Genomic DNA, 227,232 nt, shown 5'->3' with positions numbered 1-227,232 from the left:
CACGAACAACATAAATCTTTCTCACAGTCATAGACCAATAAAGAAAATCTGCACAAATTTTGCCTTAATGACTTCCTGCTAGATAAAGTGCATTACACTTATACTTTGATGCCAAAAGACGAAATGGATCAGATAAATTAATTACCTTATTCCAACAGCACACAAGATGAATATTATATTCTCCCATAAAACTTGGGGATGTGACAGAGGTCTTTGTGCCGGCTTTGGCTCTTGTCCAACAGCCCAGTCCAGCCTCTGCACTCACAGGGTTGTGTGAGAGTACTCGCTGTGCTTCCCCCCCCCTCTCCATCCTCTCTTTGGTACGCAGTCAAACGCATGTCGGAGAACCACAAGGCGCCGTTACCTCTCCTGGATCCGTGAGGGTACAGAGGAAGGGAAAATAAAAAACTGGACAAACACAAAGGCAATCAACAAATCCCCTTTGCTTGAGCCCTGCGAAACATAATAGGGCCAAATCATCATCTATTTAGCTTCGTCAAATCACTGACAGCAGGCCTTGATAAAAGAGAGTGGAAAATATGTAGGGTACAAAACGCTGCCAAGACCCTCACCGACTAGAGCCCCCCTATTGAAGCCAGATGTTGACTCAACTGGCCAATTTTGATAAATGGCATGATGATTACCATTATAGATCGGGTAATTTTATATCAGCGTGCCACATAGTTGGTCCTCTTTAATGATAGCCAAATGAACTCCGGTTCGTGCCCCAGGCCAGGTGGGCTTTTCTGTGCTCAATACGCAGCATGCACTGCCTCAACCGGCCAGTAGGAGGACGCCGCTGCTGCGGACAGGGCGCCTGGTCTTGTGGGCAACTGACGGTGCCCGTTGTTGTCATCAAGTGTCCAGCTGAGCCCTGAGCCCATCACACAAACCCGTAATGAGACTTAATTAGCGCTTTAGGCTGAGTTTTGCCTCTTTCAATGTCGTCAATCCCATTAGAAAGGCTTACTAGATCAGAGCTTCATGTACTTGACACAGTGACCCAGATGGATGTTACCTTGCCTGACCCTCCGAGGCCACAGCAGACTACTGTGGTCCAAGCACTGGAGTCTGTCTCCCATTCCTCAGGGATCAGGGTATTACAGTAGATTAGCTGGAGTAATACCATGGTGGAGTATGGGTATGTGGGGTCACGGGATCGCTCCAGGACATGAAATCCAATGTTTACTTTCAGGGAAAACTGTCACAGACACACTTCTGAGAATCAACAAAATCCAATTAGTTTAATACTTAAAGTAAAATAGTCGTCTTTCCTGATTTGGCACTGTCCTCATTCCACCTCTGCAGCAATTACTCATCTTGTTTCTCTCTCTCAGATGTTCCTGAATGAGGTGATTCTGAACGTTGCCAGTTATCACTCTCATACAGATAATTAGTTCCTCTCATCTCTTTTAGGCCTTGTGCAGAAATGACTGGGCTGAATCTAAAAATAAAAAGACAAGGCCTGTTAATAGTTCTTTAAATTGTTCTCTCAATGTGAAACATAACAACACTGTGAATATTGTATAGCCACACTCTATTTGAAGAGGGAGATGCTAAGTAAACGTGTATTTCAGCCACAGAATGAACATCGCAGGTGGCAGCTCTGTGGCTTCAGATGGATCCGAGCACCACGGAATTCCACTTATTAAATGAATAAAAATAAGATAGGATGTTATGGCCAGATAGAGTCAAATCAATTACATGATGCCTGCATCTTAAGGCAGAGTGTGTGATTTGTGATTTGGCCTTTTTATTTTGAAGTATTTATTCTAAGATACATTTCACATGGGAGGAATGAACATGGGAATGGGCAGAAGACCTAATCTCCACTCTAATCATGTTCATACAGTTCCTAATTTACAAAGAGCAATTCAGTGCTTTTTAGATTTTGTCACAATTTCAGTCAACTGGCTCGAACACAGGAATGTGGCAGTCTAACTAAACACAGATTTAATTGGATGTCAGCCCTCAAACAGGAACTTTTATATTTAGGTCTCAAATTGCAATCATTCAAAATCACATATAATAAAACAAACACAAGAAAGAGCCACGGCAGAAAAGTCATTTTTGTAGCATAGCTCATTTTATTGTTTAAACAGTTTTGCATAGGAAATATATCCACTTCCAGTAATTGACTGCAGTAAAAACAGCTGCTAGCAGTATAGGCTGGATATAACAGTAACAATCACAAAAAGTTGAGCCTTTATTTACACTGATTTTAATCTTGTGGCAATTTTAGCCCCTGCACCAAATGTAACCAGCTTGAAGGCATCGCCTAATGCTCGGCGTTTCTAAAATCAATAAAAAAAGGGATCTCAAGGCCTTCGCTATACAGTTCACAATGGACACCTGTGGCTCCTAAACTGTCAATGAAAAGATAAAAAACAAAAAAGGTTTCCAAAAAGTCCTCTAAAACGTACATTCAGATACATACATAGACCTTTGCACACACTTGCAGTGTAACTACGATCACTACTGGAGACTGTTTACATATTGTTCTGTTGGTGTTGTTGTTGTTGTTTGTTATATATAATTCCACCATGATTCATGAAATCAAAATGTGTGCGCAGAGGGACGTAAAAGTGCCACAAGACCCAAAAATATAACAGCCCTGCAGCGAAAACTGGTGAGTAATCCTAAGAAAAGACATTAGTTCATCCTTTCACTGCTCCTAAAGTAGCACTGACCCTCCCGCCCCCCCGAAAAGAAAAAGAAAAGATAAAAGAAGAATAAACATTTCCTCTCAAATTTTGAACACGCTTGATGCGGGCATTGTGTGCGGACATAATTATTAAATCTCAAAAAAAAAAAACATCAAAGAAGTAATAAAGAGCATATTTCTAGATGAGTTTGCCACATTCGGTTCTGTGTGATGGTGTTTTTCTCGTCAAATATGAAAGTAAGTCTATCACATTTTACAATTATATACAGTAGACACTCGGACAGCTTGAACAGGCACTGCATTGCTATCTTTTTGTCTTCTTTTGGTGAATGTTACATCCTGTAAAAATGCTGGTTTTTATGTTTTATAACAACCTGATGCCAAGTGACTAGCAGCCAGCCAACGTATGGAAGGTGTGTATTGCTCATGAAGGATGAAAATGAAGTTCTAATCTTTTCCTCTAAGTCTGCATGTATTCGCCCTCTCAGTCCCGAAAGACTGTGTGACATTCCGATAAAAGGAAAATCGCACATATTGTGCGCCGAAGGTCGTCCTCGCATAAAGTTGTCCTGTTTCTCGATGATTGTAGTGATCAATGGCGTAATACTTTCTAAAATAAGGTTGCTGTGAGTGTCAAATCTGCCTTGAACACGGCTCTTTCTGGCGGGTGGAACACTGATTAAAATGTCGTAAAGTTACAAGAGCTTTTTGACAGACTACAATCACACCCTGCGTAGCAATAGAAAAACGTAACCATGCGCAAATACACTAGCTATTATCAGCTGGAAGGTACAATATTCTATCCTGAAGCACCTGGGTTTAAAGTAATGTTTGTTTGTAGTGTGAATGAAGTGTTTCCCAAATCACATCAGGCATTGGCAGCATGTGGAATGTGCAAAATGAGCGATGCCTAAATGCTCTTACTGATTTTTAAAGAGATATTTCAGAGAGTCGTCTGCATATGGACAAAGTAGACAGCTCCAAATTAGCCGCCCGAATCTGATCTATTTCCTCTGGAAAAAAAAAGAAGAAAAGAAAAAAATCTCATAGATTAATCGAGGGAAGTTTGTCACTACAGATTTTACCCTGCTTCTCGCTTTACGTCAGGTGCAATCTGGGGCCTTTTCTACTTGTAAAGGGAAGTCACCCCCAGCTGCTACAAGAAACACACTCACACCAAGATCTTGTTGGACAAAAATTCACACCCCAAAAAAATTTGATAAATCACATCACACTCGCTATGGCCACGCTAATGAAAGAACAACAATTCAAATATTCATGAAGTGTTTCCCAAATGGAAATATCGAAGCACTAACCAAGATCAGAAATAATTATAGTGATAATAATTTTTAAAATTGTTGTTTTTTTATATTTATGGATCTGTATAGAATATTCCCCCCTTTTTTACTTTACATACAGAAATACAACTGATGAAAACACTTTAGACTCTACTAATCGGGAAAACCTGGAGAGTTCTAACTCAAATCCAGCCTCCGAACAAAAACCCAAATTACTATAATTTTTTTCCTAAAATGGAATTGACTTATTTTTCCCCAGAATTGAAGATTTACAAATACGGGCTTAAGAGGAGAACTCTCGAGAAAGTTTACAGTGTACAAACTCCTGTCCCACGGCAGGCTTTTTTTTTTTTTTTTTTCAATAGAAAGACCCTCATCTTCTCTCATTGTGTTGTGTCAGAAGCACTCGATCACACATCCAGCTCACACACACACACACACACGCGCATGCACACGAACGCTCAAGCTGCCAAAGCAGAGTTCAAGCTCACAGACTACTGCTATCGACGCAATCAGGATATTTACCATTATGTACAGTCTCCTATTCAAATAAACACCAACAGCACAGTGACCCTGACACATTTGTATCACATACACACACACACACACACACACATTCTCACTCACAAACACACTTGGGGACAATGCACATCAGTGGGGTCTCCAATGGCCAAAGGCTGCAAAGCACTCGTAGTATTTTTCTTTTAAAATAAAAAATAAAAGAATAAAACAACAACAAAAAGACAGAACAGTGCACATAGAACGGGGTGACTTTTTCAATTGTTCTCTCTGCATAAGATATCTGGGTGAAGACGGAGAGACAGAGCTTGACTTGAGGATTATTTTAAAAAATGTGTTCTGCTTCTTAGTCCTCTGCTAGCTACAGCCGGAGAGCTCACGGTACTACCGTCTCTCCGAGGGGAACATTTCTTTCACGATTGTAGGGAAAGAGTGCAAAAGGTGTCACAGCAGCATCGGAGGCGCTGCTCTCGCTGTGAGAAAAGTTGTATTTAGTTGTTTTTTTATCTCCATTAAAAATGGTAAGATAATGATCATATAAATAATGCCCTGTAATACGCCTGAGAGATTTAGTTTAAGACTAGGTTCAAAACACTGTACGGGGGAAGAAGACGATTGCCTATGTGCTAGTTAAGTGCTATATTTTTCTTCTAGTGGATTCTATTTAAGCGTCTACCAGGCCACTGGACAAGTTAAAAAACGCCAATATTTACTTCAACACACTCTACTGGGCTTTCTGCTGGGGGAGTATCTCAGGAATTGACATATGTGCATATCGTATATACATTTATACAAATCTACTGCTTATAAAATACTTTCTAAAGGCTTGCTTGAGCCTGTCTGGAACTGATTTGGACAGGTCTCACTAGCATTAGTCGGTGTGTGATTGTTGCGCAGGTCACAGGCCACTTCACTGATGTGTTTAAGGCATCTACTTGGGAATTGCATTCGGTGACGTCTAGTATAGTACGGCGTAGTATTCGATACGAGCATCAGTAACCGTCGTCAGTTGCGGCTTTAAGGGATCTACGAGAGAATGGGATTCTACGCAAAATGATTTCTTAAAATGATTGTCATACTCAAGTCAAGCCGTCTCTCCTGTGGAAAAAAATGAGCTCCTTCAAGGTCACATGCTAGCACCCCGGGTGGAAAGTTGAAAGGAAGCGCCACAGTAGACCAATCAGTGACTTTGCAGCCGTGGAGAGACCAAGGGTGCATTTCTGTGATACAAGTACTTCTAGAAAAATACCGCCCCTCCCCCTAAAACTCCCGAATTTAAAATACACTGGAACACGTCTCACCGTCATTCGGTAGGCCTATATGCTAAAGAAAAGAAAGAAAGAAAAAAAAAGACCTTGTCATACACTGCATAGAAAGCAGTCTCCACTTTGGTCAATAAAAAAAGGAAAACACCCACAACAACAACAACATCATCAACAACAACAACGACAAACAACGATATCAACAAAATAAATGCATTACAATATTGTCTATCTCCAAACTAGCCTCTAATAATTGACGCATCTATAAGCACTACCTACATAGGCAAAACTTGGTATTGCATAATTTTCATAATTCTGAATTCCACCCTCCACAATAGTAATTGGAAGATGAACAAAATGAGCATTGAAAAATAAGGAAAACAAAAGATGACAGGTTATTAGAGAAACCACCAAAATACGGAAAGAAAAAAAAAACGCTGGTTGATTACAAACTTTAGAACGGCAACTATACACAGCCTTGATATGCAATGCAACTGTGAGATAGAGTAGTACATAAAGTTAAAAATCAACAATTTCATTCAGAGTACAAAACAATTCTTATCATAAAAATGTTAATTTTTTTCTATAATGATAAATGCAGCAAAAACAAGTGTAGTGATGTCTCTATATTCAAAGGCAAGGCACGTAATGTGGACTATATGTCATCGTGCAAATTAAGAGTATTGGAGAGATTTTCCTTGTATAAATACGTCTGGACTGGAGAGGCAATGGCTGTGAACATGCCGTGCACAATTCTAGATTTCAGGGATTTGCCACCACCTGGATTCATAATTTCAGTTTTCAACCTTGCACAAACTGTAGCTTTACACAGAAAGCCAACTGTACATTTGCATGAATTGTACATTTCCATGGATAAACACTTTGCATTCCATATATTTTTTTTGTAAACATAAGCTTTAGAAGCTGATGGCCAAATGCATATGCTCTTGATCTTATCGTGAACATAAAAAACATAATAAAAAAGAAACATGAAATGTCATTTTTATACACTATGTGTGTCTCATGTCTTTACTTATGTTCGGTTATTTTCCCCCCAAAATAAATTATAAAAAACTCCCCATAATAAGGGGAAGGGCTCAAAAGAAGTGCTGGTTTTGCTCAGCGCTGCACAGGTAGCTTAGTGCTTGCCTTCAACTGCCTTCCACGCGTGATATTTTTTCTCTTGTGAGAAGACGGATATGTGACCGAAATCAAATTCAAATGTTTTCTTAAACATTTTACCCATAAAACCATTTAATAATTATCCCCCATCCTTTAGAGTCTTAGGGCTGACAGACTGATAGCTTCCCTTCAAAAATTCAATTGCACTTGCCTCTATGGAGATTTTCTTATTCTCCGTCTTTTTAAATCCTTTTGTAAAGGAGTTGCAAAATCCTTTAATGAGGGGTCCAATCTCAAGCCAAACGTTTAGTGTTTTTTTAAAACCGCATCAAGAGTTCTCAACTCTTTCCGTAAGTATTTACGTTAATTCTTGAAGTAAGTAGTAGTTAAGAATAAACAAAGTCAACACATGTTCTGAACAAAGAGTCGTATCACAGTAAACTGAAATCAAAATCAAAAGAAACACTCTGAATTCACAATTTTTTTTTTGTTCCTATGGTGTACACAGTGAATCGTTTGACGAGGGGAAGCCTCTTTTCAAGAGGTCTGATCGGAGAGATTAGAGTCTCGGAGCCATCCACCAGGCAGAAGGTGTCGATACGCAGACCTCTTCACGTGTGTGTGTGTGTGTGTGTGTGTGTGTGTGTAAATCAAGATTGTACAACTTCCCTCCACATGGAAAAATAGTAGGAATTGCCGCTAAGAGACTAGAGTGTCATGCAATAAAACATTAAGGCATCTATACATCACAGTATTTGAATGGATTGAAAAGTTCTGCAAACACAACAACTGACTGGTGGGTGGTGGATTGGTGGAGCTGGGCAGGGCGAGGAGACAGCAGACCTGAAGCTTTAGCTTTTTTTTCTTTCCTCCGAACCGACCCTCTTCTTCACTTCACGGCCAGTGTCCTTAATGGGGAGGGACTGGGATGGAGGGTTAGGGGAGGGAGGGGAATATGGAAGGGATGAGATTGGGAGGGGGACGATTGTGCAGCTCGTGCTGCTTGCTGGTTTCATCCATGGCTGCGGACACCTTTAGTGCTAACTGTGCGCCGCCAACACCCCCGTCCACGCATTCACCCTGGGGGGAGGGGGGGGGGGGTCATCCGGCCTCCGTGTGCTCAGTTCCCTGACTCAGCGGGGACCAGGGGCTCACCAATGATGTTTATGCTGTAGTTCTGGTGGACATTTGTTGGCAGAATCGGAGTCCCGTTCGACACTTGGAATGGAACTAAGCTCGCCCAGGTACCAGGACTGCGGAGAGAGAGAGAGAGAGAGAGAGAGAGGGAGGGAGGGAAGGGGGAGGGGGGGGAAGACGGGAGAGAGAGAGACGGAGAGATTAGTCACATGCCATTAACTTGTTTTTGCAGCATGCAGTCAAAATCAGATTCTTTCTTTCAATTATCCTTCGCTAACAGACAGCATCACTGCTCTGCTGACAGTCATCAAGGTTCAAGGTCTCACTTTTGTTTTGTTCAGACAGAATAGGGGCGAACAAAAAGGAAAAATGGCAGCACTAGCTCATTAATTTAAGCTGAGGTGATTCCACTTGATTCCCAGTGAAGGGCATCATGTGAGAGGGCCGTGACGCAGGCCCTCCTCTCTGCATTGACGGGCGGTATAGAAAAGCACTAGGGGGAGAGTGTGAGTGCTGGTGGAGGAGGGGTGGGGGTCCCCATACAAAGCTGTCCCATCCCTATTCATCGCACGCTAATGGCAAAACAACACAGTGATTGTTCCTGGGGAGCAACGGTGCTAACTGAAAACGCGAGCGGGAACAAGCAGCATGTTGTTCCCGTGGGGTGCTGCTCTACGTAGATGTCAGATAATTAGCCCCCCCACCCGCACCGCCCCCTTCTCCCCTACAGGCCCCCAGTGTGCACTCATCTGACACCCTCTCACATCGCCCCCGCTAAGTCTGAGAGGTACCTGTGTCGCACGTTTTTCGACCGTATTCACCGTATCTAACTTTTTAAATCGGCATGTGGATGGAGTCCTGGACGGATTCAGGACAGACGTGGAGGAGAGGGGGAAAGAAAGACGAGGGTGGGACAAAGACAGTGAGGGGAAATGAGGAGAAAACAAAACAAGTGGAGAAGAAGAAAATGTTCGGGGGAGAAGATGGATGACACGGAGGAGAGTGGTTTTCAAAAGGGACAAAAACAAAAAAAGGACACGGCTTCGGTCTGAAGATGCTGCTTTGCAGAAGTGGAACACAGACGTGATTCTTCGTGAAGCTTCGTCATAAGACAACACTGTCTGCGCTCATGAAAGCCACTGATCAACCAGTCTGCATTTTATACAAATCACTCGTCGCTGCTCTTTTACTTGAAACAATGGAAGTGCAAATTCAATTCTCCTCGTGGCCTAAAAGAGTCAGTCTGTCCAATAAAGATTCAAAGAAAGAAGGACAGAGAAGAGACGATGTATTCAAAAATGAAAACAAACATCACTCAGGTTTTAGTTTGGGTTTGAGTGTGCAAAGAGTTAAAAACCACCTCAAGGCTAATCCCCTCTAGCAGTTTTTTTCTCCCACTGTCCAGCCCGTCCTCATGCTCTCCTCTCTCTCCTGCTTTATTCCCTCCTCCTCCTCCTCCTCCTCCTCTCTTTCTCCCTGCCAAAAATCATCCGACAGGAAAGGAGGGATTAAGTTTTTCCTACCTTGCTGAACAAAGAGCGCACAGAGTGGCCAAGGGGCTGCAGCGTTCTCTTTTCCCCGTTCGCTTTCTTTCTTTCTTTCTATCTGTCCTCCTCCCTCCCTTCTTCCATCCCTGTCCTTATGAGACTCCTCTCAGGTAATGGCGAACATTAGGGGGACCACACAACTATGAAAGCGGACTCGTGGGCCTTTGTGTCCCTAAACCCGCAGATCGGTTTTAATCTTGTTAAAATCGATGGCTGTCAGTCCGTATCTGCATCCCATAACCTAAAGCTGCACTGGGCAGGAGTTTCATGTAAAGAACTCCTGAAATCCTCCTGTCACTTCTAATTGAGACTTGCAGATTTGCCTTTTTTGACTGAACTTTGACTAGAAACTGTCTTAAAATGCAGAAAGTGAGAGCTCCATCCAAAGACAGACAGACCTTTCAGCGATTGATGTTCTGCTTCTTGTGCATTTTAAGTGATTTGATATGATGCAATCACACACAGGCCGTGTTGAAAGTGCAGTTTTTGGTGCCGCTCTACAAGAATTCTGGGTACTGTTGTTCCAATTTGTCAAGCAGTACTTTTTTGCTGCAATCTCTGTCTGCCTAGATGGTAAAATGTGCTTTAAAAGGACACTATTTCTATATATTTTGACTCCGTACAAGTTGTTGCTTCATGTTCCTGCACTGGATAAGAACAATCTGACCTTGAGTGCTGTATTTCCTTAGGTAACCTTCAAGATGGCCTCCCCTTGCCCTGTCCGAGCTCCCAAACCTCACTAATTCTACTCCCTGCAAGCACAGCCTGGGCATACAGCGTGCTTCGTTTAAGGATTAGCTCCCTAAATTAGATTATCTAATGGCATCTTAATGGATTGCTGACCCATTTCCTGCACAATGGCAACATGCGAGTCTGGCAGCGTTTTAATTTGGGGGCTAGTACTGAAGAGGCATAGCGGAGCGCTCCGTTTAAAGGGCAAGCGAGATAAAAGAGAAATCCGACTGATTCCATCTATATGTTGAATTGTTTTACGTGAATAATCCATCATAGAGGGGGGGGGAAAGAAAAAAAATAGAATGGAATTACCATCCCGTCTTTGTAACTAAATTAACTAAATTTAGTTGGGATCTATTTCATCTGTGCTCATTACTGTACACTTGCATGTAGGAATGAGGAGTGAGTAAAATAAGAGACCTCGCGCTGCTGCAGGGGACATTTTCTCTGCTACCTCCGCCGGTCTGTTAGGAGGCCTATTGAAGGGGGTTCTGCTGTGCTCATGTGTGTTTGTAAAAGAGTTTGTAACTTCAGGGGGCACGCGCTGCACACACACACACACACACACACACACACACACACACACACACACACACACACACACACACACACACAGATGATCTACACTTTCATGGAAAAAGGGAAAAGGGAGACGTAACAGGAAAAAGCTTAGCTCAGCTTGCTCGCTCTGCCATGGTGGAATGGTTCAGGTTTTTCCCCCAGAGAGGGAGAGATACAGTGTGGATGCAAAGGGGGGGGGAAGAGGGCAAGGAGGGACTTTTGTAACTTTAAGTTAATGAGAGTAAAGCATGACTTTAACATAAAGTCAAACAAAGCTCCGCTTGTTAAAGTAAAACATCCTCACGTGGCTAAAAAGCTGACCTGAAATGACTTCAGCTATTCTACATGGTGGCACTTTATGTATTGTAATTACCTTCATCAAAGGTTTGTGTTAAGAAATGAGAACATGTTGTTTTGGTTGAGTGTGAATCCTTTGTATCAAAACTTGGATCAAATTTAGAGTAAAATTCAAACTTGGATGAAGTTTGAAAAATTCACACCAATCTCTTAAATATATGAAGAATAGAGACAGACCAATCCTAATGCTCTCTTAAGATTAGACAGCTAAAATAAGACAAAAGTAAAAACAGTACATCATAAATTACTGGTATAACTATACTGCGTCAGTAGTAACACAGCCACAGATCAGACAAATTCGATTTTTATGTGAATTTATTAGTGAATTTCTAAAATGTAAGAAATTAAAGCAAAGCTTGTATTATATGCTGTTATTAATGGCAGTGTGTGTGTGTGTGTGTGTGTGTGTGTGTGTGTGTGTGTGTGTGTGTGTGTGTGTGTGTGTGGTGTAAGAGACACAGAGAGACGGCATGAAAGAATGAAAAGGTTACCTTTGCCAAGTAATCCCCAAAGTGTCGTCAGTGGCACTGGGGCCATAATGCCTGCCGTTTTGAGTCACGCTCCAGTCACACTTCCTCAGCTGTCAATTGAAACCTAGCAGTCAGTTCACTGGGCCAAGACAACTTCCACTTCAGATCACACTACAACTCAACACTATATACACAAATGCATGCAGAACAGCCTAGAGCAAGAGCAGCAATAATTAAAGAAAAGAAAAAGACTCCAAAATGAGTCCTGGCTGTTACTGACAATGTAAAAATAGTGAATGGAATTCAATATTTGCTGGGGGAGGGGGAATAACAGTCAAATCAAAGCTATGGATAAAACAGACAGAAAGAAAAGGCATGCAATCACAGTTAGTGGTGACAGCTAACCTGGAAGTAAAACAAAAAAACTGAGTTAGTTAGTCACAAGTGAGTGGCATCATATTGGTAGTTCATCTGTGAGTGGTTACTGCATTTGTAAGATGGTTAGCCAATGAAGCCATGCAATCCACCGGATGCATGCACCCTGTCGATAATCATTGCTTCACTGGGAGTGCACTTTCAGATTCAGGAAGGAGTGCGCATGCCCTCAAGCATGCATACTTTTTTCATTAGCTAAACTGTTCGTATTGATTAGGGGTCAAAATTGCACTGAACTTAAACAGCATGCGCGCACACACACACACACACACACACACACACACACACACCCTCCACACACACCCCTCTTTAAAACACGGCAACCGTACATACAGATTACAAATTACCGCAACAAAAACAGCCACACACAAACGGTGTCTCCTTTGCATGCATTATGCAAGCACACGTGTCGGCAATCCAGCTGAGAGCTATCTCTGCCAATACCAACCTAACCTTGCCCTGTGGTCAACACATTCATTTGGTAATGCATCGGGATAAAACTGCACTGTTAGCACTCTGCGTGCAGCGGCAGACGTTTTGCAGAGGCTCTTAAGAGGGATTTAATCAGATATACGCATACACTGAATATTCAAAGCCATTTGCAGCGGTCAAGAAATGTGTTCTTTCTCCTCCGAGCACCTGGGTGGACACATCCGGAGACGATGATGGTTTCCTACTTAAGCCACACTTAAATACAGCGCTGTGTTTCTCTTATGTGGCTTGATTTTTATGTATTTTTTGGCTAAAAAGGCAAAGGAGTGGAAAGAAACAGAGAATTCTAGGCCTTTCCAGGACGTTTCAACGTTTCATTATGTTCCAGTTTGATGTCCGTTTTAATTGATCAATAGCTGCTAAATTAGCACCATAGTAGGAAACAATGCATCTCGTTCCATCCAGTGTGTTGTCTCTGTATTCAGGGGCAGGTTGGGAGACTAAGCCCCCACGCCGCTCTCGCACTCTCCAGTCTGACAAAAGCTTGGAGAGAATGTGCGGGTTGGGCCAGACGCTCGGTGCCACCGCTCCTCGAGGGGCTCGCCATCTGTCCGCTGGCACCGGCACATCAGAGTGGCACGGGCAGCGGGGAAAAGGGGGACTGAGCCGGGGAACGTTAGCAAACAGATGCGGGCAGATTGTGGATTAGGATCCTTCCTTAGATAATACCAAATGACATCTGATCACGGATCTTTCCCTGCGGAATGCTAGATGCTGGCATTCCCTCGAGGGGTTAACCAAGGCGAGAGATGAATGGAGGGTTTTCACACACTCGCTGCCTGGGAATCGTTGAGCAGGTGTGGGAGCGTGTGGTGGCGTTGTTTGGTTTTGTTGTTTTTTTAAGCCGTGTGTGTGTATGTGTGTCTATCTATGTGTATCTATTTTAGTGGTGCTATATTTTAAAACTGCTCTGAAAAGTTATTAGATGGCTATTAAGTTATGTTATAGTAATTAAAGAATGTAATTATCATTCAGTGTTTGTAATTAAAACAATATACAATGATTCCAGTGCTCCACAAATTAAAATGAAAAGGAATCTGTTTTTCCTCTGTTAATATAAAATAATTAACTAAAAGTAGCTCTGACAGCAGTAGAGCCTGATGCAGCGCAAGTCTTGGCCTCTGACTGTCACACAGACAGACAGACAGACAGACAGAAACCACGTTTAAAAACCTTAAATCTCTCGCCGTATGCGTGTGCCTTGCTTCCCTTTCCTACCGAGCCCAGCGACAAACGGCTGCGACTAAACAAGTAAAAGTGTCGGTAAGCCTCACAGATCCCACACAATAAACGTCCTCATTGCCAGATGAGGACAATGACAAAGTATTCGGTGAAAGTGTTGGAACTTGGCTCGGTGTCGGACCGCTTCGCCGGGCCAGACCCCAGGCCGTTAAATCATACCACAGAAAACAAAAACAACTGTGACAAGCAGAAGCATGATGAATCAATTGGAAGACTGTTTAGAGTTCCTTAAGATGACAAGAAGACTTATTCGTTTAGATATAACATGGCTTTCTTTACGTTTTAGTCTTTTTATGCTTCCCTACTAAGACCCAAAGATGTGTTAGGTTTGTCTTTGCTCGGCCTGAAATACTTTCTGTTTCGTCTTGGTAGTGCAACAGGCCCACACAAGCATGTTTAAGGATCATCTATAATAACAAAAAGGAAACAGTATTTTCTCATGAAATTATCATACTGTATGTATATATCTGGCCTTCTGGGGGAAAAGCTTTGGACAAAATTCAGCCGCTCAGCTCTGATCAGACAGCTGATGTCTTGTGAGTAGTCACTTTGTGCCTCACTGAAAGAAGTAGCGAGCCCACGAGAAAACGTGGAAGACAAACTGTGCGACATCATCCAAGTGAATCCTCCCTCTCCTCCTCTTCCTCCCAAGTGGAATAAAAGCATCCCATGACTGCTGACAAACATCCATCGATATATTTTGTTTTGCCTACTCTGAATTTGACAAAAAAGGGGGGAGCAATAAAGGCAAAGAGAGAAAAAAGAAAGAAAGGAGTGAGGAAACAGAGGCCAGCTTTGTCATTTTCACTAAGCATGAAAAAAAATATTTTAAACGAGCTGAGGAGAAACCCAACGATCATTATGTAGCCGCGTGCAGATGCATTCAATTAGTTGTGGTTGGAAAAGCCTTGGCCTGAGACCAGCGCTTTCAATAAGACGGGGTGGGGGAGAGCGCTGTCTCCCGGTCCGACAACACCGCAACACTCCGAACCTCGCAGACACTCACAAACACTCTCACGTACGCACACACACAGACACACACAGGGAGACCACATCTGCCCTAGGACCGCTGCTGGGGCTACCGCGTGATGCCGACGCTAAATATTCAGCTTGTGCACCGTAAATGAGTGTGCTGATTACATGTGTGCTATGTGTGCGTGTGTGAGTGAGTTTTTATAAAATAATGTGCGAAGGAAAGAGAGCTGAGCACATTACACTCTTGAAGACACCCACACGTCCCATCCATCATCTGAGTAGTGACCACACAATGACAATGAATTTCCTGACTTTCTTAAAGAAATCTAAGGAATTAGAAGCCGTTCTCTCTGCTCTCAACACACACTCCAAATTATATCTTATATCTTATAGATATATCTTATATATTTTTGAAGATACATCTGCATGGATTACTGACATGAGGTGAATTATACACTGCTTACAAAGTGTATAAAAATATATATATATATATATACATTTAATTTAGTAATTTAGGATCTTTCAAGAGTTGTAGAAAAGAAAACACATCGGAAGTGTTAATAATAATCCAAATGAAAAAAAACAGAACCGCATCGTATTTAATTTTTTGTGAAGGCTCAATCCTTTTGAGGTCTGAACACCGTGTTAATTCTTTGTGCCTGTAGTGAATGCTATGCTTGACCTCAGCCTACGAGTGCTCTGATCTGATCTCGAAGCGCCTAGAGGATCAAATTCAGAGTGCAGGGATTTCACATCTGATGTGCGGGGGCGATGGGGGACAGAACATGGACGGATAAGGGGAGCAGGTGAGGTGAGTTCTGGAGGGGGAGAGATCTCACCTGTTGCTGGTGGAGGAAGGCTGGATCTCTGGGGCTCAGGCCGACAAAGCGGTTAGCTGTCGGAGTGCCAGGGGCTGAGTAGCCTGGGTAACATGCCATCACAAAAAACACAAATACATGCTTGCGTTACAATTTGCATTTGAGGAATTCACACGTAGCTGTTGCTTTTATCCACAGTGGCTCATCATCAGTCAATGTTGCAAACAAGTTTGTCCCACAAGGTTCAACTTTTGACACACTCCCATTCTTCAGTCATATGGACATTCTTTTCGACAAATACTATTTTGCTATTGTAATGTTTTTTTTTTGTTTTTTTTTTATCATTTACATTTTTTTTCCAAAATGTTGACTTCCAGTCACCCTGCTGCAATGATGTAGATGTTTACTCAAGGTGTGCAGCAGGTAACGGGTGTGGGTTATCAGTGCCGGATGGCACAGACTCACCTTCTGTTGATGTGGTGATGGGCTTGGTGTCTGGCATGGAGAGCGAGACGGGTCGCACAGCGCCGTGGTGTGGGGAGGGAGCCAGAACTGGGGTGAAGTGGCCCGGGACCTTTCCGACCTGACCACTGCTGTTCGGCTGCAGGTGGGGTAGAGAGCGCTTTATTAAAAAAGAAAAGAAAAAAGATATATTCATGCAAAACATGTGGAATGGCTTTGCTTCATCTCTGTGGTTCAGCAGCTTTTGTTATGAAAACTTACATTTTATTGGTCATAAATTGATAAATATTAATATCTGCTTATGTTTAAATAATGAAGGTGTAAAATCCTAAAACAGGTATGGTTAATTCAGCACAAGAAAAAGCAAAGAACTGCATTTTGTTTGGTCAGCCACCATAATCTAACCCTACGGGACGACAGGCAAACTGTGGTCCAGTGACTTATGTTTACAAGCTCTTGTTTGCTTGTAAATGTGCAGTCGGGCAGATCTCAATAAAACAAATACAAGCATGTAACAAACAACACTTTTTCAAAACGGTGAGCATAAAGAAACCTAATGTCCTCTCCTTGTTTCTGGGGTAGTTAGTTCCTCTTAACTGCTCGGTTTGTCCTCACAAAATCATAAACAAAAGGTGACTGGACCGCTCACTCTTGCACTCAATGCTCCATCTGAGGAAAAGATTTGAGTACTTTCATTCGCTGTGTTGTCACAGTTATTACTAAAACTCTGATGGGGGGTGGGGGGGGCAAAAGCAACAATAGATCCTCAGTCACTGATGATGGATTTCCTACATGATTTTAAACAATGATTTTAATGGCGCTCATAAATGACATTTAGAGGATTCGGGCATGAAAAGACTGCGCGAGCTGTGGAGTGACCTGTTACAATGGTGTGAATGCGCGGGTACAGAGTGCGAGGCGGCGAGACTATATATATAGAGAACGACATAAAGGAAGCTAGTGGGAGCTACTCTTTGCAGACGGCTGGAGACTGTCTGGGGCGTTCATTTCAGGGCCGCCCCAAGTTCAAAACTCAAACAGGCCTTTTTGGAAAAGAATTGTGTCCACAGGGTTCCCTTCGATGTGAATAGAATGTTTAATTAGAGTGTAATATAATCTGCGTTAAAGCAAGCATAAAAACATTCTGGCACTCAGCCATGGGATTATAAGCGCTGTGTTATTTGCCGAGCCCCTCTCCCCCCAACTGGTCTTCCAGCGTTCTCACTAGCCCGCCAGCAACCCCCTCTCTCTCCTTTCTCCGGCACCCCAGCAGAGGGCCAGTTAATTCTGCACAAGAGCCGGGCCCCGGCAACGGCAAATATTTACAACCTTTATCATTCCCCGCGGTTTTTCTCTAGAGTAACAATCCCCCCCACCCCCACACACCCCCACCACCATACCCCTCTGGCCCGCTCCCTGCTCTGGAGATGGAGCCGTCTACGAGGCCTTTGTTTACAGTGAGAACAGCGGGGATATAAAACTCACATAAATATCACACGGCTCTCTCATCTATAGAGACGCCTGCTCTCTCTCCAACACACTGGCTGCAGTATACGCCCAGAATATATATATATATATATATATATATATATATATATATATATATATATATATATATATATATATATATAAGAGCCATAAGCTATTTGATTTACTACGATGTCTTGATACAGTTTTGTATGTCACGTGTGACTGCCTATTGCAATAGTTTGGTTGACTTCTTTACGGAGACGTCGGGTTGTTGTTTTTAGCATGGCTACAAATTTAAGGCTGAGAGTGTACTATAACCTTTGCCAAGAGCATTATATCAAACAGAAAACATACGCTTCTCAGTCACATGAAGTGGTCCGCAAAGTTCAGTCTGGGGTTGTCAGCAAATTGAAACAGTGGTTTGATTTAACTATGATTTAATTCACCATGAATTAAACTAATAAGTTAACTCTTTGCTTCTGTAATTGTAGGGTTTTGACCAATATTATTAACATAAACTCAGTTTAGGGGTGTAAAATGTCAAATTTGGGGTTTATAATTTATTTATTTTTCTTTCAGATATTCTGGAAAATAACACTGAGAAAAAGCAGTTCATTCTAATGGCATAATGAAAGACCAGGAGCAAATTTAAGATAAAAGAAAGAAGGGGGGAAAAACATCAAAACAGGATGATGTTTCTCTACTTGCAAATAGTCCAGTGAGGCAGTAATGAAATAATGACAAATGCATGCTATAATTTATCTCAGGTCAGATGGGAATAGAGCCGAATAGACTACTTGAGGCCATGGAACGCTTGCCAAGGCAGCCTTTCCCGACTTCTGGCCAACAAACCGGATTCTCCAAAGACAAAGAGGAATCACTGACCTGGCTGCTCTGTGGGCTGGACGGGTCGTATGACGGCACGTAGCTCTTGAGGGTATCAGCTGGGTTGAGGTGCGGCGGGTAACGGATGGTGGTGTGCGAGAAGTAGGGCGACGGCGCCGGGGGCAAGATAGAGGAGGCCGAGAACTGCAGGGGCGAGTGTGGAGGGGGGCTCCTCGTCGATATAACTGCAAAGACAGACAGACGGAAGAGTTGTGGGAGGATGATGAAGATTCGAGGGTGTGTTAGAGTTAAGCATCGACATTGATTTTTGCGAACCGTGTTTGTGAGGGAAAAGTCGATGAGAGCCGGTGGTTAATGTCAGCAGCAACTCACCACTGTGTCCTACACCTGTGAGGCCCGGGTGATGAGCCTGAGAGAAAGTGCTGAGTCGTGGTGAGGAGTCCTGCGGGGAGGTGGGGCTGAACAGCGGCTTCTCTGGCTTCTTCATGGTAGGAGAGGACATATCTGCTGGTGGGGAAAACACGCACACACAAGCACACACAAACACATGAACACATGCTCAAGGTCAGAACATTTCTACATGCCTTATTGATTATTTAGAGTCTTAAAAGTCTTTGATCAGTTCCTTTTAGCATATTTGCACAGGACCAGATGGCAGAAATATTTCCAGCTTCTGTGTCGTGTTTAACATTTCCTAAGAGAAAAAATTTAATAAATTACTTCACCAATGCACACAAATAAATTGTAACTTTTTTTTTTTATGTTGGCATAAATAGGTGTGTTGCTGAAAATGAATCAAAACCTTCAGCTTGCACTAATGCTTCCATTTCTCACGGAGGAAAGGAATTAAGTGCCAAAAATGAATTACGGTTGAAATTAAACAGAATTTGATCTGCGTAGGATTAGTATTACCAAGGGCACCCTGTCGTTAGCAAATATAGTAGACAAAGGGACCATGTATTTTGCGAATTAGAGACACCGCAAAGGGTCAAAATCACTCATCATCTCTGGAATCATAACAAATCACTTGACATCCCTAAGAAATATGAGTCCTGTGAAAATGTGGTTTTTGTCAAGTCTGAGCAGACAATTAAATCCAGTGATCGGATGCACAGTTGTAAAGCAGCCGGTCGCTCAAATGGGATTTAAGAATTTTGAGACCCTCACGTAATCTTAAATAGAACATTACACTGTAACATCTGCTCGCCGCGGCCTTACACGGTGTCTGACAAGCTGTACTGTAATTCCCCATGAATGATCCCAACGGCTCGGCGGAAGACATGAGATTTGTTTTAAAAAAGTGAGTGTAGTTCTATGAACTCAAAGTATGCGCATAATCTCTTGAAAGTTGCACAATATTGCTGCGCCACACTTTCTTGAGCAATGTTCTGCTGTCACGGCGGTGCGGTTTTTAATTTTCCGTGGTAAGACAAGGTGTCTGGAGGGAACGTGATAACAAATAGATGCGAGAGGCAACGGCCGATGTCTGCTCCGGCTTCCTCTATGAACATCCGTCAAGTGCTTTTCTGGTCTGTCACAGATTCTTTGGGCGTATAACTTTCAAATCATCCATCTCTTTCCCCCCCCCCTTAAAAATAAGCTATATAAACCCTGTTGCTGAGGCATTCCCACAGTATTAACCGCCTTTTCCCTCCGACGACATGGAAGGATCCACCCGAGTGGCGGGAACAATCCCTCTTCTCCAGAGAAAGAGAGCGACAAAGGTGGCTGGAATTCAGGGGGATTTCCCAGTCTGAGGTTGCAAGAGGATACAGGCTTAAGTGCTTTCATTTTGGTGTCAGAGGGAGAAATACCTCAGAGAAGATTGATATCACTGCTAAATATTTCCATGTATAAATAGGAAATATTTTCTGTGGTGATGGTATTCAGCTTTTCCTCTCTCGTGCTAATTAAACCCTTAAGGGAATCGACTGAACCGCCTGGGGAAATTAAGATGGACAATTAATTACCAGAAACAGTTTAAATAGTATAAAGAAAAAGTCCAAAGTGATTATTTAGACCATTTGCGAATGTGTTCATTCACATAAAAAAAAGAAATCTTCAAAAAACATCTTAATTCATGCAGTACTTTCCCTAATAAAAGAAAAGAGAGAAACAATTTCTTCTTATACATGGAGAGGTTTTTGTCGAACGACAACCATGTGCGAGAAATGACCACTTGGCACTTGGGAGGCCTCATATGGGTTTAATATCACCCCACTTCTCATTTATTCTCTCCTGACAGAATAATGGCTGTCTTCTGAGAGTTTCCTACCCACTGCTTTCCCTTTCTCCTCGCCCCAAAGCGTCTAAGTTTACGCAAAGCAATACTCTCAGACCTTGTGCAAAGGAACAGACTACATTTTCCCGTACCCACATTGGGCTGTGGTTGAATCCCACCAGCGCTGAGTCTCTCGTGTGTCAGCTGGTGTTTTCCTCTCTCAGCCTTTCTACATATTATATTGAAATTATAAAAAGAGGACTGGGTAGCGAAACAAAATAAAAGGGGGTTTATTAAGTAAAATTAGGACTTAAGAGCCGGAGCGAAAAAAGGTGGGACATTTTATTTCGAATGACTCTGTTTCCTACCACCTCTGTTGGTAAAATCCAGAGGCGGTGTGCAGGCAGCAGAGTGTAGAGAGAAGTCGGCAGAGAGTGAGAATGAGACGGAAACACGGGACAGTGAGGCCTTAATTAAAAGGGTGACGGGCTCTGCTCTGCACCAGGAGTAACACGACGTAATGAGACATGCGAGCCGTCCCGAGAGGATCTCGCTTTCTGTCTCGCGCAGAAACGAGAAGGCAGGACAGCTTGTTTTTCGCTACACGCAGCTCTATCTTTTCTTTTTTTTCACATCTAGTAAGCCCTATATATGAGCTCATTAGGTGAGCTTTATTTCTTAATTCCCTTCAAACTAGCCCTGTGCCTTAAAGTTGGCACATGGTCATCAAAACTCTACTGATGGGAAGATTCCTCTCAAGTTCAGCCAAGATGCATGGACTGATTTCCTGATGAAAAGTCATCTGACACGTTTGCCCTGCGGGTCTAACAGCTCGGCATGAGGTTTATAAAAAAGGCATTTCTCTATATAAGCCCTGCGCAAGGTGCTTCAGCTATCTGTACATGAAGAAAAAGGAAATACCCAACATCTGAACACTCAAAATAACCAGAGTGCCGTGATAGCAGTTGTGAGTTTCAGCTGGAACAGTTTGTTCTCAGAACGGAGACCTAGCATGGTGGGATCCAATGTTTCCTTTGTGTAAGCGACAGGTGCGAGCGCGTAGAGATTTACATTCAGACAGCGGTTCAAATGGGTTCAAACATTTATATGACTGCCGATGCCTGGGGCTATCTCTGTCATGGTATGTATTTTAAGAGGGTTGAACCGGTTCATGTGCAGAGAAACCAGATGCAGTTCCTCCGCAGTGAAACGGGTGGCGGCATTGATGTACAGTAGCTTATGACGAGGCGGAGCGTGAAAGAGAGTTCAGCTGTTAAAAAGCAACGTGAGGTGCTCACTTTGATCGAATCTATTTGTATGCGATGAGGGTGAAACGAGTAATGCTCTCCTACCGCCCGTTAAACTCTGTCAACATGCTGCCGTGCAGCGGCGAGCTGTGCGAGACTGTGGTCGCACGCGGGCTGCTCGTCTGTTTGAATGCGTTGGAGGGTGGTACTGACAAAGGGCATCCAAGCCCGATGAAAAGGGGTCAAATAAAAACAGGAAAATCACCTCCTTCTCGATCGTGCCAGTTGGCCCGACTGCTGGCTGGCGAGCTGGGTGACGAGTAGAAGTCAGGTCCCGTCGGGCTGGTGTCCATGTTCTCCTCCATGTTGACGGTTTTGGGCCTTTTGCTGTAGGACATTGGGACGTTTATGGTCATTTTCTGGCATTATGACTTTATGGATCACAAAATGGCGTCTGTTCTGATTTGGGGCAGTTGGTGTCGATGTTTGCCACGGATTAACTTGCATAGTGTGAAGGTGTAGTTGAAAGGATAGTTTGAGAAACACACATATTCACTGTGTTGCCCCGAGAGGATTGATACGACTCTCATATCTGTATGCTAAAAAGTAACCTAGTGCCAGGAGGCGGTTAGCTTAGCTTAGCATAACTACTAGAAGCTGCATTTTTTCTCTATTGAAAATAATATACAATGTCACTGCAATGATAGAAAGTCCCCTCCCTCAATCCCCCCAAACTTTGTCCGAAAGGCTTCGTTGCTGTAACCTCCACTGACCTGCCGGGAGGGGAGGACAGGGAGCGGTGCAGCCCCACGCTGGAGTTCAGGTCATGATAGTAGGGCTGGCTGGGCATGTCGGCCATGGAGAAGTTTACCGCAGCACCGTGGGTGATGGGCACTGCAGAGGACACAGAGAAAACAAAGAGAGACAGTTACTCTGTAAACACTTGCAAAGAAGGAGTTCGATGTCAGCAGTGTTGTCAGACCTTTCCCTGCACTCGCATCTGGAGGAGCACAATTAATTGCAGGATAGCTTGACTGACTGTTATTGACGCTTTGTGTTTAGAGGCCCTCTGTATCAAATTAAGCGCTCCCCATTCACAGGTTAACTGTCTGACCATCACACGCGTTTCTGCTGAGCACTCTGATTAACAAGTCACTGCTTCCCCAATGCGGTTGTTGCTGCCGGTATGGGCCTTTTCTCAAGAATGATTACAGGAGCTGCGTTTTACATGTGGCACGAAGAAGACACACTGGATATACACTAAATATGTAAATATTTAGCAGTAAGACAGCAGTGTTTTATAGCTGAAAGCACCAAAAGCAGGCAATTGTGTTGATAAATGGATTCATTTGTGATTCACAATCATCAACATGCTTCCTCCTCTTCTCTCTGGTCCAGAATAACACTCAGCAGTTTCCTCACATGGTGATTTACAGTGGGAAAGGTGTTGTTTTTCTCTCTGCGGTCAAGGTGAGGGATATTGTTTCAAGGGAGGCCGCGCCAGTGTTTACAGAACAAAAGGAGTTCACCGCCCATCGTCACTCTCTCTCCCCTCACTCCCCTACGCCTCTCTTCAGTGTGAGCCTGCGGCTCGAGCGGTTGGTTGGTTTGGAGTCGATGAGAGGATGGAGTGTGTGGCGCCGTCTGTTGTGGTCTGAGGTTCACCACTGGCACGATCCCTCCGCCAGCCTCCGCCCTGGCAGCCCACTGCAGCCCTGGCAAAGGCCCCTACCCGCTGCTACCCATACCGAGCTGTCTGTGGAGGAATGCATCCGGCCCGAGGACGCCGAATACAAGACCATTGTTTGTTTTTTCTCTTCTTCTTTTCATTCATGGATGAGGATACCCCCAACCATTTCTGTCTGTGTTGGTTTCTCTTTACTGTCTCTCTTCTTGGCACTTGGCGCCCTGCCTGTCATCTCATTTAATACGCTAAAGAAACTGTAAATGAAACAATGACGCTGCATTCGCCACACAGCGCTTCTCCTAGCAGAGTACCGTGTCTTGCTGTATGAGGGGGGAAATGTAATGTTTCATCTGCCCGTGCATGTCCACATTTTCTGTTGACAAAATGTCTTTACACTTGCAGTGGAGGCTCCCGTTGTATTAATGAGTGTCCCCGTCGAAATGCTGGATTGCAAGTCAGCCTTGAACTCCGCAGCCCCCTTTGATGGACTTCAAAGAATGTCTCAACAGCCCGGAGAGTCGGGAGAGAGGCGCGATGACGGACGAGCGGCTGCTTAGATATCTTCCCAGGGAGTGACCGGCTGAGTGAGTGACAATTCCTGTGTGTCCGTCGACCTTTTTAAAATTCCAGCTCGACTTCAGTTGGCTTTAGTGAAACCGGGCTCGGTCACATGAGAGCAAGCACGCCGGCGCAGCGGCCATCTGGTCAGGGGGCAAATTAAACACCAAACAAAAAAACAGCCTTTCAAAGGGTATTCAGTCTCAGAGCATCGAAATGAGTAGGTTCTCCCTTTCAGAGCTTGATGTATGAGACAGCACAGACATCAGAAACACTTTTTAACAACATCAGAAACACTTTGGCACGCCAGGTGAACGGAAACAAAGGTTAGCGTTAAACACTATTTGTTGCTCTAAACCCGTTAACATGTGAATGACCAAAACCAAAAGTTTGGAGGATTTCACACCTTTTTTCCTTTTCTCTATCTTCTGTATACTTTGGTGTATAAAATGTGAGAAGATTGTGAAAAATAATCAGAATTTTGTTAATCACAATCGTGTCTTACTTGAAACCACTCACTCTGAGTCTTATATATAAGACTAGTAGACTGGTACACACACAGACAGCCCAAAACCGGTATGTTTCTCTTAAACACAGGTTATTGAGGGTGACTGGAGTCGTTGTGCACCACAGGCATGTTCCAGAGCTGAAGTACAGGAAAAGGGCACCTTGGGGCGCCCTCAGTTATCAAGAGGGCCGCTGGAGGGACAACCGTTTAACGGCTTTGTGGAGGGCAGACATGTCTGTACAGATGCACACAGGCTCATACAGTCAAGTGTTCTCTCACTGCATAGCAGACCGGACAAACCGGATCTGCCACACTACAGTCGTATGGTGGATTTCAGCGAATACACAGAGGTTAGGATTTGTAGAAAAGCTGCGAGTTACAGATTCTGTTCACGTGTAAAGACGCAAACAAGGGAAACAAAGGCAGAGCTAAAGGTGTTGGCGTTTCCTGATTAGACCTCTTCTCAGGGCTGTGTGGGCGTGTGCAGACTGTGATTGATTGACTTCTGCCTGACTCTCATATTAACTAGGTTGCACCTGTTAGGACAGGGAAACGTACACCTTCAACATTCCTGTAAGTGCGTGGACTTTGTCCTGATGTGATTCCCAGAGACGCTCCGCCCATCATCAACGTGAGCAGAAGCGAAGGAATACCTGAAAACACCTGGACAGGGTAGTTAGCGACGGCAGCTCCTGTGTGTACTTACTTCTGGACACTCGCACCAGTTCTGTAACACTGAAGACTCCGGATTTGATGAAGCTGTCCTCCAAGTAGACTGTGGACACAGGGACAGACAGGAAATCGTTATCACAGGCGTGCTTGTTATTCATGAACACTTTCATACTTGAAAAATACACTTAATAAAGTTCTGTGGATGTGAAATCAACAGTAACATTGAGTTCAGGTCTTCCAGCGCTTCTCAGCCATTCTGCTACATTTTGAAAATCAATTTCAGCACTTCAATAAATAATGTAAAAGAATAATATTTTCTGTCTGACTGAAACCCATAAAAAAACGTTTCTTTCTACTTTGTGCAACATTTTAGAGTTAGAAAGAGCACAGGAGGACAACAGGAGGACTGAGATGCCCGACAAACACACAGGTACAGATCACCACACAGGGATCTCGGCACTGTCATGCCATAATATAAAAAAAAAAATGGCAAAGAGGATAATTCATCAGTGTCTTCTCCTGAGCCAAACACTTCATCAAGTATTTTTCACGCTTGTCTTTCTGTAGACGAAGGGTCTAGGTCGTCTGTATTTGATCCTATTTCCATGAGATTTGAACTGTGGATTGTTGACACACAAAAAAAGTCAGTTACTGCGCTGGTTTTTCAGTTGAAGTGTTTAAATAGACAGCAACAAGTCGTTGTGTGTGTTGCAGTAAAGAGTGACAGGACAGGTGTGTGAGGAGGAGGGAGCGACATGTACATTCAAACTGAAAGTACAACGAACGAGTTCACGCTGAGCCCCAGGCGCGGCCCCTTCCATCAAATACACAGGAACAACTTAATGACTGTCAACATTGACACCGTCATGCCAAAACAATGTATCACACCAAGAAGAATCCACCTTAAAGACTCATAACTGCAGTATTTAAAAGTATAGTTCCAACTTAAATGGGAAGCCGGAGTTCTTTCAACGTCAAAATGTTTTCCTCCCATTTTCCGAGTGAGTATTTTTAGACCAAATAATCACGATGTATTTTGTTTACAGTGTTCTGTATGACCTGCCCAGGGATCAGCAATGCTAATCGGAGGCTATAAATCAAACACGTTAAATAGCCAGACAAGTTATTGACACCCAAATGACCCGGGCTCGGCTTTGATGCAATGCCAAGGGCCCTCTGGCCGTGCCAGAAAGATAGGCGGGACGGCTCGATTGGCACCTACAAAGCCTCATGCCTCCAGTGAGCCAACGGCTTTCGCAGGGGACTGTGCCACTGCCGAGGGCCTCCGAGGCTTGAGTCATTGGCTCGCCAGCATGTTTTCCTTGGCACATGCATCGGCAGAACCAGCTCTTGAGGTAGACAACTAATTATACTTCTCAAACTATTTTCATTCCAATGCCGTGACGACACAGCGCAGGTCAGTCCAAGGGAACGGCAGCGCTGTTGGAGAATATTCCCTACAGCTGGCTCATGACACACTCAGTGTGCCAGCCAAAGGTGCAATCTGCTGTAACGTTTTCACTCCAGATCTTCAGTGTCTCCGCCTCTTTGAAAAAAATGTTGTGTTTGATGTTGCCGCGAGGATGATGACGATTCAAATTTGATGATCCAATTTCATTTTATTCCTTCTCACTGCATGCAAAGTTGAAAACTACGGCCGGAGCCAGCGGCGGATGTCAAAAATGTCAGTTTGGGTAATCTAGTTTGGTACCGGTGGCCTCTTTAATGCAGTCCAATTCACAAAATCTGTTTTTGTTGTTTCAAAGGCATTGCATGGAATGAACCTTAGGGCAGTACAGTACTTTTTTTGGGGGGGAGGAGGGGGAGTCGACAGTATAGGAATTTGCTATGAGGTAAGTTATGGTGTACATAGGCCGCTGTACAGAGGGCAAGCTGCAGAGGAACAATAGAACGATGACAGGAGGAGGGAGGACGACTGGTACTGTACATACCTGGAAGAGGGTTCTTGCCTGGCTCATTGTTACTGGGACTTCCTGACTGCTGCGAGTCTGCAAACACACAGAGAGACGGGAGGGGAGGGGGGCTTAGTAAAGCAGGAGGACATCTTACTGAAACACTGGTTTCTTGTCAGCATTGATTATTTCTAGAAAATATCACCTGGTGGCTGGGTGAGGACACTGTAGCCTGTAACTTGTAATTCAAAACTAAGTGAATCAGAACTTTAATCTGATTTACAGTCTGTCGCCCCACAGCCACGGACTCACTGAGGTCAATTAAAATTAAGAAACAACTTCTGTCAAGACACTCAACAAGACAAAGTGCATTTCAGGGGACTCTGGACTTCCTGGTGCATTAATGCTTTTCCTTATCTACTTGTCAAGGCGAGCATACCCACTGTACATTAAACAAGACAGTTTTGTTTGAACAGTGGGAAGGCAGAGCGAAAGAAAGTGAAGAAAGAGCTCTCTGTCTGACACTGGATAGCCTAAAAGTTTTTTACCGGCAGACCTCTGGGTAATTTTTCAAAGGGGCTAAGGGAGGGTTGGGGGTGGGGGGGGGGATGTGTTCGGTCCTGCTGTGCAAGGTACGAGCACAGAACAAAACGTGGAGAGAGGACAGGAGGGGCGGGGAATTACAAGGAAACATGAGTGGAATTCTTTCCACCGGCTACAGCGCGCAGGCTTTGGTACGAGATGGCCCAGACTGACGTCTTTTACCTCGAAGCTTCCTGACCCTGGTTGATCACCGACAAGCACATGGGCCTTTTTTTTTCTTTCTTTCCATTTCCATATCACGCAACTGCAAAAGTTGTGAAACATCAAAGTGAACTGTATTCCTCGTCGTCAGATATCAATCTGTGCGTGCGGTGTGTTGTGTTGTGTGTTTCGTGGTGGGAGGGAAAACGGACTCAAAATAGCACCGAGCGGCTGCCGTGCCAAACAGTGAAGGACGGCGTCTGCGTGGAGCCCCAAAAGCCCACACGTGGCCTGAGACGGAGAGGGCCCAATGAGAACCAGCAGGGAGATTATCCTCTGCGTCGTCAACGCGAGAGAGCCGAGACAAGACGCTATAAAGACAGTGAACTCAGATACCCTCGCCTTGCAACAACACCGCTTTTCCTGCCGCAGCTCTCATGAGCAGTGAGAGCAGTTACGGAGGCAACGGGGAGAAGGAAGGAGAAGGAAGGGAGGGGGGAGAGAAAGAAGAAAAGTAGTTGAAAGATTTATCCCTTACTTGTTCTCTCCCTGTGTCTCTCTCCCTCGCTCACTTGTTCCCCCTCTCCTAAATTTGACTATTAAACAGCGCTGCAAAAACAGAATGTTCTTGGCCGAAGCTCAACAATGACAAAGTAGGGAGGGAACAGGACCATACGTTAAGGAGGAAAAAAATCCCCTCTTTTCAGTACGCTTAGCCCTAAAAATGTAACATGCAAGTTATAGTCTCGCAATACATGTCCACTCTGCTTACTAAAAACATATGGGTGACTTGTGCTTTCTCATCCCACTTTTTATTTTGTGCACACGTAGAAAGGTTTTAATATTTAAAGCAGATAAGGCTGCAACATTGCAGAAAGAAATGAAATATGCCCAACAAACCGCCAAAATAGTCAAATATATAAAAACAGAGAAAAGCAGCAAATCTTCAAATTTGAGAAGCTGGAGTGACACAACTATTTGCAATCTCAAAATTGTTTCAGAGTACGATTTCAGCTAATCGTGTCCGTAATCAAATCTATGCCATTGCAAGTACCCTCTTGAACAGTTTTGCCGTGTACCCGAGTCCCGTAAGTTTCCTCCCTAACACACACACACACACATGCACACACACACACACACACACACACACACACACACACACACACACACACACACACACATACACACACACACACACACAGTAAAGCAGCTTTTGTGAGCTGATTTGGCACAGCACATGTCCATAAAGTGATTGCAGGGAGCTCAGTGGCCTTGTCTCCCTGTCCCCCCCCCCTCCCCCTTCACCCCCCATGCCACTTTCAGAGTCATCCATCAGTCTCGTTACGACTGCCAAGTCTACGCTCGGCCCAAGAACTGCTGAGTGGGAGAGAAAAGAGCACCGGAGAGTGGAGATGAGGTAAACGCTGAAAAGGTGGCGAGGGGGCGAGAAGGAGCAAGGAGGTGGAGGCGGGAGAGGTTAGATCAGATCAGAGTTTTGTGTTTTTGGTTGATTTATTTTTCTTTTTTCCCTTTCTTCGAGGGCGGAACAGGCAACCATGACAAAAAGAGCAGATGGTGGCGGCAATTAGAGATCCCAGGCAGCATCTTCCAGCATGAGGCCCCACTGTAGCACCAGGAGAGACCACCTGGATGACTCAAGGTGGGATGCGAGCATATGGCGCATCTGCCAGGCCTGCACCGGAGCTGGAAACACCTCCCCTATTGCATTACATTCTACCTTTGACCCGACAAGGGCAGCTTCACGCTCCTTCATCTGCTTTCAGGGTGATTATGACATTGTTTGGAGCAGTGCTTGCACATTTGTCAGGCCGCAAGCCTGCTGTTTATATTTACATTTACTTTACATTTTGTATCCCCTTTTGTCACTCAACGGGTATTTAAATCAAGCCTCAAATAAAGATAATTATGGATTACAAAGGGTTGGATTGAAAAGCCTACAAATTGCCTGTGATTAAAAAAATTATGTGCGGTACAATAAGTGGCTGAAATACAGCAAAGAAGTGGGATATTTGGAGCCTGAGGCCTGGTGTCTGTATCTAAAAGGTGTCCTGTGCAGAACCCCAGCCAATCCGATAGTCTTCAAATAAACAGTAGTGTAACCTGTAAATAAACAGTGTTGCGGTCGAGGAGGGCTGGGATTTGCCCTGAGAGCTTGGCAGGCCTCGATCACAGGGCTAGACACCACACACACACACACACACACACACACACACGCCCTTCACACACATACAGATAAACGTACACACGCTGCCTTTTTCCAAAAACAACATTTCTTGGCACTCTCTGTCCCTGCCACTTGTTTAAATAAACAAACCGCTTCATGAAGGAAGTGAAGAAGAAACAGAAGAAGAAGAAAAAAAAACACCACGTATAGGAATCAGTTTATCTGCAGTTACTCTGAAAATGTGAGGGAAAAAAGTAGCAGAGAGCGCTTGTGGGTATTTGGGACATGTCCACGAGTTCCTACACCTTCTTATCCAGCGGGATACTTATCATACCACTGTAACGATTAGGGCAATTAGGGGTAATGGCAACAGAAATCTGGCTCTGCAAGAAAGTTTCTCAGTGCTTGTGAGGGTTCTCCACGCACATGTGTCTTACTCGCCTGAATTTTATAATCACTAAAACACTCACACACACACTCTCTCCTCACCCAGCCTCTAATTTTTTGGCATTATAACCATTCTTTTCCCCCTAAATTGCGGAACACACACACACACACACACACACACACACACACACACACACACACACACACAGTGTGGATTAAATTAGCCACATAGTTTGGGAAACTTTCTCTCTTTTTATGTATTTTTTTTGGACAGTGGCAGTGCACGCTCCCAGCTCGCAAACACATGCAGACACATACATATATCCTCCAGGAAAAAAGACTGTGCGCACGCGCGACACGCACACCCTGCAGATGCATACCGCTGTCGACATTTCAGGAGGAGAAGCCTGTCTGGCAGCCATTTTATGCCGAGCGGGGTTCTGTGCACATGTATAGCACTCTGGCTGCCAGAGGCATGGGTCCCGAGCCAAGACGCATTTCAGCAGCCTGGGGAGGCTGAGGGGAGGGAAGGGAGGGGAGGGGAGCGCAGAGAGGGGTGGAACTCCGGGAGAAGTAGGGAAACGGAGAGAGGGGCAGAAAATATCGACCTAATTACGGAGCAGCTCCGATGCGTAATGTTTCGACAATACAGCTGCTCCTGAGTAAATATTTGATGTGGCCGAGCAGACTTTCTGCTCAGTGTCGTCCTGCTTTTCTTTCCCTTCCTGCTGCAGGAGACCAGTGTGTCCTTCCTTGGAACTGCACAGGCAAAAATATATGTGTGTGTGTGTGTTGCACACGGGGTCATGCGGGTCTCGACAGTGTACGCAGATGACTGTACGTACATGTGCCAGTGTGGAATGTGCGTGTACTTTGTCCCGTGTCCTCCTCTGCTCCTGGTTTCTATCATTCACAGCTCTGGCGATGACCTCACACCGCTCGGGCCGGCTTCCAACAGCCGGCAGAACCTGCTCTCTTCTCCAGATCTCCAAGTCTTTCTTCTCCTCCCTATCAGTCAATCGGTGTCCCTGTGCCTGCAACAGTATCCCTCCTCCATTGTATCTTTTCATACGCAGATCTACTGTTCAGTGTGTATCTGTGACGATATCATCTTATCCGGCGATAAGTGCACACTCCGTCTTCAAATTTCTTGATTATTTTTTCCCCCACCTCATATCTCCTATCTTATAACACTTATGTCCCTCTTTCTTTTTATGTCTCCATCTGTGGTGGCACTCCCCCCTCCCACCTTTACCGCCTTTTTTTTTTAATGCCCCCTCTCTCTCTCTCACACTTTCATACTCTTTGTCTCTCTATCTCTCTCTTCTCTCCCTCCCTCACGCTTTGTTGTCTAAACAAAGTGGCCTTTATCAGGATGAGCCGCAACCCAAACAAGGCAAACAAAAGATATGGGCGAGGAAATCTGCCCGCAGTAGAGGGAGGATCTTATCGTGCCAGGCATTGTGTGCCAGCCTGCCAACTGGCGATGCCCCCCGCCGCCGCCGACCCCTCCCTGCGCACACACACACACACAGACTCACACACTCACACACACCAAATTCTGGCATTTCAGCCCGCCCCTCACCCGGACCCGTGCACGGCATTCTGCAAAGAGCTGGCACCTGACCTGGCCGAAAGGAAAGTGATATTGGCGCCGAGCGTGAAGGGAAGACAGGCGCTGCAGCCAAATGGGACGCCATCTTGGGGTGGCATTGTCTCAGCGGTAAAGATGAGCTTCAACGAAGCAGCGAAACAAAAACGGGGGGAAAAATTAAACGTGGCGCAAATTCCTGCTTTAACTAATTTATCTGTATTTGGTTCGGGCTGGGTGGGAACTTTAACACTTTTTGAGTATCTCTCTTCAAACCTCATCCATGCGTTATTGTTGGCTTTATTATCAGTGATACCTCTGCACAGACAGATATGCACAGTATTGTATTCCCTTTGACAAACTGTGGCTCCCTGTGTTTCCCCCAACTGTGCCTATACACTGTGTGACACTGTAATGATTATCTCATAATTGGAACAAGGAAAGTATTTCTTATTGGCTTAAAGGAGCACCTGGTAATCCGGATAGCTACCCTATCGGATGACTGCCACTGACGGGGAATGCAGGTACAGTAGGATGAGTTACACACACACACACACAGACACACACACACACAGACACACGCACACACACACAGACAGACACACTCTCAGACGAAAGCGAGAGAAAGGCAAATAGAAAGTGAGAGGGGCAAAGTTGAAACGTCTGCGAGAACAATGACATTTTGCCTTCTTTTCTCCAAGCCAGACACCACAGACTTGTTCAATGGAGCAGAAGGGGAGACACACACACACACACACACGCACACACACACACAGTAGGACTGTCAGGGTTTTGAGACTTATGGAATCAAGTGGGATCCCAGCCCAGACAAGAACAATGAGGAGCCATACAGTGTATGTGTGTGTGGTTGACTGTGTGTGACCCAGCTCACTTGCATCTCTCTGTGTGCGTGTGCACCTCCCCGACGTGAGCGCCGCCACCTCGGCGTGAGCGCGAGCGTGTGCGTGGATCATCAGTGTGTGTGTTTGTTTCTCATCGCCGCATACTAATGCCGGTGGAGAAGCGGGCCCTCTTTCTCTCCGCCGAGTCTCTGTGCCTTCTCCTCAGTAAACTCTCACGGCAGTGAAAAGAGGAGAGCATTTTAACCGAGCCGGCGGGACAACAGGCTCCTCATTGAGGTCACCAAACAGTGTGGATGGGGAGGGAGCACATTCAGTGGCGAGTGGGTCTTGAACAAGGGACTGAATGGCCTGACGGATCATTAGCCACACCGGCCCCGGGAGAGGAGAAGGAAGAACCTGGCGAGCACAAAGGGATACACAGCCACAAACCCGAGGATGCAGATGAGGGTTAACCCATCTAAATTCAACTTCCCCACCTTTTAATTTGAGAAATAAAGTTTACCCACCTCGACACGGACGCATATACTGTGGCACGCAGACGCAAAAGCAAGCACCGAATGCTAGCTCTATACTGTTGGACGACATGTGGACACACACACACACACACAGGCTGACACACTGCACACACACAGCATCCCGCGGCGAGCTGATCTGTGCTGTACATGTGCGATGCAGTCAGCGGCCGAGCTGCAGACAAACTACACAACAACAACGCGACACAGTGGCTCATCTGTCCCATGGAAAATGAGCAGGCCGGCCTCCAGCCAACGTCTCCACCTCCTCCTCCCACTCTCTCTCTGTTCGGCTTTTCTCAAATTGTAGCCTTTGCATTCCATTTTTATTTTTTATTACATTACTTTTTCTTCTTTTCCTCTTTCTGTATCCCTCTTTATTATTTCTATTGCTGTCACTTTCCTCTGAGCATGTTGCCCAAATTTGTAATTTGCGGCACCTGGAACCATCCATTGCATTAAGTGTTGCAGATATATTCATATACGGATCGCAAAATTTCAATCAATTAGTGGATCGCTGGGAAAATGATTGCCATACAGCATCTTTTTTTTTATTTTTGAGAAATTACAAATGCTTGGCTGGATTTAGCTTCTCAAATGTAAATTTTTACAAATTGAATATCTTTGTATTTGTGACAAAACAAGTTATTTGAAGGCTTTCGTTCAGGCTCTGGGAAGCTGTGATGGAAATGTTTGACTATTTTCTGGCAAACAACTAATTGATTAATTAAAAAAAAAAATCAAAAGGTTCACTGATGAGAAATAATTCCTAAATGTAGTAAACATAAAATAGTTACACAAAAGTTTAACTCCTAACCGTCGAATAGATTAGCAGATTTTCCGAAAGTGTGGTTTCATCATTCACACGTTTAATCAGCGTCAAGTCTAGCCTGTGAGAAAAAAGAAAAAAGAACTTCGCATCTGCGTTGAAACAATGGGCCCATCAATGGCCAACCTCGGCATCTTTTTGGTATGCACCAAACAAACAATTAGCTTTGTTGCGGCGTAATTGACTGGCAGGACCGGGTGGCATTTACATTCGCCCGCTGTTGCCACCCTGCCATTCGACGGGCCGGGATGAAAAAGAATAGGTCTATACGAGGGTGGAAGGTTGGCCACATCTCTCTGGTTCGGAGACACCGCTTTTTTTGTCTCTTTTTTTTCACGGTGGCAAACTTCCAAGCAGGAGCTTTTTTTTTTTTTTAATGCACGGCTGTGGAGGAAGGAGGGAAGGGATGGAGGAGTGAGGACGAGACTATAGATTTAATTATGCATGCATGTTTTCTCATTCATTGTAGTGGTGGGAAGGGAGAGGGAGAGGGTAAGGGGGTGTGTGGTGGGAGGGTTGGGGGGGTAGGGGGACAGACCAATGACATTCCGTCGTTATAGCCCTCCTCCTGCACACACACACAAACACACACACACACACACACAAGGAGCAGTCTGGGAGCGAGCCGCTATAGGCTAATGAGGTGACACTCACCGTCTGGAGACTAGCCAAAACAGTCCATTAACTCCTAGCCAGTAGTTAAGAGGAGAAGAAGGAGAAAGGTGGTGGTGGGGAGGGTGGAGAGGAGAAAAGAGGAGGCGGGGGAGGGCAAGCGGGTGAGGTGGGCGGCTAGCCGGTGGGTTGGTGGGCGGAGCATGTGGAGGGGCAAAAAAAAAGAAAAAGAAGAGAGTCTGAAGTCTTTCAGGATGTGAGGGTGGGGGGTATTTCTGCAGTTTTGTAGTTGTGAATGAATCAGCGGGGTGGCTGGTAGAGGGGGGGGGGGGTGCACGAGCGTTCACTGTCGCCGATTATGCTCTGTGGAGGCTGCTCTTGAGGAAAAGTAAGACTGTGTGTGTGTGTGTGTGTGTGTGTGTGTGTGATGGAGTCGAGGTGGTGGGGTGGAGCGGTGGATGCCACGAGAGAGAGAGAGAGAGAGAGAGAGAGAGAGAGAGAGAGAGAGAGAGAGGGGACAAGGGAGATAGATCCAAAACCCCCCAGTCAGGCAGACAGACCTTTGACAGAGGAGCTCTGTGATTCGCCTCTTTCATCTTCAGAACCCCCCCATCCAGTCGGATAATTATGAGACAAATGCACTGGACCCCTGCTGCTTGAGTGGCAATGGGCATGGGAGGCCAGAAACACAGGGAGAGGGTTCAAACCTGCACGTCTCGACTGGTCTGGAGGGGGGGTGGGGTGGGGGACACAGAGGGAAAGAGAGATGGCGGGGGTGTTTAGGGGTCTGGGAAATTCCCCACTCTCCCCAGAGAGAGAAGTTGGCCCACAGATCATAGTTCAGGGACAGCCTGGTTGTGATACTAGCGAGGCTTAACTGGTTTTAGCCGCCAATTTCCTTTCAACTTACACACACACACACACACACACACACACACACACACACACACACACACACACACACACACACACACACACACACACACATACACAAACACAGTTAATAAATACTGCATTGTTTAGTTTTCAGATGTACCTTTTTGAAAAAAAACATCTGAAATATGCTCCCTGATTTCTGACTTGCAGCTGGTGAACCAGTTCACAACGTGTTGTTTAATTAATGCGTTTGGCGGCGCTCTGGCCGCCACTGATAAGGCAGCACAGTTAGGGACTGCAATGGTACCTCCATCTTTATCTCACACCAAGCACACTTACACCCCTGAAGCAAACATGCGTGCAAAAGTCAATTGTGTTCGACTACAAATTACAATGAAGCTCTGTTTGCAAGCCTGTCAAACTACTTTGAATTTAAAAGCGATCTATGTGAAAATGACTCAAAATGAAATATGAAAGCGAGGAAAAGAACAAGTCAAAGCAAGCTCCAATTTCAATGGTGTCAACAGTTTCCAGTTTTGATACTTTCGGATGAAAATTCTTCGCATCACAATGTGGGAGTCACTTTTGACTCCGGCCTGTGTCATGTTGTGTGTCTGTGAGGCCTCAGCCAGTGATGTGTCAGTGATTGTCAGCGCTTACGACGGCGTCGGGCCTCAGCCAAGAGGAGTTCCCACTGGCAAGTGCGGCGGGCCGGGCCAGGGCGACTGGGTGCTCCCTCACGGGGCAAATGGCTCTCCTCCAGCTGGGCGAGAGGCCACCGAGGATCCCTGCCACCCATTGCCACTGTTTGCACTCCCTGGGCTCTGCCAAGCGAGCAGCGGTAAAGCACACACACACACACGTGCACACACACCTTAAACTGGGGACGTGGAAGGAATTATCCGTTCATAGAATGCCACCACATCTAAGGCCAGATCTTGGCCCAAAACAGACAAAGAAAACAAAGCGTGCACTCATTCAGACGATTTTGCTGGCACTGCTCCGCTGGAATGGGACATAGGGTGGAGAAAGGGAGCGGGGGTGGGGGGGGTGGGGGGGGGGGGAGATCAACCACAGAGTTTAATGTGTCATTACAAGCATAAAAACAGACTACTGACATTGCCAACAGATGTCGAGCCAGTTTATATGTTGCCATTACTATTACTCCTCCAGTAAGGAATAAAGCTGCAGGTGCAAATAAACAGTATTGTAGCCTTCGTCTTTACTATCCAGGCTCCCGTGCTGCTGAATCATCGTTTTTCCCCTGATCGGTTATTCAGGTTTGCATCATACAGATATGGCTGGTAAAAAAAAAATCTGAGTACTGAAACCTGAAGTATCAAACGGTAACTCGGGTATCGTAATGTTATGTACCCAATCCTACATGTGGATTAGATATTGCTTGTGTACCACATGAGTAAAGGCGGTACCTTCTGGCCCTTCTGGTACCTTCCAATCTTCAAGCGCCTCAGCTCTAATAATGCCCACACCTTTCTCCCAATAATGCAGTAACGACGGAAAGATGTTTTAACTCTTGAGGGTGGGTTGTTCAGATGCAGCGGGCCGATGGAGGAGCTTTCTGGTGGTTTAAATGCCGGCTGCCAGCCGCATGGCCAGTAAAACCCCTCCTTTCCTGTTAATGAGCCTGGAGACGGAGGCCCCCAGTCGGAGCAGGCCCGAATCAAAGCGTCTGTGGGGAATCAAGGCTAAGGAGGGAGGGCAAGAGGGTTTGTAGGGAGACTGGGGTTAAGGTGTCTCCACTGGCACAAGACCAGGGAGTGAGGCTTTTAGGGCAGAAGGGAAATTATGGGAGTAATTTCACAGAAACCACTACTCTTATGAAAGAAAAGTGTTGGTGGTTCTCGCGGGGGTCGCAGTACCAGATAGGTGCTCGTTTGGTGAGCCAATGTCAGATGCAGAGCAGTGGTTTAAGAAGAAAAAAAATGCATCATAAAAACAGGTTCTCACATAACTCAAGAGGGAGTGACAGCGGCTGTGCCCGCCACAAGGTCAGAGTGTTGGCAGCCATCCAGAGACAGTGGAGCTCCTCCGCTCTTCACGGACCTTCCAACTGTCTGGAGATATCCAGCTAACAGCAGTTAAGGTGCAAACCATCTTAGCTCTTTGTGGTTGTGGGTCCCCGATGCACAATTCAGACACAAACACCCAGAGACCCAATACAGTCAGCAGCCTGTCACTTACCACAACAAAGCACCATATAATCGTGACAAAACAGGAGATCTTGCAGGAGATCAAAATGCAAATCTAATCTCTCAGGTTTAACAGAGTATTCCCTTCGCCACGCCACAAGTGTATGATTTATAAATCACACTGAAGTGCATGCTAAGCAAGTATACACAGCCGGAGCGAGCGCGAGAGAGAACTCTATTCCACATTCCTGGCAAAAAAACAGAGAGCAAATGTGTTCTGTGCTACTAAGGCCTGCTGGGGCAGCCCCCTCTGCCACTGCAGCAATAACAACATGTGGTTTGGCTGCACAGCGCCAGTTTACAGTTGGAAGAGGAGAGGCGCTAAATTAATTTCAGATTCTGTTGTTTGAGAGTCGTAAACAATGTTAGAGCAAAGTGTGGCATCCAGAGGGGCGGCAACGGCGTTTGGTCACATGGTTGGGCATCAGCAGCTTCTAATGGATTTTTTTGGGGGGGGATATGTCTCTACGAGTATCGATACGCTCCGAGTATTGGGAAAGGTGGCCATATTGAGTTCACTGTATGAAACAAAGGTGTGTAGCAGGTATGCATGCGTGCTGTGTCCTTGGGCACGGCAAGCCTGGTCCTCCCTCGCTACTTAGGACGAGAATGTAAAGGGCCTTTGTTTCAAAGTCATTTCTGGGTCGCTGCCAAAATGCAATGATGATACAAAGACAGTCGTAATCTCACCTGGCAGGTTTGCGTTTGTTTGCAGGTACCTCAAATATTGTGTCTTTGTGGTTTCCCCAATCCATGCTCTGATAAAGTTAGGAAGGGGAAGGCTTTCTGTTGCAGCGAGTTTAAGTCGGGCTGTCCTCGCCGCGCTGCTTCAGCCTTTCCCACGAGGCTCCGAAACCATAATCTCTTGAAATATTTGCACAGATGACGCCAGCGCTCGGCTGTTTTGACATGGAGCGGCATGAAGGAGTTCGAGCAGTCACTTTTTCCATCGCTTTTTCGGTTCAGGAAAAAGGGAATTCCCCCATTTTGCTGCTTTTCCCTGTAACCCGCACGCCTCCCACCAATCAGTGTAAACCCTCCCCGTACTGCTTCCTCCACTTCCTCAGCCTGCTAGGATTTGTCCACTCAGGGCCACACCACAGGGGCCTTTACGCCCGCCCCCCAGCCAGCTCCCACAGTCTTTGCTTTCCACTCGCCCAAGCATGTTGTTTTCACTTGTATCAGAGATGCCGGAGGGGGGTTGGGGGTTGGGGGTTCATTCCCTGAGATCAGTGGTGGGTGTGAGGGCAAACTGGGTTGAGGGTAAATGCAGCGGGAGGATGAGCTGAGAGATAGCAAAAAAAAATGGCCCCTGTTTGCGATTCTCTCGTTCATCACGACTGCTCACACCCACCGAGACTGGGCTAACCTCAGACATATACAGTACACATACTCACACAATGACTATCCATGTCACCTCTCTTAAACTCTGGGTGGTGCCTCCGAGGCAGTCGTGTTAACAGATATACGACGCTGCCGTCAAGTATAGTAATTGAGTTTGCCTCCAGGTGTCTTTCCTTTGTCTACCTAGCCCTTTAAAACACTCTGTTGCTTCTCTCACCTCCCCTTTCTTGACTCATTTAGTGAACACTAAATATAAATCTATATTTTCTGAACCAATGACAGAACCAACACAAATGCAATACATCATATTTGACATTATGGTGGCACTGAATTTGGTCTGGAATCTGTCCAAAGACCATGAAAACATAATCTCTTCATAGTCACTACAGTGTTGCATCATGGGAGCTGGAAGGAATATCAAAGGGCCACCACTGGAGCAGACTCTGTAATCCCCCTCCTGGCAAGCATCTTCATATATACATCTCTACTTGGCCTTTTTTTCTTCTTCTTCTTCTCTCTCCTGAGGGCTTGTTTGAATGTGTATGTAGAAAAACACTATCTCTTTGCCTGACACAACAACACAACAGCCTTGTTGCAATCACCGCTCTCACAAGGTTGGCAGCCCTGCAGAAACATTTCCCATTTGCGGTGTGGGGCCCAGTCCAAGCCACTTGAACTTGGCAAGGGCGTACCTGGAACAGCCTACCCTAGGACTGCCACAGACTCTCTCTCTCTCTCTCTCTTTCTCCCCCCCACCCCCAGGCAGGAGGCCTCACTGTACGCCACAACAGCTGATGTCACACACACCTCCATATAACTGCCTACAAGTGACATCCAGGTATTTAAGGAAGAAGGAAGTGTCAATAAAACGTTTCCCTGATGGACTGGTTGAACTGCTTGTCTTCAGTCAGTATTTTCAGTCAATGAAGACATTAACGTTTATATGGATTATTTGTATAAACCCGTTTGTAACTGGGTGGAAAAAAGTTGACCAAATGCTTCAAGATAGTACATAGTGTACAGAGGCTACAGTGCCTTTCACAAAGAACAGAATTGTGCATACAAGGTTTTTTTTTTTTTTTTATCAATCGAGAATTACACAGATCGTATGACACCATATGGAATTCTTTTTACACATAATGTATTTCCTTTGCAGGCGCTGTGAAAGGCGAGGCCTACAGGGAGTCCTCTTTAGGAGGAGGAGAGGAAAGAAAGAAAAAAAAGGAGAAAAAAAGAAGCTGTATGTATGGTGAGGAGGGGGGGGGGGGGGGCGGGGGGTTTAGTGGGGCGGTCCAAGCGCGCTCAGCGAAAATATGCCTCATGCACTCGTTGAACTTGGGGCCTGCGCGGGCTTCTCTCAAGGTTACAGGAGAGGCCTGTGCGGAGAGGAGCAGGAGAAAGAAACCATGCAGCAGCAGTCTGCACGCAACCAGGTTTCGACTGCACTCTGTTTGCTTTTTTGCTGCCTTCACTTCTGGAAATGGTCTACTTTCAGTTTTTTCCCGGTAATGCTAAAACATGCGTTACGACGAAAAACTTGTGCCATGACATTAAAATACGCCGAGCTAACACAGTAGTATCCACAGCCACACGTTTACTATGACTGTCGCTGAGTCTCACTGCGAGTGTCTGTTGCTCAGATAACAGAAGCAGCGAGCGATCGCCTTTGACACCAGGTTTCCTTCCCTCCTCGGAGCCGGCCGGGACCCGGGCCGCGTATCCGTTGCCGCACCCCTTGAGCCCTCGACCACACAAAGGTAGGAAGCGGCCACCGGAGCAGGGCGCATTGTGACGAGGCCACTAAATCACCTCTTGTTTTATCCACCGCTATGTGCGCACGGGTCGCCAGTGGAGACCATAAAGACAACAAGGCCTAGTAAATACATCTGAGGAGGCTTGCTGGAAAGAAGGGAGGACAGGCTATTAGCTAATTGAATGATATGGAGAGTTAGGACATACAAAAAAAAAGCTTTTCATACGATACGTCTGCAGACAAAGCTCGAGACAACTATACATTTACAACACCTGCACGGTGCAATCAAATGTAATCTGCTGTCATAACACTTATGAGGTCATAGTTTGTAGGATCAGTTTGTAGATGTGTAGGATCACATGTACTAGGGGCGGGACGGGGGGCGCAGAGAAAACCATTATGTCCACTTTAACACTAACAAAACATACCATAGCCTCAAAACGTAAAACCTCTCTAATTCATGACTGAATTGTCAGATGACAGGTCTTTAAAAAACACTCTATATGATATAGCTAAGATCCTTTTTCAACCGTAAATCATTGCAGTGCAGAGTAATCTGATGGTATACAGCATGTAAGACCGTAAAGACAACATGCGAGAAGGAATGTAAACGTGGCGTTTGAGCCGGAACGACAACTTGCATTTGACTTCTTCACCCTGACAGGAAGGGGTCAAAGGGCAGCAGGTAGTAAACCCTCGGTTGGAGGAACCGGTCACTTTGCCTTTCCCCAAGAATTAGCAGGCCATTAGCACCTTGTAAAAAAAAAAAGTCCACTTCCCGGCTTTACAACGGATTAGGCCTGCTTTCATACAGACCGAGCAAAGTGATTCAATGTTATCACATGGGGTATGGAAAACCAGGATCCTGCCTATGTAAAAGAAAAAAGCCACAGAGGAATTATGTCAACACAGCCTACTTCAATGCACAGATATCACTTTGGTTTAAGCTTATGAAAGGGAGCAAAAAAAAACTCTCTTCACAGTCAATCCCAGCTAATTTCCCCCCAAAACAGAATTAGCATAAGATGAAGTGGGTCATTCTCATGTCTTGATTAAAGTAGGCCCCGGCTTTGCCCAAGTGGCCAAGCGGCAGACTGCAAGTTCAAGCTTTGCGCAGTGAAGGCCTTATCGGGCCACTTTCGTAAACAAGAGGAGGAGGGGCCAAAATAGCCCCGTGGAACAAAATAAAGGGAGCATCAAAGCAGCCATGGAGGAGAATCAGGCGGAGTATTAGGAGCCACTTGGGGTTGTCAACGTGATGGCTTAGATGTCACTGGAGAACATCTTCATGGACGCAAAGCACGCAAACAAATTAAGAGGGATGAGCTCACACTTGGTGGATTAGTTTAAGATTTACGGAGGCAACTTGGAGCCAATGTAGAGCAGGGAGAAGGCAAAGTCGGCCAAAGCTGTAAAAACGTCCACATAGTTACAGTAACTAATAATAATGTAATCGCGGTAAAACACCATGAGATTTGTTGTTGAGTTATTTGGCTGTAGATTCCTTCCAGTGAAAAGGAACCGAGTTAGATTACAAACCGGCTCGACTTGACGGAGCGCTTCTCATTTATCAGGATTGTAACCTCGTTTCCTTAAGTTAACCTTGGCAACTGTAGTACAGTCTGTTCTGTGCGAGTGTGTGTGTGTGTGTATGTATGTGTGTGTGTGTGTGTGTGTGTGTGTGTGTACAGTGTGTCCTGTTAGCAGGTTATGTATACTGAGCAGCAGCCCTGCGGCAAGCACTCGCTCTCATCAGCACATCGTAAAACAAGGGTGTGGTACAGGTGCTGTGGAGGACCGTGTGTAGGAGCCTATAGATTACATTACAACTGTAGAGGCCACGGAGTGCGTTTCTGTGAGTTCAGGAATGAGAAGATGCTCACAATGCTCGAAACGTGTTGAGAATTGTGAGGCAGCGAATGACCCGGCACACTCTGCAACCCAAAATGTGAGACGATGGGAAAAGCACATGCGAGGGGTATTTTTAAACCAGTGCAAATTTCTCTGTGACACATTTACAGTGGAGGACCTCTGGAGTGATAACATGCGCAAAACCGCGGCGTGCCAAAGAGAGTGACAGCAATACTCGGGGCCACAGGGGAGACGGGGCCAATTAATGCCGAGAAGTCCTCCGAGCGCAGCCCTCTGCATAATCCCACAACCCACTTTATAGGGAGCGCTCCCTTCTTTCGCTGATGTGCGGATCATTAATCACATTTCGTATCAAACGCCGATCCCTTGCCACAGCTATGCATTCCCAAAACTCAAAGCTATGTGTGTCAAACACTCCTCTTCGCCAGAGCAAGCTACTCAAACTTTCCACAGTCGATTATCGAGAGAGGGGAACTGGCAAAAGTGTATAAAAAAAGTATTTTTGAAAAATCATTCAAATCTGGGATTTTAGTACCTCCACACCAGCATTGCTGGGCCACCACGTGAGATGGCTGAAAATACACTTATGAAAGGAGCCAACGTCGTAAAATGAAGAAGAAAAAAAAGAAGAAAAGAAAACGTGATGGTTTTAAACTTGAAATTTAACCAATGCTACTTAGGGCCGAGCTCTCAAAATGCTCGCTCAGCACGCAGAACTTGCACTTGAGACATGAAAGGGCAGCTGCGACGTTTGGTTTACATTATATCTTAGTGGTTTCCACATTGTGGCCAGGGGATAAGCATCAGGAGAGGTTTATCTCTGTCACAGTGCTCTATGGAATATGTAAACACCATGTGTAATCAGTGCTGCAGTGAAATGGAGTGCAGGGGGGCGGGGGGGGGGGTGGGAAAGTGAAGTGCTTTAGGAATAAGCCGCCATCTTACTCCTTGAGCTCAAGGAAAGATAACACATTGGAGGCAGAGCAGCAGAACCTCTTAGCTCATATGTTGCTGTTGTTTTTTAACGCAGGTGGCACGGTTCGTAACTCTGGTGTAAACTTTCAGTCCGCTGAAGACCTTCACTCTCGTCTGTCCCCATCTCCTCCGTCTCTTGGCTTAGCTCTTGTCGGCGTGTCTTTGTCCCCGTCGTCCACCCTGTGAGGCAGCGCCGCTTCTGTTTTGTAGAGGGCGGCAACTCTTTTTTTTTTAGTTTTTTTTTTTAGACGGCAGAGCCCCTCTCTCCCGTCTGGAGCCCGAGTTTTAATATGGTGTCCAATCAAAAGTGATTAAGCATCGCGGAGCACAAACAATGCTGGCCCTTAAATCTCTGTGAACCCTCTTTCACTGGAGCGAATGAAAGAGCACTCTGTCTGCAGCAGCAGATGACAGACGCGCGCTTGAAGATAAGTCTTTGCCATGAGCCCTCATCCCACGAACACCCGCCGTCCGACCAAATAAAGAAATGACATAAACGGGTTACAAAATGACAATCGCAACAGAACGGGGTCCCACCTTGAAGGCATCCAATGGGCAAAGTGAAGGGTGTGTTTTGCAAGTGAATGTTCCCTTTTGCAGCGAAAGGGCCTTAACGTGATATCTAAAACCAGGGGGGGCACCAGACGGACCAAGCGGAGCGAGCGAGCCACCAGCTTCCAAGTACAGTGACTTTCACATGAGAAAGTAGCATTCCCCCCCCCGCAAAAAAAGTTAACTTTCCTTCAAATCATCGTTTCTTGCACATAAATTACCGGAAATCACAAAGCATTATGTATGGTGCACGAAATGTAAGACCCTGAACTAATGCATTAGAGGCATGCGCTTCCTGCACACGGCAGCATGAGGACTGAAGGAAAGCTGGATACCGGGGCCAGCCAACTCACGCCAAGGGGATACTGTTCTCGCTGTGCCTTTTTCAAAAGGCCAAGAGTAGTGTTGCGGCTCACGATGACACGGAGGTTGGACGAATGTTTCATCATTAATACGTAATGCGAAACAGGAGACAGTGTTGCCTAAATACATGTTTCTGCAGATAACCCTTCAAGGGAGAGAACTCTTCAAATCCGTACAAGATACAACACGTTATTTTTGTTAACGCCGCTTCCGAATGATCCAAATGCTACAGAATTCCAAAAGACGGCGTTATTAGGGGCCTGGGAGCCCATGTGAGCCGCAGTTCAGTGACCACAGGCAGACACATTTTGCAAACTCGAAACAGAAAGAAGCATATAAACATCGTCACCGGGAGGTCATAGGAGGGGGAGGAGCTGGCGCTATGACAACAAGCCATCAGCCGTCTGCAGCCTGCTGCCGTCAACAAGTCAGCGTGAGCACTACCATCTGACTGGGCTTTCCTTACACTGCCCCCATACACTCCAGCCAAAACTAGCTATTGCCGCTGCTGTTACTGGCTCCTGCTTTCAATTTCACCGGAGTGGGCCAAGTAATGGCTTCAGGATTTTGTGGTCTGCCGACACACATGGTCCGTGTAGCGATCTGGTCTGGGGACCAGCAGGGAGATGTGGGCAGAGGGAGACATACACAGCCCCAGTGGCCCGGCCACAGTTATGGGTCTTGTTATGACTGCCGTGAGATTTGGGCTCAGTCGGGCTACCGCTGCAACCAGTGTTTTACCACGGAGTGTGGAATAAACCAAATAGTGCTTGTTCATTCGCACCGGCAAAGGTTCTGCCAATGTAGAAATAAATAATAATAATAATAAATATTTTTTATTTTTGGCGCCAACAAATCCAATGTTGGACGCGCAGAAGGCCTACTTTTGGACAGATCCGGAAAACAGGCTTGGTATTCCCAGTGCTGGGAATCCATTAATCTTTGTTTCACTTTGTTTAGTTTAGTCAGTGTTACTTACTGCTAAATTACAGCAACTTCATCATCGTGATTGCAACGCACGGTTGGGTTGCTTCCTGACAGCGGGCCCAACAGGAGCGGGTACTCCAAAAACAGCGTGGACAGATCCGTGTGAATGGCCCCTTCGAGCATTCTTTATCACTTACGTCACCACTAGTGCCATTGCTGGTACTTAAGCACCGGTGCAGCCCCCTATCTGGCTGCATGACCTAGATTAAAGGTTATTTGCTCAAGTCACAGAGGCAGCTCCTTCGACTCGCCCTTGTTGGGTTTCCTTATCTGGGGTTGTCTGGACAAATCTTGGACACAGAGCGCCCATTTTGTGCTCCTCTCTGGAGATCCTGTTACAGTGTTCCAGACACGACGTGGTCCACCGGCGGTGCCTCTGGGAGCACCGGCGTTTTTGGGCGGCTCGATTAGGGGCTTCTTCGGCTTCGAGCACATGATACATGTGCGCTCCTCTTACGTCTCAGAGCACGCTATTGTGTCGCGGTGGGGTAAAATGATCAGCGAGGGGGGGGGTCAAATGATGTCATGCCGCAGCAGTCTCCCATCCCCGTTAGCAACCAAAGAAAATATACAAGCGGATCCAGCAGGATTCCCTAAAGTCCATGCGCTGATTGCGATAATAATTGCTTTATTGCCTAAGCACCTTTTGCCTGTTACTGCTAGAGGAATACCAGGTAATTCTCATGGATTCAAACATGTGACAAAATAATCCTAAATCAAAGCTTGACATAAGGGATTTTTGGATTTTGCAGTACAATAACACCGTTTGGGATACTAAGACAAATATCTCCAAGTTGCTGCTTGTCAATGGTACTGACGGAAATGACTAAGCCTCTCTCCACCCGGCAACAAACATGGAGGCCGACGTGTGGATACAGATGCCTCTTCAGTTGATCCGGTGGCCTTATTCCTCCTGTGCTCCAGAAGGACAAAGTACAACGGAGAGCGCCAGTGAGAGAGGCAGAGAGCAGGAGGAAAACGAGAGAAAAGAGTAGTGTTCGCTGACCTCATTCTGACAACAAGCCCCGGGAAGAGCCTTTCCCTGGAACCGTTTCGCAATAGCACTGTTGTTTATACAGGTGGCGGGTGAATCGAGCGAGATATGCAGAGAGCATGCATTTTGCAACACCTCATTATGAATACTAAACACATGCAGCATGTCAAATCATACAGAGACACACACACACACACACACACACACACGAGCACTTTATCCCTTGTCCAAAGTGTGGCTTGAGTTTTGATTCGAGTTGTAACATTTGTGGGGAATGCGCCATTTTTGTGGGCTGTGGCCAATTCACCCGTCTCTGTTTGAATTTCAAAGTCGAGTTCCTCAACGCGATCCAAGAGCTGTCAAGCGCTACTATCCTCGAGTGTCGTCCAGTGAGTGCTTGCCTCCTGGAACGGAGGCCCCTGGTTGGCTCGTGCGTTTGGCTGCGGGGCCGTCTCATGCAACAACATCCACTTGGCCAGAGTTCAACCCACGTGGAAGGCTACAATAGCCCAAAGGTGGCTGCCCAGACCATTGTTTATGCAACAGCACACTACTGCCAGGTTAAAGGGAAAAGAGCAAGACAGCGGATAAACATGCAGGGCTGCTGCCTGTTACGGAGTAATGCTTGCTGGTAATCTTCACTGTGCAAATACAGCTTTGTGAGACTTTATTATTAAACTGTAGATTTGCTTTAACCCTTCAGTAGAGAAGATGTAATTTTCAGAACAAAAGGAGGGAATTAAACATGTTGGTAAATGTCTGCTTCTATGAATATTTAAAGTTTTCAATCGAACATGTCGCTATTTAGGAATTATGCTGTAATTAACATTATATTTGAGGGAATGACCTGTGCTTTTAGATTGTGTTTGTTTCCACAAGATGTGACACAGTGACACAAAATGTGAATCTGGCACCTTAACCAAAGCCATTTAACTTTAATGAAATCGTACCCAAACTAAACAGATTTCTGCGCTGTTGTTTCTGTAATAGTTGAAGCCTGAATACAAAGCTATGCATAAGTTAATGTGGCGCCTGTATCTTATTTTCCCACTAACCAGCGAAGTGAACCAAATCCATTACATCTTAGAGAGAGGTGGGTTGAGGGGGGAGATCCACACACCAGCTGTTTGGTAAACATACCAAAGTAATTGTTCCAAACACCTTACTTTAACACAGATTAAATGCAATTAGAGGCTGTTTATCTAACCACAACAAGTCTCTATGCCAAAAGAAAAGAAAAAAAAACTGTCATTGTTTCGAGCAGTTCTGCTCTGAGGCATTACAGCTGGGAATAGGATGACTTTTTTTTCTTTTTCTTTTTTCAAACGTAGCTTCCTTATGTACAGGAAGGAACTTTTATACACAAACAAAGCTCGTTGCATAGGAATAGGAAGACTATAGGGATGGAAAAAAAACGGTTGGTTGGCTAAGGCAAAGGTCTTCTGAGGTGAATATGAGGAATTTAGGTCAGAGCAGCCGAGACATTTAACCAGCTAAAGCCGCTGCAGCCCAGGTGGAAATAGCACGGGAGGCCAGGAAGAGGGAAACCAGTGCGTCACAGCTCCCGGCCCGATTCCAAGCTCGCCTCGATGCAAACAAGAGCCATAACTTCCCTAATGATCCCAGATCATGTACGCCGCAGACATATCCCACCAATAGGGAGCGCCTGCTCGTCACCTTTGACCCCACAGTGGGCGTGCCTACCTTTGATTCTGCATGCACTTTCGGACATGTAGGCTTGGTGTCAGTGTGGTGCGATGAATGGTTGGCAAAAAAAAAAGTTTGAATGCCCCATCGTGAAAAGTCTTTAATCCAAGTATGTGCTAAATCTTACTCCAACAATGCTATTCTAAGACCTGACAAATCTCTTAATATCTTAAATATTTGCCAAATCTGGATAATCTGACACTCTTGCTTTCACTTCAGTCACCCTGTCACACATGATTGCACCGTGATTCAGAAGTCCGACACCACACACACACGCGCGCACACAGTCACACACGCATTGTAAACAGTCCTTATTGAGACGTGAGTGCTTGTATAAACATAGCCAAGCCCTATTGAGGGTCAAGGGCCGGGTCGAACAATAAGAGGGGGAAAGTTGCTGGACGTTCCTCACAGACGGTGTGTGTACAAAATCCAATTATCAGAGCCACGGCATTAACATTCCAGCAGTCTGGCAGGTGACCCCCCCCCCAGACCCCCGCCCGTTACACCACCAGCATGGGATAGAGTCGCCCGGCAGCACCCCGACAATACACACACATGCAGCCCTCTTCAACCCCCCCTTCTGAGATCCCCCAAGTATTGAGACATATATTGAGGGAAGAAGGCAAAGAGAGGGGAGGCAGTTGAGGGGGAGCGGAGGGGGCCACCAGCGACACTGGCCTTTTCTTCAGGAGATCAGCGCGACCGGCCTAGCAGGCAGTATCAGTCAATGGGGCATTCTTCTCCTCTCTGTCTCTGGGTGAGAATATGTTGATCGCTGATAACGTTGCTTTGATTGCCATAATGGGGAAACCACTTTTTGTTTTGAGCGTTTGCCTCCAAACAGAGCGCGCTTTGTCAGCCATGGGTGATGTTCGTGGCATACAAGATGCCGTTTATACAAAAAAAAAAGAAAAAAAAAGGTTTAGCGGTAAAACTGAAAAAACGTTGTTGTTGTTCTTGGCTCCGGGGCGAGTTGATAATGGATTTGAATAAAGCCTATACGGCCCCCTCAGCGACAAAAATAAATGCAACTCGCGCAGAGATTCACTGACAAACTTACACTTCTATTTAACTTCACCCCGTAACTCCTATACTTCTCTCAGCATAAACCCCTCTGGGTTCTTGACGCAGGCCAGCATGCATCATTATCAGCGTTTTTCTTTTTTTGTGCTTCACATACAGTACATGTGGTGTACGTGATAGGGTGCATGTGATATGCAACGCCTCTGCCTGGTGTCCTGCTCTGTACCCTTGTCAGGTCCTATATATAAACGTACATCTGGCCCCCATTCCGCTCTTTCCATCATGTCATCGAACAGAGAAGGCTGTAAGAGATACACACAGTATAGAACTTTACGGTGCAGAGGGGCTGGACATTTCTTTACATTTTCATGAAGGTTTGATTATTTTTGACTGATTCTCAATTTTTGTATTTGTATAATATACTTATTGGAAAAATAGCCATCATAATTTCCCAGAGTCCAAGAAGACATTTAAAAAAAAAAAAAATATTTAATTAAAAGGAAGCAGATCCTCACATTTGAAAGGCTCGGATGGTGAAATGATTATTGGACTTGAACTGAACTTTCTGTCAATCAGCTGATTCCTCTACTAATCACATCAGCGCTACGGTACAGTACAGTACATGATCCCTGCAGATTCGTTAAGCCCCGTCACCAAACACCTCGAGCAGGGATTAAGTTAAGGGCTGAAGGTGTGTGTGTGTGTGTGTGTGTGTGTGTGTGTGTGTGTGTGTGTGTGTGTGTGTGTGTGTGAACGTTAGTTTCACACAGCTATGGCAGGGCACGCCAGCAATCATTATGTGCTTTTGTGCATAATGGAGCAAATGAAAATGTTTTATGTGACATGTGATCTGCATTCATGAGGATGTAACACCCAAAAGTATTTTTTTATATGTTTCGTGTTTTTTTGCTTTTCTTTCTTTAATAAAGTGTTTTCAGAAGCGCCTCTTGACAGTTTCCGTTTTTTACTCCACTTTTGGAGTTTCACCTGCACTCCTTTCAGAGCTACGAAGTCCTTTTCATTGTTCCCCCCTCGATGTGTTTGACTGTCCTCCGCTGCGGTGAGATGTTGAGTCAAGTGTCTGGTCTCCACCCTCGCCAGAAGGCCTGCGCGAGCTTAATTATTCTTGGATGGCGGATGAAAAAAGTGAGTTCTTTCTTTTCTTTTTTCTTTTTCATTAGCTCAGCAGCGGTTTCCCATTCATAACAGTTGGCACTGGTTTTGCTCTGGCTGCCAGAGATCACACCCAACCATTTTCATTTTCCTTCATCCATTTGTTTCATTCATGTCATAGTTTTGGCAGGGGCCCGCACCGTTTTCCTGATGGCCGCCGACCCTTCAACACCCTTCTTTTGAGTCTCAAACTCCCGTTTGTGGCTTTGTTTTGTTCACTTCACACTGGTTTGCATCCAAGTGATGTGGATTTACAGTATTTCAGTTTTGGAATTATTTATTGTAATCTAAAACTGAAATTAAGACACTTTAGCAAAGCCATGCAAAGCCCAGCTGTCACACTCTAGGATGGGAAGAAAGACTTCACACGTTGAAACTTTTCCTGGGAAAGTGGACGGATACTATTTATGTATGTGAGTAGCAGTGTTGGAATATATCCAAAGTTAAAACGAACCATTAAGTAAATGTGGGCTAACATCCCCCTGCCTTCATATAGTATATTATCCTATAAGACTGCGGAGGTAGTGAATGCACACACACACACACACACACTTTAAGTGCATTACACAGTGGGTTCAGCTATCTGAAGCCCCAAGAAACAGCAGTTTATCATCATACAACTACTGGAAATATGCCCACTGACAGGAAAGCTATATCCCACACACACACACACACACACACACACACACACACACACACACACACACACACACACACACACGTTGCTCCCACCCACCCGTTCAACAACCACTTTGCTAAATCTATCAACTGCAGCTGCGTGCATGTGTTTTAATGCATGCATACAAGCTGAATACACGTGAGTTCCTATAGTGCATGTGAGCATTTGAGTCCAAACACACTCAGGGCTGCAACCCAATCCCAGAGAACTCCAGTGTGTCAAATTAAAACCAGGGTATATACCGCCGGGAACCGGGACGTCCAACATGGAAACAAACAAGATGGCTACCGGGTCTCCAACCCAAGCATGCCTCGCGGTGCTCAAGGGCTCCCATCTGAAGGGAGTTACAGGCTGGCTAACAGGAGTGCAGAGGAGAAGAGTCTCCTGGGGCAGTTGGCCCAGCAAGCGGGACCAGAGGATGGCTGCACCGTGGATTAGGGCCCCACAGTGGTCCATTGTTAATTGGGCGCCATGTGTGAAAGCTACAGAGAGATTAGTTTGTACAGCTGCTGCCATTTGTCATAACTGCCCTTAACAAGACACACATGGCAACCCAAGTTACAGCCAGAGGTTTTACAGAAAAAGAGGAGAAGAAATGTCTGGTGAACGTCTAATAGTTTGTGAAACAGACATGCATAAGCAGATGAAGATGTTCCTGGGAAACACCACGCAGACTCAGCTGGGATCCCATCATTACTCATTTAGCCATCTGTAGGTCAACTGGGGTCGTTATCATAACTGCTCAAAAAGCTATGTTGAGCCAGTAGAAATCCCAGACCACAAGTTGCAAACAATTCTGTGAAGAACAATGACGAGACAGAGGGTTTCCTCGGTGATGTCGGCTACACCATGAGGTTTAGGAGAGGGATGGAGGAGACTCTTTTGGTAAGACTCCACAGTGTAATTGTGGGTTGTAGGTCTACGCACATGTTGGAGGCCTAATTATAATCTTGACTCAGTAAATCCGGAACAAGGTTTTAAAAGCGCTCTCACTTTCAATTTTCGCCCCAACAGATGCCGGAGCTCTGTTGTTGTTGGGAGAAGTTGCGGCTCACTGGATCTAAATGCAGTCTTTGGAGCTGAAGTGCAGGTGAGCATTTATCTGTACATGGGTTTCTACACTCCCATGTATACAGGCGTGATCGTGAACATCTGTCCCCGGGTGTGTGTTTGCACTTTGGAATGTTTTTCCAAAAGTGCAGCAAAGTTACCAGCTGGAGCCTTGTGCCAGTGGAGAGAACGGGCCCACTGCTGGAGCTTTCTGGACCCGGATCATACAGGCTTTCAGGGGGCTCCGTGGAAACGAGTCTGTGCTGCAGCACGCTTTAATTACAGGGTCCAGACAGTACTGGACTTAGTACACAGCAGCAGACAATTTCATCATGACCCAGAGACTCCTATTGGTTAAAAAAAAAAATCATCCATATATCTAAACTCAAATCTAGTGGCATTTTACAAAAGGGGATGCTTATGGTAAATTATATATGTTAGATTTGGATCTAAGTTGCGCATATTGTATTTATTCCATGTCTACATTTAATTCTCAAATATCTATTTCTGTAGAAATCGCAAAAGAAATATGTGGGAGAGGTGCTTTTTTCCCTTTTATTCACTGTATCAGTTTGTTGTTTTAATGACTTAATGGAAAGAGGCAGTGTGAAATTATGTCTGTCACAATGGAGGAAGTACCTCTGTAGAGAATCTGTAACACCTGCTGTGTTGGTGATCCTGAGATATGAAATGTTCATGTTGCTCCAACCAACAATGTGTCCATATTTCCTCCCTTCCCGTCGTTCCCTCTATATTACTCACTTTAATCACATACAATGCTGCTCAAAGACGCGGTTCCTCGTAAAAGACTACATATTTATGTAAGTGCTAAAAATGTGAATTACTTATTTTCCTACTCTCCTTGCTTTTTGCTTTTTCTGTAACTTTTCTGCATGGGTCAATAAAAACAAACAACCATATTGGGGGTTGTATTGTTTACGACACTGAGTAAATGGGATCTTCTGCTGATGGAGAGTTGGTTTCTAAATTTGGGAGCTTTTTGAGAAGTGAACCTGACATATGTGAGGGAGGAGTGGAAGCCCTTTGGCTAGCTTTGACAACTCAATGGGGCTCTGATGAATCCGTCCCAAGCAGGCCATTCCCAAGCCCCAGACACCATATCCCCTCTTTGACCCGCTGCACTGACATTAGAATGAAATCCTCTGGGGGATTCGCCCACCACCCCAAACAGCAACACGCCCACCCAAAAGAACATTTTGCACAGCGCTGCGATGGCGGGCCTTTCTTTTTCTGTCCCTCTCAGGTCTTGTCGAGCCGTCACAGTGATGGGCCGTACTGTACCGCCAGACAAAAGAAGAGACAACCATCACTCTGGGCCACTGATCGACCCTGTCTGGACTGAAAAGACTTTGATGGGGCAAAGCAGGGGGGGGTTGCTGCACAGAGAAGTTAGTGTCTCCTGGGCAACCGCTCTGATTGTCTGTCCCTGCCCAAAGTTCCCCATCCCACCCCACCTACTACCCCTTCCCATTTTTTTTTTCCTTCCCTTCATTGGTTGTTCAAAAGGCTCCTTCCTGGGTGAAGGGGACTGGCTTTTGCATGAAAGTCTGAGTCTGGTACTTGAGGGTGCTTTTCTTCTGGTTGACTTGGGAAAAAAAATGGGAGGTCAAAAAACATCTTCACGTGAATTCTCCTCTGTGAACCGCATTGTCCCTCTTTCCACTACAGACCCTGTCGTCTAACATGACCAGCCGAGCACGCAGATGGGCCAACAGCAAGTTTTTCTAGCAGTGCTAATGCGATGGCAAAGAAGAGAGAGCAGTCATTGGATGGAGAAACTCAGGCAACAGGGAGGGCCCGCTTTGTAAGGCAGGACAGTGAGGTACAGTGTAGTGCCTGGGACAAGGGGTGAATGTACCCATTTGTCTTCATTTGGGAGGGACGGCAGACAGGGTGGGGGTGGGGAATCTATCCGGGAGGAGTGGGAGGTGCCGGCCCTCCAGTCAAGTGGCCTCGGGGGGATTTGAAATGCATTTGGGGTCCTCCCCAAAAGCCTGGGAAAGTGTGGTGAAGCTGAGATCTTAACCATAGACTAATGACACAAACTGCAGTCCTTAACCAAGTGCAGCTACAAACGCAAAATTGAGTCTCCTGCTGAAATACACAAGAAAAGCCTTTTCAACACAATGCCCGTGCCTTAGAATGCAGAAGAAAGGCCTTGTCCCATTTTTCTGACGGCTGCAACAGCGCAAACTGTGACACAAGCAAATTAAACACACTGTAGCAGAGCAAAGGAGGGAGTTGTAAATTTTGTTGAGAAAGAAGGAATCCACATTTCTCAGTGGCCTCTGCTCCGAGTTGCCTTGTTTCCATGGAGATTTATGTACACATGGCACACAAAAGAGGGCCAAGGAGGTAACACGGCCTGTTTAAGCCTTGAGGTATTTGCTCGAGCAAAACCCCGCTGCTAATAACACAAGCCTCATACTGAGCCAGGCAACCTGGCTGCACTGCACCCAGGTTAGTGTTTGAGAAAGAACAGTAGGGGAGAGAGGGAGGCAGGGCAAAGTCAGATGGAGATCACAAACCACCGAAGATCCTGCAGAGGGAGGGGAGCCATTAGGAGGGAAAGAAAGTCAGCAAGTAAGTAAGCGAGGAAGAAAGAAAGAAAGAAAGAAAGAAAGAAAGAAAGAAAGAAAGAAAGAAGGCAAGAGACAAGAAAGCAAACAAGACACGAGAAGAAAGAAAGACACTGCAAAAACATAAATAGCTCCCGGGTTAAGAGAAAAAGGATCGGGAGGACATTTAGTGGGAAGCGGAAATCAATAAGGCAAGCGGTGAAGCTGGGAGGGAGTTCTAAGTGGATTAGATTGAGAGAATGTGTTCGATAGGTTATGGCTCTGACAGAGAGGTAGCCAGACACCGCAGGCTCTATTGCATACTAATAAGGAAGCCAGAATGCAAGCTGAGCACAAGGTTGTGCAGTTCAGTCTGAAGAGTTTTTTTTCTATATGGCTCAGGAGTCATCGGTTAAGGTTTTTCCCAGGGGTTGTGTTTTACGGCCTCGCTGAATTCGTTCTGAGCGCTCACTGTTAAAATTCACGTTCAAGAATAAAATTCTACTCGGCTCCCTAAAGAATCAACCGGAGTATCACCTCAGCGGGATTTTTTTTATTTAAAGGCCGCTTAATAACTTGACTTAGCCTAAAACAGGAAGACAAATAGTAGTGTCCTTAACACTGTCTGCTTACAACAACTTTTGTTTCACACTTCTGGCAGGAGCCCAGCCACCCTCTCTCTGGCCGAGCGCCTGGGCCTGGGACAGCTGTCATGGTCAGAGTTTCTGGCTTGAGGGGAAGCCAGGCAGTGTGAAAAGAAAAGCGACTGGGCGAGGGAAGGAGTGAGAGAGTCATTTGGCCGGGCAGTGTGCCGCAGGGGTGATTCCTGATGGCAGAGGAGGATAAGGGGATGAGGGGAGGGAGGGGTGGATGTTGTGCTTAGTCACAGGCCTCCACTGTGACCCAGAAGGTCAGGCCGCCGCACTGGCCGCCTGACCAAAGCCTCTGAGGCAGCCGGGCGGAAAACAAGACGCAAGCAGCCACCCCACGCAGTGTGGAGCAGGCCAACCTTGGAGATAGGGTCCAGCCAGACGACCCAGCCTGAGGGACTGGAGAAGGGGGGAGGGGGGGAGAGGAGATGTGGGGAGTCAGTGGTACCTACTCCCCCTCATTTAGACCAGTGAACCAAGGGACCACCAGCCAGACCAGAAGCAGTGGCGGGGGAGTGGAGACAAACAGTTGCCAAGAGACCACCGGTGATCTTGCGGTCGCCGCGGTTTGACCCCGATAGAGGAGGTCAACAAGGGGGGCTTATGCTCCCCCACCTCCTCCCCTGACCGCCACCTCCACCCCCAGGCAAAAAGTCTTCCTCCACCACGTGCCCTGGGCCCGCAACGGCGCGTTTTCACCGATCTGTTTTGCTCAATTAAACTTCAGAGGACACCCTGTCACATCTCTTTCAAAAAGGTCACGACCCCGGGGGCAGAGGTTAAGTCGGCCGCTCGTAAAACAAGGTCTCCATTAACATGGCAGCGTATATTCAGAGGTTTGTGGTAATCCATCCATTTCCACAAACTATCATGGCAGTGTGAAAAAGAAGTAACGTTACAGGGGGGGTGTTGGGTGGTGGTGTCTAGGTAATGATGTTTTATGGCCGTGTTAACTTTCAGCACCGGAGTAATGGGAAAGCTACTTGACCTTGACTTATTTGGTCTCCTGTTGGACTACCTCGACAATCCCCTTCTGTCCCTGCTTAGAAGGCAGCGGCAACTTTCAAAAATGCTCAGAATTCTTTGAAGTCATTTTAAATTTCTACTCCCATTTTTATTTTTGTTCCACTGACAAATTAAGAATTTGAGGTAGAAATATGTACACATCATTTCCATAACACTTTCCAAGGTAACCTCCAAATGCTTCAGTTGGCTTGCTTGTGCATCTTAATCACACATCTTATTCTATTTTTATATTCGATTAACTGCAGACATGTCTTATGACATTGAAATATGCAAGGCCGAGAGATTTATATAAACTACATTTCTATAATTAATGAGGAAATATGGATGAGTAGCTTAACAAAGCCAAACACAAACAAGTCCTATGGTATCCTAACATGTCCAAACAGGACCATCGTCTCCATGTCTTCTTACAACTATTCCATCAAGCTGTCAAACTGAATATGTGAAATATGAATCCAGGAGAGGAGAGACGATGATTCAAAGAGAAAAAAAATGTCACTTCTTGCTTGAGAAGATAACGATAAAACAGTGCATTGGAGTACAACGGCCGTGTGTGTGTGTGTGTGTGTGTGTGTGAGAAGCCAGGGCGCTGTATGGAACACGGCCTGCCAGTTGGCACAATGGATGCCACAGCCCCCACCCTCAGCCCCCTGCCCACTTCCCAGCGGGCATTCATCTGGGCATGCACATGGGTGCTGCGGCTCTGCCTGGCTAAACGCGTCTGTGCCCCAGAACAAGGGGGCTGAGTGCCCTCTCTAAATTCACCCAGCGCACTCGCTGCCAACCCGCCGACCTTTCTCAGGCAGCGACCCACCAGAATGAAAAACAAAACACAAATACACTCTGAACTTATTGATTTTTGCAAGGACAAAAAAAAAAACAATAAGAAGATGAAAAGATTCCGCTGTGGAAATAACGGCAGCAAAATATATATTTGTTTCGGCCATCCAATTACGGGACCCTGCAGAAGGGAGCCACTGCCAGGTAGCAGGACGGAGAGAGTGATAATAAAAAACAGTTTGGACCCACAAATACCAGATTCTGTTTCAGACGGAGCCGTTTGCTAGTTTCTTTGTGTTTGATTGTATGTTTGTTTGTTTCGTGCAGTTGCAGCAGAACAAAGGCAGCGGCTTCCATTCTGCCACTGTCAAAAAACTTTCCAACATGCCCACTGCATTGCGGATGCCAACCAACGAATCAAAGGCATGCTGCAAGCAGACAAAGAGGGTTTGATGCCAACCTCCAAACCTCTAACAACCATTACTGGTGATTTGCCTGCCTCCCTGGCACAGTGCAAAACAAAATGGCGCCGCACCACACGCTACCACAATATGGCTGCATTGTCTGGAGATGGGCACCGCTTGGTGACTTGAAGAAAAGGAAAAAGACGCTTTAGCTTGCAAATACCAAACAGGAGGAAAAAAGAAGCCGTCTCGGTGATCCCGGTAAAAGAATGCTATTTTGTATTTGCCAAAGTTTCAACCCAGGACAACGGTAAATAATCGCTTTGATCCGCAATGCAGCGTTGAATCGCAGCTAATTCATTCTCCGGCGAAGGAGGACATTATGCTCACCGTTCATTTCCAACACAAAAATAAATGATCTCGTCAATAATTTGCCTTTTTCCTCCACGGCGGACACATTTTTTAAATAAAACCTGGTAAAATGCCGTCAATAAAGGCACCGGCTTATCATTTAAATGGTGTCTATTATGAAGGAAGTGCACTAAAGGGCCATTCTCAACTTGGTGCTGAACAGTTAAAAATGCAGCAGATGCAAACTAGAGAAGCGGTGGCATCCTACAAAAGACACAAAAGAGGGTCTGATGCCAACCCCGGTGCCAGTGGCAACCATTATTGTCTGTGTGCTGTGCCTTCTGCTTTCCCTGGCACTTATCAAACACAAAATGGCGCTCAGGGTTTGATGATAATGAGCTAGCTATACCATCATTTCTGCCTCAATAGCAAAGTATTGGTGGTTATTCGCTCAGTAGATTTTAATACAGAGGAATTTCAACAGATTCCTATAGATAAAGGGAGGAAGTTCCCTGAGAGGGGCATGAACGACTGACATGTATTTATGTACTGCAACAAACCTATTTTGCATTCATTTTGAAAGAGAGGTTAAATTTAGCACAACAAAAAAAATACATCTATGGCTCTCGGGTCAACATAAGCATAGAAAATAGCGTTATTTAGAAAATGGACAGCATCAAACTAAACAATATTTTCTTCTGGACTTGTGCAACTGTCCTTAATTACCTTGTGGAATCTGATATGTGTAAAACATTCACTATTAGTTTCTTCCAATTAACAAAATTAATCTTAAATATTTTGACTTGTAAATTATCGTACATGTTTAGCTAAATGCCAGTAAATGGCAGTCTTTTGGCTGTGTATAAATGTGAAAAATAAATAGAAAAAAAAATCTTTCTTCAAATAAAAAAAAAAAGGCTTTAACACGTCCAATTCCAAAATGTGCATGTCAAAACCTATTCCAGTACCTGGCAACGCATTTTTTTCCAGCCTCTTATTAAAACACTGAGCTGAATAAAACGCAGGATTCAGTCTCCACATCGAGCACATCACTGTGTCCACAAAAGGCTTTCATGTAAAAGAAACCAGCTTTTCAGGAATTAAGAAAAGCCGGATTTCGGCGCCAACACGATCACACGCATGATTTATAACAGACGCGATATCTTATATATACTGAAATGTTGTGCAAATATTTTAAAAGCCCTACTTAGGTCTATTCATACCTTTCAATGCTAAGCTATAATGTGACTTACAGCAATACGTTTATTAATATGATAATGTCGCCATTAGCTTTTTTTTTAAATGATTTGAATCTCATTTTAAAACAATATTGTTCTATTGTGATTTTGATTGAAAACAGTTTTAAAATGACATGTTACAATATATAAAGGGAACAATGGGGGACGAAGCTAGCGTTATTGTTTTTTTTAATATAGTAAGGAGTACCACATTTTTTAAATATGCTGTTATTAAACACAACTGTAATAACAAGGGCTTTATAAGAACCCTGTGTTACTGGTCCACAGACTCAGTATTGGCAATACATACACTGTTAGTGGTTCATTTTAATTTAACCAGTCTATACGGCAACTTTCCACATTTGTCACGACTTAATATCCAGACAAATAGAAAATGTGTACAGTGTGTGTGCAATTGTAGAAGCCTGTGTGTATGTGTGTGTGTGTGTGTGTGTGTGTGTGTGTGTGTGTGTGTGTGTGTGTGTGTGTGTGTGTGTGTACAAGATACTGAGTAATTACTGAACATGCTGCTGGAGTACAGCAGAGCAAAGACACATTTAAAATGTCTTTCTTTTTGTTTAGCAATGAGTCATACTTGAGCCATATAAAAACGTACGCTGCATATATACAGGACTGACTATCAAGTTTCCCGTGTTTATTTGCCTGCCGAGTGCAGTGGTGATTTCAGGCAGTCTCAGCTAGACTGCCAGAAAGTAACACATGTGACCCTTGACCTTGCCAAGCCATCATTCACACATAGTTCACACACACACACCACACACGCAAAGTGAAACAAACACACACACACACAGCATGAGCTTGAACCTACCTTGGTCCTGGACATAGTATGCTAGAAACAAGTCCAGCTCCTTGACCGATACTGTTATGTGGTGTGGCTGGACACAAAGTGCTGGGTTGGTGCAATGTTGAGACTTGACGAGGCGCTCCCCGTCTGTACTTTCCAGAGGGATGCCTTTGAAGAGGATGACCATCACCAGGTCCAGACGCCAAACTTTGTCGGCCTGCCTCAAACAGTCGATCCGGCGGATCTTGCCCTTCTGGTCCGGGTTGGACAGCACACAGCACGGGTGCTTCTTGCCCGTCACGCTGAGGACAAAGTCCTCCCGGTACTCCTGCCGAATGTCCTTACGCAGCTTGGCCAGCAGCCTGGACGCCCATTTCTGCTTCACCTCGGGCTTCTCGCCCAGAAGCTCGTCCTTCACCGCACGCTCCTCGTCCTTGGACATCCGCTTCTCGTGCTTCTTGAAGTACTTGCGTTTTCGGGCCTGGAGGTTGAACCACGTGTAGGCAATGGCCCGGACGTGAGGGAGAAGTGCCTCGATGAAGGGATGAAATTCATCCTGGAGCATTGAAGGGGACACAGAGGGGAGGGGAGGGAAAATAATCAGAAACTCATGTCAATAAACATGGAATAAGGAATATGGGTTCAGTCAGCCACTACTAATCTGAGGCCGTGTGGAAGTCAGACCACAAATAAACAATTCTTAATAATCAGTCACATAACATCTAATTGGCGGTTTCAACAGCTTTCAGACGGGAAGGTCCTGCTCACATTGAAAAACTGGTTTTACCATTTTAGATTCATCAGGCGCCCTGCAGGTATGACAAGGACATTCCACTGTTTATATCAACGGCCGGGACTACAATAGCACCGAGCCCCGTGACTGAACACACTCGCGTCCCGGAACGTGCTCTGAGCACGGCGACTCTGTGCCACTGCTGCTACGGGGAGCATGCGGCCCCTCACCGTGGCGTTTCTCTTATCAAACTGTCCGTATTCCAACGTGAACTCGTCCCTTGTATGCAGGCTGCATGTTAAAAATGCATTTTTTTTTTTTTTTTTTAAATGAACGCAGGCAGAGGAGAAAGGCGGCATATCAAAGCAGTCCAGGAAAGGTATTTGCAAGGGTTGACTTGGGACTCGATCTCAAGTTCATGCTAAGGTTTTTGAGGTTCACACGCAGAGTGACACTTGCTCAGGTTCATTCCAAAAACCTGAGCCAGCAATATGAAAAGCATGGCCTACTTTTAGAAATTCCCCATCTCTCCTTTAATAAGAATATAATTTTAAAGAAATGTTATGCTGAAACTTATTTTTCTGATAAATGTTCAGACTTCATTTTATAATAATGGGAATATTTTCAACAGAATTTTTACTTTTTAAATGGTGTATACATAATGTATATTATACTTTGTACCACTTTCTGAACTGGAAAATTACAGCAAACGTGAGTCACAAAAAGAAAACTTTTTTTTGGACAGAGTTTCTTTTCATCCTCACGACAAAAAAAAAAGCTAAACGCCAACATTTCTACAGCAGTTGCCCAGACTGCAGGCTCTTACTGTATATCAATAATACTTCAACAATATTATTAATGCTTGTTTCCTGCAGGTGAGGGAATGTCTACGGTTGTGGGGAAGATTCAAGACTCGTCCAAAATTACAGCAGCTCTGTGAGTGACACGTGGAAACATGAACCCATATATGTTTTAGGCCATTAAAATGTCAAATTTAATACGTGTGAGCGGCCCCTTCTGAGCACGCGTTTGAGGAGTTAAACCACATATTGTTCTTTTCGTAGGCAGTCAGGCGGGCAGGCGATAGGAAACCACAGAAACCCACTCCCTATCTGCGCCTGCTGCTGCTCTGAGAAGCCACATTTCTGGTCTGCACTTCTGGGCCAATAAAAGTCTGCTCCATTACAGCAACGTCGAATTAGAATCATTTATTAAACAGCAGGAATAAATATTTAATTCTCTACAGATGGTTTTGAAATGTATTATATTTACTATGGATGCTATACCCATCCATAGTCATTTAGAGACGCACAAATAAATAAATTAAAGGAATTGAGAACTCCTTTAAATGTCATCTCCTCACTATAATGTTGCCAATTAAACTGACAAACGTAAGCAATAAATGCTAGTAACTGTGCTCGGCAGCAAGTGTTTCTGAAGTCCTTTTCGCTCCTAGTTTCCTGTTCAAAAACACTTTAAATATTGTGTTAATTTTTTTTCAGCCAGGCTAAAGCCAAACGCTGTAAAGATAAATGACTTGGCCAGGGCCTATGCAGTGCACTTCAGCTGGGGCCATAAAAGCACAATCCTCTTAAGTACAAACTAAACCACATCTCAGTCAATCACTTACTTATGCCAAGTAAAATATAAACAGTAAAACTGAGTCAGCCAAAACAGTCAGCTACTCGTTCCACCGTTGAATCAACCTTATCATACATTTGATCTCCCTGCAAGTGAAAGTGGCTTTATCTTCTTCCAACTCCACTTCCCAAAAGTATAGGGGTTTTACTTTAAATAAAATTATACCCAAATATATATATATAAACACAGCTCAGGCCAGACTGGGAGTTGTGTGTGAGGTTATCGGAGGACGCAAATAACCTAATTAAACTTGTGAGCAAATTAGCATACCTGCGCCAGGACTACTAAAATGACAGTCGTGGAATGCAATCATAAAATCCATCTTTACGCATAACTTTACGCACGTAAAAAGCGCATAAAGATTTGCACTTCAGTGACTTTTTAACTGCCTGAAGGACTAATCAAATAATTTTCGAAAGGGGGCTTTCTTTAGAATCTAAGCACTTGAAAGTAAAATAAATAAATAATAATCAACACAATCGTGGCACAGACACGTGCGTTTTGGATTAATGACTTAAATGTTTTCCCTTCCCAGGCAAAAAGAACGTCGTTTTTGTGATTAATTATGAAAGTATTTCCCGAGCAGAGCTGGAACTGAACAACCCAGACGCAGGCACGAAACTTCGAATTCCCTCACCACTGTCGGTAACATTTGTATTACAAATGTGCAAACCATAATTAAACATATTTTTAAAAAGATGACACAAATACCTGAGTGAGACAAATTGGAGAATACATGACGAGACGACGACACAAAACGTGAATGTACTTGGACCGATTCCTCTAATCACTTTATCGCGCCATTCCTGGACCGACGTGCACCGAGCAAGACTGTGGAGCAGCTCTCCGCGTAACACAATAAGAGCTTATCCAAGAACATCCGTTAGTTTCTTTTGCGATCCAAAGATTGTCGTCTCCGCAGACACAAAAAAAAAAATTATGCAGGAGTTTGTAAAGTTGACATGCGCCAAGTTCTACTCGTAGAAGCCGGTGCAAACGGGGCTGCTGCGTACTCCTCGAGCTACAACACGGGCTGTGTGCGCGTCTCCGTGCGGCGAGGTCTCGTTCATGAAAGCCTTGTGGGGAGCTTCAGAGGCCACCAGAGTGTGTGATGTTCACCCCTGCTTTAACCGAACTTCATGTGAAATCGACCGGTGCACCTTCAGTCCTGCGCGATTCCAGCAAATCAGACCCAACTTTTTTTTTTCTCTCTTCACCCACGTAATTACACAGTCACACTCCTCCTCCTCCTCCTCCTCTTCCTCCTCCTCCTCCTAACACACAACCCCTATCCACCATCCAGCACTTTCTTCTCCTCCTAGGCTATCTGAAAACACAGCATACATATCACTCCAGCAGATTTAGTGTCTGAGTGTGCGTGTGCGTGCGTGCGTGCGTGCGTGTGTGTATGTGTGTGTGTGTGTGTGTGTGTGTGTGTGTGTGTGTGTGTGTGTGTGTGTGTGTGTGTGTGTGTGTGTGTGCTTCGGGGACATAGAAACGGAAAAGGGACATTTCCCTTCTGCAGCTCTGCCACCCTTTACCCCCGAGCTCCGTGTCAAAAACATGCGATCGCTCCTCTTCCAGTTTAGACCATTCAACAGTGTCGGGGGTTCATAGTGGAGAGAAAAAAGAAAACTAACCCAGAGTCTTTTTGTTTTTACTTTGTCAGCCGCACTGTAGCAAGGACACCGTCAATGAACTCGCCTTAAAACGTTCTGAAAAGTCCCTGAAATAGTATATAATGTTAAAAAAAAAAAAAAGGATATGGCACATTTGATGAAAATGTGACTTTTCTTTTTAATGCATTGCCTTTCAAAGACCGCCAACTGAAGGTCTTCATTTGTATATGTTATTGTCGAGGCTGCTGCAGAATTAGCCTGCATGCACTCCTCTACATGCAGACGGGTACAAAATAACTTTGACTAACAATTAGTGTATATAATGGTATGCTGTTTAAAGACTGACTTTTAAAATGGCCGTGTATTGAGGGCCATACGGTGAACGGAATAACTGGACACCTGAAGGCAGCCTGGAATAGCCCGCGTGCACACACTCCAGCGGCGATGCTTTTGGGAAGCCTGGAAGTTAAACATTGTTACTTGTGTCAGTGCAGCGCGTGCGTTTTGTGTGTGTGTGCGTGTGTGTGTTTGTCCCACAGAGCTGCCAGCAGTCCACATAAGAGTTCATGTGCCCAAAAGTAAAAGGGGGTTATGGGATGTTAACATAGGCTGCCGGAGGAATCTGTGCCAAGTTTAGTCCCCTTACGATTTTGGCCCGACCGCGCCAGGGGCTGCGCTCCGTGTTAAGTCAAGCCCACTTCTCCGCATTTCTCAATCGTCGCGAGGACAGGACAGTAATACAAAAAACTAAACCAAAATAAAAAATGATTGTAATCACAAATGGTATCATCAGCGTTATCACAACATTGGAAAGCAATAATAACCCTCGTTCACGTACCATTGCACTGTACTGCATGGATTAATGGGGAATCCTGGAGCCTGGTTGAAACACACAAGCCGGTAGCTTCACATTTCTCACGTTCAACTTTGTGCTTTGGAGGGGTTTTCTCTTGCGGTGCTCGCAAAAAAAAAAAAAAAGTCAACACCGGAAGACAAGTCTTTGCAGCGGTGAACAGAAGTTGGGAGCACCTCGCGTTTTTTTTTCAGTCTTTTTTTTTTTTTTTTTTTTGTCTTGTTTTCCTTCCTCTTCAGGTCTTACTTTTTTGGATCGTGTTTTTTGGGGTTGTTCAGTGAAGTTGAACGTGATCCAGAAGAGGCTGAGTTCTCGGCACTGGGCTGGTCTCCGCCTTCACTTTCACTGCCTGTCTGACTGCCGCCCCTCCGGCTCTCAGCAGTAACCATCAAGTCGGATATAATTATAGCGAGACGATTTCCGGTAGAGCTTTTCAAAATAAAACCCCCAGTAAGGAACACAGCTTGAGCAATTTCTTTAATACACCAATCAATATCAAACATGAATACAATGCCAATTAACGTGAACGTTGTTGTCAATGAATGGAGGATGGACACATTTGCTCCTTAATGTTTGTTCATGGCTCATGTAGTGTACAATTGTCCGTTGCAACCCATGTTGTATTCACAAAATAAGATGAACAGCACTCTCTACAGCTTCGGTTGTGTTTCTTTTATTGGTTTAGGGCCTACTTACAAAAGAGTAGGCTAACCTAAAAATCCCCAAGAAATGTACACAGCCAATGGTTTCCACTGGATACATGTTTGTTTTGTAATGTCGTGTCTCACTGTGTAATATCATATGGTTATTGTAGCCATGTCGTGTTAATATTGTTAATATACTTATTGTAAACAATAATAGTGTAATAATAAGCCTCTGTACCGGAATACATACTTTTGTTCTTCCCAAAATGAGACAGTTTCTACCTCTTATTTTGAAAGCAAAAACGACCTCCATTCCCGAGGATCATCTAGCTGTTTCCCCGGAGCTTGACGCAGCTCTGTTTTGTAACGATGTTTGGATTCTTGCCTCTCATTGGCCAGAATCAGTGGCCCCGGGACTCGCTGCCCTGGGCCCCTCACTTCCGCTCCTCTGACGTGGTGATTGGGGCTTGACAGAGCTGGACAGTCGGCCTGAATAGCTGTGTGGTCAAAGTCTAACGGTGGAAATCACGGCAGTAATTACTGCTACAACTAAATTAGATCATTACTATTATGATCATTATCATGGTAATTATTACTATGAATTGTATTATGTGCAGTTAAAAGAGGAGGACTGCCAGTATTAAACTACAATCCGATATTCTCCACACACATCTAGCATTTCCATGTCAAGCTGCAAACCATGTTCAGACCAAACATGTATTGTGATAAAGGCACTTTTTCCAGGTAATTATTTAGAAATGCCTAGATAATCAATCTATTTTGTTAATTATACACATACTTCCCACTATCATTAAAAAGTCATTCCCTCAATCAATCAAATACAAGCAAAACAGTGTTGAAAGCACTTATTTGGGTAGGCTATTGTTCCACACTAATATATTGTAATTAAGATATAATGGTATTCTGATGGATCAATGCTGTTGTGGTGCTCATTTAGTAATATGAATGGCAGTCGAACAGCAGTGATAGCAGTGGAATAGCAATCAGCCATAGCACTGGAGTACAGTAGCCACAGCAATGGTGCAATGTTGCCAGTGCAGTTGGCTGATTTAAAAAGAGTAACCTTCACTGGAAGCCCATCACAGTATACCAGAACAATCACTGCAGACAACATGATTGTATGGCTTGAATGGGTAGTCGGACAATAGATTGCACTGCTTTCCCATCACCGTTATCACGACACTAACACAGTATGCACACGATCAAAAATGTCAGTGCTGTCATGTGGGGCCAGTATCTTCATCACACACACACACACACACACACACACACACACACACACACACACACACACACACACACACGCACACACCTTGTGATCCGTTTTGATTCACATCCAAAAACAATTAAGCTGAGAGCATTCAGTTGCAGAACAAATGGCTGCAAATGGCTGATCAATGATCGTTTCAAGGCTAAATTCAGACTGATGTTGCTGGTGTGTATTCAAAAACACTCATTTAAACCCTCACTGAATAGACATTTCAAGCTATTCACCCATTACTTATAAACATGTTGTATTGTTTTTATTTTTTTTGCAAGAATGTTTTACTTTTAAATTGAGTGTGTTTAATTGGTTTATTTCTATAAACTGGAAAGATGAAAGACGATCATTGTCACATACCCTGACTCCATACTCTCTCTCTATCTCTCTGCCCCCAGTTACCAATATCATGCCAGCCTGCTGGCGCACATGGCATGCGCCTTCACAGATTCAGGATCCATCCCTCTGGATGTGGATGTACCGCCCCCATGTGGTCACAAACAGAACTGCCAGTTGCTTGTGCGGGTCCCACGGGAGCATGAAACCCGAGGCGCTCTATATATTGTATAGCAGTCTTTTTGTTGAGGGCTAGCATAGTCTTATTAGAGTTTTTGTATCATTCAAAACATAAATTATACACAAGCCGACAGTTGAGGCAAAATGTAGTTTCTGTATTTCTCTATTTGTGAGCACCATTAGGCTAAATGTAAAAAAAACACACACTGGCACAAAAATGGTCGATCAGTAAATATAATAAAAAGAGCTTCTTAGCCAAATTTTAACAAACCAACACTGGGTGAAACAAAATACTGATCACATAGTAGGAAAAGCACAGGTGTTGACATTAACAACGGCTCTCTGTTGAAATTCCCCATGTACTAGTGGGACAGAGCCAGCATGCACAACCCCAGTGTCTTTCTTTCACCATTAGGTGGCGACGTACCAGTTCTGTCACTGTTGTGACCGGCTGTGTCATCTGGTTATTATCTAGTACTATTTATGAAACCAACCAATATGCTGCACATTTATCTTCCTGAACCAAAGTGTTGTCAGAGGATAGGAAATGCGATTTGGATTCTCGTTAAAAAAAGATTACACAAATACGCTGTAACGTGATAACCATGCAGTCGTACGACAAGGCGACTGCTATTGCTACCACTGCTTCTGTTACATTAGTGATGCTCCTATAGCAAAAGATGATTTGAGTAATGATCCTTTGTCCATTAAGCTCAAATGGCATGATCACTGTGTGATCACTGTGGGCCTTTTCCTACCAATTACACCATCTCCTATGGGCCTTTCACAACAGCTGGTAAGACAGCAGGTCTGCTGGTCTCTGCTAAATCCTTCAAAACTTTAATCTTAATATGAACTTTGAATTGAATGCTATTCACCATTATGACAGACATTGCATCATGACTCTTAAAAAGCACTACGGCTCTTTCTTTACGGGAACTTGCTGGTATAAGAGTTGAAGCTGATTTTCTCTTCCTTTAAAAGAAGTATAACCATGTTGCTTTAATGAATATCTCTAAAAGGAAACAGAGTAGAAAGCAGCAGCAGCACGGCCTGAGCAGAAAGGGTCAATTCTCCGAGCTCAAATGCACCGAGACAGACAAACAGACCTCAACTTAAACGGCGGCGATGGAGCACAATAAAAGGTCGCCTGTAGTCGTACAAGTAAATAAATATTCAGAAAGAAATGTCAGCCTGCGTTGCCTCTTCAGCATGGGAAAGGCGCGGGCTGGAGAAAGGGCTCTTTGTCCGGCACTATCAAATTAACACTGCAGAGGGTGGACAGAGAGGTGCTCTTACACTGAAGAGAGGCTGAATCGTTCCTCATTGATCTTGGCAAAAAATAATAATATCGTTTTTCAAGCCTATTTTGATCACTCATCGCTTTTAAAATCCTCGTTTCCTTTCAGCACCTCTGGGTTTTAAACACTTCAATGCTCAAAGTTTCAAGTGCTAACCTTGAGGATCACAATCGTTCAAAAATATGAATGGTAGTGCAGGGATGCACTTAAAATATTGTGGTAAATAAAAGCTGAACAAAAACATCTCTTTTAAATGTGATGTGTGACATAAAGTGCTGAAGTCTAACATTTTCATGTATGAAACAGCCTCCACAATATCCCTCACATCTGCAAATGAAGGCAAACTAGACCTGGGCACAGACACACAAAGACACAAATAACTTCTAAAAGCAATACAAAATGATGTCAAAGAATATGATATTTACTAAACACGGACGTTTATGGTGCACATCTTCACCCAGACAGTGTCAGAAGTCAGCGTAACATTTTGGATAGACTATTCCATGAAATTAAGTTGATTTTGCTGGTGATGTCCTTAACACAGTTGATGAAAGACAAAAGAGCTCCACTTACCATCCACCACGTCCGTGCTGACACGTCATAGCAAAGCTGCCATTTAATGGACCTCTCTGCCAGTTTCCCAGCCATCGCTGTGCTCCCGGCTGTCATCGGATGCTGCGGCCCTGTGGAAGACGGGACACCTAATCAGAGGGACATCAGTGGAGGCATGCTGTGCCACATGTAGGCCAGTCCTTGTCGACGTTGCATCATGGGAAAAAAGAAAAAAATCAAACTTGACCAGTGACTCGAACCTGACTGTGGTAATTACAAGAGCCGTGACCCTGCAACCCTCACCGCCCCCTCCTCCACCAACCTCCTCCCCTCCCCTCCCCTCCCTACTGGAGAGCAGCTTGATATCACTGAGTGGCACTGAGCTAGAGGTCGCTTTAAACTACTTCTGCATATAAAAATGCATTGTTGTGGAGATTTTGTTCAAGGATTTCCTAATGCTACTGAAAAAGGATTGTTCTCACTCAAAGACGGTCCAATCCATTACCTGTGATCAGTCACGCAGGCCGTCAAGAGACCTGTATACTTTCATTGTCAAGGGTTTACTTGGGCCAACTGGACTTTGATCCATGAATTAAGACATTTGGCGCGTCCATGTAAATGTTATCTGAATGGCAGCTGAAAAGCCCTTTTCTCCCCTGCCACATTCCAATCCTCCTCACTGAGGCCGCTGGCCGGCGGCTGGATTTCCCCACAGCGCTGGTGGGTGGACTTAGCAACAGTAACTTAGCATTAGTTACAACAAACAGATGAAGGGGAAACAAAACAGGGCTAAAATGCTTGGAAATTAAGAATTTCACTTGACTTTATTGTGGGTTTTCTTTTTTTTTTGGCACGCATACACTCGGGTCAGAAGTTTAGCCCTTTACATTCAATCAAACAAAATACAATTGACGCTTCATTGAAGGACTTAAACACTATAATTTAGCACCTGCAGTGTAGACAACATGCTGTGCCTTGATTGCACTGTACGGCTTCTTTTAATAAGAGACTGTTTGCAGCTGACCTTTTTCCCGCGCACCTGATAAAGCACCAATTAGGAGCCTAATTAGGAGCCGGACCATTTAATTGGTTCTTAAACATGAACAACAAAGAGACGACCGGCAATCAGCGTGGAAGGCAACAACAGCTCATGACTGAGAAACCTGGAGTAAGTCTAACTATATCATTGTTTTCAGAGGCTTTGTTCTGTATGGTTATATGTTAAATATTATTCCTTAATTAACCCATTGTTCAGTATTTCAGGATGAAGTGGGTTTTTATGTGCAAAGGGCTGATTTAAAAAATATTAGTTTAACCATTATGTTCTATTTCACTGTTAATTAAATTCAATATTGTCTCGCCATTATACTTAATGACGTTGTCTTTTTTTCTTTTTCTTTTGAATTGTTGTTTTGGGGGTCTCCATACATTACTTCTGTTTGGAGACCCCCACTGCAAAGCTTGGTTAGATATAATGGATTTTCATGTTGTCTTTAGCTGCAATTGGTGTTGACAGAACTTTTTTCACAGCAGAACCCCTCCCATATCCCAAATATGTGAATTTGTCTTACAAGTTTTACGGGTTTTACAAGTTGTATGCACAGTATGTGTTCACAGGGAGTTCATCCTCTGGAGTTTAATTGAGCCCAAACACAAGTAACATGCGTGGGATAATGGACTGTATATTTCTCACAATGCGCAGCTGACCTAAAGCGTGCTTTTCATTCTTTTGGAGAAAGGAAAATGTTCTGGGCCAAGCTCGCGCAAGAGCCGCGTTATTGATTTTGAGGGTAAAATCGATACATTTCATCGTCTTGATTGGATTAACTGTTTCAAGTTCAACTTTTAATTGGATTTCTACTTTCTACAATGTGAGCTTATTTGAAAATCAATAGGCCAATCAATACCCCCACGTTCAGGAAGTTCAGCTGCGGAGCTGAAGATGGAGGAACGTACTCAGACACTTGCCACTGGCAACTCACCCACATGACTCGCTGAGGTCTAAAAAATCTAATTATGCCTTCATGAACAGTGACAAAGAATACAATAATAGTTTATTTGTATGTGGACTAAGAGCGTCTGGTCGGTTCAGTGTTTCAATAAGGATGATTGGATTGTTTATTGCAGCATTTAATTGCCTGAATGATGAGAAAACACCAATAATAACAACTAAAAAATAGGTTATTGTCATATGTGGCATAGCTACTGAAGCGCTAAATAAAAAATGTCTACTAAGAAAAGCATAACTGATATTGGGGATGAGCCTCATCACTAAGTCATATAGGATATATGGCCCATATGGATAGAAATCTAAAAATGATCGTGCTACCCATCATTTTTGATCCGATCATGAATTTATCTTCCGTCTCCGAGACTTAATCCTCGTCTCGGCTTGGCAAAATAGCAGCAGAACACGCCAAGCCACTAACTCCAATCCTAGACAGGTACACAGCCTCGTATCGGAGAGATAACTGTGCCAAGCATCGTTTATGTTTATCAAGCATGTGGCTAATTATTTCTTTTGTTCAGCCAGATGCCATAGACTGAACAAGTAGCAGGTGGTCACTTATTTAATTAGGCCAGTTGACCAACCATTACCAGAGATTAAGAGCACATTTAACCCAGGCCGCTGCAGACTGCTATTATCGAGACAGGGCCATCCCAAACTCCCAAATTAAATTTCACCCCAGGCTCATTCAAACATACTGGGTTGTGTTATATTTCATTACGAAAAAACGGTTTTGGATATTAGTTCTAAAAACAACAACAGAAGTGGATTTTCTTCCAGGACCATGTTTTTTTTCTGTCCTATTTAACATATTTTCAAAGATATTAAGCACCACCATCAACATCAAGCATCGACCAAATTAAGAGAGATAACTTTCAGCCATTAGGGAATCGTTGACATCTATATTTTGTAATATTCAACCCTGATGGTATATTAGTGAACGCTCAAATTGTAGTCCTTGGTTTATTATGAGGTGTGAGGTCATGATATTATTTCCCTGACAAGTTATTTGTTCTTATAAAGACAAACTGTATCATTTAGATATTCATGTTTTTGGACGTTTCTCAAGACCAACCCGGTTGGGGTGGCAATAAAAAGTGTGTGCGGGTGTTCAGTGTATGTTTCAAACATCTAACCATTTTAGACAACTCACATAGATTATGTTCACGGCTCATGCACACATTACACACGCCTCACTGAGACCAAAGAGCTGCTCAAGACAATGACCATTTGGTTGGAGACAACTGAACTGCTGCTTGGGCTCTTATTGTGACACATCGGTCTGAGGCCGAGACACTCGAACACCAGTTGAACCATTCGGGCCGTCTGACTGTGATACTGCTGAGTCAGGTATTGAGTGCAAAATTAGATTAAAAAAAAGTTTGGGGTTTTCGGGAATATCTCATCCATGGCAGAACCCATTACATTTCATGATGTTATCATGAGTCCATTCAAATGCTACTAGTTTAAGGAGCATAATAAACAGCTAATACTGTAGTTATTATCTCTATTAGTAAGTAATGCATGTGTTGAACCAGTCACAAAGATCATTCTTGTCTGACTGTGGGCCTCTGTGTCATCACATTACACATTTTACAGCTGATTACATCACTTAACAGACAAAGGGAACCAATTGTCTGCTGTCTTTTTGTACGCTTCATCTACTTCTTTCTAGACATTGCTCTTCAAAGGTAATGTCCTTCATACCTGCTGTTGTCTTGTCTGGCTTCCAAGCCATGAAAGAGCCCTTTTGTTCATTTGGTCGGGCTATGAAGCCCTGAAACGGACAACAATGTACATCAAAGGATGTAACGTTGGGCATGGCAACGCAAGACAAAAGGTCGACTGCTCCCAAGCTTGTCTCATAGCCACGGTCATCATTTGATAAATGCTGTTTCTAAAATGTACTGACATCCTGTTTACTACTTTATCTCTTTATTTCTATAACAGTAAAATAAGCCCGGATTTAGGTTGCTACACAGCAAGTAGAAGGAGAAAAGAATCAGTTCAAACTTATCCAGAATCTAATTTATTAGAATATGAATACCTATATGCTATTTGTATAGAATCACAATGAATACAGTTGTCTCATATTTCATTTCACAGGCTTTCCAGACACAAAGAAATGGATAACAATATGTATGGCGTATTCATTTAATTCCCCAAACTTTACCGGTTCCAGTGTTTGAGGTCTGAATAATAAAGAATAATTGGAAAACACATTCTGAAAACAGCAAATGAACAATGTGAACACAACTACACAGATCCTAGCTGAGAGCCGTGGGGGACGCCCGTTAACAGCTGTGAGGGGAAGACAGTGAGCAGTGCTCAGCCCCTCTGAAGGTCTGCAGCTCTCAAGCCTATGGGTTTCTCTATTTTAACAACATCAGGTGTAATAGGAGGATATTGTGTAAAACTATACACAGCAGCTACAGTAGTGTTCATCTTGGCTGAGGTGAATGAAGTATCGACGCATGTTTAAAGTGAAACCCTTCTACCCAGTCCACATACTTCACAACAAACACATATTTCCATTACTGTTGTAACAATACAGATGGCTTTACGTGTACACAATGCTTATTGCTTAAAAAAAATATATTTGTAAAAGAAACTGAATGGAAACTATCAATACTCCCTTATTTACTGCCAGTCACACACACGATGCCCACCCTTTATCCCAAACAAGCAAACCATACAAACATCCAGGAACCTGAATCTGTTGTAAAAAAAAAGTTATCAACACACACTCATGCAAATGTCAATGATCCATTTCAGATGTGAGTAAAAGAAGTTACACACAAAACACAACAACTTTAAGTGGAGGTTTTCGTTCAAGAAAAAAACAGACCGTGTGCTCGTGTGAAAATCAGTGCATAATATTAAAACGGTTACCGCCACAAATTTGGTGAATCATGCACTTACTGAACGCCTGCTGACTATTGCAACATGTCTTGGGCTTTTATGGAGACCCACGTGATGATGATGACGTACCGTGGGGGTAAAAAGAAGACCTAGAAAGGCACTTAAAACTACTTGGATATTGTTATATTTCCCACATGTGGCAAGCTGTGTTTACGTACAGGTTTATCTACGCGATTGCCAAGTATTAAAGACAATGACAACCATGCTATGCCAGTATTATTATGCACTGAGTCCTCTTCTACTTAAGTGTCCCGTTGAAGAATTCAATAAAATCTCTAAACAGTCCCATAGCGTTACAGCAAACCATCATAAACGAGTCAGTGGTGTGTCCCGTGTGGACTAATGCGCTACTTTTTGTATTACTGATAAAGATATGCATTTATAAAGCCACTGGTTTTGACACATTTAAGACCTAACTATGACAGCTACAGCACTAAAATCATGAAGGATAATTGCACAATGAACGTGTTCAAAGGTAAGGTGTGCCATTGCATTGTAAGTGCTGTGGTTGACCGAGCAGACGAGCGAAACGGACCAATGTAGAAGGAACGGGTCCATATTTATGGCGTTGCGGGTATTTGCTTTTCTTGCCGAGAGTTGAATGATTAACTCGATATCACTCTATGGAATGAGAGTATCGACCAGCATCTTACTCTTGGCAAGAAAGCAAATCAGGGTATGAATCCCAAAATCTCAATTAATTTAAGCTCTATTAATATATATTTGATAGTATGTGACACTCAAACCCCCTCAATAAGGATTTCACTACAGGTTATGATCAGGTCTTGATAGTAATTGGCTGTGGAATGTTTGTTAAACAACTTGACTATACAGCAGGTTTGTCTGCGACATGTACAGCCTAAGACTACTGTTCAACTATTAGCATGGCGTGGCGAAGTGTTACTGTCTGCTCGCTGTTACGCGGATTTATAGCCGGCTGGTCATGTGCTGTAAAAGTGTCACATATCAGTATTGGAGTTATATGAACTTTGTTCTGTGGCCATGCTTGATAAAAATGTCACTTCATAGATAAAACAGTCGTAGAGCAATGCAAGAAAACATTCAGGAATCATCAAATAAAACAGAAGAGTTCTCCACGCTGGAGGATCCCCAACCAGAAAAACATTTAAAAAACAAATGCACTGCGCATGCATGACAAATAAAACTGACATAGTTACAGTAAAAGAAACAAGGCACAAACCTTATACAAAAAACTGCCTTCCTAATAGACACACTGGTTCTGCCTGTAGCTGATTAAAGGTCAGTAGTAAAGGCTCTTTGTCAAAGTAACCTGAGAGGGGTCCCTTTCGCCAGCTGCTTTCGGGTAAAGACTTCCATCCTTCTGATGCAATTAGCCATTAAAAGTGGTTTCCAAATGCTTAAAGTAGCAGTCATAGTGAGTAAAAAAAGCAACATTTTCCCATCACTCCCACAGGTGTTTCTTGACTGCCAGTCAGTCTGGGCCTTGTGGAGAAAAGGCAAAAAATAAAATCAAAAGAATTCTTAGAGTTTCAAGAGACCAAGACTGCTGCCCAGCTCTCAGAGCACAAAAGAGGACGGTGAAGGCGAGCAGATGGATTCCAAAGTGTGCATCGAGTGCTTCATCATGGCGCCCCCTCCACATCGATGCAGGACAGGAGCCGCTGGAGTGATGCCGGCCTACACGTGGGTGCGGAAGTGGTGGCTGGCTTGGATCGGCTCTCTGCTTCGGAGAGGGATGAGCCACAGGAGTTTCCAGCGAGTGCCGCAAACCTCAGCTAGCGCCCACTGCCAAGATTTCTTTGAGCCATATCTGAAAAGAAGAAAATCATGATTTTTGCTCGCTTATTATTTTGTACTGACAAAACAAACAAAGAAATAACATTTTCAGTGAGCTTTACAGGTGGAGGTATATTTATTTTTGTTCCATTTTATTTGTTTGGAGCCATGCTAACCCTTTCCCACTGTTTCCATTCCTTATGCTAAGCTAAGCTTGGCTTCACACTGAACGACAGGAAAGTGAATAAGTGGGGACATTAGGACAAACGGAGTGAAACAGACTCACATTTCATTTGAGAACAGAGCCATTTTCTCAATGGTGGTCGTATCCTGTAAGGGGCGAAGCAGAGCACAATGCAAAAATAATCATTTCACGTATTGCTCCTTTAGACAGCTCCATCTCTTGAAAACTGTTTCTCTGTAAATAACAGATGAAGTATAGACATTTCTACCACTACAGCTCTGTCAAAATTCTTGAAGAAAGCTGAAAATGACTTGAAACAAAATCTCGCCATCGTAAGATATTAAAACTGCAATAATATCTTGCGGTTAACTGCTGTCACTGACGGGATGTACAAACACTCTCACGCAGCCTGACCCCACACTTTCTCTCTGGCTTCTTTTCTATTGATCTCTCCATTACTTCCATTGATTGTTTTATTTGTGTACTGTGTCATTCGGTTCTGTCTGCTGCCTCTTTTGCTCAGTTGTCCTCGAAAAAAAAAACCTAGCTTTCGATAAGACAGACAAACAAGCTAAATGATATGCCGAATAAGTACCACCATGCTTGTTTTAGAGATCCGAGCAAGCTTGGAAATATTTGCTGCAGTCTGTGAAGAGACGACATAATCCCAGTGACCTAATTACAGCAGCAAATGTCTTCTCTTCTCGTCATCATGCAGTACTCACAGAGAGGATGCCGGTCAACTGAGTGTAAAACATGCTGGTCATGCCACCAAACATGACCAGGCCCATGAGCGCCGAGACTCGCAGCAGAGCCAGCTCATGGCGGGTTGTAAACTTCTCCTGGCAGAAGAAAGCAGAATGGCAACACTTAATCTCTTATAAAAACATATATTTTCATGTTGTTACAGGATGCAACAAAGCATTTAGCATCATCGCATGGCACTGTGAGACAACTAATAAATACTGCTGCAAACGTTGCTACACATGCATGTCTGAAAGGTGATCTGTCTTTTTTTCTGGCAGCTAAGGGTATGATTTACTTATATTCCCGTAGAACGTACCTGGTCTTGTCCTGTAAGCGGCTGAAAGTAATAGTACTGGCAGAAGTCCAGCACCAGGGTGAACAAACTGAGGACCTGAGTGTAGAAACAGAGCTGCAGGAAGAGCCAGTGGTTGTCTTCTCCCACACAGTTATTGATCCTTAAAGGAAATAAACAGGATTTAACAGGATTGTAAAAGCCTTTACACGTTGCTGTTATTCTATTCTTTTCTATTGCGTCTTACATAAGGTAAGCCCTTCGTAAGTATGTGCGTCCTTACCAAGGACAGTGATGGTCCATCCTGCGCACACAATGGCCACAACGACTGCAGTGGTGGGACCTTTTGGGTCTCATTAGGTTGCACTTGTTGCACAACTCCCAGTGCTCTCGCTCTGTGGCACAAAACAACTGTTGGTTATTACAGGTGGTGTTGGCCTTGGTAGCAGACATGGTGAAACAGTAATAACACATTTAAACACATTCACTGCGGTCTAAAGACCAACTTAGAGGTATTAGCTGACACTAATTTCCCACGACCACAGCGATATTCATAACTGCAATAAACGTGCTCCAATTATGTAACACGAGGAAGAAAACTGGAAGAGAATTAAAATGCCACCAGTTACTTAATTTATACTGCTATAAAGATGCATTGGGTAAACAATCACATGTGCACAAGCTGACACTCTGGATTCTGGATCCATACCAGCGTGAGGTATGTGGGGGTCCACAGGAAGACGGCCGGGATCTGCCGTGGAAGCTCTGAATAGGGCCGCGAAGCACAGGGTCGATGCGATGTAATAACCTGAGGGAGTAAACAGTGTTTAATGCCAGTTATTAAATATGTGTCACTGAAGAAGCCCCCCCACGGTGGTATCGAGGACACTCACAAACGACGATAGCCCAGGGGATGTGACCCTCGTTGTAGTGTGGAAGTAGAACCAGTTTAGGAATGAAGAAAGTGTTGTAGAGCCAGATCCCAAACACCATGCTGATGCACAGCCAGCCCATGGGGTCCACCACGAAGTGCAGTCGAAGCTTCATGGCTGCTGGCTCTCCGGGGGAGGGGAGGGGGGAACCTACAGTGAACACACAGAGAGAGAGAGAGAGAGAGAGAGAGAGAGAGAGAGAGAGAGAGAGAGAGAGAGAGAGAGATGCACATGGGAGATTTAAAGGCAAGAAACAGATCTCCAGACAACAAGACAGGAATTGGCCGACTGGGCGTCACCTGCTCGCTCACACATGACCCACAATGTTTTACTGTGATTGTTGTATTAGTTATTTGAGGAAACCTTTTGCTTGCCGTCTTGATCAGTGTTACCATTAGTTTGTGTAAGTAGTATTCATTATTATTATCTTTCTAAGGAGGCCACGTTGGGTCACGTGTTCTGTAATTGTCCTCCATGAGTATTGCTACTACTGTGCTATAACGCAGCCCTGTGTCTATAAACAAGTCCAACCTCAACCACCTTACAACTCCTTACAAATTTTTTTATTTTAACATTAGCATCATGTGCTAATCTAACCTCGTCCATAATGAGCATCAACGCCTTTGGAAACCTGTTAGTCTGCAGTATACACCTTGTTATTGCAACACCTCCCTGCTCCATCATTCACAGCACTGATACCACTGACAGCCGCGATGGGCTTGGCTCTTGCCCTCAGCGTGTTAGCTACCGTCAGCGGGCCGACGTGATTTAACTGAGCCGCATTCGTGTGTAAAGGACGTAGTTTAACGTACTAAGCGTCCCTCGTTATTCCCTACGCTAGAATGAATTGATACATACTTCTTTTCGGTCGCTGTCCTTCTCAGCTCACGTATCAGTATGGCCACTTCCTCATCCGAGCCTCTGTGGGCTGGACAGGAGCAGTGGTTTGCTGCCTGCCGTTTAAAAAAAATACATATTTCCGGTTTACTTGTCTTTACAAAATAAATGGGACTGAATTCTAGCGATACATAAAACACACGTTTAATCTCTGAAAGGGGCTTATTTGGTTTTTTTTTTTTCTAAGATGATTTCAACTTCTATTTATTAATGATCACTTATTTTTCTTCTTATTTTCACTTAAATAAACACTATAATGGAAAAACTCGCTTTAAATTATTTCACAGTGCACAGAAATTGAATCAGCAACAAGTATGATCATCTATCTTTTCATGAATCATGTCATGGTTGGTCAACAGACTATTAATTTGTAACGTTAATATATAGGCTACTCTTGTTTTGATATCATGGCAATTGATGTCCAAACTCTCTCGGGGAGGCATTTCACTCTTTTGGTGGGACATGAGGAGACGATGAATGCGGGGACCCCGATTTCACTGTACACCATCTTGAGCTTTTATTTGAACAACAACATTCGAGTTTCCTTTTGTATCCTGGCTGTCTACGGCAGCTTGACTCGGCTGGACGCGGTTAGAGCGCAGTGCACCATCGGCTACAGGGGAAACAGTCTGCTGCCGCCCTGTGGTGAAACATGAGTAGTACACCTAGAGGCAATCTGCTTCGTTAATTTCTATGATTTATTTTTAAATAGTATGTCGACGTTAATGCTTTAAACGTACCACCATTCATTGTATTATAAGTATGTATTGTATTTTATTTACATTAAATATATAAATAAATAAAACAATTGAATGGCGAGTTCTCCGGCATGACATGGCAGTGACGTAATTCAACTTCCGCTAGCATTAGCGGCCGGTGTTTGTTGACAGCAACGCCGCTCAACATAACTCTACTCTGGTAGTTTTATCGTGTCGTCGGGGCAAAATGGCATCATCCAACGCATACAAACTCAGGTGCTCCATCCCGGGCCACGAAATGGACGTCAGGGGACTCGCATCTGCAGTTTTTCCAGATGGAGCCTTCGTGTCTGTGTCTAGAGACCGAACCGGAAGAGTCTGGGTACCAAACTCAAGGTAGCTAGCATTAGCCTGCTACTGACCAACTGATTGTTGGCTCGGATTTATTAGTTTGTACGTCACGTTAACTGTTGTCCGGAAAGGTGCCCCGACCAAGACTAGTTGAAAGTCAATTAACGACCCCAGTAAAGTTATTTAACAGGAATTCATTCGTGTTCATGTGGTTACCCAAGTTAGCTAGCAAGCCGTTTGCTAACGTTAACTCAAATTAGCTTTGTCATTCATTCAGCTGCTACGCTCAGTGTTGACAGCATTGTTGCATTTTCACAGCGCGAATGAAAGAATACTCGCCGAAATTAACCAGATTTAGATTACCATTATGATATGTTGTCTGTCAATTAATACACTGGCCCTTCTTGAAAGTATTAGCAACACAATTGTCAACCACTTGTTCATTAAAAATATTCTTTTGCTCTCTTTCCCATTCTCTCGACAGCCCAGACAAAGGTTTCACAGAGATGCACAGTTTGTCTGGCCACACCAATTTTGTATCCTGTGTATGTATCATTGGGCCGAGTGAAACACATCCTCGCGGACTTATTGCCACGGGTGGAAATGATAATAACATATGTGTTTTCACACTGGACCAATCACAGCCTCTATTCACTCTCACGGGTCACAAAAGTACAGGTGAGTTAACTGTGTACTCTCAAGATCATTGCGTTCAAATAAGCATCTAGTTTGCTGTTATTTGTCACTATGCCAAGCATCTCTGTTCTAACGTTTCATCTCCACAGTTTGCACTCTGTCTTCTGGGAAGTTTGGGACACTTTTGAGTGGCTCATGGGACACCACAGCCAAAGTCTGGCTCAATGAGAAGTGCATGATGACCTTGCAGGTACACTGAAGCTTCTGTGATGTAATTCTGTCAATCTCCTTTTCCCTGATCTATTTCATCTTTGCAAAGTGTAATAAGCAAAAATAATATAGGGTGTTGTGACAGAGCAAAATCTATGCTTGTTAATTTTACTACAGGGCCACTCTGCAGCTGTGTGGGCAGTGGTCATCTTACCTGAACAAGGCCTCATGTTGTCTGGATCAGCAGATAAGACCATAAAGCTTTGGAAAGCTGGCCGCTGTGAAAAGACGTATGAAGGTGAGAGTTTGCAGGGGGTTGACAGAAGTGACCAAATTCTTTATTTATTTATTTTTTAGATCTGTGGATAACTAAACATGAATTTGGCTGAGCATGTTAATATATTCAACCATAATTATTCAAAACATTTGTCTGGAGATCCAGGGGCTTCATGTTTATAATCCATGATTACAACGCAGTATGTCTTTTCTTTCTCTCTAGGTCATGAGGACTGCGTAAGGGGGCTAGCAGTGATCAGCAACACAGAGTTCTTCTCTTGCAGCAATGACACAACTATCAGAAGGTGGCTGGTGGAAGGCGAATGTGTACAGGTCTACCACAGCCACACCAACTACATCTACAGCTTAGCCATCTTCCCCAATAGTCAAGGTTTGTTTATTTATATTGATTTTAAATGCCTTTTGAAAGAGCTGAATGTGAGACTTGTAATGTGCACGTAACTATCTGCAGGTCCTTTGTCATTTATGGAACTAGCATTAATTGGTTGGCCTGCTGTCAACTGGTTGCCCCTGACCTCATACTGGTGCTTTTCCCTTTTAGATTTCGTAAGCACGGGAGAGGACCGGACTTTGAGGATATGGAGACAGGGAGAATGCTCTCAGACCATCCGTCTGCCGGCCCAGTCTGTCTGGTGCTGCTGTATTCTACCTAATGGTGACATAGCCGTTGGAGCCAGGTAAGAACTGGCATGCTGTGCGGTCAGTCCATGCACGTGTCCCCAAACAAATATTTCTGCTGTTCACTGCTTTCCTATCTGACCTCACTCCTGCATTCACACAACGTGGGGGTCGTTCCTCAGATGAATAGACACATAGTAAGTCGTTTTGCTGCTAACCCAGGTGCTGCTTGTCTGTCCACAGTGATGGACTTATCCGCGTGTTTACGCCAGATGTGGACCGCATGGCGAGCGCAGAAGACCTGCAGGCTTTTGAGGATGAACTCTCAAAGACCACCATTGACCCCAAGACAGGCGACCTCGGAGATATCAAAATGGAGGATCTCCCAGGAAGGGAACACCTTAATGAGCCTGGTTAGAAAATATACATATATTTTATATATACCTTATTTTAATATAAGTTCTCCAACAACATAACCACTGTATCGACACCTTACACTTCCAATTCTGTCTGACAGTGGAAAAAGTGCCAAAGCTTTCCCTCCATCATGATTTGTTACCTTACTTCCTCAAGGGAATCGTGACGGACAGACACGTCTGATTAAAGATGAACAGAAGGTGGAGGCATATCAGTGGAGCGTCAGTGACGCCCGCTGGATAAAAATTGGAGATGTGGTCGGTGGCTCAAACCAACAGACCTCCAAGAATGTGGTGTATGAAGGAAAGGTAAGACTGTAAGCTTATTGATGAGGAAAACTGTGTATGCAGGCATGAGAACCGCCCTGAATGACTCTGGATCTCCCCTTTAAGGAATACGACTACGTCTTCACTATTGACGTGAATGAAGGAGGGCCGTCCATGAAGCTGCCTTACAACGTGTCAGAGGACCCTTGGCTGACCGCGCATAACTTTTTGCAGAAGAACGACCTCAGCCCCATGTTCCTCGACCAGGTTGCAAATTTTATTATAGAGAACACCAAAGGACATGTGGTGGGACCAGCCCCGCCTGCTGGTGGTGACCCATTCACTGGTGAGGCAAAATGATAGATACTTGGTCTGCCTTTCAGAAACAGCCAATGTCTTCTATGCATGTTTTATATTTTGATTACGGCAATCAAAGGTTATTAGACTGAACTGAACAGTTTTCTGAATGTGTTTTGTTTCTTCCCCCGATAGGAGGGGCTCGGTACATCCCCGGGGCTTCTGATGAGAGGGCAGGTTTTGGAGCTGATCCCTTCACAGGTACAGTATGTTTACAGAAAGATATTTCCCAATCTGAATGTCACCAGAGATGTTATATCACAGCAGTTTTTTTTTCCCCTCCACCCAGGCTCCGGTCGCTACATCCCTGGGTCGGGTACGAACACAAGTGCTCCTGCGCGTATGGCCGATCCCTTCACAGGTTAGTCACTTACTGAAAGGATTGATTTGTGTCAGCTGTTCCCTGGTAGACCCACAGACACATTTTATCCTATATGAAAATTGTACAAGTCAGTTGTGTGTTGTTTTTAATCTATGAATGTTAAGTGTTTCTCTCTCATTGGTTCACTCTGCTCCCGACTCTACAGGGGGCGGTGCATACTCCTCAGCAGCCCTCAGACAGACGGCAACCAACATCTACTTCCCCAAGACCGATGCTGTGACCTTTGAGCAAGCCAATTCCTCGCAGATTATTGGTGAGCATTTCGAGTATAAGTGTGATTATGTGTCTCTACAGCCTACACGTGTCTGTTGAGAGTGACTGGTGAATGCAGGTTAACCAACACTTCACCCGGCTTTATTTTAAATAAGGTGGAAGTATTAAAAAGCTCAAACTGGTAGAATAGATATCCGCACACTTAAATCTATGCAGAGAACACTTTATTTTTAACTTTCGGTCTAAAGGACCTTCATCAGAGCGTATGCTTCATCAGAGTATACGCTCTAATCAAGGTTCTTTATACTGAAAGCTAAAAATAAAGTGTTCTCTGCATCAATTTTGATCTATTTCCTCAGTTGAGAGTGACGAAACATCTCTAAGAACTATTAATGTCTTTTGAGTGTCTGGACACATGAACTGTTTCCAAAGGCCCTGGAACTTGTTTTGCTCTGTTATCTTCTCACTGTGTGATGGGAATATGGGAATATGGTTGTTTCTGACAGTTGGAACCATTTAGATTATGTCACATTACAGACATCAATGTTTATCTATTTCATTTCTGTGCTCTTCTCACTGATTTGAAAAGGGGCGAGGCTCAGTTTATCACATGTGATTACGGAATATTTGAAACTCTGATGACAGTTGGTGTGTAGTTTGGGGCGCTGTCAGTCTCTCTTTACCCTTGATGGAATAAGACTGTCATCCCGAAATGTTGGTAAATTATTTAATTATGAAATATCTTTTGCATCCTGTCTACGGATGTGAGACCCTATTTTTCCTTTACGCTTCTGTACTTACCGTGGTCGGTGCCTCTCCAACGCACACGTTCCCTCTCTCACACTGTGAACAACACCTGATAAAGCATCGCCCACCACCACAGTCCTGATGACGCAGAATAACCATGCTGTTAAACTCTTCTTAAATTATATCTTAAGATGTTTTTTTGCTTTTTTTAATGTTGCTTTAAGCCTAATACCAAATTATATGATATAACATTTTTCGGGCCTTTAATTAAAGGTCAACATTTTCAGTTAATTTATTTTTTTCTTGGTTAATTTAAGTTTCCTTACTGTGTCGGGGTTAATGATTTTTTTCTTTCCTTGCCAGCTAAGATAAAGGAGCTGAACGGAGATGCACCTCAGGAGCACAGGCTTTCCGATGAAATTCTGGAAAGTCTTGAGAGTCTACTTGTGTGTGTCTCTGAGCCCAACTCTTCCAAGTCTGCCCCAACCATCCAAGACATCAACCTGCTGTGGAAGGCTGCTCACTGGCCGGAAGGTAGAACATTTTAATTCCAACCCAATTATAGTTGTTTCATATTTGTGGATTGATTTTATGGTTGCGGCTTGTTAGGAAAAATACAACGCACTTTTGCTAAGTTAGTTCTCAAGCCGTGGATGGAGATAGTTGTGCCTGAATGACATTTGATGGGTCGCGAAATCGGAACGGTTTGTATGAATCACATGTTTTCTGATCTAACTGGTTTGTCTTATTTCACAGTTTGTTGGTAGATACTACAGTAACCTCTAACAAAAAACCTAATACTGTCTTGAGCCAGTGCCTTTCACATTTTTTACATTACACGAAACGCTTGTGATACTGCGATACCGTAAGCTGCGGAGTGCAAACCGCCTGACTTCCATTGCTCCTAAAGTATATTTATTATGGTAAGGATGGCCTCTCCGAGTGAGGCAAAAGGCATCAACACAGTTTTGCACTCACGTAAACGCAGACTTGAAAAGGAAGGAATGAGGGGTGTTCAGTTGGTGGCAAATCTGTACCACACCGCTAGATGCCACCGAATCCTACACACTGTTCCTTTAGGTTATTTAGTTCATTATTGTTCACTAACCAAACTGCCCTTTCACTTCCTCTGGACTTTAGACATTGTGTTTCCTGTCCTGGACATTATGAGGCTGGCGGTGCGCCACCCGCAGGTTAACGAGAGCCTCTGTGGAGAGTCAGAGGGAGTCCAGCTGTGCAACCACCTGCTGAGCCTGATGAGGCCCGAGGGGCGTCCTGCCAACCAGATGCTGGCGCTGCGGACTCTGTGCAACTGCTTTGGAGGCAGGCACGGCCGAGCCCTCCTCTTGGCCCAGCGTGAAACAGTGCTATCGCGTGCTGCCGACCTGGCCAACGTCTGCAATAAGAACATCCACATTGCTCTGGCCACCCTTGTGCTTAACTACGCTGGCTGCCTGCACAGCCAGCCCGATCTCGAGGCCAAGGCCCAGTGCCTGTCTGTGGCCAGTAGAGCTCTGGAGACGGTACAAGACAAGGAGGCCGTGTTTAGGCTGCTGGTGGCCTTGGGAACCACTGTGGCCTCAGACCAGCCAGCCCGGGACCTGGCTGGCTCCCTGGGTGTCAACGCTCAGATTTCCAAGTACTCATCTGTCACTGATCCATCAAAGGTGGCCGAGTGTTGCCAGCTTGTTTTAAAAGAACTACAATGATGTGAATGATTCGAGAAAAAAGGGCACTTCTTTCTTACTATCACTCTGTTCTGCTAAATCAGTTGTGGTGGAGACTTAAATAATTGTATGTTCTGCAATAAAAAAGGACAAATTAAATCTCTACATATGCTTAGCCTGTGTTTTTATTACTGCACCACCTTTCTGAAGCCCCGTGACTAATTTGTTGGGTAAATGTGGGGCGAATGCATGTAATAATGGCTTATGAATGTGTGTGACTATTAACAATACAATGTGTAAAGTTAAATATATTTGTAACACGTTTTATATGATTTCCTACTGTCATTTTACATTTTGACTTGGAGAAATAATTCCCTCAAAGTATTACAGGGCAAGTGAACAGCTTTGGTGAGGGACGTGGATATTGTGACGACTAAATGTCCTCACATGTTGACGTTTCTTACGTTCTATTAAATTAACCTACAGACTACCTATTCGGGGAAGGAGCTCTTAATTGCAATGCATCGGTGTTCATTCACTATTAAAAAGAGTCTGAAGCCTTGACTGTGTCCACTTTGTGTACGGTAGAACCAGTTCGCCTTGTTTAAAGTCAAATAACATAACCAATATTAATATAAACATTATTTGACATCATATATTTCTTTCTTTCTTATACGAAATAACGGATATAAACGCTCCAAATATATAGATTAGCGTTAACAGAAATTCCGTTAAAATAAATGTGCGTTTGCTCGCTCTCCGGAAGTATTCATGAACAACATCCGGGTACTTATTAGAAAGAAATTGGCGGTTTGTGATCCGTTTTTCGTATTCCCGACCGGACTTTGTGAAATATAGGTTAGTTTAATACGTGTGAAAATCAAGTGAAACGTATCTGGACCTACTCGCGTGGCGCTCGTGACTTTTTGTTTTTTGTTTTGTTAATTCGTGAACAGTTTGTTAAAATGTGAGTTATGTTTTCAAACTCAAAACAAGTCCGAAAGCTAGCACAAGTTAGCCGACAGTGAACTCTGCGGGTAGCAGCGGAGGCTCGCGTTGCTTCTTCGCTCTCGGAATAATGGCGAACCCGGTGCTGTTGCAGAAAAAGAATGGACGATATCTGTGGTTTTCTCTCCTCGGACTCGGACTTCATCCAGACACTGCGGTGTCGTTAATCGCCGGCAAAGCCAGCAATGCTAAACACATTAACCTGGGACCGTGAGTCTACTTGTGTTGTGGATACCGTTCGCAGACGAGTACAGTGTGATATTACGAGCTAATGCTCGCTAACTCTACTAACTTAACGTTAATTGTTGCAGGAATATGTTCGACAAACCAAACAAGGATGCCTTCTACATAGTCGCCTATTTCCTGTTGGAGAGACTCAACCCGACACGTTTTAATGAGGCATACAGGTAAAGTTAGAAATGCTTTATTTCCATTCATATATACGATTGCCTATTGTCCAAACAAAACGAAATGTTTGTTTTGGGTTAGGTACTGCTGGCCTGTTTTGAGCCACAAAGCAGATGCTGAGTTCCGCAAAGTTACCTGCGCTTGGCTGCGAGAAATAATGGTAAGAATTTGAGTGTTATACTGTTATGTTCATTTTATAATCTGCCCAGTGTTTATAGACTATGTACTCCATTTATGTCCTCACAAAATGGGAAATTGTGTACATCGTAGTTTCCTTTGTTTAATTTCTTTCTCCCATGTCTGCTCCCCACTCTCATCCTCTCCTTACATACTTAGCATACATATGTTTGTGCCGTTTCTGTCCAACATAAAAGGGACTTTTTTTAAAAATTAGACATGTTTGTGCCGTTTCTGTTCAACATGAAAGGGACTTTTTTTTTTAAAAATTAGACATGTTTCGACTGCTGTAAAAGTAGTTGCACTCTGTATGTTTTTTTTTTTTTAGCATCACTGGTCAAATGTCTAAAATATATTTTACATGAGTCACTTGTTGTTTAGTATTCTATGTGATTTAGTGACGATCCTCTATTTTGAACTGTGTGTAGGATGAAACTGCCAATGCAGGATCCAAAGTGTTGGCCTCCTTGTTCCTCTCGCCCGGGGGCCCCAAGTTTACCAGTTTGATGCTTAACTTGGCCAATCATGTCATGCTGCAAGAAATGAAGACCTTCACCACAGGTAGGTCTTGATGCAAAACAGCTTGATTTTGCAATCTGACTTCAATCCAAAAGTGTTAGCAATGGCCAGCTGTTGTTTCACCTTTTTAAAAATATATATATATATATCACATAATCTTGAATGTTGTCATTGTCAGATGACAGCTGGGTTCCTGAGGCTGCAGCGATGCCTGCTTCCTGCCCGGACATGGCAGCGAAGAGGCTCAACCTGACCCATACTAGGTTTTTGAAAGCTGCAGTGGCTCAGGATCGTTTTCTTCACGACTACCAGAGACGAGCACAGTGAGTCCTTGGTGGTCCATATTGGCAGCTGGACAGATGTTATTTCATGTAGATGGAAGCCTTACACTTACCGTAAATGCTATGAACACACCACTTGGGGTGGTGGTGGTTATTAAATCAAATTTCCCTGACTTGCTCAAGCCTGGCATAAAAAAAAAGAATAGAAAATAAATTCCAGTTGTATATTAATTATACACAATTAAATGGAAATCAATTGAAAAGTGATCTTGTGATCATGACTTTTCACGTCCTCAAATATATATATCTATTCATTATCATACTTAGTTCACCCTGAAACATAGGAGCTCTAGTAAATGGCAGTAGTCCATTAAAGATGATACTTAATTGATCCGATAGAGGGGATGATTTGTCATTCCTTTAATGTACTCGCATGTTGAAAAAAAGTATTTCATACGGCGTGTTTATTGTATAAGCTGTATGGTCTGTTGCATTCAGTATGTTGACATATTATTTTGCTGATTTTTATTCTTGTTGTGTTGGTTACTTTTCTGAATCTTACTTTCCATCGCTGCGAACACCCAATTAGTTTTTGGTATTTCTCTTGGAATCTTTGGTCATTGCTCTTGATGTTGCATCTTTCATTGGCTATTCGTTTCAGCTGTTTCTTGTGAACTAATTGGTAAACCCTGTGGTTAATGAGGCCAGTTGACAGCAGCTGGAGGTGTCCTTGTTTCAGACAATTTGACTTGCCATAGCTGGAAAGTGAAAGCTGAAACAAATTTAGTTAACGACAGATCCTTCACATGAAGTTGCCGAGCCAGCTCACCCATATTATCAATTGCTCCTGTGCTTTTTTAGCCATCACATGCCAAATGTCTGCTGTGGAAAAGGCCTCTTGAAATGTGCACAGACAGCAACATTGTGTTGAAAATTCTAGAAGTTTGGGTTTTAAACATGAACTTGCCATGGAAGAGTTTATTTTGCACATTACTTTATACTGCAACTACTGGTCATTTGTTTCTTTTTTTTTAAGCTGTTTTTTTGTTTTCCCCTTTTCATGTTTGAAGGCTCCTGGTGAAGTCAATGAGGGACATAAGAGCAGAGGGTGCCAAGTATGATGCGCTAATCAAGTATGTAGGGCTTTAAAAAAAAAACTCCTTTCTTTCCCCTCAGTACTTGTGACCGAGTCCAGTAAGTTAGTTCAATCTGTCTTTCTACTTTCAGGCGTCATAGCAGTTATTCTACACAGGAGGGAGTTTCTCTCGCAGAGAAGGTCAAAAGGGTATGTACTGTTTGTTAAACTTCCTGCAAAATCTAAACGTGTTTGCTTATTTTTCCTTATACAAGTACTTGGTTGTCTTAAGGTGCGCTCCTTGTGGTCTGATATTGATGGAATGCTGTCAGCTACCAAAGAGGAGCAGCTTCTAGTGGGAAGTGTATTGAAGGGGGATGTAGATCAATACGTCCTGGACGGTACGGATCGAGTCCTAAAAATTCCTCGCAGTCTTCTGGAGAGAATTGAACAGCTCCCACATCAGGTAGGAATGAAGAGATCGGTCAGTTCACTTTATTCATGTCTACACACGGCACATAGGATTGTTAAACTTGATTCTTTGGTTTCAGTTTCACTTGTCATTTCACTGCTGCCTCGGATTAGTTTGGATGTGGATGAGTGCATAACAATTTGAACAAAGTTTAGGTTAAAATGGTCGTCATGATAGTCACATGGTGTGTATACAATCTATATATAAAAAGATGGAGGGAAGGGGAGTACTGCATACATGGACTCACTTAAATGTCACATCAGAAGCCAAACCATGTTCAGCTCGAGCATTGATTTGCAGCATGTGAATTCACAAATCATCACATTGACGAGTCTCACCGTAGCTTTTGGTTTGCATTTGTGTGTTTTCCAGTTGAGTTCGGGAAATGTGTATGAGGCTGGCCAGCTGAACCTCCTGTGCGTGTTGGAGCTGATGAACCATGCGCTGCAGCTCCTGAAGGAGGAGCGTTGTCTGGTCTCTCATGCCCCAAAGCCTCAGCTCATTCCTCCACAACTGCAGGAGAAATGTCAGCAGATGGCCCGTGCGCTGCAGAACCTTCACCTCATCAGGTATATATATTGACCCACACTCAATGGATATGTCGCACTTTCCAAAATCTGGTGTGCTGCAACTTTCCTTGATTCTATAGATATTGATATTAACTCTGGTTATTTTAGTAGAGGATTACTATTTGTTTTCAAATGTACATCTTCATTTTTAGGTTGCTGAGGTTAATATATGTATCTATAAATCAGTTATTTTTCAAATGCAAACTTTGATGGTTGGAACATTTGTAATCATGGGGAAGAATTATCTCTAAACAGTATTTACTGGGAAACTGAGGGATGGATGAATTGAGAACCAGTGTATTAACATTTTCTTTTTCCAAGACTGAGGATTTCCAAGGAAGAAATTCCTGAGGTCCGGAGTACCATCAGAGAGTTGGAGGTTACGTGGGACAGGAAGTGGATGGATACTCTGAAAGACACACCCCTAGTCTCTTTTCTGAATGAAGATCCTGTGAGTGGTCCTTTTTTGAACTCGTCTATGTACTTCATAAGGCAATCGTAATCCCAATCACCGACGATACCAAAATGTTTGCGACTCAAAAGGCATTTCACTATAATTTCATGTCTTTTAATATTTAATTGGCTGTTTTTAGGCTCTAAGTTTCCTCTCACCAATGGCTCCACTGTCTTTTGAACCAGCGGCTGGCGCGAGCTACAAAAGTAGCGTCTTCTCTCAGTATCCTGCAACGCTTCTTGGTAAGCAAACTCTTATTAGGCATGTATTCATTTGGGTCTGTCACAACATCAGTTTTTGTTTCTAATCATGTTTCTTACCTTTTTCAGGGAAGCCTGCAGAGAGTACATTACCAGACAGCATCCCCCCAAGTTATACTAACCTTAAAAGGTAATGTAAGCCTGTCAGCATTTCACAATGTAGTATTTTAAGTGTTTGTCTTGGCTTGTGATGGGAGGCAGATACCTGGGCAGTCCTGAGCAGTGCTCTGTCCGTCACTAGTCCTCCCTACAGCATCCTTGCTCTCTGATGACCGCGGCGAATTAAGAGAAATCGTCACGGACAGATACGGAGCAGACATGTTTTAATTCTGCATAACTTTTATTATATAAAGGAGTTTAGAAAATAATACGTGGCATAATTGAGCTTAAATACAGCGTTTAGAGCAGAGGGGCCAAGTTACAGTAAGCCTCACAGCCTGAATATGAAATGTTGACTTCTAGAAGCATGTACAGTGGACTTGGTAGTGTCATTGTACAGACCTGAGGTAAACAACAATTACACTTGTTACTAGGGTTGCAAAATTCCAGGAATATTTAAAGTTGGAAACTTTCCACGGGAATTAACAGGAATAAACTGGAAATCTTGGTAATTTAACTGTATTTACCTTGTCATAATCAGACATGCATGCAAGCATTTCTAATACAACTTTTAAAAGACATTTTTGACATTTTGTGAGTAGAACTTTATTCTTTCATCGAACAACAAAAACATGAACGTTGAATAAATTAGGTGTATTCCCTATGATCACCACCCCCAACCCACATTTTTTTGTTGTGAGCTATAATTGAAATCTCTGTCTGCAATACCGCTCTTGGCCTCTACGCAACTCGGCGCTCTCACACTTGCCAGGCATAGGGCTGAAACGTTCAGACGCAACAGAACGTTTTATGTTTATGTTTCTGGCAGACAATGTTCCCAACCAGCTGCATTCAGGGTCCAGCTGAGCTAGGCGTGCATAGTCTTGTTCTCAACTTTGTTTGATTGTTGTTTGTCTCGTCTAATGTATGCACCTTCCGCCTAACTAAATTCCTCGTTTGTGCAAACATTCCTGGAAATAAACGGTTTCTGATTCTGAACTACATTTAAGTTCCCGGTTATATGCTTTTGCAAAAAAACGTAGCCCCTTTGCAACCCTACTTGTTACACATAAGCAGTAATACAGCGTAATCTAATTGTGATTCATCAAACCTGGGTTTAATGACGAGTTTACTTGTATACATTGTAAGCTACTAAAATAAGAGCATGGCTTTGAAGTCACTCATCCATTCATCAGTTGAATTGAATGAAGACAGTGCAGGGCAATGTGCCAACTTGGCTCAGAGATTAGCGCTTAGCCAAAGCCACATAGTGAGCTGTTATTGGCGAGAGATGTGCTCCGTATTGTTTTCACTGTATTGTGAGGGAAATTATACTTTACTGCACAGACAGTGCGTCAGTGTGCAAACTGTTATTGAGTAACAAATCAAGCTTTTTGTCTTTTTTAAAACAGCTGTAGCCCTCCAACAGCTGTGAGGAGTGAAAGTCCTGTTGTCACTACTCATGCGTTATCACAAGCAAACAGCTCTCTCGACTGGCTTTTCGACACACCTTCCTCCCCTCTGAGGGCTCCACCAGTACCACCATCTCAGGCTAGTATTGCATTTAGATAGTCTCTGTTTTGAGTTGAACAAAAATGTGATAAAACCCTTTTTAACAAAGCAGTGTTTTGGTTTTAGGCCAGTGTGAGGAAGATGGACTCTCTTCACCTGAAGGTGGCTCCAATGAGGACCAACACTCCAGAGAGGATCACCACTCCAGAGAGGATCACCAAAATAATAGACATGGAATGTGATAACCTCGCTGATCAGGTATAGTGCCTTCAAACTAATGGAAGTTTTAAAGGCTGCAAGACAGGAGCTTAGAATTGTAATACTGTATTTGTCTGGTTGTATAATTGAGAAGAAATGACAGATCCTGTAATCGTTGAAGGATTATTTAATTTTTTAAGCTGTGTTACCATCTCCAAGTCTGGACTGAGGTGGGTAATGACCATGAGGCCAGGATTTTAGTGACAGTCCTGACTAAAGTGTGTGTGTGTGTGTGTGTGTGTGTGTTAGTTTGCAGATGCTGTAATTACAACCAGTCCCATAGAAGGCCGAATCAAAGGACTGGACTTGGATGGCCTCCTTGGCACTCTTCATGGAGATCCCTTCTCTACTAGAAAGCAGCTTCCACGTACACCTGAGAGCTTGAGTAAGTAATGCGCTGTAGCATTTGACCTCAGCCTTAATTCTGTGCAAACGCATAGAGGGAAAAGAATGAAGGGATGCGCTTATTTAGAATGGCTTGACTAAAGAATTTAGTCTCATAAAACTGGAATGTGTGAACAGTTTTACTTAATAAAATGTAAAGTTATTTTTCTTTTTTGTTAAGTTTTGGATGTGAAGACCTCGTGGCGCAAGGCAGTTGAGGAAGACAAAGCTGAGAAAATTGGTCGACTATCCAAGTTAAACAACAGCGTAAAGGGGATCCTCACTCCCCTCCATGAGCAGCAAGTCTCCCTCAAATCCTCTCTGTTGTGGGACACCTTCAACACGGAGGGCCTTGACGGCTGGAGTGGCACAGGCAGCAGTGCGGCCCAGTACAGCCTCGACTACGAAACACTCCCTAAAATGCCGAGCTGCGACAGCCTGCTGAGCCTCGACGATGAAACGGAGGACACGAAGAGTGAGGACGAAGATGGGCTCCTGATCCCCTCGAAGACTGAGACGCCGTCACTACTGACCACACATCATCATCTGGCTCAGGTCCAGCAGGAGTGCGGTAACAGCTCCTTTATGGAAAGGATGCCCGAGTGTCCTAACCAGAAACCGTGTGCTTGGACAGAAGACAGAGACTGGCAAATGGAGCCTGTAAAGTCGGTGGAAGCCCAGTACAGCCTCGACTACGAAACACTCCCCGAAATGCCGAGCTGCGACAGTCTGCTGAGCCTCGACGATGAAGCGGAGGACACGAAGAGTGAGGACGGCGATGAGCTCCTGATCCCCTCCTTGAAGACTGAGACGCCGTCGCCACTGACCACACATCATCTGGCTCAGATCCAGCAGGAGTGCGGTAACGACTCCTTTATGGAGAGCAGGGAGATGACGCCCGAGTGTCTTAACCAAAAACCGTGTGATTGGACAGAAGACGGAGACTGGCAAATGGAGCCTGTAAAGTCGGTGGAAGCCGCAGACAAGGTCTTCTCTCTGGACCTAGACACACTGGGGACGCCTTCACCCCCAAATGAGCAGGAGTACAACCTCCCAAAACTGATCTCCTTCTCCCCGATGGATGACATGAAGTGTTGACTCAATTCATATTAATACCACTTTTCAGCCTCACTGTCTACTGATATTAATAATGTATTATCTGTCCATAGCTGTAAAATAACCTTTTTTCATACTAAATGTATTTTTCATGCTCATTGTTATTTTATTTAAAACAGTAAGACAATAACTGCTTTAATAAAATTGTAAAATATGGCTCATTTCTTTTTTTTTTCTTTAATTGTCCATAATTTAGGCTTAACTTCCTTGTTATGCTTGTGAGGAGACTAACATGGAACTGCTGAAACGTTTTAATTTCTAGGATCTGGTTGTAGATTAAATGTTGGGTCAAAGGAAAGGGTTCCGAAGTGTTCATGAAAAGCTAGTCTGCCTATGACGGTAACATTTAAATGTGTTTGCTTATTTCTCCTAAAGCTTACACAAGGGAAGAATTATCTAAATGGTATTTGCTGGGTAACTGAGGGATGGATGAATTGAGAACCAGTGTATTAACATTTTCTTTTTCCAAGACTGAGGATTTCCAAAGAAGAAATTCCTGCTGTCCAGAGTACCATCAGAGAGTTGGAGGTTGCTTGGGACAGGAAGTGGATGGATACTCTGAAAGACACACCCCTAGTCTCTTTTCTGAATGAACATCCTGTGAGTGGTCCTTTTTTGAGTTTTGAACTCATCTATGTACTTCATAAGGCAATCGTAAACCCAATCACCGACGGTACCAAAATGTTTGCAACTCAAAAGGCATTTCACTATGTCATGTCTTTATTATGTAATTTGCTGCTTTTTGGCTCTCGGCTTCCTCTCACCAATGGCTCCACTGTCTTTTGAACCAGCGGCTGGCGCGAGGTACAAAAGTAGCGTCTTCTCTCAGTATCCTGCAACGCTTCTTGGTAAGCAAAATCGGATTATTAGGCATGTATTCATTTGGGTCCGTCACAACATCAGTTTTCGTTTCTAATCATGTTTCTTACCTTTTTCAGGGAAGCCTGCAGAGAGTACATTACCAGACAGCATCCCCCCAAGTTATACTAACCTTAAAAGGTAATGTAAGCCTGTCAGCATTTCACAATGTAGTATTTTAAGTGTTTGTCTTGGCTTGTGATGGGAGGCAGATACCTGGGCAGTCCTGAGCAGTGCTCTGTCCGTCACTAGTCCTCCCTACAGCATCCTTGCTCTCTGATGACCGCGGCGAATTAAGAGAAATCGTCACGGACAGATACGGAGCAGACATGTTTTAATTCTGCATAACTTATTTTATAAAGGAGTTTAGAAAATAATACGTGGCATAATTGAGCTTAAATCCAGCATTTAAAGCAGAGGAAGTACCAACCTCACAGCCTGAATATGACATGTTGACTTCTAGAAGCATGTACAGTAGACTCGGTAGTGTCATTGTACAGACTAGAGGTTAAAAAATAAATACTGCTTGTTACCATAACAAGTAATGCAGCTTAATCTAATTGTGATTCATCAAACCTGGGTTTAATGACTAGTTTACTTGTAAACATTATAAGCTACTAAAATAAGAGCATGGCTTTGAAGTTACTCATCCGTTGAATTGAAGACAGTGCAGGGCAATGTGCCAACTTGGCTCAGAGATTAGCGCTGAGCCAAGGCCACATAGTGAGCTGTTATTGGCGAGAGACGCGCTCTATTGTTTTCACTGTCCCTGAGCTTCACTGTATTGTGAGGGAAATATAATGTGGAAATTATACTTTACTGCTCAGACAGTGCATCAGTGTGCAAACTGTTAACAAATCAAGCTTTTTGTCTTTTTAAAAACAGCTGTAGCCCTGCAACAGCTGTGAGGAGTGAAAGTCCTGTTGTCACTACTCGTGCGTTATCACACAGCTCTCGACTGTGCCGAAGAAGCAGGAGTATGGCCTCTCAAAACTGATCCACTCTCCCTGATGGATGACATGAAGTGTTGACTCCATATTAAAACCACTTTTCAGCCCCACTGTCTACTGATTTTAATGTAATATTTGTCCATAGCTGTAAAATAACTTTTTGATGCTCATTTTCTATTTAAGAACTGCTTTAATAAAATGGTAAAATATGGCTTATTTATTTTTTTTCTTTAAGTGTATATTATTGAGGGTTAAGTTCATTGTTATGCTTATGAGGAGACCAACCTGGAACTGCTGAAACCTTTTCACTTCCAGGATCTGGTTGTACGTTAAATGTTGGGTCACAGGAAAGGGTTCCAAAGTGTTCATGAAAAGCAAGTGGGAGCCTCTGATGGCAACTTTTAACTGCATAATCAAATGTGCCTTTGTTGGAAGAATAGATTTGAAGGTCTGTTAAGTAATTGTGTTGCATATTCCGTACCTGTAGAAATATAGTATATATTTGGAACCAACTATATTGGGCATTAAATCAGACATGAACACTTCAGTCTCGTCCCAACAGTTTTGCCTATGACTGGCGAGTAAGACTGGTGGCGTAGAAAGTGTTAGGATATCACTTTAAAGCAGAACTGGCAAGTCACAACTTTTACAAACCAATGTCTCAAAATGAGATCTTAAGGACATTACATTGAAGGATCCATACACTGCAATACTTGGACTATAAATATATAATTAGTGGAAATAGCTGTGCGTGCCTATTATATGTAGGAAGAATTGCTGCTTGTTATGAGCCATACTCATGTTTTAATAAGCTATTAATGTATGGTATTGTGTATGTAAAATCAGTACAAACAGTTGTATAGGTATTACAAGAAATATGAAGCGGCAAGCTTGTAGAAATACTATGCATAGTATAAATATACAGTACATGTAAACTATGACACACTAATGTCATAATATATTGTAATTCTGCTAAACATGCCTCTAATACTAATATTAATTATATTATAATTAACAGTTTATATATTTATTTACAATTCCTTCAGGTGTAAACAAAAAAATGTGCTTTTATTCTGAAAGCTTCCACCCGCATATTTATTTTGAAAAGGCCCACCGGAAGAGGCTGGCTTCATGTCGGCCAGCTTGACGGCGCTCCCCGAGGCCAGCCTCTGTGTCAGTTGCAGCGGGGACCGAGCCGTAGCCTCTCCTCTCTGGGCGGGTCCGGCCTGAAAGAGACGTTAAGGAAGAAAGCCCACTAACAAAACTATCAGCGCAGTCTCAAACATGGCGCCCGCCTCCGCCGACAACTTCAGATGAAAGTGTTGCGAAGAAGCGGCCTGCAAAGTTTCAAAGGAGTATTTCGACGTGCCTTTCTTTGGTTTTGTTTTCCGCCCGCCGTCCCGTTTTGACCGGTTTGCAGAAATAGAAATACGGAGTCTATCAAGCGGGTACAAGCAGCAAGTTGCCTACATGTCAACATTGTCTCTCGCTGCACTGTAAACAGCTGGTAAGTGCTCCTATTATTTTATTTTTTTAAACGTACAGATAGCGGAGACTTAGCAGAGTTGCATTTTTGTCGTGAGAATAAGACGTAGAAGTGTAACTATTTAAGGCGACTTAAGCTGTGTCTAAGTCGTCGTCCCCCCTCCGGGTTGTTGGTCTGTCCCCTTCTTCACCTCATCGCGTGCTCTCCAACCGCGGAAAGACACACAGCCACGTATAGCCGCGCAGGCTGGTCACAGGAGGACATTTCTTTTGTTGCTCCGCGTTGATGTGTGTTTCTTGCTTGAAAGTTGACCACATTAGGATTAAGGAGTCGGATGCAACAGTTGGGAATACAATACCCCTCCTCCTCCTCTCCTCCCGGGCCCTATTTGACGCCAGATAATCCGACTCTGCTCTCCTGGAGCCTCGTCTTAACCACCTCGCAGGTGTCTGCTCTCAACCGCACACACACACATACACACTTGCATTTTCCTGCTTGAGGTATTTAGAAAACAAATGGGAGGTTTTTGTTTTGCAGTTGAAGACGGATCAGAATTGCACCCAAGACGAGGCACCTTCTTTGGTCAAGGTGGCACGCGGCTTCTTTTGATCTTTGATCTCTCTGAATGTGCATTGTCTGCAACACAGGACACAGTTTGTGTGAGGTGCCTCCGTTGGTGCCGTGCATGTGTGTTGGGTGAGCACACAAATGCCATTGACTGCATCTCGGAGGTGCTCACATATCTCTGCCTCAGCATTTGACTGTTTGCCAGCCAGCAGCAGTCTGTGTATCCCTTAAGGGCAGCAGAGTTCTCCCCGGCTCCAGCTTCCCATCACCGTTTTGGTGATTCATGGTTTGCATGTGATGTTCCTGTTCCGAGAGGCCTTGGCACAAGTCCCAGCAAGGCCTAGAATGGCACTTCCTCTTGTACTGATCATATATACATATTTATTTATTTTTGCCACCTGAGATGGCTGCAGGCGTGTGAGTTTATGACAGAATAACCAAGGCTCGTGGAGAAGGTAAATGGTGGGAACCGTGCTCTTGCAGAAATTGCATCGGCACTGAGCGGTTGACACGCGTGGAAAGGCTGCCGGAAAGAAAAATGCCTTTCTTGACCTTGGCTTGGCCCGACAGCGGTTGGAAAAGGGGAGTGGAGTGAATGTTGCCTCTTACTAACTGCTGCTGCAGGCAGCAGGTACAAAGTAGGTCACGGCTTTGCTGTGGCTTTGTGTACGTTAAACTTGCACTTTGCCTCCACCGCTGGGCGTCCAAAGGCTGTGTCAGGTGACGAGGGGAAAGGAAGTAGCTTGGCAAAGGAAGCAGCGGCAGGCGGTTGAAGGACTCTCTGGTTGCCGAGGTAAAAGTTTAAGTTAAAACCCAGCAACTCAGTGAGAGAAGTGTTTCCGCCCACGAGCAACGAATGAGACCGTTTCTGACACGACTGCTGTGATACATTAGCGCAGATCTTTTCTGTAAAGTCAGTCGACTAACATCTCAATTGATTTTATGGCCTACTCCTCAAATGTGTAATACAACCGCTTGTCAGCCAACACTTTCACTGACATCATAATTCAGTTCACATGCACTTCAACTGGCACTTATTTTGAGCAGCAGTTTCACTACAACCGACACGCGTCCTTTGGTTGACGTTGCAACTTCTTTCAGGGAGATCCACAGTTTCTTTTCAACTCTCTTTTTGCACTTTAACTGATACTTAAACTTTACTCAGCACTTGAATATATCAGATTCACTGACACTTCAAGCCCTTTTACTCACAGGCCCTTTACCCTTTGAACAACAAGAAAAAAAACGTTCAATTCCCACAACTTCGACTATTCATACGCTGCAACTGCTTTCAGTGCTTCCACTTCGACTGACGCTATGACTGACATAGTTTTTTCTGTTTAAATACACTTGAACTGACTGTATCTCCCACTTCAGTTGACACCTCCAGGTCAACTCATCACCTGCACTTTGTCTGACGTGTCAACTCCTTTCAGAGCTTGAAGTTCAAACACCTCAACTTCTACAACTATTTAAAATGTTCTAACTAGGAATTGTGACATACAAGAAGTCTTTTGTAGTTCATTGTTATTAACTGTAGACGTCCTTTGCACCAGGAATAATACATATATTCCTGGTGCAAAGGATGTCTTCCTCCATAAAGAGCTTCATCACTGCAGCATCACCAAGAGCCGGTTGGGAGTCGTTCAGGGCTCAGGGAGGGATGCTCCAGCAACCCCGGCCTTCTTTCTCGCCATTGCTATGAAAAATGGTGTTAATGGGTTTCTACTTCATTAGTCATAAACAACAGCAGATGTTACACCGAGACCGCCGCCGATGCAGGTTCTGGGCTTACCGAGCCACCACCTGAAACGCCTCGGTGCGTTCCGTTAAGCTGCCCCCGTTTGCACCGTCTTAAGACACATTAACTCCAGATCGTCGTCTCTGGTAACCCATTTCCTTCCGTCCTCTGACTCTTGTACTTTGGTGTGACGTGCCAGTTAGCGGCTCCGTCGTCTTCTTCCAATAGGCCTGGGTCCGAGCTGATTAGCAGGGGCACTGAGTTTGCCCCTTCTCCCGTCTCCTTGGAGTGGAAAGAATGCTCTCTGTCCGCCACGCTGTCACGCTCCAGGAGGGAGGCAGTCTTGTGACGTTTGAGCCTACAGCCTCACTGAGCTGCCCTCATCGCCTAACCTGCCCCGGTTGTTTTTAGTCGTCGTCTTTGAGTCAAATTAAATTCAAAATCTTGTATTTATTTATTTTTGTCCCTAGTCGTGCCGTGCTGTGGCAAGCAAGGCCTACCAGCTGCGGTTGACTGTGCGGGCAACCGGTGTTTCCCGACGCAGTTCGACAAACTGTTTTCTCTTGAAAGCACACCTGCCTGTTGAATCACGTGTGCGGGTCTTTGTAACTACAGACCCACAGTGATCAAGGAATAGAAGGGGAAAAAATGATGTGGAAACTTTCAGTTTCTGTTATTAGTCACTCGTAGCTTGTTGCTAAGGGCTTGCTTTGATGTTATCTTGACAAAACATTAAACAAAATCCAGAGCTTTACAGAGATAAGTGACTAAAAGGGGAACAGTGTGGGCCTTCTGCGATGAAGCACAGTTTTGTGAATTACGTAGCAAGTAAAAAAAATACCAAAACATATGCTTGTTGCAGCTTCTAAACTGTGAGGAGAAGTGTGTTATTTTTGGATTAACCAATACAAATAATTAAAAAAAAAATACAAAAAAGGATGGAATACTACAGCTGCAACAAATGTTTATTCAATGAATATATTCATTGGTTCAAAATAATTTGTTGCAGCTGTAGTATATTATCCTTTTTCATGTTTTAAATGTGGACATGTTCGGTAAAGGTACAGTTGAAAATATCAGGACAGTATTTCAGTAACAGCCCATGCCCAAAGGAAGAAAGTGAAATGGAAGAAAGAACAAACATGATCTGTTATTTGTGTGATTTGGCAGTCGGAGGCCTATTCTGAGAAGCACGTTGAAGGCTATCACGAGTCCCTAAATGAAGCTGTGTTTTTACACATTGTCTGGGTGGAACAGAGTTCACTGCTGGCCTTTTTTTGCTCTGTGCAGGCACAGCTAGAGAGAGGTTGTTAGCCTGGCACTATCATGTCCATATGCTATCAGACAGGCTTATCTGAAGCCAAAAGAACAGATCGGCTGTTAATGCTCCACCTCTCACACACTCTGAACAGCAAATATTGAACAGTTAAATAAATCCCCCTGCCCTTTTATAATGTGCACTAGGGTATGTTTTTGTCAGCGTTCAGACTCATTTTCTGTCTCGTAAACGGAAGGCCGAGGTGGCTCGTCCCGCCCGAGTCAAGCTGCAGGTCTCCTCGCAGCACGGTGTCGAGATTGAGCAGGGTGATGTATTTACGGACCAGTTCAGCAGGCCAACTATGTGCACGCGTACTGTCGCCTGCCTCGCGCCGTACGAGTACAACCAAACGGCAATGCAACTGGCTTCAATTTGAGCAATTTGTCTCCCCTCACACTCCGCCCTCGGACAACAAAGCACAGCGAATGGACGTGTTCTGTCACCTCATTGGCACCTCGTACACAGGCCTGGCCTTTCGGCGGCAACAGCCCGCTGCGATGACAGGTGGCAGGGAGGACCACTTTGCTCGGCGGGTCCTCCAAAAGCCCAGAGGTACAGAGTGGCACTTGGGAGCAGACGTCGGTGCTCAGCGGCTGACACCGGGTCTGAGAGGGCAATATGTTGAAAGCGGTTACAGCTGAAATAGAAGTGAGCTCTCCCTTTGCAGATCTTTGCTTTTGACTATAGTTGCCATAGCTGGCTTTTCAAACAAAATTACTTTAAGGAGTTGCACAGAAGCTCACGCACACGTACACTTGTCACAATAGAGGGGTTGGTGCAAAGGATCGGCCTCTCCTACTATTTATAACCAAGGGTCGGCCCACTCCCTAGTATAATTACTGCATTCTGTACACGCTCTGTAAACACTGTCTTTTCTTCTCATTTGCAGTGTCCAAGGTTCAGTACATGACAATTGTGTGTGTGTGTGTGTGTGTGTGTGTGTGTGTGTGTGTGTGTGTGTGTGTGTCATGCTCAGCTGCTGTTTCAGTCAAGCTGTGAGTGGATCTGCATGGTGTGGCTCCTGCTGAAATAACTAAGACAGACACAGCACTGTTTGTTGTCCAGCATTACACACACACACACACACACACACACACACACACACACACACACACACACACACACACACACACACACACTCTCATGTGTACATGCACACACACGCACGCACGCACACACACAGGCTCTGTCACCCCTGGGGAACAAGCCTCCAGGCTCTTTTGTGTGAAAGGGATGAGATCATTTGTGGGGCAGACCATGGGGGATGGAGTAAGGGGTTCCACTCGGTGTCCTTAAATAGAGAAATCTCTGTTTCCACGTCTGCCTCGGTCCCTGTCCAGTCATCTCTCCGTCCCGTGTCTTTTGAATTTGGGCTCTCGGGAAATGAATTGGCTTGCCAGGTGACTGCCGTTAACGCCATAACACCATAAGTCCTAAAAGTAAACACACAACCGGTTTGGCACACACATGTAGAGCAGGACCTCCCCGGTTTTATTTATGGCAGTCGAAGGAGTTTTCCCCTGCCCTCTGGGGTTGTTGGGCCGCAGAGCCGGTCGCAAGCAAGTTGAGACCAGTGCTGCCGTCGGCGGGAAATCATGGGCCTCAAGGAATGATCCACACCGGGTTTTCAAACTTTTTTTTATTCATACAAACAACCTTTTAAAACACGAAACACCTAGAGTACCACAGATGGTGGTACTCGTGTTACTTTCTCGCTTGGTCTTGCTAATCGGAAATGTTACTGTGTTCCTCTGTATCACTAGATCCTGATTTAAGTAAGAACAGGCTGTTGTACTGGAGGCGGCGATTCATTGCATCTCCTTGTATTCTGGTGCACTTTCCAAAATTGTGTTGCCTTCTCTTGGAAAAACTGGATCGGACTCCCTTCCCTTGCAATGCCGATCACAGAGCCGCTCAAAAGATCAGATAAAAATAACAAACTTGCTCTTCTGTTTCCCACAACTGGTCACAATAGCCAACAAGAGGCACTGCAGTTGATGTTGTCACCCAGCTGGCCTCCAAAAATAATCACTACATGAACTGAATACTTTCATTTACAAAATAATTATTCCTAGCTGCCCAAAGGTAACGTCTGATTCATTGGATCTTAAGAACAGTCCCTGCTGGATGCATGTACTATAGTACTATGTATTAGGCAGTGAGTTCATGGTTTGAACGGCTTTGTTTTTTAATTGTCTGACATGTAATCAATATTTTCTCTCCGATATGTACTTTTTCATGACTACCTTTGACGTAATCTGCTCTGCTAGTTAGCCTGGTGTAGCATCTGTGGTGCTTTCAACATGGTAAGATATAAAATGGTAAAACCTGTTGTGCTGTTTTTGCTTGGCCTTCACTTTCTTTATTCACAGGTGTATGGCCCTCAGTCATGCCATACGCTGTTATTTTCAGAGTAAATTGTTAGATCCTCAGAGATGCTGTCATTTGTCATGTCAGTTATAGTAAACATGCTCTGGAATAATTATTTATTTTGTTATGAAAGAAAAGGTCTACACAACTTAAAAATCTGTGTGTGTGTGTGAGAATTTTGACGCAAAGTCTGTCAATCAGTCTAAAGGGTTAAGGCTATGTTTTGAGCCAGAAGTTAGCAAGGTGGATGAAGTCCACCTTTTTTTAATATCAAGTTATATTGTTACACTGATGTAAAAATGAAATAGTCCTGCTCATTATATGCCAAACCTAGCTTGAGCTGAGTCTAGTGACGGATCGTAGTGTTTTTGTTGTGGGTCGTAGAGACCACCTACTCTCTGAAAGTGCAACCCAGAGAACGAGCGTGACACTCGATCGTCGGGGCTCAGCAGCAACAGAGGAACAGGTTTTCTCATAGGAAGGGAGGGGCAGAGCACAACCTTTTTAGAGGCAGAGGCTCGAGTTTCAACACGAGACTCAATACTGTGAAAATGCAATGCACCCGTTCTCCTGCCTGTTTGACTCGGTCCTTTTTACCATTTGACCCGATAAGCCTCACCGTGAATGTGCCTTGCGGTTGCTGGATGTTTTTTCCGCCATGCATGCTGTCACAAGTGAAGCACAAGAAGAGCGGAAAAACTCCTTAATGTTATGTTCCCTTCTGTTTACGATAGCTTTTAAAACTTTTAGTCTAATCCGCCGCCAACGCCATCGCCGTTTATGGCCACTATCGGGTTTTATTTGCCCGCCCGACATCGTTGTGCACAGTAAAACAAGTCCCTCAGCCATTTTAGGTCTAAGGCGGATTTTACTTCGCCGTCCTTTGAGGCTGACAGCGGACTACAGCGAAACACGTCGGCTAGACTAAATGTCCCCTTGAAAGACTTGGAGATGAATATCCTCAGCTAGAGTAACACTAGTTGCCGCTCAGGGTCTCGCAGCCGGGCATTGTTGGGGTTTGGTTGCCATGGCAGCCTCACAACCGTGGGCCACAAAGAGATATTTGTATGGATGTGGTTGGGTGTGTGTTGTGGAGGCGAGGGCACCGTCACAAAGGTGTTCCAGCCTTTAGACCGTGTCCACAGACGCACACAGGCCTTGCAGGGGAAACACAATTACTTGTTTTTAGTATTGCCGGTGGTAATTTGTGACTGTTGTGTTTATTGTCCTGAGGGCATTTTGATTCACCGGCATGGCGATCATTCATAGGGCAGCATTCAGAGCCCAATCAGGGCCGAAGAGATCTGCTGGTTGCCCTGGCTGGTGTTTGTTTTTCTCTTTTTTTTCTCTAACATTACTATGTTCCCCGCTGTGACACTTTGTGGTGATCTGTGCCCATGCTGTTGGGAAGCCGTATGACTCGCAGCCTTGATGTTTGTACGCCAACATGACTAGTTCAGAGCAGATTGATTGTGGAGGCTAATGTTTGTGACAGAGGTTGAAATGTGCAAGTTACTCAGAAGAACAGAGTTGTTAATTAAGAAATCATCCAAAGTGAGACGGCACCCACATCCAATCCCGTCCTGCTGACCTGAGACCTGCTAATACGAGGGCTGTGCATCAGCAAGAATCTGGCGACACGATAAGCATCATAATACAGGGGTTACGATTCAATACATTGCTCTTGAAGTTGCACTCAAAATAAAAAGTAATTTAAAAATGATATGCAAAGCTGGCGACTAGCTGGTGGGGAATAGGGAACAGCAGCTAGAGCCACATATTTCCCTCAGGGGTTGGTGGAGACCGAAAACGGAGCTAAGAGGAGAGGGAATATTGGTCTTGTGTTTGTCCGGTGGGAAGACGTGTGACTGCCGTCTGCTGGGTGTGTAACCCCCTTCTTAGCTTCTATGCTGCTGACTTTACCATGTGAAACAGAGACGGAAATCTACAGTATTCCTATTTGTTATCAGTGCACGACAGGTGTCAGAAACAGGTGAACGGCACTGCCTGGCCTGTACTGTAAGATGGAACTGTTTAGATGCCATATACTTTCACATACTTCAGCTCTCTGAAAACAGCATTTTCCTTTTGAATAGGGGTTTGACTGGTGAGACGTAACCATGGATACAGTGCAGTAAAACCTCTTCAGAATATTAAGTCTTAAAACGGATCTATGTCTCCAGATTGCTGTTGTGCATCGTCCATAAAATAAGAGCTTGATCCAGCATGCTTTTTAACGGAGTGAGAGAAACGTTATTTATTGTTTAGCGAGGAGGGGGAGAGCACATCTGGAATCATTTGGGCTTTTACGAATCTTATTTACAAGAACAAATAAGTTCCCGCGACATTCCTCCGAATGAGTAAATGTGCTTTGGAAGGAGAATATTAAAATAGCTAAATGCAATACTGATCCTGTTTGATGACTCTCTTCCTTACCTGTGAGAATCATCTGAGCTTTTCCACCAAACAGCCGACCCGCTTAAAATAATTGTGAGTGTGAGCTAATTCATTGATGCACTTTTATTGTCATGTTTGTGTTTGTGCAAGGTTGAAGCTTGGATATGACATGAAACTGTTTTTTTTTTGTTTTTTTTTGCCGCTTGTGTTCATGAAGTTACACTCTCTGCTCTTTGATTTCCCACCGTTGTTTTCAAAAGGAAAATAAAAAATGGGACATATTCTGGGCAAATATCCAGATGCAATTCTTCAAAGCCACCTGGACGTAAAGCTGGCGGTGTACTTGAAACAAATCAATTTCTGCATGTTCACATGGGCCAAATGCCAAGTTTCTAACTAAAAAGCCAATTAATCAATCGGCCAGATAAGGGTTTAAATAGCGGTTAAGAAACCAAGATGGAAATCTGAAAAGCGGGCTTGAAGTCTCAAATTGTTTTGTTTTGTGTGGAAAGTGTGTGTAACGTGTGTCAGCTGTTTGCTGTAGTGCTGTGGCTGAACAATTCCCCTCCCGGGCAGGTCAGCCTGCACTCCTTCCACAGCACCAGCCAGCGGATGTCCTGCACGGCACTGCAGCCGGCAGACGCCAGCGTGCACTCCCGTCTCCAACTGCACCGCCAGAAACGTCCCCGTGTGCATTCTTTTAGATTCTCGCTGCCTTTTCTTGCAAAAACAATGCTGTTGCCTTTCAAGACTCCTGTGCTGCCACCGTAATGGCTGGTGAAAATAGAAGTCCAAAATATAACTGAAGGAGAAACTACAATCGACACCATTAATCTGCGTCATGAAATCCAGGGCTGTTGCCGTACAAAGAGGCGTCTCTCTCTCCCCTCCCGCCACAGCTGACTCACCACTGGAAAAATTGAACTTCCTGTGTTGGCCCCTAGCAGTCTTTTTGAAGAAGATGTTGACGTGTCAGCTTTAGGTTTCTTTTTCTCCTTAGACAACCAGTTTTTTTTAATCCAGGCTTGATGAGTGAAGGGCTTTTTTTTTTCTTGGCACAGTAAGTTGATAAAAGTGCCCTTTAATTTCTTGTGAATGCTAAATGGAAGCTGGGCATCTACATCGCGTCAACGTCAATTGGATAACTGAGTCATCAACTGTTTGGTGTCCTGACTCGAACCTTAAATAGAAGACAAGAAACGCCAACTACATTTGGAAAGTTACTTGCATATATTCGTAATGTTCTTCTTTTTACAAAAGGCCCACATTTCAAGTGTTTTATAGACTTTGGTGTCTGCTTGATTAATGCCCACGGTGGCATTTCGTGGCATTCCACCCGGCCCGGCTGCTCTCCCATGGCTCTCTGTAGCAACCGGAGCTTTAACTCTCTCAACATCACCGGAGCGGTGCGGTGATATACAATGACAAGAGTGTTTGTGGACGTCAACAAATCCAGTCCCTTCTCTACTCCTTGTGTTTCCCCAGTTCGTTTGCTCCGTTGTGGCGCCGCGGTCGTAAAGGATCCTTTCATCGCCTTTGCCACAGTATTACTTAACATTCTGTGTATGCTCGCGCGCGTAATCCATCCCGCTGTCCCGCGCTGAGATGGAAGAGCTGTCCCTGACATGCACATGGGCGCGCACGTTCTCCTTAGCTATAACCGGGATACAGTATTTGTGATGAGCTGTAGACTGTGACTTGCAAGAGGTTTTACCAACGGCCACCGGTGTATAAATGACATTAATTTCACATCTCCATGTTCTTCTTTCCAGGTACTCCCAGTCATGATCGAGGACAAGGGTCACCGCGTGACCGACTACTTTGTAGTGGCCGGACTGACGGACAAATCCACCCCCCTGGAGCAGGACCTGTCGGAGACCAAGTCCAGCGGGCCCAAAGCGCCCATCACCGACTTGGCCGTCATCAACAAGTCGGCGGGAGAAACGGTCCCTGAGGGCTTTACGTGCATCGACAGCACCTACAGCGGCCAGCCAGCCAACCTTAATCATGGCAGTCTGAAGAGCCCCGAGCTCTTCCTGTGCTACAAGAGGGGTCGGGGGAAGTCTCCTCTCATTGACATTGGGTGAGTCGGCAGTTTCTGTTTATGTCAGTGTTTGTAATCTGGAATGTTCACATTCCTGCTAGAGGCTCAATATAACTGGCTTCCCTTTTTCAGTTGCTGAAGTAAAACAAATCAATAAACAGTTTAGAATCATTCATTTGGACTGCAGAAGTTTGTAGATTGACAAAAGGTACAGTATAGTCTTTTGGTTGCATAAGACTGGATTTAGCATCGCTAGTGCCGTGACCGTTCAGAAGGCGTGTCCGCTTGCTTGGCTCTTGTGTTGCTGTCTGCAGTGATCTCGACAAGCCCCAGGAAGAGCAACGAGCTTCAAAACCAAGTTTTGTGGTGGCCAAACTGTGGAATTTCAACTTCCTAGTCTGTCACTCGAGAGAAAGAAAGAAAGAGAGATGTTGCGCAAGCAAGTGGTAAAAGAGAGGCAGTGTATTCTCAAATTTCTTACGTTATGTTACGTTCTTAAGTAACGATCAAAGACTCCACCGATGATTTACTCTACTGATACAGACTCTGTTACATTTTCTCCTCTGTATTTCATTCAATGTGCATCAGTCAATAGCCCTACATTTCAGCAGTAAATGTCATTGTAGTGAGAAAACCACCAGCAGCCCTTGTGCCATGTGATGATGCATTTTGTACGCAGGTCTTTCGTGGAAACGCAGAGAAAAATGGGCACAAGGAACCTTTTTAGTTCCTTTTTAAAAACTAGTACCGAGACTAAAATTACCAGGAACTTCTGTGGAAATGCTGCTATATATTATATATGTAAATCAGAGGATACAATAGTTTTAAAGCAAATTTGACTTACCATATAACTAGACCATATGCAAATCATTATGTCCTAAAGTTCACTGAAAGCTGAATGCAGAGTTATTTTCCCCGAGGCAAGAATGAGCAGTCGGGAGGCAGGGTTGCTGTATGGGCCCCGTGGTACACAAGAATGTACAGGGGCCTCCAACGCAACCGCTCGTGACCTTAAGGGAAGCAAAGACGAGTTTGGTTGTCACGTCGGCGCATCCAAGTAAACTGGCCAATGAGCCTGTGAAGGCCTGTAAAAGGTCGCTGCGGACGCCATGCGTGCAGAGCCTTGAAGTTCCTGGTCCCCGGTAATACATCCGCCAAGTGTGAAGTGGATCATATGAAAATGTCGGCAGGTATAAAGGCCGAGTCTTTCAGTCACTCCGAGGAAGTAGGTGTGTTGACTGCACCACTCTCTCGGCCCTGTTGCATCATGGAGCGACGCCTCTTGGCTCCTATCCATTGATACACTTGTCCTGCTTCCTTCTATCGTGTTATGAAAGGGAGCTCCGTCATGTTTCACTTCATCCAATCCAGCGAGCCTGAAGCTACAACTGCTCTTTCCTCATTCACAGGGGAGCCAAAAAAAAAACGTTCCCCACATTTCATCACAGGTGCTTTGTATCTGTTCAGCATGCTCTAATGAGAACAACGATGCAACAGCCTGAGGCTTTTCCAGTTCTCCACACACACCTTAGTCTTTGTCCTAAGCCTTTTTGTGTCGCTTGCTATTAAGCTGGAGTCTTCAGTCAAAAGAGACGGCACTCTGCTCACTCTCTGAAATGATCCCCGGCAAAGTCAGGTTCTCATTAAAGCTGGTGCATTATAATCTCACTGTTCTGTCATTAATTTAGTTGATTTTAATTGTCGACAATGTGTTTCCTTTCTGCTAAATGTGGCTTTAAACTACAGAATAGTAGTGTGTTCTGTTTTGGTTGAACTACAACACTGAATGTCAGTCAATATTTCTGGCCTTGTTGGTACTTTTCCTTTCATGCGATTCCTGTCCTCACCTGCTAGTCTTCATCCACCGAAAGAATAAGTGGAAAAGCGAGCAACCTGTAAATCATTCATTCTTCCTTCTGCCACCTCGGCTGTCGGTGAGGCCAGCCGAGCAGAGCCCGGGGGGGCTCCAACGCGTCACGACTCACTGTGCCCATTAGGATGCTGTTTTCGTTGCCTAAATGAGAATCTCGCTGGCAACTGTCCTCCTGGCCCCTTTTGCTTTGTCCTGTATTCTTTTCAGAATAAGTGGAGTGTTTCAAGTGTATTTCTTGGGGGGTTGAAAGAGGGCAGCAATCGCAGCTTTTGGCCTCCCACGTGGCATTGTCCAGATGGAATGGGAGCGCATGGAGCATGCTGCCATGGAAGCCCTGCAGTCATGCAAAAAAATAAAATTGAACACAGTGGAGACTGATTGCTTTCCTGACGGTCTCTTTTAGCTGCGCGATACTCCGCAACAGGAGTGAAAGGCAAGCTTGTGATGCATAAAACATTTTGGCAGCAACCCATATTCTGCCATTCAAACGCGCGTGTTTTGCTCCCAGCTTGATCTTTGAATCTTGATATGAAAGTTTCCCTGGCTGTCTGGGACTTGAATGAGTCAGCTGGGAAATATGTCTGAATCACATCACCCATTGAAGACGGCTTCTCACCGAGGCCTCAAAGGGAAACCAGAGCTTTTAGAAGAAAGTCAGTGGCGCTGACCACACGCACTGTGAAACAGCAGAACAACCACACTTCAGCCTCCTGCTTATTGTCTCTCAGGAATGCACTTCTTTCCTAAATCAGTCTGAATGTGGATTTATGCGTTTGCAGAAAGAGTTGCACTTCTTTTTGTACATTGATCAGAATAGTTTTAATAGTTGCATACCTGCAGAAATCACTGTTGTTGTCGTTGATTGTTGTTTGTCTCGTCTAACGTCTCATGTAATGTATGCACTTTCCGCCTAGAAAAATTCCTCGTTTGTGTAAACATTCCTGGCAAATAAACGGTTTCTGATTCTGAAATCACGACCTGGTCCATGGCTGGTGGAAACAAAAATGAAACAAAGACAGTTATTTTCTTTGGTAATTCTGCTTTAGAGGATCCTCTGGAAATGTCTCTGTTTCAAACCAGTGACACCTTCCCCATTTGGGAAAAAAACACAACACAAAAAACATCCAGTATTTATGTTGTTGGTTGTTGTTTTTTCTTGTGCTTTTTCTATTTTACAGTCTTCTTTCTTTCTTGCAGTCTGTTTATACACTCGTTTGGTTGTTGGTATTTCGGCCATGAAAGTCTTTGTTTTTTGCAGTGTAAACTGTTGTTTGTCTTTTTGCAAAAAAGGTTAAGAAATGAAAACCATGCCTGACAGAAAGAAAATAACTGAGTCCAGGCCAGCGCTTTGTAATATGTGTGGCCATGAGTCATTGTAGTGCCAGCTCTGGCACAGCTCTTCTGTCTGCCATCTTCATTTTCACACCATTTCTTTATCACTTTTGCACTCGCCTAAAGACAGCTTTACCCACTTACTGCCGGGATACGTCCCTTTTTGTATGTGATCTCATCTTCATTCTTGAATTATATAAAAACAAACAAACAATGTCTTTAGTTTCTTTACTTACTGTTTGTCGTGTTTCATCAGTGTACTGTACGAGGGTAAGGAGCGTCTGATCCATGGCTGCGAGGTCGTCCAGGCCACGCCGTACGGCCGCTGCGCCAACGTCAACAACAGCTCCGCCACCTCGCAGCGCATCTTCATCACGTTGCGCCGAGCGCCGCCCGTCCAGCCTCAGAACTCCCTCGCAGTGACGGACATATGTGTCATTGTCACAAGTAAAGGGGAGATACCGCCACATACCTTTTGCAAAGTGGACAAGAACCTTAACTGTGGCATGGTGAGTTTGATTCTTTTGTTCTGAAGCATGAGTGCCCCTGTGCACCATCGGTCATTAGAGAAGAGTTTTGTGACATTTCTTTGTGACTTTCAGTGGGGCTCCAACGTGTTCCTGTGTTACAAGAAATCAGTATCTGCGTCCAATTCCATCAGTTACAAAGCCGGTGAGTAAAAGCCTCTGATGCTTTACCATGTTAGAAGTGTACAGTTGTCTGCAGTTACTTTGATTTTATTGTTTTTGCACTTTAGAGAAGCAATGAAAGCTCTGACTTTGTTACGTCTTTGTCTCAAAGCTCAAGCGAGCTTAACCTTCAGTGTATCTGTGATGTTGCACGAGATAGTTATTGCTTATTGCAGCTGGCATTTCTAATTTGTTGTCTGACATTTTCACTGACCGAATGCTTCCTTAAGAACTTGGCCTTTTGACTTTTGACTTTTGGAACAGCTGACCGCGTTAACACGCGTATAATCAGCGTTCCAGTGGGTGTGTGCACTCACACACCCATTGCAGATACACATGCTGGCTTTATCTTTTTGACCGGCCCTTTTCCTGTGAAGCGGCTGTGTATTCATCTCAGACAACAGCACTTCCTGCCACGCCCAGTGTTTGTGTGTCTGCGGGCCTGTTTGTGTATGCGCGTGTTCACATAAGAATGTGTGTCTTGTGGAACGACATGTCACCAAACAACAATTTACAATGTCAAGCAGCGTACAAAGCACTGAAAAACACTGATCTCCCTTTTTCTTCGAGCCTCTTTTGGTCAACCCTGGCAGAGAAATAAAGCCTTGATCATTTGCTTTCCCCCTCGTTCTGCAGGTCTCATCTTTCGTTACCCAGAAGAGGACTATGAGTCTTTTCCTCTGTCAGAATCAGTCCCTCTCTTTTGTTTGCCTATGGGCGCCAAGATCGAGTGTTGGGCACCAAACACACGCGATCCTCTGCCGGTCTTCTCCACGTTTGTCTTAACCATCTCTTCTGGTGAAAAGGTGAGCAGCAACCGAAACCAAGCTATAATTAACCCAAAAAGTATTTTTTCTATTGTGGTTAAACTGGCCAGGAAGCCCAAATGCTACAACGTTGCTTCATGGATTTGTCCGTGCCTCCTGGTTCCAGGTGTATGGATCAGCCATCCAGTTCTACGAGCCGCATCCGGTGGAACAGTTGAGCGAGAAGCAGAAGATCCAGCTGGGCCTGCTCACCACCGTGGAGAAGAAGGTGATCCCCAACCGGCCTGTGAAGAGCAATAAATGCATCTGCCTGCTCTCCCGCTGGCCCTTCTTTGAGTCCTTCCGCAAGTTCCTGATGTTCCTCTACAAGCTCTCTGTCTCCGGCCCTCACCCGCTGCCTATTGAAAAGTAAAGATCTGCTTGCAACTATTGACACTTACATTGTTTGTTGGGGGACATTGATGCAATATACACATCTCAAAGTTCACCTTTTGATAGGTTGAAGGTTGTTGCTGCATATGTTTTGAAGATAATTTGAAGACCACATTTTGTGTATTTCTCTCAACAGGCACATCTCGCACTTCATGCACAATGTGTCATTTCCATCCCCTCAAAGGCCAAGAATATTGGTCCAGGTGACGTGTTTTTTTTTTCTATCTCTTTACCCTTTTTCATTAATGCGATCATATTGTCAGTCAAATATATACTTTACCATGTGTACAATTTAGTTTTTATAATTTCTCACATGAACATTATTTTAATTTTTTTTCCTCTCAGCTCTCGGCACATGACAACTTGATCCTCTCCCAGCCTGTGTGTACACCCTTGCCGCTCAGGTACAATGCTTAACACATTCCTTTTACAATAAATAATGTGTTCAGCTACTTTGCATACTTTCCATTTCAAGCTGAAATGGAAAGAAAAGTCCAAAGCAAGATGACAGCATATGTAAACACAAGTAGGCTCTTGGCAACACGGATCAAATGAAACTTAATGGCCAAATTGTCTTAACAACATTAGAAGCTACTGGACATCCTTATATAGAAGTTTAGAGGATTTAGACTATGGGCATTACGAAGCAAGTATGACTTGCAGGTTTGTTAGATTGCATTATATTTTTAAGTGTAAGGTGCAAAAAAAGACTCACAATTGAAAGTTTAAGAAAGCACTCTACCTTTTTGTTCCCCCCCTTTTGGGATCTTCATTATCTACCATTGTTTAGATTTTTTTGAATTGCCTTTTTTTTTCTCCCTAGTAATCTAATAGCTGGCTCTAGTTACAAACTCGGAACCCCTTGTTTCACGCTCCATTCATCCCTCACGTCGCCTCTCCCGCTGCGTTCTGTTTTTCCACTCTCTGCATGAACTCATCCATTCACTAATCTCCCGTGTGTTCTCCCTCCCTGTCAGCGGGGCGGACTACAGCACTCTGCTGATGAACCTGGGCTCGGAGAACTGCGCCACACTGCTGCACTTTGTCCTGCTGGAGAGCAAGATCCTGCTGCACTCCCTCCGGCCCGCCGTGCTCACCGGAGTGGCCGAGGCTGTGGTGGCTGTGAGTATGAGCCACACCCAAACATGTTCAGTGGTACTACTGGCGAGATTGAGTTTGCGCAGCATCCAGCGCTTTTTGATCTTGTTAAGATAGAGATAATAAAAATAAATCACATTAAGTCCACTTATCACCCTTCCTCTTCCTTTTTGAACAGCCAGACCTTCACTTTACTGATGACATTAGAAATGTACTGCATGTACAAGATGTGTTTCCCTGAGAATGAAGTTGAATACATTGTATCTCTATTGTGCATTAAGTCATATAAAGTAATGGCCCAACCACTTTTAAGAGTTTCTATACTCAAGGAAATACAACTTTTATGTATGATTATCATTCCTTCACTCTTGTTGGGATTAAGCAGCTGTAAAATAACCAAATCATCTGCATACATAAAAGCATTAATCGTGGGTTAACCAGAAACACAGCCGGTTTCATAACCTCATCTGACCTGCATAGTGTGATTTTTAAAAAGCATGTGTGTGTGTGTGTGTATGTGTGTGTATATATATATATATATATATATATATATATATATATATATATATATATATATATATATATATATATATATATATATATATATATATATATATACATACACGAGCAGTCTGGTCAAATACTTTGGAGAACAGTAAAAGGAACATGTTTTATAGATGTCGAATAGCAACAGAATCAGTTTTGCAAACATTATGTCCTTTTCTTACATTTCCTCAGACATTTAATCAAAAATCATGATTCCCCCAGTGATCATGAACAAAAGTGATTGTCTACTGTTCGGACAATTACACATAGTCACAGTAGTGCCTCTGTTTCTGCCATGACATGGTTGCACAATCGATATGATACAGGGAATGTGCAGTTTATTTATTTAAAAAAATCATTGTAACTATTACTTAAAGTTTTTGGCAGTCATCAAAGTGAATAAAGGGGTTATAACGCCTTATTTTGAGAGTGTTTAAATGGTATTTAGATGCCCTTTCTACCCTGACAGTTACACAGTCGTACCTTTCACCTTGAACTTTGCCAACCATGTCTCTTTGAAAACACAGGATGTCCCAATCCTCAAAAGTCCCCCAAATGCATTTGAAATGTCGCAATGCTTCTGCCCCCAGAGGGTGTAAAACTCTTAATTATTGTCAGCCTGGTTGTAGTAAATGTGCCTCTCTCTCTTGTCTCCCCTCAGATGATCTTCCCCTTTCAGTGGCAGTGTCCATACATCCCCCTGTGCCCGCTGTCGCTAGCAGGCGTCCTCAATGCTCCCTGTCCGTTCATAGTGGGCGTGGACTCCCGCTACTTCGACCTTTACGACCCCCCACCAGATGTTGTCTGTGTGGATCTGGACACCAACACTATCTATCTGTATGCTGTGCTTTGATCCTAAACCATGTCGCTGCTTGCTTCTTCTTCTTTACTGTATATTTACAGCCCTCATAAAGTGGAGCTATCTCAAATTTTGCAGCAACACATTTGTTAAACCAAGAGCACAGTGCAACTTATTGTTGTGCAGTTATCCTGTTACTTCCAGCTAACTGCCTTTGTGGTATTGTGTGTTACAGTTCTGACGAGAAGAGACATGGCAACTGGAAGAACCTGCCAAAGAAGCCCGGCAAGAGTCTCATTAACGTACTGAGCAACTTGCACCACCAGCTGGGCACTGGTACAAACAGCATCTTACCTGCTCTTGTTGCTAAATATTATTTATTAGAATGGGGGGAGAAAAGTACCTTAGACAACTCACTAATCTTAACTTAAAAAGTTCGTAAAAAAAAAGTAAGTAAAAGTAAAGTAAGGTAAAAGGCAATAACGTGCAACATATGAGAATAAAACATAGGAGCATCATCAGGTGAAATAAGATCATCTACATTTGTAGAAGTCAGTTTTTATATTTTAGAGATTTGATATAAAGCATTGTACTTTTCCTTTAACCTTCAGTAAGGAAAATGGGGAATAGATGAATAACTCAATGTGTACCAAGACCAAGGAATAGGAACTATTTAGACACTAGAATGAGATAGTGAAAGATAAATGGACTAATATAAATAAAGTAACTTTATTATTATTTTATCAACTGATTGGTAGTGAAGGGAAAAGGGTAAAAGCTGTTTTATGTGTGTGTGTATATGTATGTATGTGTGTGTGTGTGTGTGTGTGTGTGTATGTATGTATGTATGTGTGTATATATATATATATATATATATATATATATATATATATATATATATATATATATATATATATATATATATATATATATATATATATATATATATATATATATATATATATATATATGTGTATGTATGTGTATATATATATATCTATATCTGAAAATAAATCGTTTTTTAAACTATAAACTATTTTAATAATTTAGTTAACAAGGCATTCAGTTATATATTTAATATAATAGCCTTTTACTACATTTAGTCAGTTTTCCATACTTGCATCCATAGCTATATATGTCAATCACACAAGTAATAATTTAAATGTTCAATGTATTGCCATGCCAAGCGCCTCCTCACAAAACAATATAATGTACTTTAATTGTTTAAAATGACCTTGTAATTTGTGTTTTTTTTAGTTTCAGTACCTCAAATAGAACAGGAAAACTCAGCAGTGGACATGACCCCCATAGAGGCGGACTTCACCTGGCAAAAGAAGAAGACTTCCCTGGAGATGGAAATCCAGGAGGCCTTCCTTCGCTTCATGGCCTCCATCCTGAGAGGCTACCGCTACTACCTCAAACCCATCACCCAGGCGCCCTCCAAAAAGGCCACGTCTGCAGACTCCCTCTACGACCTGCAAGGTAAGGAACGAAGGGAAAATGAAGGTGTGGATCATGTGTAAAACCATAGAATTCAATATGTAAGTAATGGTTTTGTTTATGCGCAGCCTGAAACTAGAGAATGCGTTGATAGCTTCCCGGCTTTGTACGCATAATTTACAGGCCTTCATTTTGATAGCTTCACCTAATGTTGAACGTTATTGGCATTTCTATTTCGAGGAGTGTTTTTACAAATCAATCAGCTTTCTCCTTGGCTGTAATAAGACTTCACTAATGTCTGTTGCTGGGAAATTGGGTCTCACCTCCATTCACCTTCCCTGTCAGTGATCGATTTTAGCTGCAGACGGACGGTGTGACACAACATAATTTAACACTTTTGTCGGAACAGCCAAACTTCAGTTTTTGAAGAGGGTTCAAAATACAGGTTACAGTGAAAACAAGAATGACTGGGGAAAGGTGAAGGTTTTTAAATGTAAGTTCTGTTAAACTTAAGAAGTGATAGCACAATCTGTCCTTGCCTTCCTTCCTGCAGGGCTTCTCAAAAGCAGAGACAGAGCCCACCAGAAGTTCTACTCCCAGCTCACCAAGACCCAGATATTCATCCGCTTCATTGAGGAGTGCACATTTGTCAGTGACAAGGACACCGGCCTGGCCTTTTTTGACGACTGTGTCGAGAAGGTGATTACCAGACCAGCGTCAAGCTGGTCTCCGATATGTACACTGGTTTTATGATGTTTTGTTTTTTCCCCTTCCACGAACACGCCTTTTGTTTTATGTTTTATTGGCAAAATAATATTCGTCCACTGGGAGGGTAAGGAAGCCAAAATTTCCTCTGATTCATTCTGGTTCCTTTGCTCTCTTTCCTCTTCTTGCAGCTTTTTCCCTCTGATAAAATCACCGACAAGGGCACTAAGGTAATATTGTGCTTACACTGTAATCAGATATCCTCACCCTTGTTATTGTTATGTTTGTGACCAACATTAAAATGTAATTAAAACAACCTTTCCCTCCCCCCCTAATTGTAAATGTCCTTACCAAGGGGTGTGGACATTTCCTCCTTTTCCTAACATACAATCAAATAAGTGTGTTTCACTGCCTAATTGGAAGTGCGTAATAGATTGTGTTTTGCTTGTAGTTGTGTGCTTCTTGTAAAAGTCCTAGTTTCGATATCGCTAAGGCTCTGGATGCGATCCTCGCTGCAGGTTGAAGGAGAGTCGTCTGAGGACACGAGACTGTTGGAGCTGGACGAGTCCCAGAAGAGCGAACACACTGTTTTTGTCATGCCCCCTGAGCCTCCAGTTGGCGATGGAACGGAACCTGGCCGCAGATACACGTAAATCTCATACCCTTATTATAGTGAAGCTTTATTAGATGGAGAAAGATTGATGCCAAAGTCTGAGGCACCTGTTCTTTTTCCTCCAGCTACAAAAGTTTCCCCCGGCTGCATATCGAGCTGTTTGACCGTCCTAGGGAGTTCCACAGAGTAGCGGAGCCCAGTCTGTCCAGAAGCCCGGCACTACTGGCTAAGAGGACAAAGCAGGTGTGTACATGCTCACACAGGCACGCTCAGCAGAGGACCGTGGACCTGCCTACAAGGACCAGATGTTTTAGTTAACTTATCGCACTCTCCGTCGCCATCGACTCTCAAACCACGAATGTCTACCTTGTTCAACAGGAGATCAAGCTAGCGTACAAGATGGCGACGCGTTTCCACTCCAACCCTCCGCTGTGGGCCCGCTGCCTGTTCAGTCACTGCTACAGCCTGTGGTTCATCTGCCTGCCGGCAGCCGTGCGACTCTCCAAGTCTAAAAGCCGTGCCATGCAGCAGGCGTACAACGTCCTCCTGAAGATGAGGACCACTGAGGTGGAGGTGCTGGATGAGGTACAGTCAGATTTAACTTTTTTTCACATTTCTTCATATCTAAACTTCTCTTGGTGGAATGCTTATATTATTATTATTATTATTTATGTTTTTTTTCTTCTAATGTTTTTCATCTTTGTGTGGTTATCAGGTGTGTTACAGAGTGGTGATGCAGCTCTGTGGTGTGTGGGGTCTTCCTGTCATGGCCGTGCGAGTCCTGGTTGAGATGAAGAAAGCTGGAGTGCATCCGAACGCCATCACATATGGACACTACAACAAGGTCACATGCCTCCCTTTACATTGCTAAAATACATCTCTCTTGTAGCTCAAATCAATGTTAAGACTTTCTGTCTACCTACGCATGTCCTGATCCGTCTGTCTGATCCCTCTGCAGACCGTCTTAGAGAGCCCATGGCCGAGCAGAAACCGCAGTGGCCTCTTCATGTGGACCAAGCTTCGTAATGTGCTTCGTGGGGTGGCCCAGTTCAAGCACGCTTTAGACCGAACACCTTCCAAGAAGGAGCCCACCACAGGTGCGCATGGAATATAGGTTATCTGATTGATGATTGGAGACGCTGTTTCCTCTCATTCGGTTTCCTTGTTTCTCACCCATTTTTGTTTTTCTTCTTTCTGTGTCCTGCTGTCTTCAGCAGCATCAATAGGTGGGTCAGCAATCCCTGACGCTGACCGCTTGAGTCATGGAAGTGCTGACAGCTCAAGTGAGGTCAACGGTGAGGAACGCAACGTATTTACCCACAGCCACGGCATGGAAGACACGGCAGACAACCACTGTGGCACAGGTACTGATCCACTCACCTCTCAGGAGGTTTGCATGTGTGAGGCTTTAAAACGTGACCGTCCAAAACGACATTTGCTGATACTTTGGTCCACAGGGCGGCAGTCCGACCAAGGCTACGGCTCCAAGGATGAGTTGCACCAGGAGCTGACGGAGCCTTCACATTCAGTTATTTCCACAGAGGAGAGAAACGATTCCAGAGCCCAGCATAACGGTAAGAAAAGCTCCTTTCATTCCAGTGCTTCCACATTTAAATGTGTGTGCAAGAGAAAGCCCATTTCCTCCTTGTACATTGATGTTGTTCTATGTATGTTTAAAACCAGGAGGGGACATTGCTGGCTCAGTGGACAGTGCTCTAGCAGGAGCAGAGCCCCCCAGTCCTGTTGATGTCCCCTCGCCTGTCCCCAGCATTGTGAAGCTGTCCACGGGGAGCTTTAATAGTGGCAGGGAAACTGGTGAGGAGAAAGAGGAAAGGAAACTTTTAAGTTTCATGAAGAAATTCTCTTTTTTTTTAATGATTTTAGAATGCAGTCAGAAATTGTTATTGCAATTTTTGTCACTTCTGTGACTTTTTATGACAAATACATCGTTATGTTCTGTCATTGCATTCTCATATTGAAAAGGACAACCCTCACTATATCTGTACACATTCTGCAGGTACAGGGAAGCTGTTCAGAAGACGCAGCAAGTGCGATAACGTGTCTCTCCCTGAAGACGACGCCTCGCTGCCGTCAGGGGACGGAGCCAACCAGCCTCAACAGCAGCGGCAGAAGTCCTTCGGTGAACGCAGCTGTAGCTTCAGCGCTGAAACCCGTGCCGGGATGCTCCTAGAGAAAGGCGTGGACCATATGGCCAGTCAGATGGGCGCCGATGCCCGGATCCTGGCTGCAGCGCTCTGTGCAGGCCAAAGTCCACCCCCTAATAGTGTGTCCAAAGCACTTTTTAAAGACCTGGAGGAAGAACCTGAAGACGATCCGGGCTTGACATTAGGGAAGCTGCCAGAGGAAGAGGGAGCAGCAGCAGAAGAAGAAGGGAAGGGAGAGGATGAAGAGGTAGAGGAGACTGAGTTTAAAATGGGGAAACGAGAGAGGAAGCAGACTGAAACAAGCGAGGAGGACCCTGGGTTGCGAGGGCTGACGCTGGAGAGGGCAGACGTGGAGGTGGGTGCTGACCCACTTTCCCTCCTGGTGACTGAGAGCGACGAGTCGGCCTCCGTCAGCAGCCAGGAGCCGCCGCGCTCCATGCCTGCTGTGGTGTCCCGCAACCTGGCCGAGGAGATCGAAATGTACATGAGCCTGAGGAGCCCCATGAGCGGGAAGTCCTCCAGCATGGAGCTCCAACAGACCCAGGGAGACTCCACCGACGCCCCACAGCCCAAGCAGTCTCTGGAGCGCAGGGCTAGCCTCCCCGTGCCTCCTGTCAAAACTCCAACTGGCTCCCCAGGCGACACACCCAAACGCAGCCCCGCCACTGTTACTCGCTCCAAGACTTTCGCGGTAAAGACGAAGACCCCCGGCAGCGCAACGGGTAGCCCGGGTCCTAGATCATCCTCGCTGACGGCGCTGGTCAAGTCCTCCCAGGGAGGGTCATTGGGCTCTGTCATCAACTCCATTTCAGCCATCAAGATGGACCACCTCTTGTCGGGACCTAAGATAGATGTGCTTCGATCGAGCATGAAACAGGCAGCAAATGTGGCCAGTAAAGTGTGGGGAGCAGTTGCTTCAGCTTACTCTTACTCAGATGACGAGGTGAGCGTTGTTAAAGGATGTTGTTCCTTTTTTATTTATGTTTTAAAGCTGTATAATTTGTCAGCACCTGCTGATGATTTTCGAGCAATCCTCTTCATCCCATCCAACTGTACTCCGCAGGAAGACCAAGCTCAGGGGGGTGGCGGCTTCCCGTCCCACCTGGATGAGCACATGCTGGCTGCAGATGAGAGCCCCGAGAGAGGAGCCATCCCAGGGCTGGTGGCCAACGGTCTCAACCAGAGCTGCACCAGCCTGGGCAGCAGCAGTGGCAGCAGTGACACGGGCCGAGGGACCCACCAGACACGTAAGCACTCATTCTGTAATGCTGGCATATGAGGGGAGAGGAAGAAAAGGGGCCCGATAAGGTTCGCTGGCTGCTGAAATTCGTTTTTTTAAAGTTTGTTTTTTGTCTCTGTCCGCAGATCCAACTCCTGGACGAGCAGGCAGGGGTGCAGACTCAGAGCAAGGTTCCTCACTTCACGCTTCCTCCTCGAGCATTTACCAGAACTGTGCACTGGAGGTCAGTAAACTCCATTGTTCTGTACTGCTGTGCTTGCTACGCCAATACCTACATGGCAGTAACCGGTTGGACACGTTTCCTTGCTGACAGGTGCTCATGTCCAGCTGCTCCCAGTGCCGCTCTTGTGAGGCCCTGGTGTACGATGAGGAGATAATGGCAGGCTGGACAGCTGATGACTCCAACCTGAATACCAACTGTCCCTTCTGTCACACAGCCTTTCTTCCCTTATTGCACATCGAGTTTCATGACTTGCGAACTATGACCGGGTAAGAATCTGTTAATGTTGTCACTTCTCCTGTGTACCTATTATAACGTATTTTTAAGATGAGTCAAATACAAACTTGCTGACAAATGTTCCCCCTCAGGTTCTACGTCAATCCCAGTGCCTCAGGAGATAGTATCCACAGCACCACTACCCAGCCCACAGCCAGCAGCTCAGCTGACATTAAGACAGCAGACCTTATCTCTTTCGCTGAAGAGGAACCTCAGGAGACTCCGGACAACCTGCCTGGTGCACATAAGAGGTACAAGCCAAACGAAATCAGTCTGACACTGGACGTGAAAAGCCATGGTGACGTTGCAACTATATTAACCGTGAGTGAAATATTTTGTTGTCGCAGAACCTGTTCCTGAGTCCTCTTTGCGTGTTGTGTTTCTAGTCTGATTCCAGAGCCGGCGCAGTCGGACCCCTTGGGTCTTCTGGAGCACCAGGCAGCGGGGAAGCCGCGGAGCTGCAGTGGGACGTCACTGACGCGCAGCAACAGTGTCGGTGGCCCGCTGCAGAGCCTGGACTACTCCCAGAGACCTGGACATGGCGTCTCCACCACCAGCCTGCCCTGCAGCCTGCAAGCGGTGTCGGTCAGTTCTCCTTACTGTCGCAAGTTAACCCCAGTGTTATGTGTCAAATATAGATATCGTCAGAACCGCTATAGCTGCATGCAGTGAAAATGATTAGTGTGTGTGTGTTGGTCAGGATGGCATGGGGACCAAAAGGCCGAACCCCAAGCCTGTGTCCGTACCGTACCTCAGCCCCTTGGTGCTGCGCAAGGAGCTGGAGACCCTGTTGGAGAACGAGGGAGATCAGGTAAAAGTTCTCACTCACACATACATGATCCTGTAGTCTGTTTTATCGCAAACGTTTGCCACACAGCTGCTGAGCTACTCTGCCATGTCCAAACAGGTGATCTACACCCACAAGTTCCTCAGCCAGCACCCCATCATCTTCTGGAACCTGGTTTGGTATTTCCGTCGCTTGGACCTGCCCACTCACATACCTGGCCTCATCCTCACCTCTGAACACTGCAACAATGGAGTAAAGGTAAATGAGAAACAATGATACATGACGCCTTAAGTCTGAGTCGTCAAACTCATCAGGTCCTAAACAAGTTACTCAAGACTGTTGAGACGTTTACGTTTAATGTAACTAAAGGTTTTTCTCTTTGCAGCTGCCCCTGACGTCTCTGTCCCAGGACAGTAAGCAGGTCTACGTCCAGCTCCTGTGGGACAACATCAATCTACACCAGGAACATGGAGAGCCCCTCTACCTGCTCTGGAGGACCTTGTGTGAGTGTGCACTCAGACACGCATCAGGCCGAAGTGTCCACCCTCCTGTGTTAGTCATCGTTGTAGAGGTCAACATCCAACATTTTACACTTTTAATGCCACTATGTGAAGATTCGTTATGTGATGGCTTGATGTTTTTTTTATTTATTTGTAGAAACCACATACGCCACTAGGTGGAGACAAAGACAAGTCTTTGCAATGTCACAGAGGAAGTTTACGGGTGTATTAGTCGCAAATAGAGCTAAATACGAATGTTTCACATGGGGCATGCTGTTATGGCCTTAATATGAGCTGAAATCTTGGCAAGAAAATTGCATGATGTAGTCATTCTACTTCCTTGGATACAATGTCACTGTTGGCCAGAAGACTTGAGGCTCCCTTAATGGAAAGGATAGAATAGCAGTCTTTCTGATGGTGCATGTGTTGTTTTCCAGTGGAGAAGAAGGGGATGCTGGCTCCCACAGACCACCAGGAGATTCGTACCCTCCTCAACACGATCGTTCACAACATCCAGACCAACGACGTCTACGGGCCAATCATCCTGTTGATCCGTGAGATCAAACGGCGCCCAGAGGGCACCAAAAGGCAGAGGTCCGTCTTTGTCCTTAGAAATGTCTCCAATTGAGCTTTTCTTAAAGCGCTTTTGACTTATTTTCGGTGGTTCCAGATTTAGCTTAATCTTGTGAATGTTAATGAAAACACCTTGTCTCATTTCTGTGTCCCGTATTTCTCTCAGAAGTATCTATAGAGAAATATTGTTCCTTTCACTGGTGGCGTTGGGGAAGGAGAACATCGACGTGGGTAAGTTAAATGAACCAGTGACCACCATCTGAAGGTTTTTCTCCTACTGCATCATATTCGTCATTTTGATGCCTTTCAATGATTGCGAGTAGAGTCGCATCAGCATTTTTTTCACTTACGAAACTCTACTAACTATCCTTAATACGTAAATAAATAGATGCATTCAAATTGAAATCAGCGACAGGCTTATGTCTCCTCTTTAATGACCCCCCCCTCTTCTGCCTCCCTGCAGAGGCCTTCGACAGGGAGTACCGCCTGGCTTACGACGAACTGAGCGCCGAGCAGCTCAAGTCCTTGAACCGCATCGATGAACCGCCCGGCCCCAACGTCCAGTGGTGCCTTAAATGCTTCGGGACCCCCGTCATCTGACCACACCCGCGGCAAAGAGAGAAAATGTGACTGGTCGAATGCGACAGCAGGCAGGAAAGGACGGGTGGCGGGCCGGAGTGTGAGCGCAAAATGATTTTGTATTTAAACGCCTCCAATCGCCCAAACATGGTACTTCTTCTTCCCCTTGTCTTAGAAGATGCCCATAGTCTGCTTCTTCTTTTTTACAACTGTATGATGCTTTTTCCAAGCAGCTACTTTACAGGGGTAACTGTTTCTGTAAAAGGCTTGGAGAGCTGCAGTGAATTTTTTGGGACTAGTTGAGGTGTGCTTCTTTACAGCGTGTGTATAGAATGATAAATCACTGTACAGAATATATCGACTGCTCCCGTTGTTGCCGTGTGTGTGTGTGTGCTCGTGCGTGCGCGTGTGTGTGGTAAGTTCCCTGTCTTGTAGCCTTTTGCCCACGTTGCCTAAATCTGTTGCTTTAGGCAACTTGAGTTGCCTAAAGTTGCTTGAGACTGTGTAAGTCCCCTGACTGTTCGCTTGTGCACTTTCTGAAAAAAATATCAAGAAATTACTTTTTGTACATAATGTTTACTTCCAGGGGAGGGGTGTCTGAAAACAGGGTTTGCCTCGATGCCTTGACTGTTTGTGTGATCCGAGTCTTAATGAATGTTGAAGTTTGTCATTGAAATGTACAGGTTCAGAGCTCTCCGTCCGTGTAAATATGCATCGGAAGCGTAAACGGGAGAGGACTGAGGACAATCACTAATTATCGATCACTAAAATCGATTCTGCAACATTCCAGATGCCTTGCAATCAAGACAGGTCTTAACGAAGTATTATTGATCTCTACAGTAACCGAATAAAATCAGCCGATTGGAGGAAGAGATTATTAAACGAACGCATCGATGGGACACTACCCATAGCCACACTTTATAACAAAGACGCATGTTCTCTTAAGGGACAGACGACTTGGTGACCGAGCGTTCAATCCAACCTGTGTTTTTAATATCTACATTCTTTTAACAATAATATACTTTACTTGTTCAGCTAATATGCCTTATTGTAATGTTGAATTAGAACTGTAACTCGCATGTAGTGGGGCTACTCCTTAATCCAGCATAAAATGAACCAGTATATATATTTTTTAATTGGGTATACTATTTGCAGACAAGATTGCTATTATGGTTTACACACAGAGTAGCTTTGGATGTTAGAGCTTTATGCTGCATGGGGGCTTCCTCAGTACGGCTGACACTGTGTTAAGAAAGGAACAATCTTCCAACACGACATTCCACTGAATGCGGACACCGCATGGAGGAGAGGGCAGAGTGCTGTGATGAACTGCTGGGGAGTGGGTGCAGATGGTCCTGTTGTAAACTTGGGAGACTGACTTTGTACAGAAGCGATACTATTGTGAAATATTCAGTTTGCGCTGTATCAATAAAAACCTGACCTTAACCCAGGGTGAGGATGAGATGAGACCACATGAAAGAAAAAAACGGAACATACAGTAGTTTCTTCTTCAAAACAAAATAAAAATTATCACTTATTTATTTTTGTATCATTGACATTTGGATTGCAGACAGTGTAACTTAGCATTTTTATGACTAACAACCTTCCCTTCGCCTTTTTAATCCGTCTTAAGGGATCCCTTCCTGTACTGATTTTGTAAATATGACCTCCATATGGCAGAGGATGTACAGAAGAGACTGTTCTTTAACAATAGATTAAGAGACCTCTTACCGTCCTGTGGAAAGGAATTGAATGTCTACACTTATGTGAGCTGCAATAAACGAGTTTATGAACTGATTGAAAACCAAATGTGTCCATTTTCTTTTTTGCCTCTATTCCGAAAAGGATTTGTATTGTTCAGTGTCACGTGTCAGAAGCTCCAGTGATTCATGTAATTTCGCCTGTATTGAAACCTTTGACGGCTAGTTTTAGCTTTTTTAAATTTTAAATCCCTTAGGATTAGGAGCAGTGGGCATCGGGGAGCAACTGTGGCTTCAGTGTCTTGCTCAAGAAAACTTTGACATCAGACCATGAGGAGAACAGGGATCGAACCGGCTACCTTGTGGTTTCAGGACAACCACTCTCCCCATGCAGTACTTTCGTGAAGCCTTTGATGTCCTTACTCCTTTTTGGATTTTCTGGTACATTTTTTCACTTACTACCTCCATATCCTCCCAACTCCTCCTTTCCTTGGTGGCATCTTCTTCCATCATCTTGTCCTCGACCACTGGTCACACACCAGGATTTCTATCACCGTCACTGCCCATCGACAGTCAAGGGTCGTCTCAAAGCTAGAAATGCAACTCTTGATATTTCCCAGAATATCCCGGCATGCTAGAACGCTACAGATTTGCAGGGGCACCTTTTATTCGGACATTCCCTATAAGGCCAGCTTTTGGCTCCTGTCTTTTTGAGTGCGTGTAAGACGACAATGCAGAAGCCGTATAAAAAAAGAACTGGCCTGTGACAACCGGATGCCTACTTTTGCCCTTATTTTGTGGTGTCTGTTGTTTTGTGTTGTGTTTGAGAGGCTGCTGTTGTGGACTAATTGTGAGGTTCCATAAATGCATTATGTAGTGTTTATAAAAAGCAGGGCCCTATCCTCACATCATTAAAAAAGAGTTCAATGCAATTTAGCTATCTGGGAAGTGGTCATTTATTTTCCTAAATAATGGGTTTTTCATATGCACTAATCCTTATTCTGGTGTCAAAATACTTCATATAGAATATTCACGACTCAAACAAAGGGCCCCTTTTCATATAGACAACTACGCGTAACCTTCCGCCACGCAGCACACGTAGCGCTTTAAACCTCACGAGTGACTCTAGCACGCGCATGAATATCTTAATTGGACGCTGCGCCGCCAGGTGTGTGCGTGTGTATAATTGGGAACCGGCTCAGGAGCAGTTCCACACGCGCGCTGAACCTCGAGAAGACAGGACGCTAAGATGCTTACTAGACGGACGAGACCCGCGGGGAAGGCCCAGAGCAAAGAGCAGCTGAGCCGGGACATGCGACAGAGCCGACTGGCTCTCTTCATTCAGCAGTTTGAGAAAGAAGGTTTCGCAGTGACTGCAGGTCAAACGTCTGGTTTCACATCCTCTAGTCGTCCCCAACCGTGGGCCTAAACATGGCGAACCTTTTTGTTGTTGTTGTCCTCCTCACAGGACAGGAGCGCATGAACGAGCTGGAAGCCAGAATGGAGAACACGTTGGCCACAGTGGACAAGGTCTTCAAGGTGCAGCTGATGAAGATGCCTCCTTCTCTTCAAAAAACACGCATAGGAGATTTATTAAGCGGTGAGCTGTCATTTCTATTTCTACATCCTTTTATATCAGATAACTACTCGTCCACGGCCATTCCTGTCGTGTTTATTCCATCACCCTATCTGTTCTATTAGAGGAGGAAATCTCAGCAAGTGAGGTGTCAATTGCCATGAGGGTGAGTTGAGTCCCTTAAGTCGCTCCTGCGGCCATATAGAGGCGCCTTTTTTTTATTTATGTGTATATAAATATAACGGTCATGATTATCACCTGTTGCAGAATGAGTCTCTTGAGATGCAGCAGCCGCTCAGGAGGGCACACAGTAAAAGAGGTAAAACGACTTCCTTCAAACCTAGTAATGGCAACAATTTATCTTTTACTTTGAAAAGCAGAGTTTAAAATGGTGTCTTGTAATTCAACTCTTGTTATAACGAGTATCTTCTGTGTTTTTTTTATTAGTTAAATCAACCGATTCTTCACCGGGTCAGTCCAGCCCAGTCCAGAGGTCCTCATCCAAGACCTCTAAGGTATTATAGCAGCTAATGTTCGCACACATCAGGGAGATGAACTGGTTTGAACTTTGAGTGAACACTTTATAATCTAATCAATAGCTTCTAGAATTATATCCATTTCTGGTTTGCTTCCTTTTTTTCTTCTACCTTCTAGGGAGGAAAAGGGACGAAAAGGACTAAAACGTTACTCGGCAGTAACAGCGCTGGAAATCTCAGGTTAATATTGGAGGTTACGGTGTGGTAGTTTTTGCATGTGGTAAAGGAGTATGGCGTATAACATTATATTTCTACAGGGGCTCCTCGGTCACTGCCAAAAGAACTCGGAGCGGCTTAACCAAGACCCTCGAACAGACCGTGAAAGCCAACCCTAAACTCAGGTTCGTTCCTGCCCTCCGTGGAGTGGGGCGTTGTACAAATGTCCTAACTAAATGGATTTGTGGCTTGTGTGATCTCCTCAGGTCTGTCGTCTCTGCTGGGGATCTGCACTGTTCCATGGCGGGCTCTGCCGGCCACATCACTGTTACCACAGCACAGGGACAGGTACTAGTGTTTTTTTTTTTTTTGTATACATTAGTCACTTGGTACCAGCTTTTGAGAAAGCAATGGCGTTTCATTATTTGATTTAAAGCAATTGAATTCCCCAAGCTTTGTAAGACTTGTAAGATGCATTTCACACGTGTGTATGTGTTCTTCTCTTCCTTCCCAGACGGTCTGCTTCTCTGAAGAGACGAAAAAGGATATTAACTTGGACGTGCTGGATGACGTGGCATGGTGCCAGATTCAGAAGCTTGCGGTAAGACTCATTCCTCCTTTTAAAGGGATTTGACAAAGCTTTGTTAAACATTTGATTTTTGGGTTTTCAGAGTCTGATGGACTACCTGTCAAGCCGAGGTCGCTGCCAGCGATGACTAGGGAACCATTGAACAGGCTTTCCTCTAATATAATATGTTAAATGTATTTTTGAATGAAATCTATAGATGTCCAGGTTTTTAAAAATTCTATAATAAAGCTCTTTTGAATTATACCATTGAGTTTAATTTGTCTGTAAATTAAAGAGTGCCTATCACAAGTTTGAAAACATTTATTGACTTTATGTAGAAGGCACAAGACTACATGTTTCTATAGATTGGCGAGCATATAAAAATGCTATTTCAGCATGAAAGAAATGGTCTAAAATAGCTTGGTGTTTGACATGGAACAATGGCAGCCAGGAGGAAAACATTACTCGGAACATAAAGCTGTGATGGATCGCGATTGCTGCTGGGAATGAAGTGTCTCCATTTCCATCTCCATGGGCTCCTCTCGATGTGACTGGGTGGCGGGACCGCTGGAGGGCCACGCTGGTGTGCTGCTGGTAGCACGAGCCGCCGCATGAGTCGGCTCCGGGGCCATCCGGGGGTAGAAGGGACCGACCAGCCAGTTGAGCGGCGTGTTATTAACCAGATAGTCCATGACGTTGTCTAGGGAATCTTTAATTTTGCCCAGCTGGACTTTGCTACTGGTCAGCACACTGTCTGGCAGGTCTCGCAGTGTGTTGGCCTCGCGGAAGCCGACGTAGATGTGTGTGGCAGAGCGGCTGAGGGAGAGCGCCTCCTGCTGGATGTGGTTGGGGAGGCCCTGCAGGCTGGAGACTAGGACCAGACAGGTGGTCTGCAGCTGCTGGGTGAGCGAGTGTGCCAGGGTCAAGGTGCGATGTTCGATGACCTGAGAGGAGGGAATGAAAGGATATAAATAACCTGGCACGTGCTTCCATCTTCAGTATGTTATCTCATTTTATATTTGTGTTGGCCACCTCCCTACCTCTGCCTCATGACCCGTCTCCTGGTTTGGACCATTGGACCTCCACGCCACCAGGGAGGTCAGCTTGTCATTTACCATCTGGTTAGCCCCGTCAATATTCTTTCTGCCATATTCAATCTAGAAAGATGAACATTTAAATGTTTATTTTCTGTCCATAAGCAGGGAAAGAAATGTACTTAGTGCAGAATGTAAAGGAGTATTGAGCTTCCTGGTGTTACTGTATGAAGTTTACATTTGTCGTCTTTGTAAAACTTCTCAAATCATATTATGAATGGATAAGGAGACCCACCAGGTCAACAGTGGAGTTCAGCTCTGAAATGAATTCCATGCTTCGCTGCTTGCCGTCCCTGACTCTGGCCACAGCCCGGGTGTAGGCCCGCGTGCGCAGCTTGGTGGAGAGGGAACCCAGGCGGACGTAGTAGCTTAGCTCTTTGTTGTCAAAGCCTTTCACATTTTTGGCCTCCAGCTCTGTCGCAAGGGAGGGAAACATAAAATGACTCATTAAAAATGTGGACACATGACATAGGCTTAGTTTGAGTTTGGTGGTTGTTCCAATGATTTAAGGTTTTAGACTGCTTAGTGTTTTGCACGTTAAAGTATCTGCAGGGCTTAAAATCATGACAAATGAAGTCATTCACCAGTCAATCCTTTCAATCGGATCTATTTAAACTAAAATAGTTTACAGGATTGTTTGCTATAAACTTCTGCACACAACCCTTCACTCTAAACAACAGCTCATGTTATGGATGGAGGGGGGAAAAACAAGCCACTGATGCAAATGTTAAATCTCAGAAGCACATAATCACGCAAGTCCTGTTTTCCTAGGAACTTGCCTAAATCCAGCTGTAACAACATACTCCAGCTGCCTGTTAATAACTGACCTTTGATGCAGCTTATGACAGAAAAACAAGACTAATCTCACTGGCCTGCCTTATTTGTATTTTGGTTATCATTTCAAGCCAAGACAGCAAGCTGCTTTTCTTTTTTTTTTTAAAACGACCAATAACAGAAGATAAGTCATTGGTTGTCGTTCACCACCCCAGTAAAATGGAGTCATGAGATTTGTGTGATACACAAGATGAAGGTCTAACTGGTCATCTTTGGCCCCACTCACCCAGCTCGTCCTCCGTCAAAGGCAGGTACTGCTCCACCAGACTCTCCGAGGTGCTGAGGGCCGTGTCCACGCCGCTGCTCACCAGCCGTGCCACTCTGCTTTCCAGCACTGTGCTGACACTCCCGATGACCACGGCCCTGGTCTTGTCCATCCCGCCCTGCACGGCCCCCCGGGTCCTGTCCACGACGCTGGTCAGAGTGTCTGAGACTGTGTCCCTGGCACCGGACACTGTGCCTGTCACAACATCCTTGGCGCAGGAGACAATCTGGGCAGGGACAAAATACATTTTTAAGTAACAGCGTATGAGTTCAAAGGTTAAAAACAAACAGCAATTGGGAAAACGGGGCGAAGGTCACTGCAGGAAATTAACTTGCATCAAATGTCGCCTACGGAGTTGTGCAATTGGGCTTGATTATAAGTGCGCTGACCTTTGACACCATGTACCTGCACGTGCTATTGATCAGTAATCTTGTACATACCTGCTCAGGTGGCTGGTGAAGCATCGGCAGGGTTTTCTCAATCTTGTCCAAACCTTTGCAGGCAAGGTCATTGGCAATGGCAACTGAAGGGGAAAAACAAAATTAAAGATGTTAATAAATAAATAGGATCTGATAATACTATGGTGGATACATTTTTCTTTTTTAAGTGAAATATTTGTGGATCAAGCTTTGGTGGCTTGAATCAGGACGATTGGGATTAAACAGAGAAATTGGGTGAGGGATCAAGATTAGTCCGACTTGAACTTCCCGTTTCTAGCTCTGTGGGACTCTTGTGACATTATTACCCTCCCAGTTTCAGTTGATTCTGTTTCTACATCCGAATACACTTTGAAACGTCGCCTGCAGGCAGAGGGGACTTCAGCAGGTTATCTCAAATTCACACGAAAGGGTTCTCACTCTGAGGCTCCAGCTTGTAGATGATGGGTGAAGCAGTGGTGAGGGCCACATGGGTGATGGTCCGGACCCCTTGCTCCGCCACCTCGCACACGGTCCGAATGTAAGGGTGGGTGTCCTTGGTGTTGGAGTACACGCTGGACACCAGGCAGTAGGTGGAGCTCACCAGAGGAAGACTGGTCACCCTCTCCACCACATTCTGTCAGGAAGCAACACGGAGAACAGGAGGCTTATTCACACATTAACTGTGTTTCTATTAGAGTAATAAGAGAGACAACTGGACAATTTCACATACTTTAATAATGTAAATGTTACATTAAAAAGTATGTTGTGAAACATATTCTCTTATTCCTGACAGTGCGTCATTACTTTCTAGAGTAATTTATGCACTTTCAAAAGGCCAAAAGCAGCTCTTTTTTTTCTCTTGGCACATTCCCACAAATATTATCAAAAGTAAGCAAAATAATCCTTTTATTGCATTGGAGTCTTTGTGGCGAACTCACCTGATTTTCGATAACTGCAGCTGCTGCCATTTTTGCTGGGAGAAGAAAATAAAACAACCTGCTGAGAGAGAAGACACAACATGTGACGTCTCTACTCAAAAGAACGACATAAACACATGTTCTCAATAAGTTCACACGAGGACGTCACGGGACATACAGTTGTATTACTGCCGTATAACAGTGGTTATTATAGTATAATAATAGTCCCCGTGGATTAGTTACAGAAACAAGTGGACTGAAGCTGTGAAGCCGTTTACAAAGTAACTTAAAGAGACTCACCGGTAGATACACGCGTTTTCAAACTGTTCAAAGGGAGCTGACTGATACTGGCTGAGACGCTCCCGCAGCTGTATTTATGTCCCGTGTGTCATCGCGAGATGTGACGCGCAGCACGTTGACGTAAGCGCCGGTAACGTTTCTAGGGCAAAGGTAAAACGGGTAAAGGTTTCGTCGGGGAATTCCTCTCGCACCAGCAGCAGTCACGCGGACTCAAGCCGTGACACGCACGCACGCACGCACGCACACACACACACACACACACACACACACACACACACAGAGCATTTCACAAGTCAGATACATTTTTTACATTTATTTGTTTGGTCAAATGAGGATTATTATCATCATTTGTTTTCATGTCTGGTCAAGTAGGTTATAGGCCAGTATTTGAAAAGCATAAACTCCTACAGTGAGTACAGGTCTAAGATTATTGATGAAAGTACATGACTTGGACCCGCTCTCTTCTCATTCTCCGTGTGCAATAGTTTACATGAGTAAGCCACAGTGCGCTCAGGTATGCATGTATATTAATTCCCTTTACCTAAATACCAATTAGTGCAGCCACTAATTACTGTGATATTTGAGATATCGATTGTTTTGGCCGCTTTGCCAAAAGGGCCTTCAGATGATATGGTGTTTTAGAGGTTTTGTGTTATCAAGACTAATTTGCAATGAATCAAATTATCAAAGATGACTAACGCACCATGAAGCTGAGGCTTTGGGATTCGTTCTTGTGACTCACGAGCCCCGGAGACATGTCTCTGGTGTTCATTAAACTCCGCTTTGAGGACTTTGTGGCACAGGCTCAGATGGGCCTCATCATTGTGGACCCATGTGGGCTAACTACCATTCCCATTTCAGGGCTCAAAGCCATGTGCATTACATACTTTAGAGTCTTAGACAATGAGCATGGCTTTAACAAAAACACACACACACACACTGGATGGGATGATAGATGGTGATGGACAATCATAGATCAGATGGATTTTGTTTGAATTGGATCATGTATTTTCAAAGTTAAAAAGCAGTGAGACTTGGATCATATGTTTCTGCCTTGAGAACTTCACATCATACAGTAGAGGTAAAGGTCCAACTCCTGTATTTTGAAAATAGCCAATGTATTTGATGTCATGCTATTTATGGGAAACATAAATGATATTTTTAAAATGAATGCAAGAAATGTGACCAACCTAACACCTCTCGTAATACATTTCTGATGACTTCACTTAAGCGCCTGAATAATACCATACATCAGTGGTTTACCCACCGATGAACAGGTCTGTGTTTGCCAGTAGCTCATCAGAGCCAGATGTGTGACCCTGCTCTGACATCCAGAGCACTTCACTCTTTTTTTCTACGCACCAGTGGGCTCACTCCTGCAAAGAATGTCTGTGTTATTAAAAATGTAAATTAAGTGTGAAGGCAGTTTCTTTCATACAACACATTTGGAAGCCAGATGAGGAAACGTGGTCTTAGATCAGATTCTCCAGTTGGCTGACACATTGGATGCTAGATGAAACCGTCTGGGCCCATTTATCGACCCTTGTATGACTCAAATGGACCCCATATGAAAATGTTGGCTGCAGTAAACCACAGACTCTAATTTTTAATAAGATTTTGTCTGAAATAATGTCCGCAGAAGAAGAGTTTAAGTTTGTTGAGATTTATAGTGTAATATATAATTTTCAGGATATAGGCACACACAGATACCGCGTTGTAATGAACCTTGATCTGCTCATATTTTATTGTCCACGTCATATTATTTGAATCACTTTGATCAGGCTTTATGTGATGTGTTGGCAAAGCAAAGTACAACCAGTTGATTAAGAACAATGACTCATTAGCATTGCATGATCCACTCTGTAATACTATAATTATCTTTTAAATAGTGGAAATGATTGAGTTTTAAGGGTTAGAAATCAACAGTTTTGATGATGACATGGTAAATGTGTCCCTCAGAGAATAGCTATTTGTAAAGGTTTTGAATATCACAATTCAATGAGAACAATACAGTTTAGTTGAGTAGCACGTCCATGCACATGGCTGAGCTCTATTCACCACATTGTATAAATACATTTCAAAGGGACAAAGTCAGAGTCATTTGGGTGCAGTGTCCTAACTTGACCTGTTGTAAATCAGTTAAAGTGAAAGTGAAAATGTAAAAACAATACATTTTGAGTCGAACATTGTTTCTGCTCCAAGGGAAGATACTTTCATAATGAAAACATTCAATATTGGTATTAATTCTGCATTAGTTTTTTTTAACGCAGTTACAGACCAATTTTGTGTGAGCAGAGTGAAAACAAAATGCTGATACTCCTTTAAATTTGAACAGAAACTGAAATGCATTGGATTTGACTGTAGCATTTAACTGTAGTTCCTTCGTGGATAAGAAGATATCAACCATGAACAGAAGTAATTTCATTTCAGTTGAAAAACCTCGTTAAATTGAGTAGTTAATAATCAAAATATAGAACCTTAAATAACAATGTATTATGTTATGACAGTATCACTGCTGGCCAAACCAATCATCTGTGCTTTGCCTATTGCTGTTTTATGAGCATACTTCCTAGTATTTGCAGATTCAGGCCACTAGATGGCAGCAAAGTAAACAAAGTTTACAGCCTGTCTTCCCGAGATTTCCCCTTCTATGCCACCCCTTGTTCTAGTTCATTTATTTGCCTGCTATTTCATATTGTCAGGCACTAAAGGAATTAAAGAAAAAGTATTAACAACTATCCATTTTTTTATTTGGTAAAATGGGCACAATTAGCAATTCATTGGTTTAATTGAAGTGGTAAAGGGACATGCATCCAAGGGAACATTGACGTATAAGACGAGGGGGGCATACAAGATCTTACATGAGGTTAAGGAGACCGAAAATTATGTGAGAGAGCAAATTCATTATTTATAGACAAATTCAATAGACGTGCACAGTCCCAAACAGAACACATGTGAGTGAAGTCTTGACTGCTTCTCTCATTCCACTATAGAGTCAAGATAAAAAGAGAGATCAGTCATGGAGGCGCTCTCCTCCCCAGGTGGCAGCAGGGGTTACCAGGTCTTGGCAGGACTGGAGAGAAGATCCTCACACAGCATCCCTCTATTGTGCCCTGCGAGACAGGTAGGCCTGTGGGCAGCATGCCAAAGCCCCCTGGCTGGGTAACGGATACCTGTGGGCTACTGGGAAAGTGTCACACCTCCGGATCAAACACAGTCAGAGGCGCTGCGAGAAGAAAAGAGCACAGACGGAGAGAGAAAGGCGGCGGGAGAGAGACAGAGACAGAGATGTGGCTTCAGAGAGGAGGAGAAAGAAAGTGACATGTCTTTGGTGCAGCGGTATGCTTTGGTTAACTCTACCCTCAAACGCTGCTGCTGCCTTAAATACATCTGCTGTCGGACAGTGTAGCCTGAGTAACGATGGCTGCTGGACTGTCCATCAAACCTGTAACAAGTCAGGATTCATGCAATGGGATTCATGAGTACCACTACAGATACACCACAGGTAGCTGAGAGCTCGCTAAATGACTTTCGGATGCTTCTGAAGATGTCATATGCAGATTAAAGAAATTAAAACTTTTTTTGCCACTGTAGAGATTCGGGAGTCTCGCAAAAAGGACGCGTGTCAGAACAAACCTTCTTACGTTTTCCAAATAAACACTGAAGTCCGACTGAAAGTAAACACAGGAACTAGCAATTTGGATGAGCTACTGTAGCGAACTGCTCACCAAGTAGCTTCTCTCCTGCTCACCAAGCTAGCTCCTTTAGCTGCTAAATGCTCCGCAATGTTCACCAGCTAGCCGTTAGCGTTCCAACTCTGTCATTTGGAACTGGGCAAGTTGCATACAATTGTTTAGATGTTGTTGTTGTTTTTTTGCTGTGGCTAAAAATTCCGCTATGACAAGGAACCAAAAGAGTTGTGGGACGAAAATAAAATAACAAAAATAGCCAAAAGTTGCTCTAAAGGTCCAAAGGTGAAAGGAACGGCAGTATGGTGATACTTCTCTGTGGGAGCATCACTACCAGTGACCCCTCTCGCCAAAACGTTGTAATGATTTATCATTAATACAAACAATATTGATTATAGGAGCTTTAAGCAAAGCCAGAAGGTCAAAGTGTTTGGTGTCTTTGGTTGTAGTTTATGCTCAAATAAAGTTAATCAGTTTGACCAGTTGAAGATTATAAAATTATAAAAAAAATCTTTCTTGTGTTTTTCAAAATAGCAAATCTTAAACAATGGCCACTGAGTCATGAGTCCAGCTGTTTGCTGAAAGGCACCCATTATCTTTTATCTCTGCATGTGTTGAGTGAGATAATGATTTTCTGTTCTGTGTAGAATCAAACAATTTTCATTACTGGAAAAACATGTGCCACAGTGTCAACACTATTGTAGATATTCCCAGATTAACTTGGAAAAAACAACAACATTAAATTAATGTCTAATATCTAATATGTCTGGCGTCATTTTGATCAAGTAGGGGTGGAATACATATTGGCTGTATTCTTATTGTCAGAGTGACTTTACACAAAGCTAAATTTGGCGCTATTATTCTTCCCAGCTTCAACCCAGAGAGGTCGTGCATGCAGAAATTAATTACATCTTAACAAGATGATGCTTGTGCTCTTGAAATAACCGTTACTTCAGCCTTCCATAAACAACGGATCTACGCAGACAGTGTGTTATTCAGCAGGGCAGTAACTGCAGACTTATGGCTACAATATAGACAAATATACAAGACCAGGGCCTTGTTAAGCAGGGCTCTGTGCACCTGTCGGATGTAATCCTCAAATAATGACTCCGGCTCATTAGCTAAAACATCCGAGTTAACCGTCTACATTTCCCACTGCGAGGATCAAGACACAAAAAAAATAGGGTCAACGACTATACAAGGTTAAAAGTGTGAGAAAGGGGTCAGTATGTGCTTGAAAATTAGATTCTCTGCGGGGCCGCACCCTGACCCACTTCCACCTTGAGGGCTTTCAGTAATGATTTTCTTAGGAAGGAGAAAAAAAAGAGTTCTCGCGGGTCAATGAGCGCATGCTTTGAATGGGTCAGATGGGAGGTGAGGCAACGACCGCAGAAGGCCGTGCGTCGTGTGGGTCGTACACCGTCCCACATGACCCCGTTGTGTTTCTACAACATCCCACCACAGGCAATTTTCACAGAGCCGTGTTGGGATTAGCAGGCCGGCTGTTTGTGCTGGCAAAGCGGCAGCCATTCACAGCTATATTTTCTGGGTGCTGTTGCTGACAACCAGACCGAGTCCTGGTAATTATGATATAATTGAGCGTAATCCAAAAGCAAATGTCCGAGCTCTGCTGTCCGAGCCAGTGTTTACAGAAAACAGCTGCTTAAATAGGCACTTAGAAGGATTTAGAATAACAATTTTTATGTCCCAGCGTGAGTGCGTCTCTGTCTGTGTGCAAGTGTGCATATATGCGTGGGTTGACTATTTGGGCACCTACACAGACAATCTCTTTGTTTTGGAAGTGTTCGCTTCAGTCTTAGGGGGCAGACAGGAGCCAAGAACAACGTGGGAAATGGGCCCTTGCTTCTTTTCTGCTTTCTCTCCGGCCTTCTCCTTTCCAATCTCTCTGTCAGGCGGACATTCAGCTCGCCTCCAAAACAGTACCTGAGGCATGCAGAAGTGTGGAGAAACCAAGGGAGCGCAGCTCGGACATGAGAGAAGTCGTAATGAGAACCGAGTAGCAGCTGACAGCCGGGCCAAGCTGTCTGTCATTTCCCTCTCCTTCTCTGCTTCTTTTTTCTTTTCTTTCACACACATGCGTTGTCAACAGAGGACATGCACCCAACCAGACCTCTGCCCAGGTGGTCTGTATGGGAAGCCAATGGTCTGCAGCCCAGTACAAGATGATGAAATTTGAGGCAACCACAGCAGAATTCACTGTGAGGTCCGGGCCTGCGGCGCTTAAGTGTTGCGTGACCCCCGATGCTTGTTATCTCCTCTCAGCAATTCATTTTTTTTTCTTCTTTAATATTCCAGGAAATACAGGAGATGAGTCATAAATTGTGATGTACTTACTTAATTTGAAGTACACATGTTTTTCGACATCCCCCAGCCTTACGAAACACCTGTCGAATCGCAATGCGAACTAAAAAGCGGGTGAGGTTCAGGCAACAAAGGGAAAGGTTAGAGATTATCTGGTAAGGGAACTATGCTGCCCTGATAAAACAAAACACAGTCACCTCATATTTGGTCCAAATGTTATTAAAACGTATTGTTTTAACATCGCTGTTTTTGTAGAACAGCGCTGCCTTTATAGGGTAAGCCGTAAAAAAAGCCAAAGAAGGAAAATGTGAAAAACATGCTTGGGAATTTATTTGCCCGATCCTCGTAGATTAAACTGATCCCAGGGATGTTTAGTCCTCTTCACCCTAAATGACGCCGCTCAACTCTTCTGCCAGCTATCAGCCTGCAGCAGATTTACTGAAACAATAGACCGTCTCTGCTGCTCTGTCTCTCTATTTGAACAGCCGCTTGATTATTTTATTCTGATTTTTGCTGAGCTGTAATATCCATGGAAAATCTAATGAGGATACATCAGACCTCAGGTGGACTTTGTTACTAGATGACAGGAAATCCTGGATTTGTGTGGTGCGAGGTCTTAATCGTCTTATGGGGAACTCATTGCCAGCGATTCATCGCTAAATAGCATATGCAGATTCATGAATATTCATCCAGCAGCATTTTTGGTTTTAGCTGTAAGCTAGGATTTGTACGTAATTAGATACTTCCCTGAAGAGAGAACGAAAGAAAAGATTATACCCTTGGGTTCTCAGACAAGCTGACTGATTCTTGGCAACAACGTGAAGAGTGTTGTGCCCACTGTCTACATTTCTGACTGGTGGTTTGTGGCATGATGCCCTCAGACAGCACGCAGTGGATATGACATGCCTGATGGAACGCGATGCCTGCAACTGAAACCGATCTGCGCTGACAGACACACAGGTTACTGTACCCTTAGCAAGCCTGGCATGCCCGGGACACTGTGGCATAGCAATGGCGAGGGCTTTCGTTTCCCCCGGAGTCTCAAGCATGAGCAGACACACGTACAAACACACACACATACAGATAGCGTGCCAAATTCCACAGAGCCGTAAAGGCAATCAGGGGCAGATGAGAAAGGTAACCAAGTGGCGGTAAACTGCTGGAAGCCATAACAAGGTGCCTTAAACACATGGGGGGTTTGTGTGCTCTGCTAAAAGAAACAGTTTGACGTTTTAGGAATCATGCCCATTAGCTTTTCTTGCCGAAAGTAGACAAGAAGATCGATAATACTCTCAAATCTGTGCCTTCGGAATAAAGCAACAGCCAGCAGCTAGTTAGCTTAGCTTAGCATAAAGACTGGAAGCGGGGGGAAAAGAGCTTGCCGGGCTCTGTCAAAGGCAACACTCAGCCATTAGCGCCTCTAAAGCTCACAAGTAAGCTCGATATATCCTGTTTGCCTGATTTGTGCAAAAAAACTAAGTGCAAAAACGCCAAGTTGTTTTTTTTACTTGGGGGTTATATTTTACAGACAATTTCTTCTTTGAGTGCGGTGACTTCCTAGAATCGTGTCGAGAGGAAGCCATGCAGAGGTGTTGGTGTTGGTTGCCTGGTAAAAGTGTTGCTTGGTGAACTTTGGAGATGCTGGCATGTAGTTTTGTTCCCTTTAGACAAAACTAGGCCTTCCGTTTCCTCTTGTTTCCAGTATTTCTTTACCATTCACCTGGCTGTAGCTTCATATTTGACCGAAATATATGATGGTATTGATATTCTCATCTAAATCTTGGTTAGCGAGTGAATAATTGTACCTCCAAAAAAATATTTCTTTAATCATGAAGTATCCGTTGCTTGTAGCAGAGAAAAATAAACTATTTGCCTCTTTAATGCAAAAACAAGCTAGCTGGTGTCCCGTGAAGGGCATTTTCTCTCGCTGGTATCCGGCAAATTCCTGGCCTCTCTTTGAACACATGTGACAAGCAGCGCTTTGACTCTCAGGCCAAATATCGCTGATCAAACAGCTATGTTTGGTGTCAGCCGAAAGGGGGACAACTAGGTTACTCATATGGGGGGCACTGACCTACTGCAAGTATGTTTAGCCAGGAAACCAACACATGTACTGTACATACTGTGGCCCTATGTTGCACTTGTAAAGTCATACCTACATGCGTGTGTGTTCATGCATATAAAGTGCAGAGTAAAAAAAAAAGGTGGTAGCTGCCTCTAATAAGGCTGAGAAGCGTAAAACAGTGTCATTGAGCATCTTGCATCTTGCATCGTTGCATCCACATCGGCTCAAAGACCGTCATTAGCGGCTGCGTCAAACCCCTTATTTGTCTTCCCACACAGAAAAGTCCCTGAAAGATTTGCTGAGCAAACAACCGACAGATGCTCTTTAAGCTCGTAGAGTCCCTAAAAATACATTTGTGCTCGGGGCAATGATTTTGCAACTTGCGGCTGACGGTAGCTTTGAGCGCGCTGAACATGTCCATCAATGAGAGCGTAACAGCATTTGAAACATGAGGACGTGGCTTAGCTGTGCACCGTCAGTCGCAGTGAATGTGAACTATTCATGTCTCGAAGCATTATCTGCCGCCCGCTCTGGCTTTGTGGGGTGTCTGTTGTGCTCTTAGGGTGCCGGGGGTGGTCAAGGTTCAACCAGGGGCCTTCCCCCCCCTGCTCTTTCAAAGACAGAGGACTTTTCACGGTGAGTGGCGTGAGCAGATTGGCTTTGAATTTCAAGGAGCTATTAAAGACAATAATTTAACCCCAAGGCAGAAAGGAAATTATTTAAGCCCCCCCCCCCCCCTCTTCAGGCTTCAGGTAAAGATTTATTTTCCTTCCCCGGGGAAAATAAACATTTACATTCCTGTGCTCGGTGTGTTAATAGAGATTAAGCGGAATTCAAGCCTGCGTGTCAGACAGCAATCCAGGTAGCTCATACCATACATACCTATACTATTTGTGTGGCTCTCAAAGGGCATCTCCCTCAGCCCTTTGAGCTTGGCTGAGGGCAGACGACATTCTCGAGGAACATTGTTATTACGGTGGCCCTGGACAGCTTCAAAAGCGACAAGCAAGTCCTAATGCACGACCACTTTGGGCTGAGCTTCAAAGAACTTAATGTCTCTAACTTTAATGAAGGTATGGGATCAAAAGGAAGAGGAGTTGCCGACCCCAGCCATCAATTATACTGGAATACAAAATTCCTTTCTCACTGAAGTGGAAAATGTTGTACTCCTTATTGGATCACAGAGAAAAATGGTTTGTCTTAAATGTGATAGAATCGCCACGAAGTGGGGTTTCTGTCGCAGTGTGTTAGTACAAGTCATTTACTGTGCTCAGAAAAGTGCAACACATCAGGTCAGGCCTGCATTCAAAACGCAGCTCAATGGTGTGGGAGGCATTCATGTCTAAAGATACAATGCAGACCTTCATTAAGCTGCACAGAAAATGTCTGATCCTCACAGAAACAGAAGGGAGGTGCTCTTTTCACTGGAGCCGGAACGGAATGACATGGGTCTCATCAAGCTAAATCAGAAACAACAGCCCATTTCAATCACATGCCAGCAAAGGCCAAGAGAATGAACGTTTCATTCCATCCCGTTGATCTCAGTTCATAAGCAGTCAGAGCTTGATTCAGATAAAACTCCTCTTGACCTTAAATGGCACATGGTTGGCAGCACTGGGCGCCGAACTTGAAAGACTAATGCATTTCATACTTGTGACTAAATCTAAAGCTGTGAAAAGTAGGCGAAGTCCTCGACTGGTGCGAGGCCGACGACACATGGTCCACGTTCCAACTGAAAGCCTGTGTACCTGGAGTCCACGTGATGTGGGGAGCACGGCCTCAGGAATTAGTTCCCTATTTCATGTTGTTTTACCGTCAGCATAGTTCAGGTCTGCGAGTAATTAACAAAGCAATGTTTATTGATCGGAATTGTGAGATAAGAGAGAAACCACAAGCGGCAATAAATGAGAGAATGAAATCTACATTGACTCATTATTGGACTATTAGAGGAGTCATTAAAGATAAACATATTTATTGCCAGCTGTTTATAACAGGCAGCTGAAATGAAAGAAACAGTTTGACTTATTTGCTTTGAGCTGTGTTAGAGGTCTGTATGGCAAATATGCAGGTGGATGGTAAGCTTAGCATGAAGACTGGAAGCGAGTGAAAACAGCGAGCCTGGCTCTGTCTGAAGGTTACATTTGACTTGGTTAGCGTTAGATGATCTGGCAAGCCGTTCCACCCTGTTTTCAGTCTTTGTGCTAAGCTAAGCTAACCAGCTGCACACTGGACAGATATGAAAGTACCAGCATCCTTTTTCTCATCTGACGCTCGTCAAGAAAACAAATAAGTGCCTTCCCCGAAATGTAAAACAACTTTAAAGTTTAAACGCTTGGTTCAATTCTGCTACATATTCTGCTGTCTTTTGACAGCTCAAGGACGAACTTCCTTGCGCTGTGGCTTCATGGGAAAGTCTCCGGGCAAAGCGCGTGAAAAGTCCCAACTGTCATGAAGCCCTCACGGAGCAAAGGAGTCTTGGTTCACATAAAGACGACCGTGGGTTCAAAAAGGTTATACCTGTACCTGACAAAAACAAGAGTGGACATGCAAACAACTCACACGGACCAAAATGAAAAACACTCAAATAAAACTTTTCAGCATGTGTAATACTTGTTGAATAACCACCACTTGCGTCACTCGCGCGACCTGCGCACCGAGCAGCCTGCCGGCGTGTAACGGGACCGCGAGTGTGTTTCTTTAAGAATGTAAGGTGGGTGAGCCCCTTTTTTTTTCCTCCTGACGCGCGCGCCTGGTATGCAAACATAAATTTAGCAGCAACGTGTTTGCCGGGGGAACAAAATATCTAGAAGCGACCGTGAAGTGGCATGTCGTCTCCGGCGGTTCTTGGCTGACTCTCTCTCTCTCTCTCTTTCTCTCTGTGTGTGTGTGTGTGTGTGAACTGGAGCCGGAGGCGCAGCGCGGAGAGGAGAGCGGACCTCTCCCCCCCACTCCCCTCCCTGAGTGACTGGGCAGACTGGGACAGTCGGACGGAGAGAGAGCGGGCAAACGCAACTGCGTGTCTCCAGTTAGAAATAAGGTTTCGGCTGACGGCGTCAGAGATGACGGACGGCTGCTGGTGGACGGCTGGGCTGCTGGTTCTTGCTGCGTGCGCGAAGGTAAGCGCCCAATGAAGGCAACGTTTAATTCAGTCACTGAGCACGTGAGAGGAAGGCGCCTCACTTCACTATGAGATGCGTGCGTGAAGCTGCTGCGCCTCAAAACCGCTGTTATTTTGGCAGTTTATCTTTCACTTTTTATTTTATTTTATTTTTAAAATGTTTTTTTTTGCTTTTAATTTGACTAGTCTCTAAAGGACACTTTACTATTGTAACCCGGGTGCTTTGAGTATGTGATTTTTTAAATATTTTTTACTATATCTAAACTGCAAAGGTCTATAAAGTTTTACATGATCGATTTAATATTAAAGATATATACAGGACCCATTATGATATAACATTTTGTTTGGGGTGATCCTCTTCCCCCAGTGATGCTGAAGCAGGTCCAATGCTGCTGCACAGTGGATCAGAAGAGATGATGTGTGTGATGTTGAGCAGGGAATTATGAAAAGGAGAGTGAGCGCGAACACACTCAAATACTGTGATAAAATGTGTGGGGATTTTCTGCGTATTTAAAGTCTTGCGTAATTAATATACTAATAATAATTGTACCTTTGCAATGTCAGACCTGAAACTTTAACATACAGGGCATGGGGTCATCTCTGAAAGGTCAAACGCTTATCAGTCTCCGCGTTGAACAAACAACACTCAGTTAATCACCACTGACACGGGTCATCTCCTAAAGGTAGACAACACACAAAGTTGTGTAAAAAGTGACACATGCTGCCGAGCAAGAGTTTTTAAGTGGAACACAAGCAGTTGTTTGGCATTGCAGACAGACTTCGGGTCTCCTGACAGAGGGGGTGGGATGCCGCTGTCGGCATGTCTAAATGACCACGACAGGTGCTCCCGGCACTTCAAGGTGATTTTGGGCTTCAGACACCCTGGCTGCCATGTGGCCCCGCTGAGCACGTCGGTCCGCGCTGCAATCAGCCAACGTCAGTGACAGAGGAGCGCTTGAAGCTTTGCAACTCTTTCCAGGCCACTGTCCAGGGCTGGCTTGACTATGTTGCACTTTAATTAGGCCTGTTGGGACGAAAATCACGAATTGGCACATTGATGGGCTTACAATGTGTATGAGCATCATTGTGAAGCTGCTTTGATTATTATCTGCAGAGAATAGATGACCGAGTCTTTAATCCTCCCATATTAACGGAACGTTTTCTTCACCGGAACTACATTATATATCATTTTGCTCATCATCTCCGAGAGCTGTTCAGTGAGACGCCCTCACTGACTTCTGTGTGACGTCGGTTCGATGGTTTCGTGTCCCTGTCACATATCGAGACTGAATAAATTACGCAGTTGTTGTTTGTCTTTGCTCAAGTGGGTCATGACAAGCTTTCCCATGCAAGGATTGACCGCGCAGCTTGAGTCAGACTCACACACACCAGAGTGACGCGTGGGCTTTGCTTTCGGAGACCGGGCCCTCAACAGTTGCTGCCTACACCACGGGCCCCTGCTGTGCGGTGGCCATTTATTTTTCATCCTCGCTCTTAGGTCAGGGTCTCTGCATTGCAATTTAACGAAAGAATGGGACTCTATATTTGTGTCCGTGGCTGTTTGGAAGCTGTGTGACTTGTGTGTGTGTGGGCCAAATGGCCTGTGGCTCCAACCCTAAATGGAATAGACCTTCCTTTGTGGGTGACATAATGACATACCTCGAGTGATTCTTGGAGGGTCTTGTTGCTCTCACTATATTCCCTTGATTTGTGCAGCAAAGTGGAACCTTCCAGTAACAGTTTTTCTTCTTCTTCTTCCTATTTGCTGGTTGGGGATTTGAAGGTGCGTGTGTGCGCAGGAGGCTGTGCCCTTAAAAGACAGTCATGCATCTCTCTGAGCACCAGTGTTAGTGCCCGTAAATCATGATTCTGGCACCTGCCCGGGCAACGGAGCAAAGCAAATCCTTTTTGTATGCTTTCGTTTTGTTTGATTTGGCACTTGGTCTCTCCATGGCTCTCATTGCTTTTGCCTTTTGTGTAAGTTGTCTAAAGTGTTAAAACGTAATTTTTTTTTTCTTGACATTTTGTCAAATTTGGTCTTGCAGAATGCATCGGCCTTGCTCTTTTCTTTTTCTCTGTTGTTATCGTTTCTAATTCCCAAATCAGATAATAAGTGCCAGAATTTCTTTTCCTAAAATGTTAAATCTGAATGTTAAATCCCTCACTCCGATGTGTGCAACTTTATGATTATTTTTTAAATTCCTGTTGTTCAAAATGAGTTGGTAATAAGATAACCTTTGGTAAACCTGTAATAAAATGTATTCTGTCCAAAACATTCTGGCCAAACGTTTTTGGAAAACATTATTATTTTACATTACATTTCATTTAGCTGACGCTTTTATCCAAAGCGACTTACATTTTTGCTCTATACACCGTGGACACAGCAACGGGGAGCAAGCTCACGAGCTTAGCTAATGTAAGCTAGTAAACGTAAACAAGTCTCACAGTAAAGGCCTATCGCGGCGTCACAACAGGAAGTAATCACAGGCGAGATGTAGGGAAATATCTGTGTGCTTACCAGAGGAATTTTAAACTGTATTTAGTGTAGTGACCTCTGTCCAATCAGCGTAGTAAGGTCAGAGCTACATACAGGGACTTTGAAGGACAGAGATAACACTTAACTAAAAACCAACTGCTTGTGTGTGCCGTTTCATGTTTTCCCCCCCAACACAAATTCTGTTGAATATATTGGTTTAAGCCTTTAAAACTCTGCTTCAAATACAACACAGCAAACAATATCGGCTATGACAACGATATCTCTGTTGAACTGGATGAAATTGCTCTCCTTTTCTTTGTCGCAAAATGCAATGGTTTATTGCTTTCGACACATGATGGCTTTAAGTCAGCTGCCAGACTTCATCAGACCGTATGGCTGCCACACTCAGCTGGAATTCAAAAGGAAACCAGCTACAAAAGCAACAGATTTTGATGTTTATTCAAGGAAATGGCTTCTCTCAGAGTCTTAATGCAGCGAGCGCAGCGTTTTGAAGTCTTCCGGATGGGGAAGCTTCGGGGTCTAATGGCAGGATTAAGTGGGGTCACGGCGTGCAAATGTGTCCCAAGTGATCGCCCGTCAACAACAACATCGCTTGTTCTCTGAAACGCGCTCCTTGCCCTGATTGCTTGATCGTAAAGACCACAAGCCCTCCAATTAGATTTCACGACGGCCTTTGTTGTGGACGCAAGTGGAATGGGAAGTGAATTATTTTTGAGGGGGATTGGTCCCACTTGGGGAGAAAAAGGAAAGGGCTTCAGAGAACATCTGGCCAGTGATCGATGGAGCAAGTTTTTTGGAGTGCGTGAACAAAAGCGAGTGTTTTCAGTTATGCTGCAAAAACCTTCATACTCATCGCATCGGTCCCATCTGGGCTTAATCTGTGGAGTGAGACTGAGGGCTGCTTAGCGAGGAAGTGTATGTGTGCAATGTTACTCTCAATCCAAAATGAAAATTCACTGGTGCTCATGTTTGCATAAATCTCCGTGGTGCCTGCTGTGAAAATGTTTCACTTTTCACGCAGTGTTCTTATGGTTCCTGGCACGGTGGCAACGTTTCCCGTGTGTCCGACTCAGGTGATGCTGCTCTTCCAATACTGGAAAATCCAGAGAGCGGGCGTTCATCCCCATCGAGCCGGGCCAAAAAGAAGTAGCTTCGCTCCATTCTCGGCGGGCCAGTGAGGAAAAAGTACTGCAGAACAGAACAAGACATGGCAGCTTCTATTGGCTGTTCAGTCCCGGAGAAAGAAAACACACCAATTACTTGGCTTAGGTCTAGCACTCAACAATTTGTCTGTTTTTTATGTACTTTATTGAAAATCCTAAAGATCCTTCAGTTCAAAGAATCCATTGTCGACATACAAAATCCCCAATCCCCAATTTCACAAATGGGGCATGACCTGACAAGAACGGCTAAAACTAGTATTGTCTCTTGTATTTTATTTTCAGTAAAGACTGTAATCCCCTCTTTTGACAATCCAAAGTGCTTTTGTCCTTGACTCCAACACCTGAGTTTTAGTAAAATTAATAGTTTGACAACCTGAGAAACATGTTTATTCCCTTTCTGCCGGCGAGTTAGATGAGAGGAATGATCTTCATACTTAGCGTGCAGACATGGGAGTGGTATCAATCTTCTCATCTAATTGTCAGTTATATAGCAAAAATGAAGAATTTCCCAAAATGTCAAGCAGTTTTATTAACATCAGGAGTTTATTAACAAACCAGGCCTGAAAAATAAAAAGATGTGGAATGGAGAATATGGCTTTTACCGTTTCCCCTCCGCAATCTTGTGGAACTTGAGAGTGTTTGCTTGCCTTTTCAATCGCTTGATGCCAAGTTCTAATAACACGCTGTGACTGACTGCCCAAAGCGGCCGGTGCCAGCAAATGGCATAACTGGCTGGAGTCATGTTGAAGCGTTATTCCAGAGTGAATGCAAGAGGGCACGTTGTTCAGACTGCGGCATCAAAACGCAGAATGAGTCTTTGTGGTTTTCAGAAAAAAGAATGCGTCTGATTGTGACACACACACACACACACACACACACACACACACACTGCAAAAGTCTTTGATTTGATGTCAGGCTGCTGTCACGCACTGATAAAGAGCTGCCAGCAGATGGCAACATTACAGCAGAGGGACTTTTTGTGTCCAGTTCAGCTATGATGGCCTCTGCAGCTCCCACGGCCATCGCAGATAGTCGGCTCTATTGTGATTCTGCAGGTGGCTGCCCTCCGTCCCCTCTCCGTTTCCTCTGGAGCCCCTTGTGAATGCGTTTGTTCCTTCTTCATTTATTTGTCATTGAAAGTAGGGCCTCCGGCATCCTGTTCCTCTGATGAAACATCTTGGGCGAGCCCACGTCCCCTCCGTCAGCGTGATTGAGCGCCGCTGTTTTATCTCGTTGTGTGTTCCTGGACATCAGCTTGGATGCTCTGCGCCCATCATCTGGCCGGCACATTTCTCTCACACGGTCGGTCTCCAAAAAGAAGCGGCGACCTTGCAGTCGAGCTGCTCTGCCTCGACGCCAGCACGCACACGCGCCGAGTTCTGTCTCTTCTGTTCTTCCCCGGCCTTGACCTCGGATCCGTCCCATGGTGGGACTGCAGCGGGAGTGCCGGGGAGTGCCGCTAACGAGAGGGGAGAGGGAGCACTCGGGTGTGGGGGGGAGGCCCTCTGGTGGCGCCTAATTAGAAGGGAGGGCAGGTAGGAGATGTGTGTGTTGAAACAGCACTGAGGAGGATCACTTGAGAGAGGACGAAGGCAGATTGGACAGTGCAGGGGGGAGGAAAGAGGAAAAAGGATCAAAAGGTCAAGAGGTCAAGAATGGTAGGGAAGGACAGGAACAAGACAATAATCATGCTTTGTCCTTCAGTAAGGAAGTCAAGTTAGAGGGCTGAAGGAAAAAGTGTGGTGTTTTTGGGCACATAAGTAAGTATTCAAGGAATTGAAGTACTAAGATGGAAAAAAGTGATCAGGTCAAAGTAAAGATAGGTGAAAAAGACTACAAATTAATAACATCTTTGTCAAGGACCATGGTTAAATAAAACACAGTCAAAACATAGACTTGGAGCAGCAAAGATAGTAGGAGGTGGGTGCCACGCGAGTGATATTGATGTGGATTTAGGTGAGAGCTAGAGGAGACACAAGGATGTCTGTAGAAACGGGAGGAGAAGAAAAAGAGTGAGAGTGGAGAAGTTGCATGAAGCGTGCACGGAGAGCAAAAGGCCAAAGCATGGCTAATGTAGAACAAAGCCCCCAGCGCAAAGTTGGAAAGTAAAACATAAATATTCAGCTTCTTTCAGAGAAAGTGGAGATGCAGTTATTACGGATCCACTGGACTTTTTTGACAGGCATGAAAAACAAATACAAGACCTTACTCCTTTTGAAAAAATGGGGAAATGGAGGTTGCATACGAGAGTGAGAAAGGTAATGTGTAAGGACGGACAGCTAAATCCAGTGGAAAACGTGATGGACTGAGGATCGGCGGTGTTGGTGTCTGACGGGTCTCCACGGCCGGCTGTGGTGACCCCCCCCTCCACACCGCAGTCACATGTGCTTTGAGTAAACGCAGAGCCGCCGCAACTAAACACTGGAGACCCCGTTACAAATGATGTGCCATTAGGATTACTATACATACGCCCACAGAGGCGGATTGATGAGCATGTAATCACCCAAAGTAGGTGTGTACTGTCTGTGTGAATGTGCGTGCGTCAGTTTCCATGTTTTCCTTCAAAATTAATGGCTGACATGTGTCGAGCAAAATACATTTGATCCCATGTGTGTGTTTGCCTCTCGGCGGCGTAGTTTTCATTGCATTAAACAGTCCGTGTGGAGTCCAAATAGTGTAAATAGCGTATGCTCAAGGGATTCTCAGAAGCAGTGCATGCACAAAGTGACTAAAGCCGAGTGTATTCATGTTATTTTAAAGTCAGCATTTGATTATTGCTGTGTTGGAGGACATTGCTGGTGACAGGTATCGCCAAGCTCAGCCAGGAAGGAAAGCTTGAAGCAATAGTCCAACAAATTTGGGAAATGAGTTAGATTAGATTAGTTCACTGTTAGGTAAACAAAATGCAGCTACAGCCAGCAGTCGATTAGCTTAGCTTAGCTTAGCATAAAGACTGGAAACTAGGGGGGGATACAAATAGCCTGGTTAAAGTGGACAAGTGCCTTGAAATTGCACTTGAGTAAACGTACTTAGGTCCTAAGCACTAAATGTCTCTGTGTGTATACAGTCTTGTGACTGCTCTGTGTGTGTGTGTGTGTGTGATGTGACCAAGAGACCATTCCCAGGGATTACCGAAGCCGCGGTGCCCTCCATAAAATGCACCAGCACACACGCTGTGGTGAGCAGTGACACTGCACAGATGCACAGTGGCGGCCGTGGCACAGACTTTCTGGCCCCTGCGAAGAGGCCTGGGTCTCCCCCTTTTGAGGAAGGCCGCTGCCCGACAGATCTGTGTGGTCCCGTAGCATGTTTGTGTAAAGTATAAAGTGTATCGTAAGTGTGTTTATGTGCCATGCGTAAGAGTGCGAGGTGGAAAGTGGGAGGTCATGGGAAATAAAGGCGGCTTTTACGTGGCGTGAAAATATACAGTGATCTCAGGAGATCTGTTACAGCGCAGGCAGAATTACAGAAACGCCTGTGACCGAGATTTAGCTATAAAGAGCGTGTTGTTGGGTTTCAGTTAGTATTTTGGGGCTATTTGATTAGAGCTTTTTCAGTCTGGTTGAAGAGACTCGAGAGGCAGGTCTGAACGAGGAAGGAACTTGACTGTGAACTTGAAATTACCTTTTATTTAAATTCGTATGCCCTCGGAAAGCCTGTCCAGTCTTGTTATTTGTACGCCGTGCAATGATGATTGTATGTTTGACCTCTGAGAATAATCACCCCCACGAGAAAAATGCACCCCGCAGGTCCTCGGCTCGCTGGCGGCCAAATGTCTCACCGTGGCGATGCATTTGAAGTGCCACCGTGGAATTCCGTCTCGGCATACCACTGGGACCACCACCCGGTGACATCATCGACACCGGTGCCTCGCTCTGCTTGCACCGCGTGCAGAAATGCAGTTACAAATGCTCCCAGCTTGTTTGAATATATGGATTCTGAATCCTCTCAGCACCCCCCCCCCCCCCTCCCCTCCCCTCCTTCTCCTCCTGTCTGCCTGATGACAGATCTGCAGCTTGAAAAGTATTTGGCAACCATGACCTGGAGAAGTGCACATTTGACGTTGAGCATGTCAGTCACCCTTTATCCCCCCCCACCACGCCCCCCCCCCCCCCGGCTCCTCCTTCACATCAGCGGGACGTACAGTAATGCCCCTTTTGTGTTATCAGTGCGGTTTCTTCTCTCATCTCGGCGTGATTTGCCCCATAGCTGGAATAGTTGGGATTGTGGTGACCAGGTGGCCTGTGAAGCCACCTCGATGATATGAAAGATACCGCATACTCCGCTCCGTACGAAAGATCCTAAACTTTGTGTTCAGATAATTTAAGCTCAACGTTGAGAGACACATGGACTGACAGATGCTGAAGGAGCTGCGAGTAAGGTGCAGGGCAGGTGAAACCCTGCGTATGTCTCACACGTTGACTGCTCTTTTTGCGCTTATTGACGAGGTCTCTCGGCACACACGGCATCTAAATCTGGGACTAGTCGAGCATTGACATCTGTCGAAATGTGATGCACTGAAGGGCTTGTTGAAAGGTGTATATATATATGTATATATATATATATTTAAAGCTATGATCCCTCGTCACGGGATAAAATCTCTTTTTTTCACGTTCTAAACCTCTTAGATGGTTCTATCTAAATACATGTTAGAGGCCTAAAGCATCAAATATTTCACAAGAAATATCTCAAAATATAAGTAGCAGAACACAATTTGTCTTGCTTTCTGCATCGTTAATCATGTCGTGACCCCTACGATTTATCTTGTGAAAACTTGCATGGGTTCCAATCCCCAGGTTGGGAAACTGCCAATGATTACTCTCATTCTTGATTCATGAAAAGTCAAAGAGCTTCTTTTGTGAACGATATAACAATAAAAAGGGAAAAGCAAAAGTTGATTTTCAAAATTGCTGTTAAATTTGCATTAATTAGGTTTTTGTTTCAGCAGTAATTAATTTTCTAATAAATGTGGCCTTCACTGTCAAATGGTTATTAAACAGCTTTGTTTAATATGTTTGGCTGGGCAGACCTGTTCAGTATTTAGCCCTCAGGAAATCCTGAGTCATGCATCGGCAAAGTAATTATCCCTTTTATGTGTTTGTTATTTTCCCTCAAACCATACATTTTCACTTCTGTTTTCCCTCACAGTTTTTTCTCCGTGATTTTGATTGTCCATTGTTTGAAGTAATCTTAAAATTACAGTATTTTGGTCAAAATAAAAAGGCTCCGGCTCTGAAAATCGAAGCCAATGTGCCTTAAAACTCTACTAAATCTCTCCTGGCCGTTGGGGGATAAAAGTCAAAGAAAGGTCCAATTGTAAGTCAATGAGAAAAGGACCGTGATTCTCACTTGTTTTCTCAGTAAACATGAGTAAAATAGACAATACAGCAGGGTATGCTACCTTGTGGTGGACATGTCGCAGGTCGCAGGTCAGACCGAACTCGACGTTGATCCGTGTGGGAGTGTTCTGTGTTTTAGTCCTCTAGCTTTAACCCTTACACAGTGGTGTGTTTTCTGTTCATGGAAGTTAATGATAACAGTTTTGATTTGCCTAAAAATCTTTAGTTGTACCTGCTTTAGTTGCTCCTCCCTCTCCTGTCACTTCTTATTGCCGAAAACCAAGACGACAAAATACCGTACTCGAGACTTCCAAACGGCAGTCCGCTAACCACGTCCACTTCCTAGTCTGTAGAGGACTAGAAAACACTTTCTCCTAAGCCCGAGAAATAACACCTCATTTGAAAAACACCTGCTGACATTTGAAGTCCCTGCAGGGAAACATCTGTCTGTTCATCTGTCACACTCAATATTTCATAAAGAATTTCCTCCAGGTGTACGCTACAAATTGAACATCACTCCACCAAATGGATTTTGATCAAACTTCAAGACTTCAGAACACAATGTCAATAAAATGCAAAACAAAGTGACATAATGCCCGAACCGCTAGCATCTACCATTCGATGTCGACTTGTTTTGTTAATGCGGTAGGAAGATGGAATGAGGGAGAGGCTGACAAACAATGGCAGGCTGTGTGTGCGTTAGTACAAGGAGGGAGCGAGAGCCATTTGTATGTTTTTAAGTTGGTGAAAGACGCGTGTGTCAGTGCGTAAGTGCGTGAGCTGACGTTGATTGGCAGGAGGGCGCAGCAGGAATGTGCCTGGCTGCAGCTCTCTGCGGGACAGGTACACACTTTCTATCATCGCATGAAAGAGTAATCGTTACGGGCAAATCATTACATGATCAGAGGGAACCAATTCGGTGCCAAATATGCACAGCCCTCGAGAATCTCTTTTTTTTGGTGGTGGTGGTGGTGGTTGGGGGAATGATCAGAGAGAAAGAATGTATGATACCAACAGGATGAAGATTTTAAGACGGGATTAGTTTGACCGGAGGGTGGGTAGCGACTTGGATCAGTTTGTTCTCTGCGATCAGTGCTGGTCCGGTGCGTGGCAGCTTGGCACAGGAGCCGGAGCTGTGGGAAAGTGGTTAGCCTCGACCTAAAGAGAAGAAATGGGCTTCCTGGTAACGGTTTGTTTCAATTGAGTAACTTGTATGGTCGTGGTAAATCATTTTGGATGAAGTACAGAGATGTCTTAAACCTAACCAATACAGGACAGGAGTTCATCATCACCGTTGCAGTGTCAAGCATTGTCCTGGAGACCAAATCTGTCAATTGGAGAGAAAAATGCAATATCAGGTTGCAATCTCAATAAAAATGAATTACAGCAAAAATTGCGCAACAAATGCAATATAAGAGAGGGACAAGTGTTTAGTACACATCTCACACACACACACACACACACACACACACACACACACACACACACACACACACACACACACACACACACACACACATACACGCCCATGTGTCCAAAAGAGGTGACATAAAACCTTCATTGCATGGACTGGATAATGGAAATGGAATAAATTTGCTAAATATTGGCCAGTGAGTTTTCCCACAGCACACGACATGTTAATTAGAAGCTCACAACAGTTGGTCGATCAATCACTGTCTGAGCACATTATAGTTCCACCTAAATGTAGCTGGCAACGGGCCTTTTCGCATAACAGGTTTGGAATTTATTGCACTTGCCCAAAGCTTACAAAATGCCAGTCTCTCACCTCGTATCGAATGATGCTCACTCACCCAGTGTTAATATTACAACGTGTGGTTGTAATTGCTAAGGCTTAATCTATGCTGACAACAAATACTTTTGCAAGGGGAATATTTTCCTGAAAACCAGACTGAGCTTGCAGACCTCTAATTTATATAACAGATGTGGAATTGGGCAATGCTAACAAAACATTTAGGTTTATAGAGCACTGTGACACTGAAAGACAGCTACCCGATGCAATAAAGGAGGGTGGGGCTATTCTTTATAGGATTCGAGCGCCTCAAAAAAGTTAATGTGCCATTAATCAAAGCATGTGCGGCAGAGGTATCGGGTTATTATTTGCATGTGGCTCCAGCTGTTACGTAACTGGATCTGCTGCCGTGTGCAGGTGTGTCAGCCTGACACCACCTCGGGGGTGCAGCGGAGGATGTAGGTTCATGTTCAACAATGTGTGCCAAAACTGTCTCGCTTTTTCTTTTTTTTTAAATACTTTTATCCGTGCATCCATGTGTGTCTGTAATGCAACCTGAGGTGATTCCTGCTCCAACATGCAAACTATCTTATACGCAGGTGTGAGCTTACATGCCTATCTTTTCATTTCATTGCAGATGTTTTTGATCTATACTTGATTTACGTCTCCCGCTTTATTTGTGCTTATTAAGAAAGCGAGCAGAGCTAAGGTATTGTTCATTTCCCCGTGTTCGTCTTTGCACACTCATGGTTCAGGCTTCGCTCCGCAATGTGCTCTTTCATGCCCGCCGGCCAGCCCTGCTCCTGGGTCTCCAGCCTCTTCCTTTTCCTGGCTCCAGCCTACTTCAGCTCCCAGGCTTCCTGCTCATCACAGGTCAAACGCAGTGTGTAGGCGGGAAAGAGGGACAGGCCATAGGTGTTCGTGCAAGCTCTGCCGGGACCCCGCCCTCTAGCTTGCCTCTTCCTCGGTGCGGCTGCAGGGCGAAGGTGTGCATCAGGGCCCCTGAGGGCGGGATGATTTCCTCGACCGCAGTGAGAGAGAGAAAAAAGTAGAAATATGGTCGTAGCCTTCAATCTATTGAATGTGTGTTTGTGCAACTCAAACGTTACAACCGGATTTAATAATGGTATCTGATTGGAGCCGACGTGCATCAGGCTAGTTACTGACAAAGTTTCCGACTGTTGACATGCATTTGGATTATTCCATGTGACGATCCAGGGCAGAGGAAGAATTGCTTCTCTTTTCCGCTGCATGACTGGTTTTTCTGGAGGCTTGGCCAGTTAGTTCCCAGATTTAAGAGTGATGAACCCACTAATCATATATTCACATGCACAGACCAGCAGAACTTCCACGTAAGAAGGACTTTGTGACTGCCAATCGCTGTCTGACAGGTCAAAGGTCATATCCGTTGGACTGCCATATCAAGCTGTGCAAGTCAAGGGTATTTACTGTACGCAAGGAGCCAGCTTTGATCTGGACGCTCACCTAACTTTCATGCCCCAGTTATCTGGATGACGCAAGTGAGTCAGGGCAGATCCACCACTTGTGTCTCGTTAATGTCAGGCGCACCCAGCTGCTGTCATAATCCGGCTGCGTGCACGGCCCTTTGTGTTTCCATCCTCTCCTACTTCTGCAGAAACACTTGGTCGACTGCTCAGTGGCAGCAATCATCTTTCTGTAATATTAGCGATTAGATCAGATTCAATATTGTTTACTTTTGTTCTCCGATGCTCTTTTAAAGAAGAACTATGTCATATTTATCCTGGTGCAAAGGTTCAGGCAACAAAAATGTAATAAAAAGAATTGAAACATTTATCAAAAAAACAACACAGTGTTTAGATTTGCAAATCCATAATGTGGTTTTGTATAAACAAGCATAGCAGTACACATAGTTTAGTGCAGTTCTGAAATAATAACAGGTTTCCAAGAGTAATAATAGTTAAGAAATTCAGAAACCAGAACTAGAAAATATCACAGCTTCTGGTGCCAAACTCACTCCACAGTTTATTAAAGTCATTTTTTGTATTTCATCAGATGGAAAACATTTTATTACTCTTACATTTATTGAGCTCTTGATCCAAGAGCTTGCGACCACTGAATTTGAGTTTGAAATGAGTTTTCACACCATAAATGATCTATTAACCTTTCAGTTGTTGATAGGAATGCACAAGAGAAGAGAGCTTGAAATCAAAACACCCTGCAAAAATTATTTTTGAGAAGACAAAAAGCTCACGTTATGCTTTGGAAAATATGAATGTTGTGTTGTGTTTCCGTTTAGTTTTATCAATATTGAAGTCATTTTATTATTGTGTGTTTTATTAAAAAAAAAAACAAGCTGAAGGGATTTTAGTCTAGTTATCATCTAGTCATCTAAAGTCAATGAAAAGTAATATTAGCATAAAAAAACCTGAAGTTCTGTATTTATACTGGTGGATATTGGCAATGCACTGCACACACACATTTACCAGGTGAAAAGCATTAGCATTGGGTGTGACCGGGAGAGGCTGCAAAGAAAGATTTTTTAGTATTTATTGAAGAATAGATGAAAACCTCTCATTGGGTTACTAATCATTTTGTTTCGTTTTCATTGTGACAAAAAGCTTGTCATCAAATGTTAACTGTCATAGTTTTCATTGATGAAATTCACACTGATGACAGATCAGTTTTACAGTTTGATAGTAGGCAGTTGTGATCTGAAATAGTCTAAGAAATTAGAGGAACATAAAGGTCACAATAGGACAGGCAATGAAACACATTTCCCCATCCGTCATCACTATCCTGTAGCTTGTAACGCTGCCGTTGCTCACAGCACACCCCACACATGTCTTTACTTCTCTGTCCTTTCTATGACCCATAATTCCCTTCTTCCTGCTCACCTAACTCTTAAAGATTAACAGAGTGCTCAGTACCTGTACACCTGCTAGAGGCATCACATTTACGGGCACCAGGGTAATCTCAGGGGCCCAGTTGGTTTTCTAATCCTTGGAAACAGAAATGGAGAGCCCGTCCAAGGGCAGCCTGTTCGGTATCCAAGGGGGATCCGTTATTGGAACAGCCATTGTTCATCTTGGGAGGCCATCTGTATCAATATCAGAATGTACTGTGCCAAATGCAACTTATTGGATATCGTGTTTTCTTGGCATTGCTAAGCTGTTGCATTGCCTTGATTTTACCTTGATTATGGCTTGGGCTTTTGTCTCTGTGAAAAGACAAAGAAACAAACTGAAGGTTTTTGTAGAGGTCGTGGCCTCGTTCCAAAGCACAGAAGGGTGTTTGGTAGCGGCACCAGATAGCTATTAAAGCCGTACTTGAAGCTTTCATTGGTTCCACCCCCCCCCCCCCCCCCCCCCCCCCCTCTGACTTGAGATATACCCTCAGGATCTCTCAGTGTCACCTGGATATCTGTAGCCAATGTGAAACCCGCAGAATGCGAAGCCATCTCTGTTACACACGCCAACAACAATGGAAGGGCTGCTTGGACCACATTTTGAAGGTTTTGGTTGCAGGGGCAATTTTGGAGCTATCAGATTGAAACTCAAGATGCCAGAGCAAGTCAATTCTGTCAGGAATTTCTAAGAGGGGTGTGCACCCTTTTTTAAAAGCCACTTTCTTAATGTAAGAAAGAAAAAAAAGCTTTCATGGCCAGAGAATCTCTATCACAATGGAGTTGAGGATGCCGCGATTGGGTTTTAGCTTCTCAAATGTCTCCAGTGTTTAAAGTACTTTGTGTCTAAATCTGAGGTTGTCTGTAACAAAGCTACTCAGGTATATAGGTGGCCTGAATGTCTTTTGATAACAAGCATGGTATTATATTTCCATAAGTATATGAGTTCCTATGTTGGGGTGTAATACTATTCCATTCATTTTAGAGGTACTGTTATCTGTTGTGTCATTGAGTACGATCCAAAACTCAATGGACCCTCTCATTTTCAGTTTTTAGGGTCTGCTAGCTACGTCTCCCTCATCACATTCATACTGTACTGCAGTATATTAACTTGAGATTTTCCACAACTAAATGATTTATGTGATACCCTCCCGTCTCTGTGTGTGTTAGCACTGTAAATCGAGCATGATCCATCTCCTAAAACGGTATAATCCTACAGGCTGGAGAGAGAGAGCGCAGGGTTTGCAGACGCGCTGCACACTCAAGTCATACCTGTTCCTCCTGACAATGAACCTTGATTCAGTGCCTCAGCTTGTGTCAATTCTAGCGCTGCTTTCAACCACTTGCATACTCTTAGGTTTCACGCCACCAGGGGTTTGCTCTTCACTCTGCAAGGATAACTTTTCTTGCACAAACTGAAGCCACAGCCAGCAGGTTTTACGAGACAAATCCTTCAAATCACAGGGGGGAGGCTGCCTTCGCCAGCTCGCCTGTCAAGTTTGTCCTATTGAGAGTAGAACTGTAGCCGCTCTTTAGGGAAGGCATCAATATTGTAATACCATCAAGGCACTTTCTGTCTGCGCTTACAGTTCAAAAGAAAGCCATCGGTAATGTTTTTTTATCCAGTATTCATTTCAGAATACATCACGCTGTCTCCCGTCAAACAAAGTTAATTGGTGCCCAATGGAGGAGTCTAACAGAGTTCAGTAACAAGGAATGATATAATACAAACCGTTTTTTTTTACTTTTTTTAAAAATATATCACTAGGCCTGTGATGCCAGGTCAGCGTGCCCCAGAGATATGATGAGGGGAAACTAAAAATGTCTTCTCATAGTTGAAATGGTGTCTTGTCAGTAATCTTCTGTGAGCCTTGTGCGTTTTTGACTCGCTTGTTTCCCGAAAAAGGGAAGGACAGGGAGCGGGAGGCGCCCGGTGATTCTTCAGCAGGCGTGTACTGTAGCTTTGCCCGGCAGTGCCAAACCCCGCTCCCTGCTGAGATGACCCTGGGCACACGCTCCAGCTGTGCAAACACAGCCACATTGCTGAGCACACACTCACGTTCAGGCTGAGCCAAATCCAATTATTTGCCTTGCCTTGAGTTTTTTTTTCTTCTTTTCGTTTCATTTCAGTAGCGCATATTCAGCGAACTTTCCTCAGTGCATGTGAGCAGCGCTGCCAGGCTGAACAAGGCTGACAAACGCACCTCTGTGGCTTTTCTCTCACCGGTATTTCTCTCGTGTGAACATTCCCATGCTTGTCAGCTTAATTTCTCTGCCTTTCGCTCATTTTTTCTTCCCAAAACTCTGCCGTGACAGTGGGTATCCATTTTGTTTGACGGAGAACCACCAAAGTCAACACGGAGGAGATGCGAGCCACTCCATCGTCGGCCAGTGGACAATGACAGCAGGGCTCAACTCATCTGAAACACGGTCACCCAGCCTCTTTTGTTACCTTCAATGACCTGTTGTGCTTCAGGTCATTCTATAATCCAAGAGTTACGAGAAGTCAGACGATCAGACACGTTTTAAAGAGACATTGAGGCATTTAACAACATCAGCATTCATTCGGAGTTTCTCATCTGGCCAATAAAGTACAATACTCGCTCTTCTTCTATTACTGCTCTCACCCCAATTTTTGAGAGAAATATTGGACTCTTTAGCTCCCAATCTGTCAGCCGTTTGGTGCTGGGCAGGTAGCACACTGCCGCAGCCTTAAATTTCGGTCATGAGAGCTTTGCGAGTGTATTAGAAGAGTAAAGTTGTGAGGGATAAAGCCAAAACACATTGTGTAACAATGGCCAAAACTTTGAAAGTTAGAAGTGGTACTATAAACATCAGTTCCCAGTCAGTTCCCAACTTGCAACGTTGTGTAACTTCCCCTTCATCTGGAGCATGTTTCCAGGTAATACAACCATCTGACACTGCACAGATTTCCACTCTAAATGATCCACAAGAGCTTACAAGCTGGAAGCTGCAGCCCCACTCAACTGATAAAGCCATTAAATTGAATCTCACTTGTGTCCAGCTTGGTGTCACTATAGGCAGCTCATTTGATCTGTTTACCATGTCTCTGCAGACAAAAGGCCGCTGACTGCCTGGTTCTCGGAGAACAAAAGCTGTAGACAAAGAAAAGTACGGACTATCACGTTGCTGTCGGCTTGACGAGCGGAGAGCACACAAGCTGACATTTTAATGGCTGCAACCTTGATTCTCAGTCTGAAATGTTGAGGAGAGAATATTACCACAAGTATCCGATTCCAGTTACAAAGTCACACACGGGAAGGCAACACATTCAACATGCCGTACTTATCCTCTCATGTAAAGATTTCAATTCAAATAAATAGCAAAAAAAGGTAATTTCCCCCACATATTTGGAAACTGTCAGTGCACCACTGGAACAAGTCCAGTGTTATCTTAACTGTCAATAGTTTGTTTAGGGAAGAATGTATTCAATATTTTTGGGTGAGATCGGTACAGTAAACACCTCCAACTCAATCTTTCCATTCCAGATGAGCTGGCGTGCCCCTCACAGTGTATATAAACTGTAGAAGCTACTTTGGGCTCTGCTGTTGCTTTGGAGCGAAATTATTTTCCTGAGATAACAGAGGGCTTGTCGGCTGGGCCCACGGGGAGCCCTAATGCAAAAACAAACACGTGATATGCTGTCTCTCGCCGTCGCTGGTCCCATATGGGAATGACCCGCCATGCATCGAATACAAACAGAAGTTCCTGGAATTTGCAGGTGTGTACATGCGAACAGAAAATCTGAAAAAAAACAAAAAACAAGAATGCAACACAAACCTCACCGCAAACCCCAGGAATCTCTATCGGGATATTACTAGGGACACAGAGAGTAAACACTTTGTCATTTCCATGATGGCCTCACACACACGGACACATGCGGGACACAAAATTAGACAACAACAATAATAATAATAATAATAATAGATTTCATTTTTAAACGCACTTTTCTTTCAAAAGAAACTCAGTGCCAAACAGTGTGCCTCAGAGACAAACAGTAGTGGACTCGCACATGATGTCAGATAAACCTCCACCTTCAAATGGCGTCTCCAATCTGTCTCTTTTAATACGAGGGGAATGTGGAGGACGTAATGTGCCAACTCACCCCCTCACCCGCTCTCCCACCCAGCAACCCCTCCCTTCAAACGCCACTTTGGCTGCGTCCCAGACGTCAGGGACATCATTCGTCAAACCGCTCCCTCTCGCCGGCAATTACACAAATATGACAGGGATGTTTGAATAACGTTTCTTGACGTGCTATCGTTGTCGTAAGTCTAGGCAATCATCCTCCATTATTGCCGTCAACTACCGCGGCTTGAGACACTTGTTTTATGCATGTCTATCATTTTTTTAGGGTTATGTAATTAAGGTATTCTTGATAGCAGATCTGCTGAAAGATTTGTTTTCCCTGTTCCTTCGGTGAACATCTTTCAGTGTTGTTGTCCGTCAATCTTCTGGGATAATTGCACCCGCTGGGATCTCTGCATATTGACAAGACAACGGACGGACGGCATTAAGCTGTCACGCTATGTTGACTGTGTCATCGTAGACAGGTGGGGAAATACGCCGTTGTCTCTGATCTGTTCCGTGACTCAGATATAGTGCCTTTGTGTGATTGTCATATTTAGAGGACCCGAGACAAATCACTGGGTTTCCCCAGCTCGTCTGTCAGAGCGATGATGTTGTGGTTTGTTTGGCCGCGGGAGAATGTGGAGTCAAGTGGGGATGTCTGGGAGCGTCTGCCAGACGGAGACATGGGCTACAAGTGAATCATGTTATTGTCAGTATCGTTCTGGTAGTCGGGCAATCTGAAACGAACTGTTCACTAAAACGTGGCACTTTTCTGGACAAAGTTGCCTGTTTTACCGGCAGACAACCTACTGGTTAACAACAATATTTCTTTCCACTTTGTGTCCAGTGTACAGCTGGCGTTTAGCAATGCAAAACACAATTGAAGAATGGAGGGAGGATTATGGAGCAGGGGGCTGGATAGTTAAAGATGCCACGCTACAGGCAGGGCAGAATTTCATTATTTGCCTCGCTGCCAGCCAGATGAGATCAGTGCTTGAGAATGCCACAGAATATGGAAATTAAGATTGTTCGATGGTCAGGCTACTCTGCAAATGAGGGGCTTAATTTGGGAGCAGGAATGCAGCAGCAATTCGGCGGCAACCGCAGACGGCATGTTGATGTCGGCGAAAACAGTTTTGAGAACTCTGCGGAACAAATTTTGTTGGCCCCTCGCTGTGGGATGAGAATCGGTTCTTCACAGATTGCGCTTTTTCGCTCATGTACTAGGAAGGAGTCTTTTGCAGTACCTTGTTGAACACCAACAGGTTTAATCTTTTTGGCCCCTCAGTGATGTGTGGTCGTGATTCAGGCCGACCGCTTGCCAGGTTTGTCCTGTGTCTAGTTCAAAGAAAACAAAACAGCGATTACTGGATTGGTCTTCTGGGAGGTCCGGCGTGGACGGCTTTGCATGAATTTCATGGTGGGATCCACGTTTGGCACATTGCCACTGTCAATTCCGCAAAGGCTTTCATTGAGATTAATACTTTCAATTTGGAGAAAATACCAGATCTTAGGGTGCTACTTGATTTTTTTTTTGGCCCCGGAAAAGATTGCCCAAGAGTTACCAAAATCCAGAATGTGCTGCACCACAGGTCGTATTACTTCAGAAGACATATTATTGAACAGACACATTTTTCTTAGACATATTTGCAATGTTGCCCACATTTTTTGTTGTTGGATTTCCCAAATGTGTTTCAACAGAGTCCTAAATAAGATAGAAAAAAAGTGAACAGTGAGATACTATTTCTGTTTTTTTCTTAAATTTCAGCTCCCAAGTCAGTATGAACTTCAAATGAGCTGGCTGAATGTTCTCAAACCCTTTCTCCCACTCAATTATGATGGGATGTTTGTTCTTAGAGTAAAAGGGCAGTTTGGTTCACAAAAGATACACTGATGCTTATCAAATTGTTTTATTATGAATGTCTCATTAAAGTATAAAGTGATGGCAGTAAAGGTATATTCATTGGGACATATCTTTTAATGGATTTTTAAAATTTAATTTCACCTCTTTGATGAGGGAAATGACTAAAACTTAAATGGAACGTTAAGGAGAATTCCTGTGGCGCTTCTACAAAAAAAACCATATAAACTGTTATCATTAATCATCCAGTGACAGTCACCTTTATGTGTGAAAAATTACCCTGGTGTTTTGAATCAGTCGTGCCGTAGCACACATGCACTGAACAGTGAACCCGTTGGCCTGCTACATGTGGAACACTGTGTTGTAATTGTGCCACCCAGCTGTCAATTATAAACCCTTCTACGAATTGATTTGATCAAGGAGGACAGATGTTTGTATTTGTGTGTGTGCGTTTATGAACAAAACTCCACCGCTAAGACATGTCTCCATCTGTCTTTGTAGCCGCTTTCGTCCGGGCGGCCTTTGTGTCTACGCCCTGGCCATCACACACAGCGTCATTACTAAAGGACGTTAGCGGTCACGGTTACTGAGAGAACTGCAGATCGGCCAATGAATTGATCAGACTAATGAAAAGCTGCGATTGAGAGCTGTAACACAGCTGCTGCAGACTCCACTCCGTCCATGTCTGATGGTTGAACTGTTGCCAGCATTGCCTTAATGTGAGAGTATGCAGCGTTCACTCTCTCACTATGAAGCAGATATGGTTCTCAGTAAAGCTTTCGGTTAGTTACACCAGTGATTCTCAACCTTTTTTCAGTGATGTACCCACTGTGGACATTTGCTTTCAGCCAAGTACCCCATAACCAGCGCAAAGCATTTTAGGTTGAAAAAAAGTTGTAATACACAGCGCTGTGCTATCAGTGTTTGATTTAATACAGAATATATAACATTCTGTTCATTAACTTACACTTATATTTGATTGAATATCTATTAAATGAATATTGTCAAAGGATTTTTTAATTGATGCTACTTTTAAATATATATATCCCCTATTTGAGAACCACTGAGTTACACTGTGGGTATGTGATGGATATTGGACTGAATTCAGGTATCGGTTATACAGCTATTTACACCAAACATTATTATACAGTATGCTTACTGATATCAACAAGAATGTTTGCAGAGTTCCCCATCTAAGTTGTATGTGTTAGCATCCTAACATTTACCAGTTAGCATTAAACACAAGCTCATGGAAAAGTAAAACCAAAGTATTTTACTAATGATCGCCAAAGTCCTAACAATTCACCCCGTGGGTGAAGTGAGTGTGTGGAGCAAATTTAAGGGCAATCCATCTAGTAGTTGTTGCGTCATTTCAATCTCACGTCAATCTTCAATCTCAAAACTCAAAATGTCATTAGGATTCATTTCTTAGATGTTGAGAGATTTCACTGGATGAGTGAATGTTATGACTAGCTGGTGAGAGGAAAAGTCACGGTATTACTAAATTCATTGGGATTCATCCTTTTGGGACCATACATATGTTTCCCAAACTTCATGGCAATCCATCTTGTTGTTGTTGAAATACTTCACTCTGAAGCCATACCGCGAGCATTGCTGAAATCTTGCTCAATATTACTCTCTTTGGTTATACTTACCCTAAATAAACAGATACGCCAAAAGCTCCTTATATCATTTGAATTTAACTAGTTTCAGGGAATTGGCCACAGACAGAAAAGCTTTATTTAATATTATCCTGTATTTATTTGGCTCAAATGTCCTCAGATAAGGTTGTTGTTTTTCTCTCCATCTCTAAAACTTGTGTACCTGCCCAGATGGTTTCTTGAGACCACCTATCCCTGCCCCCTCATTGTAACTGATAACATTTGGAAGCTCCTCGTTGTGGGAAACTAAATGATGGATTTGGCCAATTTGCTTTTGAGCCTACGGTCAGTAAAGAAAGAGGAGGTGGAGATGGATGATCTTAGGAAACTCACTCTGTCTCACCCTTTTGAAAATGTGATTTGGTCAGGATTGTCCACCCTCGCTTGCTTGATTTTCACACTCTTACATAACCTTCCCGCTCACGTTACAAGCCGGAATCGGCTATAACGCAGGGCCAAGGCCATCCATCATGAGCAGAGGCAGTAGTCAGAGAAACAAGTGTTTTTTTGTCTTGGAAGTGGGTTTGATGGAAGATGCAAACTGGGTGGATGTCATAAAGCAGAGCTATTATGTCAATGCAGAGTCCAGCTGAGGCCCCTCAGCTGTTTCTTTTTCTTTCACTCATTGGACTGTTAGCTTGGCCCAAATGATGCTGAGCCACAGGGAATTAACCCATTTAATGATTCAGAACCCAAAGTCATGTCATCTTGACAAGCTACTTTTACAGTAAGTTTTCCTTCTACATTAATGTGCTGACTTAGAAAATATGTTTGGCTCTCTACCTTGAAGCGATGAACATTATGAATATTATGCGTATTCTCAGCCTCAGAACTTCCAGCAATGACTTTCCTCTGGGGATGAAACATAAACTTGTTATTTCAAGAAACAACATGTGATGTTTCCAGATCTGGTCTTCCCTTCTCTTCCCTATTCCGTCACTTTGCCCCGCCATGAGAACCTATGTGGGCCTGACAATGTTTATTTTGCTGCTGTTACTGATGTACTGTATAACCCAGGGGCCAGGTGTCATTCCCATCATCAGGCTCCTCTTATTGTACTTTGCTGTATCTTTCAGGGCCCGCTTTAATCTTGTTTGGATACAAGTAACACATCTAGTAGTTATTTTTCTTTTCAACAGCTGCAAGTTATCCAAGTCTTATTTTAAAGCTGCATGAATGAGTTTTTTTGGCTACGTACTGTAGTGGCATAACTCCACAAAAAGCGGATCGTCACACAAACATTTGATAGATTATTGACTTATGAGGTTGATATTGCTGCCGAGAGAGAACAGAACAGTTGCACATTTATGCACCCAGAGAAATGCCGCAGCATCAGTGTTCATTTGGAGTGTCGCTTTAAAAAAAGAGAAATAATTCTGAATTCATACACAGTTGGAAAAATAGAAACTGTAGCTATTTAAATTGGCGATTCACTGATTACTTGTTTTTATCTCGCTACATATAAAGGCAGCATTTTCTTTGAACTCATGCCTGAAATAAGGTCAGTGGTTAACACAAGCTTAAGAGATTTTAAAGTTTTGTTCTACGCTAACAAGTGGCTAAATGAGACTACGATACCTCATCACACCAACTCGTCCGCCTGTCCAGCCTTATTGCGTGCACGCACTGATGTGACCAATGTGTAGTTCATTTTCACCCTAACTTTAGCTTTTCACTTCCGGGAACCAATGTGACTCCCATGTTGACCAATGTGACTCCTGTTGGCCTACAAAAGTAGACTGTGTCATCCCTGCACCACTTCAGATTGCATGTGTACCTTCACATTGCTTGAATATTTTCTACATGGAGAGAAATGCTGCTCTCCACATTTGTAATGAGGCTTCCTGCAACCACTCAGTGTGACATTTCTGCACAGCTGCTTGACTTGTGTGTTTTTCTCTCACCAGCTCAAACAGGATCTTTGCAGAATGCTTATTTTTGTAATAAACAATTTCCATTTGATGCTTCGATTGTACAGAATGATCCCATTCACTTTCCAATCAAACATTTCAGTGATATAACTGCCACTGAGGTTGAATCGTGTCATCACAGTATGTACTGTATTAAGAAAAAACACTTGGTTTCGTGGCTTTACAGTATTTTTCTGTACTAGCATTGTAACTGCACGCCGTGCTGTTCTTTAGGCTGTCAAAACTCTTTTGATGGCCTCATTAAAAGCCTCCATATTAAATGTAATAGCAGTCGTTACCTGACTGAGAAACCGCACTGTGTCTGGTGCAAAGATTAATGTTAGCGGTGGAGCTTTTCTTTCTTTTTTTTGCATTGAGATGTCTCCCTGCTGGTTCATGTGTTACAAAAGGCTTCAGCACGGGATTTCGTGGCTCCATCTGTTTGTATTGTAAGCCAGGAGAAGTCAGCACAGGGGTGTCCCACCACATAATTAGCCCACGACTTAAGTAGAAACTCCATGATGAGCCCTCGTGGCCCCACACATGGTCGGCAGGTGGACTACCCTGTCTACTTAGCAGGAAATATGCTACCTGCTAATGTGGCACATTTGGACCGGTCAAGCACTCGAGTTGCAGTCAGCCTGTGGCCAGCTCGGGAGTGAGGAATTGTGATTTATTGTACGAGCACAGCCGGGGGGAGCATTACAGTATCTGGTCTCTGTTTGTATTGCAGGCTGATATGTTGCGGTCAGAAAGGGATTCTCTCAAAAGCCAGTGGATGGTTGAGGAAAAAAACGTCTGGTGACAACTGTGGTATTAAATGATCAATGATGACCTCTTCAGATGACTTCTCCTGTTGCCGTATACAGAACAGCCCGAGTCAGTGGACTCAGACCTTAAAAATCCCTCACACCTTTTGGCTGAATGGGCTGTTTCTGGAGCCATCGATTTAGTTCCTTCTTCATAACTGAAGAGACATTTCCTTCACATCACAGATATGAGATGGTATCTTCTTCCCACCAAAATCTTTGCAAGAAAGTGATCGACCAATAAATACGAATTATTCCTTTCAATGTTTATGGATTTGTTCCGCCTGCTTTTCATGCCAATCGTCACATCAATTAAAAAGTTCACATCAATAATCACACCATTCATGAATACTTTAAGCATATTTAATAAATATAGAGTAGCAAAAACTATTATACATATTTACAAAGCCTTAAATAGTTCACTTCAGGCTTTTAACTGTTGTCGTGTGACAACATTCAGGTTGTCAGCGTTCCATGGTGTCGTATACAGAACAGCCCCAGTCAGTCATCGATGTCTCACTGACTGCTTCCTGTCGGATGATAAACACCTAAAAGAGTAAAGCATAAACGGTTAGAACAGATGCATGCAAGGATTTATCATGTGATCCTGCTGGTGTTGACTGATGTTACAGTAAGCAGGCTGAAGTCCAGTCAGTTATGATAGTTAGTGGGCAGACCATGAATAAAGCTTTGCTATGTACGTCACTCCGGCTCCCTTGCTGACGTCTGAGGCATGACCCAATAAGCTGCCACTGATAATGTGACCATGTGAGATTTTTATTGTTCTGCTTTGATGAAATAGTGATAGACCGTTGCAACACACCCTGCATCAACAACTCCTCCTTTGCCTTCAATAACTTTTCAGAGGCTGCAAACTGAGATTTTTCCAAAAGCTTATTTTCTGTGCATCTTTTTCCTAGTATTAGTTGGTATCTACTGTATGGAATTAACGAAGTAGGGTACAATTTAAAAAGTTAAATTACAACATGCCACAATTAATCCATTTCTTTCATCAGAATTATTGTATAGCTTCTCTGTAAAAAGGTGGACTATTTTAATTTTGAAGCATTTTCTGTTGCATTAATGAAGAACAGCACTCACCTCTTTCTCCTTATTTGCTAGCCTGTAGTGCTGTAAGTAGCCTCGACGTTCCTGGCAGGTGGCATGTCACCTCCGTGTCCTGTGCCTTTACGTTTTCTTTCCATTATCATCCTCCTGGCGTGCAGACTGCTCCTCACAAAAGCCATATCCGGAGGGTACCAGTCTTTGGAGCTCCTCTTCCTCTCACTTTGATATTTTTGGGCCTCTTCGCCATGTATGTACCTGCACTTGACAGATGGGAGGCTGCGATATTCAGGGGCAATGACCGATCCTACTGCCATGGCACTTAAGAAGCAGAAGTAAACACCTCACGTCCCAATGTGCTTCTGCTGGTGTCTGTTGCAGTGTTGCTGCAAGTCAAGTGCTGCGGCGGTCAAAGTCTTGTGTTTATTGAGGATATCGGCACCATCAGCACTCTTATCCCCTCTGTCTCCCGTTGATAACACACTGGGCCAATGGATCACATTATCTTTCTGACGTCTGTATGATGCACTTCTTTCTTCAACCATATATGGGTGAGAAGCCCCAAATGCATCAACTTATGGTCTTACAATGCTGTCCCATGACATGTTGAGATTAGTCCATAACACCTAAGAAGGCAAAACATTATGAAGTCTGCTACTTGGCTTGTGTCATCACCTTGAAATTGGATATGACACAACGTTATGATCAGTGTCACATATAACTATGAATAACAAAAACCAGTCCATACTGGCATAAATGGGCCCATTTATTTTTTGACAACACCCATCAATTGAAACTGCCTTTCTCTTCCATTCTGTTGAAAATACATTTTTCGGTCCCTGCATTATGTTCGGCATCAGTGTCCTGTTTCAACAGGAAAAGCATCAAATTAAACGAGTAACATGCTGTTTCACGAGGATTTTGAGCGCCCGTGTCAAAGAAGTGCACGCATCGCTATCAGACATTAAAACGTGAGAGCAACAGAGTGTGAACGCAAAGGGATGTGATGACAGCGGCAGGAAAAATGTTCATCTATCAAAGGTGGAGCCCCCACCCTGCTTCCCTTGAGGCTTCACTCCTCGTGCTGTTCAAGATGAGAAGTGGTTGGAGTTGAAGAGGGCAGCAATGAGACAGTTTGAGCTCCTCGCCACTCTTCTCTTTGTGCTCGTCTGCACTTGGGAGACGAACGTCAGCAAATCAGGGTGAGAGAAATCTGGCAGAGAAATTCGGGGGAAGGTACGTCTTCAAAGGCGGTCGGAGGAAGAACGTGAAGATAACTAAATAATCCATCAGGAATCAGAGAACGTGATGAAAGGGGTGTCTCACTTTTATTTAGTCTCCCAGAGAGCTTAGTCATGAGCTGTTGCATCACAGGTATCCCGTGCGAATGCCCAAAGTGAAAATTGTAACCATCAGTGTTTTCTTCCTCTTTTACACAGAATAGTGGGTTGTTGCCTGAGGCGAGCCAAGACTCTGTCATGGCCTTACCTTTATCAGCCTTGAAATCCTGAAGTGGCTGTGGGCTTTGGTCTGTAATGAACATATATCAAACTAAGTGCCCCCTACTCCCATGGTACCTTTATGGTGAGCGGAAAAATCCTCAAACGGATCGATTTGTGCGGGCCGGGGAACAGATATGGCAAAGGTTCTGGGATGAGAAAAAGGGCACCCTTTATTTCCTAGCTTATGATAGAGTTAAGGGACAAGGAGGGGAAACGAAGGCCACAATGTTTCCTCCTCCAAAATGTGTTAAGTGAAAGCTCACATAAATCCCCTTGAAAGTGGATTAGCAAAAATATCTTTTCCTCTTAGGTTTCATTCAGACAGGAGCCAGTCTCAAAAAAGTGGTGTCCTTATCTAAACATTGGACGGACTCTTATTAATCAAAGGCAGCAGTGCACGAAACATAAGTCTCGGTTTTGGCCTATTGCAGCATGGTAAAAGTCACTTGCTCTGCACAGTTTCCACCCAAACAGTGGAAGCTGGCACCACGTTATAGGAAAGCTCAATTATAATATCAGGTTAGTGTTATTACTGTTGATTATGTGCTTTTGAAGACCTGACTTGCCCCCGAGTTCACTTCTTCGCTGGTTGAGACGTGCTCTTTGAAATCCAATCCGCCTTGGAGGTTAATGAATCACCGGCCTGGATCCCTGTTCTACTTTCACCCTTGGCCTTTGTCACATTGACGCACATGTATGCACTCGCACACTTTGGATGATTATTTTAAAGCAATACAAACACTTGTTTAATCCCGGACCTGACACACCTATAAACACAACATTGACATATTATCCACTTATAAAGTTGTTTTGGCTAATCATTTGGAGTTGTGTTCCTGCCTTGCAGGCAAATATAAGTCCAATCTTTACTCTTCTTTTCCCACCAAATCCTGAAGGGAAATATGTGTCTCTTGAGCAGTTAGCTAATTGCCAAAGTCTAAAAACAAAGAATTTGACCGCATGGCGGTGCTAGATGAAAAACCAGTCATGAGGATTCATCCTCTGGGGATATTGAATGTCTGTACAAAATGTCATGGCAATCTATTCAACAGATATTTCAGTCTGGACCAAAGTACTAGTGCTAGTGTTCATGTAAACGGTGGAACATTGACTTGAAACATTTCACAGGATGCATTGACTTTTTTTTATGATTTTCCCTTTACCTCCTGCCTACAATGCCTCTCCTGTACAGGAATGGCGCACTACCTGTATTGCAAGAAAATATAAATATCAGTGAGTGTAGGTGAAATAATATATACGTAAATGAAGAATTTAGTCAGTGTCGCCGACCCTCTTTCTTTACACGATAGCGTTTGGACCCTCTTTTGAATCATCCAGTCCTGCCAGATCTGAATGGTTTAGTCCAGTGGGGGTGTGCAGGATGCTTGACATTGGCACCGGACAGCGAGTTTAGTTTGTTTGCTTAAGGAAAAGGGTTTGATAGATCCCCCTTTTGAGAGCGAGTGAGAGATTAGCTGTCATGCACCATTAGCCTGTGGCTCAGTCTGGTTCCAGCGTATTGCACGGCCTCTAAGGAAGATGGATGCAAACGTCAAAATGACAAGGAAACGGTTGTCAGATTTGTCTGGTGTTAAGACACTAAAAGGCTGAGAAAATAATTTCTGCAGACAGTGTCAAAAGTCTCTTGAGAACAAGCAATCGGCATGTTCATCTCGACCGGGCCTCCACTTAGCCTTGAGCGAGGACATCTGGTCACTGAAGTGGTTTTCAGCACCTCTTAGCCGACACACACATCAGCAAAGCTTCTCTTAACGATTGTGTGCTTGACTTGTGTTTTCTTTGCCCGTGGCTTCTAGTTCCGCAACATTTTAATTTTCAACATTGATAGCAGGAAGGACACGCTTCAGCAGAGATATCATGTTATATTCAGGCACCCAGTAGTAGGCTGTATTATGATAAAGGTTTTTCATATCACTTATTTGGTTTCCCATGTTAAATGCATTCATCTAAAGACAATGGAAGAAAAAGAAAGAGTTGTTTTTTTATATTTTAGGAGCTAAATTACTGTTTTTAATTTTTAAAGAAACAGACAAAATGTCACGTCGCAGGCCAACAGCTGCCAAATGTGCACATCCGTACCTAACAAAAGTGTGCTTGTACATTATGATCTGGATCATCTGAGAAGGCTTTTGCCCACATTTTACTGCAGTGACTTATGTGTTGTTACAGATGCCTCCACCGTGTAAGTGACTGCAGCTAAACGGTGCTGTCTTATTTAAGAGTCCACTCTGGTGCTCTTTCCCACACAAAGCTGGTCTACGTTTTGCTGCAGTTGCTTAGCAGCACTTTTTTTTTGCCCCACAACTAAAAATCTGCAACCCCCTACGATGCGAAAAACCCCTAAGTACCCCAAACCCACATCCCTTGCTCGGCTTCGCTCCGCCTTGGCAGAGGCCCGGGAGGCAGGCAGTTGACCCGGGTCATTACAGAGCGTTTATGACCCACGGAGAGCAGCTGAGGGCCTCCGCTCTGTGAATTTGTGCATCCTGGAGAATGCGGGCCCTGTTGTGCTGCTAATGGGCCCTATCCATGATGCACCTCGACCCCCACCCGCCTCCCCGAAGAGGCATGTTACTACAGTACGTCTTCTGGTATCAGATCTCGTCCGCTGTGAATTCCTCCAGGGCACCGTAACGGTTCCCCTCATCAAGAAGGACGTGGGGTTGAAAGCACGGACCAAAAGAAGGAAAAAAAAAAAACGATAATGCTCACAAAATGATTGAAAACAGAAACACAAAACATTTTTACACAATATACTTACTTTCCCACCATCACCATTGCTCTAGAGTGGTGAAATAGCATGGGCCGGTGGAAACACTATGATATGAATAACAAAGGCCTTGTTGCATCACTGGGCTCTGGTTTAGTGTATTTGGTTCCTTTCCTCTTCCCCCATATGGACGACCCATACTTAAATAATAAGTGATAAAACATGGTGTGCTTGTTTAAAGGCCTGGTTTGTAACGTGTGTGTTGTTTTATTTTTCTTTTGCTGTTTTGCCTGTGCACGTTTTCTTTAGTTCTCATCGTAAAAACCCAGCTGTCACAGGCTCCTCTGGCTCCATCACACTCGTCTCGTTTTGCGTATGTTTGTCATCAAAAAGTGGCGTTGGACCTAAAGGACACCGCTGATAGATTCTCTGTCTTTCAGGTTGTTGTTTATGCCAACGATGGAGACGCCGTGTTCATCAGGGAGTTCACCCTGATTCGACGAGACCACCTTGCAGAAGAGCCTCTCCATGATGCCAGCCAAAAACCAGAAGACCCTGTAAGTCCCTGTCAAACAAACCAAACTGTACTTATTGGTGGACTCCACCTGCTTTTTAATTTCAAACATAAATTTCACATGTTGAATTCCCCATTTAAATATGAAATTAATTGAGGTGTCAGATCAAACTAAATCAGCCAATTAATCTATTGCGATGTGTTTACATAACGCACCGCACCAGAGGAGTGAACATTCTGCCATGTTACACCTCAGTTATGAACACAAGTGAATGATGATCGTGGGACATTGGGAGTGAAGGGCGGGCTGACCCAGCTTGATGTGAAACAGGGCAGCACAGGCAAAACACACGCACTCAACACGTTCAAGGGTGGGGTGGCTTTTTTCTTCTTCCTTTTGCTTGACACTACTCCCACTCTGTCATCACCTTCGATGAGACATGAGTCCCGGCCGTAGCAGTTTTCTGAAGCCAATCTCTCACCCAGATGTTTTATCTAATTAGGTGGGAGGGGTGGTTGAGCTGCCGTCGTCACAGAAATGTCTATTTGCTGTGAGGACATTACGTTATTGACCTGACTGCGGTATTCTGCTTCACGTGCACTTTCCTGCATGTAGGACCTCCTCCATCAGGTGAAAGGTGAACAGTCCCGCTTGCACACCTTTCACAAGCCTCTACACTTGAGGGAATGACTTAAATATATAGAATATATTCAGCAGCGCTTTGAACAGTGATACAATATAGTGACATTTCTTTTGAAACCGATGATCTGCTTGAACTCACTGTATCACTTTAAGGTAGATCACAAGGCCTTATTTCAACCTTCACAGGATAGTCTTACAGATCAGTGCCGGGCCGAGGTCGTTTTCAGTTTTAAGAGGGGATCAGAGATCATTCTGGTTCTGGTCTCATTATCTATTATTAAGTGTAATATTTATGTTAACTGTCATACCAAGTGACATATATTATATATTATTATAGACAGTGTTTTGTTCCATCTTTGCTTTTTACATGCTTGTTTATATCCCAAAGGCAGACTTAATGGGAAAAACATTTTTAAACAATCAGAAGTCAAGAATGCAAGCGCTGTGGTACATGCTTATAGCACTGTAGTTATAAACCACAAACAGCTATATTTACAGCATTTGGATTTCATCTTGTAGCCAAGCAGCAGTGTGATTTATGATGCGCTGAACCTCAAGCAAATTTTTTGAATTTGCATCAGCGAGCGGTTTTCAAACCAAACATTTATACGACATTTATATATCCACTCCCACATACTGTAGGCATGCCATCCAGGCCTCAGTTTCTGGGTTTCATTATAGTGAATTTGGTTGCATTATTTTGCCATCAGCCCACAGATGCAAAAAAGTGTGTGTTGGTAGGGAGAGAGCGTCTAATTCAAAATGTTTCTGTCAATTAAAGGAAGGGTTTAACATTATGGGAGATTGACTGACTTTGCTTTCTTTCCAAGACTTGAGATGAGAAGAGCTAAAGAGCCAGAAGACAGTGAGTTTAGCATAAAGATAAGCTAAGCTAACCAACCGCTGGTGCTGGCCTTACATTTAAAAACATAAATAAAGGTGCTATTGCTCCTCTAGCTAACTCTCTGTCAAAAAGTTATTAAGAATATTTCTCAAAATATATAACTATTAATTTAAACACCTAGTATATGGCTAAATATCTAGCTTTAAAGAATGATAGTTTAATTAAATTAATAAAAAACTAAAAATAGTGTAACCACATCTACCTTAGTTCGTGTTTGTTCTGTTGAACAGACGTAATTCTGCCCCTCGACCTTTACATCTGATACCATTGTAATAAAGAAAGGTCGGAGGGAACTGACAGTGTAGGATGTCTCAACCTGTAAACAGCATGTGACAGCCTCCAAGTTTGATCACTTATTAATTTCTGTGTCAAGACAGGTTAGAAGGTGGTTTCTTAAATGGAATGGCCGTTCCATGCTACATGTATGATGCTAACATGTATGATGCTAACATGTCTTCAGATGCGGAGCCTGCAGACTCCCAGGAGCCATACTTGTGATTCCTCTCAGCACTCAAGGCGGTTCGAGTCTCGCCTGTAGCGCTGCTCTGTGTTGGATCTTGGTTCAATATTAAGCTTGATTACATGCCAAGAAAAACGCAGCTTAATTAGCAAGCAACCCAGGAGGCGGATCTCAGACTCCAAAGCGTATTCGCTTTCTCTAGTTTAACTTTCATGAGTATGTGCCAGGGTCGGTTGGTGGGCAATGAGCCTGACCTCCCCAACACCCCTTACCCTATCCCTCCAGAGGGCCACAGATGAATTGTTCTCTCCGAAGGAAAGTGTTTTTCCTGGCAGCCTCGGCACGAGCTACTTCGATGGAATAGAGCTGTCTTTAACAGCTTAGACCTAACATACCTTTGTAAATTAACCCATATTTATTATGTGATGGCAAGCATGTACTGTAGAGCTTCAACGATGTCAGCAATCATAAACAAATATCAAGTAAGTTTATTAGGTAGAGAGGTTCCTGAATTAAAGTGCGTGGGGGGTCTGATGGCTAAAATGTTGGCCTCCGAGTCTGAGAAAGTTTTTTTTTTCTCCTCCGTAACATGACTGAATGAGTAAGACTGTGAAGATAAACAGAAAAGCCGGTCATAAATCTCTCTACGACTATTCCCACTCATTGTTTGGCCATGAATGAATTTTTCCAACAGTTTTGAGAGCAGCAACTAACTCAAAACCTGCAAAATAGGTTTAAAAATGTTTTCTATTTGCGCTAATTAATTTAACTGCAGGGAACAAACCTATGACTGTTTATCTCTGCAGAACTCTTAAGGTTCAAGCTGTGTTTGAAAGCCATTTATTTCAGATTTAACTTTCTGTCCTAAAGGTGATGAGGCACAGATCAGGTGGCAGTTACTACCCAACCTTGGGATGATTGAAAGACAAAAAAAAGGGGGGGAGAGAGAACAAGTATTCCAAACCTCTAATCTTTGTCGGAAAGTGAAATTGAGAGTTGGGATGAAAGAGAGAGAAACAGCCTTAAAAAACACAATCGTTGATAGAAAGAGAGACGCACCACACGGTTTTCTCCTCAGCTGGCTGCTGTCTAGACGGCAAATGCGATCATCCTGTCAACAGACAGCTTTAAAGTGTGTTACTGAAAGGTGATCCTTCATTTACCGGAGGTGCGTCAGTTTCAAGTTGTATTAGTGTGATATTGAAGTTTCACAACATCAGCACTAGCCTTCATAATCCTATTCGTCATTTGATCAGTTGTTAATTTACAATATTGATTAGCGCTGCTTCAAAGTAAAAAATATCATTTTTCTCATGAGCTTACTTGGTCTCTACTTACTACTGATATTTCTAAAATGCTATATACCTAAAGTAAAGGAGTTGTGCACACAGGGCAGTACAACAGTAGAGACAGAAGTACACAGAGTCCTTCTAAGTACTTCCTTTGCTCTGTAATCACTCCTCCGCTCCACTGATGGTCAGCGTGCACTGATTGCTGCTATTGGTCACACAGTGTTATCCACACCAGTAATGGCCAGGATATTATGGGTTGTGACAGTGAAGTGTTTGGTAATGACGTGTCATTAGAGCGCCACTTTGCAGCAATGAGGCCCGGTGTGAGGACACTTCCACTCTGCCTGTCCTCGCACTTGTTGTTTCTCACCAATTTTTTTTGTCTCTCTTTCTCTCTCTCGTCTTTCTGTGAAGATGTTCGATGTTTTCTTAGGCGTGTCTTCCTCTTTGCCATCTGCCTCTCTCACTTCATCACATGCCAAGCAAGTCGGGCCTTAATGTTTTTACATGCTCAATTGCACCTCAGGCAGTAACCATCTGGGGCTTCTTTTCTTCTTCTTCTTCTTCTTCTTCTTCTTCTTCTTCTTCTTCTTCTTCTTCTTCTTCTTCTTCTTCTTCTTCTTCTTCTTCTTCTTCTTCAGTGCTGAGACGGTTCCGCCTTTTGGCAGGGTGTCAGGGTTCGGAGTAATTGAGGTCGGGCGAGAGGGGCCAAGGGCCAGTCGGGGTGGCAGGCAAAGGGGGGGTGGGAGCACTCAGTGGCCGAGGCAGCAGCAGCTCGCAGGGAGAGAGGCCCATCGCTCAGCTGCACGCCGTCTTGGCAGCTGTGTTTTGCATGGAGCGCCAGGTGGAAAGGGCAACGGTCTTGCGCAATTAAACACTTCATTTGTCTTCATTAAAAGGATGGGCATGTTAGTTTTGGCAGGCTGAGAGGATGTTTAGGCTTACGTTAAGTTTTTTTCCACTACGTGCTGTGCCCCCTGGTGTTAACAGCACTTCAAGTTAAAGCTTTAGGGGATTGTTGACCTTAAATGTCAAGAAGAATGCATGCTTTTAGCCGGTGCACATAACCCTTATAGCCTTAAAGGTTCCCTGTGGAGTTTTTGACCACTAGCATTGTTATCGGGTAAGGTATGTGTGTAGTAAGTAATAATGAATGCAAACATAGATGTTCCCAAAGAATAGTTTGACATTTTGGTAAATATACATTCTCTGTCGTAAAGAGTTAGATGAGAAGATTGATGCCCACTAGCAGTGAGCAATTCATAGAAATGTTATCAAAATTGCAATATGGTCGACTGCAATTTTCAACTCACAGGAGGCGCAATATTTCTGTATTTCTGTACAGATGAGAGTGATATAAATCTGATCTGTCTCAAACAAGCGTATTTCTCAAAATGTGGAAGTACTCCTTTAACCTAGAGGATCCTTGGATCAGGTTATTCAAGCAATCACATACAACCATATACAAGCAGACGGGCATTCACTGAGCATGCTGTCGCGTTGCTCCCACTCATCTCTACCCACTGTTAATAAAAGGCATATTCTCATGCCGCTCACATTGATTCATTTTCAGAGTCGTTTTCTTTAGAGAAATCTAATCCTCTGGATCTTGTTGCATGCGTTGGACTCTTGTTTATTAGAAACACCTTTGCTTCTATGCAAAGCCGCTAAGGCTGTCGTTGGATTGGAAGTTAATAACCGCTTTCGTGATGCCAGTGATCAACGAATGCCAGTGTTTTGTTTTCGCGTCGACAAACACCCGGACTCCATTTGAAAGTATAGCTTGCACTAGAAATATGGTCGTTCCGCATTCGAATGGGAAAGAGAAAAGACTGAACAGGCGAGCGGTGAACGAGGAGACATTCCCCTTCCTGACTTGTGCGCTTTGGCTAGCCGGCCGGTGTTTGGCACCCGCGAGTGCTGTTTCGGAGGCTCGGTCCCAGCCCTCTTGAAGAAAGTGCTGAGTGCTGGTGAACGCGGTGTAAAGCCACGTGGCTTTGGACCGGAGAGCTTTCTCTCACCCCGATGTTTGTTCCATCAACACGTGTGTTCAGTAAAGCCTTGGCCCTCACAGGGCCACATCGAATATCTCTCCCCCCCTTTCCGCTTGATGTGGTGTCACACCAGTGTGCTGTGGGTACTGGAGTGGTGCTGCTGAGGTAATACCACCAGGGATAAGTCTGTACCACATTACCCACATAACAAATATGTGTGTGTGTGTGTGTGTGTGTTTGCTGCTGGCTACCGTAACCCGTTGCCCCCACACTCCAGTCTGCGCTGCGTACCCTCATGTAATCCCACAGTTGTTTGTATTTGCTGACATGTGCATGTGCTTTGCAATTCGTGAATCCATGTGCTTTTTTTAGTTTTTCCCAAATTCAACACTATCGCGTGTCACCTCGCTCACGCACAGCATCCAAAACTATGTCTTTGATTAACGGGCGAAACCTCCTCCCTCCCTTTCCTCCACACACTCTTCTGTCCTCACCTCCTGCAGGATCTGCTCCTCCTCGGCGTGTGAAGGCATGCACACGTTTTCTGGGCAAGTGATTGATTTCTAATTGTTTACATTTCACTCCCTGTTGCAGATGTTTGTATTCTACTCCAGGTTCGGCGGGCGTTTACACAGGCATGCACGGACACAAACAGGGACGCACTTGTACAATGGAGACGTGTTGACGCCAACGAGTTTCATCCAGGAATTTTTGGATGTCTTTGCTCTGGGTTTTGGCACTGCGTGTACTAATTGCCTCCAAGTTACGATTTATACTAATAAGCCTCTTCTTCTTTTTTCTTTTTTTTGTGGTTCTGCTTGCGTTTGGGCACGTGGGTGAGATCAGTCAAGGCCTTTGCCATGAATCTGGTTTCATTCTGGTTGAATAAGGGGGGGTCATAAGATAAATTACATTTTACTCCAGAATATTGCAGCCAAACAATAACCTTTCAATGTAACAAGTCCTTGCTCTGGGTGGGAGTCCCCCACCCAGACTTTTGGACTTAAGAGCTGTTAATAAAAAGTCTAAGACAAGATGTTTTTCACCGTGTGGTTCTCGACTTCACAGAAACTGACTGCAGGGTGGCAGTTACTAACTTTAGTGGCACTCCAATGTAAGCTTCTGTGTGAGGTGTTCGTAGAGGCCTCTTGGCTCAGACGGCCGGCCTGCAGTATGTAGCCAATATCCAGTGTAAGCAACAGTGTTATCCCAGGTTGCAGCAGTAATACGCTGCTGCTGAAGGATCCCTGCCACCCATGCAGAGCAGAGTTTAGGTTCAGCAGTGGGCAAGCCTGGTGCAGCGCAAAGCAAATCCCGGTTTTTAATGTGGGCTTTAATGGCTCTGGGCATGTACAGTACAGTCGCAGAACAAACATACACATCTCCCAGTTTTCCTATTTGGAAAGTGCTGGTTTGCGCTCTGTAGGGTTGGCTTGCTACAGTGTATCTAGCACAGCAGGGCGGTTTACAGGAAGGAGGGGTTACAGTTTAAAGGGAACAGTACAGATCCATGAACACACTCATCGTCCTGATTGAGGATCCTGATGAACTTCTGTGGAGGTGTTTTGCGCTTGTCCTTCTTTCTTTGAGATGCCTTCCACCACAGCTAAAACAAATGCCGTATTAGTCCAGTATTGAAAATGGGAAAGTCTTTTATGAAACTTGTGTGTGACACCTCAAGTCGATATTGTCCATAATATCTGAAGAAATTAAAATGCGTCTTTTAAAAAAGATGTGTCGAGGAAGAAAACCAAAGATGGCACATATTTCTGAGCTTTTTTAATGGATTGGAGGAAAATTGGCCAGCAACTATTTTAGAAAATGATTAATTGTTCGGCAGTGTTGCTTCAGAAATGGCTTAGACATCTGCTGGTTTGCTAGTTTCTGAAGTGTATTTCAGACAAAAGAAGCAGGCATCAGAACAAAGATAGATATACCTGTCAGATTAATCGAATTTCGTATGTTCAGCAAATATGCAAGGATCGTAACGTCAAAGGATTTATATGTAAAGTCAAAATCATCTGAGAGGATCTAGTTTTCTCTCACTAGCTCTTGGTGGCCCTCACACGGGATATTAAACATTATCGCATCATACAAAATCAGGAGAATATTATTATAACAGCATTAGAGAGAGGCCGTAACAGCCAAACAGTGGATTCATAAAAAGGGTCTTAAATTTCAAGCATTTGTCCAACAAGCCATTTTTTTTCCATCTTTTGCAGCATTATAATCATCAACAGTGTCCATCACCTTGCTCAGCATAGTAGTGGTTTTGGATGACAGGCACCAAAATCTTATTTGCCAAAACGTAATTTAAACCGTGTTCTTCTGCAGGGCACATAACGGTGGAGCTTGTCTCTCTGTAAGTTGTGTATTCTTGAAGGAGTTTAAGTCCCTTATAGGCCGGTGCTTAACTCGACATATCTGGTTGCTGACAGCTTTTTCAAAGAAGGTTTTGATCTGCTCAGTGAGAATGCGGCGGTCTCTCTCTCTCTCTCTCTCTCTCTCTCTCTCTCTCTCTCTCTCTCTCTCTCTCTCTCTCTCTCTCTCTCGTGCATGCTGAGAACCCATCACTGCAAACCGGTGTGAGTACTCTGAGCGTAAACATGAGAAAATCAAGACCACGAAGTGTATGTGTGCTGGCCCACAAACACATGCAAGCTCACACCCTCCTGCACACAATCACATATACGGTTTTCTCTCCCAGGGAGCCCTGGGAGAGAAAGAAATCTGTTCACAAACCACAAGATTGAAAAATGACCCTGACACTCTTCCAAGCTGAAAAGTGAACAGTGCTTGCAACACGAGAAGGCATACTTACACCAAAACTTTACACAACACGGCGGTAAGCCGTTGACTTCAAATTAGCGTGATTTAAGGATCTTTTTAGGCTGCAGGCAAAGATTCATGCGAGTCTCTCATTCACCCTCATGTTCGCGTCTCATGTTCACACACACACACATACACGCACACACTCTAATCTTCTCCAAGGCACAAAGCCGTGGAGCTTGCCAGTCTGTAAATGGTATTGAAGAATTTTATGGTCCTTAGCCGGCGCTAAACTCTGCATCCCTGGTACCTCGTTGAAAGGATAGTATAAAAAAAAAGGTTTTCAAAAATCCCAAAATTCACTGGTGTTTGAGGGCAAAGTTAATAAATAACTTTACCACACATGAGCAGATGAAGGCCTATTTAAACAATTTAAAAGAGATGGGATTCACTGCTAATTAACATGAGTTTGTGTTGTTTGATTACAAAACTACAGCTGTTCTCATCCAAAGTACATAAAGACCTCTGCCAAACAAAGTCAAAGCATCCAATGGAAGGTTTTAGGGCGAACGGTATAACAATGGCCCGTACAGTGGCACACGTCCAGCAGAGTAATGCACATGCACATGTTTGAAGGATATTCAATGTCTGTTCATCAGCAGAATGCCTTTATTACACTTTTTGTTTTATGCCGACGACAGCCGTGGCCTGAGGCATTTTATTCTTGGTTTGACCTTGCATTCATCCCATTCTTGTGCACGCAATATTTTAGGAATGCCAAGAGGGAATTCTTCAAATTTGGCTGAAACGTCCACTTGGGCCCAATTCCAATCCGACCGCTAGTGAACTCCATTCGTAGTCGCATGACCGGTCAAGAACGCTTTTTGTAACCACTTCAATGAATGCGTCTACTGTTTTCTAGACCAGAAAAGGGTATATTTGAGCCTGAATACAATGTATTTACTTTAATTTGTTAATATCTGTATGACGATATTTAAATGTTTATCCTAGTTTGACCAGTTTACGAGTCAATGTTGACGGCTGTTGTTGTCGTTGCAAGTGTTCAGCAGGAGCAGCTTGTTAAGTCGGCATCGATCCAGACTGCAGGGTTTTATAACCCACTTCAGATTAACAATAAGTGGTTTGGGATGACACTTAATATGGCGGAAACCTCAACCATAAACAAACACACAAACATAATGGAAGTGGGGAGGGAAAGGGGACAGGATTGGAATTGGAATTGGGCCGTGGACTCAAGCATGAACTGAATATATTTAAAAGGCCACTGAAACCTCAGCAGACATGTTTCTGGCCATAACTCAAGAATTGAAATGCTAATTATGACAATTTCACACAAATGTCTAAAACGATAACATGATGACGGCGCGATGACATTTTTGACAGACATGGACTCAAACTGCAACTTGAGCTGTTTGCAGAGGCTACAACCGCGCTAGTTAAACATCTCTTAGAAGCAGAAGCAGCTTGTTTTCGAAGACATGGCCATGTGGTCTTCCACAGATGCATGTTACCGTCTCCATTGTTACAGCAACTCCACTGTGGTTATGGTTTAATTGGTTTTGCTTCTGAGTGCTGATGCATGAGCTTTACGATTGCTCTTTGGGTTGATTGTGAGTATGTGGCCTGTTCACGAAATGTCGAACGCGAGCGTAGAAACCACAGAGGCTTCAAGAAACCGGGTCTTTTCTGCTCATCCGTCAGTGTGGCATTAATTCCAAAGATGCTTACCAGATGCACACACCGGACACTGAATTTTGAGAAGTTGATATTTTAAGCACAGCAAAAGTATTCAAAGCCCATGTGTGATGCCAAAGCGATTTAAAGGATCAGTATTTAAGCGTGTGTGTGTGTGTGTGTGTGTGTGTGCGCGTTTGTTTTTCCCGACCGGCTTCAATAACCGGTGAAACGTTGTGCTTTGGGCTAAGTTTTTCCATGCTTTTGCATTTTTCTTTTTCAATATTTTCTATATAGTAGGACATTGTAAGTCAGAAATAGAAATGGGAAAGGACCTTTTTTTCCAAAAAAGAAACCTCTCTATAAGTCCTTTATCGACCAGCATCTGGTGCTTTTAAGCGTGTGCATTCTCCCACAACATGCGTGCAAACTTCCTGGAATCCTCCTCCCCAGGTTTTTTTTCCGAATCCTGACCCAAATCACAATGAAAGGTGACCCAGCAGAGCATTGAAGCTTCCAGATTTATGAGCCCGCAGTGTATGGTGAAGGTCCCACGAGGAAAACACTGCCTGGAGGACTTGGGCCAAGAGCCAGGGTGTTAGTTGACCAAAGACAACTATTCACGTTGCAATGTCCCCCAATGAAACGTCTGCATTGTGTTGTGACACGGTGTGTCCGTGAAGATAGTCTGTCCGTGATTTATGAAATTAATCTTCGCATTGCTGTGGAGCCAAATGAGAATGTCTGCAGTAACAATATAAAGATATATATATATATATATATATATATATATATATATATATATTTAAAGGAGATGCATCGTTTTCATTTCATTCCAACTTCCGAAGTAAAAGACGTACTGCATATGCTGTTGCGTTATGATTTGTGGCGCCTCTGGTTTTACAGGTTGAACACCAAGCAAACGAGCAGCATTTCTCACAATCAGCTCTTCTGAATGACCTCACTGGGATAATGACAGGGGATGAAGTACAGCAGAGGAGCTGCTCTTCCACATCATCTTTCACTGGCTTTCCAGAGATGATGGAGTGATGGGCGGGAGGTGGAGGTGGAGGTGGGGATGAGGTTTTAAGGCCTGGCGCTGTTTTGACCTCAATTGCATGGCGGCACGCTGCAATAGACTCCAATTAGAGGGAAGCGCAGAGTGAAGCCCTTCTAGATGAGCTTAGCCTGTGGATCCTGTCTGGCACACACACACACACACACACACACACAGGCACTCAAACGGGGGCCCCACTGCTTTTCTCTTCTTGTTATGTTTGTGTATGTCCTCACATCTATCCATTTCAAGAATTTGATGACGATAGCAAAGCAAGAGAAAAGCGTCTTGACAGTACCTGCTAATGCTTTAAAATGTGTACATGTCTGCGTGATGTATGGATATGTGTGCTCGGTCGATGGGCGGGGAGTGGGGATTTATTTTAACACCCTCTTATTTTGTGTCTGATGCCAGAAGCTACGGGTTTATATAAAGCTCTGCCACACTTGAGAGGGCTTGGACCACCCCAAACACTCCAGACAAGTCTCATCCTTCTTCTGTGCACCTTCCATGTACTCTGTGTGTCTGCGTGTGTGTCCCAAGCTGCTGGGAATTAAAACTAGATTTTTGGAGCTCAGAGATTTTGGAGAAACCCTACTCCGGCAATATATTATTAATGGATGTTTCTTGGCTTGTCTAACTAAGACATAGCTCTCTTACCTTCCTCTGGCTTCGACCTCTCTGTAAAGGTCAGAGGTCAAAGTCAGAAACAGATCTGATTGGTTTCCTGCTCATTTGGATGCTTGGCAGACCACCTGTAAGCTGGACAATCCATAATATATGCAGAATAATCATATTTAATTAAATAAAGATGATTGGACGCACATTCATTGATCTGTCTTTACAACCTGTTTGGAGATGAGCTTTAAAGGGACTTGTAGTTTTGTCTCTCAGACACAAGATGCTGCTCTTGAGCTTTAAAGGCTGCAACGGAACATATTTCAGGTGTTCAGAAGTTGGTGCTCTCTCTGTTTCGTCTCTCATAATTGATTGGTAGGTCTTTAAAAAAATGTATTTACACACATTTTACAGAGCGTTTTCCCTGTATCTGTTCTTATAGTTTGAAATAAACGAGGTATCAGAAAGCAAATCTAACCCGTGGTAAAAAGAAATAAAGTAGATCCAAATAGGGGTCAAGATAGAAACAAACAATGCTGGGTATTATTATGGGAAGCATGCTCATGGATTTCCTTCCCCTCACTCTCCTCTCCTGCTGTTTAGTTTTGCTGTCCGAGCGGCTGAACACCTCGCTGGTGGGGAGTTCACTACAGTAGCATATTTAGACAGCTGTAAGCTCAAAAGCTCCTGTGAAAACAGCGTAGAGGTTTTTTTTATGTGGGAGCGGGAGGGATGGGGCTGCACTGATCCATCGCAGCTTTCTTCCTGTGCGGTTACTCTTCAGTCATGCATCCAAATGTTTCCTCTCCCCCTCCATCACCTGGGCAAGCTTTGACTTGACACTAACCTCTTAGAGAGGACACGTGAGGTTTCTATTCACGAGCGTGCGTTTGGCACTTTTTGTTTTGTAAACTGTGAAAGAGAAACTAGATGTGATTTCCATGTTTCAACAGCACTATAAAGGAACATAGCCCAAGGCGTGAGTTTTGCAATGTAAGCTTTTCTCAAAGTGTATTTAAGGGAATGATGTATTACTTGGCATGTTAACGAACGTAGTCTAGATATTACACACACACACACACACAAACACACACACACACACGCGCGCACACAAACGCACTAATAGCTCTCACTCACACACACAAACGCATTACCCACAATACACTCGGGCACACAGATACAAGATCCTATGATGTGCAGCAACCAAAGGTTTCAAGACGTGGACTTTATTTTCGTTTTATGTGCTGTCATAATTAATTTGGAGTCGTGTTTCCAGTCACCTGAGTCCAATTTTCACTCTCCTTTTAGCTCTGTTTTTGGTCTCCACCAACCCCCGAGGGAAATGTGACTCTTTTAGCTGCTAAATGTTCCAACATGTTCACCAGCTAGCCGCTAACTTTGACTGTCTCCCGTTAAGTGGCGGGCAGGGATGTCCAAATGTCAACCTCGTGGTTGCGCAAGAGAAAAAGGTCAGTTGATCGCAGAAATAAGTTGGAATCACCGCACCAACTCACAAATGAATCAGATAATAATGTCATGCCAATGCTTAAAACAGACATGGGTTCCACAGACAGTGCACACTGCAGCACTCATTTTGCACCATCGGTCCTCCTGTTTAGTTGGCCGGGATGGCGCTCCTGTTTCGCCTCTGGTTACACATAGAGCAGTGATGTCAGCTGTTTTTGTTAGCCATTATCTTGTGGTCATACTTGTTGGATTCTTGGAAGTTTGTTGAAACTTGGCATTGCGTTGCTACATCAGCCTCATGTCTTGTTTTTGTTCCACAGCAAAGAGCGTAGCTTTAAAGCTCCTCTTCGCTGTCGGGCCGAAGTGTTTGAGTCGTGTTTATCTTGAGGCTTTGGTGAAAAACCATAATATGTGTCCCGTGGGCCATATTTCCTCGTTGACCTACTAGTAAGCGCCTTGTACTTGATATGCCAGTGGTTTTGGAAAAGAAGGGCAGGACGGCGGGCGTGTGAGTGCTCTTTTCCATATAGATCCACAATCTGCTCAATAGGTTTCGACAGGCTGAGCTGAAACGCTATCCAGTACATTTTATACAAGACGGGTGGAAAGAGAAAAGAAGACCCGATGGAGTGATGCCCTGAAAAAGAGGGACAGACAAGAGAGAAAATGCAGATGAAAAGGAAGTGTGTATGGTTCGAATGAGTCACTAAATGTGCGAGTATGTCATTCAGGATCTGTCTCTCGTTGATCTGTCTCTCGTCTCTCCTGTTCATCCAAAAAGGAGTACTGAAGGCAGCACGATACATCAATCATACCCTCACACATTCTAATGTATAGATGACATCATCCTCCCCGTGCCTTTCTGCAATTCGGTTGCATCTTCGGTGCGTTTTCTCAGCAGATTACAGAAGCATATGGGTGAGGAATGCTTGATTGCAGAGCCGCACTGTGGCAGGCTGATGGATTGTTTCCTCTCTCTGAACGCGGCTGCTGCTGCAGGACAAAGCCCAGTCAATGTGCTGAAGCGAGGCTGCTTGAAAGAGCTGTCAGCACTCCCAGCACCATGGCAAGTTATGGACAGAGTATTGCGTACGGATTTATGCCCAAGTCTTTATAAGCTACGTTAATTACATTGTGAAGAAAATGTACTAGAAACTGCTTCTCATTTATTGTTAGTGGGAAGCTCGCGTAACAACTCATCTCACCACTGCCGGATTGTGCGGATGTTTTATATCAAGCTGGATCCAAAACTAATCTTTTTCCCCTCAATATAGTTTATTATAAACCATGCAGATTTGTCCTGTCAAAACTCATCATTGTACAATGTATGAAACTCTTAATTGGCCCTCTCCCTTTACAAGACCGCAACATTTCAATTAAGATCACTATTTACAAGAGTTTATGGTACATTTATGTGTAAGTATATGGCACACTATATCTACACTATAGTTTACCTATACATACAAGGTACACTATGTGTAAAGCTCCGTTTGAATGAAATAATGTACCAGTAGATATTCAATATCTCTTATAATGTATCTTATTAAAGATTGCATGTGAAAAAAGGAATTTGAGTTGTTTAATGTGTACCTTGAAAATTAGCATGTCTTAATAAGCTATGTGCACATATCAGGGCTCACTTTTATTCCTAAACATGTGTTACATGAGTGTCACATACAGTGTGGGAACTTTCAGTGCTGAGTTTGACACCTATTTTTCAAAGTTTGAATCTTTACTCCGACATTCGCAAAAAGCTCTTTTATTGACACAGTTTTCCACAGTTCCAAATCTGCTCTTCATAAACGTAATTTTAAAGTCATTGTTGTTACTCTACAAAGCGTGATATACAGCATAACTACGTGTACATATTATCATGCCTACAGTAATCAGGACAATCAGCAGTGAGGAGTAGAAAAGACTGAGGTTCAAAGACAGTTTTCTCTGATGTTAAACTGTCTAGTTTGTATTTGAACATAAAAATAAATCCAACATGTTTCAGCCTGGGACGAGCCTTCATCGGGACATGAGTAATTGCTTGAGAAATGTTTTGCGGAAAACCTAATAGCATTTGTATAAGAGTCAGTGAATGTCTGCGTTTCTCAAAGGGAATTGGAACAATGTGCTCGAGGTGTCATCCATTTTTCTTTAATCGTTTCCATATTTGTAGGTCAGGCACAGGTCATAACAGGGAACTGAAGTGCACACGCCCCTTTGCTCCTCTCGTTATTGCATCATTATTCAGATTTCAGAGGATGCTCTAAGGGTTAAAGCCTCCTTTGACCACCTTTATCATGTTACCATCCCTTCCTCTGATGGTCCTAGAGCCAAAGACAACACACAATACATTATCGACAATGAAAAACACATGTTTCTGATGTGACTCAATTTTGGGGTTAAAAACTGAAACCGTAGCTGCACAAACAGGAGATCAGACACGTCTTTTTTTGTGGCTCGAAAAAGCCTCAACTCTCTTCAAGTGTAAATACACACTTGCACATCATGAATAATCAGCCGCTGACACAAACCAGGTGCCTTTTTATTTGGAGTTGCTGCTTGGTGTTGAACTGTTGTGTCTCCTTTCGCAATTATGAAGAGGTTAACAAGAGGGCCTGTTTCATGTCTGCAGTTCAAGAAGAGGCGTTTTACAGCTTTGAACTTCGGTTCTCTTAACTATCTTGTCATGTATGCAGCAATTAGTCCAGTCTCTCTGCATGATGATATTAACTAAAGTGAGCTCTTTCAAGTTGATAATGATAACATTTCCCGTGTTTTTGAGTATTTATGATACAGCTAGGTTTTCCATTTCAACCATTTCATCTTTTCCACATTCTCCTTTCTTCGACTAACGATCTATGGATCCTGACATGACCATGGATGTCATATTTACAGTTCCGCAATCCTGATGGACCCATTGCAGCCAAAAATCTTTGGTTTCTCAGCGTTGATTACCGCAAACGACTGCAATATTTTATTCATCATGGCGCACAATGTCCCACACGGCCTCCTGAACAAGCTGTCCAGGGGTTTGTGCATGTCAAAAGTCTTCGAAACTAGTTCTAAACTATCACGGACAGCAAACTTGGTCCTCCTATTCTTCATAAATTCATGTTCAGAGGAGCCAGAGAAGTTTCTCAACCTGTTAAGTGCTGGACAGATTTGGTCATAATCACAACTCTTAGTCCCTGTCAAGATTAGCAGAATCCGTGTATTGTATTGTACACACACAAAAATCCTCATATTTATTTGTGTTGTTGTTCCCCATACGAACAGACTGTCAACAAGTGATAAATAAAGGATTAAAAGGAACGCACCCTCTGCTTTTTGTTATAAACGCTGCTGCCACTGACTTGTAGCATTATGTCACCAGATAGAAGCGCAGTTCAAAAGCATGCTAGTAACTTTAGAGTAATTTATCTTGAAATGCATGAGGAAACCAAAACAAGTTAGTCACTCAGACAGGAAGGAGTTTTGGGGGAAAAGAGATGACGAGGCCAGGATGCGTGTCAAATGTGAACAGCCCCAGATGGAGCCGTGATGTCTTCTGTTCTGTTTCACACGACCAGGAGAGAGAGGATGTGCAGACATGTTGTTCAATCATTCAGCAGTGTTAGCTATGGAAATTAAGTAACACACATTTAGTTATTTTAATAGATAATTCAATATATGGTGCTGGCACATTTATGGGAGGTCAATCAACTGGAATCTGGAATTCAGAATCCTTGTATAATTTATAGTTGGACAATATATGATTTTAAAATAAAGATTTAGCAAGGTTAAAGCTGTATTAGTATTCAATTGGCCTCTTGAGGGCAGTGCAACAAACTGAAGCACAACGCCTGACTTGCCATCACCTTTTTTGTTGTTATGGTGTGATATTGTTATGGCTAACATGGTAGCAAACAGCTGGCTATTTAAACTCAGACTTTTAGCAACCTTGTCTTTCATTTGGAGCTGTATTTTTTTGCGATTTTTAGCCCAGCTTTGGCCTTCACCAACTCCTGAGGGGAATATTTGGTTCTTTAGCTACCAATGCTCAGCTTTTACTCGCTAGTTGCTAACTGTTTGCTCTAAAAAAAAAAAGCTCTAAAAAAGCTCTAGAGCTTGGGGATAATTATCTGTGGGTTGATCACTACAAGCCACCCCTTTGACCGAAAAGATAGTCACATACTCTAATGTTAACGGAAAAATAAATCAGCTGCATTCATTGATTCGTGTTTTCAGAAAATGAAGTGCGGATTCAGAAGACTGTTGTGAAAGGCTATAAAATCCAGATGATATGTCAATATGGTCTCCATTGTGAAACACAGGGGATCAGTCAGGCTTGATGCTGGCTAGGAGTCCATAAATAAGCCGTGGTGCTTAGTGTCTGCCCAGATCTGGATGCCGGTCCCACGCTCCACGTTTCCCTCCAGCCCACCTTAGCGGGCCAGTTTAGTCAACTCCAGCGGCTTTACATGGCTAATTTATACCCATCCCCTCCTGTCACAACCTCTTTAAAACGCCACAGTGTCCGTGGTTGGGTTAAAGAGAGAGGCATTTGTGGGGGACTGTTGGTGAAGTGGGACCCTGATGGAGTTACCTTTTTTCGATCACTAGAAAGCTGCTAAAACATATGAGCTCTCCTGGATGTGCTAATGGGAAAAGCTTGGTGCTGAGAACCTATGAACGCAGTTTCAGGAAGCAGTAAATGTCACTGCTGATTCTTAGTTATGCGACCCATTCCTCCTCTGCGTTGTGGGAGTTTTAGAGGCCTACTCAGGTGGGATCAGATTGTGGTTACTGGCTTATTCAAAATGTCACTATAAAGAGCACAGTAAATGATGATAAAATATATATTTATTAAGGTATTTTTTTCATTTGACTTTTGGAATAAGCAGATGTGTCTCCCTCTTCCTTAAAAAGAAATATGTATTTTCTGTGTCAATTAATTTACAATATAAAACATTAAGTAGAGGAAGATTTCAATCAAGACGTTCATTCCTCTCACAGGATGAATCTCACTGACTTTGGTGATCCCATGACTTTTCATGTTGCACCATCATCAGGCTAAAATGTCTGTTTGATTTATGATGCAATGTCTGCAACACTAATGACATTCCCATTAGCTTCAGCTCTACTTTGTGTTCGGTGCTAATGTTATCATACTAACACGCGAGCGTAAGATGGCGAACATGGTCAGCATAACAAGCTTTGTTCATGTTGGCATGCTGTTGTGAGCATTTAGCTAAAAAGTACCAACAGTATTACTGTTCAGCCTTACATAACTGATGTTGTTGCTTTAGATTCTTAAGCCAAAGGAAGCAGATAGGTCTTAGCTCATACAAAGCTCCATTCAAAACATAATTTATAGATGGATTTGTTTGATTTACATTATACTAATGCCATTGTCAACCTTGCTGTATATTATTTGTCCAGTTTAAATAGCAGATGTAAGATATATTCACCATTTTAAATGTTGAAACTACCATCTGGGAGCCATCCAACACAACGTCACCGGATTTTCCGGGCCTATGCAAGCGGACAAGATCCCTATTATGCAGCTGCTATTGTGAGAAACAAATCATTTTGTTTTCATTCATGCTGTAAAAAGTTCTGGGACCAATATCCAGGCAGAACAAATGTCTTCCTCTGCGGAGCTGCAGGGAGTTACAGTCAGATGGTCTGCTGGACCGTATGCCAGCACAGATCGGTCCGTTAAAGGCCAAGTTTGTCGTTCCCTTGAGTGCATTATTTATCCCTAAAATGACCCTGCTTGCAGCACTGTTCCTCCTACCACCTCGGCCATAATACAGTATCCTCAGAAGATGTGTTTATGGCTCTGTAAATCTGTCATTTTGAGATTACTGAAATCAAATATTACTCATATCACTTGTTGACCCAGCATTTTTTTTTTAATCACTGTTCCATATCAAGTATTAAGTCATCGTAAATAATCACGACCAAGTAGTCCATAAAAGGAAAAAGGAAGAAACACCCTAATGCGAATCATTAAATACAAAGAAGAATAAATCAAATATTTAGGCAGTATTTGAAAGCACATGTTTCATCTGTATTACTGCTTACTTTGAGTTGCTTTTGAAGCTGACCTCCCATCTGTCTTAAATTGGATTTAGCTGATTGTCAGGGAATTACATCTTTATTTTAATCCTCTGGTTTTGGGGGAAGTGTGGTTGATTTTCAGCTGCAGGTCATAAAATCACTGTCCTGGTAAAACATTTTATACTGTGGCCCAGAAACAATGGCTGGTGTAAATCATGCCTGGAGCACATACGTTGGTGAGGGGGGTGGGAGGCTATACCATTTGTCCCAACTGAACCGTTTAAATCTCCTCGTGGGAGTCGAGGGTTTGTGCTGTTGAGTTTAACTTAATGTGGATTCCTGGTAACTTTAGCTTCATTTGTCTCTCTTTCTGAGAACTCTGGGCCTGTTAACTCAGGTCTTCACCCTGTGATATTGCAATCTTTTAATTTGACCCTTCATTCCTCCACATAGAAGGAGAGGAAAGGATCAGTTGTTCTGCTGCTTGACCTTTTACAAGACCTAAAAAACATTGCCTGTTTAGATTATATGTTATAATGCACGAGAGACCTTTTTTCTCGTGTATTTCTACCCCACTGTGAGTGAGCAATGTCGGTGAGATGACGACATGACTGAAAAAGAAGTCAGATGGGCCAAGAAACACGAGCAGCCAATCAAATATGAAGGTTTTACAGTTCCAGTAACTTATGGCTGTGATACAAATGTAATCAAAGCAAACGTAACCTTTACCATATTTAATGATTTTTTTTTCAATAAAAATATTACAATGTATGTATTACAGCTGTTTTATGACCTCCAATTATTTAATGTGTCAGTCTGAAACCCAGAAAAAGACTCTCACTAGCTCTGTTCAGTGTGTAATAAAACGGACACTCAGTGCCACTGTAGGAAAAACGCTACAAACATCATTTTCAATGATCAGCGTATATAAAAATGTACCCATTATGACTTTTTTTTTCAATTTTTTTTTGCCAGTAAAATCATGTAAAACAACATTAAGATAACAGCCAAAAGTGGTCAAATGGCAAAACACATGCTAGCGGGGATAGCTCACTAGTGCTACCTCAGCTAACCCCCATGATATAATGCGATCCTTGCCTTGCAGGTTGCAGTCTTCCCCAGTTTCTGTGCAGTGACGGCTTATTATTTTGGTTGCTCCGCTTTCTTGCCCTGTTTTGTTGAAGTGGTTTTGTCGTGTTTCCAGATTGCAGTGATGACTTTAAGGAGTACAATGTTATCATTACCGATTGAAACGATGACCACACCTCCACAAATAGTGTGTGAGAGCGTCTTGTCTGTGGACAATCAGATCTCCTGAACCACTTGCATGCTTCCCTCATGCAACCGAATACCCAAGTCTGCCCTTGTGTAAAATAACAATGCACTATATGTTTTTTTTCTCACCTCATCGTCTTCGTTGATTATTGTTTAAACTGTGAGGAGACACCTCCAGCAATGTTGTGGTAGAGAACTGGCTCCAAGTGAGTGTCAGTCAAACACGTTAATTTCCTCTTCGGGTGTTTGGGTTTGAACTCTGGGCACATCATCGATGCCACGGTTTATTTTCTGTAGTCGTACATTTGCAAATCGGAGAAGGATTTCTTCTGAAAGCAAATATGAGAAGGTTATGGATTAAGGGTGCAAGGAGATATGATTTCTGTATAGACCCTATGAAAACGGGCACGTCCGCTTCCCTCCCTGCTGGCATCACAAAATACACCGGTGTTAAGTGGATAGCTCTGTGTGTGTGTGTGTGTGTGTGTGTGTGTGTGTGTGTGTGTGTGTGTGTGTGTGTGTGTGTGTGTGTGTGTGGATAATTCCCCAATTCGCAGAAAGTGCAGCCATCCCCGTCTACCAAATAAAACAAGCCAAGTCCCATACTGTTAGTAGAACGTTAAGACTTCAAGACTGGTTTGCTGTGTATAACTGAAGTATACAGAAATGTGTGTGTGTGTGTGTGTGTGCGTGTACACTGGTGAAGTGTCGAGAACTTCCGCTCCGATGTTGTGATTAGGGTTGCTGACTATTTGCTCTGGAGTGCTGCACATTTCTCGCGGCCTTAATTGATACCAATTATGTGGTTTTTGATTTGATGCTTGATTGGGAGGTGCATTTGAAGTCTTGATTCGAAGGTCACAGAGTTTTTATTGTCTTTGGAACGTCATGGTTGAATTCCTGCAGGATAGCCTGCTACCTTGTCACACATCAAGGGGCACCGTTGGGTTGGCATCGACCTTAACGGCTCGATTTGTTTTTTAACTTTCTCTTTCTGCCTTTTTTGTTTTTGCGCCTTGCCATTTGGAAAGTTAAAACTGGAAAGTTACTCAGTGTATAGTATATTCCCTCTGCGCCAAGAGCTGTCCATCTTGCTGGTTGCTTTTCTCTATAACCAGAGGTATTGTCCCTCCAGGGGACACCTGGCTTGTTCCCCACCTCCACAGTGCAAATGTTCACCGGCTTTAACTGCCAGATGTTATGAAAGGCTCTATTGAAGTAGACCTTTGGCTCATAAAGAAATAGAAAAAAAGTCACCATGGCTGAGAAGTCTCTCTCGATAGCTTCAGTGACCAGACTATGTCATCTGATTCACATGGGGATCTCACATGTAACTACTTGGAGAGCAAAACATGGTCATGAGGCAGACATGCTCCTAAACATGTCTTGTGAGTTTTGTTAAGGTGTGCATAAATGTATATATTTTTTGCTTTTTTGCTTCTAAAGATAATCAGCATTGTCAAAACCCATGTCCAAAACGTGTTTTGCTCTGTATGACTGAGATTTTTTGACAACACAGTGCTGCCAGTAAACTGAGCAAAGCCGGCCAGAGCTAAAAAGAAATGAGAAACAGCGGCATGAGCGCAATAAAATGAGAGTAAGGCAAGCAGAGAGGGAAAAAAAGGGGATATAAGAAGCAGAAATCTGAGATATCAGACAAAGAAATGGAAAGAATTTAAAGGGGGAGAAAATTGGTTTACAATTGTTGTCTGTCTGCCATTATTCCGACTCCATGGCGCACCCCCACCCACACACCCACACACCCACACACACACACACACAACCACACACAGAAACATGTGAAGTTGTGAAGTTGTGAAGTTGCAGCCGGCCCAGCTCCTTGTTTGAACGAGCACGAGGCCCATTTATTGATTGGCTAGTGTGCCAGACCTAAAGGACTCGTAGGCCCCCCCCCGATTACTCCCCCCACATTCACGCACACAAAAACACACACGCAGACGCACACTCCAAGTCCTCCTTCCCTCCCCTTATTCCTGAGGAGGAACAGGAGTAAGTCAGAAAGGAGACGGCAGGCGGACAGACAGGACACACAGGGCATCACACACTTTTACATACAAACAAACACACACACTCAGTACTGGAGTGACTCACACACTTTGAAAAGGCATGGAGCCAGATTGTTTCTCTTGCAAGCTACTGGTGACAGCTCTTCTTATCCTGGTACTGTAATGTTTGCTTTTTTCCTAAATGTTCATCTTGCAAAAAATATTTTTGTTTTGTAATATTTTTGTCTTTGAAGCCCTTTAAATCTTGTCACATCAAGTAACGCATTCAGAAAGCGTGTGTTCTAATAGATTGCTGGGCGTGTATGCATGTTATTTATGATATCTGCAGTAGAAATGCACTCTTCAGTCCTTTCGGCAGTATATTTAACAAGGCAGTTAGTGTGACCTGATGTGTCTTATTTGCTCCTGCTGCTGAAAAGTCTCCATGCCTCCTCTGTGTTTTTGATCGAAGGCACAAAAGTTGACTGTTTATCTGAGGTTAGAACTCCCTGTTACGGTACACTATAGTGACTTTTTCATGCGGCATGGCGGTGAGTACAGTGCCGTGCAGCGTGGATCAGACGACAAGGGATTCAGCAGATGTGCAAATATCGTATGTCTTGCCGACTGAAAAGGCCATCGTATGCTTATTGACACAGTCTGCAAAAAAGGAACCAGAGTCTGGTTTCTTTCCCCTGTCGAGGAGTTTTCCATCTTCAAGGAAAATGCCCTAAGTCTCAGCCGCTGACAGGTGACTTAAATAGAATCTGTCCATCAGAATAACATAATATGGAGATCTCTAGTCTTTTATCATATGGTTATTTCCTCTCCTCCACTAGATGTGGGTGACAACCACAGGGGCATTGTGGTCATGTGATTTGCTCTGTTTTTCTCCGTAGTAAAAGAGCGGGAGATAAAAATGTGTCTTAACGCCTTGTTGTGTAAATTGGTGCAAATAAAACCCTGGTGGGATCAGAGCGGGAGAGGTGGGATACGCAGTGATGGAGGGCTCGGAGGGCTCCAAGTGGATATACGAGCCTTTTGGTTATTGGATCCAAATCCCAACAGGACGGCCGTCCGACTTGTGGAGCCTTGTGTTCCTCCGCCTTCATTGAGAACAATAGCAGCAGAGTCAGCCAAACAACCTCCTCATCTCCATTCCTCCGTCCCTCCATCCATCTCCCTTCCTCTTTCTTCACCAGCCTCGTTATGCCTCCGGCTCTCTTGGCTTTGCAACACACAGCTCCCAGCCGTAATTGAGTGTAAAATTCACTGATTGCTTTTCAAAGGAGAATTGAGGTGGTGCGCTAACCGGCTGCCCAGAGCACAGTCTGTGTTTATTTACTGTGGATCCAAACATTGGAATAGTTGGCCAGCGCAGAAAGTAGTGCCATTGCCTATATGCTTGGCCGCATGCTCTGTTCGCTGCGTGTTTAGGTCTTGCCATTCCTCTCTGCTGTTCCTCAGGCGTCATCAGCACTGACAGCTATTTGTATCAGTGCCCACGCACCTTTAATAATGGAAGCCCAGCACCCTGCTCCGCAGTGTACAGCATGGGTGCTTTTTCTACCGTGACCCAAAGAAAATAATCAAGGCAGTCTTATTACCTTGTATCTACTTTCCTCTGCAAGATCCATTCATGTTTGTAGACGAGGCACAATGCCATGCTGCGGCGAAAGAGGTCAACATAATTTCGAATCTCAAGTCTGTGGATCTCAAATGCAAGCTGGGACATTCACTGTAAACCGTTTGTCAGCTCAGGGGGCATAAAGAGCAGGTGTTACACATACAGTTTGCATAGTTCCTGCCTTATTCAGGGTAAGTGGGCTTGTTGTGCCTCACATTTCGTTCCTAATCTGCAGGATTTGAGATTTTTTAATCTAAAACTCTGCGGGATGTGCCATCTTAAACGGCCGTCGTGGTGGTGTAAAGGTCCCGTGGTGGGAGGCTGTCTAAAGCGCACAAAAGCTGCATTTTGCAATCTTAAATATTCTTTCATGCTTCACCGACATCAGAAAGACTGCCTAGGTTGTCCAGTTATTGTTGAAAAAATGATAATTTCTTCTAACATTCATCTATTCCTTTTCATTGCCATTAAAGCCTCTGTTGAATGGCATATTATTTAGAGTTTGCACCTCTAGTCTTTTAAACCACATTCTTGCTACTATAGGAGGTGGATGATTTGTCCCATTGTCAATTCCAAGTTCCAACTCTCTTTTTTTCTTCATTTTCCAGGTTTTCATCCATTCAACAGGTATAGAACCCGCTGTTTTTTGCAGCTTTTGAGTGGATTACCTCCACAGAGCGAAGCTTTCCCTGTTCTAGAAAGCAGAATAAATCTATTTTTCTTTTCATACAATCTGAGCCTATAAGGTAGCTCTCTAACTTCATTCAGTCAGACCTGCAAAGGGCATGGAGAAGAGCTAGGCTGCTGAGTAAAGCCAAGACAAAGAAGCGTAACTCATGTAGAGCGGTAGATGATCCACATCAGATGCCAGTGCCAGTTTTACAAATAAACACCTGGTCTATGTTAGTCAGTCCAGTCAAACCTAATCTGAAAATACGAAAGGCCTTTGAGGGCAAAGAGGAGTTAAAGAGTGTAGTATAGAGGAATAAGGAGGACTTTACTGTCACTCTATATCTGAGATGCACATTGTCTTTGCAGTCGCAAAATTCATCCTCTCATAACATTAATTTTGGATCTCGCAGTAATATCCCTACCTCTGCTGCCAAATAAAGCACGATGCAATTAACAGAGGGAGACGCACACACGTGAGTTCAAGAGAGGACTAACAGTTCATAATCTAAAGGATGACTCAGATATTTGAGATATTCAAAGGGTAAAAGTCAAGAGCTTTTGATTACTTGCCCTTGCAAGCACTCGTTTTCAGCTGCTCCTGAAATTTAATTCAGGATCTCAACTCGCAGTTTGGGCTTTTTTTTTGTGTGCTCTGCAAGACAATCTGTTTAAACAGAGGAGGCCACAAGTCATATGACTGAGGATGATGCATTCGGGTTCCTTCCATTGCAAAAGGGAGGCAAGGAGAGCACAAGTCACTTTTATGATGTTGTAATGTTTGGTTGGGTTTTGGCAGTAATTGAGTCAAACGATTTAACATAAAGATAACGTAGCATTGGTTTGAATGGATGGACTGGAAATTGCACGATGGTGTCCGTGATAGATCACTCATGTGTACAAACTCTTCACTTCCTCCTTCATTTCTTCTCTCCTGGTGTGTAGAGCTCGCGAACGGCCCGGTCAGAAGAGGACAGAGACACTCTGTGGGATGCCTGGGGCTCGTGGAGTGAATGTTCCCGGAGCTGTGGAGGAGGCGCCTCATACTCCCTCAGACGATGCCTCAGTTCAAAGTAAGGCCGCCAATCAGCCACTTCTCTCCCTAAAGCCGGATACGAACTCTGTGTGATGATGTAGGAGGCAACACTACAGGTTCTGCTCATGTTTTTCCAAAGTGCAATATAAGGTACAACATATTTCCTGCTAATGCCTACATCGCATATTTGAGGTAGGGGTGCTGCATGGAAATTATAACCAAGATGATGCATTTACTGTGAGGAATTCTTAGTGATTCTCCTTTAATGGTAACATTTGGTAACATTTCTCATTGTTTTTTCCAAAAAATGCTATTATTAGAACCAGAGACATACAGCATGCATTGGCATTTACGAGTGCAGTACTCAAAGAATGATGCTATATCTTAGACTTATGAGATGCTTACATCACAGGACAGGAGGATATACAGTCAAATGAAAATGTCTAATTTCAAGTAGAACCATTTCATAGAACCTCGTTGACCTTCAGATAAATGGAAACATCACATGGACAATTTATAAGTGTGTTCAAACACTATCCTGGGTAATCTCCTCTTTTAAAGAGCAAAGTCCTGACTGGTGTTGGACTGGTTTCCATTAAAGTGCCATATCACGGCTTTAAGATTCAAGAGTGGGTAGTACTAGGAGGGGGGTCGGGCTCTTTTTCTGTTGCTCATGGTCGTTCTGCCAAATAAATCCAGACAGCGTCCCTAATCGTGTGAGTAAATCTCACCAATCGCTCCATTCCCATGGGCTGGAATAGAAGTGCTCAGAATACATGTGAATGTTAAATATCCCTGAGGGGTCAACTCAGATCACTTGCCCATCCACCTCCGAAAACCGTCTAGACGGCCACATGAGCCTGAATCATGAACTCATCAGTAACAATAGGATTCAGATTTTTGGTAAAGTCTCTTAACAAATGTAAACATAACAATTGATTGTCCCTTAACAAAGTACATGTCACTTTATTCGGTGATGGACTTTGGGCTCTGCAAGCAGTGGACCCACATTGGCTGGATTCCCACTGCTCATCATCTTGGCTTAAGTCTCGGGACGAACTGGAACTTGCACTTTGGACCTCTCGGTCCTTTCATCCTGTTGCCAAAGTCACCCGGTTGGTTAGGCTTCAAGCTAAACCTGTGGGCTTCAAGATTAAAGCTCGAAGCCAAGTGTACTGGGCAAAGTGGTCAATTACAGATGGATTTGAGGAGCAAGAGAGAGAAAAAAGGAGAAAGACGGAATGAGAGGGTATGTTTTCCATAGCAATGTTGTCACATTTATAGACTGGGAAATAACTGCAGGGTGACTTCACTGCATTCCTCTATTTTACAGTTCCCCGAATGTATTGCTCTCCCACTAAAGGTAGCCAGTAAGCTTTGCTGCCAAAGTCACCTCTGCTTCACTATATGGGGCTTTGTGGTGGAGGGGGGGGGGGCTCCAGGACTGATACGAGCAGCCAGTGAGGTCATAAAACATTACAACTGTCCAAAGACACACTGACAAAACAGGGCCGATCATACCTAAGGTCGGAGTCAAGATGTACTCTGAATAACCATGAATCTGTCTGAAGCCAGGCTAAAACGCAGTAGGGCTGTCAAACCCTGAAAGTCAACGTGCCAGACCCCCCATGTGCTGCACTGTAAACATTGAGGTCAATGGCTTTTTGAGGAGTTCATTTAATGATATCAGCAGCAGGCATTTCTCTCTGCTTGCCCAGAGTTTTGTGGTCAGGCACACCTCAGAATGCTACTGACTGTAAAAGCAATTGACACGTTAAGAGGTGTTTGGGGTTTGAGCTCCATATGGGTTGTAGGCAGTGTTTGTGTGTGTAGACATGCATGCTCATGTAAATCCAGGCGGGTATGTTTACAAACGTGTACGTCCTATGGCGGTAGCAGAAATGCCGGGGGGGTTCTCTGGGAAACTGCAGGACTCTCCGTCCCGCCTCATCCCACCTCAGCCGGCAGTTGCGTGGGAATGAGGGAGCAGGAGCCTGGAGCCGGGTGGCAGATCAAACGCCGTCATTAAAAAGCGCAGTACAAGGCCCCTTGTGTGTGTGTGTGTGTGTGTGTGTGTGTGTGTGTGTGTGTGTGTGTGTGTGTGTGTGTGTGTGTGTGTGTGTGACTTTTTGGAAAGACAGGCTGGAAACGGGCCTGCAACACCCTCCAAACCTCTCCAACTCCCTGACCTTTAAACACACGCACTCGCTCACACACACGAGTAGGGTCCTGCTGCTAATGGAGAAACGCTTTTAGACAAGTTAGACAATCTCCCAAAAGGGCACATGGAGAGTACAGACTAAACACAGATCGCCCGGCCCTCATTAGTCCCTTCACTTGATCACAATCTCCATTATTAACAACAGCATTTGAAGCATGTGTGGACATATGGATTGGGTGTCGTGGCAAGAGAAAGCGCTGCTCAATTTTTTTATGAGGCTTGTGGTTGGCAGAAACGCAGTGAGTTTTTTTGTTTTTTTCTTATTTATTTTCATAAAAAAAGGCCGGCCTTGACTTTATTTTGACTTTGTTAAAATAATTGAAATAGTCATGAACCCCATTGATTACCTTCCAGCATCAGCGAGTAAAGATAAGCAGTCCCACACAGGGACAAGGAACGGAAAGTTAAGTGGAGTTGCCAATAACTGCTCACCGCTGATAAGGATGTTTTTACTCTTAATTGGACCACTGATTTGCTGAAATTACAGGCTGTTGCATTAAATGACTGTGGCATTTGTGCAGAATTGCCAAAGCCATGCCACAGTTGTGTTTAAAGTTGTGGCAGTTAAAAGTGAATTTTCTCCAAGGCAATGACTAATTAAGTTGCTCTCATTAACTTGGGCCTGGCACCTTGATTACACCTCCTACTTCAAAGAATGGGGGACCACCCTCTCTAAAAACACAAAGCTTCTCTCCCAGTGACACTGAGCCCATGCTGAATCATCAACAACAACAATCATTGCTTGTAGAGTCCAAACATCGAAATGTAGAAATTCAGAGGTGGACGTGTCGGCTCCAATTCTCATTCCATCTAATTACCTCTCGAAATATGTCGGCTTTAGTAAGTCAGTTCATCCTCAAGATATGTCATCTGAGATCTGTGCATTTCAGTATGACATTTTTTCCCAATTCATCTTGAGTATGTAGAGATATTTTACTGGATAAATGAAAACGTTGATGTGCTGGTGGTGCTAGATGAAAATTCTGAGAATAATTAGAGCCCGTAGGATTCATCCTCTGGAAACCATGGTCATATGATCCAAGTGTCATTCAAATCTGGGCCAATAGTCGCCGAGACATCTCACTGTGGACTAAAGAGTTGGACTGACTGACTGACTAGTCGACAAGGGAAAGAAGTAGCACCCTTTTCTGCTGTTCTTTCGCAACTTCATGTTGCCTTTCTTCGATGGCCTGACTGCTCTCAATTTCCTAAGTTGAGCAGAGCTCACAGTCGGAGCATATTTCAGCCATTACCGTCTCCACATTTTCATGTGCCCACTTGCTTTACGTGTATCAATATTAGAACAAACATTATGGAGCACTGGTTGCAATTACTTTCAATCTAACAAGAAGAGTTGATGACATATATTTGGACATTATGAGCCAAGCAAATTTGACTGCATATCCAATATTTTAAGAAGTTTCATGCTTACAACATATTTGAGTTATTTTCTTTGTCCGAGGATGTCATTGGCCTGCTCGATGGTAGTTGTAACTGATGAGCAAGCTTTCCTGTAGTTGCGTCTTTGGTGCTTATTTGGCAGTAGAGAGCAGGGTCACAGTCTGTGAGTTATGTGTTGTGTGCTCTCGTTGTTTTTCCCTAACCTACAATGACGCCATAATGAATGTGCGGCCCCAGCCCTACTTCTGCTTAGCCTCCACTTTGTAGCTTCCAAAGTCAAGAGGAAATGAAAAGGGAAATTAATTTAATTCACGTTGGCTCTTTTTTTAACGTTAAGTCTATATATTGTTCGTCCCACTGATTCCGATCTGTTGGTACCTGTCTCTCAACTCTTGGTCTTTGAAAGCCCTGTGACCTGTTTGGCTTGGCAGAAGGCACGGTCTGGGTACGTCACAGGGTCTAATGTGCTTGCCATGCCACGCACTTCACATCCACTCTCTCGGCTCTCTGGAATAATATTGTAAAAATCCTCAAGCCCGCGTTCATCTGTGAGTCCAAACTCTGCGATGTTGCCTCCAATCATGATTCCAGATTAACTAAGGGCCGATGACACTGGAATTCCTCTTAAGTTCCCAAACCCAAAAGACTATCCTATGACTAGCTCCTTCTGGGTGGGGTCTTGAATAATTGGTCTATCATAGTCACCATCAATAGTTTATCATCACTCGGCATCAAAGCACAAAGGAATCCTACTTTTCAATAAGTGGTCCGTTCTATAATTTGAGCAAAGACACTGCAGACTGTCATGCTCAGAGTCTTGATTCAAACTGCTCCAATCTGTTCAGCAGACGCAGCTCGGAGGGCCCGACCAAGTCTGCTTTACTACTGTATGTGCAGTGCTGCTGCTTTATGAAGCAATGGTTTGTTTAACGACGGATCACGAAGACAAATGAGAATTATAGTTATTATTATTCACAATTTATTATTTTTCCCATTTATCTTTTTCCCCCTCCATTTCATGAGGTTTGAATTTTCCGGTTTTCTCCAGATGTTTTGGTTCCTCAGGGCTCAACTCTAACTTTTAAAAGTGGTTGCAAGGCTGACAACCAGGCATTAGACTTTGTTTGGCAATTTTAGTCACCTTATATTTTGAGTAATTATAGTGAAGTTGAATGCCACCGTAACGAATTGTGACACAAAAGAACAATAGCTTTATTACAGCAACCTAATTCTTTGTCATTTTATTTTAACCCCTATTCAGTTAACGTGCCCATCCTCAATTCCTTATCAACAAAATGCCAGAAGTGCAGCTGTTGTCATGTTCTTCACAGAGCCCTCAAAAATGAATCCAGCAAGTCACTGGTTGCTCATTCATCTCGTCTCTCTCTTTCTAATTTTGGTTTTCTGGACCTTTGCGCCGCTTGCTTGTCCATCATCTCTACTTTCGGAGATGACCTCCGATCTGCCTCAATGCTGCTTAGACCGCTGCATCAATCCCTTCTCACACACAGCTGATGAGACGAGGGGAAATGTTTAGCTGTTTGCTATTTTATACCCTTACCGTTCCTCATTCCCTTTACAGGTATGCTGGTTTGAAATCAATCAAAAAGTGTGATTTGAAGATTGATGTAAATGCAGGAGATGGCAAACACTTTTTACCTCATCATGCTCATCCCCCACTTCTGAAACCAAACATACGCCCTTGTGTTTATGCATAGTCCCATTGTGTGAATTAAATGTTTGAATCTTTCCATCGTAGTGATTCCAAGCGCTGCTCTGCAATTCAAAAAATGATGAGAGTCAACGGTTGGAAAAGATTGTTGGTGTGCATTGTGGTTCATTTTATCATCCACCTCACCCACATGTTCATTTTTAATTCTTCTGCAGGACTTGTGAAGGGCAGAATATCAAATATCGCACATGCAGTAATGTGGTAAGTTCGGCAAGCTCATCTTTATGTAATGGATGTCAGTGGAGCTTTCAATTGTTTTTTTATTTAAATTAAACTGAGCAAGTTGTGATTGAAAATTATGTGTGGTGGAACTGTGCAAATATGACTAATGTGTATGGTAAGAGGTGGAATGTAGAAATTTAGGATTCTGTTGCTGGAGAGTAAGTGAGAAGTTGTGGAGGGTGTGGCCACTACTTCAGCTGTAATTTAACATGGGGATCACAATGTTGAGTTTCAGCAACCGCAGTATCAACAAACCTTCCACCATACAATTTTACAATCGGGATATGCCTCGCGTTAATTGTTGAGAAATATAGCTAAATATTTTTCTGACCCTCAGGATTGCCCTCCAGATGCAGGCGATTTCCGTGCCCAGCAGTGTTCCGCTCACGCAGACGTGCGATACCAGGGTCAGTACCACGAGTGGCTGCCCGTGTACAACGACCCGGACAATCCCTGCGCTCTCAAGTGCAAAGCCAAGAGCCTGGGCCTCGTGGTGGAGCTGGCGCCCAAAGTGCTGGACGGGACACGCTGTTACACCGAGTCCTTGGACATGTGTATCAGCGGAGTCTGCCAGGTAGGAGAACTAATTATTTAAATTGGTCACAAGAAGCCAAATATACACTTGTTTGATTCAAAATATTGAATCTTAAAAATAGAGTAACATACTCCTTTAGCTTCGTGTTTCAGTGTTTGGACATTAACACAATTTTTTGGACAGGCTTCTCAGAAACCAATAAATGTTATTTCGATCAGTTGTTATTAATGAAATATGTAATATGTATCCTCCAGATTGTAGTCTCATACCAGTGTGTTGAGAACCACCACATGCTTAGATTATATTGAAGGCCGTCTTGGAGAACTCAAGGACAAATATGCTCTGCATATGAAGTATCCACTCAGCTGGATAGATTAAAAGCTTTCAATGAAACATACAAATATCTGATTTTTACCGATACTATCCTTTAGATAATTATATATCCAGTTTAATATATAATGGTGGCGAATCAAAAAAATAAAACACATATTTTGCCCAAAACTGTAAGTGCCAGTGAAGGAATTGGTGACTCAATCTTCGATGGGAGAAGATCATATAAAGTCTAGACCATTGACGCCCGTAAAAGAAAATGTCTTTCTAAATTAGAATATCTTTTTGTTTATTAATATACATTCTTATCAACACAACAACATATTTACTGGCTCACATGTTACATGCATTACAGTGTAGTCAGATTCAAGAGCCAAAAAGTAAACAATCCATGAAAACCTACACACAGAAGACTGAATTACAATTCTAACGTCATGCCATCTGCTTTACAAATGAAGTCCCAGTGAGAATAATATTTGAGATTGGGCCTTTTGACTGACAGTCCAGGAAATACTTTACAATGCATTTTTTTCCGCGTGAATGAAATTACGTCCCGAGGCGTCGCGTGTCTACAAAGACACACCAGGGTTTGAATACATTCTCGTACCATGCTTGGAATCACACTGCGGGTTTGGAGTCGCAAAAAAAGTCGCAAAAAAGTCCATCAATCAACTACGGATGGTTGCATATAATGCGTGATTTAAACTATGGGGAACATTTTTACGAAAAACTCATGATCAACTCCCAGTAGATGCTTCATACTATCTTAGAAATAGAAACAATATATCTGATATATGGAAGAACCCAAATGGTTGTTTGGATCATTTGATTATAACATTTACATGGTATGAAGGAAGACATTTTCTTAAATAAACCCAATTTTAAAGAGCACCTTTATTGGAGTTTATTTTAAAGCGGAACATTGGAAACAAGTTACAATGCTTGGGGACTATTTTTTTTTATGTTTATGTTTGTCTGTGTATTATAGATTGTAGGATGTGATCATGATTTGGGGAGCACAGCAAAGGAGGACAACTGCGGTGTCTGCAATGGAGATGGCTCATCTTGCAGACTGGTGCGGGGACACTACAAATCCCAACATGCTTCAGGAAAAAGTAAATGTTCTTTAATTTCTAGTTTGTTTAAATTGAATTCAATAATGTTATCATGTCTGAAAAAACTATTCCGTTAAATTCCTATAACGTAATAGTGATGTCATCAGGTTTCAGAGAGACTTTATGGAAGTGCAATGCTAAAAGAGTGCCCTTTAATAGCTAACTATTTTAGATTGTTAGGTAATGTGAGTATTCTGTTCAAATTTAATTGCAAAATGATTTGTAGTAATTTAAATTAGAACTACAGACTGAGGCAAAAACAATGTCAACGTCATATTCAGCATGAAAACAAAAGAAGAATGGGCAGCATGTACGTTCATATCTCACTTTTCTTTGAAGTATCTCATCCAAATCTGTTCGTATTTGTATTGCCAGTTGTAACTTTATTGACTTCATTGCATTCCTATAAGTATTGATCGATACTGTATGCTATTTCTTTCTCTCTATCTGCCTCTCTCAAGCTGAGGACACAGTGGTCGCCGTCCCCTATAAGAGTCGGCATGTGCGTCTCGTCCTGAAAGGCCCGGATCACTTGTGTAAGTCCTGGTAGGTCTAGGGTGCCCTTCCATCCAAAACAGTTGCACATGATATTCATATTTGGCAGTGTTTTTTATTGCCAAATACCTGCACATTAAACACAAGTATTCTGCATGTGCTCTGGGAGCTTTTACTGCAGGTCATGTTATGTTTTAAAGACTTGTCATTCAACAAGAATATTACTTTTTCATTATATGTGTTATAGTTGTTTGACCTTTCTAATGAATATCTCACCCAAAAAACAATCTAAAATATATTACACTCAAGGCTCTCTCATAAATACTGCTTATAAAAGTAGCTCAGAGCAGAATAAACAGAGCTCTGAGAAGGTTTGAGGCTTCCAGCGAATATCACCAATGTCAAAGTACTGGCATCAACCTCCCCGCTGGATCAAATCGATAAGAAAATAGTCCATCTCCCTTTACCTATCCTTTGCTCCACGTTTGGTTTACAGGTTGTTTCCCTAGCCAGGCCAAAAGAGCTTCTTTTTCTGAATGGACACATTTTTTTCATTCAATATTTCCCTCGTTCTTTCTGGCGAAGGGGCGCTCAAATTGTAGCCATCTGTCCGCACATGATGACGGCTGCAGTTTACTGCTTGTTGCTGCGTTTCCCTGGTGTTTTTGTTTCAAAGTCCACGCTGACCCTGTTGGGCCAGGGTTGAAGTAACGTCAAACAGTGGAAAAGCTGGCTGAAGACCTTCCTTATCCCCCTGTAGCGATGCCAAAGAGAATCTGAGGGTCTGACGGGAGGTTTGTGATAAATGAAAGTCATCCTTTGAGTACCTCGACATTTTCAATCGTATCTTCTTTTATTTGTTGTTTCATTTCATTTGACACGGATGAAAAATGTAGACAAGAAATTATGACTTTCATTTATCATAGACACATTTTGAATTTCATGATTCCTATACCTATGTATCTATATTGTGCCTGATGTGTACATTGTGCTCTAGCTATCTACTTTATTTCTTCTTTAGACGTGGAGAGTAAGACTTTACAAGGGGTAAAAGGTGAGCTCATCTTGGATCAATCCGGGCAGTACCACCTGGAGAATACCACCTTGGACTACCAGAAACTTTCGGATAAGGAGGTCCTGAGAATCACCGGCCCACTTGGAGCCGACTTCACAGTCAAAGTAAGAGCAGAAATATATATAGATTTAAGTGACTTAAAGCTGCACCAGTCAATATGTTCCTTCAGTTTCCTTTGTGTAATATAATTTATCACCCAACTCTTCAGTTTCTCTCGGCTTAAATATATGAAACTTGTATTTGATTCATGGTGGAATGTCGGTCCTTGAAGAATAATCATAACACATGTGGTCTACTTACAGTACGTTTTTTTCAAACATAACACAACATAAATTCAGTTCATAAATACAGTTGTGGAGCATAGCTTTTGTGTGTCAGTGTGTGTGTGTGCTTACATTCTCAGACTAGGGCCAGTGAGTGGACATTAAAAGTTATACAGGCCACGGTCAGGGAAACGCCTGTGAAAACTTCCCCCCTCATAAACACACAAGTCAGGATCGGACAATAAATGAGAATTCAGGAGACAGAAATCTGAGAAGCTATAAATGCATAATTTTCTAATCTGTTACGAGGCAAACAGCCAATTCATATCGCAGCGCTGGAAAAGGTTTGGACAAATGGAAAATCCCATTAAAAAGTTGCCAGACAGTCTCTCCACTGTAAACACGTGAATGTGAATGAGTGGCAGCAGAGCTTGACTCATATGTGCTGAAGGTATAATCTGGCTTTGGGCATTTCTTCCATATGGTTGAGGCGTGAGGTTAGAAGGAAAATGTGTGCTGAAATATACACTTTATAAAATGTCCTTAACAAAACACACACATACACACACACACACACACACACTAAACATTTGACCCAAATGGCCTAATTTCTATAGACTGTCTGTGTTCTTTATGTTATTGAAAAAAATTTTTATCCTGCTACAACCTGTGAATATGTAGAAACAGACAAGTTACTTAGGGTCAAATTCCTCGTGTGTGTGTGTGTGTGTGTGTGTGTGTGTGTGTGTGTGTGTGTGTGTGTGTGTGTACAAATGAACATCTCTTGAACCATTCCGGTATCTACTATAATTTCAGCTGCATCAGTCTTTCCCTTGGGTCTCATGTCTTGACCCATTTTTATCCAAAGAATTTTAAAATGATCTGAAAACACCAGTTTGAAAATCTAGTTTTACCCATAGATGGTATTTTGTATTTAATATCTCTATATTAACTCCAACATGGTCTGAGTTGTAGTCAAGTAGTTCATGTTCTTCCCTCCACCCTTTTATGTTAGCAATACATAAACAACACCCTGTCCGGTCTATATGGGCGTTTTTTCTCTTGGGGACTTCTTCACAAAAGTAATCTAAAATCCCAAATTACTACATCGGGAGTAATCGTGATAGTCTGCGAAAAAAAAATTGCTGTGTGCAATGTCATTATATTTTCATGACGCATATGGTAGCTGCATTGGCCACTGGGGGGCGGAAAGACTCCGAAGCAAACACACACCAAACAGGACACTATCTACATATATATATATGTAGATAGTGTACATATATGTTTATGATATTATATGATATGTATATATATATATATATATATATATATATATATATATATATATATATATATATATATATATATATATACAGTATATCAGATAAGTTGGTTGCAGTTCAGAAAGGGCTTTGTTAAACCAGAACTTGCTGGGGTTTAAAATGCAGTTTGACATCATGACGTGGGACTAGCACTCGCCAATTTAGTGCACTTCCCAAAATGTCAAACTATTTAGTTTGACTAATTTTGGTTGCATTCATCATCCTTTAGGCGTATTACGATAAAATGAATAGCAAAACAGTGAAACGAGTTGGTGGTCTCACCATAAACACTGTTTCCGTAGGTGCAGTTTACCAGTGGAGCAGACAGTGTGGTCCAGTACATTTATTACCAGCCCATCATCCACCGCTGGAGAGAGACCGACTTCTTCCCTTGCTCCGTCACGTGTGGTGGAGGTAAGCATGGAGTTGCAGTACTAAGGAAGCTGTGATACTCAAAGGTGCTCTCCTGTGGCAGATGAATGATACCATATTTGATAAATGCTTAAATATTTAGTTAATGTGCCACTAATTCTTTTTTGATAGATCATTCCTGTCACTTCTTTTGGGGCGACTGACTTTTTGTTTTGTCTGCAGGGTACCAGCTAACCTCAGCCGAGTGCTTTGACCTTCGGACTAGCCGGGTGGTTGTGGATCAGTATTGCCATTATTACCCAGAGAACGTCAAACCCAAACCCAAACTCCAGGAGTGCAACATGGAGCCCTGCCTCGCCAGGTTAGAGACAGACCTCTTTAAAAGCAACGAAACGATGTTAACTCCATGTTCATGATAAGGCAACAGCAGCTTGTATAATACTAAACCCTCATCGATTCTGCCTTTTAGTGACGGCTACAAGCAAATTATGCCATACGACCTTTACCAGCCACTGCCTCGGTATGTACTCACAACTGTGAGGTGAAATAGTGACGCAGCAACACAAATACTTACATTTACCAATCTCCACGAGTGACCTCATGACTCGGCTTTTATGATGTCAGATGGGAGAGCAGTCCGTGGACCGCCTGCTCCACCTCCTGCGGCGGGGGCATCCAGAGTCGCTCGGTATCCTGCGTGGAGGAAGACATGCAGGGTGTCATCACTCCCACTGAGGAATGGAAGTGCCTCTACTCCCCCAAGACAGCGATCATGCAGCCCTGTAACACCTTCGACTGCCCCACCTGGCTGGCACAGGAGTGGTCACCCGTAGGTGCACTTTTAAATGTTTTTATTTCAGGTGCTGTAAAGCATCACATAAGTAGACATGTTTAGAAAGTTCAGCTATAAATGTCTAGTCACCAAATGTAAATAGATGTTTCTCTGTGTTCGATAGATAGATAGATCCTAGCGCCTTACAACTTGAAGATTCAAATAAACACACAAGATAAAATATATAAAGAAGCAACAGTGATGAAAGATATCTACAAAATAAATAACCCGTGGAGTAAAAACAAAAAGAAGTATGATTAATTGTCTTGTGGAGAAACAAACATATACTCAGCGGCCAACCAGGCGTGTGATTTTGTCGTCTCTATGCATCAGCTTTTTCAACACCACAGGAACACTTGCAAATGCTTAAGGTAAAACACTACCTTACTGTGTGAGTCTGAGTAGCACCGCTGACCTCAATTTGAGTGTCCTTCACCACCCGTGCCCTTGAACACACCATCCAAAATAAACAAGGCTTTAATTAAAACCCCAAAGTCAACAGCACATATTCTAAAGCTCTGTCTTTGCCAAAAACATCCAGCTTACCGGGGTGGCGCTTCTGGATCATCTAACACTCCTGGTTAGCTTACTTATTTGGAAAGGGTTGCTGTTACATTGACCATAAATATCCCAAAGAACTTCCTTTTGGGGATTTTTCAGCCTCGCCAGTTATACAGGCACAAGCAGAGGCCCAAGGACTCACATTTGTGGCCCTCTGAAAACCCGGTATGCTGTTTACCTAGTACATTCTTCCTTGTGAACCTGACTTTAAATGCTTGTTTTGGCAGTGGATACACACAGTTCACTTCTGAGCAGAGAGCTGCAGGGATTTTGGAAGGTCTCTTTCTTTACTTCACTTGAGTCAAGGGCTTTCTGTCAAACACGAGCAAATAACCGCAGGAGTAAGACGTAACACTCTATCCGTGTGTGAAAGTGATCATCAGTTATTCAGTGATTTATAGACTACGTCTCCTGAACTGTCCTGTCACCTCCAGTGCACGGTGACCTGTGGTCAGGGTCTGCGCTACAGGGTGGTGCTATGCATCGATCACAGAGGGCTCCATGCTGGAGGTTGTAATCCCACCACCAAACCCCACATCAAAGAGGAGTGCCTGGTGACCGTGCCCTGTTATAAGTCCATAGGTGAGTCCAGATTGTTGTTTTTTGTCAAACTTACTTATTCCTGAAGTCAACTTTCCCTCGTGATGTACATTCAACCTTTGATGGGGATTTTTCTCTAGATACGCTCCCAGTTGAGGCAAAACCTGTGTGGCACAAGCAGGCCATTGAGCTGGAGGAGGAGATCAGCGTAACTGAGGAGCCAACGTGAGTTCTATACACCCACATATGCAAGCATGCACACAAAAAAAAGATATCTGTTCGATAACTGTGATGCAATATATCTCTATTGGCTGCTTTCTTCTCCATTAAAAGCAGTAGGACCTGCAATTCAAACGGTATAATATGTAATTCTATGTTAATTTACTGGCCCTCTGGACTAAATACCTGCAATGGAGGGGGGGCAGTTTTGTTTTGTCAGGATGAGGTGAAAGTTAGACGTTTGTTGTTTTGCTCCAGTGAAGGTGTGTATCATCATATCTAATGAATGCCTAGGAGGTCATGTAAGGTAAAAGAGGAAGAAGCTGATGGTGAAAGAAGAAAAACATATTTTTGGAAACCAGTGGACCGTTCATTCACTGACTACCAGCATTACCTCAGCAAGCCTCAGATGTTCCAGATGTTCTTGTCCCACATATGAGTTGAAGGTGGACAATGTTTGGACTCTACCCAGTCTTGCATGACTTGTATTAGCGACCATGTTAGCCAGTTCATAACATCTGTTACTGTGACTTATCTTTGGAGCGAGAGAGTGGGAGGGAGAGCGATAGAGAGCGAGAGATGCCAAAGCATATGACTTTGCTCTGTTGAAAAAAAAAGCACATAAATATCTGTGTATAATATGCAGTCATTCACTAGCCAACAACAATATCTACCTACCATATGGGGCCAGGTTACGGATGTGAGCGGAAAGAGAGGAAAATTCCCGTGTTAGACTTATTGCACCTCCATTGCCAGACCTTATGCCTGACCTGAGCCACCGCTGTGCAACCTCTTGAAAAATTAAACCTATATGTTCCACAGCTTGGCCAAAAGGGCTTTTTTTCACCTTACCACCACCATGAGTAATTTCCAATGAGATATTTCCACTGATGCAAATTTAAGTGATATGATTTCTCATGGGGCTTTGGCAGACATCACAAAAATGTGTTGTTTCCGTCGGTGAATGAAATCCCGACTGTTTTTGTACTTTAACAACTCGTGAAGATAAACATTTCTGTGGGTTCGCTTGTTGACTTTGTTGCTTGTATTCCAAGGCCTAACTGCCGGTGATTCATTTGTTTGTCCAAAACACAACGAGTCCATGAGCAGTCATAAAGAGCTGCCATCATGAGATCTTTATTGAGGCATCTTATAAAACAGCAGGGTGCTCTTGTGTTGTGGTCAGACTGCTTAACCGAGGAAGAATGCTGCACATCGGTGCAGGCTGCCATGTTAATAGACACCCTGAGGAGATACATGCACACTGATTATGTGTGTTGTCGGAAGCTTCTTGAGTAGTTTTAGAGGGATGATTGGACTGCAAGATGATTTTCACAGACTGAGGTTAAGAAACTCTAAGTGCATTCAACCAGGAGTACAAACTCAGAAAAACAAAAGTAAAATGTTCTCAAGAAAGCCAAACGACAAAGTGCTCTAAATCAGTGCCATGTTGCCCTTTAAGCCCTAACCCCTAATCCTATTTATTGTTTGAGTTGTGTTTAGAGGTTGTACATCGGGATTATATATTATTGTAGGCTCAACAGGTTAAGTGCTACTACAGTGCTACTTTCTTTATTCAAGGTATAGTCGGAAAAGATGTGTTTTTAGTTTGCGGTGGAAGATGTAGAGACTTTCTGCTGTCCTGATGTCAATAGGGAACTCATTCCACCATTGAGGAGCCAGGACAGCAAATAAGAAATAGCTTCTTCTTTTTTTTACATTTAACATAATAACAAAAAAACTAACACTTGATAGGACTTAAAGGTTACAATATTTAGAGCATTAATTTAGCAGCAAACAACTATTTGTGCTGTAAAGACCTATTTAGCACTGTTGTTGTTGATTGAATGGTTAGCATTCGCTGTCGTTACCCGTCGACATGTTGAGAGCCACGTAGAAGCAACAAATATCCTTTGAATGTCAAATTTAGCACCTTTTAATCATAATCACAAAGTTAGCTATGATTAAAGATCAATCCCCTCAATATGATTACTATGAGAAATCTCTTTGCAGATTCAAATTGTTTCATTCTTTTCAATTCAAAGGATTTATAGTGCAAAATGAGACCTACACGAGCACCACTTGTGTGCTGAGCATTAATCTATATGCAAAACAAGTTATTACATCATGATTGTTTCTGTGCTCCAATGCAAATACAGCTGAATGTTGTGAACATTTGGGCTGCCTCCAAACATTTTGTATTCATGATCAGGTGCATAGTTGTGTGCAAAGGAGGTGCACCATGTGGTTCAAATGCTGTTTGGTCTTTATATATCTGCATCTGCTTGTGAACACAAGGGCGAAATGGTATGGGGTCTATGATCTTTCTAATCAGATCTTCATTGAATCCTCAGAACTACGCTTTTTATTTTGGCCAACCCGAAGATCAAAAGGGATTCAAACATCTGTCGGTCTTATGCTTTCCAGTTTTATTAATTATTTTACACTCTCCCAAAGCCATGGAGAGGTGACAGTTCCTTTCCTGGGCTCTAAAACTTACTCAACCTTGAATGGCCTTTAGGCATTCATGAACGCCAACGATCTACAAGTATTTGCTTTTCTGATCCATTTTTTTTAGGATGAGGAAGGATGAGCATGAAAGCCGTTTATTCAAGAACGACTGGTCCTAATGCTTCACAGCTGTACAATTCGCCACAGCAGGACAGGATTTCAGGGTTTATGAATTTAGCAGTAAATGACAAAAATCTGTAAAGAGGAGGAATGCACGAAAAACCTGTGACTTTCTATCTTAATACTTTCAAGTCAGCACTGCTGGTTTGGAAACGGCCTTTCTAAGCCTTCTTACTTAGGTATGTGAAGTAAACTAATAAAATAAACAGCATATTGCTTATAAATTGTACGCGTGCAATCTAATCATCCTGTGTATGTTTTCTCAAACCTGTTGCCTCTCTTCTCCAGCTTCATCCCTGGTCCCTGGCAGCCCTGCAGCAGGACTTGCGGCGCCGGGACCCAGCGGCGGGCGGTCAAGTGCCAAGTCTTGCTGTCCTTCTCACAAACTGTTGCTGAGCTGCCGGATGACGAGTGCGAGGGGGTGAAACCTGCCACGAGACAGCCCTGCTACCGCACTCCCTGCTCTGGCGTTCTGGGCCAAGGAAAAGAAAGCGAAAACGAGGAAGAGGAGGAAGAGGAGGAGAAGGAGGGGGTGGAGGAGGGGAAGAGGGAGACACCCGAAAGAGAGGAACTGCACGACTGGGAGTACGAGGGGTTTACGGAGTGCTCGGAGAGTTGTGGTGGAGGTATGGATCATTATTGCCCTTTTTAATATGAGAGTAAATAAATAGAACAAGACAGGACAGGAATGCAAAGCTGAAACGTTAACAAGATTCAGTCTGCAACCACTAGCAGCTCTGTGAGGCTGTACTGAGGCACATGTGCTCATGGGACTGAACACAAAGGACAGCTGAGGCTGATGGGAATGTCTCTGGTTGTGCAGATATTTATTCCAAAGTATTGGCCAAATTAAATTTGACCGGTCAACACATTTATCCTGAGGGGGACATATCATAAAACACCCAATATTTATTGAGAGATTTCGCTCAAAACCCGCAAATGTCAACAGTGGCACTAGAGAAAAAGTCAGGAGATCACCTAATAAGTCAGTGGGGTTCAACCACTGGGGACCACGAATGTCTAAATGTCTGTAAAACCCACCACAGAATAGTTTTTATTGTATAAATACAGCAAATACATGATATTGCTTCCAGGCACTGTAAATCCTGAAGGCAAACCCCACTCCGTCAGTGTCACTGAATTTGTCCCAGTTGCTGTATTAAACAGAAATGTCACAGCAGTAAGCGGTGACCTTATGTCAGTGGCTGACTAAAGCTATGCCAGTATGTGCTTTGAAGTGGAACTAACATTATATCATATGACAATGGATGGTTTAACCCTGAAGGTCATACGTCACCGACTCTCACAGCGGCAATGTGCACAGTGCCAGACAGAGATAGCTTTCCTAAACATCCAGCCAGCATTCATTGAGACCCGCTTTAATCTCCCCACCTCCACATCCAAGCCCGTGTGCCTGAATTGTGTGTCTGTGTGTTAAGTGTAACCTAATTTCTGCACATGGGCGTAGGCTTTTGTGAATGCGTGCGCTCACCCAAACCCAACAAACTCCCATTCGGGGATGATTACAGAGTGGTATCAGATGTCACATACGCATCCCGAGGGCTGCGCTCCTGTGGACCATCACACCACTGTGGCGTTTGAAGTGCCTGCTTCACTGTTATTGTCCCCAACGTTCCTGCCATCACACCCTTAAAGTTTGTCCACAGTTCAGGCCAGAACTTAAGCAGCCAGCTGTACTGTTTGAATGCTCATTATGGTGCAATCACGGCATGCTTTTATTTAGGGGCCTGATATCTGAGTGGCTTTTTCTGTGTCTGCTTGTAATATCCAGTGATCCATCGTGTGTGAGGGTGATAATATGGAAGAGATGCTTAACAAGAACATTATGTGTTTGCATTCTTGGCATTCTTTCTCAGATGATTTGGTACAGCGAGTATATTAAAAGATAAAAGCACTTATGATTGAACCCTGCATATTAGGCGGGTCTTTCATTGTTCTCTCAACATGCCTTTTGATTGCTTGGTGCCGCCTAATCCCAGGTGTGCAGGAGGCGGTGGTCATCTGCCTGAACAAGCAGACCAGGGAGGCAGCAGACCAGAGCCTGTGTGTGAGCTCCCGCCGGCCCCCTCAACTCCTGCAGGACTGCAAAGTTCAGCCCTGCCCACCCAGGTACAGTAAAACAGAGACATACTGTACATCATTATCATTCAGGCATTGTTTCAAATAGTTTGTGTATGAACATTAAAATAGACTTGATGGATGGATGCAGTAAAAATGAGGAGGAATTCTGTTTTGGGAAAGAAAACGGGTTTTGGCTGCATTCAAGAAGAAAATATTAATTAAAAGCAGGACTGGAATCTGGCTCTGCTATTGATTAGTTTGCCAAGACTGTAACCCAGCAAACTATGCAATAAAAGGAGCTGGGACATTAATGTACCATTTTCCAGAGCTATGATGCATCCCTGGGTTCTACACCTGGAACTGCTTAGCTTTCAGTCTATCAAAAAACACACATAGTTGAATCAATTAATCTCTACTAATCACTGGTTGTGTTCAAAACAATACAAATCCTTCTAATACACAACATTATCCATCAGTTTAAATCACTCAGGTCAAAGTAAAACTGAAGCAGAAGGACAGCGATGCATGGTTGAATCATTGAGAGCAGGAAATGAAGCCAGAGGCACATCTTGTGGAACCTGGTCACAATCAGGCACAAAATATGGCTAACATGTGAAATTGTCCTTGGAGAAGTTTTTTTCACGTTTTTTTTTTAGCTCATAAATGTAGGATGTCCCTGATGCTGTAGCATATATTTTGAAAATCTACTCCAACAAAAACCTTCTACTTTATGTACAAGAAATGACCTTTCGAGACTCTAAATCTATTCACCAAATGCAATGTCAATCTGCCCGTTACATTATGACATATTTTGTGTACAAAGTTGACATATTGCCTAAGATGATGCATGAAGCAAGATCATCAAGTGTCCTCTGGGTACCACGTACTGTACGTTTTGCCTTGCTAAATTTTTATTTGAAAGTATTGAAATGCAACTATGATGTTAGTGCTTAATAAGTAGGTTGCTGTCACAGCCTGATGATTTAAGAATGAATGTAGATGAGGCTTACACGATTCAAGTTGTAGTCCAAGTGTTGCAGTTCTTAGTTTATCCAACTATCATCCAGTGGGCATCGATTTGCAATACATTGGATAAACAATGAGCACATCAAATTCACCAAAAAGAAATGCCTGAAAGGTGAAACAGCATAAAGGCTTGATGTTTGACATAACTAAACCATGGCAAAACGATGAGTGGATTTTGCGGTAGGCCACACGTTTAAAGTGAACACCGTGGCCAGGGCCGGTGTTCCACCACTCGCTCTTGTCAGAAGACCCGGAGGCTTGCAGCCTGCCCTTGTCTGTTTTTCCAGGCCTTGAGTCTTGTTTTCAGGCACAACAAACGCTGTATTGGACTTGTTTCCTTTGGCCCTTTACTCCCTCCCTGAGGCCTCCTCACCCTCCCATATTAAGCTACACTCCTTGGATACTGTTCCCTCAGAAGGGAAACGGCCATATGATTTGGCTTTGAGTATAGTACCGGTCCAGAAACAAGCTTCATTTCCAATTCGCCTCAGTCCCTGGACCCTTGAGTAAATATGAATAACTTCACCTAAAAATCACCTAATTTGTCAAGCTAAAAGTGAAATCGCTGCCATCGTTGTCAAAGCCAAAGCTTTTAGATGCCTTTTAAAGGCATAGCAATGAGTTGGACACATAACCCATCATTTTCAAGATTATAATAAAAGTGCTCTGAAAACTTTGAAGTTGGATTCATTGCCCTGTGTGAAATTGTGTTGGACAACAAAATGAATATTGGTACACGGGGGTTATTTGAAAAATGCTTGTGAAGAACTTACGCCGTAGGGATATCTCCAATATCATTACATTCAGTGGGAGCTTGAATGTTCCTTTGCCAGAAGCTTATCCCATGAATCAGCCTTTTCGTTTTCACTCGTATTCACTTTCATGAATTTACACATTCATAAGTCTGCAAGAGTGTCATCTCGTGGGATCAAGTAAAAACACCAAGGACTCTGACTGAACTCCTCCTGACTGCACTCCTTTAAAGATTGGATAATGGGGCTGCATATGCACACATAGGATAATGTATGGTGATTAATCAGGAACCGCAAAGGTTAGGAGTTGAAAAAAATAAAAAAAGCTACGTTTATTATGCTTTCTGTTAAAACTCAAAACGTACACGTGTGTAGTTAACTAGCAAAAACAGGTGAAATTCACAACAGACAAAGTAACCTGATAGCCAGCTAGTTCAAGTCAATGTCACAGATCGTTGACCATGACATAAGGTAATTTGATGATAAACATTTTATTCACAGGTGGGACACAGGGGAGTGGAGTTCATGCTCTGCTACCTGTGGAGTGGGTCTGATGACCCGCACTGTGGCATGCACTCACCGGCCTTCTCGGGACAGCAACCGTACTGAGGTTTTGAGGGATGAAGACTGTCAGAAACCCAAGCCCAGACCTGTCCAAGCCTGCAACCGCTTTGACTGCCCTCCTATGTGGGACACACGAGACTGGGGACAGGTAAAGGATCTCACTCAGGAAGTTCACCAGCATAAACGCTTGGCCCAGCACATACTGCTAATGTAACCCCTGGCGCCTCTGTGTTTTTGTAGTGCTCCCAGAGCTGTGGTGGTGGATTTCAAAGGAGGCAGGTCCTGTGCAAACAGCGGTTGGCAGATGGCAGCATCCTGGAGCTGCCTGACACCTTTTGCCCTTCCAAGAGTCCCGCAAACCAGCAGCCCTGTGCCAAGCGAGAGTGCCCTCCTCAATGGGTAACAACTGACTGGACCCAGGTAGGCTTTCCGCCAAGGCACCAACCTACCTTTTTAAAGTTTTGAAAATCTAAATGTAATGTACATTATAAAGGGTCTGCTCATTTTCATGTCTTATAATATCATACATTTTCCCAGTGTTCAGTGACTTGTGGAAATGGAATTCAGAGACTACAGACTGTCTGCAGAAAACAAAGGGAAGATAGGGGACATTCGACGGTAGACTCTGAGAATTGCTCCATGATGGCCCGGCCCACCAGAATCCGGCTATGCTCCCTCAGGCTCTGTGAGAGTAAGAGACCCTCTGATTGGCTTTATTTTATACATTTTTTACTGATTAATTGTTTGTAGCTAAATGCACAGAAATATGGATAACATAGACAATATTTCTATCATTCACTTGTCAACTGTTCATTTCATCACAGACTCTGTCAAGCCCAACCCCACCATACTGGCTCAGAGAAAGGTGTATATCCAGTGGAGGAAGGGCAAAAAGCTACAGTTGGTAGTTGGAGGCTATGCCTACCTGCTCCCCTGGACAACTGTGGTCCTTCGATGCCCAACCCGCCACTTCCGTAAGGGCCACATCCGATGGTTGAAGGAAGGAAAGTCTTTGGTCGGCCTCCCACACCTCTCCATAACATCACCAGGATACGTAAAGATTCAGCAGCTTCGTGCATCTGATGCTGGCATATACACATGTATCGCAGGTCAGGCACAAGAACATTTTGTCCTACAGATCATTGGCAGCAAGCAGAAACTCTCTGCCCCAGAGTCATGGCTCCTCACAGGTGGCCAACCAAAGGTTGGGCAGCCAGACGCGGCCTCAACTGGGGTAAGATCTCAGGAGCTACCCATCTCTCTCAACCATTATGACAACATTGTTGAGCATTTGCTAGAACTCAAAGGCTCCCTCCAAAGTGAAAAAGACACTGCTGATAAAATACACTCCAGTGAAAAGAACAGGTCTACCCCGGAGGAGGATAGAGCAAGCTCAGAACTGTCAAGCCTGTTTGTACTTATCGCCGATACCCACAGGCTAGATGAGATCATGCCAAGTCTTTCTGAAGGCCTCGGAGGGCCATTGGGGGAACAACTCATCGTACAGTTGCTCAGTGAGCTCACTATGACACAAGGTGAAACCAATGAGTCCACTCTTCATCCGCCAGAAAGTGTGGAATCCTCCACGCAAGGGCCCCTCCTATATAAACCAAACATCAAAGCACACGCGTCAAGGTCACGAAGCCCGGTAATAATCCAACGCCCCAGAAAGGTTGGTGTGGTACCGCCGTCTGAAATGATAGTTCCTGTGGGAGTGCCAGTTTTGCTGCAGAAACCCATTACTAGTTTGGAGCTGAGGTGCGAGGCACTGGGGAACCCTGAACCAACCTTGACATGGACAAAGAATGGAAAAGAGTTGCATTACAACAGCAGGTAAGAACTACCCTTTAATGGGATCTTCTGTGCAAACGGCATCAACAAAACTTCAGGTGTTGCTGTATAAAAAGTAGCTGATTCAGTGGTTGCATTGTCTTTGTGTTGTTAGATTAGACCTGTTGTTCACCGGATCACTGAGGATCCAGTCTCCAAGCAAGGTGGATGAGGGTCTGTACACATGCACTGCCAGGAACCGTCTTGGATCTACATCTCTTTCATCTTGGCTACAGATTACAGGTAGAACCAGAATCATTTATTGGCCAAGTACATTGCACTTACAAGGAATTTGAATCGGTGAAAGGTGCATAACAATAAACATAGACATAGAATAAAACAATAAAATAAAAAATAGATAATAAAATCAATAATATATAAATATAGTAAACAACAAACAAATAACAGTACTTTAGAACAAGTATATATTATAAAAGTGGCAAGTGTATTTTAATAAGAAAGAAAAGATGTGCAAGGGTGTTTGAAATTAATAAACGTTAAATTATGTGAATAATGATTGTCTAAACACTCAGAACTTTATTTGAAGTTGTAGTCCCAAGGTTTCGAGACTATAATATTTATGAAAATATAAAGAAGCACAATATATCTATAACTTTCCTTCAGGGTTAAAAAGTAGAGAAATAGCATTTTTTTTTAATCTAAATATTGTTCTCATTTTAAGTCCAACATTTTGGGAAATAATTAGCTTTTTCGTTGAGAGTTAAATGAAAAGATAGATAGCACTCTAATCTGTACAGTATGACGTTACAAAGAATAGAGTCAGTATTAATCTTATGTCAAATTGAGTAATTCCTCATATACTCTCATGTGGTCCAGTTTACACTGATATGTGTTGTTCCTTTGTGGTTCAGGCTTTAGGATTCTGGGAAACAGTTATTTTCAAGTGAGAAGCGCACACACAGGCATAGCCATAGACACAGATGTACATAAGCCTTTACGTACCCTGGTGGCTCATTGGCTGAGTCATTGATGGGGAATATCTGGAGCGTGCCACAATTCGCTGTCATTCCTCTCCTCGGAGCATGATCAGTCGCGACCTCGGTTTCCTGATGCTCCGGCACTTTTCCTCCCCATACGACAACAATTAGAGGTTCCAGGCAATGTTTCAAAGAAGATCAAGTGGGTGCACCCCATTCGCCTAATCTACATCGAGGATAAAGGGGCTTAAAGGTGCTGAAAAATGTCCAAACTGCATTTTGTCATATTTTTATTTTAACTCAGTTTAAGATCGTGTCTAATGGATGCACTTCAGAAATCTTAATGCAACCCCAAATACCGCAAATGCCTTTCCAGGGAAATTGAACTTAAAAATATAATTATTTCCCAGGTTCTTGGAAAGTGCAGTATTATTTCCAAACTAGGAGAGTGCCCTCAGTAGAATACAGATGACAAAAACGGGGATTTATGCATCTCGTATAATGCAAAACTTTTGTGGATCATAACATATCAGGCATGAAATTATTCTGCAGATGCTCAAGTCAGCGTTTCCCACAGGATTCTGGAGACTGTGGTTGGTGGTACTTCGATACAATTAAACTATTTTTGCAATCAGAGGCGTTGCCACGCAGGATAGGCCTGACTGAGAAAACAAGCACATGCAACTTCTCAAGATTCACACCTGAAAATAACGACCCTCTTGATAATGGGCTCTGTGGGATGTTTCTTACCTAATGCACCTTTTACTCTGTATTTTCATCTCTTTTTATGTGAAAACTATGAATTATGCCTCTATAAATGACAATACATCAGGCCTGTTAGTGACTAACAGACAATGCAAAAGCCTCTTCAGATACAAATAACATGGTGTGTAGATGTTATTGAGGGTTGGAAACCTCATAACTGAACTGGTACGATCACTGCAGCAAGACGTTACATTTGTTGCGTTAGTGTTTGCTTTAAAATCCTCACACAATAACAGAGAGGACGCTGTTACTATCATCAGGAATATACAGTACAGAGTCTGCTTTCTGCAATACCAAGACCACAATAATATACGTTTTTATTTAAATTGTTTTCAGGTGGCAAAGCAAGAAACTGTGCCTACGGTAATGGTGTGGGAGCAAATGGCCCTATTTGTTCTGAGAGGATTAACAGCAGCCAGTCAGCCGAGATGTGCCATGGACAAGTCTGCCCCCTCAGGTATCTTGCTACTACTACATGTTTGTCATGTTAAATGAGATCCAAAATTCTACATTGGATTCACTCAAATGTTCCATTATCTGAAAGTGCTGTGTCATTTTTGCTACAACTTTTTAACGGAAATGATCCCAGGACTTCTCAACACGGAGACACTTTTATGATGAGTACTTCTGGGCCCAAAATGATTAATACTTTATGAATTATTGTCCCCCTTTTCCTCCTTGGTTTTGATTAGGTGGCGAATGGATCCTTGGTCTCTATGCTCCTCCAACTGTGGAGGTGGGTCCCAGACCAGGAGGGTCCGCTGCATGAAGGGTCCTGAGGGCAGATCAAGAGAGGTGGAGAGCAAGCACTGCCTTGGCGCAGGGAGAAGACCCTCTGACACCAGGCTATGCAACCTACTGCCCTGTGCCAGATGGGCCTCTACCCACTGGGGAGCAGTGAGTCTACTTACATTGACCACAAACACATCTTGTGCACATTTTGATAATTTCCCAGTCTTACATAATATTTTTGATTCCATATAAAAAATGTATTAAATATTTTTACTATGCGACATGGTTGAGATTTCAAACTCTCAGGCTTGAAGACGCCAAAACCACAAGAGTATACAGTAGTTACTAGCAGGAAAGTATTTTCAAAGTAAAAGCTTTTCTTGTAATTACTCTTTTAGTGTCACGGTCAATGCGTGGGTCCCAGTCTGGCCACACATCAACGACATGTTTACTGTCAAGACACCAATGCCACCAAAGTCCCCTCCAAGATGTGCAGTGGACTCCAGAGGTAAATATGGATATCATAAAATGTACCGCAAATCAACATTTGATATAGGATGTTAATGTAAAATAAAAAGGACCCTGATGTGTCAGTGACAGAGACACTCACATGGAGAAAAGGGTCTACACGTTGTCAGAAGTACTCTGGTGTTTGTGTTTGTAGGCCAACTTCCCTGAGGAACTGCTCCACAGAGGCCTGTGCCCTTCACTGGCACATCGGGCCGTGGACGCAGTGCACTGCCACCTGTGGGCGCCACGGTTTCCAGTCACGCCAGGTGACCTGTGCGCACCGTCGAACTGGAAAGGCTGCGCGTGAACACCACTGCATGTGGAGGCCTCGCCCTCCCAGCTGGCAGCGATGCAATATTTTGTCCTGTGGCAGAGGTGAGAAAAGAAGAAGCGCGGTGGTTTCCTATTTGGACTAACATTATAAAATAATCCTGAATTTATTTCTGTTGTATGGCATATTCAATACGGTTTAACTGCAAGTGTTGATCGTTAAGGATAACTTCCGTACAGTACTAGCTGGCTGCGGTCAGTCCCAGCCTGTGTGATGATCCCATTAATGGCATGATTCTGAGATTTGCTCCTATATGAACCAACGGACAAATAACTTAAATTGGAACTTGGAATTTGATTATAAACATTATTGTCAGGGTAATTTATAATAAAAGCTCCATTATGACACATTACGTTCCCTCAACATAGTTTCAGTTGCATGTGCTAAGGTTTGGATGCATCAGTTTCAAACATATTTGCTGGCACCGTAATACAAAACAAGTGAAAGGAATTTGGCTTACACTAATCAAATAATCAAAAACTCTCCACACTGACATTCCCTATAAAAGCAGTTTACATTTGAGATATTATTTCTGTGAGGACTTGATGTTTTTTTGACATTTGTCAAATTCTACCAACCTTTACTGTATTTGGATGATGGAAGAATCAGATGTTGGTATCTTGAATCCGCTTCATATAAAAGTGCATGGCTCGATACTTGACGGGGTTTCTATCTGTGAGTATGTGTAGTAAACAACTGTAACGCCTGTGTACTCCAGCAGGAGAGTGTCAAGACAGCACCCGGTACTGCGAGAAGGTTCGACAGCTGGAGCTTTGTCCGCTGCCCCAGTTTAAGAGCCGCTGCTGTCATTCCTGCCGAAACACCTGAGGGGGGAAATGAGACGAGTGCCATGGACGACCTGGATAGGTCGGGGGAGATGTTCAGACCGCCAACAGAGACTTGAAACCTCTATGCCCCATGCTTTCACCCATTACTGTCGTCAATGATCAGTCTTGGATGGGGACTTCTGAGTGTGAAGGAATGTTTGGATGGTTGTGATCTACTTTCCTCACAGATATCATGTGTGGGTTTAAATTTGAAAGTTACAGTGACAGACCTGTTAAAATGAAAGCTTCAGTTTTATTTCTTTGGAAGAAAAATTGGCATTAAGCTTTCCTAAATTATGCAAATGTTACGTAAGATAAAGTTCCATTATGATTCAGGGAAACTCATGGTGACTGCGTGGTTCCATAAAGGGGAACTCATAAAGGACAACCATATCCACATGTCAGATATCTGGTGTAGTTTTAGTTTCTTTTCTAAAGAATGGACAAGGTGCTGCACCACCATGTTTCTATTGTAGCACCATCACTTCATCTCCAAAATAGGATGCATATTGTCATGCAATCTAAATGACAATACACAAATATGCAATTAAAATACTTTTTTCCAATGATTGACTTCATACCCAGGAATTCCGGGTAGAGTCCTGAGCTCTTTATAACCACTGGATAGTTGTGTGTTTCTTCTTTATTGCAATGGTCTCCATAACAGTGTTGATAAATAGTTCTGATACTAAATGAGTATATAGAGGTATGGGTAAAAGCGTGTTTAAATATAGCACAATGCTGCATATAAATTAGAAATGGCTAACGTGGCAAAAAGCCTAATATTTGCTAAATGATTATTTAGCACGTAACGACTGGTCAAGTCATTCGAAGAGGAAAGGAATTAGGATTGCAGGCGCAGTAACTGCATTATTGGTGGAATAAAAAGTAGGACATGATAAAGATGTATCTTGCATGGGTTGCACTATGGAGGTGTATGACAGTAGCAAGTAAATTTTTGGAAAAAAGACTCTTATTTTGCACTCAACTCATCCAAGTCTTTGTTAAGAACATGGCTTGTAGAGTTTTAGTTTTTCTAGTTTGTAAAGTTTCATTGTTTATATATTTTGTTTTGTGATTTTGTTATT

The 227,232-nt window shown here is 43.8% G+C and overlaps 8 protein-coding genes across 13 annotated transcripts; 5 read left to right on the top strand and 3 right to left on the bottom strand.

Annotated features, from left to right (window-relative positions):
* Positions 1–7,986: 7,986 nt before the first annotated feature.
* On the bottom strand, positions 7,987–69,573 carry LOC306733750 (nuclear factor 1 B-type-like; the record flags this gene model as incomplete). Of its 6 annotated transcripts, none has more annotated exons than XM_079215044.1 (12): positions 7,987–8,119; positions 11,695–11,783; positions 15,657–15,739; positions 16,101–16,236; positions 18,453–18,637; positions 18,786–18,917; positions 22,147–22,268; positions 22,655–22,775; positions 25,341–25,409; positions 27,259–27,315; positions 60,361–60,892; positions 69,499–69,573. In XM_079215044.1, the coding sequence occupies 12 exons, from the start codon at positions 69,571–69,573 to the stop codon at positions 7,987–7,989; spliced, it is 1,734 nt and encodes a 577-aa protein (XP_079071170.1). The 6 variants fall into 6 exon arrangements, with proteins under 6 accessions (XP_079071170.1, XP_079071172.1, XP_079071173.1 ...); XM_079215046.1 differs by lacking the exon at positions 69,499–69,573 and adding an exon at positions 63,422–63,448 and having other exon boundaries at positions 15,657–15,757; positions 18,786–18,920; XM_079215047.1 differs by lacking the exon at positions 69,499–69,573 and adding an exon at positions 63,422–63,448 and having other exon boundaries at positions 18,786–18,920.
* Positions 69,574–75,933: 6,360 nt separating this feature from the next.
* On the bottom strand, positions 75,934–78,435 carry zdhhc21 (zDHHC palmitoyltransferase 21; the record flags this gene model as incomplete). Its single annotated transcript, XM_079215374.1, has 7 exons — positions 75,934–76,199; positions 76,452–76,495; positions 77,075–77,191; positions 77,413–77,551; positions 77,672–77,783; positions 78,098–78,196; positions 78,282–78,435. The coding sequence occupies 7 exons, from the start codon at positions 78,433–78,435 to the stop codon at positions 76,067–76,069; spliced, it is 798 nt and encodes a 265-aa protein (XP_079071500.1). The 3' UTR covers positions 75,934–76,066.
* Positions 78,436–80,162: 1,727 nt separating this feature from the next.
* plaa (phospholipase A2-activating protein) lies at positions 80,163–86,636 on the top strand (the record flags this gene model as incomplete). The annotated part of the gene is made up of 14 exons (XM_079214586.1): positions 80,163–80,311; positions 80,751–80,944; positions 81,052–81,152; positions 81,290–81,410; positions 81,612–81,779; positions 81,951–82,086; positions 82,271–82,440; positions 82,601–82,752; positions 82,837–83,056; positions 83,203–83,268; positions 83,357–83,428; positions 83,595–83,702; positions 84,773–84,943; positions 85,550–86,636. 14 exons carry the CDS (start codon positions 80,163–80,165, stop codon positions 86,116–86,118), a joined length of 2,397 nt encoding a protein of 798 aa, XP_079070712.1. The 3' UTR covers positions 86,119–86,636.
* Positions 86,637–87,154: 518 nt separating this feature from the next.
* Positions 87,155–94,783, top strand: haus6 (HAUS augmin-like complex, subunit 6; the record flags this gene model as incomplete). Its single annotated transcript, XM_079215272.1, has 16 exons — positions 87,155–87,294; positions 87,396–87,491; positions 87,574–87,652; positions 88,098–88,230; positions 88,367–88,511; positions 89,540–89,602; positions 89,697–89,754; positions 89,837–90,010; positions 90,389–90,585; positions 90,907–91,036; positions 91,179–91,281; positions 91,369–91,429; positions 92,811–92,934; positions 93,037–93,168; positions 93,418–93,553; positions 93,734–94,783. 16 exons carry the CDS (start codon positions 87,155–87,157, stop codon positions 94,648–94,650), a joined length of 2,688 nt encoding a protein of 895 aa, XP_079071398.1. The 3' UTR covers positions 94,651–94,783.
* A 13,356-nt stretch (positions 94,784–108,139) lies between these two features.
* On the top strand, positions 108,140–126,831 carry dennd4c (DENN/MADD domain containing 4C; the record flags this gene model as incomplete). The annotated part of the gene is made up of 33 exons (XM_079216291.1): positions 108,140–108,438; positions 111,861–112,113; positions 112,207–112,276; positions 112,930–113,099; positions 113,227–113,468; positions 113,629–113,695; positions 113,838–113,896; positions 114,470–114,614; positions 115,798–115,973; positions 116,171–116,271; positions 117,193–117,417; positions 117,929–118,074; positions 118,272–118,310; positions 118,599–118,729; positions 118,819–118,936; positions 119,072–119,278; positions 119,409–119,537; positions 119,652–119,790; positions 119,908–120,057; positions 120,151–120,267; positions 120,377–120,508; positions 120,711–121,801; positions 121,922–122,105; positions 122,224–122,321; positions 122,412–122,587; positions 122,687–122,845; positions 122,981–123,179; positions 123,295–123,405; positions 123,502–123,639; positions 123,767–123,884; positions 124,319–124,475; positions 124,621–124,685; positions 124,918–126,831. The coding sequence occupies 33 exons, from the start codon at positions 108,140–108,142 to the stop codon at positions 125,052–125,054; spliced, it is 5,748 nt and encodes a 1,915-aa protein (XP_079072417.1). The 3' UTR covers positions 125,055–126,831.
* Positions 126,832–127,982: 1,151 nt separating this feature from the next.
* Positions 127,983–129,717, top strand: cdca9 (cell division cycle associated 9; the record flags this gene model as incomplete). Its single annotated transcript, XM_079215271.1, has 10 exons — positions 127,983–128,094; positions 128,202–128,333; positions 128,435–128,475; positions 128,577–128,628; positions 128,757–128,824; positions 128,964–129,025; positions 129,103–129,186; positions 129,268–129,349; positions 129,516–129,602; positions 129,673–129,717. The coding sequence occupies 10 exons, from the start codon at positions 127,983–127,985 to the stop codon at positions 129,715–129,717; spliced, it is 765 nt and encodes a 254-aa protein (XP_079071397.1).
* Positions 129,718–129,914: 197 nt separating this feature from the next.
* plin2 (perilipin 2) lies at positions 129,915–133,160 on the bottom strand. Its single transcript, XM_079214845.1, has 7 exons — positions 133,120–133,160; positions 132,620–132,815; positions 132,203–132,285; positions 131,724–131,988; positions 130,899–131,077; positions 130,610–130,726; positions 129,915–130,513 (listed from the first exon to the last, which is right to left on the bottom strand). Exons 1-7 carry the CDS (start codon positions 133,147–133,149, stop codon positions 130,031–130,033), a joined length of 1,353 nt encoding a protein of 450 aa, XP_079070971.1. The 5' UTR covers positions 133,150–133,160; the 3' UTR covers positions 129,915–130,030.
* Positions 133,161–144,533: 11,373 nt separating this feature from the next.
* Positions 144,534–226,357, top strand: LOC306733466 (ADAMTS-like protein 1; the record flags this gene model as incomplete). Its single annotated transcript, XM_079214708.1, has 26 exons — positions 144,534–144,590; positions 174,297–174,413; positions 199,831–199,958; positions 205,431–205,476; positions 205,835–206,071; positions 207,351–207,477; positions 207,939–208,013; positions 208,994–209,151; positions 210,935–211,046; positions 211,227–211,365; positions 211,474–211,524; positions 211,629–211,833; positions 212,832–212,979; positions 213,078–213,162; positions 216,076–216,413; positions 217,788–217,917; positions 220,149–220,359; positions 220,452–220,631; positions 220,749–220,902; positions 221,036–222,044; positions 222,157–222,284; positions 224,081–224,201; positions 224,437–224,641; positions 224,875–224,984; positions 225,141–225,361; positions 226,036–226,357. 26 exons carry the CDS (start codon positions 144,534–144,536, stop codon positions 226,143–226,145), a joined length of 4,602 nt encoding a protein of 1,533 aa, XP_079070834.1. The 3' UTR covers positions 226,146–226,357.
* Between the last annotated feature and the right edge of the window lie 875 nt (positions 226,358–227,232).

The sequence above is a fragment of the Taurulus bubalis genome (assembly GCF_910589615.1).
Source record: "Taurulus bubalis genome assembly, chromosome: 3".
Taxonomy (NCBI): domain Eukaryota; kingdom Metazoa; phylum Chordata; class Actinopteri; order Perciformes; family Cottidae; genus Taurulus; species Taurulus bubalis.
The sequence above is the reverse complement of the archived record's forward strand: the minus strand, read 5'-3'. Positions and strand labels throughout refer to the sequence as shown.

Excerpts from the sequence above, each read along its gene's own strand:
- plin2 (XM_079214845.1), bottom strand. The coding sequence starts at position 133,149 with ATGGCAGCAGCTGCAGTTATCGAAAATCAG. Across the intron at positions 132,286-132,619 it reads CTACAAGCTGGAGCCTCAGA|TTGCCATTGCCAATGACCTT; the intron begins GTGAGAACCCTT and ends TTTCCCCTTCAG. Across the intron at positions 130,514-130,609 it reads AGACGGGTCATGAGGCAGAG|GTCATCGAACATCGCACCTT; the intron begins GTAGGGAGGTGG and ends CCCTCCTCTCAG.